Source organism: Callospermophilus lateralis, chromosome 12 (assembly GCF_048772815.1).
Source record: "Callospermophilus lateralis isolate mCalLat2 chromosome 12, mCalLat2.hap1, whole genome shotgun sequence".
Taxonomy (NCBI): domain Eukaryota; kingdom Metazoa; phylum Chordata; class Mammalia; order Rodentia; family Sciuridae; genus Callospermophilus; species Callospermophilus lateralis.
The window spans coordinates 44,827,324-45,074,235 of NC_135316.1; the positions used below are offsets into that span (position 1 = coordinate 44,827,324).

At 36.7% G+C, this 246,912-nt stretch overlaps 1 protein-coding gene across 8 annotated transcripts; it reads right to left on the bottom strand.

The window, feature by feature from the left end:
• Positions 1 to 12,071: 12,071 nt before the first annotated feature.
• Positions 12,072 to 223,189, bottom strand: Lmo7 (LIM domain 7). 8 transcript variants are annotated; one of them, XM_076872343.2, is made up of 32 exons: positions 222,857 to 223,189; positions 151,898 to 151,968; positions 139,772 to 139,841; positions 115,814 to 115,920; positions 75,430 to 75,460; positions 74,405 to 74,518; positions 66,814 to 67,012; positions 63,705 to 63,957; positions 62,533 to 62,814; positions 62,063 to 62,251; positions 60,490 to 61,206; positions 59,504 to 59,533; positions 51,414 to 51,531; positions 49,509 to 49,651; positions 47,829 to 48,252; positions 45,801 to 46,106; positions 34,545 to 34,659; positions 33,100 to 33,261; positions 32,190 to 32,299; positions 31,147 to 31,207; positions 29,234 to 29,290; positions 27,440 to 27,465; positions 27,114 to 27,218; positions 26,416 to 26,508; positions 25,500 to 25,858; positions 24,555 to 24,620; positions 22,392 to 22,444; positions 19,887 to 20,100; positions 16,674 to 16,979; positions 14,721 to 14,829; positions 13,492 to 13,594; positions 12,072 to 12,186 (listed from the first exon to the last, which is right to left on the bottom strand). In XM_076872343.2, the coding sequence occupies exons 1-32, from the start codon at positions 222,923 to 222,925 to the stop codon at positions 12,164 to 12,166; spliced, it is 5,085 nt and encodes a 1,694-aa protein (XP_076728458.2). In that variant the 5' UTR covers positions 222,926 to 223,189; the 3' UTR covers positions 12,072 to 12,163. The 8 variants fall into 8 exon arrangements, with proteins under 8 accessions (XP_076728458.2, XP_076728456.2, XP_076728455.2 ...); XM_076872341.2 differs by lacking the exons at positions 139,772 to 139,841; positions 151,898 to 151,968; positions 222,857 to 223,189 and adding an exon at positions 116,420 to 116,503 and having other exon boundaries at positions 32,190 to 32,380; positions 45,801 to 45,868; positions 45,962 to 46,106; XM_076872340.2 differs by lacking the exons at positions 139,772 to 139,841; positions 151,898 to 151,968; positions 222,857 to 223,189 and adding an exon at positions 116,420 to 116,503.
• Positions 223,190 to 246,912: the final 23,723 nt, after the last annotated feature.

A 246,912-nucleotide genomic window follows, 5' to 3' on the forward strand; every position in this document is an offset into this window, starting at 1 on the left:
AGTGTTAGTTTACTCTAGTAAAGATCTTGTTTTTATAAAATTAACCACATTCAGGAATGAAATTGAGGCCAAAACTTGCAATAAATGGAATAAAAATAGTAATAAAAATAATAATATGAGGCTCTGTGAAACTTTAATCTGGAATCTTTTTATTCCAAAAAGCTATTCTGTCATTGGGAAGCTTTCCATTTTATCATATTTTTTTAATAAAGAAGTAATTTACTAATGAGTATCTGGTCTTCCAGGATGGTTTTTCTTCTGATGGCTCATAAAGAAGTTTTTTGTATTCATTATTGAAACAGAATTTTCCAAATACCATAAATTCAGATATGATGAAGACACCTGGACTATGGAACAAACCTCCCACACTGAATTATTTGTTCTTATACTTGTTTCTTCTTTATTTCTGTAATATTTTCTGTGCCTCTCCCAGTAATGTTTGCTGACAAAGGAATCTCCATGTTATTTTCAGTAAATAGTTTCAGTCATTTAAACCTCAACAGGAAGAGCAAAGTTATTTGCCTAATCATCTTCTATTATATAAGAAAATCTCAGAAGAGGCTTCTAAACATTTATCATATTTAGTGTATTATGACCTATTATGATAGGATTCAATCTCACTTGACTAAGCATAAGCACCACTGAAAAAATAGTGGGAATTTTTTTTTTCATATACATCATGCTTAGTTTAAAATGATGCATAAGTTAAATGCAAGACATCACAAAGTGCCAAAAGCAAATAACCCAGAGAGGGCACTGCCACCAACCCTCCACAGCTGGAATTAATTCCTCTTCATGCCTCAAAATACCTCATCTTCTCTATGCTACATGTGACAAACAGTCAGAAAGTCAGGCATTATGTAGGTCAACCCTGCTATGAGATGTTAGGAAAGCTTAAATTTTTATTTCCAAACATAAAAGTGCATATAAGGGTTGGGGATGTGGCTCAAGTGGTAGCACTCTCGCCTGGCATGCGTGCGGCCCGGGTTCGATTCTCAGCACCACGTATAAACAAAGATGTTGTGTCCGCCGATAACTAAAAAATAAATATTAAAAAATTCTCTCTCTCTCTCTCTCTCTCTCTCTCTCTCTCTCTCTCTCTCTCTCTCCTCTCTCACGCTCTCTTTAAAAAAAAAAAAGTGCATACAAATCAGTGCTTTACTATGTTCTTCCTACAAACACAACAGATTATATTGTACTTCAATTTGGATACCACTAACACAACAAATTAGTTCCATACTGGCAAAACAGGCATTTCGGGGGTCAGCTGCCCCCGTGAGAGTTGAGTCTGCTGAGAATATGAGTACTATTTTATTACATTTTTTACAGAAGAACACACATTTACAAAGATGACTTGAGAAATATTAGTGTTTATAGTTGGAATCATACTAACATATTCCCTTTAAAGAAATAAAGCCATGAGGGGAGGTTATTAATTCATGGTTGTAGCTGATAAATATCAAAGTGAATGTGCTATGCTGAAAAATATCCTCCAAAGATGCTTTCCTCCTAATCTCTGGAACTTGTAAATATACTACTTTATATGGCTAAGGACTTTGCAGATATGATAAGGATCCAGGGGTAGAGATGGTCTTTTGCTGGCAGAGCAGGGCTCTTGACTCAAAGGAGTCTCAGTCTGGTGACACAGGGTTGGATGCCGAAGCTGAATACTAGCTAAGTTGTGCTCACAGACCTTCAGGCCATGGACCAGAGGCATTATAAATCACTAAATGGGAAGGCCAGATAGGATGCCAGGTGTTGCAGTAAACATCAGCACAGAAACCAGCAAGAGCTAAGCCTCCATAGGCCCAGCACAGGGCCCTGTCACTGTCACTGTGTAAACATAGCCAGGGCATAGAAGCCACTCATGGGCAAGAAGAGGGAAAAATCCCTCCTTTTGACTGGATTTAATCTGAATAATTTGTAGAGAATAGACAAAACAAGATCAAGTGTCCTGTTTTCAGAAGGAATGGAGTTCCCAATTAAGTTCAATCATAGAAAAAAATGTTAATTTTCATAAAATACCATACATGGTGTCACATACCTAACAACCCTCACTCATAGAAAGTACTCACTCAACACACACACTGGTGAGATGAGCTCCATGGGACAGAGGCACTCTCTTGTCTTCCCTCTCCTGCCCTTTTTCATCTGGTATCTTCAACTGTGAGCTATATTCCTGAAACAAGAACTTAAAACAGATGTAGAATAAAGGAATCCTGAACCCTCTAAACCTCATCCCACACATGAACTGAACAGTGGCAGATGCAGCATTTAACATTTAACAGCTCAGAGATCCTAGTCAGCTGGTCTGACTAGGAGGTAGAAGCGGCTTCAAGAGCATGCACCACTGAAGGCCTTGAACTGGGAATTCCTCAGGCCATCTTTGAAAGATGTTTCCCTGATGCTATGCAACAGGTTGAAAGAGAATGAGCTCCTGGCAAATGTAAGAGGAACATTCTGTTTGGCCGAAAACAGCAAGGGGGAAATTCACCTCACATGCAGGTGGGAAACACTGAATTCATTATAGATCTAATAAAATACTTTACCTTAGAAAAATAGCAAGTAGCACACAAAAATATGCAAGTTAAAAACCAAGTTAATAGAAAATAATGCTGCATCATTTTATTGATCCCTATAGATCTCTCTTGTATTGAACTTTCTGTAAGTCTTATTTCTTCTCCTATTTTTTAAATATATTTTTTAGTTGTTGATAGATCTTTATTATATTTATTTATATGTGGTGCTAAAAATTGAATCCAGTGCATCACACATGCCAGGCAATTGTGCTACTGCTGAGCCCCAGCCTCCTGTCTAATTTTAATAGCAAGTAGTTCTCATAATCTTTGGCAGAATCAGTGTTATGAAAAACGCTTAACTATGTACAAAGTACTTTAAGGATCTTTATAGTGTAAGTATCAAAGAGCTTCACAGAGTTGTCAAACAGAATAAGAGACTTACCAGGTCACCTAATATGTTACACAATACTAAAGTTATGTATTTCAAATTAACTGTGAAAGCATAAATATTCAATCTATGATTTGCTTCCATGAGATTTTTCATAAGTCTGAAAAAGTATGTGATATTTCTCACACTTTTTACTAAGTATTCACAAACTCTCAGGTTTCCCAGTTTCCACTTCACCATTACCATAAGCTGATCTTTTATATTTTCTGGAACACATAAAGTTTTCAATCACATAACCACGGCCACACATGATCCTTGGGTACAATGAACCAAAATATCTTTATCCCCTCCTATTCTTTCTACATTGGTTCTGAAGGAACATACTGAAAACAAGATAGGTTTTACATCATACAAATATGTGATAATTATTTGAGAATTAACTTGACTCCCCAGTACTCATTCCATCAGAACCTTGTTCATTAGAAATAATATGATTGCAATTTGATCTTTACGGGAGGAGGCCCTGGTTGCTATGGAAACACAATTACCCTGGGTTCAAAATGGGCAAATAACAAGTTTGACCTATGAGAAGAGACATATTTTGCTAATGTCTTCTGGGAAGTCCTCCTACACACTGGGGAGCAATAAGAAGTCAGTCTCTTGTCCAGGATGCAAGAATAAAGCAGCACAAAGCCTATCACATTTTTTTTTTTATTATGTAATTCTTTTTTTTCTTTTTTTTATTGGTTGTTCAAAACATTACAAAGCTCTTGACATATCATATTCATACATTAGATTCAAGTGGGTTATGAACTCCCATTTTTACCCCAAATACAGATTGCAGAATCACATCGGTTACACATCCACATTTTTACATAATGCCCTATTAGTAACTGTTGTATTCTGCTACCTTTCCTATCCTCTACTATCCTCCCTCCTTTCCCATCTTCTCTCTCTACCCCATCTACTGTAATTCATTTCTCTCCTTGTTTTTTTTTTCCCATTCCCCTCACAAACTCTTATATGTAATTTTGTATAACAATGAGGGTCTCTTTCCATTTCCGTGCAATTTCCCTTATCTCTCCCTTTCCCTCCCACCTCATGTCTCTGTTTAATGTTAATCTTTTCCTCCTGCTCTTCCTTCCTGCTCTGATCTTAGTTGCTCTCATTATATCAAAGAAGACATTTGGCATTTGTTTTTTAGGGATTGGCTAGCTTCAACTTAGCATAATCTGCTCTAGTGCCATCCATTTCCCTGCAAATTCCATGATTTTGTCATTTTTTTAGTGTTGCATAATACTCCATTGTGTATAAATGCCACATTTTTTTTATCCATTCATCTATTGAAGGGCATCTGAGTTGGTTCCACAGTCTAGCTATTGTGAATTGTGCTGCTATGAACATCGATGTGGCAGTATCCCTGTAGTACGGCTCCAAATTCCTTAATAGGATACCCATAGCACAAGAGTTAATAACAAGAATAAACAAATGGGACTTATTTAAACTAAAAAGTTTTTTCTCAGCAAGAGAAAAAATAAGAGAGGTAAATAGGGAGCCTACATCATAGGAACAAATTTTTACTCCTCACACTTCAGATAGAGCCCTAATATCCAGAGTATACAAAGAACTCAAAAAATTAGACAGTAAGATAACAAATAACCCAATCAACAAATGGGCCAAGGACCTGAACAGACACTTCTCAGAGGAGGACATACAATCAATCAACAAGTACATGAAAAAATGCTCACCATCTGTAGCAGTCAGAGAAATGCAAATCAAAACCACCCTAAGATACCATCTCACTCCAGTAAGATTGGCAGCCATTATGAAGTCAAACAACAAGAAGTGCTGGCGAGGATGTGGGGAAAAGGGTACTCTTGTACATTGCTGGTGGGACTGCAAATTGGTGCGGCCAATTTGGAAAACAGTATGGAGATTCCTGGGAAAGCTGGGAATGGAACCACCATTTGACCCAGCTATTGCCCTTCTCGGACTATTCCCTGAAGCCCTTAAAAGAGCCTATCACATTTTACTACCGTGGAAGCAATTAGTCCTAGGATCAGGCCAGCATTGTAGATGGCCAAACAGCCTGAGATGAAAAAGTTTTTTGATAACCTTATTGAACCACTGGAAGAATCAACTTTGACTTCTTCCTAGGTGAGGAAATAAATTTCTTTATCTGCATGTCAATTTAATTCTGCAAATACAACACACATTGATGAATTATCACTTCTTCCTGCTGTCTAAACTCAAACCCTTATTTCTAGCTATCTGTAGACACTTCTATTAAATGTCAACCTTAAGGTATGTTCTATCCAAAACAGAACTCATCTCTTCTCTCAATAAAAATTAGTATCCATGCTACCTAGTCTTCAGGTCTCAAAGAGTTATTCTTTCATTTTTCTTTGGGTCTCATCACATGGGTGAGTCTCAATCTCTCATTTATCTACTCCTTGTTGCAGTCGAGTCTCTCTGAGTCAGACATATTTTCCCATTTGTTCATTATTTATCGTTCAAGCACCCACTGTGGCATTGTTCTGGGTACTAGTGATACAGCCTTAGAAGACAGAGAACCCCCTGCTCCCATGTAGTTTTCACTGACCCAAATAATTATTAAATGAACATAAAAATATATAACAACTACAGAGTGAAAAATGATCTGAAAGGAATAAAGCAGTCTCAGCGACTACAGCTCATCATCTGCAAAGAGAACTGCCAGACATACCCTTCAGTGGAAAGTGATTCTGGAAATGTTATCCCATTTTAATGCAGTGTTTGTAGAACTTTAGGGCAATGTTTCTCAGAGTGTTTTTTTAAATTAACACATGATAATTTTTTTTTTTTTTAAGGAGAAAGCTTTTATTGGCACAGTCATTCCTTGTTAAATTGAGAGGGTGAAGATGTAATTTTTCAAAAACGGTAAAAGCTGGTTTCTCCCAAACTAGTTTCAATGTGGTAGTCAAGGTCAGTCGGTCAGCCAGCAAAATCATGGCCACTTGATTTGTTTTAAGCCAGACCATTGGGAGACAACCATCAGGAGACAATCTGTAAAAACGAGTATAGCTCTTCCTGCTATTAGATTTGTTCATTCACATGGTCAGCTTAGGTGCACAAAAAAAAAAAAAAACTTCTATTAAAAAAGATTCAGCCAAGGACAGAATGAGAAAGGGCTTACAGCACTACGAAGGGCCACGGATGCAGGCACCTTGGGAGGACGAGGCTTTCTCCAGAGGACTGCATGCCATGCCTGCTATGGACCTGTGGCATCTAGAAGGCTACTTGCTCAGAGGTACTGCTGCCACATGGGTGTTTGTGCTGTTGTTGGGAACTCCACAAGCCCTTCCTCTGGAAAGCCTGCAGCCAAAGCCAGTGGGTCTGTCGCTGATGAAGATGGATGCTTGGTCACGGGGTGGGAGGGTGTTGCAGCCAGAGCCGGAGCAGCAGGCACTACGAACAGCACTAGTCTACAGGGGAAGACGCGGGTGGCATTGTGGCCATTGTCCACTGAACAGGCTGAGAGGGAGCAGGAATGAACACGTTTCTTTGGAAGACAGTTCTACGAGTAGGTGTGAGTTTGGCCTGATCCAGTTCTTCAGACCCTTTCTACAACTTCCTGTACCTTATGTGAACTCAAAAAATGAAAGACATTTTTGCCTCCATCTCACCCCCAGACCAGTTGGCTACATTTAGGGAAACCCCCAGGACTGGCCAGCCAGACCTGAAGCAGACTAGAAATGATAATTATACATATTTACTGGGTACGTGTTATAACTTGGTACATGTATCTGATGTATAATGATCAAGTCAAGGTTATTAGGATTCCCATGGCCTTAAAACATTTATCATTTCCTTGTGTTTGAAACTATCAAATTCTTCTCCTAGTTCTTTTTAAAAAATATTTTTTAGTTGTAGTTGGACACAATACCTTTATTTTAATTATTTTTTTTATGTGATGCCGAGGATCGAACCCAGGACCTTGCACATGCTAGGCAAGCTGAGTCACAACCCCAGCCCCTATACAACAGGTAATAAATTGTTGTGCCTGCTGCTGTGTTGTAGAACCTTGAACTGGGGTACTAATTCTCTTTGGTAACTGCCACTTCCCAGACACATTATCTAACAGAGTGTATCTAGTCCCCTGCTCATATTTCCATAAAACAGGCCAAACTATGGAAGGTTTTGATGGGAACATGGAGTAGGGAGAACCCCTGGGATGTGGAAATCATCCCATATGCTCTGTTAAGCTGTTATCTGCCTTTAAAGATGTGTTCAAATGTCATCAACTGTGAAGTCACTTCTACTCCCTTAGTGTAAATGACTCCTGGATTCCTAAACAAAGTATTTCTCTCATAGTTCAGGTCTCTAGAATCTTTTGGATATGTGCCTCTCCTTCACGAGTGTAAGGTTTGCCTTGTATTCATCATACAACATACATGTTTTCTAAGGAAGAATCCAGAAGTTGTTTTCTTGCCCCAAAGATGGTTGTTAACCAAAGATTAATACTTTATCTTTTTAATTTAGCTTTTTTAATACTATTCTTACTTGCATGAATTGTGAACCATGATTTAAGGGCCAAAGCTTATTTGTAGCGTGAAATGTAGCAGCATGACAACAGCCTATATCTTTGCTGAGACCAGAAATTTGAGTATCAGAACACATCAGAGCAGAAATGCCACACAGTTGGCTGGCTCTGAATCCTGAAGCAGTCAGGGTAGCTCCAACCTCAATATCTTCCCTTCCACAAAGCCACAGAGGAGGGTAGGACTCCATGTATGTTGAGATGAAATAGAACACACCAGGAAGTGCAATTCCAGTTGCTAGTATGAAGGTGGGTACAGATAGAAAGTGGGTGAGAAATGACTTTCCATGTTCTCTTTCAGGTTCAAATCACTGGGGAAATAGGCAAAAATAGCAGGGTCCTTGAGTTAAAGGCTGCCAGATGCTAGAAAATGGGCTAGGAATTGTATATGGGAAGGGGCTCACATGGACTTTCTGAGAAGGGCAGTCCACCAACACCAATACATGCAGGACAAGGGAAAAAGTCCATCAAAGATTCCTGGTTGTCAATTTTCTTCCTTATTTTACTGAGTCTCTGAGAAACATTTGTTATAACAGGATTATCTGTTCTTGAACTACGCTCTTGACTTGGCTTCCATGGCACTAGAGCCTTGGCTCTTTTCCTGGCTGAGTGGACACATTTTTACAAGTCTGATTCATAATGCTGAGGAATCTCAGGACTCAGTCCTTGAACATCTTCTCCACTCTAGTTACAGTCAGAATCCTGGTGATGTCCTCCTGACTCTCAGCTTGAAAATTCAATTTACTCACCACCGATTCTACATTTCTATTTCAAGTCTAGTCTTCTCCCTTGAACTTCACACTTGCATAGCCAGCTGACTACTCAACAAAGCCATATAGATATTTAGTAGGCCTCCTGCCTCACTACTCAAAATGTACTCCACCCACAATCTCCTCCACTTCAGAAAATGACCACTTCATTTTTCTGGCTCCTTAAAGCCAACATTTGAGTAATTTTTGCTTTTCTTTTTCTCTGATGCTGTATCTAATCCATCATTAAATTCTGTCAGCTTAATGTCAATATACAGATACTCTACATACATACACACACCCCACATAATCTTCTACCCCATCTCCCCTGTTTTTACCCTGTTGATGAAAACATCGACTTTTGCCTGGACGATTCCAGTATTCTTTGAACTGGTCTCCCTGCTTTTACCTTTATCCTTTTGCAAGCTCTGGTTCACACAGTAGTCTGTAGTCCTTTTAATGCATAAGTCAGTTCATTTCTCTCTTCCACTCAAACCCTTCCAACGTCTTCTGATACTATTCACAATAAAAGTCAAGGTCCTGCAATGGCTTGCTGTCTGGGCTTCCCTCCCCACATCTATAAACCTCCTTACTAATTCCACTCCAACCACAAGGCTGTTTCATGAACACACCAACTAACCTCCAGCCTTAAGACTTTGGTACTTGCTGTGCCCCAGGTCTGGGATGCTTTTCCTTCAAGGATGTGCATGGTTTGCCCACTCATTCCTTTGTCTCTACTGTCTAAAAGGCTGTCCTCTGCCCATCCACATGATCCATACCTGGATCCTTCTTACTTTGGCTATTTGTTCTCCATTATTCATTTCACCACTTGTATATCTATTTTCACATACTGGTTTATCATCTCCCTCAAAGAGAAATAGAAACCCAGTCAGAATTTAGTCACTGCTGTATTTAGTCACAGTATCCAAAGCAATGCCTGACACAAATTTTGAATAAAAATTTATTAGATGATTGAATCTTCCCTTATTCTTCAATGATATGACAAATAAATACCAATGGGTTTATGCCTTAATAATACAAAGATACTGAAGAACCAGTATCCTAAAAGAAAATCTCAGAAACCATACTTAACAATTGTACTAACAAAACTTGTATCATAAACCAAGATAGTGTGAGAAATGAGGAGAAAAGCCACAACAACAGAGAAGAAAAATCAAATCTACATTTCTATTTCCAGGATAAAAAGAAAACACAAAAGGCTTAGATGAAAAGGCTGAGGTTATGGCTTAGTTGTAAAGCACTTGCCTAGCATGCGTGAGGCACTGGGTTCAATTCTCAGCACCACATATAAATAATTAAAGGCCATTGACAACTAAAAAATATTTTTTTAAAAAAGGCTTAGATGAAAAGTAGTAATGGTCAGAAAAGACATTGAATAACACTAAAATCATGATGCAAGAATTAAAGCATGCACTGGGGGCAGTGAAGAGCAAAAAGGCAGAAACTGAAACAGGAAACAGTGGTTTATTTAACTAGTGCATATTGAGGGCTAATATGATAGGCAGAGCACAAGGCAGTAGAAATTCATCTTCATAAATATGTCATGAGATGGACAAGCCCAAACACTGCTTATGAGGGTCGGAGCTGGTAACACTTTACTGGAAACCATTTTGGCAATATGAGTCAGGGGAGCCTTAAATCACATAATCTCAAGTCTATGAAAATAATAAATAGATATGATCATGGTCATATAGGAATTATATTAGAAATAGATTTACATTATGTACTATAATTATATATACAACGTTTTTTTAAATATTGGGAACTAAAATGTACATAATAGTGAAATTATTAACTACATATTAGTAGAGCCAAACAATGGAGCTCTTTGCAACTATTCAAAATAGAGAGAGCTGGGGGTGTAGCTTGGTTGTAGAGTGCTTGTCTAACATGCTCACGGCCCTGAGTTCAATCCTCAGCATCAAAAAGAACAACTAAAACAGAAATGATTTTAAGAACATGAAAATTGTTCACAATCCAGTTTAACTAAGAAGGCATTATAAGTATCTATATGCAGACTGACTTTAAATACTGCTCTTTTCTTTGGAGTTTGGGACTGAGAGTATAAATTCTTTATACTGTAGACCATTTGGCAAATTTTCTTCAATAAATATAACTACTTCAGTAATCAGAAATAACAAATAAGTGCTTAACAAAATAAAATCTGAAACTAATTTTTTAATTTTCTCCCCCATTACCACTTCTTAATTGAATATTTTAAGCATATTCCAACACAGTTATCATTTCCTGGAATTACCCACTCTGCTTATATTACTCTAAAGAATTCAAGCAAGTTGTTTATATTTTTGCTTAAGTTTTATATTCTTGCATTCCAACTCAAAATTACTAAAACAGAGTATATTTTTTGCTCTTCAGATTTTCTAAATTTACTGGGGCAACAAAAGTGAAGATTTTATTAAAATGAACCAATAATTCATCACCTACAGTACCTCTTACCAGAAAAATTTACTGTATTAAAAAATATAACTTTTATCAAAAAATCAAGTTCCTTGATATGGTTTAGATATGAGGTGTGCCCCAAAAGTTTATGTTTAAAACAATGCAAGAATGTTCAGAGGTGAAATGATTATGAGAGTTGCAATGTAATCAGTGTATTAATCCACTGATGTGGACTAGTTGAGTGGCAACTGTAGGCAGGTAGAGTGTTAGAGGAGATAAGCCACTGGAGGTGTGCCTTTGGGGTTTATACTTTGTCCCTGGTGAGCAGAGCTCTCTGCTTCCTGGTTGTTGTGTCCTGAGCTGCTTTATTCCACCACACCCTTCTGCCATGAAGCTCTGTATCACCTCAGACCCAGAGCTATGGAGTTGGCTGACCACGGTCTAAATTTCAGAAACTGAACCAAAATAAAAATTCCTGCTCTAGTTGTCCTTGTCAGGTCTTTTGGTCACAGTGATGAAAAAGCTGACTAAAACATTCCTCATTAAAATGTTTCAGTAAAACCATTGAGACTATGGGTGATAGTTTCACAGGCTTACGCACTGTCAAAATTTGTCAAATTGTTCACTTAAAATATGTGTAGATTATTATATGTGCATTATATCTTGGTAAAGCTGCTAAATAAAAGTGTCAAGAAAGACCATATACCAAAATATGATCTAAAGAACTGAAAGGGAGACACATACACACAAGAAAGAGGACCACTCCTTAAATGCATCAGCAAGTTTATTTACAAATGCAGCTGAACAGAAAGGCTCATTAGGTTCTGAAGAAAACTTCTGGGATATAAACCATGGTTATTTTTCATTAGTTAAAATAAGCAGCTTTCTACTGAATTGCTTAGCAACAGTTCTGGTGAAGAAAACTGAGCTCTCCTCATCAAGCAAAATAAAATGTTACATAAGCTAAAAATTTCTTTCAATCATATTACATAGGTGGAAAAAAAGGATACAGAAAGCAAATTTAGGGATGGATTTAAATGAAAATTTTCATGTGTTTCCACATTAACTTAGTATACAATAAACAGAGCAAGTACAATTATATATTTATATTAACTATTTCAAATAATGTTTTAAGAACTTTTTTAAAAAAAACAATAAAATACTCTCTTCAAAACACCACTAAATAGTCAAAACTTGATCATAATCAGCCTCAAAAATATTTTTAAGTTCTTATTTTTTCCCTTGTGCTTTTATGATGCTGTCTTCAAAAAAGTAAATACTGCACTTTTTCCCACACAAAATTACCTTCTTATAAATAAACAAACAAAAATATAGGGTCTACCAAGACTACAATGGTCCTACATAATCTAATAAGGCAAAAAAAAAAGAAGAGCTATTCTTTTTTAAAAAAGAGCAAAAAAGACAGCAGACACATATTTATAGATCTACATCAGCAGCAAGCACCTCTTCTTCTATCTGCAACAGTGCTTTCATATGGAGACTTACATCACATGGCAGTTGGCCGTCCAGCTGATCAGGTAAGGAGAGAAGAGAGAAAAGTGCTTAGATTCAGAAACGAGTGAATATCGCTTCATGGGCTACATAGCAGTCATCACTCAGAGAGTGGCCCAGTGAGGTAGAGAGAGTAACCTGTCACTCGGTTTTAGGATAAAGCTAGGTAAATCGCAGCCTCTGGGCTCCAGAATTCCTTAGTTGTAAAAATGGAATAAAAATGAACTGCTGACATAGAAAGAAATTACACTCAACTCTCTATTATTTGCATTGAAGGAGAAAAAAAAAGGCATGGGCAATTTTATAATAATGATTCTAAAAATCAATTATATTTGGCTTTGGAGCAAAGAGAGAAAAGGGCACACACATACACACACTCCCCAGCCATGCCCAGCCTTGCTCAACCTCTCCAACCTCACTCTCCAACCTCAGCGTCAGTGTCCAGGGAGGACTGACTGAACAGCTGGAGAAAGAAGGCTCAGAAGCCACCAACAGATAAGAGAGAGTTGATGGGGCTTAAACTATTTCCAAAGCACTCTTCACATAAGGGGTCATATAAATACCTCAGAGTTCAAAAGCAAATGGTTTTGCTGATACCACTTGTGACACCACTTCACAGTAAGGAAGAAACATGTTACCAGCATCAAGGTTCAAAATATACACAGCACTAATGTTTGTCTTGCTGTAGCTATAAACAAAACACAACCCAAATATGCTACCCTATATTTTATAACACACAAATGCTTAGACACAACTAGCATCTGAAGTTTTGGAAAATGCATTTTGCAAAAAATGACACCTAAACACTATATAGTCAGATAAGAATTAAGGCTCTTTTAAAATGCTGTGTGTAATGATATCTGATTAGACAGTAACATGGAGAATAAGCTGATATTCTCCAGTACTCTAAATGATCACTTGCAAATTTGGTCATATTCTAAACCACATAACAAAGCTCATAGTTAAACAATAAAAACAAGCCATTGGGGAGAGATCAACCCTCAGTCACTTTGTCTGTTTTGGTTTAACTGTCCCCTTGAGTTATTCAGACCCTATGCAGATAACAAGAGATGCAGGGTTTGGACTTTTGGGTACAAGTTCCTCTCCAGTTCCACTACCCTATAACCCACCCTTGTGGCTGGACCCCAAGCAATGAACCATATACTACATACCCTCTTCGAAGGAGATAGACTAAGATCCCTAAAATCTAGATTCCTATGGCAGTGAAGCTGAAGGGGACATGGCTGCAGTTTCAGGGAAATGCATGGGAACCCGCGGTCTCCTTAAAAGACAAGAAATTTTCTCTCTGATTTGCTTTCTTACATTTGAATCTGAGATAGCAGTCATTGCAGTACAGTTGGTGGTTTCTGATTCTGACTTCAGCTCCTGAGGAAGAACCTCCGAGGTCACACTCACAGGACACACACTGGGAGACCAAAAAAAAAAAAAGAGAGAGAGAGAAAGGAAAAAGAAAAAACAATCCATGTACAATTAGCTCAAGGAAGCTTGGGGATTCAAAAAAGTAAAGAAAAAAAAAGAAGCAAAATGCAGCTTCTAAGCTCTTGGATACATTTCAAACAAAGAAAAAGAAAAGTGGGGGGTGGGGAGGCCAAGAAATGATTAGTAGATTAAAATCAATTCTTCCAGATAGGACATTAAAAAATTCATAAAGTCAATTTTAAGAGCCAAGATGACCATTTTAAATAGAGCCCTAAATAAAGTAGAAATAATTTGCTAATTGGCTTAAGAAGATTTAGTCTTCATAGCCCCCAGGAGAATGGAGGGTATCACCACATAAAAGAACTGGCTGAAGTGAATGGAGTTCGGATTTTGGCACTCCATTCTGGGGGAAGCCACCTCCAGTATTCCTGCCACACTAGCTTGGCAAATGTTCCCACAGGCTCCTCCCTTCAAGGCTCAAATACTAATTATTTTGAGTCATTCTGTTCTGCCTAGGAACAGTGCAAGCCAGCTATGGACACATTTCAACCAGCAATGGTCTGTAGGAATCCAGGATCAACAGGGGGCCTTTCTTCTGGCCCAAAGTAAGTCTAAGAATCAAATACATAGAGACAGACAATGCTAAACAGTCACAGCCTTGGCACTTTCTTGTGTACAAAAACCTGTCAAGTATAAGCAGGCTGTGCAATTTTTTAAATATTTGCAATGGTTTTCCTTTGTGTTCTCCCTATTCCAAGGTAAGCTTTAGACCCTGTCATAATTTCAGGTCCCTATGCCTTCAATAACATGGGTAAATTATATTTTAAGTATGCCTATGATAGCATGTTAAACATTTATGCACTGTAAATTTTATTTATAGAATTCTCAGAGATTAGAGATAGGAAATGCATAGTGTTTCCAGATTCACTTATGACTAGATTCAAAATTTGAGAACTAAGTAATAGCAAGCAATCTTTGATTCCAACAAAGCACAGACGGACAAATATAGCACCTAGCTTGTTAGTGGCACATCCACACCCAGCGGCTCAAAGAAGCCATGCGCTCTCCAAGCAAAGCTTTGCAGGCCTGCAGGCTATTTATCTCAGTCTCACCTTAAAACAATGTAAATGATAACAAAGACCCAGGGACTCGATGATCATGGCAGCTCCTTTGCCCAGAATGTTATTACAGTAGGAGCACACTCGCTTCCCACTGACTGACCTAGACACAGAACAAGAACGGAATGGAAGCGTTCACCTGCACACACGAGATTCATATTTAAAATCACACTCTGGTATTCGCATCCATAATAGCAACTTAAGGAAGGCTGTATGTATCTGTGGGAGAAAAATTTTACCAGACAAGCACAGCATGCCTCAATTATACTGTAACTGTGAATGATCTGCATGGCAGCTCTGGGACCCCGGACAAATACTCACCTACATGAACAGTTCCAGTGTAATTAGTCCACTCGGCACTTTATGACACCATTCTCCTTAGATCATAGACCTACTTAGCAATACCTCCCCTCCTCTAATCCATTACATTTTCATGACAGTTAAACCTGCCAAAGCATGCAACTCTAATCATGTCACTCCATACCTCAGACTGAAGAGCAGCCCCAACTTCCCTCAACAGGCATTGAGAGTTCTACTTTTGATTCTTTCTTATTTGCCCAATTTTCTAATTAAATAAAGTGTCAGTGCTTTCCTGCCTGTGTCTCTGGCCTAAACAACTGGCTCAGCAGAGAATAAAATAAATACCGCCAGGCAGCTACCATTTACATATAGAAGGGGTTTCTACTTTACTTCTGGATGTAGGTCTCATCTCTTGCAGTGCTAAAGTGACAGCCACTTCCTCCTTACCTCTGCATCCCTAGGGATTAGCACAGAACTTTAGTGGTGCTGAGCAGTGCATAGCTGCTGAGTGTCCAATGTTGAAGGCCATAGAGATCTTCTCAGGGAAGAGAAGCTCAATGATCATCCCTCTGACCTCTGTTCTTCTAGCATGTGGTAAGTGGGGATCCCAGTAAATAAATGGAACCTCTCCTCTGCACAAACTTCGCCTCTGCTGACAAACTGATCATAAATCCTTACCCCTTTTCTTTTACTTTAAACTCTTTAAGATACATTTTGTAGATTTTGGCATAGGCAACATTATATTGGATTATAAAAAGATTCCTTATAAAAGTCTCTTCTTTGATAGTTAAAAAAAATCTTAATATCAGTATTTCTACCTTTAAAAATTGTTCCATTTGTAAAAAAAAAAAAAAAAAAAAAAATGTAGCATGTGCCAGAATTCTCTTGGGATGACAACAGAAGCATGTACTTACATGAAACACAAAAGATCTGGGAGAAACTATGCAGATTTAACAACAAAACCCACTCTGACATTTGAGCTTCACTCCACAGCACAAGGCATGTGGCTAGTGATGCTATTAAACTCTCACACACTTCCTACCCCATGTGAACTATGGAACTCAGTTGATGTAGCCTGAACAAAATGATGGCAAACCAGATAACAGCTAAGCAAGAATTCCGGCAATCAAAAACCCAAAAACCAAAGACCTAACCTACTTAATATTTTTTTAAACCCAGGTTGTTAAAGCTCACCAGACAATGAACACTTGATTATAATGTCTTCTCTTATACTCAGTTCCTATAAAATGAGTTTGTATTTCAGTGTCATTAAAACAGCCAAACATTTTACAATACTGCTTTTACCCATAAATAAGAAGAGCATCTGTGATCTAGTATATGTTTTTATGATTCCACATGGAGGACTATTCAGATATGTCTTACAACCAAGTAACTGACCACACGCTTAGGCCAAGAAAACCCTGGCAACTGGTAGACATCTTCAAGGTTTCCACTGACTTCTGAGACATCTATAAATACTATTAGGGTAGCATAAAGAGATGTTAAGAAAGTCTTCTCAATCTGACTGTGACATACTCAAAAGTGCTGTTCTTTTTTCACTGAAAGCTTGAACAAGATTTAGGGGAAATTTTGATTTAAAAAACCCTGAGACTAAGAGAAGGAGAGGAGAAAAACAAAGGGCCTCACCTGCTGCGGGGCTGAGTGCCTGGCTGTGGCTGTGGCTGTGGAGTGGAAGGGGAATGGCTGCGAGGGGCAGGGGTCTGGTTGGTGATTCCGCCCGTGGTGGCCTTCCCAGGGCCAGCGGAAGGAGGCAGCACACTGGAGGATGGGTTCCGCATGTAGGCACGGTTGGATGTGGACAACAGCTGAGGTGGTGGGCGACTGAAGTCTTGAACAGAGGAAGAAGCATAGACGCCTGCAGGCTGACCAAGCCAAGGAGACTGTCGCCAAGAAGCAGATCGTGAGGAATCCAGGTTATCTAGAGACTCACCTCTGAAACACGTAAAGGACTCATCAAAACAGCACTAGGCATCCAACTAGAAACCTATTCAACACATCATTACAACCATTAAAAGGTCCATTCTGTGTATTTCTAAAGCAGGTATTAATTTACATCCACTTACATAGAAAATTACCTTGAACAGGTAAATTGCTCATCATCAGAGCTAGCATGAGGTTTCACATTTCAATCAACCTTCACTTGTACTTCATTCACTTGGTGCTTAGATAAAGTAAGTACAACCAAAGTGGAAAGAAAAGTATTTTTTAAGATAAAAGCTAACAGTAAGACAGACAACCATTATCTTTGATAGTTTAGACATATAAATGTTACAGTCTTTCAAATTCAATCCAAAACTATATTTTAAGCACTTAAATATGATAAGTATTAGGCTAGATGTTTTCACAACAGTATTAAACTTAATCTCCACTATTCTATAAAAGATTTTTTAAATCTCATCAAAGTTAAGCAGACCACAGTTAGAGCTAGTCAAGGGTGGTACTCTGCTTTCAACCCAGTCACCCTGATTTCAAAATAACACACACCAGCCTTCGATGAAGGGCTCAATCATTCACCATCCAAAACCCTAAATTCCAACTGCTTGATGTCCACATTACCAGAAGCATTTGCCAACCAATCCCTTAAACTGAAAACACATTTAGCTCACAAACTGACTTAAAGACACCTTCTGAAAAATCTCTTTTAAAGTTGTACTTACATTAATACTGATCAACCAATATTAATTGCAAATTATAAGTTTTTTCCTCACTTATCAATTGTGTTGCTATTACTCTTAAATATTCTCATATGTCAAGCTTAAAATATGCATTTAACTTTAACATTATAAGAGTAATATATCATATGGAAAAACTCACGCAACACAGAACAGTATATGAGGGATTTCAAGGGTCCCTTCCCTCACTTACCACACTTGCCCTAACCTAACCTGTGCTAACTATAGGTCCTTCACACGTTTCTCACATGTGCAAATATTTACATATACAATCAAATTTTCAGAAGTAGAAATGTGTTTATATACACATGCAAGGTATTTGCCTGTTAACATTCTTAAGTGGGATAATGCTATAACACAGTCTTCAATAACTCATTTACCACTTAACATATAACTTCATGCCTATTCATGTGGCAGATGGTACCTTGCTGGTTCCCAAGGAACCATACCTTCTGGAATCCACTCTATTGTGTAGTCCCTGCCAATGACTTTAGGCTTGATCTGTGGCCAACAGGCATCAGCAGTCATGATGCACATGGAATGGAAGAAGACTTACATATTAGGGTATGTCCTTCTGCCAGTCTACCTGTTTGAATCCAGGCGTCATGCCATGAGGAAGCCCAGGCAGCTATGTGGAGCAACACAGGTAAGAACAGACGTTTCTAACCACTAGCTATGGCTTAAGCTCTTCAGAGGGCCCTCTGCATGAGAGGCAACAAATTACAGCCCATTGCCAAGATATATATAGCTCATTTTTCACAGAGTCATTAAGAAAACAAAGAATAGGTGACAGAGACCTCTGCAGCCAACAAAACTTATTTACTATCTAGTCCTTTATTTTTTCTTTTTAAAATGTTATTCTACTTTTTTTTTTTTTTAATTACTAGCTCCTACTCTAAATGACTACAGTTGCTCAAGTGCCCCAGTCAACTGCATGCAAAGAATTTCCCAGGCAACCCTCAGATCTGAGAGAAAGAACGAGTTGCTATTTTAACCCATTAGGTTTTGAAGTGCTATATTATGCAGCAATGTCTTTCTCTTCCTTTAGTGGTTATATAGTATTTTATCTTTTTGGTATACCACTACCTATTGAACAACTATTAAGTACTCTTTTCACAGAGGACATGGTGATTTTTTTCAGTCATTATTAATAATGTGTAAGTGTTCATCATTTTGGATATATCTGTGCAGACTTATCCAAATACATCCAGAAGATAAGAATGTTAGAAACATAATTGTTCACTGAATTCAGATGTATAAAACTTTGCTTAATACACACTGAAAAGCTATCCACCCAACTGGGAAGAATTCCTATTTGCTTATACAATTACTAAGTTTAAGCAATCATATAATTCTTTCCAAATCTCCTAAGTAAAAGAGACATATCATTGTTATTTTGGGAATAGTGTTGATCTTCATACATTGATTGGCTTTTTGTTTCTTTTTCTTATAAACCGCCTGCTCAAATCACCTATTTTCTTATAGTCATTAACGTTCATTTACTGATTTTTAAGATATTTGTATGCTGAGAAAATGAGCTTTTTGTCTCTAGGGTGTTAAAAATAACTTTGCCCAGTTTGTCAAATAAGGAAATACTGACTCAAAGTAGCTGCAGGATTTATTTACCAAGATTTATCTTTTAAAATATTCATCTTTTCATCTCTAATTTATTCTGTATACTTAACTTTTTAAAGTTAGAAAACTTAGATTTTTCACACTTTGCAAATTCCATTTTGATAATTCCAATCTAATCATCATCTCATTATAAACAGAAGTTTCAATACCTTTTTTAAAGTTTGGCAGCCCAGAAAGCACTAAGTGCTTATTTAATTATCCCAATCCCACTTCAGAGTTCTAGAACCAGATTTGTAACCTATTAACCATGTTGTCTTGTCCAACTATATTACCTGCTTGAGTCACAGAATTACTACCCTACTTCAAACCAGTTTCTCCAGATTAAATGAGATGTTGTAGGCAAAGCATCTGGCTCATGGTCGACAGAGGATAGAGCCCAATGTTTTTTTTCCTATTTGTCTTCCTCTTGCCAGATCTCAGGTAAGTAGAAGAAATTATGATATCTCTTCTGTCCAAACAAATCACCAGCACATCTAGAAATTAAGCATTTGCCTCACAACAAAGAAGCAGCAATTCCCAAACTTTCTCCCACCTTCTCATGACCCCAGGCAGACAGATGGGCTCTTTATTTATGCTGGAACTACGCTGTCGGATCCAGCTATTGTCATGGTGAAGGGATGTTCTCTTTCTCATTTCCTGGAGAATCTGTTGTCTCTCCAGCTCTGCTTCTGAGGGGGCTGAATCTTTCTTGGAGCTTCTCTGTGAAAAGCCTGTACCCCCAATTCGGTCCAAGTATTTGTTGCTTCCTAAAGTAAAAATACACAAAAAGCTTCAGGGTTAGTACATAAGAAAGGACAGTGGATAAATCTCCAAAGACAGTCCAGCTTAACATCTGACATATGCTTACATATTATCAACTTCCAATGAGGTGGCTGCTGTTTCTGAAGATGCCAGTTCCCTACCCACAGGCACAACACAGAACATACTAGGGACACCCAGGGGCTGCCTGTAGAAGGGAAGAGCCAGAATGGGATCACTGGATCACTGGCTATGACAACTCTGTGTAAAAACATGAAGTTTTTAAAAAAAAAAAAAATTGCACTCCCTTGGGAAAAGAAAGCCCAAAGAGGCACGAATTTCTAGTTGACCCGACCTGAGTATTCATGTCACCAAACTGCAGGGCTAAGAACATATTCAGTCTCTGAAATGGAAAAACAGCCCAGGCATCCAAATGATAGTTACCATCCAAATAAATGTTATGCTTCTTTCTGTTCTAAGGAACTTATAGAAGTATAATTTGGATTATCACATTTATTAATGATCATTAAGTCAGGTTTTATCCTAAGGGCTTTATCTCTTGGGTTTGCTGACTGATTTACGATTTGGGTAAAACATTAAGATTGAAGTATCATCCACTGAAGTATCATCTGTGCCTTAATATCAATTAGAAAATTTTATCCAAGGATTTATTTTTTTTCTATATTTACTGCTATTGTCATTCTTTCAAAATTCATAGTTTATCTATGTCTTAGTTTCATCTTCCAGTAAGCAATGAGCAGAACCACCAAAGGTTTCTTATATACTCCTAAGTTTAACATAGCTTATCACTTTGGTTGAATTTTAAAGAAAACATTTTCCACTTTAAAAGAACCTTACTGGTATAATCAAGTTATTCCACTAAACAGTTAATAATTTCCACTGCCTGCCACTCAGGAACTTGAACTTCATAAAGGGAAGAAAACACACACACACACACACACACACACAGGATGCGACATGAACCAGAATCACAAACAATATTATTTCTGAGTCAGATCTGCTGTTACTAACAGATCATGAGTTTCACTCAGGAAAGCATATGGCTACTACTTAGGTTGAAGGGAGTGAAGGGAGGGATGGGTATGGAGGTAGAAAGGTTAGTAGAATGAATCTAACATTATCCTATTACATATATTACTATATGACCAGTGTAATTCTACATCATGTACAACCAGAAGAATGAGAAATTATACTCCATTTACGTATGATGTGTCAAAGTGCATTCTACTGTCATGTATAAGTAGTTAAAACTTTTTTTAAAAAAAGTATTTCAGAGAAGATTAAACTATAACTTTAATGGTGGCTAGGGGCAAGTTCAGGGAGAAGAAATGGGAAATCCAAATAGGAAAAGATCCAAGACCAGAGGAACCATATCAAAAAGTATCTGACAAATTCAGAATTAGGAGAAGACAATCTGGTTATGTTTAAGGGTTCCTAAAGGGGAAAAGAGTGGAAAAGTATGCTAGGACCAGATATTAGAAGGTCCTACAAATTCAAGGGAAAATATGATGACAGAGCCCCTAATGGAAATTATGAATTCCACAAGCTTTTACCAGGGGCTACAAATTAGATGCCACCAGAACATTCTGACTTGTTAGATATTGTTGTTTTGCTCATGGAGAATCTAAAAGTTTTTAAAATTCCTTATCAATGGTTAAAAGAAAACAAGTAAAAAAAACAGATTTTTTTTTCCCTCTCTTTTTGATAAAAGAAAAAGCTGGCAATGAGAGGCTTGCATGCTCCCACATGTCAGCAATATGCCGGAACTAGGATAGGGCCCCACACCTCAACAACAACAACAAAAAAAACTTTATACTAATAAGATCAGATTCCAAATTATTTTTGTGGAGTCAATGAAATCATTATCATTTTGGAATTTTTTTCATATTTTAGCATTTCAATACACAACTTCAAATTTGAATACAACTTTTTCATCTATTCTGCAAATCTTTTCTGTGCCATTTCTTCAGCTGCAATTAAATTTACTAAATAAAATTGCATCAGCATCATTTTACCAAAATCTCACATATTTAAAAACCATTTTAAAAAATTTAAAAAAAACCATTTTAATCTCCAAGTAGTTTTCTACTATAAATAAAGCCAAGATAAACACAGGGTTGTTGATTTATTATTATATGCAGACACTGAAAATAGTATTTAAATCATGTAATCTTAATGAATTCTGAAATATCTTGCCCTTAAAAATACTGATCATTGCATGTGATAGCACAAACAAACAATCAAGCTGAAGAAGTCTGAAAACAAAAATCTCATTTACCATTTTTATTTGTGTAGTAATCATTCAATTCAGTAGTAGATCTGGATTTATTCCTAAAAAAAAGAACATATTAAATGTGTTTCAATAAGAACATCTTTTTCATATTTATAAAGAACACCAAAAAGACTGTTTTTTAAAAAAGCTGATTTATTTCCTATTGAGAGCTATATTTATTTTAAACTAAGGAATTTTTTTATATTGTGTGTACTAGCAGAAAACAGAAAAATGAAATGATAAGAAGAGGTGAATAAGTGATAATACTTCTCTAATACAAAAATGAAGAATATAATTACTGATCAGATTTTGTCAACATTCACTCTTCCAGACCTTAATTTTACTGGGCTTACCAAGCATCTGCCATCAGGTCACCCAAAGTCAGACTATCTTGCTCACTCCACATTGCCCCAACATCATGATTTCAACTTCTGAGGCATTAGACCACTGATTACTCTAGAACAGAAATTCACCCAACACTACCCTAGCACTCCAAACAGGTATTGAAACTTACTGCATAGCAACTACTACTTCTTCTTCTTCTTTTTTTTTTTGGGGGGGGGGTACCAGGGATTGAATCCAGGGGCACTTAACCACTGAGCCACATCCCCATTCCCTTTTAATATTTTATTTTGAGACAGGGTCTTGATAAATTGCTTAGGACCTCTCTAATTTGCTGAGGCTGGCTATGAACTTGTGATCCTCCTGAACTGCTTGGATTACAGGAATGTGCCATCATGCCCAACCTGCATAGCAGCTTCTGAAAATGTTTAACTTTAGTTCTATAAATCAACAAATGCTAATTTTATTCTCACTCTACTAAGCACACTGAGCTTCAAAAATAATAGTAATCATAACACAAAATAATAGAGTATTTTACAATAACATGTAGTGTTATTCATATGAATACAACATACTTATGTACACACTTCTTGATACCTCTAGGGCTTTATGAGCAATGTCTAGAAGATTTCATATTTTCTGGAATTAAGTTTTCTTTCACTTCATTGTAACTATTTTCCCCAAGGTAACAAGCTATATAAATAAAGTTTTTTAAATATACATAGTTCTAAAAGATAGATCAACATTTTAATGACTTACACTCAGATTCATTATAAATAAGGTCTTTTATCACTAGATAAATTTTATAGTTATTGTTGGCCCATTCCTACCTAGTCATTCCTTTCCTTTTTCCTTTATACTCTGAGTCCTTTTCAGTCATTCAGATTGCCTATAAGTTTCCCTTATGTCTAAAAATAAAAACAAATTTCCCCAAGGAGGAATTTCATCTCTTCAATAATAAGCTATTAGTCCTACATTAGATATTTATTTGACCAATTCTATTCAGAAGTCCTTAATGATTTCATAACTGCAAAGCACCTTAAAATTACATTAAAAAAATAAAAAAAATAAAAATTACATTAAACATTAAAACTTAATGCTTTAGGAAGTTTTAAAACACATTTTCAGAAACTTATCTGAAAAATTATCTGAAATTTTATCTTCATTCCTCAAACTGAGCAACTGTTTCCAAATAGACTAAAAGAAAGATCACAATTTTCACTGTATATGCCCTTATATAACCTATTTTTAGGTAATCTGAAGCCATTACTTATAATTTTTTTAAAGCTATGGTATATTACCAAAAAAGGAAAGTAAAAGGACACAATTCTACAATTCTTCCCATGTCCATTTCTCTTTGCAAATGTGACTCCTCCCCTCTATGAAATGGAGCTGGCCTTGCAACTTTATAGACAATAGCATAGACCTAAGCCTTGTAGGCTTCCTCTCTCTTTAAGCCTCTCTTTCCTGGCCAATGCCATGTACTTAAGACCCCACTGACTTACTGGATGCTGAAAGACCCATGCCCCAATTGCTCTTATTGCCCCAGCTGCTAGCCAACTGGTAGCAGATACATGAGGGTGCCCAGTCAACTAAAAGAACTGCCTGATTAGCTCAATCCAGAAAGATGACCCACAAAATCGTAAGTCGCTAAGTTTAGGGGAAGTTGTTACACATCAAAAGCTAACTGATAACAGAGATTAACCAGCAAGTTCTATTTGTATTCCACAAAAGACAAAGGGCAAAGTAGTTTTACAAAATAGTTTCTATGCAGAACTGGGGCCATTTAGGTGAAACCAATTACTACAAATAAAATGTTTTACCTACCTGTCACTAGGAAGAAAACCTGAAGATTCTTCCTCTTTGTTTGGTATATCATAAGAATCGACTGGCCTAAAAGATTGACCAAAAAAATAAAAACTTACAATCAAAATATAAAACTTTAAGACAAGGATTCCAAAATAATGTTATTCTAGCCTCTTTATGTAAATGGTCTATGGGTTAATAACCAAAGATAAAGCATTTCAACCAATCACTTTGAGCTTTACTTTCCTTCTGCTGCCAACAGACATTGGTTACTCATACATCACTCATTCCACAAGTAAGTACTGGGTGCCCACCATGCCCCAGTACTGCTCTAGGGCTAGGCTACAGAAGTAAATAAAACAAATTTGTTGGCCTCTTTGCACTTACACTTTACTGGGGCAGGCAGGCCAACAGAGAGACAACATCATAATAGAAAGCAGGATAAGGGCACATAGACAAGAAGGAGAGAGTCATATATTTTAAATGAGGTATTCTGGAAAATCTAAGAAGGTGACATTTGAGCAGAGATTTGAATAAAATGAGTAAGCCACACAAATAGGTGAGGAAAGACATTTTCAGGCAGAGAAACAGAAAATATAAAAGTCCAGATGCAGAGTACGTTGGACATGGAGGCCAGTATGGCTGCAGCAGACAAATATGGGCAAGAGTGGTGGGCATTAAGTGGTAGACAAAGGGACCAAGACATGGCTTGGATAAGACTTCTGTACCATGCTGAGGACTGGACAGTGTTCTGAGGGGACAGGAAACCATCTGGAGAGTTGAGCAGGGAATTATGGTGACATGATTAGATTTGTGATCTAAAGGCTCTCTTGGGATTCTTGCATTCACTTGTGCAGAGAAAGGATGGTAGCAGCAGAAGACCAACAAGGTGCTTTGAAGTGTAATGCACACAGTGAAGCCAATTCTATTTAAACTCCTGTGCAACATTCAGTGGTGGGGACAGACCTCCTGTACTGGTATATTTTGACCGAAGTTTCCCTCTCTATCTCTGCCTGGCGCTTCTGCTCTTCTGCACGGTGCTTCTGTGCCTCAGCCTCAGCCTCCCGCCATTTCTTCTCCTGTTCTTCCTGAGCTTGTTGCTCCTTCAGTTTCCCCTCTCTCTCAAGAATGAGTTGTTCCTGCAGCTTCTGTCTTTGGTCCTCATGAACAACATCCTCTTCCTGCTGTCTCCTCTCCTCCTCTCCTGCTCGAGTTCCTTCCCTGTCAGAAGACTTGGAACCTTCACTCCAGGTGGCCTCCCAAGTGGCAATGGCGGGTTCCCGTGTGGTCAGAGAAATGCTGTTTGAGTTTAGGACCATCAGTTCCTATGTGACCAGTGGAAAAGAGAAATCCATCTCAATCTGTATATCAATAATTTCACATACATAGATACTAATTTTTAGGTATTAACTGTAGTTGCCCAAAATTTCATTGATTTTTTTTCCTCTTGGTGGTGATAAGGATTGAACCCAAGACTTCACACATGCTAGGCACACACTATACCACTGCACAGTCATTTTATTTTATTTTATTTTAAGACAGGGAGGTCTTGCTAAGTTGCCCAATTGCTTCAAACTTGTGATTCTTCTGCCTCAGCCTCCCGAGTAGCTAGGATAATAGCTAAAGAAGGCCTCCCAAGTGACTGAGATATAAGTTAGAGGAAGAAGCACTGAAGTTCTATTAATATAATTATTTAATGATATAATAGAAAAACTAAGAGAAAGATTGAAACATCAAGGCCAAACTCTAAACCAGTTTTTTTCAAAAAACTAGAGAGGTGAACATGTGGTCAAACTCAGAGGAAATGAGGAGTCCCTTGCTTCTCAGCTAGTTTCACCAACCAGGTAAAGAGAAGGAAGTAAGCAGCCTGTTTCAATGATACCTCATCCAAGTACTTGGAATTCTCTCTCTCAGCCTCCTGCTTAGCCCTTTGCCACTCTTCCCTCAGTTTCTCTTGCTCACGTTGGTATTTTTCCTGTGAAAAAACACAGTGTATTAATCAATATTAATAACTTTACATTTTTTAAATAACTTTACATTTTAAGCAGAATCTTTCATTAACACTTTGGTTCTCCCTAACCTCAACCTTTAAATACATGATTTTATTTTCATTTAACCAACCAGATTTTAGTCCCTAAAGTAGCAAAGAATTTTAAGGAACTAAATGCAGATGTCAGAAAAGTGTGCATATACCAAATTAGATGCATATCTATCCTTTATCATGGACATAATTCCTCAAAGCTTCCAGCTGTGAGAAAGACTGAATTATTCCTTATCGAACCTAGTCAATCACTAAAGAGAACTAAGTCCTCAGAAAGACTATTTATCTTTCCTGAGTGCACCCCTCATGTACTCTGAAAGTACATATAAAAGTTAATAAAAATGATTTTTAAAGGTTAACTCTGGAAATCTTCAAAATGGAAATCTAATTAACGCAAAATGTGCTACCTACAAAACAATAGAGATGAAACTGTTGGTTTTATTTTTTTAAATTTGCTTTTCTATACTAGTTGACATGGACCAGAAAGAAACCATGAAAGCTAAGCCTAATTCCTATTCACTCATGCCATCCCACACTACCTGAAGTAGACGGTCCTGCTCCTTCTGCCACCTCTCCTGCCGCTTTCGCTCCTCCTCTTGATCCCATGCCCAGCGACTGGGGGCATTGAGGGTTGGAACTGGAAGCTAACCAGTTATCAAAGAACAACAATTGAGTTTCAATAAGTCATCTACTGAACCACTTTCACAAATATCAATTATTCATCTTACACTCTGCTTTGTAACTCTTCTCAACTTGGAGGATATACCCTATGCAACTGAAAATAATGGAAGCAAAGCTACTGCATATGAGTTTGTTCCCACCAGCTCACCTTACTTATTCCCAACTACAAATGAATACTACTTACATCAGGAACCACAGAGTCAGAGCTTCCTGCTTTGCAGCATGTGGGCAAGGAGGGAAAAAATACAATATTAGTCTTTTTGTTTCTATAAAATAATTCCTTTCAGAAAGTTACATCCTAAATATCCCTATGTCAGTATACTAAGTGACATAAACTTTTTAAAACAAGTCAATATATCCTTTTTTCCCTTTAGTTTCATTTGTTATTCTTCCAATTCAAAGCCAATAACAAGAAGATTATCCAGGGGTGCCAAAGACACACACTAGCTCCAGATACCAGAGCTGAATCAATGGACATCCTGAAAGCATTTTAGGGTTCTTTTATTACTAAAAGAATAAAAGATCTCACAGTTTGGTCTAACAGAAAAAAAAAGAATCTCAAATGTTATAACATATAACAAATTCAGTTATTTACTTGCAACTGTGTAATTGTAGTATGACAGCTACAAGTCATTTAAAAAAAAAAAACATGCCACTACAACATATTCAAGAACATGTAACTTTACTATCATTTGCAAAACAAGTAGTCAAGTTTCATTCACTTCTTATTATTTTTATCCTTAGGAGCCTACATAAGTATGTGTCTATACATAATACAATGATCATAAAAATGTAAACTTTCAGAAAATATATTAGTATACGCTATTTGTAAATTTTCCTGAAACCTCAGTTGTCAAAGTATTTCCTTCTGTAATTTTTTTAAGAAAACTGCTTTGAGACAGAAAAATGGTCTTGCCAGAATAGTTTATTGAAGAAAATAAAATCAAAATTAGAATCAAGATAGAAAAGAAATTATTTTATTTTGGCCAATTTGAGAGTATAATATTATTTCACTTAAATAACCATAGAAAACAATAGTTTAATTTAAAGATGAACCAAAACACTAAGGATACTGACACAAACAGACATGCAAGCTATTTTTGGTCAAAAAGTGACCTTCACCCACCAAAGGAAGAAAAGTAGGTGATTAACACAATATACACAAGTCAAGTATCATGTTATAAGACAGGTTTGTGTTTCAGTAATCTTAAAAGGAAGAATAACATTTTAGACAGCAACAGCACAATCTGCTCCAGCTGTTGCATCTCGAATGTTGAACATTACTTTTAAGTTCTTCATAGCAAAAAACAGAGCTTAAATTGCATTCATGAGACAGAGCAACCGACAAACGTGAAAGGGAGGAAATGTCACATGCATCACATATTTGTGAAACAGCCCTGCCCAACTACACCAACATCAAGAAGCCCAAAATGCACCTGTCCTCAGATGCAACTCAAATTCATTTATTACTTTGAAGTCACACTGACATTCCAAAGCCACCATCCCATAGCAACAAATAATGCTACTCTTTATTCAGAGCATTTTCACAACCAAAAACAGGTCAGTTTTTAAAGATTGGTCAATTGTATGTTGGTGTAGTGTAATATTATGCAATTTGTAGAAAGTAGTAAGATTTAAATGAAACTCCTCATTTCTTACTGTTACCACCCAGTGGAAAGACATGTGTGTTTAACAGCATCTCAGTTTTTTGTTTTTATTCGTTTTTTAATTAGTTAAAAGAGAAAAAACCTTTATAGCTATACAAAGGACACACAAAGACCCATTACCACAGAGGTAGACCCATGAACTGTAAGAAAAGCCTGATGAGCCTAGGGAAAGAATGGAAATGGGTTATGTTGCTGGGTCATAATGACAGCCAAACTGAAGAGGCTCAGTGCCCAAAACCACAGACCATCAGAAGAATGGAGAATGAGAACAAGTCCATGAAAGGGAACATACTATTAGCTTTGTGGTTTACCTTGTTCAAAAAATTGTGATCGTCTTTTTAAGTTTTTCAAAGAAATGGGTTCAGATGCTAGTTGGAAAATAAAAAAAAAAATAATAATAATAAATACCATATCATTCATTTTAATTTCTCACCACTGGTAAATTAAATGATACCTGACACACCTTTCAAATCTGTAGCAAATTTTTTTTTTTTTAATGACAAAACTAACAGCCACAGAAGACATGAATTATTTCAAGGGATACAGACACACATATTTTAGTAGTCTATATTACATTTAAATTAGTAAAAGGAACAAAAAATATCTTCATTAATAAATTTTAGTAGACAACATTCATACTTTCACTGCTATGAAAGTCATACAGTCCGTGCTAGGTCACAAAGCTTTAGGGAAATAAAAATTAACACATTTTGCTTAAGTTAATCAATCCAACATTTTTTTCTGCCAAATAATTTTCATAACACTGATGAATAAGAACTGAAAATTATTGGGGAGGAGGAGGACAACAAAATAAATAACAGCTACAGAAAGATCAAATGAAAACAAATGCTGAAATTATGATTTTTTTTCAATCTAAAATATTTTGCTCTAGTTTTCAAGATCTTGTAGCTGCTAACTTAGACAAAATGAAGTTCAATCAAAAAAAATTAGAAAACAGGGCTGGGGATGTGGCTCAAGCGGTAGCGCGCTCGCCTGGCATGTGTGCGGCCCGGGTTCGATCCTCAGCACCACATACAAACAAAGATGTTGTGTCCGCCAAAAAAAATAAAAAATAAAAAATAAATATTAAAATTCTCTCTCTCTCTCTCTCTCTCTGCCTCTCTCCCTCTTTCTTAAAAAAAAAAAAATTAGAAAACAGTGACTTCTCCCACATATCTGTGACAAGAGTATGGCATAAAATGTAAATGTGATTATTACTTCATACTGGTTGCTGTTTATTTTTCTAAACAGAATCTTCAAATGGCAGGGCTTGCGTATAGTCCTACTGTCACTAAAGCATTAGATGTCTTTATCAGTTGGCTCTGCCTGGGCCACTGGCAGAAGAGGACCAAGATGCTTTAGAGATTGGTATCAGGAAGGAAAATAAGAAATGCTTGTTTTAAAACTTCCTTTGATTAAAAAATAAATTTAAAAAATTAAGATATAGTCATTTCTATCGGAAATGAAATATAAAGAGAAATAATCAATGAGGGAAAGGAAATTTATAAATTTAGGCTGGATTTGACTTAGTGTACAATAAACTGGCAAAGTTAACAAGCACTATACAAATCCATCCCATTCTTGGCAGACTGATTTTATTGTAAATGAAGCTTCATCTTCTTTGGGTATCCTTCCCTGTCATGTTGATCAGAGAGATCTTTGTTGTGTATTTTGTATGCCTGAAGAATAACACATGGTGTACAATAGTCAAATTATGTGTGTCTGAGCAGAAAAAGAAAGAGAATGATAACTCCAAATTTCCCTAGATATTGTGCCTTTTTTCTTAAATAACGAGTGTGACCACTAACAACTGTTACTACAATTGGCAGTTCTCTATTAAGATTAGCTGTGTCCAAGTTTGTCTCTTTCACAACAATAAAGGGAAAAAGGAAACTTCATTCATTGTTTTTTATTTAATGAAGATTTCCTTTGCCAGCATGCCACAGCCAGAAAGCTGCTGGTCTCAGGAAAACCTGTTCTTATTTGGCTTAGGCACACAGGCACCCAGAACATGCTGCCAAAGTTTTGTTTGCAGTTCCTGAACTATTTAACGCTGGAATCAAACGCCCTTCCACCTGTTTGCAATTGGATCTGTGTGCTAACCTTTTAGTTTCAACTTGCAGTGGATCAGTTTTTCTCTCAATGAAATTAATTTTAGAATAGCAGAACTTGGGAGCTATGACTTTTTCTACATTACAGATGTAAATGAAAATGTGATGTTTACCTTTTGATTCAATAGTGTTGCTTTCATCATGAATTCCATTGATTTCTTTGGATTCAGTGTACTAGAAAGGACAAACATGCTAATTAATATTCTCTTCTATTGGACTTTGAGCTTAAATAATGCATTTCTCATCAGAGAGAGTAACTTTTAACAAGATTGGTTTTAAGGCTATTGATCCTCAAAGCTTTTTACATGTAGTAGAGACTTACATTCTTTTCATTATTCTCCATTATTTGTGGAAAGATTAATGACTAGCTTCAGGCAAGGATGACCTTAAGTTTAATCAGACATTAACATTCTAAGAAACATGGTGGACAAAATAGTCTTTAATCTATTTGGCTAATGACTAAGTAAAATGGTCATATAGGAATCTCTAACATTTAAATTGTTGCTTCAGAATGTAGCAAGATCTCTATTAAGTAAAAGTTTTAGTTACAAATTTAAATTATTAATTTAAATGAAAAATTCATACCCTAAATAGACACATTGTTTTCAAAGCCTATATAAAAAAGTATTATTTGACACCTAAAAAAAATTCTGCATAATTTTAGAATCAATTAATGGAACTGATTATATCTTAATCACACACATAATTCTACCTATCAAATACACCCACACAAGAACTAAAAATGCTTGATGAGGTTTTATATTGCACACAATGACTACATTCCCTTTGCCAGTAAAGACTAAAGAACATATAGAAAAGTTTTAGTGTATAATTTTACATAATTGCTACTTCACATTCATGAGATCTAAGAGATTAGTTGTAATGATGAAAGATTGGTAAGAAATACCTGCAAAACAACATTATGGGATCTTTTGATTTTACCATTACATAAGTCACTAATAATACCCCATTAATGGGTAAGGCCATATGACTTTCAAAAATACATTTTATTCTCTTTACTATACATTACCTTATTCAATTACTTATGTTTTAAATGTGGAATTTAAATTGCTTAAAAAATAAATTTTCTTCTGTAGATATAATCTACATCATGGCTTTGTCTCTGTAGTATACTCCTAGTTCTCAAAATACTTACAGTAGGGCTCTGAAGGCTTTCGGAGAAATCAGTTGTTACTGATAGATCTGAAGACTTGTCTGAATTGTAAATTCCAGAAGTTGTATCAATCCACTTTGTTTCGGGTGAACCTATAATTTTGGTAGCCATACTGGTGAGATTGAGGGTTTTATGCCGTATAAATGGCAGGGAAGGCTGGTCTTTGCCCCAATCTGATTGGCACATGAAGATCAAGAAATGAGTACACATAAATGATGAAGTGGAAAGAATAAAGTTACTGAAATGCACATATACAAAACACACATATATAAGACAGACAGACAAATCAAGTAGTGTGCAGAAGAATCACCTTCCCAAACACAAAGGTTAAATCATGTTAGTCATGAAAAGACTAGCAAATTTACTGAATCTTTCCATAAACCAGGACTAAATATTATATTTTTATGTAATAAGATGGTAGGTATGCCCTTTCACATCCAACCTCAACTGGGAACTCAGAAATACAATGATAGAAAATGTATACTGAAAGTTCTTTGAGAACAATAATAGGAATATGACCAATCATGCTTTTATACCAGTGCAGTTATGCTACTGCAGAGAAAGTTAAAGCACAGTATTTCTTAATATTCAACATCCTTAACAAATGACTCCAAATGCAGTTACATTTGCATTGAATTGATGTTTGCATTCAGTCCGATCAGGATATAAACTAGTCATATAATGTAGAATTCACTAAGTTTGCTAGTGAAGAGTTTTCAGACAGCATACTGAAAGAGGTATTATACAAGATTTGTTCCAACATAAAAACAAGACACTTTTAAGCAACAAAGTAAAATGAAAAAATACAAAGTTATTAAAGCAAATTGTTACAACCACTTGCCAAAGACCAGTTTCCCAACTTAGAAAGCCAGACACAGTAAAACTCACTCACCAGACTTCCCATGGCGCCTGACATCCATCACTAGGTTTCCAGTTTCTCTAGCACGAGCCATGGTTTCCTCCCACTCTTTTGTATCCTTATATGTAAACTTGATGTTGTTAACAGCAATAATCTCATCATCTACCTGTAGCTGAGAAAATTCTGCTGGGCTACCTAAAATTAACATAAAGTAAATTAAACAATCAATTGTCTTAAAATCCTTTATGGTCTATTAGTCACTGCTTCTTTAAATTAAGGAAAAATAACATCTTAATCTCAACTAACAACTTCTCATTGTTTTCAGATGCAGAAGAGTTACTAGATTTTTTTTAAGCTATCAAATATTTGGGGTGAGTATTTACAACAAACAAGGCACCAAAGGCATTTTTTTAATTCTAGTAGTATGCATCTTCATTGATATTGAAAGGAGAAATGATAAGTTCACTATCCAATAAAATTTATTAACCTCCTAAGGGCAAAGAAAGTCTCAATTATTTTCAGGTTAAAAATGTGATATGTGGGCTGGGGATGTGGCTCAGTGGTAGAGTGCTTGCCTAACAAGTTCGAGGCCCTGGGTTGGATCCTCAGCACCACATAAAAAAATAAAATAAAAGTATTGTGTGTACACAATATTTTAAAAAATTTTTAAATGTGATATGTACATCTGCTGATACTCTCTGGAAGGGAGCAGAAAGAAATAAGAACACTTAATATTATATAACATTAATACCATAACTAAAATACCACTACCTAATTGAAGCAACCAAAAGAAAAATCAATGTTGACATGCAATTTTATGTACTAAAGTATATAAACAAGGGTTTCCTCTTAAATATAATAGCTCTCATTTTAACTTTAGGCCTTGTAATAATAATCGGCAAAGTTTCTGGGTTTAACTTGTAATGAGTTAAAGGTGGAGGAGGTAATCCCTTTACAAATATCTCAAGACCTTTTGCCTCCAGGAGACTCTATAAACAATAGATATATTAGTGTGCACAAAAAAACACCACATTCAGCTGGGAAAGTAGGTCTGTAGTGGAGTGCCCACCAAGCAGGTGCCAATTCCTGGGTTCAATCCCCAAAACCACTAAATAACAAACACAATGGCTACTGATAAAAATTTCAATCAAAATCTGCAATTAAATTCTATTTGTTAGCATTTCAAAAAATAAGCTTAAAATTGAAAAATTCTGTAAAAAGTCTTCTTCAAAACTGAAATTAATTAGGCAATGGAAATAAACAATGTATGAATCTGCAAACCCAACTAACAGTCTCAGGGAAGAGGGTACATCTTCTTTATTTATTAATGAATTTTCACATTAGTAAAAGGAATTAGTAAATATATTTTTTTCTCTTATAACAAACAAACCAATTTCTGCAATTTCCACCCACCCCCACCCCCCATGATAGGATAACAAAGGAGAAGACAGTTCAGTAGAGTAAAATCTATGATTTACCTTCCTCAACTGATGCCACAAAGATCCTGGAAAAATCCCATTTTATTGTAAACCCAAAGTCAAGGCTGTTCCCAGGCATCTGGTTTATGCTGATTCTCATATCACTGAACTGATCCTGAAAACAAAACATGAAACGCTGGTATCAGGTGTCACTGGCACCCACACAGAGGAAAGTCTATCCAGGCAAGACGGGAAGCTGCACACAAAGCACACTTGAATTATTTCATCATAAACTGAAAGCTTCATCCTTTCTTCCTTGGCCTTCATAAAAGTATAAGTATAATAAAATACTTATTTATACAAGTATCACCAAGTTTATTACTTTTTCTGCTAAAATAATGGAAAAATCTATCAAGAATAAATATTTTTCTTTGTATACTACTATAATTCACTTAGTCATTGATAAATCATAGGTTTTTGCCTAAAATCTAATTTACAAACCACTTATTTGCTGTCCAGGAATAAAGCATAGTGATTTGCATTATTTATTTAGTTATTTAGGCACTAGGGATTGAACCCAGGATCACTTTACCACACATCCCTATTTTATTTTGAGACAGGCTCTCTCTAAGTTGCTGAGGCTGGCCTTGAACTTTTGATCCTACTGCCTGAGCCTCCAGAGTTAACTGGCATTTCAGACATGAACCATCACACCTAGCTAAATTTATGTTTAAAATAATAACATTTATAAATAAAAACAAAACCTACCTCCAATATTGACCATATTTAGCTGAATAATTTCAAGTGGTTTATAGACATAATTCATCTACCAGTTGTGTCCCATCAAGGACTACTACCATCCCCCTTGCTGGGATCTCAAATTTGACAAGGCATTTTTGTTTGTTCAACTGCCACACAAGGACATGATGATAAAGCATAGCTGCTACACATGCTGCAAAATGCACAATGCTATCACCCATGAGAACCTACTCTCTAAGATGCCAAGAGGATCACTATGAGACATCCTGAGCGACAGATCATGACTTCACAGAAATAACATCAGCCTATAAATGACCAAGAATAATAGCCTGTTCAGCAAAAGGCAGAATTCTATTTCCACTTCTGTAATTTCATGTTCACCACACAAAAACACATCCTAAATTCTTACATTTCCCAGGACTTTCTTAAATCATTTTCTAAACCAGATTTCAGTTTTATAGTAAACTCAGTAAATTGCGAAAACTTCACCTTTTATGATTTACATATTTTACTCTGTAAAAAAGACATAGATTTTTCATATAATGAGCTTACCAGAGTAGTCCTTTAGTTCTGTATTTTATAAGAAACTTATTTTAAAAAGTTCTTCCTAAAGCTATTTGACTCAAGAAGATAACCTACTCATTCTTCATTTTAATTTGGCAGTTAAATCCAAACCTAGGGCCCAGTGGGCAAGTAATAAAAATTTTTGCCTAAGTTTCTCCACCCATAAAACAAGTTTAAAATTCAAGTGACCACATTCTTGGAGAAACCTGGAAGAGAATCTAAGAATTAAAAGAAAGGCAAGGGCCAAGCATATGGTGCACGCCTGTAATCCCAGCAACCCAGGAGGCTGAGGCAAGAGGATCAAAAGTTCAAGGCCTGCCTCAGCAACTTAGCAAGACCTTGTCTCAAAATAAAAAAGTGCTGGGGATATAGCTCAGCAGTAAAGCATCCTTGGGTTGAATACCCCTTACCAGGACAAAAAAAAAAAAAAAAAAAAAAAAAACAAGGAGAAGTAAAAAAGAAAAACAAGGAAGGCACTGAATAAAGAATCAATGACTTGCTATGCCAGATGGACACATAAATGTGTTATAAAATTATAATTATTTATTTTTTCTACACTTGTGCCTTTATTCTGCACAAGACAAAGTACTTAGAACTTTGGAAAATAAAGATGAGTTAGGCACAATTGTTGTTCTCAAGAAATAATTACTAACAATTCAAGAATGAGTACAGGATTTTTTTTTAGCAAGAAAAAACATGTTGCTAATAATATAGAAAAGTTTTCAACAGAAAGCCCTTTGCAAAAGGCAGTTTAAATAGGGTTGTCCAGATGTAGTCATAACATTTATTAATAATAAGTCTCATGAATACCAATCTGAATATTAAAAAAAACCTTTACTAAGAATAGAAAAAATTACTGGTTAGTTCTAAACAAAAAGCATCGTACACTTAAATTTTAGAGTGACTAAATGAAAAAAGTGGTCATCTTCACATGTGGTGATGAAAATAAGTGATCATGCTTACACACACAAAAAAAATGTGACTTAGAGCCAATTTAAATGTAGAATTTATTGCTATATAAGAACACAGAGATAAATGATGGGCTAGATATTCAAAACACAATAATTGAGGTTTTTCAGCATGAAGAATAAAAAACAGGGTAGAGTTTTACTAAATAGTCTCCAACTACATACTCTGGGAGACAGCAAGTGAACATTAGCCTTTTCTACCAAATATAGGCTAAAGGAGAATGAGCCTGAGCCACGGAGGGAAGAGATTCACAATTACATTAGATCAGAAGAACCACCCCACTAAAGGCTGTTCTTATGGAAATGAATAAGTCTCTGAACATGTTAAAACCACCTCTCTCAAACTGTTAACAGGGGAGATCACCTACCTATAGTTACAGTCTGGCAGATTGCTATACGGACCCTTGCCATGTGGGCAATAACAGGTGCATTCCTGTCAATAACCAGGTGATCTCAGGTATGTCACTGAGCTTGGTAGAGCCTCTCTCTGTCACTATGACACTAGTTTTCAAGTTTTTTTACTTTCAAAACCCTACTTTCAAATGAAAATCTTATTCAGGCTGCTTCCTCCCCAAAACAATATACAGAAAGTATTATAACTACAGCTCAGAACAAGGCTTGTGGAGTCCTGCTTGTATAGTCTCTCCCTTGTGTCACTCCCTGAAGCACCTCTGCACAGAGTAGATTATCTCTGAAATGCCTTGCATATGAACATAGCTATGGTTATATTAAACATAAAATTATCCAACAATGATTTTTTAAAAATATTTTTTAGTTGTAGATGGACACAATACCTTCAATCTATTTATTTATTTATTTATTTATTATATGTGGTGCTGAGGATCGAACCCAGAGCCCCACATGCACTAGGTGAGTGCTCTACTGCTGAGCCACAACCCCAGCCACTAAACAATGATTTCAGGTAGGATTTCTACTTCCTTATTTTTCTCTACAAAATATATGGCAGGTAAGCATCTTACAAAGAAGCTGAGTGTCACAAGTTGATAATGGGGGAATTATCTTTTCAATGGATGGAACAAGATTATAAATTACTGGGGAAACCTAGATTCTTGATGACTGATGAAGAATTATCAAGTGGTTTTAGCTCTCCATGCCAGAAAAGAGATGCTGAGATGTTCTCTTCCAACATCGCAACATCTAAAATAAAATCAAATTCCCTCAAATTAAGTACAGTTTAAACACACATATATACTGAAAGTTAAGATTAGGCCACCATTAGCCTGATGAAGCAGAAGATTGTAAATTTTTAAAGAAAAACAAAATGATATGCAGCATAAGAGTAAGATTTATTTTTCCTAGATCTGCTGAATTAAGATTCTCATGTCACCACAGAAGAGAATTAATAAAGAACAGAGTCAATCTTATGTTTTATCAAGTACAAAACTATTCTGACTTTTTCAGTTAGACAAATTTGTTGACTTAAAGGAAGCCTATTTATTTGAGAAAATGAACACTAAAAATAGATTTGGATTGTAAAGTCAGGAATGACAGAGGAAACACAATCTTTGGATTGGTGTCCACGTGGTTCTTTAGTGTCTTTCAGGGATTTAGTGGGATACAACACGGCTACAGTTTGGAACTGGAATGTTCCCCCAAAGGCTCATGAGTTAAATATTTGGACATTAGCCTGTGGTGTTATTGGGAGGTAGCAGAGCTTTTAGGAGGTGGGGCTAGCTACAGGAAGCTAGGTTACTGGGAGCATCCCCTTGAGGGACTATAGGGACTCAGCCCCTCCTCTCTCTTTCTTGGCTTTCACACTGCTACAAAGTAAGCAACTTGGGTCCACCATACACCCCTACCGAACATGATAGTCTGTCTTACCACAGACCCAAAGTGACATGGCCAATGACCATAGACTAAAACCACTGAAAACATGAGCCAAAATAAACCTTTCCTCCTTTTCAGTTATCTCAGGTATTTGTCACGATGACAGAAAGCTGAGGTAAACAACCATCAAATTATGGCCAGGGCTAATTTCTCTCACCAAAGAGACATCTAAATATTTTCCTCCATTCTCCACACCATTCTCCTTCCAAAGAGGCAGGTGGTGTTTCCACCCCTACCAATTTACACAATGCCTTCCAAGCTTATCCTGCAGTCAAAGCCCTCTTCAGTCTTCATTCCATGCCACCTCAGGCTTCACACCAGGCACTGCCAAGGATCTCTACTTTTGGGAAAGAGTCTTCTAAGTTGCTCACTACCCAGTTTCTCTTGCTCCCCCACCACATCTCTGTGGCCACTTCTCTGTTCCCCCATAGGATGCTCCTCTTCTTTCTCTCCTACTTTCATTTTGCTGTTGTTCCCCAGTTGCCCTCTAACCATTTTCACTACATGTTTGAGAAATTGCATTAACTGCCATGAATCCAACTATGATTTAAATCCAACAGTTCTAAAATTAAAATTCATTATCTTCCTCCCCAAACCGGCTCTTCCACTTCTTGTTTTTCAAATCTTGGGTAACTGCATCACTAACTACCAGTTGCCTGAGTTAAAAACACTGGATTCTTCCTAGGCCCTGTTCTTCTGGCTTCCCCAAACTTCACACAACAAACCACACACTTTCCAACACACACACACACACACACACACACACACACACACACGATTTTTTTTTAACTTTTTTTTTCTTAGTTGTTGATGGCCCTTTATTTATTTATATGTGGTACTGGGAATTAAACCCAGGGGCCACTCGAATACTGGGCAAGTGCACTACCACTAAGCCACAACCCCAGGCCCACACACATGATTTTTAATAAAGTAATATCAAGTTCACAACCCATAAAGCCACATGAATTGCTCCATCCTTCCCACCCTCCCTCCAGCTATCATCTTAGTTCAGACTTGGTTCTCCATCTCCTGTGGTCACCTCCTAACTATCTCTCCAGTTCCCTGCATGTCTCCTCTACCTTCCCCACAGCGGCCAGAACATCAGTCACAGAACATCTTGATTATTATATCAAACCCAATTTTAAAACTGCTGGTAGCTCCTATTGTCTATTTGATAGATTTTAAATCCTGCATTTCAGATATAGACTCAGTTATGGTTTAATTTTCGACAAATATATACCACCTTTCCTCAAAATGATTTTATCTTTATGGACCAGAAGATATCTCAATTCCTATTAGTTCTAAAATTCTAAAAAATACCCAAAGTTAAAATAAGTCAACATTCGGTGTTTTAACAATATATAAGGCAGTCTTCATTTTATGTTTTTCATAAGTATTTCATATATATATATATTTTAAATTTAGGATGAGAGGGCTGGTATTGTGACTCAGTGGTAGAGTACTTGCACATGTGAGGTACTGGGTTCGATCCTCAGCACCACATTAAAAGGAAGGAAGAAAGGTAGAAAGACAGGCATTGTGTCCATCTACAACTAAAAAAAATATTTAATTAAAAAATTTAGGACCAGCAAAGTAGTAGGATATAAATTTAACACCCATAAATCAAAGGCATTTCTGTATATCAGTGACAAATCCTCTGAAAGGTAAATGAGGAAAACTACTCCATTTACATTAGCCTCAAAATAAATAAATAAAATACTTGGGAATCATCTCAACAAAAGAGGTGAAAGATCTATATAATAAAAATTACAGAACCCTAAAAAAAAGAAATCAAAGAAGACCACAGAAGATGGAAAAATCTACCTTGCTATTGAATAGGCAGAATTAATATCATCAAAATGACCATACTACCAAGAGCACTATACAGATTTAATGCAATTCCAATCAAAATCCCAATGACATTCCTCATAGAAATAGAAAAAGCAGTCATAAAATTCATCTGGAAAAATAAGAGACTCATAATAGCCAAAGCAATCCTTAGCAAAAAGAGTGAAGCAGGTGGCATCTATTCCAGACCTTAAACTATACTACAGAGCAACAGTAACAAAAGCAGCATGGTATTGGCACCAAAGCAGACTGGTAGACCAATGGTACAGAATAGAAGACACAAAGACTATCCCACAAAAGTAAAATTATCTTGTACTAGACAAAGGCACCAAAAACATCCACTGGAGAAAAGATAGCCTCCTCAACAAATGGTGCTGGGAAAACTGGAAATCCATACGCAACAAAATGAGATTAAACCCCTATCTCTCACCATACACAAAACTTAACTCAAATGGATCAAAGACCTAGGAATAAAACCAGAGACCCTGCATCTAAGAGAAGAAAAAGTAGGCCCTGATCTCCATCATGTGGGACTAGGACCCAACTTCCTTAATAGAACTTCTTTGAAGTAAGAATTAAAATCAAGAATCAATAAATGGGATGAACTCAAAACTAAAAAGTTTCTTCTCAGCAAAAGAAACAATCTGTGAGATGAACAGAGAGCCTATATCTTGGGAGCAAATCTTTACCCCTCACACATCAGATAGAGCAATAATTTCTAGGGTGTATAAAGAACTCAAAAAGCTAAGCACCAAAAAAACAAATAACCCCATCAATAAATGGGCCAAGGACATGAACAGACTTCTCAGAAGATGATATACAATCAATCAACAAATATATGAAAAAATTTTCATCATCACTAGCAATTAGAGAAATGCAAATCAAAACTACTCTAAGATTTCACCTCACTCCAGTCAGAATGGCAGCTATTATGAAGACAAACAACAATAAGTGTTGGCAAGGATATGGGGGAAAGAGGTATACTCATATACTGCTGGTGGGACTGCAAATTAGTGCAGCCAGTATGGAAAGCAGTATGGAGATTCCTTGGAAAACTGGGCATGGAACCACCATTTGACCCAGCTATCCCTCTCCTCAGTCTATACCCAAAGGACTTAAAAACAGCATACTACAGGGACACAGTCGCATCAATGTTTATAGCAGCACAATTCACAATAACTAAACTGTGAAACCAATCTAGATGCCCTTCAATAGATGAGTGGATAAAAAAAATGTGGCATACATATATACAATGGAATATTACTCAGCAATAAAAAAGAATAAAATCATGGCATTGCAAGTAAATGGATGGAGTTGGAGAAGATAATTCTAAGTGAAGTTAGCCAATCCCAAAAAAACAAATGCTGAATGTTTTCTCTGATATAAGGAGGCTGAATTCATAGTGGATAGGGAGGGGGAGCATGGGAGGAATAGACGAACTTTAGGACAGAGGGGTGGGAGGGGAAGGGAGAGGACATGGGGTTAGCAATGATGGAATGTGATGAATATCATTATCCAAAGTACATATATGAAGACACGAATTGATGTGAATATACTTTGTATACAATCAGAGAGATGAAAAATTGTGTTCTATACGTTAATAAGAATTATAATGCATTCTGCTGTCATATATAAATAAACAAAAATTTTTTAATAAAAAATCTAGGATCAGAGAAATTATATATGTGGCCTAAGCATTTTACCAGCCTCAGGCAAGTCATATAACTCAAATCTCAAGTACTTCACTAGCAAAACTAGGATAACATCACCTACTTTGAAGGTTATTAAAGGGATTAAATAAAATATTTAAAAGGTACCAAGGCACATAGTTGATTGCACCTGTATCAAGTAGCCCATTAAATTCATGTCCTTGAATATTTAGTTTTAGCATTGGGCGAGAATCTAAATTTAAAGACAGCATAGCCCAATCTACACCTGTGGAGCCTAATCCCCTGGAACCTCTTTCTACAGTTCAACTGGAAAATTTATCATGCAGGCTGGGTATTATTAATAATTGTGCTATTCTATCTCCTGGTGAAATTACTGATATACCTGTTGGAGAACTAGCTATAATTTTTATTTCACCTTCATAATCGGTATCAATTACCCCAGGACTTATCATAAGTCCTTTTAGAGTAGAAGAACTGCGTCCCAATAATAAGCATACTGTTCCTTGGGGAAGAGGTCCTTTTACTCCTGTGGGAATGATCTGAACTCCCATCTCTGGAGTTAGTACTGCTCTGGCGGAGGCGCAGATGTCCAACCCTGCACTCCCTCTAGTTTGTCTGATGAGGGATTTAATGGATAATGTGTCCTGGGCACTACCCTGATGGTATTGCTGGGTTCCTCCATTGCCCCGTATATCTGTGGTTGTGGGCCCTGGAGCATTGGGTCCCCCAGTCCGTTTTTTGGAAATGGAGCCTGATGCCTTTCTCCACGATATCGTGGGTAAACACTTGGTCCTTGTCCATTTTTTGATAACGGAATTCCCTCTATGGTGGTTTGAGAACGGCATTCATTAGCGCAATGTCTCCCTCTACAGCATCGTGGGCAGGGATAGGTGAGGCCAACATTTTCACATGGGGTAATAATAAAAACAAATAAAATGTGTCAAGAAAGTATATGATGTGCCCAAGAAAAATGTCAGCTCTACTTATGTAACTCAATCACCCCCACTTCCCTATGACATAGCATGATGTTACCAATCTTGGATCAGACTGCCTGGGTTCAAATCCTAACTCTACCATTTGGTATCATGTATGGCCTTGGACAAGTAACACGACCATTGCATGCATCAAATTTCACAACTATAAAATTGGGGTAACAATGATGGTGCTGACATCATTCAGTTTCTCTGGAGCACAGAAATAACTAAGTCTAGCCTGACATCAGGACAAATGAATCTGATCAACAATCTTATATGAAATGTACAACCATCTGACTACTTCCAAAGCATATGCATTTGCAGAAAACGAACCTGAATTAGGGTAGTGGCAGTTGAGATAGACAGGAGAAACACTGATCGAGACTGTAGAGAAAGACATGCAAGCACACTACGAGCAAAGTGCAAGATGGGAAAGAGAAAGAAGATCAGAAGAACACCCTTTCACCCATCTACCAAAATATCTATACATTCAGTCACATACTATTTTTGATTCTGCTGTTCTATGAACACCTAGAGGTTCTGGAGTTTGAAGGAAAGTTTGGAAGAATGTTGTACAAGGCCCTTTACATATTCCTCATCAGGCTTTCATATCCTCTAAGTCAGTAAACTCCATAGGCTACTTTTCCATTAGGACAAAAATGAATACCCAAAGCATCATACATGGGTACATCACCAGATGAAATATACCAATGGTCAAGAATTCCAAGAGTTCCAAAGTTAAAAATAGCCTAATTTTCCTGGTGGAATACTATTTCGAGTTTGGTGGCAAAAGAGCACAAATCCATTATTAATAAAATCTGAAACAATGTCACATGGATTTGGCCTCCTCTGAGCTGCAATAGCTTGGAACATACCCACACACCACATGTAGCTTCTTTTCTTTCATCCCTGGATGAGGCTTGTCCGCTGCCACCCTGAGGGAGGTCCCATCACCTTGCATGCAACACATCAATCAGGCTGTTCTATTCAATTTGTTGTTTGATAGGTGGTGGCAAACATACAAGTCCATAAAACAAAAGATACCTTGCCTCTGTTTTTATTATTCATCCACTGGTACCTTATGTCCCTCAAGTATAATACAGGCCATTGTTCTTTTCCACTTAAAACCTATAATGCTAATTACATATTTCCAACTACTTAAAAATATAACAAAATAATTTACAACTAATAATTCTGCAAGCTGAAGAAATTGCTTTTAGGCATATGTTTGTAAATATGCATGGGAAAAATTGAAAGAAAAAAACCCTAAATGTTAACAGTGATTATTTCTTAATGACGGAATTATGAGATTTTTTTTAAAGAGAGAGAGAGAGAGAGAGAGAGAGAGAGAGAGAGAGAGAATATGAATCTTTTTTTGTAGATGGGCACAACACAATGCATTTATTTTTATGTGGTGCTGAGAATTGAACCCGGGTCCCGCCCATCCTAGGCGAGCGCTCTACAGCTGAGCCACAATTCCAGCCCCAAGAGAGATTTTTTTTAAACATTTATTTTTTAGTTGTAGTTGGACACAATAACCTTTATTTCACTTATTTATTTTTGTATGTGGTACTGAGGATCGAACCCAGGGTCTTGCATGAGCGAGGCAAGTGCTCTACCCAGCCCCTGAGAGATTTTTATTCTTTATTCTTCATACACTTCCAATTTTTCTTAGGCATATAGTACCTTATAATCAGAAAATTTAAAAAGAAAATTTTATTTTAAGTTTTTAAAGCTTTTCTATACAAATAAAAATCTAACAATACTTACTTACCCCAAATCATATACTTGGTCTTTCATTCAGCTAGATAAGAGAGTTCCAGACCAAGCCAAAGAACCACAAAGTTCCTCCATGCTAAAGAGTTCTTACAACTAACAAGTTGCTTAATGAGATTTTTTTCTAAAAGAGAAAAGCTTTCTGTTTGATTGCAAATACTTTTAGTATGTTTCACTAAAAGAGCATTTATTACATAATTCTCTTAAAAGTTAACCATAAGAGTTTTTTAACATTTTTTTAGTTATCAACGGACCTTTATTTTACTTATTTATATGCAATGTTGAGAATCAAACCCAGTGACTCACACAAGCTAGACAAGTGCTCTGCCACTGAGCCACACCCTCAGCCCCTCCATCAGGATTTTAAATAGGAAAAACAACAAATCTTCATCTGATGGCATATTTTGTTCGGACTCTGAATGTTAAGGATCACAATCATTATACTGTAACTAAGCCTCAATATTCCATTAAGAGACAATGCACAACCCAAACTTCTGCACATTCTAAAGTAGAAATTAATATTAAAAGTCAGTAGAAGGTTAAGATAAAAGAGGAAAAAATTGCTATGTTCCTAGAGGCTAGCATATATCATGCGCACAGATTTCTCCTTCTGGCCAGTTAGTTTCCCTGGGAAGAGGCTAAGCTTACCCACATGTACATCATATCTGTATCTAAGACCTTCCAAGTGACTCTTGCTGAAATGTGAACTTGAGAGAAAATACCAGACAAACCCCAAGGAGATTGGTCCATTAGGTTTTCACACAAAGAGATCACAAGGGTTAGTTGAAAGTGTCACAAATAAACATAATATCATTTTGTACAGCTAGACTCAACAGTCAGTAATATGGCTTCCAGAAATAAATCCTTAGGTGCCTGAGCTGCAATGATAAACAGCCTTCCCAAACTCACCTGGGACCTGGAGACCTCTCTTTGTGATGAATTTCTTCCTTCTTCCGACTCAGACACTGAATTTGGGCCTGACATTGAAGACAATGTGGCTTTAGAAGTGGCAGTATGGTCTTGGGAGAAAGATGAGAAGGTCGGTGTAGGAGAGGGCAACCTCACCACACCTTCTCCTGCAGCTGCCTCGCTCTTGCTGGATGAGCTTGAGACCAACTGGCTATTGTCAGGCTTCTGGGCAGGTGTGTTGAATGAATTATTTTGGATTCTCTTACTACCTTCCACATCTCCATTATACTTCCAGCCATCATCCATCTAAATAGGAAACACTGTTTTAAACTTGATATTCTGTTAGCTTTATTTTCTGCTTAAAAACATTTAACATGTTAAACCTATAAAAGTAAAATATACCTCACACAGCAAAGCATTGCTAAAAGCTTGGCATTCTTTCACACAAACAGATTACATACTTTTATAAAGAAGAATTATTGTTATAAGATTTCATACAAATTTCTGAAACTTGCTCTGCTTGTTTACACTACTCAAGGCCAACAGACAAAACTCTGAACTGGTACCCCTAGTACCCTAAATTAATTCTTTAAATTGTTAAAAATCTCATAGTGTAGATGGCAATAATTCAAAACTTTAAAATTGTTCAAGGTTTTTTGTCACTTCTAAAAAATATCACAACAAAATCCCATAGGTCTTTATAGTGGAAACTCCCCCCACACATTTTTGTTAGATTAATTATAATGATCAAAATTTGCATCTACATATATATCATATATTTTATATGAACATATATATAATTTCTAAAATTTAGGAATGTACTCACAACATGTAAGAATGCCTATTTCTCTAAATCTTAACCAGCACTAGACATTTTTAGCCTTCTAAATCTTTGTCAGTCTGATAGGTAGAAGTTTAAACATCTCACTCTTGCTCCAATGAGACCAAATATGCTTCTATGTGCTTTATGTTATCAGCCATTTAAATTTCCTTGCCCTTAAATTTGCCATGTTTTCTATATCAATTTTTCTATTATTTATCTTCCCCTTACCAAAGTATGAAAAAATTTTATACTTTAGAGATACTGACCCTTCATCTATAATAGTTTTCTTGACTCAATCAATCATCTTAACCATGATAATGACGTCCATCATATCATTTTATTTTTTTAGTTGTTAATGGATTTATTTTATTTATATGCAGTGCTGAGAATCAAACCCAGTGCGCTTCAACATGCTAGGCAAGCACCCTACCAATGAGCTATAATCCCAGCCCTCAATTTAATTTTCATGTTGTCAATATGCCTATACTTTCCTTAATATAATGATCACAGGTTTCCTGGCAGATTCACCTCACCTCAAATACTCCAATTATTTTAAGTTATATTTTTTTTTCTCTTCTCTATTTTAAGACTGTACATTGGCAGAACTAATAGGACTTTGCATATTAATGTTAAGACTGTATTGCTTCCTTTCACATAATTCAGATAAACATGCTAGATGTGTGATAATTCATTATGAGAAAAAATGCCGCAATATTGTTTATCCTTCAAAATCCCAACAGAAAAATATATCTTGGAATAAACTATTTTAATAATTTTATTCAAACATAACAAGTTCTAATGTGAGAAATCAGGATAAAATAGCAATCTGTATATAAACTCCTAAAATACTTAGGTTAAACTCCAGAAAATTGCTGTTTTATAGGTTGAAAAGAGGTAGCTACTGCCAATTTCATATTGTTCAATCTCATACTTTACAAAAGCAGTATCTGACTTTTTTTTGCAGTGTGATGGGTTGAACCCAGAGTACCATGCACACTAGGCAAGTACTCTACTATTGTGCTACAACCTCAGCACAAAAAAACTGTATTTGAAAAAAAAACAGTAGTTGAAAAGAATAAATGCACTGCTTTAGCATTTCTCTTATTTCATTATTTAAAATGTGTCCTCTCTACTTTCACTGAATTTAAAGTTCCCCAACTTTTTGCTCTTCAGAATAGACTAAATACACTAAGAGACATTTTTACCGTGAAGGATCTAGGGAGTGATGAGATTCCCCTTGACTGTGTGCCAAAAGGTCTCGGTGTGACCACAGATGTTAACCTGGCTGTATCAGTTTTCTGGTAACTTCTAGGGAGAGAAGATGAAACTCGAGTTGACTCTATTTGCATACTCAGGGAACGCTGAGAAGACAAAGAGGCTGGGTATTCTGCAGAGCTTGTAGAAGGAAACTGAACTTCAGATGCTACACTGTCCTGTCTTTCCATAAAAGTTATAGGCTCTTCTTTAGGAGTCTCAGGAGGATGTGTTGTTCCCTCCTCTTCCACTCTCTCGCTCTGGTAACTGGCTTCGGACTGAGTCAGCGTAGCAGGTAGCTCTTCATCACTCAAAACATCGTCGGAGGAATTCATCCTCCTAGATGTAATTGTAGACTTTTGATTTCGAGATTCCCTTCACAGAGAGAAACACACCATCACAACAAAGTTAGGCATTTGACACCAGAAGTGGAGGGGCTGTAATTAAAATTTAAATCATCTAGGACTAAAAACACCACTGACACTTAACAAAATAATCAACATAACACTATCAGAGTGTGATGATGTATAATTTTTTAATGCCCCAACTAACAAAGGTTGTAAGAAGTTAATTTTTTTATTATTAAACAGGCTCTCTATTACTTTTTCATAAAGATATTACTTTTGAGGGAGATCATAGTTTAACAAGGAAATTTTAACAAGGGGCTATTCATAAAATTTTATCCAAAAGCTATAGGTTTCCAAATTTGAAACACTATATATAAATGACTGACAATCAATTTGAACCCTCCAAATCTGTGAATTCCTTGACAGCATTGGGAACTATTTGCTGTATAAAATTTATAACACATTAGTAAAAGAGGACAAAGCACAAGCTTTAATGAAGATCCAGTCATTGTTTCATGCAGCTTGACAGAAATTCCATGGATAACAATAACAGACTAAAAGTAACTATTCATTTTTAAAGCATTGATGAAACACGCTCATTTAACATTTAGTAAGGCTAATTGTGTTGCATTTAAGGAAAGGAAACTGTTAATCCTTGGCTGTTCAGACACAAAGGAGCTTTGTTTAATTTCACCTGGCAGCATATTTCCTCTTTGACATTATTCTTAAAGCATATTTGCCTTCTCCAGAGCCTATAACTATCCTAAGATTTCACACAGTAACTGCTTTACAGGAGAGCTTAAATTTGACCTTTACCCTGCTATGTTGCAATGCAAAGAATAAATAAACACATACATTAATGCTTATATAAGACTTCCTTTAAAATAAAATTTATATTCTATCACTAAAACAGAAAAAAAGAACTTTGTTGTATTTTATACAATTCAGTTAAAAGTGAGAGCTCATTTTATTTGCCCATTCCATTCCTAAGTTCACTTTAAAAGGGCAAAAAGTAGTATATTTTCTGCACCAAATACAGCCAATAGCTTCACTTTGTGTGTGAAAAACAGAAATACTGTCCACCTACATTGAGTACTCATTCCTTTTGCTAATTCAAATCATTATTTTAGCATTTTTTTAAACTACAGAGCAAAATCCTAGATGTTTCATTCCATACATGATTAAGTTTAAAATGGGTAAACACATACCACATCACAGTTACACAAAACCTCCATTTCTAACACCAGCATCTCCAACCATGACCTGTCTATTCGGCCCTGTTACCTGTCCTGCAGCATTTCCTTAAACGTCTTGGAGCTTCTCTCAGACTTCTCAAGTGCTTGCTTTTCAATTTCTTCCCTCTCTTCTTTTTTCTTCTGTAGATCTAAAGTGTAACTTTTCCGACGATCTTTCCATCTTGCAAGGTCCTGACAGAAAATCACATCAGCCGGGTCATACCTGAGTTCCTACACACCCTTTTCAGCAGTGAGAGTGCGCCAGAGGATCCTGTTACATCACTGAAGCCATTCACTCCCATTTGTGCCAAGGTGCCCCAATTTTGCTTTTTATAGCCGGTGTTTCTGTACCAAGCCTTTATCTCATGCATCTCTCTGAAAAAACTGACCTAATAAGATAGTTCCCATTTTTGTTTTCCCAGAAAGTGTCACCTCATTGCCCAGTTCAGAGAGAATGCTAAATGCATGTAATTAGGTGTCAAATTAGGCAGATCAGGAACTGTTACAAATTCGTTTTTGTCTTACTCCAAAAAACCTAGCTGTTGTGTGAAAGGATATGTTTTCTAGTACAATGGAAACAGATGTGTTAACTGCACCAGGTAAGTGCAGGTGCAGAATAGTCTCCTTTAACTAACAGGAGCTCCATCCCTATAAACACATATGAATAAGATATAGTTCCCCTCAAGAAACTCGGCCTGGAAGGGAGAGAAACACAAGTGAATAAAACTCAGTAATGAGTGTGACAGGATTGCATGGGAGAGTGGGGGTCTTATATAAAGAGGGTTTAATTTACTTCCATATGGGGAGAATTTGCAAAGTCTTCAAATTTGCTTCACTGGCCAGGGGAGACTCATATATAGGATGTCAAAGAGCGTACACTTCAAATGGGTCAAGGGAATATGGAAGATCAGGTAGCCACAAGCCAATAGCTGTTTCCCATATCCCTAGAAATGTTAAGCTTAACCGAGCTAGCAATTTCAGGACAGACAACCTAATCCTGGTTCCCCCTAGCATTTCCCTAACAGCCTAGGCTAGTTCTGACACTTAGGGGTTTAAACATTTTGAAAAGTACAAACTTTTCTATGTCTCCAAACAGAGAAATCCCATGCTAAGGATTGCAAGAGGCATTCCAGTCCAAACAGAAGTGCATCCAAGTTCTCAGACAAAGCCAAACCTCACCCCTAAGGCATGCAAAGTTTGGGGGTAGACAGGACTATCCTGCTTCTAAAACAGCCTGAAATCAATAGGAATTATTCCCATAAAGAGCAAAAGGAGTGTGCATTTAGTCCTAGACAATAAGAGGCATGAATTTTCAACTGACTTAATGGATAAAAACCCCTCAATACTTTTTATTTTCATACCAAAATATTCACCATGCATTTTGGCAAAGTGAAATTGAGTTACTGTTTCTTGACAATTACTCCATTCAAAAAATTTAAAAATTATACTTTATTCTTTAGGATCAAAACTAAAACATCTCATTTTGATTCATACTAGATAATGCATTCTTCAGCCAAAATATTACTCTTGGTTAATTTTTCCCCAATCTCCTTAATAAATTTTAATAACCCTTTCATCTCTCCCTACTAATGCCAAGAGCTATGTTAGACCAATCCCAACCTTGAGCAAGGTCTTTTCCTATCAAAAGCATAATTAACAGTTTTACCGCAACTCAACCACAAAAGCCAGAAAATAAGCCCACTCTGCTGCAAGGAAGCAGCTTTGTATTTTGAAAACTCATAGAGAATACTAAGAACTAAATATTCTCTTACTTTTACCAGTGGTCTTTAGGATATGCAATAGTCACAGGTAAAACAGGCTCAAAACTCATTGGTGCGACTTTCTCCAGAACTGAATGCTATAAATAGCAAGAAAAACTCTCTCTCAAATATATTGACTCTCTTTCAAGAAAAGCAAATGCATGTTCTCCGTTTCCCAATTTAATAATACTCACATCCTGCCATTTCTGATCTTGTTCTTTTAATTGTGATTTTATTTTCTGCATCTCCTCATAACGCAATTGACGCAAGTTCTGAACATCCTCTGCGCTGACGTCACTCATGGACTTACTCCTAGAACAAAAACACCCACAGTCACGAAGGTTTGCATGTCTGGTCTTAAGGTCAAAATGAAGGCTGGGCTTATATTTGGAAATTCCACCTAAATTTCTTCTGTACCACCTAGACACTTTCGGCCATAGTATCACCAAAATAGCTCTGGAGAGATAAATGGTATTTTTCCAAAATGCAGAAACAAGAGCCTAGTACTCAACTTGGGTGTGAATTTTTTTGTTCTTCCCACACACACACACACACACACAAAATGGCCAAATTAATCCTGTATAAGTCTGACAACAACAACAAAAAATAATAATAACAGTATTATTATTATTATTATTATTATTATTATTCCAACATTCAGACTTGGAGGCATCAATGCACAAATGGATAACTTTAGAAACAAAAGTACCAGTCACCAGAATCACCTATTTTCTACCTTCCCTAAAGATAAGCTATGAAGGTTTGGCTGCATTTTCTGGGCACTCACTAAATAATTTAGTGATTACTTGATATTTTCTCCTCAAGTTCAATACCATGACTAGATGTGCTTCTACTTCTCAATGACTCTAATAAGATCTTCCCACCACAGAACTAGACTTGCTCTCAAAGGACCACGGGTAGCTTCTGGTAGCCAGTTAGAACCACCTCAGCTGCCATCTCCTTGATTAAAGCAGTGTTTCTGTGTTTAACTTGCAACCCCTGCACAAGATTTTGCTGAGGTTTAGCTCTGAAGAGTTCAGTCAGGCAAGAAAGCAATGGGCAGAACGGGGGAGGTCACAGGCACATGTCTGCTGTCAGTATATACCTGTTAACTGCACTAGAGAAAAAAGGGTGTAAGAAAGGTCTCCCAGGAAAGAAGAGGTCAGGTCTGAATACTGAAAAGCAGTCAGGAATATGAGAGCAGGGAGAGGGGAAGGGAGGGGAGGAGGGAGGGAGGGGAAGGGTTTTTGTTTTTTTAAAGGTGCAGTACCCCGAATGTCCTTTCCTATTGCACTTCTGGGTTCATTTCACTGTAATTGAATACATTTTTAGTTACTGAAGTAACTCTACCTCATCTTGGTCACCTAAACTTTGCCTTCCCCATAGTTCTGTCACCACACTTTCCTCATAATAGCTTGCTCTTAGCTAACTCAGGAATTCAACTATATCTTCCATGCAAATGACTCTTTGGTCTACAATTTTGGATCTGTCCCCTCCTTTGACTCATTTCTAACTGCTCATTTAATAATCACTTCTGCATGGATCTCACCTAAGCACCTTAACTGTAAAAGGGCCAGTTGAAATAATATCTTCAATGGATACTGTAAACTGTAACCCACTGAACACATGGTTATTGTTAATGTAGCCAAATTTAAACTTGCTTTTCCTCTTGCCATGGTGAAAGGTGGTACCTCCCACCAAATCATTCATATTTGAAACCCAAGAACCATTTTTCACTTTTGATTCTCCCTTTTCCCCTCTTTCAATTAGTTATCAAGTCTTCTCATTCAGTATCTCTTTCTTTCCATCTCTACTGCCAACGCCCTAGATCAGAGAACAGTCAACCTTTACCTAGACTTCCAAAGGAGATGCTTCTATTATCACCCAAATAAAGCCTTTCCTCAAATGCTCTCTCCAACTCAAAAGCTCTTCTCTGATATATATACCTTAAAAAAAAAAAAAAACTCAAAATATCTGCTGGATTAAACTCAGCTCCCCACTTGAAGTCTAACAGGCATCTCAAATGTAACTTGTCACAGAGTAATAACATTGCTCACTCTACAACCTGTTCATCTTCCACTTTCCTCATCTCCATCCTTCCGTGCTTTACCCTCTAAATATCTCTAGAATACCAACACTTCTTCCTCCTCCACCATCACTACCTGGACCATGCCAACACATCTCCCATCTGGAGATTCAAAATAACCTCCCTGCACAACAGTTTATTCTCAACACAACAGCCAGAGAGATCTTTTCAGGTTGCACCCAGGTAATAGCATACCCTATTCAGCACTCACCATCTTCTTCCCATCTAACTCAAGTTAAAAGCAGGTTCTTCCAAGACCCACAAGGTCTGATGCTATGGGCTCCTGTCCATCTCTCCAGGATCATATCTACCACACTTCACTCACTCTCCTCCTGCCAAATGGCCTCATTGCTCATGCTCAAGCCTCTTCCTTCTTCCCATGCCCTTCAACCAGCCTAGAATACTCTTCACTTAAACATCTCCGTGGCTTCTCTCTAGCTTCCAGTCAACTGCAGAAATGTTACTTAGCCTCTCTTCCAGACTTACCTATTCCTACCCTCTTTTCTACATAGCATTTACTATCACCTGAGATGTACAGTTATTTACATTTCTCCTGCGTTTCCCTGTAAGATTATAAACTAGGAATTATATCTGATTTGTTTGTGATCCTAAAACTGAGGGCCAATCCATGCTAATTACTTCATAAATGTGTTAATGATATTACAGCTCAAGCACTAGAGCAACTGCAAAAAGGATAGGACAGTGCTGATATGGAACAGATAGGAAGACTTTCTCCAAGTGGGAGACTATTACCTAGAGAATAATGTTCTAATGCTTTATTTCTATTTCTTTCATGGTAGTTAACACTCAACTTCATGTTATACAGTATGTGTTCATACATCCTTAGCTTATCTCCCTCACAAGCTGTATGCTGCCTTTAAGGAAAACACACTGACAAAGCACAAGGCATGTAGGATACATTCATTTAATATCTGTGGTAAGAATGAGGTAAGTTTTATCATGTTTAATTAATCAAAATACACTAAATTTGAAATGCTTCTAATTTTTTCTTTGAGAAAGCATTAGTGCTCTCCAAAGTTTTATTAAGGATTAAAGAATAAGTTACATACATATGAGTGCACTTGTGAAAATACATTAATCTATCTATGCAATATGTATTTCAGTAGGTATGTGTTATGGTGTAGATCTTGAATGTTGCCCTAAATAGCTCATGTTGGGCAATGCAGCAATGTTCAGAGGTGAAAAGATCAGATCATTAAGAGCTGTAACCCCATCAGTGGGTTAATCCATTTGATTGACTAATAATTCAAATTGACTACTGGCATGGCTAGAGGAACGAGCCATCTTCCCTGGGGTTGTGGCTTTGGGGACTGTACCTGTTCCTGGCCCCTTCCTCTCTTTCTGTTTCCAAGGCTGTCATGAGTTGAACAGCTTTCCTCCACTTTGCCTTCTACCATGATGTTCTGCCTCACCTCAGGCAAGATTTCTGAAACCATAAGCCCCAAACAAACTTTTGTTCCTCCAAGTCATTCTTGTCAGGTATTTTGGTCACAGTAATGAAAAGCTAATACAGTAGGACCACACATAAAACTGATTTGTGTGAATTTGAGAATATAAATTCACTTTAGTCACAAATAGAAAGGACACTATTTGACCGAGCACAACTACAAACTCACTAAGACAGAAAAAAATGTTCAGAACCAAAGCATGAAGGAAATCTGGAAACCCAATACATGAAGTTAAATGCACTGTAGGACAAAAATGGAAATGTTAATTCACACTTTATCATTTAGGGGAGGAAGGCTGGATAGTGCAATCTGACACACAGTAAACCCTTAGGACCTCCCATGGCTGCTGTCTCTTTAGTCTCATTCTCCTGCGCTGCAAACATTAACATGCATCTTCCTGTATAGTGTGCTCATCCAGGCTAAGGCTGCATCCTTCCTGCCCTGTACACCCAGTACCAAGCAGAGTATGGCACCCAGGACATCTTCAATAGGAACACAGTGACAAAACATGGTCTGGAGTAGACAAGTTTCTGGAAAGGCAGAAATGTGAGCACAATTTGTTCCCTAAGGTTATCAAGTTACCCACATAAAGTTAAGCATACTCTATAGGAGGCACGTGAATCAGACAAGGGGGGAGGACTCCAGCCCAGCTTTCACCCACCAATCATGCAGCAGTTCACTTTTCTAAACCTCAGTTCCTTATCTGGTAAGTCGATTGTTATGATAACCGGATAAGTCTGTGCTGGTTGCATTTTTAAAAACTACCTGGGTGCTACATACCAATTCTTATTAAAGCAAATACGATTGCATGGGATCTCCTAAAAGCTAACTCATCAAGCCACTTCAAATGACAGAAGTCAGCCCAAACCACACTGATAAAATCTATTACTTTTAGAGGACAGGAATCTCTCAGTCAGATCATGAAACTCTTTCCGTCCTTATTAGCATTCACTGAATAATTACTAAACTTCTGAGGGTTTACCATGTGCCAGCAACATTGCCAAGCAGTCTCTGTGGATTATCTCACGGGGCAAAGCCCTAGTCCGGTTCTACCACTCATAAGTCTACATGCCTGGGAAAGTTGCAATCACTGTTTCTCCTTCTCCCATGTCTTTATAATACAGATAACAACTACCTGTCTACCTCAAAGAACTGAAATAAGCACCAGAGGTAGCATCAGGAAAACTGGGAAAACAATAAAGGACTACACATATCTAGTCTGTTTTATTGAACAAAGGACTATTCACTGGTAAGAAATCATAATTCTCTCATAATTCATCTACCTGCTACAGTTGTATTTCCTTATTTGGAAAGGCTCCAATTTACAACTGCACTTGGATTTTTTCCAAAACAAATACAGGTGTAACATCTTGCCTTTTCAGTTACATAGAAAAACTATATATGTGTACATGTTATATATGTGCATGAGCATTAATATATAATAGCATTTAAGGGGAAGACAGAAAGAAAAGAAAAAGTTTAAGTAAGAAAGTATCAATCATGAAACAAAATCACTCAAAGTATGATTCTCTTCTCTTACTACTCAAATTGCCTAAGATGCCCCTGGCATTTTATGGCTAGTGTTAAGGCATGTTATTTTAAAACCAATTTCAGGAAACTTATAGATGAATATATAAGAAGTAAGAGATCAAAAAGAATGAATATGAATCAAATTTTCCTGAATACAAAATCACTAATAGCTTTATAGAGCAAATAGAAATTCCAAAATACCAAGTTAGGGATTCCCAACTGTCAGAGGGAGCTATGAACTTATTATGTACCTCTAAATGTATTTGTGTTAGGTGCTATAGAAATCCTGTGGGGGGAACAAAAAGCTAAAACCTATGTAAGTCTTTGAAATGACCATAAACTAGAATACCGCAACATAATGGACATTTTTAATTTATACATTTATCATGTAAATCATAGTATCACTACAGATATTTGAGTCAGAAAATTATTTGTTACAGAGTGCTATCCTGCATATGGCAGACCATTTAGTAGCATCCCTGGCTACAAAGGCATCAAATTCTAAAAGCATGCACCCACCTACAGTGTGTGTGACAATGAAAAGTGTCTCGTGACATTAACAAGATATCCTCTGGGGTGAAAACAAATCTCCAGAAAGTAACCCACATGAGCATTATTTTCCCTTCCTTTCTGCTGTCTTATGTCTACAGAATCTTCTGGTCAGATCTTAAATCAGTGTTTATTTCCTAGGAGACTCAATGGTTTAATCACATTACAAGATTATTTCCATATATCCTTATAACAAATTTTTATCTGTCATTAACAACTTATGCCAAAAGGCATAATTTTCACCATATTTTCAAATTTCATAGAATGAGACCAATATAAACGCATGCAACAAAAAAGCACACACAAGACATGACAGCCACATATAAAGCATCTCACGAAAAATACACTGACAGGTGTTAGTATTAAATGCCAACTAAAAGGCAAGCTACAGGACTGGAGGTGTGGCTCAGTGACAAAGCGTTTATTTAACATGCACAAGGCCCTGGGTTCAATCCCCAGCAAAAACAAACCAAAAAAAAAAAAAAAAAGCAAGCCAGAATTGAATTGCCTAAGAACTCAAAATACATTGCCTACTTCTCTTTAAATAGGTCCTAACCAAATAGAAAAGAAAAGCATTTACATTATAGGCAATTAGTTTTCAATTACAGGATGTTGAATAATAATAATGCTTTTCTAGGTAAATACAACTGGTTTAACATTGTACATATGTTCAGAGAAAGATCATTGAGCATAAACATGAAACGTGTTGTAGATTAAAAGCCTACATGTAATCTATTTGAATTTCCATTTTATTTTCATTGCAGAGAACAACTCAAGGAAAGCATTGCTGATAAAAAAAAATAATAATAAAAATCCTATATGTCAGATTTTACTTCAACTGGTCTAAAACACCCTTGAGTTTTCTAAAGACACATTATTTCCCATTATTAGACAAGTCATGCACCATTCATCAGTCTCAATTTACAGATTATCTTGCTTTTTTATGTGTAGCCTTCTTGGTGCTAAACTGCATAGGGACCAGCCTTTAAAACAAACACTGTCCTAGCCAAACAATAATCTTGGAATTGTCTATAGGAAGCATTTGCAGCTGCTAGCTATAGTTCACAAAAATCCTGTTTGTTGTTTATTTTTGGTGTTGGGGATCAAATCCAGGGCCATATCCATGCTAGGAATGCATTCTGCCACTGAGTTCTACCCTCAGTCAAAGGTTTCCATTTAGCCACATAACATTCCCTACACTAAGGAGGAACATGTAGTCAGTGAGGTGATTAGGTATGTTTACTTGCCCACCAACTATTTGCATTCTGGGTATTTGTAACCCCCTCTTCCAGAAAAATAACTCTTCCTGAGACTTCCTCATGTTATAATATCATATGTAATTTACAAATGAAAATTCTTTCTGAAAGTTATTGAAAATTCTTGAAGCTGCAAAGAGATTTTTAATCAAGTGAAAACAGCTTTCCCACGATGAACTGGGAAGAGCAGATGCTTAAGTGTCATGCTGAAGACTGTAGTTCACTCTCACAGATAAAAACGTTTTTGATCACATAAGGATCTGGATAGGGGATAACCTGTTTTACATGGCACATGAAAACATACTGAGATCCTGATTTTTAAAATCAATGGCTAAGAAGTACTTATAATAAACTGAAGCTTGAAGAAATGGTAATCATGGTAGGATAACAAGATTTATGGACTATCAAAATTCTCAAAAGTTATCAAAAGTAGCAATTCTTAGACATGAAATAAATCCTGGTAAGAGAAGACATTTTGTATATTAAACTATCTGACATCCTTAAACTTTATTCCTCTTGCTCCAAAACTAGTAACAATAAGTTACAGAAAGTTTGGTGGAAAATATAAGATATAACCATCTGGTGATTTTGTACTAAGAATGAATGACTTACTTTTAAGTTTCAGTTATTCTAGAAATAGAAAAAAATCTGGAAAGTTAGTTTTATAATATGTTATCATGTCTACCAAATAAGTAGAATTAAACACCAGTGGACAAAAACTGAGAATTAGTTTTAAAAACAGTCTTTGGAAAAATAATTGAAAACTATCAAAGTTTTAGTTTTTGCAATTTTGGAAGTCCAGTTTTACACTATACATAGCCATGTTATAACTCTCTACCCTGATCAGGAATCTTGAACATATTTCTATATACTCTAATGGATGATCAATGCCACTCAACTTCCCCACTAACAAAGCTTCCCATGAGCTGAGTATATGAATTATGGCAATTGCAGGCATTCTAATCTTGAGTACATACTATATTTTTCCATCACAGACTTTCTCAAATGTAGTTGTTTGAGTTTCAACAACCAGAAATCAGAAACTTAGTTTATCTGGCAATCAAATATCAAAATGATCTTAGACAAATGTTCTTATTACTTTTGAGCAACTCACTAAATTTGAAAAACAGAAAAGGAGATGGAGCTAATTTTAAATTTTTCAATACAACAGATATTATACTGTTGAGTACAGCACTTCATGCAATAGGCACTCAGACACAGAAACATTACCATTAGGTTGCAAAGTTAATTTTTAAAAACTTCCCATTTTAAAATCTCATGCACTGCATACAACACCCCCATTTAGTGACATGCCAGGACAGAAATGCAATGGTAAATTACAAACAACAAGCAATATGCACAGATTTATTTTTAATGTGAACCACAAAACTTACCCATTCTCACCATAAATCTTTTGAAAGAGTCTAAGAAACCAGAAAACCAAAAATTAAAAAAAAGTAACTTTTGCCAATTCTGTTAGTTTCTAATTGTTTAACAACTTTAACAAGTCTAACTGAAGATGGGCAAATCTCAAAAGGTTGCTTCCTCAGCAATATTCTTGATCATGTACCAAGTTCTCATCAATCTCATATCTCAAGAAGCTAAGATTAAGCAAAATAAAGGCTTAACTTACTAAGCAAACAAATCCATAAGAAAAGGCCTCCATTGTCAGGAGCTGACAAGTTAGATTTAGTCTACTAATTTAACTAAGCCTAATCAGATTTGTCCATCCCTAAATTCAACAAACAATTCAAAAAACAGACAAGTCTCCTAACAGATAGATTATTACCAAAATGGCCACAACTGCATACATGTAAAATTCAGCAGACAGTAGATAACATTCATGCATTTTAACAAAGTTTGAACTGAAGTTTAAGTTATAAATAAAAATATCACAAACTGATAGTCCAAGAAACCTAGGTCAAAAGCAAAAGTCAAGTTAAATGAAATTTGCAATGCCATATTTTAAGGGAAATCTTTACTTCAAAAAGGCAGACATTCCAAAATATGAGAAACATATAGAACCAAATGACACTAGACTACTACAGAAATGCCTGGATGTGGAAATAAAAGTCTGTAAATATAACTGGAAAACATTTTTAGGAAACTTCATATTGCAGAGTACCACAGACTTATAGCTGAAGGTAAGATGTACGTATACACCTTCTTAAATATGCCTAAGAGATGTGCAAATATGGAATTGCACTTTTTCTACAAAATGACAAGTTTCTTAGAGCAAAAAATATATATATATATTTAACACAATGCTTCAAAATAGCACACATCATGCAAGGTTGAACAATCTGATGCTGTTTTGTACAAGAAAAGTTACACAAGACCATCCATTACAAGCCAAATCCTTGCAGAAACACACTCTGACCTCTCAACCATCAGTCGTTTCTTGTGCCTAAGTCGGCTAGCCTCCCGGATGGCCTCCCACTTCTGTAAGTCAGCCTCACTGCAGGGGCCAGGGGTAAAACTTATGGGAGGCACTGTAGTTCCCAGTTTCCAAGACTGGATCTTCCGAATCAACATGTCGTCTTTCTTCTGCCGATATGAAGGAACTAATATTCTACAGCTACTACTTTTTTCTTTTGGGCACGTCCTTTCAAGTACACAGAGAAATTTTGCTTGAATTTCTGGAGGCAGAGTCCAGGGTTCAGGAAAAGGGACTGGCTGGTATCTATCTGGGGCCCCAGACAGAGGCACTTCTTTCTTCTGTGCTGGAATTCGGCGAACAATCATGTCATCTTTTTCTAAATCTGGAAGTACAAGTTCACCTTCTCTACACTGCAAAATTATATCTCGCTCCACAGAATTATCTTGCTCAGAGAACCTTCCAAAGTCTTCAAAAGCTCGGAGAACATACGGATTCGCATGGAATGCTCCAGTCTTTCTCACAAAGAAATCATCATTTTCTAAGTCGGGATCCAGAGTTGGCATCTCAAAGTCATCTCCCCTATAGCCTGGTGCATGAGAGAGATTCTTTCTGCGGGTTATGAGCCTTGGGCCAGAAGTGGGATCAATTTTGATATTTGTTTCAGAAGACAAGATGTCATCAGAGTATGTTTGGAGGGCCTGAAGTAATAAAAACTGACTGAAGCACAGAAAAGAAAAAGGAAGGGAGAAGCTTATTAAGTTTGAAGAGAAAAGGTAATTAGGTAGTAGAGAGTTTCCATGGGTGAATTATTTTAGGGACTGGGGAGGGACTCTTGCAAGGAAGACAGACTAGCATTTAATGCCATCACTCATGACATTCCTGGGTACCATTTAAAGAAACAAGAGCAGGGTATACTTCCCTGCTGGGCACTATCAAGGCCAGGTGATGGGCCTAGGCCTAGAACTCAGATTGGGTACACCTTACACACACACACACACACACACACACACACACACACACACAACTCCTTTGTGCCCAATTTTTCATTCTATTAGAATGGCCTAATATTCTCACTAGAGAAGAGAGAATAACTTTGGAAAGTTTCAAGAGTTGGTCACCATGTACTTTATGCAATAAATACAGGTAAGAATGAAAAGAAAAAATTAATTGTTCTTTAAGTTTTATAAAAGAACATGATGAATTTTTTTTTCATTCTCCCATAAGACTTACCCTTCCCAGTCTCTAAAGTTATTTCCTTTCTCCACATCTCCATACACAGCACAACTGTAAAATTAGGTAATCTTTTGGAAAGCCTTTTTGGAATGGCTTTCCAAAAGAACTATGTCACATGTAAATAATATACTCTCTGAAACATTATTGTGCTAATAAAGAACATTAAATCCTACAGATTTCCAAGCTTACATGCTCACACAGAAAGCAATATGTTATAGGTTATGCTTTTGTACTAAATATATTAAGTTTCCAAGTCAGGTCCCGGGTTAATGTAGCAGAAGCAGGCAGCAGCAGGTATCTGATGCCAGATCCCCAAGCAGACTCAGGCGGACAGCTGCACCTGGGCTCCTCTGAGACTCCACTGCTTTTCCTCGCTGTGTGCGTGTCCCGTGATTTTATGGCCTGTTGAGTAGCTAGTTCCAGCAAGAGTGAAGATCTCTGGCAGTTGCCATCTAGCCTACACTGTTCTCTCTGTATTCTACTAAAAATGGTTGAACCCGAGTCCTCATCCTCAGAGTCTGAATTCCTTCTATTGTAAAGTGACATGGAGAAAAGAAGGAGGGAGAGAAGAAAAGAATTGACTACTGAAATTAATGTCAAGCTATTACTACAATGTAACAGGAGAGCTTTTTAAGATCCAGATTCTAAAGTTTAAATTTGAACACATGTTTTCAATTTTAGAAGTTCTACAGATGTTAGAGGGAAAATTAGACTTTCTCCATCTCACAAAAAAAAAAAAATGCACAAAGAATGTACAGGTCAGGGTAAGGAATGAACACTGGAAGGACAGAAACACGCATAAAGACAAACCTGAATCCCTGAAATTCTTTATACCACGGTTTAGAGGTTTCCCTTTTTATTCTTTTCCAGTTCACATCTTCTGGAATCCAACACTTGGGAAGAAACTGATCAAAAGAATTCCCTGGATTTGGCATGACTGGACTTAGCTTTCGCACATACAGATCATCCTTGACAATGTTGGGTAACCTTGATGGTTTTTCTTCTTCCTCTTCCAAGTAATGAGAGGAGTTTGAAGGTTCTCGGACTGCTGCCCAATTCTCTGCATTGGTGCTCCCAGTTCTCCTCTGGTTACTGTTCAAAACATCCAACTAGGTTAAGATACTGCATGAGCAATCTGAACCAGAGCACATAAGGCACGCATTCCACCTCACAGTTTACAGCAGTGTGAAGAAAGCAAAGTAACTCCCACTGTTGTCACCACAGTTCCTAGAACAAAGTTAAGGTGCCATCTCATCCTAGTTAGAGAACAGCCAGATACACACGGCTAAGGACACTTAATTAGAAGTTGTGTTAAAAGAAAGACAAATTGCAGTTTGGAATGACTTTCTAAATTAAATCAACGGCATGACAGATATCCAGATCCAGGACAAATACATTTCTGACCTTGTCAGTGTGTGCAGCTCACAGGCTAATGTATCAGGAGAAAATATTTGTGGACCAGAGTGGAGAGAGGTGGTTTTTGAAATGAAACTCAGGGGCCTCTTTTTCACTTGGAATCTACGGTTGGCTAAGTCATCCAAAATCACGTCAGGCAACCTTCGTTCATCCTCAGTATCTGAACCACTTTCAGAACCACACACCTCCTTACAGGAAGCTGGATATGAAAAATCACACTCTGCTCTGCTAATTTGATGGGGAAATAAAGGATACTTTTCACGTCCACTAAGATCAACAAAAAAATGGAAGAAAACACGGCAGCTCACAATGAACAATATTAGTCATCCAGTGCATTGAAAATACCAATAAACTGAAGGCACAAACCTAAACAAGACCTAGCAGATCATATGCTGACACATGTTAACAGAACAAATATCTTCAAGATATATATGACTAAAAACAGGTATAAAAAATTCTCATTAGTGAAATTCATTATCTCTGAAATACGTTTTAAGAACCATTCTTAAATACCACTCAAATTCACAAAGCTTAAAGAACTCCACCATCACATCACATTCCAGTACCTTGAAAATGTCCCATCTGCCTCTGTGTAGACGGGGCTTGCCCAGCTTCTTCTGTTATCCTCATTTTTGTCTGACTTTTTCTTCCTCAACGGTGCTGGCACATAGGATGGCTGTCTACTTTTGTTGGGTAAAAAACGATTGAATGGTAAAGCAGATTTTGGTTCAATAGCTGAAATCCTTCGATAGGACATATCATCTTTGTTAAAATCCTGCATTTTGAATGTAAATTCCAAATCTGTGTCACTTTCGCAACCTATAAAACAAAGCACAAGAATTTGTTTTATTCTTTAGATTATTCACTTTATTAAAACCCCTCAGCCTGTCTGCTCTATCTTTCCCTTGGAAACCCAGTGCTGCTACTGCGAACTGTGGGGAATATTTTTAGAAACTGTCATGAAGTTGTGATAAGATCCATTAGGAGGAACTTGCTTTGCATTCTGAAGGCACATGCAGTACACTCTTCTGCTGTCGCACATTCTAAGCAGAAAAAGTCCCTATACACTGCTGAGCCCCTCCTTCCCAATCATCTTTGCCTCCAGGATCTTTCATCAAATTTGTCGAAGTAATACATGTAATAAAACCTAGCAGGAAAGTTGCAGGTGCTTAAAATGAGATACAAAAAAAATTCTAGGGAAACTAATTTAAAATTAAAGCAGACATCTTTCCAATGTATGTGAGGAGAGAAAAGGGGAGCAGGAATAGAAGTAAAAATACACAAGATAGTGAAGGAGCATGACGAATCCCTATGAGACCCCTATGAATACAAGAGAGGATGGACTGGGTGACATCTAAAGTCCCCAAAGAATCGCAGGTCATATGCAAATGAGAGCACAGAACTTATGCTACTTCTTGTGACCATGGAAATTACATTGGGAGTCTCCTATTTTCTTCAAAATTATATAAAAAGAAACTCAGAAGAATACCCTTTAATACACCTCAAGTTCAGATAAATACAAATAGTAATATACCTTCTTTAAAAAAGAACATAAACCTACTCTTTTAAAAGCCCAGGAAAAAAAAAAAAAAGAGAGAGAGAGAGAGAGAGAGAGGATAGAACAGTAGATTCAGAAGTCTCTTTCCTGCCTTCTTTTCATTCTGCCTGTAGAACATTTGTAAAGATGGTTTTCAAGTGTTGCTTCCCACCAGGGTCCCTCCCAAGACTGGCTAAGCTCAGCACCCATATCTCCAAGGCTGGGCCATGCACAGCAGCAGAGGTTAGCCAAAGCTAAAGGCAGTCTACTCTCCTCTCCCTGCCCAGCAGAAATCTACAGTGAATAACTCTGAAAATAGTCCACAGGAAATGGTTACAGCTGTGACAAAGGCACAGGGTACTGGAAATGAAAAGGAAAAATGCAAGGCAGCTATGCCCAAGAGGGTCAGCCAATAATCTGATGCTACTTCCTTTAAGAAAAAAAAAAAAGACATTTCTCTCATTTTAAAAATGTGTGCCAATGAATCCTACTAAAATATACATGTGAAAATTTAAAATCACAGGCTATTCTACTTTTGAATTTTTTAAGTTAAAATCTTTTTTTAGCTTAGTTCAGTGTTCTGCAGAGTTTTCATTTGCCTAAATATCATCTTGATGTAAGTTTTCATACAAAACTAGGAAATTTTACTTTGCAATTCTTATCCTAAAAATATCCCAAATTTTGGTGACCATCAACTACAATCTGGTGGGTAGCAGAATTTTAATAAACCAATCTCAGAAATGGTTTCTTATCTTGGTATTCCCCTCTACCTACTAAAGTGTGAAGGCCAAGACCTCCAAGCTCTATAAGCAAGGTTTGTCTGCAACACATTTCAGCAATAGGGAAGGTAACTGCAAACCTCTGCTTTTGGTTACTCATGACAAAGTAATCTAGTGGGTTGAGAATTTTAGCCTCAGCATTTATAATTTTAATCATTCAGATGCATTATAAACTTCAATTTATTTCCTTAAAGGTATTATAATCATCATCTGGGTTATAAAAAAGTCACACCCAGACAGCAAACGGCCAACAATGCACTAATAATTATAAATGTTAACGGCTTAAATAGCCACTCACACTTTTTAAATACTACTTATTACTATTACCATTACCACAACTCCTTTAAGTGCTAAAGAATTTAGTTTTGTTCCCATGCTTAATTTTTGAAAAACAAATTCATTTGATGTAGAGTTGGAAAGTTTTCATAATAAAATCTTAGAAAAACATTTACAATATAAAATAATATTCATAACAAGCAGAGTGAAATCCCTAACAACTGAGCATAAATTCCCAGACAGAATTCAACCCTTCATCATCATGATGGTGGAAGCACAAAAATATCTTAAAAGAAAAAAAAAAAATGTTGGTGCAGTATTGGAGATTGAATCTAGAGCCTCAGCACTGAGATTCATTTTCCCACCATTTCAAGAAATTTTACTTGTAGTTTCCAGTAGTCAATTCAGAGTAGCTAAGTAGTTAGTCAGAAATTGCTGACACTAACTAGTAGCCACAGGAATAAGATATGCATTTAAATAACTGATTTGACCATAAGCTTAGAATTTTGCAAGAAGGTCCTTCCACAACAGAAAGACTGCATTACCACTGCTCCTTTTATGCCTTCTCTGTCTTGGGTTAGCTCTGACCCTGACATGACCAAGAGATAGATATTCTCTCCCACCACATTAGGTACTCTAAACAGGAGCCTAAAAATCTATCGAAATATAATTATTAAAATATTTCTGTTTTTTTCTTGAGTTTTTAATCCTTTCTAGTAAAGTAAAAGAAAGAAAGAAAATTACTCAGCAATGAAACCAGACTTTTTTGCAGAATCTTATTTATATTCTTCTTTTATGTTTAACTATATTATATCAGCTGATAGGCCTCATATTATTAGGCCTGGAGCAAATTATTGCTGACAAAACGAATCACAGGAAGCTGTCTCCTTACTGTCCAAAAACAGCAGAAAAAATTGGAAACTATTAACACTATGAGGAAAAGAAAAATTATGAAACCCCAAATATATTTAAGACTTTCTTAACATTTACTTCTGGTGAAATTTTTGCCTAGTTTTTATTCTGTTTTCCCACTCCTGTTCCAGTTTTTTAAGTAATAATTTGACAACCAAAAACATATCTCACCTTCACGTCCTCCTCTCAATGTGATATCTGAGGAGCAGCTGGTCAATGATCTGGACCCCAAAGAGTCTAAGCTTTCAAAGGAATCTTCCCTCTTCTGGCTGCCTGGAGGAGCAGGAAATTCTCCTCGGTCAGAACACCAGATATCACCGTAGCCACTGTCCCGGCCACTTCTTTTCAGGCAGCTGGAGTCTTCAAGTGCCTAAAAAAACATTTTATAAAAAATAGTAAGCTTGGGCTGGGGTTGTAGCTCAGTGGTAGAACGCTCAACTCACATGTGGAAGGTACTGGAGTCAATCCTCAGCATCACATAAAAATAAAATAAAGTTATTTAAAAAAATAGTAAGCTAGTATGAACTTCCAAAAACATAAATGTTTTGCTTCTTTGCTAGATAAGGCAATGTGATTTCCCTATTGAACATAAGAAAGGGGCTGATAAAAATCAGAATATACATGTGTAATTTTATGACCTCTGAAGTATTCCCAGGCCCTGTCTTAAACCTAAGAGTTGCCTTATTGGTGGGAACAGCTAGACATTCACGATGTCTTTGTGATTCCTTTTTTAAATCACCTTTTATGTATGTGATAATGTAGAGCAGAGGCTAAAACATTGCTCTTATGGTTGAATGAGGAAAGAGAAAGAAGGACCCAACATTGGGGTCAGGGATTCTTTTCCGCTGTGTGGAAGGCCCTTATTGAAACGTGGATCGATACTGTTACCCAAAGTTTTGTCTTACTTATTCCACCTGACTTTTGCCAAGTTGTGCCTTTTCTTCTGGAATTGTAAGTAAATACAGTCATAGCACCTGTTATACTGTGGCACAGATATTGTTACAGTGAACATACCAGTGGCTCTCACTGCTGAGCTCACAGCCCCTAGTGAATGTGTGATGGATGGAGAAACCCCTGTATGACCTGCTGATGCTGTCTGCCTCTTAGAAAATAAATTTTGAATCCCCCCCACAAAAAAAAAAATAGACATCTGTACCATTTCCCCCCACAACTAATATGATAAGGAAGTATTAGATGTTTAATGTGATGATTAGGAGGCATTTGACATTATTTAATAAAGTAGTATGATCCATTTAAAAATAAGGAAGAGGGTATAGTTTAATGAACAAAAGTTCATTAAAACAACACTGAAACACTGAAGTCAATGATTATTTACAGGTCTGATAATAAACATGAAAGGAGTCAAAGAGAAAAACCAATTTTAATTTAAAAATCCAAATGGAGATAGACTGAATAATTTTACTGACTTATCTCCAGGAAATATTTTGGGTGATTATGGTAAACATAAAAGAATTAATAAAGTTCTTTAAGTGCATTCACCACCCTCAACCCAAAATAGCTAAAGGGGGGAAAAAACAAGAACTATGGCTCTACAGTATCACATGCACAAAAAGAGATTTAAAAAAGGAATCACAAGGCTGAATGTTTTCTCTGATAAGTGGATGCTAATCCATAATGGGATGAGTGGAGGAACTTTGGTTTGGCCAAAGGGAAGGGAGGGGAGGGGAAAATGGGATAGGAAAGATGATAGAATGAGACTGATATCATTACCCTAGGTACATGTATGATTGCACGAATGATGTGACCCTATTTTGTGTACAACCAGAGAAGTGAAAAATTGTGCTCCATCTGTGTACAATGAGCATTCTGATGTTATATATTAATTGACTTAAATAAATAAATAAATGGTTTAGAACAAATAAATAAATAGGAATCACAAAGACATTGTTAATGTCTAGCTGTGCCACATCAGAGAATTCATTTATTTTCACCAATAATAAAACCTAAATTTGAGGTTACTGGCAGCTAGGTTGTCTCGATTGCTGGGTCAAAGGAAGCATACTTATTCACAAACATGTAAGACTTATCTCCCAGCCAGGTGTGGTGGTACATGCCATCCCAGAAGCTCAGGAGGCTAAGACAGGAGGATCACAAGTTCAAAGCCTGCCTCAGCAACAGTGAGGTGCTAAGCATCTTAGACCCTGTCTCTAAATAAAATACAAAAAAGGGCTGGGGATGTGGCTCCATGTTCGAGTGCTCCTGAGTTCAATCCCTGGTACGAAACCTACCCCACAATCCCCAAAAGACTAATCTTCCTTGGAACTAAATTAAACACTGGTTTGGCTCATCTAAGAGATAGAAATATGACAAATATTGTAACCTATAGGTTTGTAAATTATACAGAACCTAATCAAAATAACCATTTTTAATTAACACTTATAAAATTTAATGGTAAAATACAACTGGGTATTTTAAATATGGATTTAACTTAAGTAAAATTTATAAAGGTCTTAGCATAGTCCTGACACTGCAATCAATGAATACCTAGTAATTACAATTTTTAAATATGGTAAAGGTAATTTTGTCATTATAGTAAAAAAAATCAGTGATATTACTTATAGACATTACTTACTAATAGTTTACAGAACTTAGGAATAACGAACAAACAAATGTAACATATGAATCTTGATTAAATCACAATTCAGATTAAAGAAAAGAGACTATGAAAAACAGGAGACAATTGGGAAATTTAATATGTCCTTGATAATAAATAATGGGGAATATTTATGAGATTTCTTAAATATATACATTGTGGCTATATAGAAAAATATTCTTAGGAGATGCATACTGAATATTTTGGGATGAGATATTTCTGAAATTAAGATGGTTACTTTAAAAACATAGATGGGTGGGTAGATAAGCCAATATAAAAATCTTTAATAAATGAGTCAGATGATGATTACCTGGGCATTTGTCTTATTATTTTTTTCAACATGAAAAAGGTGAAAATGTATAAAAGAATAATTAGCAGCTGGCTCAGGCATGTTTTTGACTAATAATCGAACGATGAATTTCTGGATCAAATGTTTGACAAGTGTTTAAAACGCCAATACAGGTCTAGTCGATTTAAGAGAGATTTCATAAGCTTTAGATACCAGGCATCCTGGCATGAGTTCCCATCCTGTCATGAAAATGCCAGCACCTACTTATACCCTGCCCCCAAGAAGATAGGGAAATGAGCCCTAGTGCCGGTACCAGAATGTTTCACAAAATATGAGAGTAACCACTGTAAAATAAATCTTCAGATTCATCAAGGTCTTTGTTTGGCTATACTGAGCATTCTACCCACTGAGTTCTACCCGCAGCGTATTTTTTTTTCCCCTTGAGATAAGGTCTCATTAAGTTGCCCAGGCTGGCTCTGAACTTGCAATCCCTCTGCTTCAGCCTCCTGAGTATCTGGGATTACATGCACACACCAGCAAGCATGGCTTCATCAGTATTTTTTTTTTTTTTAAACACATACTTTGAAACCTAAGAGCTAACATATGGCAAGATGAAATTTAACATCATAAAGTTAAAGCTATTGATGATGGACTACCATAGTTATAAGACAACCTGAGTATGACCCTGGAGTTTGGTTGTTTTTTTTAAAACCATTTTGTTTGTTTCTTTGTTTTTGTGGTACTGGCGATTGAACTCATGGCTTGGTTCTAAGCAGACAATATGTCATTGAGCTACATTCCCAGCCCTTGAAGCTTGGTTTTTGAGGATTTCACCCTGATAAGTCCCCAAAATGAGTCACCTTCAGTTATGACACTAGCACAGGTATTACACCAAGTATTTTTTAATTGATACAATGGACTGGCCTTAAGCACTATCTAGATGGAACAGAATGAATGTAAAACAGGTGACATGTTCACATGCCTCTCATGCCTATTCCCACTTAGTAAGAGTGGAATAAGAGAACCACAGCTATCTACCAAAACTTTTTTGCCCACTCTGACAGACACTGGTAACAGGAAACAGCATTTAATGAAGCATTCCTAGCATAAACACTATATTAAGATTATTCAACCTGAGTCAGATTGTCATAAAAAGTTAAAGAGCAATACTTCATGGGCCGAAGTTCCACGTCATTTTTAATTGAAAGTTTCCTTAGCTGAAATAATTATAAAGCAAGGCTCTCCCTGTGCCCAAAGCCCCTTACAATTTCTCCACTATCCCAGACAGCTAGATTATTTGCTATGGGAGTTTTCTCAACCCTCTTACAACAGGTATACATGATAATATCTCACCCTGAATTAACTGATACAAGGAATTTGAGTGAAGTGCTATCAACTCTTTATAATAAGAAGAAAAAACATAAAACCCCCAAATTTTTTGACTCTGTAAATTCCATTTCTCTCTAATATATGTGGCTGAACTCAGGAAAAATCATTTTTAAAGATAAGGAGAAATGTAGGGAAAGGTGAGTATTTTTATCCTGACCCCAAATTTTAATCTTCCAATCATAACTAATATTTATTATGTTTTTTTACAAAGTGTCAGAGACTGATTTTAAAAATGCCTTACTAATAGAGCATCATTTAATCATCATAAAAACCCCTAAAGCATCTACTCTTAATGTTTTATTTATTTTGATTACATATTTTCTTCTGACCCCTATCAGTTCCCCTAAATAAATAAAATATCCCACAAAGAAATTAGTTTTCCACTTGGACCTTTTATAAATGAAGACTTGGCAGAACAACTGTCAGTCTTGGCACTTGATTCTTCTCACAGAAACCTTAACATTCAAAAGGCTGTCACACAGGTTCCCGGATATGAAAGAATAGAAATGTGTGTAAAATCAAGGATTCTAATGTTAAACCTTATCAAGTTTCACTTGGCATTCACTACTGTTTTGAAAATAAAGGCAGTATGGTGATACTGGAATATGGACATTAGTGATAATTAATTGCCCAAGAATACATTAATAGAAAGAAATTTACTTCCGTTAATTTTAATAGTCCTGGCAATGCCTTTCTGCTGCAGGCTGAATTCATAGTGAGCATAGAAATAAGTTATAAAATATGTGAGAAAGAAAGTAAATGTGCATGTCATCAAACTACCTAAAATTAAGAGAAAAATTTATGCCTCAAAAAGTGCTCTGGATCCATTTTGAGTTGACTTTTGTGCATGACGAGAGAAAGGGATTTAGTTTCATTTTGTTGCATATGGATTTCAGGTTTTCCCAGCACCATTTGTTGAAGATGCTATCCTTCCTCCATTGCATGTTTTTAGCCCCTATATCAAATATAAGATAGTTGTAATTTTGTGGATTGGTTTCTGTGTCCCCTATTCTGTACCATTGGTCCTCCCCACCTGTTTTGGTACCAGTACCATGCTGTTTTTGTTACTATTGCTCTGTAGTATAGTTTGAGATCTGGTATCACTATACCGCCTGATTCACACTTCCTGCTTAGAGTTGTTTTTGCTGTTCTGGGTCTTTTATTTTTCCATATGAATTTCATGATTGCTTTATCTATTTCTACAAGTAATGCCTTTGGGATTTTGATTGGCATTGCATTAAACCTAAAGAGAACTTTTGGTAATATCGCCATTTTGATGATGTTAGTTCTGCCTATCCATGAACAGGGTATATTTTTCCATCTTCTAAGATCTTCTTCTATTTCTCTCTTTAGGGTTCTGTAGTTTTCATTGTATAAGTCTTTCACCTCTTTTGTTAGGTTGATTCCCAAGTATTTTTTTTTTTTTTTGAGGATATTGTGAATGGAGTGGTTGTCCTCAATTCCATTTCAGAAGATTTGTTGCTGATATACAGGAATGCCTTTGATTTATGTGTGTTGATTTTATATCCTGCCACTTTGCTGAATTCATTTATTAGCTCTAATAGTTTCTTTGTAGACCTTTTTGGGTCTGCTAGGTATAGAATCATGTCATCTGCAAATAGTGATAATTTAAGTTCTTCTTTTCCTATTTTTATGCCTTTAATTTCTTTCGTCTGTCTAATTGCTCTGGCCAGTGTTTTGAGAACTATGTTGAACAGAAGTGGTGGGAGAGGGCATCCCTGTCTTGTTCCAGATTTTAGAGGGAATGCCTTCAATTTTTCTCCATTCAGAATGATGCTAGCCTGAGGCTTAGCATAGATACCTTTTACAATATTGAGGTATGTTCCTGTTAGATCAGAGATATGGCATCTGATAGAAGAAAAAGTTGGCTACGATCTACATACTGTGGGGTCGGGCTCCAAATTCCTCAATAGGACACCCATAGCACAAGAGTTAATAACTAGAATCAACAAATGGGACTTACTCAAACTAAAAAGTTTTTTTCTCAGCAAAAGAAACAATAAGAGAGGTAAATAGGGAGCCTACATCCTGGGAACAAATCTTTACTCCTCACACTTCAGATAGAGCCCTAATATCCAGAGTATACAAAGAACTCAAAAAATTAAACAATAAGAAAACAAATAACTCAATCAACAAATGGGCCAAGGACCTGAACAGACACTTCTCAGAGGAGGACATACAATCAATCAACAAGTACATGAAAAAATGCTCACCATCTCTAACAGTCAGAGAAATGCAAATCAAAACCACCCTAAGATACCATCTTACTCCAGTAAGATTGGCAGCCATTAGGAAGTCAAACAACAAGTGCTGGCGAGGATGTGGGGGAAAGTGTACACTTGTACATTGCTGGTGGGACTGCAAATTGGTGCAGCCAATTTGGAAAGCAGTATGGAGATTCCTGGAAAAGCTGGGAATGGAACCACCATTTGACCCAGCTATTCCCCTTCTCAGTCTATTCCCTAAAGACCTAAAAAGAGCATGCTACAGGGACACTGCTACATGGATGTTCATAGCAGCACAATTCACAATAGCAAGACTATGGAACCAACCTAGATGCCCTTCAATAGACGAATGGATAAAAAAAATGTGGCATTTATACACAATGGAGTATTACTCTGCATTAAAAAATGACAAAATCATGGAATTTGCAGGGAAATGGAAGGCATTAGAGCAGATTATGCTAAGTGAAGCTAGCTAATCCCTAAAAAACAAATGCCAGAGATATATACTCTCCTTATATCTTCTTTGATATAAGGAGAGTAACTAAGAACAGAGTAGGGAGAAAGAGCTTGAGAAGAAGATAAACATTAAACAGGGATGAGAGGTGGGAGGGAAAGGGAGAGAGAAGGGAAATTGCATGGAAATGGAAGGAGACCCTCATAGTTATACAAAATTACATACAAGAGGAAGTGAGGGGAAAGGGAAAAAAAGGGAGGGGGAGAAATGAATTACAGCAGTTGAGGTAGAGAGCAAAGAGGGGAGGGGAGGGGAGGGGAGGGGAGGGGAGGGGAGGGGAGGGGAGGGGAGGGGGGATAGTAGAGAATAGGAAAGGCAGCAGAATACAACAGACACTAGTATGGCAATATGTAAATCAGTGGATGTGTAACCGATGTGTTTCTGCAATCTGTATACGGGGTAAAAATGGGAGTTCATAACCCACTTGAACCAAAATGTGAAATATGATATGTCAAGAACTATGTAATGTTTTGAACAACCAACAATAAAAATTTTTTTAAAAAAGTGCTCTGGAATAGACTCACTGACTCTTGGTGGTAGTACATAAAGCCAGCAAAGTCTAACAATCCTTTCTATTCAGCCCAGTCTAGAGCAAACACATCCCACCATTATTTGTCAGAGGGGAGGAAGAGAAGCAAAAGAAAGGAGGAGGAGGAGAAAGTGATAGTGTTAGCTATAGCAGTCATTTTATACAGATGTAGTTTCCTTACCTTAGTCAGAGCTTGTCCTAAAAGTTTCTCGAATGCTTTCAAATTAAGATAGGGACCACTGTAGTAGGGGTTATTTTGTGTTTTTCTTCCCAGCCAGTACAATGTTATCAAAACCTTTGAAAAAAAAATTCATGAACAAATCAAGTCTATTTAGTAAGCTCAATTCAGGTGAATACTCAAGATAAAGGATAGCTCATATTACTCTATGGTTGAAAGTCCAACTCCCTTAAATTTATGGGAAGGGAAAGGTTCATTGAAAATCTTAATTATAATGTAGCACAGTGATGCATGCCTGTAATCCCGGTGGCTCAGAAGGCTGAGGCAGGAGGATCATGATTTCAAAACCAGCCTTAGCAAACACTGAGGTGCTAAACAACTCAGTGAGACCCTCGCTCTAAATATAATATAAAATAGAGCTGGGGATGTGGCTCCATGGTCAAGTGCCCAAGAGTTCAATCCCCATAACAACAACAAAAAAAAATCTTAATTATTATTGCTAGATTATAAAAGGAAACCATAAGAAACTTTTAAATCCATCAATTTTTTTTCAGCAGCTACAGAATGAACACCTAAAATCAATAATTTTCAGCTTCCGTGGTGAGACTATGAAGCTTTTTAAAAACAAAGCTGCCATTTTAGACATTCTTCTATGCAGAATATTAAGGACATTATAAGTCTACACTGAACACAGCATCCTTAAACATTATGTATTCCCCTAAAGTTCTGTTATGACGGTTTCCTACTTGCTCCCCCAAAAAAATTAAAAATGGGTCTGCCCTTACCACATTAGTAACTTTTAATAACTAGCTTCCAAAATCTAGCCTACTCTCTTATACTATGAAGTCAGAGAATATAAGTTCTAACCATGTACTGCAATACATATATTTAGTTATATTTACAGTTTATGACTAGTGGTTTCCATGTAAAATTTAATTGGAAAAAGGATGCAGAGTATTTTTTAGTTCTATTACTTCCCTAAGGATGATCAAAGTAAAAACTATAATGCTTTATTAAATATATCTTACATTTTTCAATCTTCTATCAGTCTCCTCTTGTCTGTAAAGAAAAATAAAATATCTATTAAGCAATATCCATGAACCTTAAATTAATTATAACTAGAAATTCATTTTTATTCTTAAGTTCTATGAATATTAATATCACCTGGTAATTCAGAAATCTTAACAGCACATATTACACATGAGAAAAATTTTCCATATTTATTGATTTTACTAAATATAACAGTTTTCTATAGAAAGTAATTTTTTTTCATTTTACCCAATATGGTCTTATTTTTAAAATGTTATTTAGATTTTTGCATTCTAATTTTAAACAATATTTAAGTCCAATGGCGGATCCATGGGGATCCAATGGGGATCGATGTGTGCTTAGGACAGGAAAACTGGGAAATAAAGAAAAAAAAAAATCTTAGGAAGATGGAGCGAGGGCAGAAAGCAGGCACATGCTGACATTTCTCCTTCACTGTCCACAAGGTTTTGCACTCAAGTTCCCCAGAGTAAATGGCTCAGAGACCATGACCCTAAACATGCTGAAAGTCCAGTTTAGAAAATGGCTATGAACCTCCTCCTGAAAAAAGTCACCAAGAATCATGGGAGTTTGGCTCACCTGTAGGGTATGATATTTAAGGCAGAAGTTAAAAGGAAGTAGAATATCACCTCAATGTGGAAGCAGCAGTGATAAACTATGAACAAAGAATAGGGTCACTCTAAAAGAATGGGCTTTGTGTCAGACACACACAGGATCAATGTGAATTCAGAGACCACAGAAGCCTGAACTAGATGGCCTCTAAAATGACTTTTCAGCCAAACTACAAGTGATACAACTATAAAATAAAAATACAATTATAAAATAAAATACATTGATAATTGTATACAATTATCAATATGTTTGTAGAAGACATATAATGTGCATTCACAAATATATACACAGAGGAAAAAAAACAAAGGGGTAAGTTTAGAGTGCACAGAGACAATTATTTAACTTTATCTTTGAAAGAATAAGTGAGGCAACTGTGATTATTTCCTTTCACAGAACAAACATAACTTAAGAATAATAAACATCTCCCACCCAACCCCAAAAAGCATCTCAACAAAAAATTCATGTTCTCATATAAATACAAACTGGTACACTATTCACACTCTTAACCCACTTGGTGATATCTATTTCAGCTAAACACACTGACATTTCACAACCTCATAATTCCATTTCTAGGTAATTCCATTTCTACAACAAAGCCTCTACTAATTTATCAAAAATCATATACAAGAATATTTAGAGCAGCATTATATACAACAGCAAAAACTGGAGAATTCGCTCTTTAAGAGAGCAAGGATTAAGGAATACCCACACAATGAGAACAAACAATCTCCAAACTATTTTCAAGCAACTGGTACAATCTCACAAACAACAGGAAGTTAAAAAAAAAAAAAAAAAGTCAAGCACAAAAACCATACAGATTATATGAATGAAACAATATAAAATAAAAACCAGGCAAAACAAAGATATGCTATTAGAAGACCAGATAGTGATTATCCTTGTGGGATAGAGTGGCAGAAGTCATTGGCAGAGTGTGGGGCTATCAGAATGCTAAAAATTTGTAGTTTGCTCTAAAAGCTGGCTACCTATGTGTGTTGTTTCTAAATAAATATGTGAATTGTACATTTCCCATATGTATACTTTTCTGTATATATATCTACTTCAAAAAAAGTAAATAAACAGAGCAAATTTCTTGGCTTGAATGCTCACACTGTCTCTTGAGTAAAAAAAAAAATCATCTTGTAAAAATTAATAGGAGTTCATTTTGGAAGTAGTTAGTGGAGAAAGTCACAAGAAACTGACAATAAAATAACAGTTATAAACTCATACCCCTTACTAGATTAATGACTAACACATCCAACTCAAATATTAAATTATCCAAAACATGAAAGAACCATCAAAACACAGTACAAAGATGTACTAATCCAAAAGTTGCCCCACTTTTATCATAAGTATATCAGAGTAGAAGGAGCAAAAAAGCCCTCTTAAACTCCTGACCTCCTTTGCACAGCCCTCAATAAAAGTTTCCAATCCAACAATTTCATCTGCTTAGAGCTATTGGTCATGACACATCGAGCACTGCAAGTACAGGGTACTGTTTATTGTGTTGTAGACACTCACTATAGCAGTGACTTTGGCATTATTGCCCTCATTCACTTTACCTTCCTTCTAAATATAGGAATTTACAACATACTCTTGAACACAGTGATACACAGGCCAACCAAATTAGTGCCCTATCACTGAAATGTAATGCCAGGAATTCAAGCAGTCAATGATTTGCTGGAATAAAGAGAGTTCACACTGACACACAACAAATACCCCACTGCATGATATCAGGAATCAGGAGACTCCTTTGCCTGGGATAACCCCAAGGCACAGCCCCAAGGCCTTTTAAATAGAACAAGTGTGAGGGTGGAGAAGCTTAGGGTTAACAAGACAATGTGAGTCAGTCATATTTACTGCACAACCAATCCATCAGAACCGAAAATGAGGTAGTCCTATCATCAGAGTAATTCTCCCATAGCAAATGCATCCATAGTTTACACTGATTAGTACTAGGTTTAAAGAGCAAGGGGTTTAGAGTCAGATCTGGGTCTCTCTGGCTATATCTGAGTTATTTACTTGACTCTCAAAGACTAAGTTTCCTTCTGGATAAACTGGAGCTAATGCCCCTTATTTCAATAGCTAAGGAGGAATATACACAAGTACTTAGTAGAATCCCTAGTCTCCCAAGGAAGAGTTCATCAAGAAACAGTTCTCAGAATTGACAGTATGTTACTTGACACCAAGGCTCTCTTATTCCCACTCTGCATATACAGCCTCCTAGTGAAGTCAAGTAGGACCCTGGTATTTAAATTCCAACTTGCCTTCCTAATTCCCATTTTCACCCTGACTTTCCCTGCCCCAACCTTGGTATTTACAACCATCTACTATTCGCATTTATTTTTTATCTTTCTCTCTTCCACCAGAATCCAAAAAGTTTCTGTGGTTTTGTTCACTGCTATCTCCCATGTACCCATAACAAGGTATGCCCACTTGAGAAGGAATGAAAATATTTGTTTAAAAGTGCCTAGCACAGTTCATGGCACAAAAGTTCAGGTTAAAAGTGATAGAATAGTTGAGTAATATTTAAAATAATATTCAAAAATGACTACCTTGAATATATTGAAAGCCTTTAGTCTATGCTTGGATCATACATTAACTTTTTTTTTTTTTTTTTTTTAGTTTTTTTATTTTGTTTTTTTAGTTGTAGTTGGACACAATATATCAAACCCAGGGCCTTACAACCCCAGCCCAACTTTTTAATACTATACTTAGTATTTACAAAATAGCAAATATAGTGTGTGTGTGTATATATATATATATATATATATATATATATATATATATATTTTTTTTTTTTTCTGTTAATGGAATAGTTCTGGCAATCCTTTTGCTATCTGACAAAGGTCCAGAAAACATGTCTATCACAGACCTCTGACCTTTGTGCTTATCAATTTAACCAGCTGCCACGTATCTTAACAGCTAATTGGTAAACTTAAGATCAGGAAACTCTGGGTGGAATCCTCCTTCTTAACTCTAAGATTTTTAAATCAATCAACAAAGGACTAAGAAAATAGCCTGAGTAGATGCTCTGACTCTCCCCAGAGATGCTATGCTGGGTCCTGCCATCAGGAGGCAGCTCAGCTAAGAGGGCTCTGAGTTCAGCTCTCGTGCAGGTGAAATCTAGATCCAGTCTTGCTAGCTTAGTTTTCCAAAAGCTCAACATCGAAGAACCTGGTCACATCACTTAACTCTGTCCTCAAAGCCACACCTGTAAAACAGGAGCAGTGCTGGCCTCATTGAGTTTCAACAAAAGATTTTAAAAGTATTTGACCTAGACAGAAAAAATAATTCATTTCACAACTACCCCCTAATTATACATTTAAATCAAACCACTGGGGGTAAAGGGCAGTGTCAGGAGGTCAATTTCTCCCCTACATGTGATATTTTTCCCTTAGAAGAGACATTTCTGTGGAACAATTTGTGACACTCTTCCATGTTATATTTTCCTTGTCCTCTTGCCATGGAAGGCTTTAATCAAGAATAAGAAAATATTTCTAGAATAAGGTCAAGCAAAGGGCAAAGCAAACTGACATGGTATGGCTATCATTTTCTCAACATTGATGTTAGCACCAAACCAGCCTCCCCACCCATCCTTGGTCTACAGTCTGCCTTGACCAAGTACCCTTTAAGTTTTCCAAAAGCCCAACATCTGAGGAAAAAATATATATATCTGCACATCCAAAAATCTACCCCTCATATCTGACAGCACAGTTTGAGAACAAAGTGTTAATAGGTAAGATTAACATTTACCAGTATGTGCCAGCCAGCTGTGTTCTAGGGTTTCACTAAAAATATTTCCAAAAATCTTCAAAGAGCTAACTCTGGACCCACACTCATGCAACTGCCACAGCCTTTCCAGCAGTTTCCTTGGGGGCTGTAGAGACACATGGCTCTTTTCTCAGAGCCAATCACGGCCTGGGAAAGGCCAAGCATTTAAGTGTTCAGATATGTTACTTCAAGCCACTCACAGCCAACCTAGCACATCAAGAGCCAGAAGTGACAGGAAAAATGTTTCTCCAAAAAGAGTAAAGCTTCAGAGGATCTGACATGAAATCCCAGTCTCTGTTTCTCTCCCGTGTCTCAGTATGTCTTTTCCAGGGTAGTACCACCTTTGTCATATGCAACATTGGAACACCCAATCTTCCCAGGCTCTGCCACAATATCACAAATCCCTAGGAGTTCAATTCCCCATGCTCTAAAATCATCTTTTCTCCCCATATTCCAACCCCTTCACTGTGCAAGCCAAATTGATCAAGATCGAATATAGTAAATAAGCCAATCCCCCCTCCCCCAAAAAAAGGCCAAATGTTCTCTCTGATATGTGGATGCTGAAACAATAAGGGGAAGGGAGAATAGAAGTTCATTGGATTAGACAAAGGAGAATGAAAGGAAGGGATAGGGGATTGGAATAGGAAAGACAGTAGAACGAACTGGACATAACTTTCCTATGTTCATATATGAATGTTCAGTGAAACTCCACTTCAGGTATAACTGCAAAAATGGGATCCTAATTAGAATAAATTATACTCCATGTACGTATGTCAAAATACACTTTATGGTCATGAATATTTAAAAAGAAAGAAAAAGATTTTTAAAAAGATAAAATAGAGTTCTCTCACTGAATCAGTACATGGAAAACATGTGACTTAAAACTCATCCTGGAATTTCTAATACAGAAGGAATGCTTTTGCCCCAAGTACAACAGAAGAACAGAAAAGGTGAAAAGTCTGGCTCCATCTGCCATGACTCCAAGCCTCCAGTCCTGCCTCCTGGCTAACAAAGAATATGGAATTCTACAAGGGACTCAGCAAAGTTAACTATGCAGTTCAGTCTTCTCCTTGCTTCTAGAATAACATTAAACCTTGCTTCCTTTGCTCCTCAGAATAACTGAAGCTTATTGAGTATTAGGTCTCCAGCCCTCAACTTCCTGAGGCCACTTCCCAGAGCAAAGCATGGAATCTTCCTAGAGACCGGGCCCTGCCCTGGGTGGCAACAGCTGACCTGGGTGTTGACTCTTGGAAAAGTGGGTTGATATTACAGAAGCTGGGCTCCTCAGATACTTGGTCCCTTTCCAAGTTACTAAGTAATCTCTGCTCTCCAGTTGTTGCTTACACAACTGACCACCTGTTCACAACTTAAAAAAAAAAAAAAATCAAAGAAAAGGGGCCATGAATCATGATTTCCTAAATAGCCACAAAACAAAAATTATAGGGCCAGTAACTGGTTTAAATCTGTCAGATATGTATGGGGTAAGGGCAGAGCTATGCACTTAGCAGTGGGAACTGCAGATAACTCAAATCAGATGTCCTTCTGATGAGAGGATAACTCATCTTAGTCTGTTTTGTGTTGTTAGAACAGAATACTACAGACTGAGTAACTTGGAAAGAAATTTATTTCTTGTAGTTCTGAAGGCTGGGAAGTCCAGGGCAAGGGACCTATACCTAGTGAGACAAAGGTAGAGCAGAATAGAAGGAGAAAGGGAATGGGACAAAACTCATCCTTTCACTAGGAACCCACTCCTGTGATAGCAGTATTAATCCCTTCATCAGGGCAGAGCCCTAATCAATTCTTAAAAGTCCCACCTCTCAATACTGCTGCACTGAGGATTAACTTTCCAACTCATGAATTTTGGGGAACACGTTCAGACTATAGCAAGTGGCCTTATTTTTATATATGCAACAACACAGCCTATCTCCAAATGGAAGGAAAGTCTAAGAGTTATGAGCAACCCCAGAATATTAAGTGACTTTTTTTTTAAACATAGCAAGAAAATTTCTAACTCTACTGTCAAAAAAGGAAGGGGAACTGGGCATGATGGCATTTGTCTGTAATCTCAGCAGCTTGGGAGGCTGGGGCAGGAGGATTGCAAGTTCAAAGCCAGTCTCAGCAACTCAGTGAGGCCCTAAGCAACTTAGTGAGACCCTGTCCAAAAAAAAAAAAAAAATGTCTGAGGATGTAGCTCAGTGGTTAAGTGCCCCTAGGTTCAATCCTCAATACCAAAAAGCAAGTCAGGCGGGGAGCTTTTTACTCAAAATGTTGGAATCAATTAGAAATTTAGAAATCTCTTGGGTTAATGACTTCGTTTTCTATTAATGGAAATTCTATTAATGGAAGCTCATTCTTTGTATTATTTAAAACAGAATAAATACTACCAACTTTGTCTCAAAGAGCTGTGAATAAAAGAAGCCAGAGATGAATTCTTAGAATACTTCACTCTTTCTTTCATTCTCTCAAAAAAACAAGCTGCATTAAAAGAAAAAAATAAATTGAAATTCTTCTTCTTTCCCTCCCACCTTCATCCTAAAAATGAAACTGCATTCCATTTGACAACCTTCCAGTTATGCTGGAGATGTATGACTCACAGGTTTAAATCTGCCACTTCTACAAAAATGCAATTTTATCTGATTAGTGTAGAAACCATAAAAAGGAGACTAGAGAAAATAACACCACCCCTAGAGATAATTAGTGAACACAAATATATAAACTTAATTCCTATACTTACCTATGTGAGAAAAAACTCTTGGAAATATAATTTTTTGCCTTGGCAACATAATGCTTATTCCAATCCTGACATGAATAAGCACCCTCTTGTTAAAAATAATTTGCTATTAAATTTCATACCCCTCCCACACACTACAAAAATAGCAGTTTCACTTAAAGGAAAAAAAATCCATGTTCATTTTGAAGACACAGCACACAATTCCACTTAAATAATAAAATTAAAGAGCACTGTTCCAGCAGCTGAGTGATGGGTTTTATCTCAAGCTCTCTCAATCAGAGACTTATAATTCTCCTTTTTACTTTATGCAATATGTTCACTTTCATTTAAAACCGACTTCACAGTTGAGACTTTTATGCATATCCTGATACATGTTAAACCAGAAACAGAATATATTTAATACAACAACAATGCAGAATTTAGATTCATTTTCTATGAACTGTTTATTAAATGAAGTTAGGACATTCAATCAAATAAAATGTTTAGTGGGAGGGGATATCAACCGAAGAAACTTACTCATACTTTTCTCCTTTTGGTAACATGCTAGGTTGCTGCAGCAATGCAAATGGTGGGCTTGGAATATTTTCTCTGACATAAGATGACTCAAACTGTGTAACATGGAGCAGAAAACACTTGCCAAGTGTTAACAGGATTTCAAGGCAGTAGTTGTTTTTTAGATGTTACATACTATGTTGTCCTCTTGAATATATTTAATAGCAAATTAAAATATGATCAGTCCTATAACAAGAGGACTATTTTACTTATACTTGAAAAATTCTTTTTCTTTTAATTTTTAGCAGAACAATTATATACTAATAAAGTGTTTTCCAGTTGTATTCTGTTTCAATACTACTTGAGTGCTGGGGTTGTGGCTCAGTGGTACAGTGCTTGCCTTGCATATGTGATGCACTGGATTCAATTCTCAGCACCAAATATAAATAAATGAATAAAATAAAGATCCATCAACAACCAAAAAAAATATTTTAAAACTATACTACTTGTAAGTATATAATTAATATATCATAACATTGCCTTTATTAAGCATGTTATATCATTTATGTTGACTATTCTACATTATTATCACCTTTAATCCACAGTACAATCTAATGCTTTAGAGATTAGGAAGTTAAGACTCAGAAATTAAGGATCTGATGTGATTCACAGATTTCCCTAAGATCCTATCTTAGTATTAATGCAATCACAAATAATTTTTACAATAATTTTCAAAATTATTTACTTTTTCTTCATCCTGAAAAATAAATTCTCTTTATAATGCCCTAAAATATGGCTGCAATATTTTCTCAGAGTGTTGGTTCAAAATCTACCTATTTCAACAATAATTTCCTTTTTAAACTTGGCAATGGCAGAAATTTCCCACATGACAATAGAAAATTTAGATATGCATTATACTATTTTTGCATATGCAATCCATTCTAGGATTCCAGATGGAAAATTGCCAAAACACTTTTTAAACTTTTTAAAAGCCTTCTAAGTAAATGAAATACCATCATCATAACAAATCCCAGACAGAAAGACAATCTGCCAGCTATTTATTTCCTATACAAGTGTGGTTTCAGAAAGAAGAGTACCCATTAACTGTGAATAAGGTTACAGAGGCTAGAGGTATAGCTCAGTGGCACAGTGTTTGCATAGCATGTGCAAGGTTCTGGGTTGAGACACAGCACCACAAAGAAAGGGGGAAAAACAGGATTATAAATCAAGCATGGTCAAAATTAAAGGGAAGATCTTTTAGTTAGTTTCCTGAAGGTACATTCTTTTAAGAAATGAAGATAATATCTACCTTTAGGTTTGTAAAACCTACCCTTTGAACACAAATTTAAAGTATCTAGTGTATGTATATATATATATATATATACACACACACACATATATATATACATATACATATTTCCTTTTTGATGTATATGGAAGTTCTCTGTAAAGAATAAGATGATATAAATTGTTACTTGTAAGGTATTATATAATTACACCAATTCCTTAGCTATAATTTAAATAAATTTAAAATGCTATGTGTTTAATTAATTAAAAACACAAACTCCATAGCCAAAACAACACATATCAAACTATTCATGCAACACATTTAGAAATCTCTATATTAACTTAATAAATTATTCTCCCTTGCCTATAAGTGAGATTTGTTTCAAATTTTTAATTTCAACCATGGGAAAAATTAGCATCCCTCTTTCCCCCAAAGAGATTCCTAGCCCTCAAGTTTAATATCATAAGTCTCTATGGTCTAAATTTTGCCTATTCTACATATGCCTCTCTTTAATGTTTCATGGAACAATTCTAAGGTTTAAAAAAAAAACTAAGCTTTTCACAATTTTATTTATGCCAAAGGCTAATAAAGATAATATAGTTTTCGAACAAGGTATCTTAATCTCAGCAATATTAACATTTTGAATATCATATTTCTTTGTCGTAAGGGGACCTGCCCAGTGCACTGCAAGATGTGAAACAGCATTCCTGGTTTCCACGCCCTTTAGATGCCAGAAGCCTCACCTCTTCCTGGTCATGAAAATCAGAAATGTTTCTAAACATTGTTAAGTGTCCCTCGTGGGACAAAATTGCCTATGGTTGAGAACCACTGATGTAGAGAACTAATTCCTCTAATCAGAATATACTGGAGGTTCCCAGGGGCCTAAAATTAACAGAAAGGTCATTTAATGACTGCAATCCGGAAACAGATATTAAATGCATGAGCAAAGCAAACAGCCAAGCAAAGACTATAGACCTGAGAGGTCAAAGGAAAACACACTATTGGATCAACAGACAAAACCCAAATTCCCACCTGAATCATAACAGAGATCCAGGAACTCTATACTCAACACTGAAGGAATTAATCCTGGCAAGTTCAAAATTCTTGCTACCTGGAAAAGCACTCATTTAAGCTCACTTGTCTTGGATTTAAAGAGATAAGAAATGAGGTATCAGATCTTCCTTTTCTCCATTAGTAACACTGTAATTTATTCCTAGGAAGTCTAATCAACTTACATGCTTCCCCTGCCCCACCCCACCCCCATGCTGTCTTGTTTAAGCCATTTCGTGATCTTTACACATTTTAGATCCTATTTTTCACACATTCCAGAACAGCTGTCCAGAATGCATCTGTACATAAATTAGTGCTTCTGAATAGTCCACATCACATTATCATACATGGTTCTCCTAGTTTGAAAAAATATTCAATATTAATTCTTTGTTCCTTGTTCTATTTAAAATCTTGATAATTTATCCAAGAATGCCCACTTCTGAGACAGCCGCCCAGCCAGACCGGAGCAGGAAGGCGCCAGCCGCTCAGCCAGACCGGAGGAGGAAGTCCGGTCCCAATCCGAGCGCTAGTCTCCAGGAAGCCCATCAACCCTTAAAACCCATCAAAGTGGGTGTGGCTACCAGCACAGTTGCGGCTGATCCAGGTACCCGGTTTCCAACTCCCCCACCCTTAGCTGCGATAACTCAAAATATTTCCCACAAGCTTTTGGGGATTGTAGCTATCAACACAAAACAACAACTGTAGAGGCACCTGGTTTCTACCTCAGAGACTAGAGTAGGGAAGATACAGGTGGAAGCTCATTTCCCTTCACACTGGCTATACCCACCACCCTGAATACAGAGGCTCAAACTAGGAATAGACAACGCCACCTACTGGAAGCAAGGAAAACAGTGTTCTGAGAGACTTTTTTTTTTCCTCTCTTTCTCTTTTCTTCTCTCTCTTCCACAACTTCAGCATATGTGAAACCATGAACTGAGCATGAACAACTGAATTACCAAAGTAATATAATATAGAGGAATTGCATATACCCCACCTCCCCCCCATTTTTTTTCTGTATTTCTATCTTACTTCCCTTTCCCTTCTCTTATTTCTCTTTTCTTCCTTGTTATTTCTTTTCTTTTCTTTTTTTTTTAATTCATATTCTCTCTATACCACTTTCAATCTCCTAACTTTTGCTATCTATACATAGGGTAACTATCTAAATAGGAGGTTGAGTCTATACATTCTTCCATAAATTACCAGTTGAGTGGTTAGAGTTCTCCAAAGGTGCTAAGTTAATTTAACCTCATTCCCTCACTCCTTTCTCTTTAAGTATAACATCCTTCGTCTGAAATTAAGTTTTCTATATGCCACCAGATATGGTACGCCTTTTATGAAACTAAGGAATATATTCTTAAGTAATAATTAAATCCAATATCTATAGTCTTAGAATCTAACTATAAATGTATTAATAATGAAAACTTGTCCTTAGATAATGTACTGTTGATATTGGGATCTGTGAACATTGTCTTTCTCCGCAAAAGAGGGATATTGGAGCTATTCAAGAACAATACAAATATATAAGGGGAAAAACATTAGCTCAACAGTTTCACAAAGCTAGAAAGAATCATGAGCAGTATGAAAAGACAAGGAAAGAAAGGACCACAAACAATACAGGTCAATTCAACATTAGATGAGGTAATATCTGCAGCTGATGGAATGTCAGACAAAGAGTTCAGGATATACATGCTTCAGATGATCTGGAGTCTCAAGGAAGACATTATTCATCAAATTCAGACAATGAAAAATCACTTTGACAATGAATTACATAAACAAATCCAAGAAGCAAAAGATCAACTCTATAGGGAGATAGAGGATATAAAAAACAAACAAACAGAAATCCTGGAAATGCAGGAAACAATAAACCAAATTAAAAACTCAAATGAGAGTATTACCAGCAGAGTAGAACACTTGGAAGATAGAACTTCAGACAACGAAGACAAAGTTTTTCAACTTGAAAAGAACATAGACAGCTCAGCGAGAATGTTAAGAAATCATGAGCAGAACATCCAAGAATTATGGGATAACATCAAGAAACCAAACCTAAGAGTTATTGGGATACAAGAGGGTACAGAGGTCCAAACCAAGGGAATGAGTAATCTATTCAATGAAATAATACTAGAAAACTTCCCAGACTTAAAGAATGAAAAAGAAATCCAAATACTAGAAGCCTACAGGACACCGAATATACAAAATCATAAGAGATCCACACCAAGACATATAATAATGAAGATGCCCAACATACAGAATAAGGAGAGAATCTTAAAAGCCACAAGAGAGAGGAAGCAGATTACATTTAAGGGTAAACCAATCAGGATAACTGCTGATCTTTCAACACAGACTCTGAAAGCTAGAAGATCCTGGAACAACATATTTCAAACGCTGAAAGAAAAAGGGTTCCAACCAAGAATCATGTATCCAGCGAAATTAAGCTTCAGGATTGAAGATGAAATAAAAATCTTCCACGATAAGCAAAAGTTAAAAGAATTTGCAGCTAGAAAACCAGCTCTTCAAAACATCCTTGGCAAAACATTACAGGAAGAGGAAATGAAAAATAACAATGAAAACCAACAACGGGAGGTAGTACAATAAAGGAAAAACTAAGCATAGAGGAAAAACTAATCATGTTAAGTATCATACATAACCAAATATGGCTGGAAATACAAACCATATCTCAATAGTAACCCTAAATGTTAATGGCTTAAATGCACCAATCAAAAGACATAGGCTAGTAGAATGGATTAAAAAAAATATATCCAACAATATGCTGCCTACAGGAGACTCATCTGATAGGAAAAGACATACACAGACTGAAGGTGAAAGGTTGGGAAAAATCATATCACTCATACGGACCCCGGAAGCAAGCAGGGGTGTCCATACTTGTATCAAATAAAATAGACTTCAAGCCAAAGTTAATCAAAAGGGATAAACAAGGACAATACATACTGCTCAAGGGAACCATACACCAACAAGACTTGACGATCATTAATATATATGCCCCAAACAATGGTGCAGCTACGTTCATCAAACAAACTCTTCTCAAGTTCAAGAGTCTAATAGACCACAACACAATAATCATGGGAGATTTTAATACACCTCTCTCACCAATGGACAGATCTTCCAAACAAAAATTGAATAAAGAAACCATAGAGCTCAATAATACAATAAATAACTTAGACTTAATTGATATATACAGAATATACCACCCAACATCAAGCGGATACACTTTCTTCTCAGCAGCACATGGATCCTTCTCAAAAATAGACCATATATTATGTCACAGGGCAAAGCTTAGCAATTACAAAGGAGTTGAGATACTACCATGCATTTTATCTGATCATAATGGAATGAAATTGGAAATCAATAATAAAATGAGAAAGGAAAAACCCTACATCACATGGAGATTAAACAATATGCTACTGAATGAACAAAGGGTTACAGAAGACATCAAAGAGGAAATTAAAAAATTCTTAGAGGTAAACGAAAACTCAGAAACAACATATCGAAATCTTTGGGACACAATGAAAGCAGTACTAAGAGGAAAATTTATTTCATGGAGTTCATTCCTTAAAAGAAGGAAAAGCCAACAAATAAATGACCTCATACTACACCTCAAAGCCTTAGAAAAAGAAGAACAAATCAGCAGCAAATACAGTAGAAGGCAAGAAATAATTAAAATTAGAGCAGAAATCAATGAAATTGAAACAAAAGAAACAATCGAAAAAATTGACAAAACTAAAAGTTGGTTCTTTGAAAAAATAAATAAGATTGATAGACCACTAGCCACGCTAACAAAGAGAAGAAGAGAGAGAACCCAAATTACTAGCTTACGGGATGAAAAAGGCAACATCACAACAGACAATTCAGAAATACAGATGATAATTAGAAATTATTTTGAAACCCTATACTCTAATAAAATAGAAGATAGTGAAGGCATAGATAAATTCCTTGAGACATATGAACTACCCAGATTGAATCAGGAAGATATAAACAACCTAAACAGATCAATATCAAGGGAGGAAATAGAAGAAGCCATCAAAAGACTACCAACCAAGAAAAGCCCAGGACCGGATGGATATACAGCAGAGTTTTACAAAACATTTAAAGAGGAACTAATACCAAAACTCCATAATCTATTTCAGGAGATAGAAAAAGAGGGAGAACTCCCAAATTCATTCTATGAGGCCAATATCACCATGATTCCCAAACCAGAGAAGGACACCTCAAAGAAAGAAAACTACAGACCAATATCCCTAATGAATTTAGATGCAAAAATCCTCAATAAAATTCTGGCAAATCGTATACAAAAACATATCAAAAAGATTGTGCACCATGATCAAGTAGGATTCATCCCTGGGATGCAAGGCTGGTTCAATATACGGAAATCAATAAACGTTATTCACCACATCAATAGACTTAAAGATAAGAACCATATGATCATCTCGGTGGACGCATAAAAAGCATTCGACAAAGTACAGCATCCCTTTATGTTCAAAACATTAGAAAAACTAGGGATAACAGGAACTTACCTCAAAATTACAAAAGCTATATATGCTAAGCCTCAGGCTAGCATCATTCTAAATGGAAAAAAACTGAAGGCATTCCCTCTAAAATCTGGAACAAGACAGGGATGCCCTCTCTCACCACTTCTATTCAATATAGTTCTCGAAACACTGGCCAGAGCAATTAGACAGACGAAAGAAATTAAAGGCATAAGAATAGGAAAAGAAGAACTTAAATTATCACTATTTGCGGATGATATGATCCTATACCTAGAAGACACAAAAGGGTCTACAAAGAAACTACTAGAGCTAATAAATGAATTCAGCAAAGTGGCTGGATATAAAATCAACACGCATAAATCAAAGGCATTCCTGTATATCAGCTACAAATCTTCTGAACTGGAAATGAGGACATCTACCCCATTCACAATATCCTCAAAAAAAATAAAATACTTGGGAATCAACCTAACAAAAGAGGTGAAAGATTTATACAATGAAAACTACAGAACCCTAAAGAGAGAAATAGAAGAAGATCTCAGAAGATGGAAAAATATACCCTGTTCATGGATAGGCAGAACTAACATCATCAAAATGGCAATATTACCAAAAGTTCTCTATAGGTTCAATGCAATGCCAATCAAAATCCCAACGGCATTTCTTGTAGAAATAGATAAAGCAATCATGAAATTCATATGGAAAAATAAAAGACCCAGAATAGCAAAAGCAATTCTAAGCAGGAAGTGTGAATCAGGAGGTGTAGCGATACCAGATTTCAAACTGTACTACAAAGCAATAGTAACAAAAACAGCATGGTACTGGTACCAAAACAGGCGGGTGGACCAATGGTATAGAATAGAGGACACAGAAACCAATCCACAAAATTACAACTATCTTATATTCGATAAAGGGGCTAAAAGCATGCAATGGAGGAAGGATAGCATCTTCAACAAATGGTGCTGGGAAAACTGGAAATCCATATGCAATAAAATGAAACTGAATCCCCTCCTCTCGCCATGCACAAAAGTTAACTCAAAATGGATCAAGGACCTTGATATCAAATCAGAGACTATGCGTCTGATAGATGAAAAGGTTGGCTCCAATCTACATATTGTGGGGTCGGGCTCCAAATTCCTTAATAGGACACCCATAGCACAAGAGTTAAAAACAAGAATCAACAAATGGGACTTACTTAAACTAAAAAGTTTTTTCTCAGCAAGAGAAACAATAAGAGAGGTAAATAGGGAGCCTACATCATGGGAACAAATTTTTACTCCTCACACTTCAGATAGAGCCCTAATATCCAGAGTATACAAAGAACTCAAAAAATTAAACAATAAGAAAACAAATAACCCAATCAACAAATGGGCCAAAGACCTGAACAGACACTTCTCAGAGGAGGACATACAATCAACCAACAAGTACATGAAAAAATGCTCACCATCTCTAGCAGTCAGAGAAATGCAAATCAAAACCACCCTAAGATACCATCTCACTCCAGTAAGATTGGCAGCCATTATGAAGTCGAACAATAACAAGTGCTGGCGAGGATGTGGGGAAAAGGGTACTCTTATACATTGCTGGTGGGACTGCAAAATGGTGAGGCCAATATGGAAAGCAGTATGGAGATTCCTGGGAAAGCTGGGAATGGAACCACCATTTGACCCAGCTATTGCCCTTCTCGGACTATTCCCTGAAGACCTCAAAAGAGCGTACTACAGGGATACTGCCACATCGATGTTCATAGCAGCACAATTCACAATAGCTAGACTGTGGAACCAACCCTGATGCCCCTCAATAGATGAATGGATAAAAAAAATGTGGCATTTATACACAATGGAGTACTACACAGCACTAAGAAATGACAAAATCATGGAATTTTCAGGGAAATGGATGGCACTAGAGCAGATTATGCTAAGTGAAGGTAGCCAATCCCTAAAAAACAAATGCCAAATGTCTTCTTTGATATAATGAGAGCAATCAAGAACAGAGCAGGGAGGAAGAGCAGGAGGAAAAGATTAACATTAAGCAGAGTCATGAAGTGGGAGGGAAAGGGAGAGAAAAGGGAAATTGCTTGAAAATGGAAGGAGACCCTCATTGTTATACAAAATTACATATAAGAGTTTGTGAGGGGAATGGGAAAAAAATAAGGAGAGAAATGAATTACAGTAGATGGGGTAGAGAGAGAAGATGGGAGGGGAGGGGAGGGGGGATAGTAGAGGATAGGAAAGGTAGCAGAATACAACAGTTACTATTATGGTATTATGTAAAAATGTGGATGTGTAACCGGTGTGATTCTGAAATCTTTGTTATGTTTTGAATAACCAATAAAAAAATAGAAAAAAAAGAATGCCCACTTCTTTTTTTTCAAAAGTATCCATATTTTATTTACATATAACCAATATATCATATTTGCATACAGGATTGAATTTTTATTTTATTCAATTTCTTCATATAAGGTCTATATTTTTCTTTTTCTTTTTCTTTTTTTGGTTATACAGCCACATTTATTCATACAGCAATACTAGTGTCTGTTGTATTCTGCTTCTAAAGTCCTAGAACTTGTTCATATTACTTTATATGGTAAGAGTGACTTTGCAGATTTGATTAAATGAGGATCTTAGAGCAACAGCCTATATTATCCCAGTTGATATGAAAAGTAATCACAAATATTATTAAAGAGGGAAACTTGACTAGTGTAGAGAAGAGGATATAACCATAAATGCAGAGAATGGAGTGAGGCAGTTAAGGGCCATGGAAGGCCAGCCTCTAAAAGTCAATGGAGTCCATGGGTAATATATTCTCCCCCGAATCCAGTCCCAAAAGAAGGAAGTAGCTCTGTGGACACTTTGATTTTAGCCCCTTTAGATTCATTTTGGACATAACATCCATAACTACAACAGAATAAATGTGTATTGTTTTAAATCATTAATTTGGAGTAATTTGCTACAGTGGCAACCAGAAACTAAAACAAGTATTATATCAATATTACTCTATATTTTACATGAAGCTTAATTTTACCAATAGTACTATAGTGCATGATCCTTGTTTTATAGATGTGAGACTGAAGTTTAATAAGATCAAGCAATTTTCCATAAGTAACCTTTCTTACATCGTTATAATTCAAACCCAAATTTATTTGACCTAAATTTCATATCACATGGGTATCAAGTGGCAGAGAAATGATACACTTACTCCTTATTTCCCATTTCCACCCTCATCCATAGCCCCCCACTGCTAGCAGCATTGTTTGTATTTATGTCAGTGAAACTCAAATTCAAAACTAAATTGTTGCCAGCACAGTGGCACAAGCCTGTAATTCCAGCAGCTTGGGAAGCTGAAGCAGGAGGAATACAAGTTCAAAGCCAGCCTCAGCAACTTAGCAAGACACCCTGTCTCTAAATAAAATATTAAACTATGGATGTGGTTCATTGGTTAAGCACCTGGATTCAATCCCCAGAGTCAAAAAAAAAAATGAACAACAACAGAAAAAAAAAAACCAAAACACTAAATTTCTGTTAAATTACATGAAACTATTTAATTCCAATTAATTTAAAATAGACTTTTTTTAAAAAAATCAAAGACTACATCTTTCCCATATAAATGACAAATATGTAAAAATATGCTATTAGAAAAGGGAATTTGTGAACACATTTCCTCAACTTCCCAAATCCAATATATCTCAGGAATAGAAATAATAAAATTGGAAAATTATCCATCTGTTCAAGGGGAAAAGACTTATTTGTCTTCAACTCAATATTTTGTTTCCAATTAGTGTGCATAAAACTAACTTTCTTTAGAAAGTAACCAAAATGAATTATTTAAAATCTTCCATTTACACATAACACCCTTAATTTTATGTGCATATTCATGTGCAAAACATACAGACTCCATTTACTACCTAGTTTTCCATACAACATTTGGAAATTCAGAATATTATCAGTATCACCAAGTACCCTATATAAACCACTGAAAAAGAATGGAGATGTTTCAAACAAATATCCTAACTGGCTTTCAAGTTCAGGTTGCCCTGCCTGTGTTAGTCAACTTCAAGTTCAAATTGAATCAGATGGCCTTTAAGCTAGTTTACGTTTGTTTCAATTGATTTTCTCATTTTATTCATGAATACCTTTCAAAAGCTGCTGAGACAGACTCTAATACTGTTCCTATCCACACTTTCCCACACCCCATATCTAGTCCTGTCCCAATTCTATTAGTACTTCCCAAAAGAGTTTCCTGAGCTATGTCTTTTATAGTCCCACTGTCATTATCCCTATTTATAATTTAAAACTTAAATTCTTTTTAAGTGCATGCATCCCCTAATTCCTAAGCATCCTTCCAAATGCTCAGCCCTGGTGAAGGGCCCAAGTTTCAGAGACAGAAAGCTAAGAGAGCTAAACAGCTGTCTTTCAAACTCACTTCTCCATCACTGAATCCCATCAATTCTAGCCTCTAATACATTTTGAACGCATTTCTTCTTCTCAAATGTAAATCACTGCCTGCTCTCATTCATGCCCTTATACCTCCTCCTCCACAGAGATGCTTCCCTCAAGAACCTTCCTAAAGTGTACCCTCCTTGGGGTGAAGGGTCTAGTAATATGAATTAATGAACCATCTCATAGATTCTGATGCATGCTAATAATTCAAAGAATAATTATTGAATTATTATCTGCCCTAGAAACATATCAACTTAAACTTAAGACCTGAAACAAAACTCAGCTTTGACAGGTTTAGCAAGCTTTCTGAAAAGGAAAGTTAAACATAATTCCTCTGGCTCTACCCAAGTAGAATTTAAAAAACAAACAATAAAAAGCACAAAGAAACTCCAAGTGAAAAGCCTGGAATGACTCCCAAGGATTTTCGAGTGTTGACTAAAAAAGCCTCAATATGTTTCACTGTACTTAGGTATGCTTAAGAAAGCGCCATAAAAATACACTCGATTTGCTACTATCACTACACACCAAGCTGGCACTCAGGATGCCTTGGACCAGGGGATCTAAAGGACAGAGAAGGTCATTGAGTTGGTTATTTAATGCCCCACAAGCACCAACACTCTATGGACCTAGAAAAGAACACTTAAGAAGAAGGGCGGGGAGGGCAACACCATATCTTGAGTCTACAGAACAAAATGTTCCAAGCAGCACTGAAGAAATTTCTTCCCTAAGATTTCTGAAATTAACCTATGCCAGCTTTAAGGGAATGCTATTCAGCAGGTTAGGTTATTTTGTTGCATTTTATAATTTTCTCAAAACATCATGCAGCCTGTTTTGAGTCCCTGAAGAAGGGTGATTGGTAAGAAACCAGTCTAGAGATGTTTTTTCCTTAATTGCCTAATCTGTTTTTCCCTATTATGAAAACATGAATTAAATGTTAGACTAATTCATCTAAATGTAATGCAAGATTAAATATACTTTTTTATTATAGTTACACATAGTTGTTTGGTTCATCCCAACAAACTCACACATGCATGGAATTAGATTTCAGTTCATGATCTCTCCCCAACCTGGCCTTTTCCCTCCTCCTTTTTCTTCCTGTCTTCTCTCTCCTCCCTCATTTTCCTTCCTCTGCTCTACTAGACTTCCTTTCCCTCATCTATTAAATATGTCTTATTGGAAAATACTATACAGAACATTTAACATCAAAGTAGTCTATATACAAATAGTTGTATAAATATATGTAAATGCAAGGTCCAGACTTAACAGGAAAATATTCAAACTTTTTGAAAATAGGTATAAAACATGAATAGTGTCCACACAGAAAAGCCAAATTGCCTTGTTTGAAGTTTTTAATAATGTTAATTTATTAAATTAATTAATAAATTTCCATCCTTTTTATATTGAAATTATGTAATTGTAATAATGTGAATATATTTTGGTCTGCTGATTAAAGCAGGTAAGCTGTCACTGAAACTTAAATCCAGTCATATTTTATTCAGATCCCTAAATCTGAACAGTTATAAAGTAATATGTAAAGTACTATTTCTAGAAATATACAGAGTTGAAATAAGAAATGAGGTTAATATTAGATAATATTGAAAATGAATATTTCTCTTATTCAAGTCTTTTGCTGCTCTGGCTAAGCTGGCAGCTAGGTACAGTGGAAATAAATATACCCAGAATTGGGATGTGGGACGGAGGTCCAAACACCCATCACAGCTCAGTACTGACAGTGCAAAAGGCACCACTTTCTTCTGGGCCACATTTTCATATCTGTGAAGTGTGCATTAGATAAGATTCTTTGGTACCTTCTTGCTCTGATATTTTGATTCTCTTATAAAGGGAAATTCTCAGAAGTACATGTCTTTTCAAATTACCAATTCCCACTACAATTTTAAAGTTGATATGAAAGTTAACATAGAGCTTTACGTCTCCCTAGGGAACCCTTCTCCCTTCAGAGCTTTCCGTTAAGTTCTAATACAACAATGCACACTGTGTCAACTATGTCATGACTAAGCACTCTAAATGGATATAAATAGATGTCCCCATGTATTACCCTGATTATGATTGTAGGATAACATGTTCCAGAGGTACTGAAGACTGACAACTTTTAATATGCCATTTATCTTCCCTTATATGTACACCAGGGGGTGTAGCTCAGTGACAAAGTGCCTAATATACCTATTTTAAAGTCTTCAGAAATTAAAAATTGCTGCAGTCTGGCTGGGCACAATTCAGGAGCCACTTGTCAAAAGAAAGGAACTTTATTTTTAGAACACATGCCAAACAAAACAGCTCCTCAGGAAAAACCTTCAGAGCCCATCTGCCACCACCCACTTCCCACAAGCCTCTCAACCTCCCCCCCTCCTCCTGCTCTTGAGGCTGATTGGCTGGGTCCCGTGGGCGGAGCCAAAAAAGTCCCCTGATGAGCAGCTCCAGGGTCTGAAAGGGCGGGGAAACAGCCCAATGAGCATCACCGCAGAGGAGCCAATCAGTTGGCAGCTAGAAGTTTGCTGGGGCCACTGTGAGCCAATCATCAACTGGCAGCTGGAAGTTTGCTGGAGCCCCTTCGGCTGTGGCTCTCAACAAAAAATTCTTTTGAAATTGCCACTGCAGTCATTGGTAATAGAAAACTAGTAAATTATCAAAGTCATTTCTTAAAAGCAATTCTGAGACACAATTAAAAAAACAAAATAAGCATTCAAATAATCCCAAATTTCTTCTTACAGTTTCAGTAGAACATAAGAAAGAGAACAATCACCAGATAGATAGTCATGTTATTTATTTAGGAGAAGGGGATGAAGAAGAGAATCATGAATAATGAATGTATTTTATGCGGGGGGGGGGGGGGGGGGTGGATGAATATTTAAAAGTGAGCAATTCATCAGGACTGGGGGCAGAGCTCCATGGTGCAGGTTTTGCTAGCATAGCCACAGCCCTGAGATCAATCCTTAGCACTAGGGGAATTAAGTTAAAACTTTAAGAAAAATCCTTCCCAAACTGGGTTTGTAGCTTAGTAGTAGATCACTGGCCTAGAACGTATGAGGCACTGGGTTAAATCCTCACCACCACATAAAAATAAATAAAATAAAGGTATTGTGTCAACCTACAACTAAAGATATTTACAAAGAAAGAAAAAAAAAAATCCTTCCTGTTTAACTCTTACCTCCTCATGAAGGAATATCAAGTTTTAACCCTTAGGCATAATGACTCACTGCTAACTTCCTAATTATTTTCTTTAATAGCTATTACTAAAATTAAGGGACTAAAACATGCACTAATAAGCAAGTCCTTAAGGAAATAATAAAAACAATCAATCCTAAATAATGGATTAAATAAAGAACTGTTACTGGACTATTCTATAATTTTATGTATTTTATTCTTTTTGAAGTGCTGAGCATAGAACCCAGGGCCTCATGCATGTTGGGCAAGTGCTATACCACTGAGCTACACCTCCAACCCTACCTTTATGTCCTTTAGCATGCAGAATCACTTTTACTTTCACCTTTTTAATCTAAGAATACTGTTGAACATTATGTTTATGTAAAATAAGCCCAAATGATTATAACTCTTATTGTATCAAAATACCCAAGGATTGGGGCTGGGGCTGGGGCTCAGCGGTAGCACAGTTGCCTGGCATTGTGGGAGGCACTGGATTTGTTCTCAGTAACACATATAAATAATAAAATAAAGATCTATCAACAACATAAATTTAAAAAAAAAATAACCAAATATTATGGAAAAAATTCACTTGTTTCCCTAATATATAGTTTTTCGTTCCTTAAGATTTAGATTTAACAGGAATACTGTTCTTGAAAATCTCTTCTATGTGAAACTGAGAGTACCCCGAGGCCCTTCCTCCCCATTAAGGTATGTTGAAGGACTGAGTCCACAGGATGCTCACTTGGGTCACCCCATTCTCTCCTCCCTCCATATATGCAGATATTTCCCTCCTGGGAGGGTTTCTCTCCAGATTACAGATCCTCCACTTTCCCTCCTGCCTTATTCCCCCAAGGATAAAATCATATTGCTTGTTTTACCAAGAAATACTCTTACAATTTTCTTAAGATTCAGCCATATACCTATCCACAAAGTCATTTTTACCTGCATTTTATTAAGAAATTACTTAGAATCAGAGACGAAGGATTTAAACTGAGATACACAGAATGAAATTAAGATTATGATGAGGGAAAATCCACAAATCCGTCCATATTCTGATAATAAAGTCCAAAACAGAAAAATGCCAGCAACTCAGCAATACTTTCTCCTCTGATACAAGTCATACAAGTGGATAACACCTTTGGGCAAGAATCAGCCCAACACTTTCCCTACATCCTCCAAGGCATTCATGCTCTTACCCGATTATCTTTGACCAAATGCTTTTAATTCAATCTAGCTCTGGATATACTGAGAGCTAGTAGTTTTTTAAAAAAAATCTACCTACAGGGCTGGGGATATAGCTCAGTGGTAGAACACGTGCCTATCACGTGTGAAACTGTGGGTCTGATCTTCAGCAATGACAAAAAAAGAAAAAAGGGAAACCAATTATCATAAAGTTTAGAAAATATAAATTACATTGTTATATTTTCTGCATGTATTAATATGTAACAACAAACCCCATCATTATGTACAACTATATGAACCAATAAAAAACGTGGAAAGAAGAAAACATTTTTAATAAAATAAAGATTAGAAAATGAAAAAAATAGGAAAAAACTGTCATGGAGATTGTGTATACCGTGGGAGTTCAGAGAACAGAGAAACGTCTAAACTTTCATTGAAAAGAATGTCAGTAGTGAAATTGCTAACATTTATTAAGTTTGCTATTTGTTAGACAACCAAGCTCTTCACCTGAATAACTCATTTCTCACTATAGTCTATTTGCAGTAAGTACTCCCATTTATGTTCAAGAAATGGAAGAAAAAGAAGTTGAGGGACTTACTAGAGTCTGCAGTCAGTAGTGGCTGAACTGAGACTAGTAGCCAGAATCTGGCTTCCTCTCCAAGGAAGACATGGCTTCATGGATGAGGCCAGATGGAGGGAAACTTCCATAAATGGCTGTCCAGGGGAGGACAAAAAGAGGCAGCTGGGCTAGATGGTTGACAAGGCTTGTGTGAAAGGGAAATAATAGATGAACAAGTACTTGATCAGCAGGCAGAATTGCAATTAGTGTGTCAGAGGAGTATGTTTGGACCTGACAAGGTGGGTGATTGGGAGCCATGGTAAGTTCAAGAGTAAGAATGTATAAGTCAAGTACACTACAAGATTCGAGGAGAGGAACAGGCAAGATACCCAATCTCTTTAAGAAAAAAACAAGAATAAAAACACCAAAAGCATTTAACCATCTGATCAAATTCAAATCATACAAAAGGCTTAAAACAAAAGATGAAGTTCACTCATTTGTGAGAGTAAAGTTGAAATGTAAAGATAAGCCCTGCCAGTAGCCTGCCAGACTAGGGTCAAGATGGCAACAGAGGCAGCTCCCAGATATACACACAAACATGCTCCAACCTTCAGCAGTGACTGAGCCTATCTGAAGAAAATGTTTCACTAACAAATAAAAATTCTACATACTTATCACATACAACATGTTTTAAAATATGTATACACTGCAGAATGGCTAAATGGAACTAACTGAGAGTCTGAACTAGATGCACATTCACAGAGGCAATTGGTTTTCAAACCAAGGTGCTAAGATAATGAAACCAAGAAAAGATCGTCTTGTAAAACTTAGCACTGGAACAACTGGATACCCACATGAGTGTTGACAGGAATGAATTTCAACCTTAATTTCACTCCATACAAAAAAACTAACTCTGAATGGATCATGGACCTAAATATAAGAGTTCAGCCAGGCGCAGTGGCACATGCCTATAATCCCAGCGGCTTGGGAGGCTGAGACAGGAGGATCACAAGTTCAAAGCCAACCTCAGCAACTTCGAAGTACTAAGCAACTCAGTGAGACTCTGTCCCTAAATAAAATACAAAATAAAGCTAGGGATGTGGCTCAGTTGAGGCCAGATGGAGGGAACTCAGGTCGAGTGCCCCAAGTTCAATCTCCAGTACCCGCCTGCCCCCCGGAAAAAAAACTATTAAGTTCATGTAGAGAAGGGAAAAGACAATTATCTTTGCAACATTAGGCTAGGCAAAGATATCTTAAGTGTGACACAAAAAAAGTATAAATCATAAAAGAAATTGAAAAATGCTAATTTCATCAAAATTCAAATAGCTCTTTAAAAGATACAGTTAAGAAACTATAAAAAAAAAAAGTGTGGGGGGGAGCAACAGACTGGGAGAAGATATTTGATAAACATGACAAAGGGCACTCAATGTCACTAGCCTGAAGAAAATGTCAATTAAGTTGTAATGAATGAAATACCACTACTCAGTAAGTGGGCAGCCTAAAGTCTAATACACTGATGATGATAAATGTTGGGAGATTGGCGGCAATTGGTATCTCCCACCTTACAGCTGGAAACCCAACAGCCACTCTGAAAAGTAGTATGGCAGCATCTTATGAAGCTGATCACACACTTCCAAGTGATCCAGCTGTCACATCCCTAAGTACTTATGCAAGAGAAACAAAAACCTACTCCTAGGGAGATTTGCATGTAAATGTTTGTAACAGCATTATTCTTAAGAGCCAAAACCTGAAAACACTAACATCTATCAAACAGTAAATGGATAAACAAACTGCAGCATATCCACATGTGGAATCCATATATGCAGATATACAAGAATAATTACACAACATGCAATTAATAATTATACAACATACAAGAATCTCAACATGTATGAACCTCAAAAACAGTATCCAAACTGAAAATGGTCAAACACAAAGCATATATATATTGTGTGTTCCATGTGTATGATATTCTGCAGAAGGCAACACTAAAGTGATCTACAGTGACCAAAAGCATGGTAGTAAGAGACCAATTGAGGGATTTGATTTCTAAGAGACACAAGGAAAACTGCTAGGGTTCTACATCTTGATTACAGTGATCATAACACAACTGTATTTAATTACCAAAATTCAAACTGTATTTAATTACCAAAACATAAAATGGATTAATTTTATTGTGTGTAAATCACACCACACTAAACCTGGGGGAAAATTAAAGCAAATTACACAATGGGTGAGAAGGGTCTCCTTGGAAAGAAAACAGCACAAAGGTATGGCTTAATTCTGAAGGCAAGGTCATCAAGCTGCACCAACAAGAAAGCACAGTCATAAAAAAAAATGTAATACAAGAAAGTGTTCTTTTTATTTTTGTTACTTTATTTATTTATTTTGGTGCTAGGGATTAAACTCAGAGATGCTTTACTACTGACCTATATCCCCAGTTCTTTTATTTTTTGTTTTAAGACAGGGTTTCACTAAGTTGCATAGGTCCTTGCTAAATTGCTGAGGCTGGCCTCAAACTTGTGATCCTCCTGCCCCAGCTTCCTAAATTGCTGGGATTATAGGCATGTGCCACTGTGCCCAGTGAAAGTGTTCTTTATTTAAAAAAAAAAAAAAAGGAATACTTATCTTTCCACCCTCACTTTGTCAGAGCTGGCCTTTGTTTTCCCACCAATGGTCGTTACTTTTTTATAGGTGACTCCCAATTTGCAAAGCTAGGCTTAATTTCTGCTTAAATATATTGACATCTCCTATCTTTCCATCTGAATATTCTGCCATAATATCCAACACACAATGTGTTTAAAATTTACATTCCATCTTGTCTCCAAATCGACTGTCTTTCCTGTTTGTGCTAATGGTTGCACAGCTCAAAAGCTGACTCTTGTTGCTCCTCTATGCTAAACAATCCCCACCAACTTTTAGTTCAAACATGTTCGGCATCTGTCTCTTTACTGACACTCACTGCTTCCAACAGCTGGCATCCTAACCACAACACCCACCAAGGGCAACAATTTCCTTCTCTGTCTGCTAGCTTCCATACTGGATCTCACGTAATCCACGAGACTGTTTCATTATCCCATCTTTCCAAATCCCTGATTTTAACATTTTAACCTTCCATCAAAAAGCTTTTGTTCCTAACTCTACAAACGCTTGAGATAAAGTTTAAACTCCCTCACGAGGAAACTTGAGATGCCACTACAGTTCATCCCAACCTACCTGTTGTCCTGCCTCCAGAGTCTGCCAAACTATAGGACAGACTCATATCTCAAGCTTCCTCCAAAATATAAGTCTCAAGACTTTATTAAAGTCTCGACTTTACTCATCACTTCACATCAAGAAGGCGTTGCAAAATGTATGATCTGAACCCTCTCATCTCTGTGCCTCTGGATGTGCCAATCTTTTTTTTTCCCCTCAGTTTATGTCCAATTTATTTCATGATAAAAACAAAAATATTAAATCATCTCAAATTAACAAAAATAACAAAAAGAGAAACATCTATAATAGTTATGAGTTGAGGAATAAAACTATTTCCTCATAAGCCTTCCACACTCATTTTCATGAGGAAAGTTTATCTATACTCTATTAAAGATGACTGTATTATTTTTTTATTGTTTTTTTGAATGACAGCAGAATGCACTACAATTCATATTATATACAATCAATCAACAAGTACATGAAAAAATGTTCATCATCTCTAGCAATTAAAGAAATGCAAATCAGAACTATTCTTAAGATTTCATCTCACTCCTGTCAGAATGGCAGCTATTATGAAGACAAACAACAATAAGTGTAGGCGAGGATGTGGGAGAAAAGGCATGCTCATACACTACTGGTGGGACTGCAAACTGGTGTAGACAATATGGAAAGCAGTATTGAGATTCCTTGGAAAACTGGGAATGGAACCACCATTTGACCCAGCTACCCCTCTTCTCGGTCTATACTCAAAGGACTTAAAAAAACAGCACACTACAGGAACACAGCCACATCAATGTTTATAGCAGCATAATTCACAATATCTAAACTGTGGAACCAATCTAGATGCCCTTCAGTAGATGAATGCATTAAAAAAATGATACACACACACACACACACATATACAATGGAATATTACTCAGCAATAAAAGAGAATAAAATCATGGCATTTGCAGGTAAATGGATGAAGTTGGAGAAGATAATGTTAAGTGAAGTTAGTCAATCCTAAAAAAACAAATGCCAAATGTTTTCTCTGACATAAGGTGACTTACTCATAGTCGGGTAGGGAAGGGGAACATGGGAGAAATAGACAAACTCTAGATAAGGCAGAGGGGTGGGAGGGGAAAGAAGGGGACAGGAGATTAGTAATGATGGTGGTATGTGATGGACATCATTATCCAAAGTACATGTATAAAGACACGAATTGGTGTGAACATGCTTTATATACAACCAGAAATATAAAAAATTGTGCAAATCTTCTTGTAGTAGTCTCTGACTTCTCATGCAAATCCTATCTATCCTTGAGATCCACACTTACATCCTCAACATCTTCATTAAATTTCACTCCAGTGAGTGTGTGATCACTTTTGTCAAAAGCCTTCCTACTCAGAGTGTGGTCCTCACTGGCAAACCCTGGCATTTGCTAACAATATGGAATCCCAGTGCTGCCCCAGATCTGATGAATGGAGCCACATGTAACCAAATTGCTTCTTGTTTTATAAGCAAAGGGAAGTTTGAGAAGCACTTGTTTAAAACACTCCCCCTCCCAATAAAGTCTGAGTTATTTTTCACACATGTCTACTAAAAATTACAAACTCCTCCATTATATGCAGATCTTCCTTCCCACTCACCCAGCTTTACAGAGCTCATGTCTGACAGATATTATTAACATGTTAAATTTCTTCATATTAAAGAAATTCATCTTCATATCTTTCATTTGAACACATTTAGAGTCAGAATTTGATAACAGAAAGAGCACTGGGTTAGGAGTTGTAATAAGGATTTCCACTTGCTAAGCATGTGACCTTGAGCAAGTCACTAAGGTGTCAGTCTTAAGTTCCATACCTGTAAACTTGGACAACCACGCTGTCTTCTAAAGCAGAACTAAGATTACACAAGGCAGCAAAACATTCATACATTTTCTTTCCATTCTCCACATACTTCCAAAAGGAGTATTTCTCCTTCCTTTACATATTTAGTAAACTTGAAGCTGCAATTTAGTATCACATCTAACCCATCCACTAGTTATCTGAAGGAGAATTGTTTTTGTCAAAATTTTCTGCTATATTCTTATCTTAGGTTACTATTAATCTCAAGTATTTGTAATAAATTAAAACCACATTCACAAAATGAAAGTTCAGTAACTATTTCTTCCTATTAATGAAATGTCAATCATTTAGAACTTTAAAAATAGTTTCTAAAAGCTTGGTAAGAGAAGCAATCTCTCTATGTATTGTAAATCCTGGCAAAGGAATTCTTCAAGTATTTCTGCACTTGAGTCATTTCTTGGACTTTGCTTTTCTGAGTCACTTGTCTGATCCCCTCCACTTCTTTTCCTGCAACCAGAGAGTAGTTTCATCTTACTGGAATTAGAGGAGGCTATTTATTGTTACACTGATGTGCTGTGCTTACCACCTGTTTCCAACCTTTTAATGGCTACAGAGATATCAAGACCATGGGCCATTGCCCATGTAAGAATTTTTCTTCTTTAATACAATAGAAGAGGTAAGTTATCTTTCTGCTTATAATTTGGGTTTTATAATAGGACTTCAAATCAGTAATCATTAAAGCTTTATATAAAATTTAATATACAATGACCTAAACAGTAACCGCCCCCACCAAAAAAAAAAAAAAAAAAAAAAAAATCCCTTGTCAAATTTTCTCTCTCAAAGACTACTTATTCCCAGACAAGATTATCCAGAGGGGGGAATCATAGCTTAGTTTAGTTTTTAACAAAATTAAGAAAACCACAGCATCAAAAACTAGTGAAAAAAGAATTAGTCTAAGTAAAAGATGTTTACCAGTTTTGTTCCAAAAGACAGGTCCCATGCTGGTGCTAAAAAGGTCAAAGTATGAGAGTATAATCCTGAGCAATTTAGATTAGGAAGGGTTTACAATCTCCAGCTTTTGACAAGTAGTGCATTTCATAACAAGTACAACTAAACATTCATAAATATCATAAAACCTCTAAAGATATTTATATCCCCCATCAATGAAATTAAAATACTCTTATTATTTCTTAACTAACCAATGTTACAGGATCACACTTTTACCATATCTCAATTGTTCTAAAGCACACATCTTTATTTAATATTCTTAAAAATAGATCATAAAAATCAATGATCTTAAATTTGATGGCATATTGTGATAGCCCCTTGAAGTTACATAGCACAAAGACTAGGAAAAAAAATCTTAAAATCATAATGCAAAGGTATTTTCCACTTATCAAATGAGGTAGTATCAGTCACATACACAAATTCACTTTGAATAAAGCTGGCCTAGTTAAAAAGTAACTCATGACAATGTTAGCAACACAGCACTAACAAAAATATCAGCAAATTTTTTCAAGGGGTTTAAATCTGTTTACACAACACAGGGGAAGGAGAACAGGCTTTGACAACAAAGATAGCCCTTGAATTAAAATCCTAGGTTTATTACTTGCTCATGGCCATACAATTAAGGAAGTCTGTCTTTTCTCTGCCTCATTTCACTTCAGGCATCTGAAGCCAAAGGGAAACACCTGGTTGAGCAGTTACTAGTTTGGAAATAACTTAGGTAAGACACCTGACAGTGCCAGATAGCTCTTATCCAGTTTGTTTAAACCTATTGAAGTAACAGTAATTTAATATTTGAGATGCTCTGGACCCTCCAATACAGTGATTTCGCAATCTCCTTGCTACTCTTCACTCCAAATCCAGCATTTTTCTTAGAGTTGTCAACAGAAACCAGTTCAAAGTCCCTTAAGATCCAAAAGCAACAATTAAAAATGAGTTTCCAATTCTACACTTATGATTTTAAGATCAAACAGGAGTAGGTGTTTTTTCCCTTACCCACCCACAGGGTTCAGGACCTGATGCTGAATATTACATATGCAACGGATGGTGGACAACACATAAGAAAAAGGTCCACAGTTGAGGGCATTTAATGTCCCAACCACACTTCACACAGTCGCTCAGCCAAGTCCTGCCACTGCCCCTGTCAGCCCAACACAATTATGTTGCTTCTATGTTCCCTGAAAACAATGGCTTCTGGCAACAAGAACTCAAAGCTTAGGCTTCCATCAGGAGATGTTCACATCTGTAATAAAGAAATTTTCTCTTTCTTGTCAACAATACAAAAAGGAGAACAGAAAATATGGGGAGAAAGACCATCAAGTTATTATTTCCCAATAATGTGGAAGTTGGCATGCCCTGTACCAATATTTAATGGTAACATTACACCAAGCCCCTTTGTTGAAAAAAGTTCACCAAAATTTTCAAGGATCTGGAGCCTCACCCTTTGCAGCCTCAGAAATTTGTGTGTGTATGCTTTATTCTTGGGCATTCGATAAGTGAATACACACAATTATATACAAAACTGAGATGATTTTTTCCTCCTTAGTATTAAGCCAAAAAAGTGTCTAACAACATGTCAGCCAAACTGTTTATGCAGATACACTGATAACTTTGAAGATTATTTCCACATCTCAGTAAATTAAAAAAACACTGAAAAGCATTTCAAAAAAAAAAAAAAAAAAATCTGGCAGCCATCAATAAGATTCTAATGCAATAAAACAGTGAAATGTAATAAGAATAGATATACTTGATATTTATTTAGGGATTCCTCCCCTAAATTGCTCTAAGCACACAGAGCAACCCCTTGTTAAACTGACAGTACTTAAAGCAAACAGAGCTTAATTCAAAACAGGTGCTTCTCTCAGTGCACTAAATCGCCACTTTTTCCTTGTTTTTAAGCTTCAGAAAAATTGGCTTATCTCTACTATGTTGACTTAAACTATGTTTTCAAACCTACTACTTTTTGAAGGAGAGAATACACTGTAAAAATTACACCTACCATTTACATTTTTAAAGTGAGATATTTCGATTTACATGGTAAGCAGACTACCTTTCCTTAAAATTAAAGGTTTTTTGGTGACTCCTGGGCCAAGCCATCTTCAATTTACTGAGCCTATGTATCAGTGGTTTCTGAAACAGCAGTACTAAGCTCTTCAGAAGATAAGGTGATAACATACAACTCTGTTTCCCAGTTTAGAAGAGATGTTCAGAAAGGTATATGTCTCTGAGAACTGAAGGATTAAGCAACCATTCTCACCCAGGACTGGGGATCACCATGATAGAAATGATACCAGGGCAAATACCCCTAAAATGTAACTGTTTCATTAACCTAAACTCTTAAAAAACAAACAATAGCCAATAAAAATCTTTCATGCCATTCTATTTAACATTTGAAAGATTTTACTTTTTAAAAGAAAAAAAATCAAATTGTGTCAACACACATCAACATAAAAGTATACTCCTAGTTCCTTGACATTTTCTCGTTGTTTACAAATAAAACCAGAACTAAATACTGGGCAAGTCTTTTCATCTCAAAGACAATGCCTATTGCTATGTATAATTTTTAACATCTAGGGCAAAAACCACATGCTTTGGTTAATTTATCAAGCCTTTTTATGCTGTTAGTATAGTTGCCTTTTGATGGACAAATATGAGAGGTCCAAAAAAGATCAGCTAAGTTTTTTTTCTGGGTTAAAAAAAAAAAAAAAAAAAAAAAAAACAACTGTGGTGTGTCTTTGAGCTCAGCAAAGACAAGATTAGGAATACCTATTCCAAAATGAATAATCATAAAAGTCCTACAAAAACTTCTCAGATAAGTTCTGATCTCATCTATCTAAAAGATCACCTATTTGTGAACAAAAAACTTTTCACATAAGTGAAAGAGAAAACAGGCAACAATAAAAATAAGCCAATCAATGTGAAAGCTCTGAATCTAAATTAGTATTCTAGATTGCCTATTTTTAATTCATTAAAGTATTTTGGGTTATTTTGGGTTATGCTCTTTTTTAAAATACAGCAATAAAGTTTTTTAAAGACATGTTAAAATACATAATATGTGTCAGGAAAAAAATTGAGTCTCGAAAAAGTTAATAAAACTGAACTGGCCCTACATTCACAGGGGCAAGAGCAAATAAACTTAGCTGTCTGTACTTTGGTCTCCAGTTTTACTATTCTAACAACAACAACAAATGTAATGAGATAACTAAACATAAATGTCCAAAAAAACCCATATCTGTTTTAATATCTGCCCCGAATAGAGAGAAGGCATAAGACTGAAACAGCCATTCTCAAAAATAAAGTCCTGTAGCTTATAATCACAATTTAAGTAACCAGGGATGATTTTTTTTTTACTCCATATTTCCCTACAGGTACACATACCTTCACAGGATTTAAAAAAAAAAAAAAGGATGGCCAAGTTATGAAAATGTTCACAATAATTACTCAATACCATTTACTGAGCACTAACTATAATTCCAGGGGCATACACTTTACATACATGATTTTGTTTTAATCATCACAACATTCTTATGAGGTAGGGGTATCACCCAAGGGTACTGCTGGATGAGTTCCAAGCAAAGAGTCCTTAATCTGTCTTATTTACTGGAGTACTCCCAGGGTTTAGCACAGAACTTGACATAGAGCAGGCAGTCAACTATTATTTGTCATATTGAACTTACAGAGAAGTTAATCCAGCATGAAGAGGAAAAACAACCTGTGTAAGGTCATTCAGCCACCAAAAAGTACGGGATATGATTAAACTCAAATCAGGAGATACCAAATCCTCTGCACTCATCCAAGATGCTTCTGTCCACCACAGATTGCTACACATCTATGGAATGTTCTTGTTCTATTCCAGGGAGAAGTGACTGAAACTCAGCCTGGGGTTTAATAGAGACAGTTCATTTGAACTTCTCTCTTTAAGCTTCTTTGTGTTCATATTCTTCAAATTGTTTTTAATTATGCCAGAGTCAAAGCTAGTATGACTGGGGTGAGAGGTGCACTTCAGTGTTTAATGCTAGACAAAGGTAAGAGGGACCACAGCAGCCAGCTTGACTGTGGAAGCAGTAAGCCTTACAGTAAAATCATTGGTAAAATATCTTATTAAAATAAAACTAATGACTCTTCATAAGAAATGACCTCTATTACAGGTTCTTGTTCTTCAAAAATTCTATTCCTTGCCATGCAGCTTCTACAAAATATTCCAACTACTTATATAATCACATTTTTCCACCCAAAATTCTGAAGATTTTAGATTTACTTCAAAAGATGATAAATAATTGGTAATCATGATAGAAAGGCATAGAATATTTCTAGTACTTCATGTATACATATTTATGTAAATATACATCCTTCCAATGTCAGTTAAACCAATTAGTATTTGTCATTTATACATCAACATAAGAATTCATTGAAACTTCCACCGACTATTTTGAAAGGCACATGGTGCAAAGTTCATATTTTAGATTATTACTCACCACAAAGAGGAAACCAACCCTCTTTTAAACTGTACAAGTTTCGGATTGCATTGTAATATGCCATATCATTACTCTGGCATGATAAGTGAAAGGCAATTGAAACCAAAAGTTCATTGACTGCTTTGCCAGACCTACTTGCATTTGAAGGATAAGAACAAATAGATGAAGACTTAGCAATATCAATTTCTCCCCATGTTCAAAGCTTGGTTTTTAAAAGGTTCAGGAAGTCTTCCAAATTAAAATTCAATTTTTAAATAAGCATTTACACCTATGGTGTCAGGTAACAAGGAGAAAAAAGAAATAATATGTGCTCCCTGCCCTCAAATAGTCTCAGAAAAGTTACACATAGATGAGAAAAATGCTTGTTACCCAGCTGAAGCCACTGTGTCACCAATCAGAAAGTTTCCTGATTAAAAGCTTATACAATTTCTATCTTCCTAGAGAACCCTGTACACATGTATTCCAATGGTGGATTCATGGGGCTATCTCCCCAACTATCATGTGAATCCCACTGAGGACAGCTCTCTATTAAGTACCTGTCACATAGAAGATGACAAATGCATGAATTCTCTAAAACCAAAATTTCCTTTCCCCAGACTGTCATTTTGTACTCTGTAGCTCCAGAAAGAAATTCAAGCATGTACACCCTGCTACCTCTATCCTTACACAAATGATCAGTTAAACCAGGCCAGAATAGAAAATGAAACTCGAGAGACTAAAAATAAATGCTTACTACTTCTATAGTTGCTAGCGAAGCTCATATGTTCAAAAACAGGTGAGAGAACTATAGATATGATAGAGCGTGGAATTTTAAAAGTTAGATTCATTCAGCACAAGCAGCCCTATAGACAAAATTTTGAGAAAGTCTCTGAAGGGCCTTGATATAAAATAAATGCTATCTGATCAGGGGAAGTGACAAACTGCTGTTGTCACCCTGTCATCTTCTCATGAATTGACTCATATCAACTGCTAATTAGATCAGGCACCAAGTGAGACTCTTTGAAACAATGAATATACATGAGGTAATTTTTAAAGATAAAGACCTGGCCAGATTCATCATGAAGTCACACCCAGCAGGCGGAAGAATCAGACCCCAAGGCTTTTTGGGGTTTGAGGGAGCAGAGAGCTCAGTAAGGAGAAATGGCATCTAGAAACTTGTGTATCTGAGAAATAGATTAAAAACTTGAAATGAAGGAAACAGACACAATTAAAATTTCAGTTCTGCTATAGCTTATCCCAGACCTGCCTCATATTCCACAACTTTTCTTTGCACCTAAGACTCTTGGACAGTCAAACTATGCAATTAAAAGAGCATTTACAAACTGGGCCACACATTTTTGCTACTAGCCTTAAACAGAAGCTCAGACATCTGGAAGAATTAATGTCCCCTCCCAGTAAATCCCTATCCCGAAAGAATGGCTGAATGGGACAGAAATGTATACAGTACAATGAGCTTCCTTTCTGTTTTTCCCTTCTCACAAGATGATAGTAAGGGAACATTTGAAAATAATAACATGAATTGGCAGGTGGAATTCACCATGTTCAAGGTACAGATCCAAGCTTGGATCATTAACCTTGCTTTAAAAAAAAAAAATTAAAATGTTGAAAAATTCATTTGAAAGACACAGATTTGGGAAATAAAAAATATATATAAATCTAGATTAAATCAGAAAAGGGCAGAAATTAAAGAACTCAAAATAAGTATATTTTTACTTGCATGAGTAAACCTTAATACACTCACACCCATCAAGCTCAATTTGAGAAACTGTTAGAAAAGGTTGTCATCTGGAAACCTGACTCCTAAGAAATGACTTACAGCATTGCCACAAAAATCAAGCACCCTTTTGAAGCTTTAGAAACACTTCCATCTTTAAAATAACATTTTTAGCCTCCTTTATTTTCATGATGGAAAATGTCAACACTAATTTTGCTTCCAACCACTGTTCCTTTGGCAACTAGCACATGTAAAGACGGATTATAAATTTCTGTACCCTCACTTTAGTATATTTTAATAATTTAGTCAATATCAATGTTTATTAAAGTTACATTTTATACTTAAAATATTAATATCCTAAATAATGGTGGAGTAAGTCTCTACCAGAAAATAATTTATTTGAATGACTGAAATATATTGTGCTCCAAAAAACTGCCATCCTGTAATTATATTATGAACAGAATGTATCTGAAGAAGTGCTAAAAAAGCTGGATTGAAAGAGTAAGGGGGTGGAAAGTAAAAACATGTTTACAATCTGTTCAAATTCTCAACCTAAAATTTTTGATATAAATCTGTTAGAGCAACGGTTTCAATACAGGACTTAGTTTCTAAGATAAGTTGCTAAACATGTAAAAATAAAATTGTTAATGTTAAGTTCTAGCTTTCTTCCAACTCTGAGTACACCAATACAGGACCTCTGACCTACCCTGTTGAGTTACTTTCACCTATAAGCAATTGCTCCGAACTTCTATCAATGACCAGATGACACCACAGAGACCATGACATTTGCTATCACAGGTCCCCAGTATGCAGTGGTCACTGTACTTACTCTTCTACAGACGTTTTACACAAGGTGTGCATAGACAGCTCTGTGAAGATCACACCACCTACTCTCTGTGGATTGTGTATGATAAATTCAGTATGGATGTCTATGTTAAATTCGGTAAATGGCTATTACAATGTAAGCTGAATTTCACACCCTTAGAATGGAACAGACCTCCATCTACCCGCTATGGAGAATAAATCACAAATTTGCTATTGGGAAGAAAGAATGTAAAGATGGCTCCTATCCATTAAATCAAAGATCTCAAAATTAAAAGTGGCAACTGACTCTTGGAATAGATGAAATACCAAAATGAATGGAATCATTCGAACATAGGAAGAATTCAAACTACTACTTCCTGTAATGTAAAATAAATCAGTTAGAAAATTAAAGGATATGTAAGTATATGTAATTACACACATATAAAGTGTACTCTGGTTTTGTTTCACTTGCGAAAAGTTAAACTGTAAGTCTCAAATTGCTGGAAAATAGTTTTATTTAAGGGCCTGAATTATTGAAGTTATCTACTAGCAACTTCTGCTATCATTCTCAACACACACCTCTCCCAGGTTGCACACACCCACTCCATATTTATTCTCTCCACACACTAACAAAAAGCACCTCAAGTTCACCAGCACAGAGGATAATATCAAGTATCCATTCCTGTTTGCTCTCAGTATGGCACAGTTACATTGCATTTGCAATGAGGCCAATGACGGCTCTATACACTGTTAGGTGCAACCTAAGTAGCTGAATAATGACAGACCATTTAAAATAATCAGAGCTTGACACATGTTGGTTCAACTGAATGTATAGATGAGCAAAATAATCTCAAAGTGTTTATACACATTACCACATGCTCAGATAAATCACAATAAGCCTTCACATTAAAATAGATAATAAGCCAGGCGCGGTAGCGCACACCTATAATCCCAGCAGCTCAGGAGGGGGAGGCAGGAGGATCATGGATTCAAAGCCAGCCTCAGCAATTTATCGAGGTGCTAAGAAACTCAGTGAGATACTTTCTCTAATTTAAAAAAAAAAAAAAAATAGGTCTAGAGATTTGGCTCAGTGGTTGAGTGCCTGAGTTCAATCCCTGATACACGCCCCCCCCAAAAAAAAAGAAAATAGATAATAAACGTAACACAAAAATGGAGCAATTACTATATATCTACAAGTAGTTGCATTCTAATAGTGTGTCAAAAGTCTGTCACTGTCAGTATCCTTCATTTCCACATGGCTATCTTGCTGGCAAAGAGGATTCAAGTATGGAATTCTAAGCCAGTTTCTCAACTCCAGCATTATCAGAAAAATTCTTCATTATTGAGACTGTCCTTTGCACTCAAGGGTATTTAGCATCATCCCTGACCCAGTGGATGCCCATGGCACCCCTCCCCAGCTATGACAACTAAAAGTGTCTCCAAACATTGCCAAGTGTTCCCAAGGAGGCAAAACAGCCTCCCATTGAGAACTACTGACCTAATCAAGTCCTTTAATCTACAATAATAATAGGACAATATTTAACCTATAGGAGCCTCCACATAAGAACAAAAACTAAAAACTACAATGCATTACTATTCAGTAAGCAATTATTTGCTTTCCTTTAAACCTGCTTCCTTTAATAAAAATGCTGTCTCAGGGCATAAGAGTTTAGCCAACATTTTTAAAGAAGTCATTTGCCAGCTTTCTTGTGTCTCAGCTCGAAGGATCCAGGGCTCTGGAAATGGCAGACCCAGAGCCAACCAGTCGTCCCAATGATCAGGGGAAAAGTTCTTACTCAAAGTTCTCACTCAGGCATCCTTGCTGGAAAGACTGAGGCACACCTTGCTTTGATAGACTTGTGGTTTCCACTGAAACAAGTTATTCTGCATACTTCTTACTACAGCTGTAAATACGTGACCTCTCGGTTTCACTTTGCCAGTAATTTAATTTCATTAAAGGCTGAACCCAGATACTGATTTTTCTTAAACATTTCAGACCCAATAGCTCCTGAAATAAGCTCCAAGAAAGCTTGGTACATAGCACACTTGAAATTAGGAACCAACAAACATGTTTTGCCTATTCCTTAGCCTACTCAAATATAAGATGCAGAGTTTCAAAACAATAGGATTTCAGGGGAAAGCAATCTTATTCTTAATTGACACCAACAACTCAAGCAAAAGATGACTTTTAAGATCTAAAGTTTCTCTGCCTATCAGCTGGGAAAGAATATGCTGATTAGGAAAAATAGAACAAATGCATTAAGAAAATTTTTTTCATGGACATTAAACACAACCTCACATATTACAGAAGGAAACATTTCAGTAATGAAACTTAGGATCTCAACTACCTTTCAATTAAATCAAAACTGCAAACTCTTCTCTGACATGCACATAGGGCTGCCATAGAATCAGAAAAACATTCAACAGATAAAGAAGCAGGTATGTTTGAAACTGTTCATTTAAAAATATGTATTGTTAGACTTTAAAAACTAATGCTACCTGAGATTCTAGATTGTACTATTAGAAGACACTGTATACAATCAAAAATATTTATGTAGTTATTTTTCTTCACTTAAAAAAATGGCCATATTTAAGATTTTTATACTCAGTTTTTAATGAACACTGAAGCCACTATCCAGAGACTATTAACTACATAAACTAAATCTTTGTCTAAATCGGTATAAACTGATTTTTTTTTACTTTTATTATCTCTACAGATAGAACAAAGTGTTTATTTCCTCACTTGGAAAAATGTTAGTTAGGCTTAAGAGCCCTGGTATGGAGGTAGTTATCATTAAAAAATTAAATAATTTCCCTGTCACATTTATCTGGCAATATGAGTTTATTACTGATTTCTTGAAAGCAAATTAAATTTATAGAAAAACAATCTCAGAAGAGCTTAAAATCAGAGTTCCTGAAACCATACACTCACTCATGAACACCATTTTCCACCTAAATTTCAAGAGTATACCTACAGACATGCTTTCAAGCCCACTCTGGCTTTCTTGTCCAAACTACTGAAAAAGTGAGAAACAGTTCATTTTTTTTAAAAAAGCAACAACTGACAAGGTCACAGGCATTACATGTTGGTCTCAGGCACTTTTGCCTTCCAAATACTAATAAGGTTTTTTCATCACTGTCCTACTCTAATTTTTTATGTTAACATAAAATTTTTATGTATCTTAATTCCTAATACATGAAAAACTATCTTAAAATAATTATTTTTACTGTGTGAACTATAACATGATCTCTAAATACACTTGATAAATATAATGAATATGCTCCACATAAGCAACCAAACACTACCACATTGGACAAGCATTAAAATATGAACTACCACTTTGGTCAGTACAGAGATTTACAATAAGACTATGAAATGCTACCAATTACAGACAACTTCACATTCACAGTCTCTGAGCCATTTTTTAAATAGTCTAATCTGGAATGAGAACACAGGAAGACAGAGAAGAACAAATTTTCAGTAATCACAAGCTCTCAGCAATTATTTCACTTAAGCTGCAAGCCCTAGTTTAAAAAAATATATAACAAACCAATGAAACTTACTTGACAGTGACTCGATTAGATAAATCCTGTAGATCCCCAGGATGGAAAAGCTGGGCTTCTTTCAATCCAATCTGTTCACAAGCTTTCAAAAATACGTTTATATTATCCTGTGAAAAGAATTGGAAAGTGAATGCTTAGCCGAGCTCGTTCTCAAAGGTTACAAATTTTTATGATACAACTTCCCAGCTTCAAAGTCCAATTACAGTCAGCAAAAGAGACGGCAGCAAGACCCATCCAAACATATATCAGGAAAAAAAAATACAAGGGCACAAATAGCCTTTCAGTCTTCCAGAGCATAAAAGGCAGTGCTATCTTATGTGCAAGCATACACTGCTTCTGTGATCTTTGTGACTGGCACGTTAAACATTACCTGTTATAGGACAAGTGCCTAGCCACTGAGCAGTAATCTACACTTTGATGTCAGCTCTGCTCTGCAAACAAACGCCCTCTTCCCAGCTTCGCACGACAAGCCTCACCTCTCCTCTTTAAAAATAACTCCAGCTACTGACATTCACCCACCCAGAAACTGTTGGCAAGGAAGAAATAAGAGGAGGAACGTTCTGTTTCTATGATTACAAATTACAGAATGACTGTGAAATACCACACCTGGAATCTGGGTTTGGTTGCCGAGCCAGCTCTTGACGGACAGGGAAACCATGCTATAAGACCAAGGAGAAGCCTGGTGCTCATTGGCTAAATCACACAGTTTAGGAGTGGCACATTATTCACTCCCTGCACCTGTTTAAAGAGCTGCCTCCAAAAAAAGAAAGAGAGAAAGAAAATCTATCCAAGGCTCTCCTCATATCTAATTTCAAAACCCAAACCCTTCACTCACAAATCAATGCTTCTCATTAATGTAAACTGCTGTACAAACACGGACTACTATGTATCCTATTTTATAATCAGCTGCATTTCAACCACACACATTTGGTTACCAAAATTAGCTTGGGCTTCATCTCTACTATTCTTAACAAAGATATAATGTTTTGAACAACCAATAATAAAAATAATCAATCAATTAATTAATTAATTAATTAACTTAAAAAAAGAAAGCACTTTGTGGGGCCGATGTGGGATGATCCTATGTAAGCTCTTGGTCTTTGCTTTGTCAGGGATTTGGGGTACAGGAGTGTTCCCCTCACCAGACAACACTTATTGCTGGTCTACTTCAGCATGCGGGCAACATCTCCTCTAAGCTGCCTCCCTGAAACCTCACCTCCCTCCCAAGAGTTCAGGGACCAGAAGATACTCATTCCCACAGTAAGGAAAGCAGGAATGGTATGGCAAAGGGAGAGGGAATGATTAGAAAAAGAAAGGAGAGATAAGAAGCAAACTGAACAGCTTGGGTTCCTGGAGAGTGAGGGGAGTTAGGGAAAGTGCAAGAGGAAGAATGACAAGAGAAAAGCAATGCTGATGACTAGAGAAGTAAGGGGCATCATAAATCAATCTCTATTCATAGAGGTGGTAGATCATTCTAGTATGTTCTTAGTAAAAGGCACTGCAAACTACCTAGCTAGAATTTGAAATCCATGAATCATTTTAAATAAGATGATTCCAAAGATTTAAAAAAAATTTAAGTCAAAAGCTGAGTAACTCAATGAGAGGCACTGAATGTGACTTTAATTTGGCTTTATGTAGAAAAAAAGAAGAAATAATTTATTGGCAAAATTCCAGGAGAAACAAAAGGTAATTGTAGTGTTGAATACACAATTTCTAGAAACTATACTATCTGTAATTACCAGATGATACATGATTATGGTCTAAAACTGGCCACTGAGGAGCAGAGGAAAACAAATAGTTTGGTTCACCAATACTCCAAATTCTACAGGAAACAATTTCATATAATAAATGGAAAAATAAACTGATAGAAGACTTCCCACCAACTTAATTTGGCTCTGAATGTTTAAGGTATTATAAACTATTGGGCTGGGGATGTACTTCAGTGGTAGAACACCTGTCTAGCATGTGCAAGGCTTTAGCACAGCAAAAAAAAAAAAAAAAAAAACAACTTTGTTTTAACTAACATATTATAATACTTTAAACTCAAAGTAAACTTATGGAACTTCAAGTCAAAACAATTCTTCACATATTTTATAGAAGTATTATCAACATTCATCTAGTTGACAATATGTACAGGTTGACAAGGACAAATAAAGCCACACATTCCTCAAAACCCATCTAAGTCTTTAAGGAGAAACCACTTAAAATCTAAAGTGAGTACACCTCGAGACAATATTCAAGAAAAAATACAATTAACTATTACATGTTAGTCTTATGTAAATCCTCTATCTGAACCAAAAAGCAGAATATCTTTTAAATGGTCGACTTCAAGAAGAAAAACCTGGTAAATAAAGTCACACAGGGCCTATACAACAGGAACAGCCTGTACTTAGATCAGAACTAACCTACATCGTGCTTACTGGACTTGAGCCCACTGTTAATTTATTTTTGCTATTTCAAAAGACCCAGGCAGAGAGCTGCCTCAGGGAATATACAAAAGTATAAAATTTTCATGTCTGTTGAAACACCAGGAAGCCATATTTAGTCATACCCAGGAAAGTATTTAGTCCTCATTTGATGGAACCATTTTCACTTGAAGTTACCAAAAATGAGAGTAAAAATAGATGACAAGTGGAAACAAATCTTATCTAATTGGACTGGTAGCCAAAACTCCAAATTAGCTCACCACTAACCAACTGCATGGCTTTGGAAATCTTAGTTAATCTTTCTGGCCCCATCTTCCCTATGTGTTGTAACAAGTAGAGTGTGGATCTGTAACCCATTACAAGGACAAACACTTCTCTCTGTAAGGGGAGGGAAGCCCAATCTTCCCTCACCCAATTTGTCACATAAATACTTCATAACCCAACTTACATAAAATACTCAAAAGCCAACATGTCTAATCCCTACACTTTCAGTACCAAGAGCAGCTTCTTAGAAAATTTTTTTAAAAAATAAATCCTAAAGATATCTATTTAAATCCTTTTATTAAAATTTTTCTGTGAGTATGAATAAAGGCAGAAACATAAACAAGATTTTCTCTCCAAAATCTACTCCACCTGATTCATTATCAATTATCTCTCCTGATTAATTATCAAGAACTGAATGCTAACTAACTATAAGGAAGACAAAAAACTCTACAATGACTCTTGGATTTGTATTAGTTCTGCATAGTACCTCTATTAGTTATCTATTGCTGCATAACAAATTGTTCCAAACCTTAACCTCCTAAATAATGGACATTTATAATTTCACATCATTTCAGAGTTATTAGAAATTTGGGACTGGCCATAACTGGATCATTCTAACTTGGGGCATCTCTCATCAAGTTGTACTTGAGATGTCATCTAGGACTGAAGTCATCCAAAGATTTTGTTGGGGCTTGGAGTTGTCTGCAAGGTGACTGGCTCATATGGCTGAAAAATCAGCACTGCTTGTTGACAGGAAACCTCAGTTCTTTACCAAATGGACATCTCCATAGAACCTCTGGATAGAAGCAATGATGCAAGAGAGAGCAAGGTGAACGTGCAATGTCTTATGCCCTACCATTCAAAGTCACATTCCATCACGTGCTCAATATTCTATTGGTTACAAAGGACAGCCCCATGATGCAGAAATTATACAAGAACATGAATACCAGGTGAGAATCACTAGGGGCATACTCAAGGACTGGCTTCCACATTTCATTCTCTGGAACCCAGTAATCCATGTCTTGCCAAGATATAAAATTCAATACTGCCTCCTAAGGTGCCCAAAATTCTCATCTCTTTACAAGATGAGTTCAAAGTCCAGAACCCTATTATCTAAGTCAGATTCAGGTGTGCAGCAGAGTCTCCTGAGGTATTATTCCTTAAGTACAGCTTTTGAGTTTCTCTCAACCGGACTGTCAATAAACAAAAAGGAAATTGCTTATCCTCCCCTATTCTCAGTATACAATGATGGGACAGGTATACTACCCTCAGGATAGGGGGTCCATTTTAAAGTATGGAGAATGAAAGACACACCTGAGCCACTGATCCAACAGGAATTCTCAAATTCCACAAGGCACAGGCTGGAAGTTCCTTTATTAGAACACAGACCAGGGTCTTGCAGAGTCCATGGGTTTTGGCTCCACACTTAAGAGTCATCATTCCACCCTACAAATCATCTTCCCTTTTCCTTGGAAAGTAGCTTGAATTTGCAGCTGTGTAGCTTTCTCAGTCTACTTCTTATCTTTCCCACAGAGATTTGGGGGAATCCAGGAGTTTTAATTTTATAATCCTGTCTCTTTCAGTCTAAGTTGGCAGTGTTTCTGCAAATACAATTCACAATTCTCTCAAAGATCCTATAGATCTTCTGTGAATCTTACTAGACTTCACTTCATTAGACAGACGCCTCACTCACTCATGAATCTCTGGAGAAGAAGCCCTTCTCTACCTGGTCTTCTGAAAAGATGAAGGGACAATACCCTGAAGCTTCTTAGAAGCCTTCTGCTGGGTTGGACAGATCTTCCAGGCACCACCTTGGATCCTTCTAGGAAGCTACTTGGATCTTTCTAGGATTTTACAACCACACCCTCAATTTCATCTTTAGAACTTGTTTTCCTGCCAATGCTCTGAATTTGATCTATGTCTGAAAACTATTTCTCAATTCCAGCAACATTTACTGACTTAAAGAGTCTGATGTCAATACCATCAATTCCTGTGTCCTTCATGTTTATCAGTCTATTCTATGTCCACTTAGAAGACTGAACCAGTTAGACCCATTTCTGTAAAAGTTTCCTGAGTACACAAGATCAAGGACTGTTTTGAGTATTATCTAGAAATTCTCCCCATCAATCAACCAAATATACTTCTCATGATTATTTAGGCCTGCAATTCCCAGAAAAGGCCTGTGTCTACTTTACGCAAAAAATTTTCAATAAAGAGACTGTTAACCCCTTTGAACCCGAGGACATGATGATATAGATCAATTTAACCTGAGGCCAAGAGACCTGGTGATTCCAATTTCTTTCCTCTTTGTGATGCATCACCCAAGCCACTGCCTCTTGCCCTGGAATTGACAGTGCTAAAATTCTTAGCAGTTAATTGTCAGCAATCAAGAGGTTGTAGATAACCTTTGATGCAGAGAAATTCAACTGAGTCCATACAGCAGTTATGCATCAGCAATCAAGAGGTTGTAGATACCCTCTGAAGCAGAGAAATTCAACTGAGTCCATATCTTAAAATAATGGTTTGCAGACACTGGACCCAACTAGCCACATCAAAACATGAGAGTGGGCTATGCAGTCATCCCCCAGGTAAGGCTGATGATATACAACTGCAGTACTAGCACCTGCAACTGAATGCCAAGTCCACAGAACAGAAGCACTGGCCTCACCTGGGAGTTATTAGAAATGTACAATCTTGAGCTCCATCTCAGACCTACTACATCACGGAAGGAACAGGAAGGAGATCCCCCAATGACACGAGGCTTTGGAAACAACAATGTTTTTGGCAAACAACGTGAGTAAGTATTATGAAATAGGACTTACAGCTATGTTAGTTAGTTTTTTGTCACTATGACCAAGATATCTGACAAAAAGAACTTAGAGGAGGAAAAGTATATTTTGGCTCATGGTTACAGAGGTTCAGTCCATCGTGGGTCAATTAGATTTCTCTGGGCCTGAAGTGAGATAGAACATCATGGTGGAAGGGTATGGTAAAGGAAAGCTGCTCAGCTCATGGCAGCTGGGGGGTTGTGGAGTGAAGCACAGGGCAGATGCAGCCTTCTAAGGCACATTCCCAGTGACCCACCTCCTCTAGCCACACCCCATCTACCCAGTTATCACCAGTTAGTCCATTCAAATTGGCTGGACTGAGTAGGTTACAGCTTTCATAATCCAATAATTTCACCTCTGAATATCTCTTCATTAACACAGGGCTTTAGGGGGACATCTGATATCCAAACCATAACAAGGAGAGTTTCTCTTTACTGTACATGTGAACACCTAGGGATTATGGACTTCACTAGTAGACAAACTGTCAAAAGTACTTGAATTCCACTCACATGATATTAACAGTGATCAATCAAAGTTATTTTAAAGCAACTTATAAGTAGAGAAGTAATTAAAATATATTCCAACTTGCATTTTAATTATACAGTTCCCACTAAGAAAGCAGTTGAGTCACAATCTTATCAGTTGGCACTTGTTTTTTAATTTATTGTTTTGGCAAAATCATCCTGTCTTATGGTTTAGCTAATAATAAATGCAATCTGTCAAGTTACACCTACATTTGATGACTATAACATATAGGTAAACATTCATCAGAAATCCAAGTTAACTGTGAGAGAAATAAGCAACTACTCTGATCCTTTTTCAAAAAGGCTTTCCTTGGTTATCTATTTCTCCACAAAGAAAAAGGTCTGGTCATTGCTGATAGCAAGGGAGTCAAAGACAGGAGAATGGTGAAGATCTGTAACCTATGAAAATAGGAATAGGGGCCAACTAGGAAAGCATAAAGCAACTGCCAAGAGACACTGAGGGCCCAGGAGATTATGCATGGTATCGATGCCAGCAGGGTGGCGACTGATTTTTTTGCCAGTGTGCTTTGCAGAGCAGGAGAAAAAAACCACCACACCAAGCATGGCAGAGCTGAGATTTGGCAAGTCAGGGCAGCTGAAAGCCTAAAGAAGGGCTGAGTGACTGGTAGAGGCTGGTTACTGAAATGTTTAATTAACTCGGATTACACTTAACTAGCTACACAAGGGGAATAACAGGCTTTGTCAAACTGCAACATGAACCAAGTGACAGTCCTTTAGTTTATTCAAATTAAACCTTACATTGAAAGTGAAGTAATTAAAAAATGTACTTCCTCTTTAAAAAAGCATTGAAACAGATCCTTAAAACTCTGTCCTCAAATTATCCACATTCTGTGCTCCAAAGTAAAGCCAGCAATTTGCCATTAAAAAAAAAAGGCCATGTTATAATGATGTTAAAACAGACTTTATGAACAATAAAGCATATTTAAGGAATGAAAACTACATGGCAAGACTTGAGAGCTTGCAGGGAACTGGCACTTCTTCCCTGCAGCTTCCACCCACCCTTTAGGAATCACTTTTGCAGATGATGTTCCTGGATCCTCAGCCCTGTTAAAACTTTTCCAGTCCTGGGGACTTGCTGCTTCATGGGGCTGACTCATTTTTCAATCATTCCTAAGTCATGAAAGTCCAAAGACTCTCTCACTGTAAATGTAAAACACTGATCGATTCTAAACCCACCTACCCACCTGGGATTCAAATATAGCAGTACAACTCAATCACTTCACATGATCCCCTCAGCTACTGCCCCAGTTCTTCCACTTGCTCCTCACATCATCTCTTTAAATGTCCCTTATTTTCTCCACACATCTTGTCCCTCAAATGATCCCTTCCAGTTCTTCTATTATCCCAACTGGCCCTTCAACTGAATAGCTAGTTTCCCCCAGGTTACTATCTATTGAGTTCTTTATGTCAGGGAGTAAACAAATTATCTTTTCCAAATTCTCATGCAAAAAACATTGTGAAGTCTCACTGTCCCCATTTTATACATAGGAAAACTGAGGCTTATATGGCCTGTCCAAGATCATACATTAACTTATGAAGCTGGGATTCAAATATAGCAGTACGACTCTTGAATATATGCTCTGTATTATTTATAACCCCTGTATTGTTTCCTATTTCTGCTGTGACAAATTAGTGGTTTATAACAACCCATTATATTATTTTACCATTCTAAATGTTGTAAGTCCAAAATCAGTCTCACTGGGCTAAAATTAAGATATCTACAGGGCTATTGTCCTTCTGTTGCATTCTAGTATAAAATGCATTTCCTTGCTTTTTCAGTTTTTGAAAAACACCTACATTCCTTGGCTCAAGGTTCCATTCCTCCACCTTCAAAACAAGTTGCCTCAGGCCAAGTCTTTCTCACACTGCTGTCTATCTGGATCTCTTTCTTCTGAAGCTCACCTCCTCTTATAAGGATATCTCAGATGACAGTGAGCCCACTTGGATCATGCTGGACACTCTCCTCATCTGAAGGTCCGTGGATTAGCAACCTTACTCCCTCCCATCTGTGACCTAATTCTCCCTCACCTTGTAAGATAATCATGATATTTGTGGTTTATAATGCAGATATCTTTGAAGGCCATTGTTCTACCGCCACAAATAAATGCCTCCTTAGAGACAGGTCCTGTGTGTTATGTTCTCCCTTCTTAGTATGAAGCATCTGTACCTCCATGCTGGACTCCAGATGTGACCAATTATCACTCAAAGGTTCACCAACGTTGAGCTCATAAAATGAGGATAAAAGTGTTATCGTGAGGGTTTCCTGATAAAAAGACAGGGTGATTGTTAAGAGTTTCTAGCATAGACTAAGTGGACCACAAATTAAGAGAAGTCACCTAACTTCTCTTGTTACAGGTGTGGGTACTTTTCCTTGTGGCATCTATCTTATACTGTGATTAATTGATCCTATGGAACAATACCCAGGGGCACTGATTTCAGACTTTACATGAGTTTAAATGAACCACAGTCTAGTCAAGCAAGATAAGTTGAATATAGAAGAATCTGAATTGAAAATCATGTGATCATATCAGTGAGGTTCTCAGATAAAGGCTTAAAATGCAAGATTATGGACTCATATAATCTTTCTTTCAACTAAAATACACTTAATATCTATTCCTGATTAATATTCTTTTGGAGACTTGGGCCCATCCAGATCATTTTTAATCCAGATTTTGATACCTTTTTTTTTTCTTAAATTAACCAAACTATAATGTTCTGCAAGTGCCTCACTCTCCACATGTTTTCTCTTGATTCACCCCTTGGCACCACCAACACTCCTTCACCCCCAATTCATTGTCTCAGTAAAGTACTGATGCAAAACCCCCAACACCCTCAGTCTATTAGCAGCTTCTGCACATTTTCTTCCATCAAAGCATCTGGCGACTCCAACCACTTCTCAACTGTCCCTGAGCCACCTCCCTTTTGCCTGCGTAACTGTGTTAGTAAGGCTCTCTGAGAAACAGAACCAATGGGATGTCTATGGAAAGAGTCTTATAACAAGGAATTATGGAGACTGAGAAGTCCCACGATTTGAGTTAGCAAGCAGGAGACTGAGGAGAGCTGACACTGCAGTGCTAGTCCAAGTCTGAAAGCCTGAGAATCAGGAGAGGGGACGGAATTATGTGTATTCCAATCTGAAAGCCAATAAGCTCAAGACTTAAGAAAAGCCAATCATTCCATTCAAGTCCAAAAGTAGAAAAAAAGAAAGGGGGCAGGGGGACAGTATCTCAGCTCAGGTAGGAGGAGTTCCCTCTTACTAGCAGAGTCAGCTTGAGCCTTCAACTGATTGGATAAGGCCCACCACAGGGGAAGCAATATACTTTACTCAGCCTACTGATTGAAATGTTAACTGCATCTAAAAACACCCTCACTAACAAACCTAGAATTATGTTTGACCAAGTATCTAAGAGCCCCATGTCACTGTCAAGTTAATTCTGACACAAAATTAACCATCATACCTACTGAAAATATTCTTCAACTGGCTTTCTTCTCTTCTTGACTGCCTTCAATCTAATCTTCACACAGCAACTATGATCATTTTAATTTTTAATTTTTAATTAACTCACACACCATACAGCCACCCATTTAAAGCATGCAGTTCAATGGTGTTTAAGTATATTAATAGATATGTGCTTCCACTAAAAAAGGCAACCAATTACCTTCCAACAAATTAAATTTTTCTCAGAATACCCCAATCACCCCTCATCACACATCAAATAAAATCACACTCTACTCACCAAAGTCCACAAAGCTTCACACAACTTCACTTGCCTACCTAACTCAGCAATACCCATAGTCCTTGAAGATCTCTGCTCTTTGATCTGGAAAACTCCCCCCAGCCCCTATATCTTCCCAGGGTATACTTCTCCCACTATATTCAGGCTTCTAATCAAATGTCAACTCAGATGGGATGTCCTTAGCACCTTCTCTAAACCACTTCTCTACACACTCAATCATTCTTTATCCATTTTATATTATTCTTTCAGTGTAACTACTGGCAACTGGCATATATTTCCTTCACTGTAATTACTGGTGACACGGCTCCCTGGCTGCCGAGGATCAGCAGGCCTACTGGCCCTGCCAAGAAGCAGCAGTGGAGAGGTGGAGCAGTGGAGCAGCGACCAACTGAAGCAGTGGGGATGCCTACTGCAAAAGCACACTCTGCACTTTTGGCCTGCCACCAGAAAATGGAAGTGGGACAGAACTGGAGACTATCGTGCTAAGTGAAATAAGCAATCCCCAAAAAACCAAAGGCTGAATGCTCTCTCTGATATATGGATGCCGGCTCACAACAAGGGGGGGGGGTGGGGGAGGGCAAAATAGAGGTACTTTGGAATAGACAAAAGGGAAAGGGAGAGGGCATGGGAATAAGAAAGAGTAAAATAAATCAGATGTTACTTCCCTATGTTCACATATAAATACACGACCAATGTAATTCCACATCATGTATAATCAGAAGAATGGGAAGTTATACTCCATATATGTATAATGTCAAAATACATTCTTAAAAAAAAAAAAGAATTGACCAATAGTGTTAGTAAATTTCTAAGCCCTAATAAGCATAAATTCAGGCCAATAGCACTGGCATTTTTTTCAAACCCTAATTAGCATAAGTTTGGGCCCACAGCAGTGAACCAAGTACTACTCTATAAGCCCCTAGACTAGCACACTTGGACAGAGAAAACCTACTATCACTCACTCTTGAACTGTAAAGTTCTGTTCCCATTCTTCAATAAACCCTACTGTTACACTCACTCATCCTGGTCTATGGATTTCAGTCTTCAAATTCACAAGAAAAGAACTAGGAAAGAAGAAGAAATTGATAGTGAGCTGCTAGGATCTGCTGCAACACTAGTGAGCATGACCTGCCATTACGAGCTGCAACACTTCTAGGCTGCAGACGCCTGTGCAGACTCCTCCCGCCAGCAGAATGGGAGAAACTCTGGTCTCACCTAAAAATGGGGAATGGAGTTTCATCTCAAAACTCCAGTTTCACTGGCACTGTCAGGATATTAGTGATGTGTTGCCTGCTGTACAGCTGTGTCCTTTGTGCCTAGGAAAGTGCCTGACACACAACAGATGTTCAATAAATATTTCTAGAAAGGGATGGATAGCAATAGGCCCCAGATTCATCAAGTGACCTGTGCCCTCCCAACAGCTTTACACCTTCAATTCTATTTCTATCAACATGATTTGCTGCTCCTTTTGCACTTTCTTTTTTTAATTATACGTGGACACAATACCTTTATTTTTATGTGGTGCTGAGGATCAAACCCAGTGCCTCACACATGCTAGACAAGCGCTCTACCTCTGAGCCACAACCCCAAACCTAACCTAACCAACTAAAGAGAGGTGGTCAGAGTTTATTTGAATGAAACTGTCCTATCTGATATATGTTATGTAATACTCAAATGCTGAATCGATTTTTCACTCAATTATCTTTTAACTCTACAATTATAGTGTTGCTTTAGCAATTCTAATGCATTAATTAAAAAAAAAGTTGCCCTCAAGGCTGAAACTTGGCATATAAATGTTGAAATTAAATTTAAAAACAAGCAAGGTTTGGGAACTCTGGGGAAATGCTCCTAAACATGTGCCAGCACCAGCATTAAGAGATTATGGCTAGAAATAAAAGAGGAGTTTCCTGTTTATAGCACTACATCACCATGAGTGTATTGGAAGCAACTTCAGTGTTGATACTGTTTTTAATTTTCCACTTGTAGTGACACTTACCTTTAATAAGCAGCAGAAGAGAAGCAGAGAGTCAAGAAGTCACCATAAAATGTACTGAGAATACTTTATAAATAATTCAATTGTCATAGACTTACTTATGTGTCTTTTATGAGAGCATTAAGGCATTCAGATATTTACTATCTAATATCTGTTACCTTATAATAGCCAATGCACAATCCCCAGTCTATTTGCCAGACTTGATATTGGATAATCACAAACTGTTAAAATGCAGACGGTAAATCACAAAAATTCCAGTAAAATGTTTATCACCAAAAACTCATTTATATTAACATATAACCATGGAAAACAACCTTTTTTTAGTATGTTTGTTTTTGTGCTATAATCTCTGATACAAATATAACAACACACAAATTGTTAAATCTATAGTACAGTATATAGTATAGTTTAGAAGAAAAAGTACTCCATGTTTTGTTATTGGTAGGTTTTTTGTTTTGTTTTAAAGAAAACAAGATTGACAAACTAGTAAGGTTAAGAATAATTGAAATTTTGGGGGCTAGGGTTATAGCTCAGCAGTAGAGCACTCGCCTCCCACATGTGAGACCCTGGGTTCGATCCTCACCACCACATAAAAAAATAAATAAGTGAAATAAAGGTGTTGTGTCTAACTACAACTAAAAAAATAAATATAAAAAAAGAATAATTTGGGGCTGGCGATGTGGCTCAAGCAGTAACGCGCTCGCCTGGCATGCATGCGACCCGGGTTCGATCCTCGGCACCACATACAAAGATGATGTGTCCGCCAATAACTAAAAAACATTAAAATTCTCTCTCTCTCTCTCTCTCTCTCTCTCTCTCTCTCTCTCTCTCTCTCTCCCCCTCTCCCTCTCCCTCTCCCTCTCCCCCTCTCTCCCTCTCTCTCTCTCAAAAAAAGAATAATTTAAATTTCAGTGTTTGAGGCAAAATTACACAATTTGTGAAAGTGGCTCACATTTGGGGTAAAAAACATTTCTTCAGTATAGTTTAATAATGAAGCCAAATTTAGTGATTTTAGTCAAGTTTACTAATATCCTCTAATATTCACTGTCTCTATTAGAAAATATAAAAATTCTCTTTTAATTCAATGAAGCATCAAAATCTAAGGTAAAAATGCATTCCAAGACAGTGATCTGTAGAAAACAAAATCTAAAGAGCATGGTAATTCTATGTCTATAGAAACATACAATCTTCATTAATTATCAAATGTGAAGAAATTGGAAACAAGAAATGAAAGACTTGAGTGTGAACAGAAAGCATGTTTTTGAGGAGTCCTCAATGTTGCCCCCTTCTCTATCCCATAAGGGCTGATATACATCCAACTGAAAATGGGGAACATGGCAACCAGAATCAGCTCAGTAAGAATAGTGTTCTTCTTAGCTAAGCCAAGAAGAACAAATAGGCCAGGGTAAGTGAATCAGAGAATTTAATTGGTGGAAGTTTTTCCCAAATCTTCTAGGTAGACAATCTCTTCACACTGAGCTACAAAATCAGCAATAAGATGCAAGAAGAGAAAACAAATACTCTTAATCTTACCCCTAGGTGGTTTTTTTTTGTTGTTGTTGTTGGTTGTTCAAAACATTACATAGTTCTTGATATATCATATTTCACACTTTGATTCAAGTGGGTTATGAACTCCCATTTTTACCCCATATACAGATTGCAGAATCACATCAGTTACACTTCCATTGATTTATATATTGCCATACTAGTGTCTGTTGTATTCTGCTGCCTTTCCTATCCTTTACTATCCCCCTCCCCTCCCCTCCCCTCCCCTTCCCTCCCCTCTTCTCTCTCTACCCCCTCTACTGTAGTTCATATCTCCCCCTTGTATTATTTTTCCCTCTCCCCTCGCTTCCTCTTGTATGTAATTTTGTATGACCCTGAGGGTCTCCTTCCATTTCCATGCAATTTCCCTTCTCTCTCCCTTTCCCTCCCACCTCTCATCCTTGTTTAATGTTAATCTTCTTCTCATGCTCTTCGTCCCTACTCTGTTCTTAGTTACTCTCCTTATATCAAAGAAGACATTTGGCATTTGTTTTTTAGGTATTGGCTGGCTTCACTTAGCATAATCTGCTCTAATGCCATCCATTTCCCTCCAAATTCTATGATTTTGTCATTTTTTAATGCAGAGTAATACTCCATTGTGTATAAATGCCACATTTTTTTTTATCCATTCGTCTATTGAAGGGCATCTAGGTTGGTTCCACAGTCTTGCTATTGTGAATTGTGCTGCTATGAACATCCATGTAGCAGTGTCCCTGTAGCATGCTCTTTTTAGGTCTTTAGGGAATAGACCGAGAAGGGGAATAGCTGGGTCAAATGGTGGTTCCATTCCCAGCTTTCCAAGAAATCTCCATACTGCTTTCCAGATTGGCTGCACCAATTTGCAGTCCCACCAACAATGAACAAGTGTACCCTTTTCCCCACATCCTCGCCAGCACTTGTTGCTGTTTGACTTCATAATGGCTGCCAATCTTACTGGAGTGAGATGGTATCTTAGGGTGGTTTTGATTTGCATTTCTCTGACTGCTAGAGATGGTGAGCATTTTTTCATGTACTTGTTGATTGATTGTATGTCCTCCTCTGAGAAGTGTCTGTTCAGGTCCTTGGCCCATTTGTTGATTGGGTTATTTGTTATCTTGTTGTCTAATTTTTTGAGTTCTTTGTATACTCTGGATATTAGGGCTCTATCTGAAGTGTGAGGAGTAAAGATTTGTTCCCAGGATGTAGGCTCCCTATTTACCTCTCTTATTGTTTCTTTTGCTGAGAAAAAACTTTTCAGTTTGAGTAAGTCCCATTTGTTGATTCTAGTTATTAACTCTTGTGCTATGAGTGTCCTATTGAGGAATTTGGAGCCCGACCCCACAGTACGTAGATCGTAGCCAACTTTTTCTTCTATCAGACACCGTGTCTCTGATTTGATATCAAGCTCCTTGATCCATTTTTGAGTTAACTTTTGTGCATGGCGAGAGAAAGGGATTCAGTTTCATTTTGTTGCATATGGATTTCCAGTTTTCCCAGCACCATTTGTTGAAGATGCTATCCTTCCTCCATTGCATGCTTTTAGCCCCTTTATCAAATATAAGATAGTTGTAGTTTCCCCTAGGTGTTTTTTAAAAACTGGTTCCACATCATCTTTCCATTTCTCCCCTTGTTATCAGTGTTCCGTAGTCTTAAAATCCCCAATGTGTTCACAAAGTGTCTTGCTTATTACCACTAGAAAGCAACTCCTCCAAGACATAGTTGGGTGTAACCAAGCACAGAGCAAATCTAACCTATATCACTATTCTGTCTCTTGCAAACATACATGGTCTCCTCCTTCCCGTAACCATCCAAATCACATTCCAATATTTCATAAGTAATTTCTCTTCAACCATACAAACATAATTTCTGCCTACCCTACCCAGAAAAGTGCTAACCTTGAATGAAAATAGCAATTATATTCATAATTCTTATATTATTTCAACCTAGAAGAGAAAGAAAAGGAAACTAAATTTGGTTTCTACCACCCAAAAAATACAAAAACAAAAACTCTCTCCTGAGGTTTCATGCTTTGGTTTTATTTGGGGAAAATGCCCACAAACTTCCCTTTTCCCCTTGAGAGAGAGGAGGAAATGAAATAAACAAAGTCATTATATCAAAATGGTTTTATTTTTTTGTTTTTGGATTGGGGATTGAACCCAGTGGTACTCTACCACTGTGCTTCATCCTCAACCCCTTTTTATTATTTTGAGATAGTATCTAGCTAGTTGCTGAGGTTGGCCTTGAATTTGTGATCTTCCTGTCTCTACCTCCCTAGTCACTGGGATTACACGTATGTACCACTGCACCCAGCAAGAATGGTTTTTAGAAAAGCACATGGCAAGTCCTCAGCTGCATCATTTCTTTTTTTTTTTCAATTTAATTGATTTTATTTTTTAAATACATGACAGCAGAATGCATTATAATTCTTATTACACACATAGAGCATAATTTTTCATATCTCTGTATATAAAGTATGTTCACACCAATGCATGTCTTCATACATGTATTTGGATAATGATCCACCATATTCCACCATCACTGCTAACCCCAAGCCCCCTCCCTTCCCCTCCCACCCCTCTGCCCTATCAACAGTTCATCTATTCCTCCCATGCTTCCTCCTCCCTACCCCACTGTGAATCAGACTCCTTATATCAAAGAAAACATTAGGCATTTGTTTTGGGGGGGATTGGCTAACTTCACTTAGTATTATCTTCTTCAACGCCATCCATTTACCTGCAAATGCCATGATTTTATTCTCTGTTATTGCTGAGTAATATTCCATTGTATATATATGCCACATTTTTTAATCCATTCATCTACTTAATGGAATCTAGATTGGTTCCAAAGCTTAGCTATTGTGAATTGTGCTACTATAAACACTGATGTGGGAGCTGGGGATGTGGCTTAAGCGGTAGCGCGCTCGCCTGGCATGCGTGCGGCCCGGGTTCGATCCTCAGCACCACATACAAACAAAGATGTTGTGTCCGCCATTAAATAAATATTAAAAAAAAAAATAAACACTGATGTGGCTGTGTCCCTGTAGTATGCTGTTTTTAAGTCCTTTGGGTATAGACCAAGGAGAGGAATAGCTGGGTCAAATGGTGGTTTCATTCCCAGTTTTCCAAGGAATCTCCATACTGCTTTCCATATTGGCTACACCAATTTGCAGTCCCACCAGCAATGTGTGAATGTGCCTTTTCCCCTACATCCTCGCCAATACTTATTGTCTTCATAATAGCTGCCATTCTGACTGGAGTGAGATGGTATCTTAGAGTAGTTTTGATTTGCTTTCTCTAATTGCTAGAGATAATGAACATTTTTTCATATATTTGTTGACTGATTGAATATCCTCTTCTGAGAAGTGTGTTCATATGTCTGTTCATGTCCTTGACCCATATATTGATTGGGTTTTTTTTTTTTTTGGTGCTTAGCTTTTTGAGTTTACTTTATATACCCTAGAGATTAATGTTCTATCTGATGTGTGAAGAGTAAAAATTTGTTCCCAAGATGTAGGCTCTCAGGGAGGGGGCGGGGGGGGGGCTGGGGTTGTGGCTTGGCAGTAGAGTGCTCACCTAGCACATGCAAGGCCCTGGGTTAGATCCTTAGCACCACATAAAAATAAATAAATAAAGATATTCCGTCCAACTAAAAAATAAATATTTTTTTAAAAAAGATGTAGGCTCTCTATTCACCTCACAGATTGTTCTTTTGCAGAAAAGAAACTTTTTAGTTTGAGTCCATACCATTTATTGATTCTTGATTTTAATTCTTGTACTATAGGAGTCTCATTAAGGAAGTTGGGGCCTAATCCCACATAATGAAGATTATGGCCTACTTTTTCTTCTAACAGACACAGAGTCTCTGGTTTAATTCCTAGGTCCTTGTTCCACTTTGAGTTAAGTTTTGTGCATGGTGAGAGATAAGGGCTTAATTTCATTTTGTTGCATATGAATTTCCAGTGTTCCCAGCACCATTTGTTGAAGAGGCTATCTTTTCTCCAATGCAAATTTTTGGCACCTTTGTCTCAACAGACTCAAAGATAAGAATCACATGATCATCCCAATAGATGCAGAAAAAGCATTTGACAAAATACAGCACTCCTTCATGTTCAAAACACTAGAAAAACTAGGGATAGCACAAATATATCTCAACATCATAAAGGCTATCTACGCTAAGCCCCAGGCCAACATCATTCTAATTAGAGAAAAACTGAAGACATTCCCTCTAAAAATGGGAATAAGACAGGGATGCCCTCTTTCACCACTTCTATTTAACATAGTTCTTGAAACACTGGCCAGAGCAATTAGACAGACAAAAGAAATTAAAGGGATACACACAGGAAAAGAAGAACTTAAATTAGCATTATTTCTGATGATATGATTCTACACCTAGAAGACCCAAAACGCTCCACCAGAAAACTTCTAGAACAAGTAAACGAATTCAGCAAAGTAGCAGGATATAAAATCAACACCCATAAATCAAAGGCATTTCGATATATCAGTGACAAATCCTCTGAGAGGGAAATGAGGAAAACTACCCCATTTACAATAGCCTCAAAAAAAAAAAAAACCTTGGGAATCAATGAAAGAGGTGAAAGATCTATACAATGAAAACTACAGAACCCTAAAGAAATCAAAGAAGACCTTAGAAAATGGAAAGATCTACCTTGCTCTTGAATAGACAATTAATATTATCAAAATGACCATACTACCAAAAGCACCATTCAGACTTAATGCAATTCTGATCAAAATCCCAATGGCATTCCTCATAGAAATAGAAAAAGCAATCATGAAATTCATCTGAAAAAATAAGAGATCAAGAATAGGTAAAGCAATCCTTAGCAGGAAGAGTAAGCAGGTGGCATCACTATACCAGTCCTTAAACTATACTACAGAGCAATAGTAACAAAAACAGCATGGTATTGGCAGCAAAACAGACTGGTAGACCAATGTACAGAATAGAGGACACAGAGACCAACCCTCAGCCATATCATTTCAACTTCATAGATTCCTCAGGTAGATTTCCCATAGCTGCTGGAAAGAAACAACCAAATATTTCAGCAGTGACTTCTCAGCATGGAATAGGTCACACTACTTTGCTGACACTCAAGCACATGAAGGTGAAAGAGTCAGAAATAACTTCACATAAGTACAAGAACGTTAATTAGCTATTATCTTCTGGAAAATGGCAGTAAGAATGGACACACAGATTTGCCTTATATCTGCAAGTAGCCATCAGGAAAGCAAGAAAAACTGACACAACTAACAGCTTAAGCTAACCAAGATCCTTGCCCATTTCCTGCATTCCACAGCATTCCTGACTGAGGAGACAACCTTACCAGCCTCTATAGTCATACCTTACACATTCCACTCCTGAAAGTAATCTAAAAGATTAACTCTTTATTAGCAAAGATGTTCAAAACAAAATTTTCTGAAGTAATGTTTCTCTTTCAAAAGGAAATTACAATTAAAATGGAAAATATGAGTAGATAAACCAATCTATGGTCAATGAACATACTGACCCATAGAGAAATATAGTAATACTTTCTTAATTATTAAGCTAAATGATTATCCTTCAGCAATGATTTTATTCCTGGGTTGGTGGGGGTGGGGGGTGTCCATGGCAATGTCCGGAGACATTTTTAACTGTTAAAAATGGTGGGGAAGGAGAATGACACTGTCATCTAGTGAGCAGAAGTCAGGGATGCTGCTAAGGATTCTACAATGCAGAGGACAGACTCCACAAAAAAAGAATACTCTGTCCCCAAATCACAATAGCACTGAGGCTGAGAAACCCTGCTTTACCTAAATACAAATAAATCATCAGGTGTCCAAAATGACTATAAGTCTTAGGGTTGTTAACTTCCTTGATATTTCCACACATATTGTATATCATGCACACTAACATATCAGATGGCAAACATTTTCTGCTTCAACAGCTCTTTTGACCATCAGGGTATCTTCCTTTTTTCTCGGGACTTAGTTTTGACACTGGACTTCTTTTTTACTTGCAAATAAAGTTTTAATTTTAGGTTTCGATATGATGAACATACCCACATGTAGCACCAGCTAATTTTTTGGAAGACACAAACTCTTTGGTTAGACTTAAAAAATAAAATTGATTAATTAATTTTAAAACATGGTTTTGTGAAGAACAGAAAAGACAGAAAAATTAAGGAGAATGTATTTCTTTATGAACTAAAACTAAGAAAAACTATATCACTAGAAGAAAGGATCTAAGAGAATATAGTTACTACCCTCCCAAAGAAAATTATCACATGAATATTTCAAGCAAAGCATTCAAGATATTTTTAAAACATATAAACACGTTTCTCCATATTGTCATTGCTCAAGGCACATTCCATGCTTTTCCCATAGGTCCATATGTAAAGTTAAATCCATTGCTCTAACATAAAAGTTAAATACATATGGCAGGTAGTTGAGAACAACTGAAAAGATGTAGCTAAAAAGAGAGTAAGATAGGAGTGACTGAAGGGGGAATATGGACCATCATAACCTCCTAGCTTACAACTTTACACAGAAATTCTTACTGTATTTAACTTAATCTTGGTGTATGTACCCGACACAAACTTCCTTCACAGAACCTACTTCAACCCACACACTGAGCTGAATGCTCCAATGCTCCTGACCACAGCCCATTTGGTCAAGACAATTATCTTAAGTGACCTGTGATAAGTGTAGCCTGGAAAGAACCTGGTCCATTCAGATCCAACTAAGAAACATCAAAAAAAAAAAAAAAAATGTCTCCTGTTGAAGTGGGGAAGAAAAAAGTAATTGGGTAGAATACAGCTGCCATGCTTACAGCAGAACACTAAATTCATAGAAGAGACATGAGATAAATCTTCAAAATAAACCCTCTTCACCTGACTTTGCTTGAAATCATCTCTGTGCTTTGCTACTCAAAGAGCAGACACTCTATGTAAAACCTGATGAAATGTGATTAAAACCTTTGGATTCCATCAATGTAATTTTTCTAGTTTTGATATATTATACTTTAGTTATGCAAGATGATACATTGGGGGCTCGGACTGTGGCTCAGAGGTAGAGCAATCATGTCACATGCGTGAGGCACTGGGTTCAATCCTCAGCACCACATAAAAATAAAGATATTGTGTCCACCTACAGCTTAAAAAAACAAAACAAAAAAAGATGGTACATTGGGAAAGTGGTACAGAAAGCCTTTTGGGGCTTTTTGCAACTTCCTGTGAGTCTATGTTTATTTCAACGTAAGAAGTGTTAACTATAACAGTATCTGTATTAGTTTTCTAGGGATGCCATTCCAAGAACCAAAATTGGCTTAAAACAAAGAGAGATTATTGTCTCACAGTTCTAGAGCTAGAAATTCAAATTTAAGGTGTTGGCAGAGCCATGCTCCCTATGAAACCTGAAAGAGCAGAATCTTTCTTTCCTCTTTCTATCTTCTGGTGGTTTTCAGGCAATCTTTGGTGTTCTTTGCATTAGAGATATTTTAATCGATACCTCGTCTTCACGTGGCATTCTTCCTGTATGTAAGTCTTCACATGGCCATCATTTTATAAAGATATCAGTAATATAAGATTATAACACAATCTACTCCAATATGACCTCATCTTAACTAATTACCTCATCTGCAACCATCCTATTCACAAAGCCCCACATTCAGAGGTACTGGGGTTTAAAACTGTCTTATCATTGCGGGGGAGGGGTTACCCAATTCTAGAACCCATTAATATTCACAAAGGAAATATTGTTCACTAATTCACCAGAAAAATCTTTGCTGGGGGTGGGGGCGGTTTGCTGGAGTTGTGGCTCAGCGGCACTGTGCTCACCGAGCACGTGCGAGGCCCTGGTTCGAACCTCAGCACCACATAAAAATAAATAAATAAAACTAAGGTATTGTGTCCAACAACAACTAAAAAAATAAATATTTTAAAAAGAAAAGAAAAATCTTTGCTCTCCTATAGGAATCAGCCACCAATGTTGTGAGTTGTGAACACAAAAATTAGTAGTATTGGCCAGATCATTCATCTTAAATAAGGGTCAAAAATTGAGGCTTCTGAGCTGGGGCTGTAGCTCAGTGGTAGAGCACTTGCCTTGCAGGTGTGAGGCCCTGAGTTCAATTCTCAGCACCACATAAAAATAAATCAACAAATATTGTGTCCATCTACAACTAAAAAAACATTTTTAAAAAATTTAAGGCTTCTGACATACTCCTTCTTCAGGAATCTTAGAGATCAATATTCACAGTCCCATTACAAGTGCTCACAAGTTTCCAAAACATGTCAGTCTAGTTCTCTGTGGCACATTTATTTTGTGATTTTTTTTTGCTTGTTTGCTAATTTACTTGAGTCAAACTTCATATCTATCTTTGTTCCTCCAACACATCCCTATAAACTAAAAAAAAATCCTCAACCTAGTAGGCCCTCACTTGTTTGTTTAAATAAAGAAAGTTTGTTGAATATCTGTATGTTGGGATATATATTATTCTTTTTAATTCTTGTAACAACCCCCTTCGAAATAGATGTTGACGCTTTTATTCACACTTGACGCAAAGACTTCCAAAAGTTTTTATAATCATCCTGACAAGTACCAGAATGAGTCAAATGAGGCTAACTTCAAACCAACTGAGTTTAGCCCATTCTACAGCTGAAGTCACTCCATGCTCTAACATCCAATTGAAAATGTTCAGTGTCTTGTATTTAGAAAATCATCCTATTTAATATACTGGAAATTCATTCCACTTTAGTTACTAAAGATAAGATCCAAACTGGATAGAATTTCTGATGCTTGAGATAGAAATACTTGTAGAGATCTCCGGGTTTAAAAATAAAATACATTTGTGCTTGCATCTAATCATACAATCAGAAAACTGAATAAAACCTACAGTGGCCAAGAACAACAAAACCATCACAATTCAAGCATTACAAATATGTAAAGGCTAATTTCATTTAAAATGCATGTAATTGATACAAGAAATGACAGTTTATAATCAAAGTATTAAACTATCTAACAATAACTCAAACCATGTGAAAAATATAATTCAAATGTTTAATTTGCACAGCAGTGCTTTAGAAAAGTTATTTTCATATAAAGATTTTTTATTTTATTACACTAAATGTTTCCTGCCAGAAAGAATCCAAATACCAAATTTCTTTAATTTTATCCCTTTAAAAACAAATATCTCTGACTCACTACATATTAGAAGACTATAAATAAATAAATACACACACACACACACACACACACACACACACACTCACACACCTATGACAGGTTTTTGACCTAACTACATTTAAGACCAAAAAAAAAAGTCAGGCCACCTGCCATTCGTAATAGATAAGCAACAGAGACAACTCGTAAGAAGGAAGGAATTAATATTGGTACCAACTGTGCTGGGAACTTTATATGTACTCTATAATTTCAAAAGAAAACTATTTTAAAAAACCTTTTCATTCCTTCTCTCTTAAGCAGACATTTTCCAATAATAAACATTTTACAAAACTCATCCTTGTCAAAATTTTGGCAAGTTTTTCATGTCTCCTGCAAACTCAGAAATTTTGGTGCTTCCACCTATAATTACTCATGCCATTAACACCTACAAATACATGAATGGCCAAAGAGAAGTTTCTTGAATGTAATATAAACATAGTGAATATCTCAAAGATAATCAGTTTGCTTCTACACTGCAATTATTAGCTGTTTTAAAATTAATGGTTTTGTGAAAAAAAAATTTAACCAACTCCTATCATGAGCATTGTTTTTTAAAAAAAGAATTTTTAACATTATGAAAATTATCCATCAACTGGTATTTATTATAATAAAATTATTTTCAAACACAGAGCTCATGTTATTACTGGTCTCCCATCAGAATAACTAAATAGCAATAGGGGTATTTTTCATACACAAAATCCGGAATTTAAAGCTAGAAGAAATCTAGGGAAACATCACTGCCATTTTATGGATGATATGACTCTGACAAAGACTTGTCCAACATGTCTAGCACCACAGAGGACATTAGTAGGAATATTTTACAAATACACTTAAGATCAATGTGCTGAGTAGGATGAATGCATAAGTAAGAAGCAGTAGAAACACAGCCACCTGGTAAACACCAGCTAGTCTAGGGAACTATGTGGTCAACTAGAAAGCAGAGCCAGCAGAGTTGGGCTTCAGAGAACTTGAACTACACAAGGGCAATCAGTGGAGGAGAGAAGCCAAGAAAGGGAATGGATGATGCTCTAAGAACAAAAATCAAAACAAACAAATGAATAAACAAATAAATAAAAACCACTTGGTGGGAGAGAAACAGAAAAGAGAACTACAGATGTAAAAAGGATATCACTAAAAACACTTTTCTCCAGGAAAATATCCCTAACTTAATGTTTACTCGTAACTACAGATAAAAGAACTATCTTTTATACATTTCAAAGACAAAGAAATCTAGTTTTAAGGTGAGAACGTTCAAAATTCTCTCTTCTAGCTATTTTGAAATATGCATTATTATCAACTATAGTCATCCTACTGTGCAACAGAACACCAGAACTGCAGCAGTATATCCCATAAATATGTACAATAATTATTTGTTGATTATAAATAACATTTTTTAAAAAGGAATTCATTCTGAAGATAATTTATTACTTACCAAACCTGCTATTGGTGTGGACAGTCTATTGATCTTCTTAATGATTCCAGGCTTAAGCTTATTAATCAAACTGAAAGTAAATGAATAACATAACGATTATAAGAATGCCAATATGAGTTCAGTGTTCTTTGAAACATTTTTAAGAATCATATACATCACTATTCCATCCTGCAATCTGTTACTCCTAGCCCCAACTGAGGGTAAACAACCAAAACAACAGGTCCAGGAACAAAGAACTTGACTGCACACAGTGCTGAGGTGGTCCTCCTTGGACCATGTAGTCACATTTCTATATCAACGCCACTTCCGTAACAATAGTTTCACGTTTGTTAAAGAAAGGTACTATTTGGTTATGTTTTAATAGCCAGTTTAAGAAATCTACTCATTAGGAGCTGGGGGTGTGGCTCAAGTGGTAGCGTGCTCGCCTGGCATGCGTGCGGCCCAGGTTCGATCCTCAGCACCACATACAAAGCAAAGATGTGTCCGCCGATAACTAAAAAATAAATATTAAAATTCTCTCTCTCTCTCTCTCCCTCTCTCTTTAAAAAAAAAAAAAAAAAAAGAAATCTACTCATTAGGATTTAGTTCACTTGGCTCAAAGAACACTCTCCTATTGATAATTTTCATTTTTTTTCCATCAGATTGATCTTTATGCTAAAAGCTAGCTTCAAAACCATATTGTTTTTGCCACATTTAAAGGGTGCAGGGTAACTAATCCAAATAGTTGACCTGTTCTTACGGTAACTCATTCAAACCCAACTGATTGTTATTAACTTAGCAGGATGGGTAAAAATTACATGTACCAAATTTCCCTAAATTACCTCAGAATCTAATGTTGAATAAATTTAAGTTAATGTAACAGATACTTAAAAGATATTTGTGTCTCTGTACTCCAAGATACTAAATAAGAAATGTGTCTGACAACCATGCTCAGAATACAATTTTTGTTTTAAGTCTAAATTATTATGCATTCTTTTTTTTATTTGCTGATCATTGACACAGGGCCAAGCCATGTAGTAACTTAATACTATAATAATGTTTTTCTACCAGTGCAAACTGGGATAATTAATCATTAATCACCATCAAAAAACAATATCTTAAAAAAGTGATTTTCCTATTTAATAATTCATCTATTAAAAAAACCAATTCTTTATTCTATAACAGAGCTCCAAAGGAAAAGCAAACAAAGGAGAAATGATCAAACATTACTAATTTACTAGTCTCCTCTTCATGATGGCAACAGGAAAAAAAAAAAAAAAAAGCTGAAGCTTGTGGCTTTGACATTCCAGAGATTTATACATACAACTTGAGTGTGTTAAGAATAAAAAAGACAAAAGTCTCCACTTAATAGCCTTCAGAATGCTGTTCAACAGGATTCAAAATTTTAAAACAGTGGCTCATGAAGATTTGGTCTGGCAAACAAAAGATGTTTTTACATTTTTATACTTTGTTCACATAAAGATCTTTAAACACCCTAGTATAGACAATAAAACTATCGCTTTGATCTTGTGTGTGTGTGTGTGTGTGTGTGTGTGTGTGTGTGTGTTTTCATGCACATGGACATGCCTGCATGCTAGGGATTGAACCCAGGGTCTTGTACATCCTAGGCAGTGTTCTACTACTTAGCTACAATACCAGTCTCAGGCCTTCACCTTTAAGTATTTCCTTCAATTACTTCTCCCTGATTCGTAACTTTTGATATGTGGATTAACTGAAAGTTATATAGGAAGAAAGGCTTTCTCCCTTCATGATCACATTATTTTTCTTTCATCACTGAGCCAGAAAAGAAATGAGCCAATTTATTTTTTTTAGATTTTTTTTTATTAGTTGTTCAAAACATTACAGAGCTCTTGACATATCATATTTCATACATTAGATTCAAGTGGGTTATGAACTCCCATTTTTACCCCAAATACAGATTGCAGAATCACATTGGTTACACATTCACATTTTTACATAATGCCATATTAGTGGAAATGAGCCAATTTACAAGAAATGACTATTCCAAATTAATTTCTTCTAGTTGTTCCCTATTAACAGGTATTTCCGTAATTCCATTATTGATGACATTCTTGCAATGCACAGAAAAACTAATAACTGAAGCATTACTTAACAGGAATATAACAATAAAGAAATTATTTGGCCATGTATGATATATAGTAAATCCCACCATTATGTACAAATATAATGCACAAATAAAAATGAAAAAATAAGGGCTGGGACTATAACTCAGTGGTAGAGCGCTTGCCTCGCATGTGTAAGGCACTGGGTTCAATCCTCAGCACCACATAAAAATAAATAAATAAAATAAAGATATTGTGTACATCTACAACTAAATATTTTAAAAAATGGAAAAATTGGGGCTGTGGTTGTAGCTCAGTGGTAGAGCACTTGCCTAGCATGTGCAAGGCACTAGGGTCGATTCTCGGCACCACATAAAAATAAATAAAAGTAGTGTGTCATCTACAACTAAAAATATTTTTAAATAAAAAATAAAATAGATTTCCACCAAAAAATTAAAATGAAGCATATAACTAATTTTTAAGAAAGAAAGATTATTTATATTTATTGACCACTAGCTCAGCAATGACTTTCTTAGATAACTTTTATTTTAAAATATAATCTTTCAATGATATAAATTAGAGGCCAATATGAGGCAGGGCAAGATATAAAATGTCAGGGAAGTCTGGCAACAGTTGTTGGTTTAGAGGAAGAATGTGATGAATTCCTGCTCCACCTATTTGAGTCACAGGTAACCTTGGCCAGGTCATTCAGTTTACCTGTTTATATCACTTACCATTTTTGTACTACAGGATTAGTAATTTCAAGAGCACTTTTTAAAATACAGTTTCTGGAATGAATGATAAAACAGTTTACTCTCAATTAGGGTCAGCCAAGGGAAGTGAGGGATGGAGCTAAAGGAAACGGTATAGATAAATAGTATCTCTCAATAATAAGTTACTGACTCCTCCCTCATCAGCAGGTTTTTGCTAGAGCTTATTACTTAAAAGCAGCATATACACAATAGATTAGCCCTTACTTCTTTATTCCTGAACCTTCCTGTATGTGTGCAAACCCGGAAATAACCATAAGGAAAAAACACTCATCTAGATAACACACAAACCACCCTCTAAAAAGCTGAGTCACTAGAAAAAAATGCTTTTTTATTTTAATCATTACAATGATGATTGGTTCTAAGCACTAGACTATAGAGGAAATACATATATAATTTTGGCAAACACTGAGCATCCCGTCAAATTATGAATTATGAATCATTATTTTTACATACAATTACAGAAAAAACTTTTAGGCTATTTCTTCTATGTTTCATAAAATCTAAAAAATGTAGATGAAATCTAAGTATATATAAAGTATACTGAAGTTTACAAAGGACCAAAGGCTCATATCAAATCAAAAATACAGGTGTTATCTATGGAAATATTTTGTTTAAAAATACAACTTCTTTGCATAATAAGAGTTCTTCAATTACTCATGTGATATTCCTAAAGGTGACAGTGAATTCAGGTCACTGGCTCTAGCAAGAATCAGATAACATGATAACATTCCAGAGGTTATGATTTTAGTGCCTCCATGCATTAGAATCTATCATCAGTTCTGGGGCAATTTTATCTACCTATATCCCCATATCTCATCCCCCTATCCCTGAGCAGAATTTCATCTCTATACCCACAAGTCTTCCTTTAGGCAGTGGCACAAACCTAGTCATGTGTTTGCTTAGCACATTAGAGGATGACTCTTTTGTAACCAGAACAGAAAGTTCCTAGTAGTTTTATACTTCCAGTGGAACATACTCACAATAAGCCCCGATGCCCTCTTCTTAAGTACATCCCTTGCTCTGGTCTAAAAGTTCGTGTTCACCACCCCTAAAATTCCTATGTTGAAATCCTAACCTCCAAAGAGACAGTATTCAGAGGTGGAACCCTTTGGGAGATGATTAGGTCAGGAAGGCTACACTTCACAGATGTGGGAATAGTGCCCTTAGTAAAGAGGTCTTGCCCTTTCCACCATGTTTAGTTACAGTGAGCCTGCCTATGAAGGAAGTGAGCCCTCGCCAGATATCAAATTTGCTAGCATCTTGACCTTGGACTTCTCAGCTTCAGAACCATGAGAAATAAATGTCTGTGGTGTATAAGCGACCCAGTTTAAAGTATTTTGTAATTTTAGCCTGAATGGTCTAACCTCACCTTCAGGGTATCTACTTTTTTTCTTTCCCCTACCACAGGCCCATAACATCTACTCCCTCCAAAGGGGCTGAATTACATAACAACAGATGCTGTAAAGCTGGCTCTGTTCACAGGCCTTGTTATCAGTGATTGTGTCCTGACTTTAAATAGAACTCAGATGTGACATTCTGAAAAAGAGGCCATATAGCTCAATATGACATGTGGCTCAGCTATATAAATTTTAATGGAAACTAGAACTCTCTGATAATCTCCAGAAACTAGTTCCAAATGCCAAACTTCATTTTTCCCTTTATCAGAAAGCTCCTCAGCTAAGATGCAAAATTTTGAACACCTTTTCACTTCCTATTTCCAAAGATTTTCAAAATGAACTTGAGCAACCGACATGGAAGAGTCAGTTCATTGCATCAATACAAAGTATAAATTTTTAATCTATAAATTATTTCATTATTCATTTATGCATTATATATATAAAAACTTTCTTTCTGTCACATTTTATAAATAAATATCCATCACACTATCAAATTCTTATGATTAGTAAGTTTTTAAATAGATATTAAGACATCACATTCTCCTTGCAAATTAGTGATCTTTGTTTTATTCCCTATATGTTATTAATTCATTTGCCTATTTTTTCTCGTAAGCACAGATTCTGCTCATTAAACACATTGCTGCAAGCTTTATAATCACTGGTTTTAAGGGATAAAAACATTTTTTTCACCAAATTACTTATCATGTTTCAAGTCTTTAAGTTGTTCCTAGTATTTTTCATTATGCTTAGGCTTTCCTTTTTAACTTTTTTTTCCTTAGATGTAGATGGACACAATATTTTTTTTAATATTTACTTTTTATTATAGGTGGGCACAATATCTTTATTTTATTATTTTATTTTATGTGGTACTGAGGATTGAACCCAGTGCCTCATGCGTGCCAGGCAAGCACTCTATCACTGAGTTGTGGCCTGAGCCCTCTTTGTTTTATTTATTTTTTATGTGGTGCTGAGGATCAAACCCAGTGAATCATGCATACAAGAAAAGCATTCAATCACTGAACTACAACTACAACTCATTCATAGGCTTTCTAACTATCTTTTCATTCACTTTAATCTATTTCTTAGGACAGATCCCTAAAAGAAGAATTACCAAGGAATGTCTTATAATTTTTATGATAAAAGTATTTATTTATTATGGTAATGAATAAAGTATCACATTTTTACTTTAAAGATATTGTCAAATTATTTTTCAGAGAGTTATACCAGTTTATATCTGACTGGTAATTTTGAGACTATATATCATGCTGTCAAAATATGACTATCTCTTCTCTTCCTCTCTTAAATGCTGGTGACCTAATGTAGGGCCTTGTCCATGCAAACCTAAGCACATGCTCTACTGCTGAACTATGCCCTTAGATCCATGATTTTTGTTTAATAGATGTTATATTATTTACTACTTTCAACAAAAACATTGTATCTAGTTATAATATGACTGTTTACTAATGAAGATAAACATTTTATAATTATTATTACATATTATAATAGCATATACTTTTTATTTATTCAATAATATTTCCTCCTTTTCAAGTATTTGGTGATATTCTTTGCTTATTTGTCTACTGAGGCTTAAAAAATGTACATCTTAACACTTTAATGGAGCCCTACATAATTTGTGTCACTTTCACTTATAATATTTCATTTGCAAGAACATTATTTTTCCTTTTTCTTTTTTCTATCCTTTCAATGCTTAGAACTTTACCTCCAAAGATTTTTTTTTTAATTCTTAGGTTGCTTTTCCAGCTTTAGTTACCTTAATCTAGACCATATTTCAATATGCGATACATTTTTAAATTAATTCTTAGCCAACTACTTACCCAATACCATAATTAACTTATGCATTTCTTCTCCACTTTCTCTTCTCTCCCATATCATAAATTCTTATATGTAAGAATTTATAATTCTCTTCCTGACTTTGTTATATTAACAAGCACATATTTAAATCACTGAATATTTTATTAGTGCACTGTAGTTACACATAATAGTTAGGTTTATTTTGATATATTCATAAATACATATAACATAGTTTGTTCCATGTTTCAATCCCCAGTACTTTCTCTTTCCCTCCTCTCCCTCTTCCCCCTGATCTCCTCTGTCTACTTTATTGGTCTTCCTTCCATTTATTTATTTTTCAATTCATACTTCTTAAGTACTATACTTTGTCATGTGTTCTATTATTAGGATGGGCAAATTCCACAGAAATTTTTATCTTTAGAATTTTTCCTGTTCTCACATATAAACCCATTCTTCCATGTAAACCTTGAAACGACTCCTAGAGTCAAAAAAAGTTGGATAGATTTTATAATGAAGATTAGATTAAAATTATAAACTAATTTTAATTTATATGTTGACTTATACATTTTTTAAGTTTACCATTCTTATCCATGAGCTGTTGTTATCTAATTTTCCGATTGATAATGGCTGGTGTTATGGTTTGGATGTGTGGCATCCCCCCAAACCTCATGTGTGAGTCAATGCAAGAAGGTTTAGAGGAGAAATGATTAGGTTATGAGAGTCTTAACCCCGTTAGTGAATTAATCCCCTGATGGGATTAACTGAGAGGTAATTGAAGGTGAATAGGGGTGGCTGGAAGAGGTGGGTCCTTAGGGGTGTGGCTTTGGGGTATATATTTTTGTATCTGATGAGTGGAGTCACCTACTTTCTGATCATCATAAGAGATGCTTCCCTCAGCTATTCTCTTCTGCCATGATGTTCTGCCTTACCTTGAGCCCCAAGGAATGAAGCTGGCCTTCTATGGACTGAGACCTCTGAAACTATGAGCCTCCAAATAAACCTTTCCTTCTCTAAAATTGTTCTTATCAGATCTTTTAGTCACAGCAGCAAAAAAGCTGACTAAAATAGCTAGTATATAAAAATTCTTAAGTTTAAGTCTCTCATATAAGGCAATAATTCTAGTTCTAACCTATGTGATAGCATTATATATTTATCTTTCTTACAGTATTTATTCCCTTTATTTAATTCACTTCTAATTCTCATACCAGAATTTCCACATTTCTACAATTTCATAACTAATGCAAAGTTTTCCACATATTCACTTGAAAACCTCCATTATATCAAAAACATATTTTAGGGCTGAGGACATCCCTAGCACTTTCCTGGGATGTGCAAGGCTAGGTTCAGTTCCTAATACTATAAAACACGTGTGTATACACACACACATATTTTAATAATAAATTCTTGCTAAGAAACTTTAATATAAATTTTTTGGATCACAGACAGCAAATACATTACTCCTTTCATTTTTAATAGCTGTCGTTCTCATTTGCTTCCCAGGGGCACTAAGACTAAAACATGGTATGCTCTACTCTTAGTAACTTTTATTTAGGGTAAGAAAACACTATCAACAATACCCCCAAGCTCAGGAAACACAGGATTGAGCTTTCTACCTTCTAGTTTGAACAGTTATCCTCCTCTAGAAATCTAAAACCAGAAACAGCTCTAAAAATACACACCCTGCCATTATACAAAGTCTCTGGGCCTCCCTTGGAGCTAAGTACAGAAGCCCCAACAGCCCACACGTGTCCCTGGCATCCCTGGCACCCCATGCATAGAAGTCTCCAGCTCTAAGAAAAAGGATAGAGTTCTCTCTGCATGAATGACAAGTGACAGACTTGTCTTTGTTGCCAGATGCCTTTAAAAAGTCACCTGAGTGTCCCACAGTAAATAGCAGTAATGGTAAATAATTTTCTTTCTCTATTAAATTTATCTTTGATCAAATATTATGGTACTTTTAAAGCAGTGTGATAGTCACAAGGCAGATATAAATAGAATAGGACTTCTCGCACCAATAGGTGAACACCTTGCTCTACTCTTTCCAAGTGGCAAGCAAAGTTTCAAAAGACCTGGTGACAGCGTGAGAAGCTGCTGAATAATGTGAGCCACATGTTCCAAAAGGTTCAAGCTTCTAATGCATGGTCAAAGGAAACAGGGCAAAAACTTGGGACCATTCCAGGGAGGGGAAGTACAGATTGACTAACCAGTAACACACCCAATCAGACTATCTTCAAACAAATGTCACTTCACTGAGGAATAAGAATGTTTTCATCCAGTATTTCCAAGATTGCCATCATGAGTAATTGGGAAATCACTAGCTGATATTGAAAGCTGGATAGGCTTCACCCAATTATGTTTAGAGAAGACAAATACTTCTGCCAGAAACTAGAGCAAAACGGGGTTGTAAAAATTTATGCAGTGGCAAATCTTTTATACTTTTTAAAATATATAATAAAGGCAGTCCTCATTAACATTAAGAAATACTGGAGAGAAGAGACAGATTAATGAATATAATAATTAAACTCATAGAAAATTATAACAAAGAGCTGAAATCATCTAATAAGTTCTTGTTGATCCTTTTATTAATTAGGGGGAAAAAATCTGGTTCGTACCCACCTCATTGTAGAGCAGGTATCCGAGGTAAAGTGTAAAATATTAGACTATCTTGGATTTTTTCCTTAGCCATCAACTCACTAGATCCCACAGCCAAACAAAATAAATGAAACTAAAGTGATTAATATGAACGTACTAACTTCAACACCGATCACAATGCACACAACTATTCAGATGTACATCTCATCTGAAACCTCAGCACAGAGTTTATACCCAATTTAGACTCTGAAATGTCAGTCCACTGCCAGTTGGATGAAAGCTATAATAAGCTTCTCCAACTCTTTTGACTTTGATATTTCAGAACACCAGTTTAAATACGAAAAAAGCACTACTGAAGGATAAAAAGCTATTGAAATTACTAAATGAAACATTAAGAAACCTCATTAATAGAGATAATGAACAAGGAAGTCTAAACAGGCAACAAACAGATCCTACATTTCACAAGAAATATAGTTTGGCAGTAAGCCAAACAGAAGTCAGGCTTCTGTCTGCAATCTGTATTTGGGGTAAAAATGGGAGTTCATAACCCACTTGAATCTAATGTATGAAATATGATATGTCAAGAGCTTTGTAATGTTTTGAACAACCAATAAAAAAAAGGAAAAAAATAAAATAAAATAAACCAAGATTTTAAAAACATTCTAATTATATTTCAGCTAAAAAATGAGATACCTAACAGGGGGAGAAAAAATCTTCAAGTCAGCTTACTATATTCACAATGAATTTAAAAGTCAGGCCTACAATACCAGGCCTCTCTGAGCAGCTGGCTGTTTTCTGTCACTATTATATGAAGGTAATGTGGCCACACAGCAGTGCCTGATCACCATTTCAGAGACCCATCTAAACTTTCTTCATTTATAGATTCATAAAGAATACAGTTACCCAAGGCTGGAATTGTGGCTCAGCAGTAGAGTGTTCACCTAGCACATGCGAGGCTGTGGGTTTGATCCTCAGCATCACATAAAAATAAATAAGTAAAAGATATTGTGTCCAACTACAACTAAAAATTAAATATTAAAAAAAATACAGTTACCTGGACCTTGCTTTTTTCAATACTACACTTATACTGACCTAGGCTATGAAAAATATGATTAACAATTTAAAGGAAGAATTTATTATATACCACTTTGATGTTCCACAGTAAAGTACACAATTACTGATTGCCATGATTTAGTATTTACTTAACTAACTATGGGAAAATATTTAAACAATTATCAGTACTAAACAGATTGATACATTTATATGGTAATACCTCAAACCCCAAACTGTTATTATTCCAATTTGGAAACAATCTAAGAATGATCTTTTAGAATATTCTTAATTAAGGTGACTCTTTAAAAACAACAATATAGGGCTGGGATTTGTGGCTCAGCAGTAGAACGCTCATCTCGCAAGGGCGGGACCGGGTTAGATCCTCAGGACCACATAAAAATAAAGGCATTGTGTTGTGTCCATCTACACCTAAAAAATAAATATTTAAAAAAAAACAATATATCTCTAACCATGCATCCAAATGTTTGCTGTCACCATTAGCTAAGATAGAAATTATATGTTTATTCTAACTTGTACTGCCTTGGTCAAAGCAGTTTTTTATCAACTTTAAACATACTCATTCTTTCAGATGGGGTAGAATTTCTGGAAATCTTTTCAAATCACTTAGAACCCAGGCTGGTGCATAAATTTTAAGTAAAAAATGCTTAAAGATCTTATGGAGGCAGTGCCCCAAAAGTAGAATCCCTGAAATATTCTGAGCAATAGTTTGGGCTATATGCTCTTGTCAATCTCAGAAGAATCCTGCACCTTACAGGCTTACCTCCTCCATATACCCACTAGCTATCCAAAGTTATAGCACTTAAAATTGGTGAAGTATTTTTACTTCAAACCTCTAAATAATCCATACATAGAGTTAAGGTAGTTTGCAGGTCACATGACTCTTTCTAGGAGATTTTCCCATCTCCATCTGCTGAACACATGAGAACCCATTTAAATCATGCAGTTTTCAAATCAAGATAATTTCCCTTTGGTGACCAACCGGGGTGACATGTGGCCTACATAAGTGAGTTTGAACGCTATTCAACAAGAATTCTGAATGTGACATTGGAAAAGAACTAGAAATATTCTTTAAACTTTATTCATGGCCCTTCTTCATATGCCTGTCCCTCATTAGATTAAATCACATATCATCTATATATGCACATTATATATTTCTGTAGGTCACAAATGGTTAAATATCAGCAACTTCATATGGAACAATTAATGATACTCTAAAACAATGGAGTTTGAACACCTGTCAACAGAGCAGATTTTACATGGCCAGCTTTCTAACAATAACTTGCATTTATACAAAACTTGATAATGTACAAAAACCTCAATATATGTGTTATTGAACTCAGACATCCCTGTGATTTAGACAAGTCTGATACCCTGATCTTTAGAGAGTAAAAAATAAGACTCAAATGTTAAGTCACTTGTTCAAATGTACACAGAAGTCACTAGTTCAAATGTACATAAGTAATGGAGCAAGGAATCTGACCCTTTGAATCTTTACTGTAAGCAACATCCTTCAAAAGGAGATTCAAAATGATCTAAGTGTCAGTACATACACTCCCAGTGCTTACTTGTGGACTGATTCCATAACTATGTGATAAGCGTCGAAGTTGGAATTATCAAGTGCTTTTAAAAATGTGGGTGGGTACTCAAGTACATTCTTATAATTTATTTGCTCACTTCTGCAGCCTGTACCTTCCTCCAACATTTCATCCTTTCACCTCACAGGCCTGCCTTTCCCTTACCCCCAAAGGTCAAATACTTGGCTAAAAGAACTATGCATCCACTGGGGAACCAAACACTGAATATCAATCATGGCACCAACCTATTTTACTTATGGTAACCACAGCCTGGGATGTGGTTCTCAATAACATTTATTAATTGAGAATGTCCATGACTCAAATTGATTGGGGAAATACAATAGCTCCACTTAAAACTTGAAAGAAAAATTTACTGCTCTAATCATCATAACTTATTGAAGAAGAAAAGAAGTTTTATGTTAACTTCAAAACCAGGCAGTTCTGCATGTTAAACTACTCATGGTAAGTGATAGGCAGTGAAATGTAATAAGTCTTCCTCCCCAACCACCCATGCCTACAAGCAATAATAGAATCTTTCTTGTTTACTAATTGAAAATAATATACATTTCAGCAACACTATCTGTAGATACAGAGACTGATATGATAACCCCTTCCTACTGTCTCCTATTATGGGGGTGTCAATTTGCAGGGATCAAATCTCACCTGTGACCAAGAACAATATCTGTGATGATAGGGACTATGAGAAGAAGACATCTCATAACACCAATGCACACCCACACACCCCCTATACACACGTACCTGCATGTGCACACACCCACATACATGACCAGCACACACATATTTGCTTTTGAATTATTTTTTAAATGCTTTAAATACTTACTCACACAACAGAACACCATTTTCTAGAGACGCCCGAAAATCCCGTGTTTCAAAATTCTTCTCTGTTACTGCCTGAAAGACAGAATTGGGTGTTAATTGTCTGTTAAACAAGGATAACACACTAGTCAAAAATCAGTATTAGATTAATTAACATGCATCTAATGTTTTATTTAAAGGACATGCTTATATCACCAAAATCTGTTTACTGTGGGAAATTACATCCATTTAAGTATGAACAAGTATATATACAAGAAAAAACACAATAAGTACTCTGCAATTATTTTATTGAACTTATCATCTAAGTCTGGCTGACTACAAAAGTTAAAAGCTAAACTAAATTTTAAACATTTTCTATTTAAAGTTAAAAACCCTATGGATGATCTAAAAGTACATAAAAATTAAGATCTAAACTTGAAATATCATCTATATATGCACATTAATTTCAACCCCATCTTTAAATTCAAGTTTCATTACAAAGCTGAGGAGCAGAGGGATGATTCTCCTTAACTCTATTCATGAAGAGGCCCTAATTTGTATAAAAAGCTACTTATTGAAACATCTTAAAAAGACTTTTAAATCCTAGCACAAAGAAAAAAGAGAGGTAAGATAAAAAATATTTTAAGTAGACCATACTAAACTGTTATATATAACAAGCCCCCTGCAATTACCACCACCAATGTGTCTAGTGAAACTCTAGAAATAATAACTAAATTTGGTCTCTAGAGGTGGAATCTTTGGGACAGGAAAGGGGATTTGCTATGGAAAGTAGCAGTGAAACTCCTGAAGGTTGTAGTGGGGGAAAGCTACTCCAACAAAAACAGCTCCTGGGCCTCACTGCCTAGTCACGGGAAGAGCAGAGAGCCAAGCTAGCCTAGACACCTATCCACCACTTAAGAGCAGATGTCAAAGTCTTCTTTCCGTCACAGTAAAGCCCCTCAGAGTCACTGAAATAATTCGGCAAATTACATCCTCAAATCAACATAGATTTACCACAAAGGCAGTGTCTTTCAGACACACAGGCGAACAGTGAAGAGCAACAGACAATGGTAATGGATGGGCCAGTTCAGAGGGAAGTCTAAATTTATTTAGCTGAGCTGCATTCCTTAAGGTCACAACCTGACATCTCCCACTGCCTGGGTAAGGCCAGGTCAGACTCTGGAAACCTGTGTACCAGTGTTTGAATCCGGGCTCTGACACTTCCTCCCAGTAACTCTGGACAAGTTGCTTAACCATTTAGTTTTCTCTCCTGCAAAATGGAGACTAACTATATCTATCTAGTAGGGTTAGGCCAAGAATTAAATGAGATAATATATATGAAATAGTAGTTGCCTGACTCAGGGGAAGCATTCACAAAGTTCACTATTATTATCAGCCATGACTACTCATCTGCAGAAAAAAAGATAAATGCTACATTTTCGCAAACCAATTTTTTTCCAGGGGGAAAAAAATCCTTTACTTAAAAGAAGAAACTGAGTTACCAAAATATAAAAAATCTACTAAATTAGCTTCTATATCCTGAAAATATTTTGAAAATTATAAACATCTATAAAGAACCCTTAAAATATAGTGAAGGCAATTTGTTTGTTTTTAAATCATATTTTTTTAAAAAGTCCCAGCTAATAAGGAGACTAAGGCAGGATAATCACTTGAGCCCAGGAGTTGAAGGACAGCCAAGGCAACAAAGTGAGACTCTACTCCCCCAGGCCCTTCCTCTCATCAAAAAGAAAGACAGACAAAAGAAAAATAAAAAATATAAACCCATTCTCATATTAAGAACAATTTAGTATTCTGAAAGAATATTCCAGAATTTTGAAAGAATATTTGTTTGCCTAGTAGTTCTAATCTAACAACTGCTCACTTGGTCTTTTCAATAAATTTTAAGCTTACTCATTAGCAAGTTATTTAAGGTGTGATACATTTTACGTAATGAGGTTGTGATTCATAGGAATTAAATAGAGACCACATGTTTTCCACTTAAGTTATCAAAAGTCAACACAAACAGAAGTGATCACCATGTAGTCAAACAACCACACCTTTACTTTTGTACAATTTTTTTCTCTTGCTTGCCCCTTTCCAGATTTTCCTAGTGCAATTAAATAAAATCACTGCCACCTGAAATGACCTGAGTTGATATACATTAGACAAGAACTGGAGTTTAGTCCTGGATCCATCTCACACTTACTAACTTGCCACTCATTTCCCCAATTTATAAAAGGAAAAAAGTACTTGCTCTCTCTAATTCAGAATACACAAATGACATGTGAAATATTTTGATTCCTCTAGAATAAAGGGCCACACATTCTGGTCTAAGCTGTGCTTCTTCCACCCATGCATCCCCATGTGCTGCTGAGAAGAAGCTATAAGTGATAGAGCTGAGAGTGAGGCTCCCAGGTGAGGTGCATGCTGGGAAGATGCAATTAGTCAAATGGAGCATAGTAAGGGTGGAGCAGGCGCCAAGGGCACATTCTGCACAAACAGTACTGCCAAACCTGTCTTACCACCTGCAGCCTCCAGAGAAGACCCTGACATGTTTTTAGGAACAGGTTTTATGGGAAAAAAAATATCAGCTAAATATATAAGCACTAAGTGCCAAGTTCACAAATATCTGAAAAGTTATTTCTTTTGCTATAAACTGTATTAATTTAATAAAGAAATAGGAATTGCCTGCACAACCGTTACTATTTTATTTTCCATCCTCTCACTGCAAAAAAAATTGCCATCAATGTAAGCAATAAGTTTCCCCAAAGCTCCATCATTCAGTTACAGTTGTGACCATATAATCCACATGGCTTAAATCCCACACATTCTGAGAACTTCTCATAGACCACTTCATATCAGACTAGTTATCAGCAAAATACCCACTAATGCAAATCAGCAGGCACTGGGCTTTTTAAAACCTTTCCTTTTAAACAAACGTCCATTTAAACACTGTCTAGAATCTTGAAAGTGCTAACATATTTTGGGGCAAATCACAGAACAACAACAGTTCCTGCTTGAGCTTTTTTTAAAAGGTAATGAAGGGGATGTTTGCTGACGAAAACTACATTATGATCCAGGCAAGGTGACATACACCTGTAATCCCAGCTACTCAGGAGGCTGAAGCAAGAGGATGGCAAATTCAAGGCCACTCTCAGCAACTTAGTGAGACCTTGTCTCAAAATAAAAAATAAAAAGGTCTGGGGATGTAGCTCAGTGGTAAAGCACCCCCCCTCCCGGTTAAATCCCAAGATCAAAAATAACTACACTATGACCTTCAACTATGAGCATAGTAGATTCCAAATTAAGTCACTTAATGGATTAATCAGCTGCAAGATCATGATATTTTTAAGATACATCATGACAATCTTTTCAACATAAGCAATAAGTTTTAAAAATCCAGAGGAATGTTTAACATTAGAAACCACAGTGATAAAAAGGAATCATGCTATGAAACAATCCTCAAAAGATAGGTCTGCCTTAATTTTGCATTCAAGGAGATAACTATCTTCCTCCCAGTAACTCTGGACAAGTTGCTTAACCATTTAGTTTTCTCTCCTGCAAAATGGAGACTAACTATATCTATCTAGTAAGGTTAGGCCAAGAACTAAATGGTTCATAAGATAGTCCATAAGATAGTCCACAGAGGGTGTTGCTTCCACAGGAAGAATCCTGGGGCTGGTATACATCAAGGAGCTGCTTGCTTTTCAGTCTGTCTCTATAGCTGTTAATGAATTAAAAGCACACCTCTCTCCTTTCTTTCATGAAACTTCATTTTGGAAGTAACCATTACTTGATTCCCATGACTCCAGAAATATATTAATAATATTAATAATATTAATATATTAATTCCATTAATATATCATTTCAAATATATGTCATTATTTATGATGCAATAACTGACAGGTCTCTTTGGTTACACATGCCAAAAATTCATAAGTGCAAGGATTATGGCACACAGTAAACACATTAGGTAAAAACAGAGCATGACATCAATATAACAAGTGTCTTATCTTCAGCCTCTCTCCCCTTTCACAAAATAAAAGTTTTGCTAAAGTTATTCATGATATTAGAGAAGCCAATTCGCAAAAGCCTGGACTCTGACCTCATAGTGACCCCAACATCACCAAATAAAAAAGACTTGGGGGCCAGAGAGGTTGGGGTGGACCTTATAAACTTTTTGGCAATGAAGATAAATCCCTGAACTTCTCCAGGCCTATTTCCTCAGCTATAAAACAGGACACTAGTTTATGATAGTCTACATACACCCCTGTAGTTGGCGCTGTGTAGTTGGCGCTCCCTCACAGTTTATACAGGAGGAAACCAAATTATAGTAAGTTTACTTGAGTTGAGGCCTAGGTCAGTAAGCAGGTCCCTATATAAGAGGGCTTGAGCATCAAATGACTGTGTCTATGAAAGCACTCAGTAAACTCTTAGATGCAGCTAGCACCTACCTCATAAGCCCGTGGGATCTTAGTTCACATAGCTCTAAAGGGCCATCAGGCTATCTTAACCAGATTCTTACTGGATGAAATCCGGCTTACATCACTTAGGTTAAATCAAATTTCTCTTCCTATGAATATCTGAATTTACAAGGAATAACAAATCAAAAAGATGGCTGATCAGATGTATGGTGCCTCAATTGCTGAAATCACTTGTTAAAGTAGCCTTTTACGGGGCTGGGGTTATGGCTCAGCTGTACAGCGCTTGCCTGGCACATGCAAGGTCCTGGGTTCGATCCGCAGCACCACATAAAACTAAATAAATAAACAAATAAAATAAAGTTTTTAAAAAAGTAGCCTTTTACTGCGCAAGAGTGAACACATCCAAATTTTGTCAGCAACTCAAGAATAAAAAACAGCAAGAGTCAATTACTGAGACACATCTGCAAAAGGGAATAATCTTGGTTGAAAACTTTCAAGTAGTGTCCCTGTCACAACTGTGACAAAAAAAAAAAGCCATACAAAAGTTTTCTTGGGCTAAAAAACATGCTAGAATTTAACTTTCCACTAAAATAATCAGTTCTCATTTTAACTAAGATATTTTTTAAAAAGAATTTATTTACTTATTCATTCAAAAATCATTTAATGACACCCTACTATATACATATCTGGCATCGTTGGAGGCACTCAGAACACATAAGCAAGATGAAGCAATTCTTGGAAATTTCTCTTTAAAAGTCTAGTCCTGTTTTGAAATGTGTGGTCAAAAAGGCATTTTAAGCCTGGGTATCTCTCTGAAATGTGGTTAACTCTTTGAATTACAGCATGTTCTTGGTTAAATGATAATGTATATTCAGCAAATAACATTGCTTTAAGGAGCATAATTCTCCAGTCTCCAGCCTCTATTAAGATTTGGCATTGTACTACATAATATTCTGGAATATCCTAGGCCTATTTTTGCCAATACTAATATCATTCAATAGCAAAACCAAAGCCAACTCACAGTCTTCTAAGAGAGTGGTTATAGAATTGCCCAGATCACTCAATCTAAGAGGATCCAAAAAGTCTCCCAGTGGTCAAAAGTCTAATCATTTTTCCTCAACCACTGCCTGCCTTAAGACCTTCATCTGGGTAGGTTAGGGTAAATTACACACCTCCTATCTCACTGTCTTGGGAAAGGCCCACAAGTCTTCACACTGCCAGGAAAGAAGAGAAAAAACAATAAAATGCAAAGCAACAGATTGTGTCTTCAGAAAATTAAAAGCCAATTATCTTTATATACACTCAAAATTTCACTCACTCATCCTCAGACCAAATGCCAACTCTGCTCACATTTTGAGTACAAAAAAAAAAAAAGAAAAGAAAGAAAGAAAAAGCCCACTTCCATGTACCATCAATTTTTAGCTTACAGTCTAAAATTATTATTCTAAACCACAATTATTCACAAGTCAAAAGTGAAATACACCGGAAAGAACTAAATAAAACTAGGAAAGAAAAGAAGATTTGCTTCAGGGCTGACAATTTTCATGCAAGATTTATCAAGATTCAAAATCCAAGACAAGCTGAGCCCTATTAGCAGCCAGTTAAGTTCATTGAAAATATCTCACACAAAAATGTGATCATTTTATAGCTAAACTTTGTTAACAATCAGAAAAAAAAATACTTCTGAAGAGTAAATTACATTTTATCTATAAATATAGGTTCATAATCCAATTTATGTTGTTGCACAAAATAAGGGAAGTCTCCCAAGAGAAAAATTCTAGCAAAAGCCTTGTCTAGTGCATAAGGTTTTTTTGTCCTCCTAGATCAAGGAGTCTTTAAGTAACAAAAACACAAGGCACAAGTGGATAACCTCCATTATCAGGATATTTTAAGTATAGCTCAAATGCCTAACATAATCATGGGTTCTCAAGAGTCAAAAGATGTTTTTTTTGCAGAAATGTCTCACATACACATTAGCAAGTCTCAACAATTACCTTCTTACCTCCCTGGGAATTACTATCAGAGTCATCACTGTGGGAAACATTCACTTTGGGAATCAGTGTGTCTGTATTACAGGTGAGAGTCACTACTTATTTTATATGAGCTTTAAATTGATAGGTACACCCTTGGTACCTATGGGTATACTTTACTATCCAGTTTAGTATTAAGAGACGAAGTTGAAATGCCCTTTTACACGGGAATTCTTACAATGATTCTTGGATGCCTATTATACATCAACAACAAAGTAGTCCCTTTGGTACCCATTTGTCAACCTTTTTCAATTTGACAATGAATTCCTAGGAAGCAAAGAGATAACTACAATTCTATTCCCAGTAAATACTTAAGTGAAATGAAAACATATCTCCATGTAAAACCTCGTATATGAATGTTCGTAATACCATTGTGCATGTTAGCCAAAAAGATAGGAGCAACCTAATGTCCCTCAACTGGTGAATGAATAGAAAACAGTGTGGTCATACAATGGAAATAGTATTCAGCAATAAAAAGGAATGAAGTACTGATACATGCTACAACATGAATGAGCCTTCACACATTAGACTAAGAGAAAGAAGCTAGGCACAATAGCACATATCACATATGACTCTGTATATGCAAAATGTCTAGAATAGGCAAATCCATAGAAACAAAAAATAAATTAGTGTTTTTCAGGAGAAGGAGAGAAGAAGAGTTACTGATAATAGAGTTTCTTTTGGGGTGATGAAAATGTTCTGAAATCAGATTGTGATAGTTGGACAAACTTTAAAAGTGTGAATTGTATAATATATGTTATTTATATCAATAAATCTCTATAAAGCACAATGAACCATATACATTCTATTCAAAATAAATAAAGATGTCTTTCTAAAAGATAGTTCCAAAAGATCCTTCCCACTATTTCATACCCAATATGCAAAGGAAATTTAGTGTAAGTGAAGATATTTAAGTCATTCCTGTATTTTAAATGCCTACCCCCACAAACAGAAATATATATATACACACACACACACACACACACATATATATAACCCCCCATAGGAATACATCTTACAGAGTAGAATTCCCAGCCCTTCTACATCACACCTAGAAATATTTTAATGTTAAATTATTATATTTTGTCCTTCCAAGAATGCCATCTTTGCATTAAATTTAAATAATTCTAGATTTTCCCAAGTACATTTACTGTCCTTTTCATAATTCATTTAATATAATTTCGAAGCAGAATACATACTGAAGGTAAAACAAAGAAGGCAGAGCAAATGGGCTAATGGAACTTTCCTTTAACACCTTATTGTGAGTCCATTACATTCCCAGTAACAGAATTGTTAAGAAATCAGTGTTCCTCGGATAATTTACATGATCAATGTTTCCCCTTGCTCTTTTTTTTTTCTTTTACATATATTTAGCTGTAGGTGGACACAATACCCTTTATTTTATTTTTTATTGTTTTTTTAAGATGTTGATGGACCTTTATTTTGTTCATTTATTTATATGTGATACTGAGAATCGAACCCAGGTCCTCACACATGCTAGGCAAGGGGTCTTCCCCTGAGCCAGAACCCCAGACCCCTTTATTTTATTTCTATGTGGTGCTGAGGATGGAATCCAGAGCCTCACTTGTGCCAGGCGAGCACTCTACCAATCAGCTACAGCCCAAGCCCCTCCCTTTGACTCTTTCTAGAGCCTTTAAGAAAACTTACCAAGGTTTCCAGTGTAACTCAGAAGTAGATAGGCTGATGTCCCCATAATGCATCTAATTAGTAGTTTAAAATACTGTTGACCAAGACCTGGGGTTGTAGCTCAATGACAGAATGCTTGCCTGGCACGTGTGAGGCACTGGGTTCAATCCTCAGGACCACATAAAAATAAATAAAGGTACTGTGTCCACCTACAACTATTAAAAAAAAAAAAATACTGTGGGCCAAGTAATAATTTTACTGTTAACTACTGGAATCATTTGCTTACAGGTTATTAACATTGAAATACTGTGAATAGTTTTTAAACATTATTTTGGTATATGGAGACATATAAAAGACCAATATATAGCCCTCTTTAGGACAACAAACGAAAGACTCCATCCAGAGAAATGAATGAGTTGCTTTTTCCTAAAAAAATCTGGTACCCTTGAAAACTCTCCTTCAAGTAGTCTGCATGACCTCTCTCAAGAGTTTGACGGCCCCTACTACCCCAGTGCACCACTTCCTGCCTATCCCTAAGGTTCATATCACCTTATTACCTAGACAGGAACCTTTAGAGACCAACACTTACATTTACACCCCTTCAAATTGTCACTTCATCTTGTTTCAGCTAAAACTTTTGAAACTTAGGAAGAACCAAGGTAACCTAAACACTCTTTTAACTCTTTCCTTTAGGATCTTCAGATAAACTTGTCCCGTTATAATACTGAACTGTACATGCCCAGATGTCCGTGTCTGCCATCTTTGGGGGCCTAAAGTGAGCATGTCCGGAAGTACCCATGTCCGCCATCTTGTGAAGCTAAACTGAGCATGCCCGGAAGTAGCGATATCTGCCCATGTCTTTGTGAATCTGAACTTGAGCCTGGGTGTTCAAGTCAGCCATCTTTGCAAACCTGAACTAAGTGTGCCAGGAAGTGTTCAAGTCCACCCTTTTAACTTTAACACATATTGTGACCTTGAGCTGTGTTCCTAAAAATGTACATCCTGAACAGCATGCCCCTAAAATGCCTTCATGTGTGAATATATATATATATTCTCCCCCCAAAAAATTCTCAGCTTCTCTTCCTCCAGAGTACTGCTTTGAAAAGAACCCAAATGCTCTCCTTACTTGCTGCAGGCAATAAATTTCCAATCTTATCTGCTGGTTATGCTTTTTGTTCCCAAGATGCAAACATACTGCTTTTGTTTATGACATGGCCAAGTGTATACTCCCCAGCTGACCCTAGTTCCTAAAGACAATATCGCAGGCCACAAGCTGATTACAACCTGTAGACATGTTTTGTTTGGCCCAAGCAATAGGTCAGAATTGGGAAATATCAGAGATGCAGATTATAAGCTTTTCTTTTAAAAAAAGAAACAGCCTGGCAGTGCTGGGCAGCACGGCATCATGGCCACGACTGGCCGCCCAGAGGGAATGACTGGTTGAGAACACACTGCCAGAAGAGTGCCATCCCCACACTTCCCCTCAATGACACTCTCCTCACCTTACTCTTGCACACTGTCTGGCCCCACCAGGCACTTCAGTTCGAGAATCCTCCGGCTTTTTGTCTATATCCTCCAGGCCTAGCATAATGTCTCTGCAGTAGAAAGGACTTGCTCAAAAGGTCAACTCAGATAACTGTGTATAACATCAGTCACCTGTGGAGCTGATTAAACACACACACACACACACACATACAAACACACATGCACACACACTCACCATGTCTTTCTCTAAAAGATCCTGATTTTCTGATTTAAAAAACCTGGATTGACAGATGGAAGTATACCTTTTCCAGAGTGCCCTGAGTCTAAGAATGGTCTCTGATAAACATTGTTTTGGTGAAGGAAAGAAATTGCAAGACTTGACACTAAGTCCTGACTCTTCGAGTGTTTGCTTTTGAACAGGTACCTCAGGTTCTTAGAAGATTTGATTTCCTTATAAGAAATTGAATTTGGGCTGGAGTTGTAGCTCAGCAGGGCACTTGTCCTCATACATGTGAGGCACTGGGTTCGATTCCTAGCACCACATATAAATAAGCAAATAAAATAAAGGTCCATAAACAACTAAAAAATATTTTTTTAAAAAAAGTGAATTTGTACTAAATCATCACCTCATCTCAAAATTCTAAATGTTCTGGTTCTTCCTTGAAGTCTAAGAAAACCAAAAATCTTAACAGTTTCTGTTCTCTGCTACCACCTGCTGGCATATTCTTGATATTGCAAAGGTCCAGTGGCTACATCCAAATGAAAAAATATGACAAAAACAACTCCTTTCAAGGTAAAAAAAAAAAAAAAAACACGCCAAATTATACTTAATGAAAAGGAAAATTATTTTTATATAATAACATGAGTCTGTCACCTTTATTAAACTATTATAATAGCTCCAATCTGATTTTTGAATGCTCAATTTGAGGCTTTTTGCAGGGAAAAAGATTAATTGCCTGAATTCAAGCCCTCTTGCATACTAGGCAAGAACTCTACCATTGTGCTATACCCCAGCCTATATATAGTTAGTTGGTTAGTTAGATAATACATAGTGCATATTAAGATATACAACCTTTAATTATAGATTTTGGACCCTCTATGGTACAACTTTCTATGATTAAAATTTTTCTAAAATGGGGTCTGGGGATATAGCTCAGTTGGTATAGTGCTTACCTCGAATGCACAAGACCCTGAGTTCAATACCCAGCACCATAAAAATAAAATTTTTTTAAAAAAATTGCAAAATGGGACTGGGGACATAGCTCAATGGTTGAGTGTTTGCCCAGGATATGCAAAGCCCTGATTCAAACCCCATCATTCATCCCTCAAAAAAAAAAAAAAAAAAATCCAAAATGTAATGATGTACATTTCTGGAGAAAAATCCCTAACACACAAAATATTTAGAGGCTAAACATAGAATTTACCTAGATTGAATGAGACTTCTAAGATTTTTCTAAATACTGTTCCTGAATTTCTCTCATCCAATAGGACATCATGGAGCTTGTGAACCCAGCTGCCCCCAAGGCTATTTATAGCTTATGTTACATATTTTCCTCTCTAGACCTAGTACTACAGCCAAAAAGTGAGTCGATATGGGCAGAAAATCATCTACAATCAATGGAAAATCCTTGCCTGAATGTTTAGGCAAAACCAAGTAGGTCCCACAGGCAGGAAGCTGCTGGGTGTGACAGAACACGTGGGAGGAAGGAGGGCATGGGTTAATCTGGAAGGCTTCTCCAAGGATTACTTCACTCTCCTAGAAACTGTGAAACTTGACCTGCCAACCACTCCCTCCTTCACATTCTTCCTGAACTCACCTCCTAGTTGCTCCTCCTTCTGCCTTATAGACTTTCTTCATTCGTACAAACTTCAAGAAGACAGTTGTAAATTTATAGCTCTGGTCCTTCCTTGGAGGCTGCCCTCCTGCCTCACACTTCCTGTCTGTGTTGAGGATTTCTTCTTGAGCACCCTGACCTCAAACCAAGCACATAAAACAGACCTGGCCCTCTCACCTATGACTGAACTACACCTCACTTCACTGTCTGCTAAAATTCTCAGACCAACGATCTCCCAACCACCCAAACTCAAAACATTAGAAGGAACCTTTCTTGTCTCTTCAAATCCATGTAATTTTCCCCCAGTCTGGTTCCAGTCTTTACCTTGGGCAGATACAACACTTCAGTATTTTCTTCCGGATTGCTTGGCTTTAAACCCCTTCTCTGCTCTGCATTTCAATATCTGTCTTTCTTTCCTTAAAAACAAAACAGTCTTGCTCTCAAAAACACTTGCTCAAAACCTTCCAACAGTTCTTGGGCCTATTAAGTAAGCCTTCCCACCTGCCTTGAGCACCCTTTCAGAGTCTCACATGGGAATCCTTCATTCTATCTAAACACAAGAACACAATAACCGTGATACCTTCATTCCTCCAGCTTAACAATTCAAGTTACATCTCTCTTTTATATTCCCCAAACACTCCTATCCCAAAGGAAGTCCTTCCCCCACACTCCCATCTTTTGTGACACTATTTTTCTAAGCCACTAAGTTAACAATTCCACCATTTATGTCACCATTATTTGGTCATCTCTACTGTCCTAGGTTGAAACTTTACTGAGGTCAGAAAATTTCACAAAGGTTTTACACATTTTTTTTCCTACTGTATAACTTGCACAAGTATTTTGGGTTCATTTTTTAATTCTTATTAAATTCTTCTAAAGGCAAAATAATTAAGAAAACAAAGTGCTGTTCAAGGGATACAGGGGATTTAATTTAGTTTCAGAGACTAAATAGCATAATTCAGGAAAAAGATATTGACCTTAAGGAAGAAAGGCAGGTACAATAAGGTAGAGCAAGATGAGGAAGTTGTCTGGTGTCCACAGAAGACAGACATGAAAGTAGGAGGAGATAGGGACACAAACCAGCCTCACTGCCTGGCCAGCCTTACTTCTCAGCCACAATTCAGAAATAAAGAGTCCCAGATCAGACAGATGGTGCCTACACTGTGGAAAAACACTCTGAGAGCTTCCGACAGAAAAGCAATGACCTAACAGATACCTTGAGGGGAAAAGGGAAGGCCAAAACCAACATTAACTAATATTTCCCTCCTCAACAGAGAATAACCACCATCCTACATCCTGGAACAGAGAATGTAGGCAGAAGACAGAGAGCTGGAGGAAAAGAACAGATTCAGTGAAGGTAGGGAGGGAAACTGAAAGAGCCACATGAAATAATTATCACCGCAGCCTAAAGCTGAGCCAGATGGCAGCCACAGACAATGGAGACCACACGGGCGATATGAAATTTTGATGAATTCCTTAATGGCTCTAAGATGAAAGCCCTTATTCCAGAAATAGTATAATAATATAACAAATGTCAGTGCTACACACACACACACCAAAAAAAAAAAAAACCTTAAAATTGATTTCATTATTTTCTCATCTGGATGATGTACATTTCTCAATGTCATTGTTTAATAAGAGTTTTCACTGATGAGAATAATGACAGTTTTTATATCATGAATACTCATGTTACATTTTTGAACTCTAAGATGATATTCCAAGCCATTATATTAATTAAATTACCCAAAAAAGTCCAGATAATATAGTTACCCACACACTTGACCCAAAATCATAGCTACCATCATTAACTGAGACCCATACATGCCGTTTCCTCGTATCCTAACCTAAGGAAATAAGTCACAGCTTCTATGACAACAAACTTAATCCTCAAAATGAGCAGATTAATTTACAAAAGAGTATTTAAAGGGGCTTATAAACTCTAGCTGTATTAGCTAAACAAGATTGTTGGCTTTCCATCATTATAACAAAATAATTGAGATAATTAACTTAATGACAAAAGGTTTACTTTGGCACAGTTTTGGAGGTTCTAAATTTCAATATCTGTCTTTCTTTCTCTGCCTGATTGACCCCATTTCTTTGAGTCTGTGGCAAGGCAGTATATCATGGCAGGAGCATGTAGAGGAGCAAAACCACTCACCTCCATGGCCAGGAAGCAAAAGAGAAAAAGAAAGAGACCAAGTTCCACAATCCCCTTCAAGGACACACCTCCAATGACCTAAAGAACTTCCAATAGGCCCCACCTTCCAAATGTTCCACCACCTTCCAATAGCACCACCTGGAGACTAAACCTTTCACACATGGGCCTCTGGGATCATTCAAGATCCAAACTATAGTAAAGATGCTTCTGAATTCCTTCACATTTACCTAAAAGCCTTTTACCATCCAAAGTCAAAATAAGACTGAAGGTCACCAGTCAATCTCCCTTCCATAAAAGTCTTAAATCTCCTAGAGAGAGGTTCTTTTCCAGGAAGACGATGGTTGAGAAAACACAGCCATTTGGTAACTGCTATGAAGTGAACCTCAGGTTGAAAGAGCTAAAACTTTTGACTCAATAACCCCAAAGAAGCTTGAGTTCTTGGTAAGCAAGCAAGATCCTCAAGTAACCGAAAAGGAACATAGGTAATTATGATAGTCCTATAGATCATGTGTAAATCAACTCTTAAGTAAGACACTGAACACACTGACAACCCTGAAACTAACTGGCATCTGTTGGCTTGTGGATACAGTCTACAAAACTAGGGCCTGGGCAGTCTGGAGCTGGTATAGATCAAGAATACACAAGCAAACTATCAGCAATTGGGTAGATAAGAGAGGATAGGAGAAAAAGTTTGAAGATATTTTCACAAAAGTGGCTTCGAATTAGACCATGCAGATCAAGAAGCAGAAGGAAGGAAAGACAGAAAGCTGGTAATAAGGGAAAAACTAAAGAGGTTTTAGAAGCACACATGGTTAAAGTCAGGGTAAGATGTTAGGCAAGCTCTAGAGTAAGATCTTGTGACTTAACAGTATAAAAGTGAAGCCTCTCAGGACATAACTAAAGCCAGTAAGAGATTAGGAATAAGGAGGTTCAAGAACAAGACAGGCCTTCTGGTTCTATGCTATTTCCACTAGGATGATGGAAGGGTCAAGTGCTCCAGTCTTCCCTAAGTGAAGAGTAAGGAGAGGCCAGTGTAGTAAAGAGGAAGGATGTTGGGTAATTTAACCAGAGTAAGGCACATGTATTTCTATGTGAACATCTCAGGTAACTGACTGGAAATAGATACTTCTTTCAGCACCGAGGGATGTAGAGGGTGAGAAAACAGAACTGCAGGTATGTCCTGCAGGAACAACAGAGGGATCCTCCTAAGTCAAAGAGGTAAAGGAAAGAGACAGGAAAAAGGTAAATGCTGAAGTGTTCATCTTGAAACAACTGTCCCAGAAGAGAGGAAAACTCATAGAGGAAATAGGGAACTGGGCCAGGAAGCCCATGTGTTGGGCAGTATAACCCCAACTGCTCCATCTTAGGTAGTAACTAAGGCTAATGTGAGTTACTGGCTGCAAAGGACGGCTGTCATGATAGAAAACATTTCTGTGTTACATTTAACAGTAAATAACCTGTGATACTAAGTTAGACCAAGACCATACAAATCCTGCATATTTTCTTTTAATAAAGGAGTCTACATTTTGAAACGATACTGAACAAATATCTTCTATTCAAACACACCCCAAGGATTGACGTGATGAATAATACTTCAAACATTAGGTCACTGGTCTATAAACGTGAGATCTTTTGGCTAGAACCAAATTACCTAAAGCAAAACTACTTTTTTTTTTTTTTTTTTTTTTTTTTTTTTTGGTGGTGCTGAGGATTGAAGCCAGGGCCTTGTGCATTTGAGGCAAGCACTCTACCAACTAAGCTATATTCGCAGCCAAAAACTACTTTTATTTTAAGGCTTTGTAAAAAGCACATTTTTGAGGCACAGTTTGACACTAAGAAATCTTCTAGTTTTGCTTAAAGTCCATTCCAAATGGACTTAAAATTTTTCATTCACTAAAATGAAATCTGCAGTTTTAATTGCAATTTAAAATAACTCTTTATAAATACAGATGATTCTTTGTGTATTATCTGAAAACTTCTTGAAGAATTATTGGAAAAAGTAGGAGTGATTATTACTCAGCCAATGGAAACAATTGTTCATCTACTCATTCAACAACTATCAGTAAACTTTATGCATTTGCTCAAGACTATGCTAAAAGTAATATGGGAAAAGAATTTTAAGACTAATCTTATGAAAAACCAAATCTTGGGGCTTGGGCTGTAGCTCAGTGGCAGAGCACTTGCCTAGCATGTGTGAGGCACTGGGTTCAATCCTCAGCAACATATAAAAATAAACAAAATAAAGGTATGCGTGTCCACCTACAACTACAAAAAAAATTAAATAACAACAACCAAAAAAAAAAACCCACATCTTAAACTAGGAGAGAGCAAACTTCAGCCTTGTAGATTAAACCTGCCCTGCTACCTGTTTTTATAAACAGTTTTATTGAAATAGCACCTATAATGATTTACAATGAGATTTCTCACTACAATGGTCAGAGAGTTGAGTAATCCTACCAGAGATCCATGGCCCATAAACCTTAACCTACTTAGTGTCTTGTCCTCTACAAAAAAAAGCTTGCCAACTGCTGTTGCTAACAAACTACCAAGTTCTTTCACTCATTCAAATACATTGGTGTCAAATCAAGTGTAACTTAAGGATGCCTAATCCTAAAACCTGAAATTCAAAATGCTCCAAAATCCAAAATTTTTTGAGCACTGCCATGATGCAGTGGAAAATTCCACACCTAATCTCATGTGACAGGTCACATTCAAAATGGGGGGAAATTTTTTTTTTTAAATATTGTATAAGATTACCTTCAGGCTGTATAAGGTATTTGTGAGTGAAACATAAATGAATTTAGTACTTAGACTTGGGTCCCATCCCCATCATATCTCATTATGCAAACGCAAATATTCCCAAATCCAAAAACTCCAAACTTCAAGACACTTGTAGTTCCAAGCATTTCAGACAAGGGATATTCAACCTGTACCTGGAAAGATACAAATATACCCAAAATACAATATGCCTTGCAGGATCTTTAAAATGCAAGCCAAAACGCAATATAAAACATGGGTTTGGGCTCAGAGTGACTACTTAGATGGTCCTAAAGGAAGCCCCATGTGAGCATATCAAACTAGATAATGCTCCCACACCCCAGCCCATACTTTCCTTATAAAGAGTGACTTGGTGCCTTTATGGCCCTTTAGTGGGAGGATTTCCCTGTTCCACCACAGGCAGAATGCTTACCCCTGGGAAAATGGGCGATATTCCCAACTGCTATATGCTGGAAAGCACCTACAGTCTGTGGAAATGTCAGCAGGCCAGAATGCTACCCTAGACCTGAGCATTTAGTCTTGTGCACGAAGGAGTTCTCACACTGGAAATAGTACGAAGCTCTATCCCAGAGTCTGTGGACTTCTGGCTATATGGCCAGGCAGGAAAAGGAATACTTTCTAGAACTATCCTCATGCAGACTTAACCCTAAGAAAATATGTGAATGGGCTACTTCTTCCTGGTCTAAATGAAATAATGCTGCATTAAATTATAAAGATGAAGACTTGAGCAGGGAGTACAGCCTAGTGGTAGAGAGCTCCCCTAGCATGAATTAGGCCCTGGGTTCAATTTCCATCACTGCAAAATTAAATAAATAAATAATGATAAAAAGATGAAGCTTTGACTTACAAGGAAGATAAAGAAAGACTGGATAACAAGAAAAACACATTTTGGATTTCTCTGTATATGGACAAAAAGCTGAAGTAGAGGCAATGTCAATGCATATGAAGATGCCCTTGTAGAATTTCCTTAAATATGTGGAATGAATTTCAAGAATTGCATAAACACATTTCCTAACAAAACCTCAACCTCAAGATTGGGGTGGGGAGGGAAAGAACACTACAAAAGATGTATTAAAGAATGAAGAGACACCAAATAAGGAATGCTCTTAAAGCCCAGTAAAAGGAACTTATTCAATATTTTGGAGCTAGTAATAGACTTAAGAAAAAGGAAAAATGTCTTTTTGGGTTAAGTCAAGGTTCAATGGCAGAGTGCTTGCCTAGCGTGGGCAAGACCCTGGGTTCAATCTAAGCACTGCAGAAAAAAAGAAAATTGACAAATCCAGGCTTCAGGTTAAGAACACAGAGAAGACTGTGGATGGGCTTGCTTAAGAGAGAAGACTAAGGAAGATCAGTGAGCTGCTAGACAGTTCAGAACATAACAAACTGCCAACACTATTACCTAATATTAACTTGGTGAAAGTCAGAATGGATGCTGAAAATCCACAAGTTGTTCAAAACTAAACAAACAAGGCCTGGGGATATAGGTCAGTTGGTAGAGTGCTTGCCTTGAATGTGTGAGGCACTGGGTTCAATCCTTAGCCTCACATAAAAATAAAGAAAATAAAGGTATTGTGACCATCTACAACTAAAAAAAAGCAAACAAATAAGAAATAGAGTGATTCAAGGAATAGATGGGAAATCAAAAACAATATGGGACACATTCCTCTTGGCCAGCATTCTTCAATACTGAGGCTCCTAGTGCTCAAGTTACTGAAAAGATGTCCTGCTTGTATTAAATGAGTTGGGAAATTATTGGAAGTAGAAAACATAAGCATAGAATTGGGAAGTTAATTGGCTAATCTTTTCAGTCTTTTTTCTAAGGCATTTATCCTAGTACAGACAATGAAATGGATCTTTCCATTATTTACACAAGATTTCTAAGTATATGTATGAACAGAAATGACAGGATTCCGTTATACAGATCCACAGTATAAAATCCATTTTTCTCCTCATTAGCCACAGGATAGCCAACAGACTTCTTACAATTTAACTCGGTTTAGCAGTACTTATTACGGCATTTTTTTAATATTGCTATTGGTTTATAATGGATTGTCATATGTGCCAAAATTGTTATGACATTATCTTTACAAACAATTACAACTACTTTAATATTATGAAAGTACTTATTAAATCTTTTCTGGGAGTCAGTGAAGTTAATATTTTACAGTCACATTATAAAAACTATCAATTAGTGTATATATCTTCAAATAATTGTTTCAATAAAAACAGAAATAAACTATTACAAGTACTATATAGAAGTATGTATTCAATCCTGTAGAATAACTGCTTGAAGAGAAAGAAAAAAATTGAGAGAAAAAAAAATCACATTTTGCAAGAGTTAACAAAGCAGGGGAAAAAAAGGGAGGGGGAGCAGCATAAATTCAGAAGAGGTTGCCCTTCTTTCCCACAGATCTCAGTGTGCTCTACCAGAGTTTAGTAAATAGAGGTTGGCGAATACTGCCCTCTGGTGGCCCAGAGGCACAAGCCCCTACTAGGGCTTCCAAATTATCCACAGGTACTATTATGGTTTAAATATGAGGTGTCTCCCAAAAGCTCGTGTGTGAAATAATGCAAGGATTTTCAGAGGTGAAATGATTAGATTATGAGGATTGTAACCTAATCAGTGGGTTAATCCACTGATATATATTTACTGGGTAGTAACTGTAGGCAGGAAGGGTGTAGCTAGAGGAAATAAGTTACTGGGGCTATGACTTTGTGGTTTATATTTTGTCCCTGGTGAGCAGAGGTCTATTTCTGCTTCCTGGTTGCCATGTTCTGACCTGCTTTCCCCTGCCACATCCTTCTGGCATAACATTCTACTTTATCTTGTGCCTAGAGCTATGGAGTCTGCTAACCATAGTTTGAACCTCTGAAACCAAAAGAGGACTGAACCACTAAGCCAAGATAAAACGTTTCCTCCTCTAATTGTTCCTGATATGTTTTTCAGTCACAGCAATGCAAAAACGACTAAAATGTGTACTTTGTGTTCCGGAATCTTCCAAAGTTCTTTTCCTTCAAAACTTACTCCTTTTTCAGTCCAGTTACCTCAAACTCTGCTCTTACAGAACAACCTAATATTTCTGACAAAATAGCTGCTAATGAACTGAAGGTTTACCCCTCAGACATAATCTGTATTCACTTTACATAAACATATAGTGGGAAGAATATCTGATAATAAATCCAAGACAGGAATAATACCCTTCGTGAAGGCAGATTCTGTAATGTAGCCCCTCTTTCTCCCATAGCTTGACTGCAATGGACTGAATGTTGGGAGAAAGAAAAAGATTGAGAGAGGAAAAAAAAAAAAAAAAAATCACATTTTGTTAGAGTTAACCAAGCAGGGGAAAAAAAAAAAAAAAAGGAGGAAGAGGATTGAATGTCCCAACATTCATTTGCTGAAATTCTAACCCTCAAGAGAGATTATTTTAGGAGTAGGGCCTTTGGAGGTAATGCAGATTATGAGGGTGGAGACTTCATAAACGGGCCTTGTAAGAGACCACAGAGAGCTCTCTGGCTTTCTTTTGGCCATGTGAGGACACAGTGAGAAGACACCATGTATGAGCCATGAAATTGGTCCCCACCAGACACCAAATCTTCCAGTACCTTAACCTTGGACTTCCCATCCTTCAGAATTTTGAGAAAAAAAAAAAAAAAAGTGTGTTGTTTAAGCCTCCCAATCAGCACTATTCTATGATAACTATTCTATGAAATGACTCAGGCAAGAACTAACTGCACATTTACATGCCTTCTCTTCAATGTTCCTCCAGTTATTTCATTACAAGGTTTAGTTTTCTAATATTGTCTCCACAAACATTGCCTAGACCCTTCTGTATACATTCTGTAATTCTAAAACACACACACACACACACACACACACACACACACACACACAGAGCCAACACCAATGTATTTTCCCTTATGGACAAAAAGAAAAGATAAAATGGGAAATGTATGCATTGAATGAGCTCCATTTCCAAGTGAATTAATAAAAAAGTAAGTGGCCATTTTCTCTATATCTATCAACTCTTATTTCATAGACATAATTACAGCACATGAACACATCCCATTGTTGGAGCTCAGAAAAGGATATGTCAATGTATGCTGCTCTGGTGTGCCAAATCACACTCTAGACTAGAGAAGACTAGTCAGAAGTCAGAAGCAGTCTCAGAACAGGTTTCCCTTTCCTACTAAAGAGTGGGCAGCTTTTTCAGATGTTCCCTTAGCTGGATAAAAACATCAAAAAGAAATTCAAGGGGGGTGGGTTTGTGGCTCAGTGGTAGAGTACTTGCTTCATATGTGTGAGGCAATGGGTTTGATTCTCAGCACCACATATAAATAAATAAATTAAATAAAGTTCCATCAACAACCAAAAAATTTTTTTTAATTAAGAAAAGAAGGGGCTGGGGATGTGGCTCAAGCGTTAGCGTGCTCACCTGGCATGCGTGCGGCCTGGGTTCGATCCTCAGCACCACATACAAACAAAGATGTTGTGTCCGCCAAGAACTAAAATAAATAAATATTTTAAAAAAAAAAAAAAAAGAAAGAAAAGAAATTCAGCTGTCTCTCGAGTTTTGCTGTAGTTTGGACATGAAATGTCTCCCAAAGATGCATGTGTTAAAGAATTGGTTCTCAACTTGGGGCTATTGGGGGTGGTAGAATTTTTAACAGGTGAGGCCTAGTAGGCAGTCTTAGGTCACTGGGAACATGTCCTAAAAGGGCACTGTGACAAGCCAGTCTCTTTCTCCTTCTTGCTTTCAGCAATGAAGTAAGTAATTCCTCTGCCATGGGCTCCCACCATGATGTGCTATATTTTTCCACAGGCCTAAATGCAATGGAACAACTCACCATGATCTAAAACCTCCAAAACTGTAAGCCAAAATAAGCCTTTCTTCCTTTTAACATCTGAAAAATAACAAAGTTGACTAACAGAAGTAAGTCCCCTTCCCAGGATACTCCTCAACCAGAGAAAATGGCCTGTACCATAGGAGAAGAAACAATACCTAGACAGACTTTTGGAATCTTCTAAATCTCACTGGATAATTGGGTACTCACTTTTCTTTCCTGTGAAGCCACACGCATGTGTGTTTCAATTTGTGTGTTCCCTTCTTACCACTATCAGTTTCTTGTATGGATTCAATTATCCAACCTTCAGAGTCTGGTAGAAAGCCTTTTTGCCCCATACCATTTTTGCAGGCTCTTAAAAGCTTTTTCCACCTTCTCTTACTGTTCCATATTTGGATCTGTCAGCCACATGGCAGGCCTCGGGGAGCTACGCATTCAAAGGTAGGCCTGAAAGCACTAGTGTCATGCCAATATGCTGTCCAGGAGGCATTTTGGTACAAACAAGGAACAGATGAGTACTGAGTTACTTTCCATAGGACAAATCCAAGTAAATATTCCACAGGCTCAACTGCTTCCCCTTGTTCACAAGGCCTGGAGGCCACCCAGGACAGGCAGATGAGAAGATTGAAATGCACTGCCAGGCTTTCATCTTTTAATTGGTCTCTTTCTCTGGCATTCTTTTAGAAAACAATAGTGGGGGATGAAGCTTCAGTTACTCTCCACTTCACAGGAACATGAGTCAACTGTAGTCAAAAGGCAGAAAGAAAACTCAAAGATGGTTCAGAGTAGCCTCATTCCCAGAGGCTAGCAGGGGTCACAGAAACTGCAACCCAGTTACTCCAAGTTCATGTCTGCCTTTCACAAGATGTTTACTGAATCACTGCTATGCAAAATAAAATACAGTCAATTTCCATGGTAAATCTAAACCAAATGATACTCAGAGGCAATACTTTTTCTTCTTATCTAATAAATTACCTGCATGATAGATGACTACAAAGTTATAGAAAACACGTTAAAGTTTTCAGTATAACTCTTCTACATGATAATTTATAAACACCTAAAGAAGATAGGAGAAATTTACCATTATTAACCCAATAAATCATAACATTCAGCCTAACACTGTGAGATCCAAAGCTCCTCAGAAAGTGTAAGTTACTACATATAAAGTAAAACAATTAAGGCTCTTCACTTAAAGACACACAAAAAAGTTAAATGGGTATTCACGAGCAGGAAGTAACAGGCATGAGGTTTGGGTCAGACACCTTTGCTTTCCCATTCCAGTTCTCCAGTCTCTGTTACAGAGTTTCTAACTCTCCCTCTATTTTTCCTTCTATTTATTCCAATTTATACAAGAAGGTCAGCCAAACCCTCTGCTCTTCCCACCACAAGACTTTCTGTCTTACACAGTTAAAATTGGGGGGCAGGGGAATGAAAGCAAGAAAAAGACTAAGAAATTTCAAAATAAAAAAATTAGGATACATGAAAAATATTTTTTCCTCTACTTCATATTCCTGAATACACTTAAGATACTGCCCTTGGGTTTATAGGTACAAAAGAACTGAATAAGACAGGATAGTTAATGGATCCCAATTAAGGCTTTTTGTTTTGTTTTGTTTTTAATGTAAAGGCCTCTCTAGGAGGATAACCTTAAAAACATTCCAAACATTCCAGCCAGCTTCTTTGTTCCAGAGTGATAGGAATGGAAAGGCAGAGGGACTCAAGTAAATGCTACAAACTGAAGGGCTAATCAATAGCCTTAATGCATTTCCAATAATACCTGTTTAACATGGATTTTGACAAACAGCCTTGGCATTTTTCCAATACTACCCAGCTGCTATATAAGCCCCTAGACTGGTATGCTTAAGTGGTAACCTGCTATCAGGTCCCCTCTCACCTACAGAGAGCTCTACTTATTTTTTCACTTAAATAAATCCTACTCCTTTCACTCTTGCCTTCACTGTTGCCCATGCATTTCATTCTTTGAATATGAAAGACAAGAACCCAGAAAGATTGGCAGTGAGCTGCTAGGGTCTGCCATTAAGAGTTGCAACACACCCATTGGTGGTAGCAGAGAAGAATCTGGCTTTGCAGATGCAATCTGTTGGGTGTGTGGGAGACTCCTGGCTGGGCTGAAGTTAAGTTTCCTTCTTGCAAGAACATTATGGAATCCCTTATCCCTCCCCCTCCTCTCCAAAGGGTGCCAAATTCAAAAGTTTTCTTGACCAATCCCCGCAGGACACAGTGTCAGCTCCCTGTTCCTGAGTCACCCTGCCATTCAGCACCCACCACATTACCTATACAACCCTTCTTAAGCAGAAGCTTGCAAGCCCATGCTCTCTGCCCTCTTTCTCTTCCCTCTTCCTCTCTGCTCTCTTCTCTCTGCCCTCCTCCTGTCCTCTGCTCTCTGCCTCTCCTTTTCTTCCCCTTCAAGCAGTCTCTCAATGAAGTCTCTTGGTTGAATCTGTCACTGGTGAGTCACTGCCTTTGACAATCCTTGGAGCTGACACCAGCAGGCATCCCCTTCTGTGATGAGCTGCTAAACTAAAGGGGGCTTTCAGACCTGCAGAGGCCTGCAACTTAGACCCACCTGCCAGCAGAATCAAAGAATTTAGTTTCATCTCAAACTCCAGTTTCAGAAGAGCCAAGGAAAAAAAAGGAACCTTGGAAAAATAAGCAAACAAACATTCTACACTTGGCACCATATACAAACATGGATCCAAAGAATTTTGACCTAAAATATAAATCTATAAAACTTTCAGAAGAAAACTCTGGAGATTTTTTTACTTCACTGAGGCAAAAATGTCTCAAATATGAACCAAAGGCACAACTGTTAAAAAGAAAAAAAAAAGATAAACTGTATTTCATCCAAATTAAAACTTCTGCTTTTTGAAAGTTACTATTATAAAAAAAAAATCATCAAAACATTGGGAGAAATATTTGCAAAACATAGTTGACAAAGAGATCTAGAATGTAGAAGTCTCAAAAACAGCCCAATTTAAAAGATGGATAAATAAACTGAACCAACATTTCAACAAAGACTGATGATATGGACAGCAAATAAATACACAAAAATGCACTCAACATTGTTAGTATAAGAAAAAGAAAGACCCAGTTTGATGTTGACTTCTGACAGCTGTTAAGGTCCTCATCCTCCCCTTTCCTCTTCGACCCACATCTGGGCAATCAGATAAGAAAGTCCATGGATCCTCTGATACCCACAGAAATTTCAAACTACCCAGCCTGACAGGCAAAAAAAAGCAGGTAGGGAGCATCCCATCCAGCTTCTCTTCCTTAGTAACAATTTTAAAGATCCCAATCACCAACCCCCTGCCATCATCTTCTTATTCCAGAAAAAAACTGAGCCCTTCTTCTTGATGGACCTTGCTATTTACTGTGTGAGTTATAAACTTTATTTCATATCCATTGGTACCAGTGTGTCACACATTCTCACATCCAGAAATTCTTGAAGGAAAGGACTATTGTTCAATATCAGGCAGAGATGGCTAGGTGCTAAAATAAAATAATTAGCCATTAAAAAATGCAAGTTAAAACCACTAAGAGGTACTACTGCATAAATACTAACATATTACTACTATGAACTAATGCTATATTTAAAAATGGCTGCTCTGGGGTTGGGGTTGTGGCTCTGTGGTACAGCACTTGCCTTGCCTGCATGAGGCACTGGGGCACTGGGTTCGTTCCCCAGCACCACATAAAAAAAAACTAAATAAACACAATACAGGTATTGTATCCATCTACAATTAAAAATATATTTTTGTAAAAAACGGCTGCTCTAGAAATACAGCTCAGAAGTGAAGCATTGGCTTAGCGTGTACAAGGGCCCGAATTCTAATTCAAGCACTGCAAAAAAAAAAAAAAAAAAAAAGAGCGAGAAAATGGCTAAATTTTTAAGAATTCACAATAGAGAGCATTCACAAGAGTAAAGAAATGCACTCATACAGAAATGCAACACATTTCTTATCACATTTTCCAGATGTGGGCCAAAGAGGAAAGGGGAGAACAGAGTCCCTAAAAGTTGTCAGAAGTGCAGCCAATGTGAAAAACAGTTAAGTCAATTTCTTTCAAAGTTAAACAGAGCCAGCTGTGGTGGCACATGCCTGTAATCCCAGCGACTTGAGAGGAGTCTTGCCGAGGCAGGAGAATTCCAAATTCAAGACCAGCTTCAGCAACTTAGCAAGACCCTGCCTCAAAATAAAAATAAAAAGGGCTAGGAATGTAGCTCAGTGATAACAGAACCCCTTGGTTTGATCCCTAGTACCACACATGTCAAAATAGTTAAAATATATGACCCACCAACCTCACTTCTCAGTATTATTCAACCAAAATAAAAAGTCTATGTCTGAATGTTTATAGTAGTTTTATTTATTTTTTTTTTAACTTGGAAGATTTTATTTTTCCTATAAAGAAATATAGTAGTTTTAAAACTACTCCAAATTGGAAACAACCCCAATCTCCTTCAAATGAAACAGAAGAATTGGTGGTACATCCATACTAGGAATACTCTTCAGCTTTAAAAAGGTATGAAATACTGGTATGAAGAACATGGGTGAAGTTCAAATGCATTATGCTAAGTGAAAGAAGTCACACCCAAAAGGCAACAAACAGCATGATTCCGTTTACATGACACTCTCAAAAAGACAAAACTATAAATACCTAGAAGGACCAAAAACAGATCAGTTGCCATGGACTGCTGGTGGAGAGGAAAGGATCTACTATAAGAATGCACAAGGAAATGTGTTACTATAAATTACTCCAATTAAATAGAGATGAGTCAGGAGTTCGAAACATCTGTTAGATATGTTACCATTATTTGAACCCATATTAACAAAAGTTTAGGACAGTAATTCTTAAAATTTACTGTGCATTAATAATCACTAGGACCATTTGTTTTCTGGGTGTTTTGGTTTGGTTTGGGTTTGGGTTTTTTGGTCCTGGAAACTAAACTCATAGCTGCTAAGCTACAATTTGTCTAGACAATTTGTTAACACTTTAGAAGCCCACATATGTCTCTATTTTTACTCCGGGCAGGAGCTAGAATCTGTAGTTAAGTATTTATATGGGTCTGGTGCAGGAGGTCCAAAGACTACACTTTGGGTTGCTATGCAGCGCTGTCATGGCAAAAGCAGATGAACACCATTTGTTCATCTGTCTCAATTCTTTCCAAGGCTCAGCAGCCCTAGTTTATTTACAGGGTACAGTATATGCATCTTCTGGAATTGCTCTTCCCACCCTACTGCCTCTAGCTGGGCAACGTGCATTAAGTATGTGCAATGCTCACCATTACAGCAAAAAGCACCTGATATAATAGACAGTAAATATTTGTAAAATTGAGCAACACATGGAGCTAATCTATTTCGTCAATATAGCACAATCAGTTTCATATAAAAGCTGCTCAATACATGTTTTCTGAATGAAACTGTTTGTGTGACAAAAAGAATGGAGAAAAAAATGAATAATGGCCTGTATAAAAGATAGAACCTAGTATATTACCAACACAGAAACAACTATGCACAGAAGATTAGAGAGCTCCATCACTGGAGGTATTGGGCATAACTAACAATCAAATTCCAAATGCTATCTAAGGTCTTTTCCATATATCCAATATTTTGGATATTTTCCATATATCCATATTCTCAAAAAGCTACAAATTTCAAATAATCGTGTTTTGTGTCATGAACCACTTTACCAAGCTGGAAAGACAAGAAAGAAATTAAATTCATAGATGAACAAAGACCAATCTGACAACAAGCCTTAATCACAGAACAATCTTAATCATGTGTTTCAGACACATTTCAAATAAAGAATAATAATTTTCCATTTTCTAACGTTTATCATTCTATTTGTAACTAGACTACTACATTTATTTTTAAAGAAACACTACAGTAGCTGGGTGCAGTGGTGTACACACCCGTAATCCCAGTGGCTCAGGAGGTTGAGGCAAATGGATCACAGGTTTCAAGCCACCCTCAGCATTTTGGCGAGGCTGTAAGCAATTTAGCAAGACCGTGTCTCAGTATAAAAAACAAAAAAAGGGCTGGGAATGTGGCTCAATGGTTAAGCAACCCTGGGGAAGGAAGGAAAGAAGGATGAACAGATAGACTATAGTAAATTCCCATGTGCAAGATTGTTAGGGTCTGTAAACAAGTCAAAATGGAGCCTGGCATTTTGCCAAAGGGAGTGGTTTGTGAAGAAACGCCAGCGAGCGTTGAAGTGTGAAGATTCCTCATGGGTTGACTGCTGTATCTAGTTTATGTTAATTAAGATAAGCTGTGTGTAATGTGTATATACCCCTCCTGTCCTACAATAAATGGCTCCCACTCCTGCTGTATCAATCTACACAAGTTGCTCCCCACCCACCCCACCCCCACCCACTTATTTTGCTGCAGCCGGACTGTGGCACAAGATGAGAGGAGTAGAGCAGAGTGGGGAGGTTTCCAGAGGCAGGCAAGAGACACTGAGCATCACTAAGGGTCATGTGCTTTGTAGCCCATCCCACTTCTATCTCCCAAGGGATATCTCTGCTCTGTGGAACTCCAATTGAAACTTTCCTCCAAAGTAAGATTCCCAGGACAAATGCACAAACTTCAACTAGGGCATACAAGAAATCTAGCTCATTTCCACTATAAGATTTTCAATAAGTTCAATAAATTTGGCTAAATTATTAAATAAACCTACCACTTATTAGTTATCCTGTATGTATGTCTGATTTTTTTTTCACTAGTGTATCTCAAATACCTAGAAAAGTCATTGACTCCTAATGGGTATTCAAATGTTTCTTGAATGAATGAGTATCTAAACAAAATGTATCAATAGTTTATAAGTATCAATATACAACATATCCTGTTTATTAACTTCTGATTTGATGCTAGTAAAAATTGAATGTCAATTAAGTAAATGAAATGGTAGCTAATCCAAAGTATTAGGTTTTTTAAAATATTTTTTAGTTGTCAATGGACTTTTACTTTATTTATTTATATGTGGTGCTGAGAATTGAACCCAGGCGCCTCACACATGCTAAAGTACTATGCCACTGAGCCACCACCCCAGCCCCAGTAATAGATTTTTGTAGAGGACTTTCTATGGTCTGTCTCTGGCTATTGTCTCTGGCTAGGATCCACATCATCACTCTAAATGCTTCATGTATATATAATTTGCTATCTTTTCTGAATTAAAATTGTGAAGAATGAATGGGGGGAGGAAACTTTGGCTTTTTCCATACCACAAATAAAGTCTGAAAAGCCTTTTCTAAAAAAAGAAAAGTAAGTTTTTCTGATCTTTGTCACAAAACAAAATTTGTACCAGCAGTATTTGACCCAAAAGTAAAATTTCATAGCTCTCATGGTAAAAGGTTCAATTATAGACTTAAGGTTGTAATTCTGAGTTTCAATTTTAAATACTAGATAGTTTAAAGCCCTGTAAAAAAGCTTTCTGTGCAATCATCAAAGATTACAGAAAGATACTACCCCTGAATAATTTTTTTGGCTTAAAAAACAATGGTAAGGGGGGTTGTCCTCCACTTATTTACCAAGCACCCCTCTAAGTGGCTAAAAGCTTTGTTAATAATGCAGTGCATTCTCTCCTTTGTTAGCTAGTGAAAGGAGGCTTGAATTTCACATTCACATTCAATTGGTAGTTGCAGGAGAATGCATTAAATAAGGAATGTTTTATCCAAAGCAGAACAACCCTAATCTTCAGGTGTGGACTGATACAAAGAGCAGACATTCACAGAATTCAAAAGAGAGTCAACACCTAACAAATTCTTGCTCCCCTCCTGGGTGTCACTTTACCTACTATTGCTTAGAAAGGTTCATTTCCCTGGCAGCTAAAGACACTTAGAAGGTATTTGGATCAACACAAAGAATCCAGCTTAGAGTGCTTGGCGTCCTTGTATATAATTTAGAAGCTGAAGGACAAGCTCTGAAAAATCTTTTCTATTAGCTATGTTTAGATTAATAATCAGAGATTAATGAGCAGAAACATCCAATATTAATTCAGCAAGTCAGCCAAATTACAACTTAGAGTTGTAATTCTGAGTTTCAATTTTAAATACGGGATAGGTTAAAAGCCCTGTAAGAAAGCTGGAGAATTCAGTTTGGAGAAAGAAAAGTACTTAAACATTAATAGGCTATACTTTATTTCATTCACTCAACCAACATTTATTTAGTGTCCACTATCTATCCCAGGCAGGATGCTGAGTATATTTTCAGCAGGAATGTGACCACATCTAACATCATACACATATATATTTACTCATTAGTAATTTGATTTTGTGTAATGGAGCCTTCTACAAATGTATACAGTTTTAAAGAACATTTACAAAGTTTTTCCATACATCTTAAGTATTACTTTACTTCTATGTTAAAAAATACTGAGAGACTGTTGTGTGTGGGTGTGTACATTTTAAAACAGGAATGCAAATTTTTAAAATATTCCTTAATGATATGTTTATAAGCATGGTGTTGATCAACCTCTTCAGCTAACTTAATAAATAACTGTCATTCTTTGCTCAAAAAATAGCATTCTAGCAGTGATTAGTTGGTAACATTTAGATATAGAGCTCTCAGAGAGTTCACCCACCACCTCAGAGCTGGCCTAAACCACCGAAATGTCTTAGGATATCAAATGTTTTAGGATATCATTGATCCAAAATCCAAACAAAATCAGGGAACTGAAACTATCTTCCAAAAGAATGTTCAACTTCTTCTTGGAACCAAAAAAAAAAAAAACCTAAGATGAGAATAACTGAAAGGAATATAGGGTACAAATAAGTTTAAACATCTTCTATTATTCTTCTATTATAATTTAACCTTAAGATAAAATTATAAATAAACAGAGCTAGGGAGTTGAAATTGACTCTGAAACAAGATATGTACCACAAACTACTACTTGCTATTGCTGAGAGATTTAATCTGGTTATTTCAATATATTATCACTTGTATTTTCTTTACAGAGTCCCTGTGCTTAAAGATTGGATCCCACTATTCCATTATTCTAACCAGAGTTCAAATGAATATTATTCATTTCCTTTGAGCAGGTTTTCTTAACCTTTCAAACACCTCGCTAATCCCCAAGTGAGAAACCAGCACATATGGTTTGAGATACCATCATATTTCAAATATAATTTTGAGTTGTATGCCCATCCACTAAGTCCAGTTTGAGGAAGTCCAACATACTAAGAATAAAAAACTAAGAATTTAGTCCATTTGGTTGCATTCTTCCACTGCATTTCGCCTTCTGCTTTGAGTTTGCCAACATAGATATACACAGAAGTACTCTGACCTCTGCTGCCAGAAATTGGAACTTTTTCTGTGTTTTTACTTTAATTCTTCTTTATTATAAAATTCACAGTATCTATAGCACTGTTTCTGAAAGTGTGATCCACAGCTATTTCCTTGAAGACTCACATGCTAGGAAGTTACTTTGGTACCATATTTTTTCCTTGATGATAATCTTTCTAATCCTTGTATAAGTTATCAAGGCAAAAGCAATTCTTTAGCAATGTTAATTCAAATTGGAAGATATTTTACAGAAGAATGAGCATTTCTTAAATTGAGGTCAGATGGTATACTTTTAGAAGTCAGAATACTGATCCACAACATAGTTAATTTCAGACTCAAGTGTTGATTTCTTTAAGAATAAAAATGTCAGTTTTGTTAAAATCATTTCCCTATATTGTTCTTTATTAAAATTAATAAGAATTTCAGAACAAAAAGGAAATTAAGTCATGAATTTAAATGTATAAAACTATATTTTGATACTGAAGAGACCAGTTTGCAGGAGGACAGTTTCTATTTCTGAAAAAAAAAAAATGCAAACTGAAAGTTTAAAATTGACTTAAAGCAAAAAAACAAACTAGGAATACCATTTATATTCCTTAGTTAGTTTACCACAGGTTAGTTAGGGTTTAGCTATGAGATATCCCCAGTGCTCATGGGGGACGATGTAAGAAAGTTTCAAGGCGGCATGATTGGGTTATGAAAGATTTAACATAATCAGTTATTGATTCACTTGGATTAACTGGGTGGTAACTTTGTCAGGTAGGATGTGGCTAGAGGAGGTAGGAAGTGGCTAGAGGAGGTAGGACACTGGGGGTGTGCCTCTGGGGTTTATATTTTGTCCCTGGTAAGCAAAGCTCTAGCTCTAACTTGCTCACTCTTTCTCTTTCTCTCTCTCCTTCTTGGCTGTCATGTCCTGAGCTGTCTTCTTCCTCCACAGTTTTCCACATGTTGTTCTTCCTCACCTTGGGCCCAGAACAATGGAACTGGCCATTGATGGACTCAGACCTCTGAAACTGTGAGCCAAATAGACTTTTCCTCCTTTAAAATTGTTCTCGTCTGGTTTTTTGGTTACAATAGCAAAAAAGCTGATTTAAACAAGTTCTTTAGTATATATAAGAAATAGGTAATTGTAATGCTCCATAAACAATTTGAAATCACAGAAAAAGCTGTTAAAGCATTAAAACATACAAACGAAGTAGATTACAATATTCACAAGACTGTAAGTAGCTAGGATTTTCTATTTCCTTTTCATTTCTATTTCTATTTTCTGGATTGTGTTCAATGGCATGTACTTCATTTATAACCATAAAAAAAAATACTTTTCAAATTAAAGTTTATATGGGAACCTGGTATACAAAAAAATAGTGCATCATTTATGGACACATGCGGGCACAAGCAACAGATAACCTAGTTATACGTGGCTTAAAGATAATGATTGATTTTCTTTCAGGTAGCAAGAAATTCACAACAGTAAATCTGACCAAAACTATCCCCAAGTTCTTTCTCTCCTTTTCATACTGTTTGTTGGCCTTCATCAACAGGTGTCATTGCTTGGGGATCATAAGGCTGCTTCGGACATCTACCACCTTACATGGCTCATTCAAGGAAAAAAAAAAAAAGAGAGAAGTAGAGTAAGACCAAAGAGTCTATCTCTGTCACAAAGCAACACTCTCCTGGAAGTTAGATTCATTAGTTATCTGCGACATATAGCCACCCTAGCAGCAGGGGTACCTAGATAAATAAATATTTTCACCTGGATTTACTAATATTCTCATAAATCTCAGGATTCAGATGGTGAAAAGAGAATGGGTATCAAGTGAACAGACTGCAATATCTGCTACAGGTAGATCATGTAAAATAAAAAATTTTTTAAAAAGTAAATTTGCATAGTTAGTCATGTGAGGAAAAAAATCAGATAGAGCTATAGCACATGACTCCTACTTAATTCCAGGTGGAAAAATGATTTTAAAACATAAAAGGTGAATCCATAAAATAACCTAAAGTAACCAAGAGAATTTTTATACTATAGCAATATGAAATGTTTGTCATACAAAACACAGAAATCATAAAAGATTTATAAAACTAACTAGATAAAAATTTTAAAGTTTCTTTATTGAAAAAACACAAACCATCACATACACGTACCTATACATATTAGAGAAAGAGCCAATTTCTTTTTTTTTTTTTTCCAAAAAGCCTCTACAAAGGAGGAGAAAGGATATACAAAGTGAATCAAAAAAGCACAGATTGTTCCTAAACACACTAGGAGATGCCCAATGTCACTTATCTGACAAATACAAAATCAAAACTCTAAGACACTAACCTCATCTTTCTGATTGGCAATGAACAAGAGTAACAGATCCTCTCCTGAGGCTAATGGGAGTGCAAACTGGCTGAGCCTGTAAAGAGGAAAACCAACATTGGACCTGCTGGGACTTACCCTAGAGTTATCACTGCAAACATGCAAAACAACCTATGCCCAATGGTATTCCCTGAAGTAATGCTTATAATTACAAATACTAAGAGGAAACCTTAAATATATAACAAAAGAGGAAAGGTTAAATAAATTCTAGCTTGTCCACACTATATGTAATGCTATCAAAAACGAAAAAAATTGGGGCTAGGGTTGTGGCTCAGTGGTAGAGCGCTGGCTCGCCTAACACGTGCGAGGCGCTGGGTTTGATCCTCAGTACCACATATAAATAAATGTATAAAATAAAGGTATTGTGTCAACTACAACTATATATATATATATATATATATATATATATATATATATATATATATTTTTTTTTTTTTTTTTTTTTTTTTTTAAATTGGGAACTGGGGTTGTGGCTCAGCGCTAAAGTACTCGCCTAACACGTGCGAGGCCCTGGATTCAATCCTCAGCACCACATATAATAAAATAATGGTATTGTGTCCAACTACAACTAAAAAAAATAAATGAAAAAATTTAAGGAAGTCCTTTATGTGTGCCAATATATAAGCATTCAAGCTCCCTTGGAAAGTAAGAAAACCAAGAAACATAATAGTTTGCACAGAGATGCTTCACCCTGCAACCAGGTTACATCCCAGTAATATTTTAAGTGGAAAGTGCACTTATTATACCTAACTGAACATAATAGCTTAACCTAGTCTATCTTAAATGTGCTTAGAACCCTTGATTCAGCCTACAGTTGTTCAGAATCGTCTAACACAAGGCCTATATTATTTAAAAAAAATAAGGGCTGGGGATGTGGCTCAAGCGGTAGCGCGCGCCTGGCATGTGTGCAGCCCTGGGTTCGATCCTCAGCACCACAAACAAAGATGTTGTGTCCCCCCGAAAACTAAAAAAATAAATAAATATTAAAAATCTCTCTCTCTCTCTCTCTCTCACTCTTTCTTTAAAAAAAAAAAATAAAAAAAAAAATAAAAAAGTTGAACATCTCGTGTGACTTACTGAATACTGTACTCCAGGCGGGGAGTAGATGGGTACTCACCACTACCGCACACAGATGAAAGCACAGTGGGCCTAATGAATGTGTGAAGCACTGAACTAAAATTAATTGCCAGACGAGGGTACACCACAGCACACAGCCGGAATCGGTTGTGTCTCCCCCTAATCACGTGGCTGACTGGGAGCGGCAACCTGCGCCACAGTCCAGCCTCGCGAGAGCCCCTGAGACCACGAGAGTGTCACTCCACGTTCTCGCTAGCCCGCCAAGAGTTCCACGTTGAAAATTCAAAGTCCAGTTTCTACAGAACCGGGCGTCCCTGTTGCACCACCGTAAAGTTGAAAGTTTGTTAAATCGAACTATTAAGTCAGGAGCAGCCTCTACTGCTTCCATTGATATTTTTTAAAATTGAGCAATGTCTGAAACATACAGACTACCCAAAGCATTTAGGCTTCTCAAAAGCCACCTGAATATTTTATTGACTTACTAGGCCCAGCTGACCTGCACTTCCTGACGAATCACTGCCACCTGGAGGTAACTCAGAGCTTCTACAGAAGAGGAGGAAGGCAGCAAGCTGGCTAGGGAACTTGAGCTCTAAAACTGATATGATATATCCTACTCCTCAGCAAAGAGCCTGAGCAGAATAGAATCCAAAATGTCTATTCCACCAATTCAACCAGCCATAGATTTATTTTTTTAACAACTGGCTCCTTGTTATCTTTAATCAACTATTTTCACCATTACCAGCTATTAGAAACAAAATGACAATTGGCAGTTTCATGAGAACCGAAAGGAACAAGAATTTTTGTTATTCACTTGCTCAGGTGAGAAGAGAACACCAAGAGGCAGGAAACTACTCTACTTTTCAATGGCAGAAAATAATGCAATAGGAATGAGCCACAATGCATGTTGTGCAACTTTGATGATAACTGCAATGTGTTCAGTAAGCTTCAAGATCTCAACTTCTCCTACTTAAGTCTACTTTTCTGATTCCCATACTAGTTCAGTCTGATGTGTCACCATCTGTTATGGTCTGGTTATTTGCCCCCTCCAAAACTTATGTAGAAATTTAATCCTTAAGTTGTATGTTAATGGTATTTGGAGGTGGGTCCAAATTTGCTGGGGAGTCAGACTCTATATCAGCAAGCAGGCTTCTCTAGTTAAAGCCCCTCAACCCTGGATTTCCAGCCTCCAGAACCATGAGCTGAATAAATCTTTATCCCTTATAAATTACCCAATCTAAGGTGTTCAGCTATAACAATAGAAAAAGGACCAAGAAGCAACCTAATCAAATTTCTCTCCTATTAAGAAAAGAGGTGAGCCAGGTGTGGTGGCGCATGCCTGTAATTCCAGCAACTCAGAAGGCTGAGGGAGGAGGATCACAAGTTGAAAGCCAGCCTCAGCAACTTAACAAGGCTCTAAACCACTTAGCAAGACCCTATAAGAAAATAAAAAGGGTTGGGAATGTAGCTCAATGGTTAAGCATCCTTGGGTTTCATCTATGGTACCAAAAACAAAAAAACAACAACAACAAAAAAAAACTAATAGTCAAAAAGAGGGAGAGGGGAACGTATGATGGTAGTAGTTGCAATTTCATACTTCCCTTCTACTCCTGGACAAAGGTTTCAAATGCCTTTCCCTGCTATAGACAAGCCCAGGCAAAGCAAACTTTAGAAAGCCAACTCTGTCCTGTACAGCAACCTGCAGTCCCCCCAGGGACTTGAAAGTATGCAGGCGAGCTGTAAGGGAAACCTTGGACCAGAGGTGTTCTCTACACCCTTGGCTCTGGCAGCACTGTTTCCACCAGCTCGTGTCCTATCCTATATCCTGAAACCTCTGCCAGTTAAGCCTTTACTATGTGTAAAGTACCATAACAGGTTCTATGAAGAAAGAACACCAAAAGAGAAAAATGAGTCCCTGTTCCCATGGAGCTCATAACCTCACTGCAATCAAAAGCTATAAATGCACACATGCTAGTCCACACAGACTGCCTCTAGAGTTTTCTGACAGAGCAGCTTTCACAAACTAAAAATTCAGTGTAAGTACATAAGCACAAAGGGGATAGTATGGCAAATGGCCTGCCGGGGATGAGGCCAGGCAGGGCATCGCTAGGCTCGTCTTAATCTCATTCCCTTCTATCAGGCAATCTCTCCTCCCCTTATCGTCCAGACTTCCAGAAAGAGAATTCTATACGCCCTGCCCGTCCCTTGGCATCTCCAATTCATTTCTCAGGGGACTCCAATTTATCTTCCCCCTTCACCCAGATAAATGCTCTAAGCCACTGGTAAACTCCCAATCTGCAAATTAAATAAAGATTTTTCAGTCATTTTCCTGAACTCCTAGCTTGATACTATTTCTATGTTTATTTGTAGATCATAGACCTTTTTAGAAAGCTGATAAATGGTATGAAACTTTTCCTCAAAAAGAAAAAAAATTAAAACCATACACACACACACACACACACACACACACACACACACACAGGATTCAGAAGCCCCTGAAACTTAATCCTGGACCAACTGGGTCAATAGATCCCAGGTTAAAAAGTGCTGACTACTCCTTGATTATAGCAACAACTTTCTCTTACAGACTACTCCAGTTACCTTTTGAATCTCCTTCCTGGGTTCCTCTCAGTTAGTATACCAATAAAATATCACAAACCCACTTCTGCAATGGTCTAGGAGCTCCCATCAGACTAAACCCTCTACAGATAACAACTATAAACTCAAGACTAATGTATAACAAATCTTTTTCTGAAGGCACTGGAGAGCAACAAAAAAAGCAGGCAATTACTTACTGGAAGCAACTTGAGATGTGGAGAAAGGAGAAACTGCACTAGATGAGTCCAGTTTTTTCAGGTGCATAGCCTGAGGTGGGCCATACAAGTGGCTAAAATTCTGATAGGAAACCCACACCCTCACCTGCATTCAGAAATAGGAAACAGAGTCCAAAACAAGTACTTACTGGAGTGAAAAGAAAATGCCAGGCAGGAGAAAGGAAACACAAAACTCCTCCCAAATCTCTAGATGGCCCTGAACAGCGGATGTATAGACTGACACCAGGCAGCTTAGCTAAGGCAAAAGGACCTGCACTGAGATTTAAGCTGCCACTATTTGTAGGGAAAACAGAAACTGCAATTTAAGTTTACCCAAATTAAGTGCCTATTTCAACAAAACAAAGGAAAGGACAACAAAAATAGTTTGGCATAATCAAAGAGAATTGAGAATTTCTCTAATTTATCATTTCTAATAGTCAGGATATAATCCAAATTACTTAACATAAAATAATCAGAAAAAAGTGCCTCATTCCCAAGAGAAAAGACAATCATGGTAGACTCCAAAATATTCTAATTATTAAGCAGTTTTCCAAAGTAGCTATCACTTTTATATCCAGGTACAGAATGGAGAATATGCTCACAGTGAAAGAAAAACCTCTATAGAGAAATACAAGTTTAAAAAATGAACAACAAAGGATGGGGATCTGGCTCAGTGGTGGAGCACTTGCACATATCAGGCCCTAGATGTTCAATCCCCAATGCCACATACATACATACATACATACATACATAAATATCCTAGAAATGAAAAATAAAGTATTTTAAAATTTTTAAAAACTACTGGATGATAGGCTGGAGATGTGGCTCAAGCGGTAGCGCGCTCGCCTGGCATGCGTGTGGCCCGGGTTCGATCCTCAGCACCACATACAGACAAAGATGTTGTGTCCGCCAAATACTAAAAAATAAATATTAAAATTCTCTCTCTCTCTCCCTCTTTCTCACTCTCTCTCACTCTTAAAAAAAAAAAAAAACTACTGGATGGGATTAACAACAAAATGGAAATGGGAATCAAAAGAGTGAATGATACACTTGAAGACAGATGACTAGAAATTATTTAATCCTAAAAGGAAAAGATTAAAGGGAGACAAGTGTAAACCTTAGAGACCTATGGGAAAGCACTGAAATGTCTAGCATAATGGGGTAACTGATGTAACTGACGTCTCAGGAAAAGAGGAGAGAGAATGGGCAAAAAACAATAATGCATGAAATAATGTCTGGAATTTCCTTCAAAATTGGATGTTCATCAAACACAAAGCAGGATAAATGCAAAGAAAATTATATCTGGGCATATCACAAACAAACTTCTAAAAACTAATTTTAACTTGAAAATAACCAGAGAAAAAATGACATTAGCTCAACAGAGTACAGCATACCATGATTCAAATATAAGTTAGCTTTCATCAGAGACAATGGAAGCAGGAAAACTGTATTACTGTTAAAGTGCTGAAAGAAAAAGAAAAAAACTGTCTCCTCAGTTGGCCACATCAAAAACCTTGTCATGAGCTCATACTTCATCCCTCCCAGGACTACTGATTCTACCTCCTTTAGAACTCTATTTAGCCACTATCTCTATCCCAACAAAAAGCATCCTGAGTCTCCATATGTCTCCTGAATTATAGCAGTAGCTGCTGAAGGCCTCTCTGTCCCAGGCCGACAATTTGTGTACCATAGGACAACTTGTGCTGTCTATTTTTTATTTTGTTTTTTGTTTTCCGTTGTTGCTGTTATTTGTTTTTGGTTTTTTCGTACTGGGGGTAGAATCCAGAGGTGCTTTACCACTGAGCCATATCTCAGCCCTTTTTAGTTTTCTTTTGAGAAAGGATCTCACTAAGTTCCTTAGGACTTTGCTAAATTGCTGGGGCTAGCCTTGAACTTGAGATTGTCCTGCCTTAGGCTCCTAAATTGCTGGGATTGTACGCATGGGTCACTGAGACAAGAATATTTATTAGCTTATGTTCTCATTTAATGAGACTTAGCTTATGTAAGTCATTTAATGACTCCCTGCTGCATTCCAAATAAAACCCAAACTCTTCAGAACGAATTCTCAGACTTGGGGGTCTTAGAAGCCCTTTCTACCCATAAAGCATATTGAAGGTCTTTTTACTCCTGTGGGTTAATATATTAGTATTTACTGATAACACAGCCTGGGAATTTTGCCTAAACAAATATGGAAAGGGGAGAATGGAAGGACATGGGCACTGCCTTTCCTTCATTTGTGGGAGAAGGCTAGCATGGCCTTGAGAACACAGTAAGGCCCCAGCTCAGCATCAACAACTCTGACTACATCATTCCATGTAATCAAGGATATTGAATATCTCATTCTAGATGTAAAAGAGCAGAAATAAAAACATTTTAGGAAGAAATTTCCACTTCTTTCAAAATTTCTATATCTAGACACATGAAAAATTAAGACATTGGGAAAATCTCATTAAAAAAAAAGATTAAAGTTACAAAACAGTTATAATAACATCCAACTTCCATGCTGGGGATCAAACCCAGGGGTTCTCTACCCACTGAACTACATCTCCAGTCCTTTTTGTAGTTGTTTAATTTTGAGACAAGGTCTTTCTAAGTTGCCAAGGGTAGCCTCTAATTTGTGATCCTCCTGCTTCAGCATACAGAGTAGCTTGCTATTAACTTTAAAAATTCATTTCAGTTTAATTGAAAACATGGGTTATATCAAAACAAATCATGAGCCAGGTGTGGTGGCACATGCCTATGAATAATCCCAGCAGCTTGGGAGGCCGAGGCAACAGGATCATGAGTTCAAAGTTAGCCTGAATAAAGGCAAGACACTAAGCAACTCAGTGAGACCCTATCTCTAAATAAATACAAAATAGAGCTGGGGATGTGGCTCGGTGATTAAATGGCCCTGAGTTCAATCCCCAGTACCCACCCCCCCAAAAAAATAAATAAGTAAATAACAAAACAACAAAATGCCAGGTTAAAAAGTTTAAAAGTTTTCTTTGTTTCCAACTAAAGAAAATATTAGAATATTCTTATACCAAACGTTATTAAAGAAAAAATCCTAATCTTCTGAACATCCTTTATCACTTTTTTGTAAGTTGTAAAATATGACCTCAGAAAATAGACATTGAGTAACTACTAACACATATATTTATTTCTATATTTCTGTATTTATTCTCTAGTATATTTATTCTTATGTTTACATATATTTATTCTCTATTCTGGTTTCTACCCTCCAACATATACAGCTATAGGACATACAGAATGTAGTCCAAGGAGATAGAAATTTCCTCCAAATTAGAACATAATCAAGTTAAATTAATCCTTTCAGATTAAAACTTTAATAATTTACAAAATAAGAATTCCAAGATGAACCTGATCTTTCCTCATATAAAGTTTTTTTTAATCTAAATTACTACTTTTAAGTAGTCATTAATACACGAAAAATAATAATCATACTATGAAAAGAAAGCAGTAGCTTTATGAAAATGGAAAAGAATAAACTATCAGAACAAATTTGTTCTTAAACTTTAACTGGTTATAAAATTTGTCTCAATCAAAACATTTGAAAATTTTCTGAAAGATTTAAATTTCTAAAGAAATTATGAAAAGGACATAACATTCCCCCAAGAATAAGAGTATTAAAACACATTTAAAACTATGATGTTGTATTATGAATGCAGATATATAAAAGATAGAGATTATAAAGTCAGTAAATATATAATGCACATATTTCTTAAATGTTCACATACATTCAGGTAGAATTGAAGAACTAGAAAATTTTTCTTTGTAGTGCTATAGTGAGCTTGAAAACCAAATGCTAAAGATAGCAGAATACAACAGTCACTAGTATGGCAATATGTAAAAACGTGGATGTGTAACCAATGTGATTCTGCAATCTGTATACAGGGTAAAAATGGGAGTTCATAACCCACTTGAATCAAATGTATGAAATATGATATGTCAAGAGCTTTGTAATGTTCTGAACAACCAATAAAAAAAAGAAAACCAAATGCTATGATTTGGCTATGGTTTAAACATGTCCCCAAGGATTCATGTGTTGGAAGTTTAATCCCCATGTGGTAATGCTGGAAGGTGTATGGATCTTGAAGAGGTGGGACCTGGTGTGGAACAACTGGATCATCAGGGGTGCTGCTCTGGAATGGAATTAGTGTGGTTCTTAGGGGACCCTGGTTAGTCTCCAGAGAGGGTTATTATAAAAAAGCAAGACTGGCCCCTCCCCTCTCTTTGGTTTTCTGCCTCACCTCATCTTTCTCTCTCTCTCTCATACATGTTCCTAAATGATGCCATCCCCCATGATGTTATGTTCCTACGGGAGCCCTTGCCAGAGTCAATAACAGGATTTCTTCGAATTTTGGCCTCCAAAATTATGAGCCAAGTAAACCCCTTTTCTCCAAAATTGTGAGCTAAAGTACTCAGTCTCAGGTCCTTTGTCACAACAATGAAGATGGACTAATACACTGGGATTACACATGCTTGTAATCCCAGCAATTTGAGAGGCTGAGACAGGAGGACTACAGGATTATTATTACAAAATAATAAATAAAATGGGCTGGGATGTTCTCAGTGGTTAAGTGCCCCTGGGTTCAATCCCTATTACCAAAAAGAAAAGGAAAAAAAAGAAGAAATATTATTATTCATTACTATTGAATAATAATATTAAAATCATGGCACCCCTTTAGAGTAAAAAACAATACTTAAGAATTTTCTGACATACTTCTTACATTCACTTTTCTCTATCCGAAAATCCATTTACAGATTATAAAAATAAAGAATAAAACTGAGGCACCATTGAAAAGGAGAGAGAAAATATTTCAGAAAGGAGCATTAAAAAAGAATCTTAGCAGAAGAATCAAAAGTATTTCTAGAAAGAGGGCTATCCAGAGGAAAATGTCTAGAAAAATACTCAACCCTGTAGAATAGATACATATCTCCAAAGTACAGAAAGTAGATAAATTTACATCAATGTGTCTAATTTAAGAATAAAGTCATAAATTACTTTCAGATTTCCAAAGTAACTAAACACAAATAGACGCAAAAATTCCTTTTCTAATTGAAAAGAATACATTTGTGGCTATCCATCTCAACCACAAAACACAAATTTTTCCCAATAAATTTTCAGCAGAAACATGAGATTATAAATTTTGTTGCCTTATAAGGATATTTAGAAATATCTTTCCAAGAACCAGAATTTTTCTAAAATTAACCTTGTCATCCAATTCCAGATGTATCATGAAGAGTTAGTAAAAAGAAAATGAAATTTTTCACGTGATTAATGCTAAATTCTAAATTTGAATACGTAGAGGGAAAGGTGCTAACTTTTCCCTAGTTATTAATAAGTTAAATAAAATTCATAGGAAGCCATTTTTCAGCTCAGCTCCCGCACTAAGCCAAAGAGAGGCAACCAAAATGGAATCCCCGATGCTAAAGCACCAATCTGAAACCATGTTGTTTACCTGACCTAAGAAACCTTCTGAGAGATAATAGCCACATTCCAAAGCAAGACAGTTTTTTTGTTATTGTTTTTGTTTGTTTTGTTTTGGGTACTGGGGATTGAACCCAGGAGCACTTTACTCCTGAGCCACATCCCAGACCCTTTATTTTTTTTTGAATTTAGAGTCTCACTACATTGCCATTAGGGCCTCCCTTAGTTGCTGAGGTGATCCTCCTTCCTGTCTCATCACTCTGAGTCCCTGGGATTATGGGTGTGTGCCTCCGCACCCAATCCAAGCAAGTCAGAATGAGGAAGTCCCCAACTTTAAGCTTCACAAGGAAAATAACTGAAATGACCAATCCACTTTTTGTTGTTCTGCTCTCTCAGCATTTTTCTGTCTATAAGGGCAAACTCCTCTCACAGCTCTTCAGAACACTTACTCTATATGGAATGAGGCCTGACTCATTCTGACTCTAAAATCTCAAGTAAAAGCCAATTAAGGCCTTTAAACTAAATTTGTAGTATTTTTTTCTTTTGATTTTATGCTACTGGATTATTTTATTTTTTAATTCTACTCCTGTAATTGTTCCAATTTTATGAAAAGTGATACATAAATGTTTTTTTATCTTAAACATTTGACAAAGACCAGAAACGGCCCCAACATTACATATAATAGTATTCACTATTAGTATTGATGCTTTATAAGATTTTGAAACTAAAAATGCATTCACTTCAACTTTTGGAAGTCTTACTTGGATTATTAAAGAGCAAACAAGTAATAATTAAATTTGTAGTACAATAAATTTGTCATACGTTTTCACTGCCTCTCAGGAAAAAGAATTTGTTGTTGTCGACTTTCAACAGCATGCAATGTCATTATGTCCAACACCAAAACAATTTGCAAAGGATTAGATTATGGTAAAGGTAAAGTTAAACCCATTTTATCTTATAATTAGCATTTGACCCTAGCCATGCTGAGATCTGAACGACTAGCCCCACCAAAACATTAACAATGGCAAGTAAATAAAAGCACAACACTATTTCAAATATAAAATAACATACAGCTCAGAGGAAATTCTCAAATGTCTTAAGTCTTTGATTTATATATTTGAAAACATATAATACATTTGCCTTAACTGAGTAAACAAACACAAGCAACTATGAAGGACATTCCAAAAGCCATGAATCTTCAATCTTCTTATCCCCTACCTGTAGCCATCTCACTTATCATCAACATCAAAAGCAAATGAAAAGCTCAGCATGTTGACTACTTTAAAGACATTATTTAGATAAAGGAGGCTGTGGGTTCTCCTTTAAACTCTCAGCATTAATCAAAGTCAGAAAATGTCCAGAAGGAAAACAAATGATGGTGGGGTAATTAAAGGGAACTAGGAAGAGGCACCCTTTCTTTGTAAACAGGGACAGAATTTGGTTTTATTCCCCAAGGCCAGGTGGTGTCTTCACAGGGATATATTTTTCTCCTTTCTTCAAAACACAAAGGGGAGGGGAAGGGGAGTCAGGACACCAAGTTACACTGAGTATTAAAAACATTACTCTTACTTTTAATTAGCAACTAAAATAAACTATGGGAAAATATGTTTAATTCATAAAGTACATTAGGATTAAAATTAGAGATGCACAGCTCTACCATTTGGAAATGGTATATAATAAGTCCCTTAAGTGGGCTTTAATTTCCTCATTTGCAAAAACAAGAACTTCAGCTACCTTTCCTAACACAAAGTAAGGTACTTTAGAAGCCCCAAACCACCAGTAGGAGATAGATGAATCTTGGGTAGTTAAATCAGCATCTTTGGTCATATGGTCCTCTTTCAAAAGTTAATCCTATCTATTCACTGGCTTTCACTGGGTAACTAAAAGTGGTCTAATACTTCAAGAATGAAAAGGTAAATGAAAAAGCAAAAAGGTAGCAGACAACTATCACCTTGGCTAAAAGTTCCTTTAAAACCACACAGAAACACTTTTATCACATTAAGACCCCTAATTTCAAAATGAAAAAGACATAACATCTGCTCCAAAGAGTTTTTTACTCCACTAAATGTGATTCATGTGATTTGTGAAACCACTGAAATTATGTCTAAAATGTGTTCTTATGTTCATTTAGGGGAGAAAATAATTCTATCTCTCAGAAGAATTTGGAGTATTGCATAATCAATTAAATTGGAAGCTCAATTATCAGAAAAAAGCTAAAAGTTAAAATATATTTAAAAATAAATTGTTTAATATGCGTAAGAATGGCCAAGGTGAAGAGTGATCAGCCCTGCTGAGAGCACACACACCTGCACTCATCAGCTCTAGAGGTTGAGACAGGAGTATGGCAAGTTCAAGGGCAGCCTCCACATCTTATCCAGACCTTGTCTCAAAATAAAAATAAAAAGGAATGGGGAATGTGGCTTAGTGGTAAAGCATCCCTGGATTCAATCCCCAGTACCAAAAAAAAAAAAAAAAAAAACACCTTTCAGTTAAATTGTATCACTTTTTACTTAACATTCAAATGGCAAGAAAAATAATTATTTTTAATTTTTATTCTAATTTGTTACATATGACAGCAGAATGCATTAAAATTCATATTACACATATAAAGCACAACTTTTCATATCTCTGGTTGTATGCAAACTATATTCACACTATTCATGTCTTCCTACATGTTCTTAGGGTAATGATGTCCATCTCATTCCACACTCATTTCTAACCCCCCCCCCACCCTCTCCCTTCCCCTCCCAAGGAAAGGAATTTTTTAATATAAAAATAAAATTTTTAAATGGCCAGAATAAGAAATAAAGAATCTGATTTTACAAATTCCATAAGACATTAATAATCTATCATTTCTAGTAACATAAGATAATAATAATCTATCATTTAACAATAAGAAAAAAAAATCTGCAACTCTAAAAGAAGCAACCCCTAAATAATCAAGACCATGTGAGGCAATGCTTTTTTAAAAAAACAAAAAGTTATTACAGGATCTAATGGCATATGAATTATAACTCAATAGAGTTATCAAAATATAAATAAATAATCAAGCACCAAGACAAGAACACTTCAAGTGCAAAGACACTCAGAGCATCCCAGTATTGGTGCAGGGGACATTTCTCAGGCTCCTCTAATCAGCCAGTAAGATGAAGAGGACACTAGAAACAGGTGGCATAATGGAAAGTAAGGTGTGTTGACTTACTTGTCACTGCTTATTCCATCCTGTACCTCCGCAGTGATCTACTTTTTCTGGAATTTGACCCTTTTCCTTACTTCTGTTGTCCATGTTTACTACATTCCTTCCTTGCTCCCACTGAAACTGCTTTTTTTACCTGCCTCATCTCATCCTACAAACCCCACAAAGCAGGTTTTACTTTGCAAAAGAAAGCTAAAGCACAAAGAAGTTCACTAACTTACACTGACACATTTAACAGTTTACAAAATACTTTAATAGATGTGTCTTATTGTTGGCTTTCCAGTGTCAAGCAGCTACCTTCAGTTTGTTCAAAGTAGTGTTTGACAATATTTGGTTTAAAACATCGCAACCTGCCTTTCTCATCTATCAAATATATACAGTGCTCAAAGATGAAAAAAAAACTAGTCTCAACCTGCAACCATTCTCCCATTAGGATGTAAGGCAAATCATGCAAAAGTCACTGTTTGAAAGAAGAATACATACAATAGAGGTAAAAATTATCAAGGTAATATATAGAAGGAAGAGTTATTGCTGGAGAGAATTATCAAACATTCTTAGGATAAGATAACTAAAGCAAACAGAAAACTAAATGCCAAAATCAATTTTACAAAACTGGCTGTGGGCTTGCATCATTTAAATCCATTTGTGGTGACTGCATACTGTTTTCCTGACATTCTAATTTCCACTGCCAAAGCTCCTGTTACCAGTCAACTCTATTTCCCACCTGAAACTCTTGACAAGGGGATAGGTCATCTAAGTTCTCTAACTACTCAGGAGGAAAACTCAGAAACAAAATCTCAAAAGATGGAGAGACTAGACTCCTAAGGGGAAAAACCATGACAAACTAAAGAAGTGACATTTGAGAACAAGGGTGGCTTCTCCTCATGGCACAGCAGAAGGCCTACTCTACCAGGGTGTTCCTACCAATTGGGCTGTGGAAGAAGCTGAATAAAGCAAAAGTACTAAGAAAAAGACACTGAGAGGACAGAAGGGGCAAGACAGTGAGTCTCCCACACAGTAACCAGAAGTGCTGTGCCAGCAGTCAATCAAAAAACTGGAAAGAGAAAGAATAAAGACCAAAAAGAAGGAAGATTTGACATTAACTAATATTAACAAGAAGCACAGAAACAATGAAATGAGATTCCATTTGTTGCATGCATACAAAAAAACAAGTAAATTAAACCAAAATTGGCTTTTTGAAATGACTATAAGTACATTTCTGGAAAAGAATCTGGTGAGATTAAAAATTAAACATAAAAGATAAACTACAATAAACAAAATACAGAATAAAATGGGGCAACAAACAAGTACCACATATAATGTCACTTAGGTGTTTATTTTTTAATCTCCCCCAAATAATACAAGATCCCAGCACTAGGGACTTTCCTCTCTACTTGTTCTCTGCTATATCCCTAGCATCTACATTGTCTCAAATAAGCATTTTTTTAAAAAATACATTGTCTCAATAAGCATTTTTTAAAAATGCACAAAAAGTTTTATTTTTATAAGAACACAATAAACAAGTAACTAAAATTTAAGAATCTAAATGGAAAGGACATATTTCCAGTCTCATGAAATACCAAAATAAAGGCCATTAGAAACATTTTTAATCAGCACTACCCTAAAATATGTTCCAGACTTAAGTTTTCACACATGACAGAGAGAAAGCAACACAACTCATTTTATAAGTCTAAAAAAAAAAAAAAAAAAGAAATCTTGATTCCAGACCTAAATAATACCCAAAAAGAAAATACAGTGATAATTTATTTCAGAATATGTCAAAAAATTTTCAGAAAAATATCAAATAACAAAGACACAGGGGCTGGGGATGTGCTCAAGCAGTAGCGCGCTCGCCTGGCATGCGTGCGGCCCAGGTTTGATCCTCAGCACCACATACAAACAAAGATGTTGTGTCCGCTGATAACTAAAAAAAATAAATAAATATTAAAGTTCTCTCTCTCCTCTCTCACTCTCTCTAAAAAAAAAAAAAAAAAAAAACAAAGACACAGAATATTTTTTAAATGCATAATGAAAAAGGGTATATTTCAAGAAAGGAAGGATACCTTGATATTAAAACATCTATCTAAGCACACCTGTAATCTAAGCACCTCAGGAGGCTGAGGCAGGAAGATCTTGAGTTCAAAGACAGCCTCAGAAATTTAATGAGGCTCTAAGCAATTCAGTGAGACCCTGTCTCTAAATAAAATGCAAAATAAAAAAAATTAAAAAGGCTGGGGGCTGGGGATATAGCTCAGTAGTTAAGTGCCCCAGTACCAAAAAAGATTACTGGTTTTCCCATAAACTGTGAGGATTTTCAGAGGCCAATAAATAAATAAATAAAAATAAAACATCTGTCTATATATGTCAATACATTAATGGATTAGAGAACTCAAATGATTCTAATGAAGACCAAAAATTAATGTGATGTATTTCAACATCTAATTGTGATATTCTCAAAACCAAGAATAGGGAAAAAATACCATAAATTGGCTTTTAAATGGCATATATCTAAAACCACAGCACTCAGTAGCATAATAGAAAATAGAAACCTGTTCCTATTGAAATGGGAGTAAGTCTTAGAAGTCACATAATACTGGACATGTAATAAGAAAAAAAAAAATAAAAAAAAAATAATAAAAAAAAAAAAAAAAAATATATATATATATATATATATATATATATATATATATATATGAGAATGGAAGGAAAGAGATAAAACTGTGATTGCAGAGAAAAAGAGTAGAGTTCCTAAACAGAAGATAAAACTCTCAATAAAATTCTTCTAACCTATTAGAAGATGTTATTTAATAAGATAACATTCACAGCAACAGCAAAAACCATGAAGCTCCTAAATAAAAACTTGCCAGAATTTTTTAAAGATATTAAATATTTTAAAAGACTAAAAAAATAAAGAATTGTTCTTGTTCGCAGATGGGATAAAACATTGTAAATATGTTAGTATTCTCCCAAAATTCATATAGAAAACCAAGCAATTTGAATCAAATGCTAGCAGGATTATATGAAGAGCTTAACAAACTAATTTTAATGTTTACATGGGAAATTACAAATTTACTAAAGAAGAGATTTATGCTACCTGATATATGACATACCTCAGAGACAACAAAAAGTGACACTGCTGCAGCAATGGAGTACTCAAAAGCACACTTGCATTATATTTGGACTTTGACATATGTCTAAGGAGGCAGCAAAGAGGAGAGGAATAGCTCATTCACTATATGGTGCCAGAAAAACAGAAGGGGAAAAAAACAACTATTGGTAAAAGTTGACCACTACCCCATATCCTAGACAAACACAAAAGCCAAATTGACTCCCCAAATGTAAATGTAAAATTATAAAAGTATCATATAGACATACAGAAGAATATCTTCATGGTTTAAAGAACCACAAAATTTGTAACTATAAAAAAAAAAGAATGAGTGTGACATCAAAGTAAAAACTTTTTGATCAAGAAAGGACACTGCAGAATAAAACTTATAGGGACTGGGGTTGTGGCTCAGCGGTAGAGCACTCGTCTCGCGAGTGTAAAACCCTGGGTTCAATCCTCAGCACCACATAAAAATAAATAAGCAAAATAAAAATATTGTGTCCATGTATAACTAAAAATATTTTTAAAAAAGAATAAAAATTATAGGCAGGTGAAGGCCTTAAAGCAAATTTAACAAGAAACTATACCTAAGATACACAAAGCATGTCTCCATATCAATAAGAAACCCAGTAACCAACAGAAAAATGATACAAGAAAAGTATTCATTGAAGGGGAAACACAAAAGGTAAAAAAAGAGATGTTCAAACTTTACCTTTAATTAGAGAAAATGCCTATTAAAACAACATGAGATAGTGCCTGGGGGATGCTGTGCCACTAAAAAGGGAAATATGACACATTGTATAGGTTAGTATTCTTTCTCTCTTCTACCCAGCAGAAATCTGGATCATAAAATCTAAGAGTTCTTGTTTAATTCAAAGACTAAAGGATGGAAACATCAGAACTATGTATCAGGTGGGTCTTTGCTGAGCCATTAAATAGACTGCTGATGTCACCAAAATACATGTGTATCCTCATACTACACACACACACACACATAGACACACACACACACACACAATACTTTATACCCACAGGATTTGTAAAAATTATCAAATCGATATTAGTGAAGGTAATGCATACACTTGCTAGGGCTGTTCAAACAAAACACTACAACTGATTGACTTAGAAATTTACTGTTTTATAGTTTAAAGTCTAGAAGTCTAAAATCATGATGTCAGCAGGGCCATGTTCCCTCTGAAACCTACAGGTGAAGGATCTTTCCTTGCCTCCCCCAACTTTCTGATGGTTTGCTGGCAATCTTTGATATTCCTTTGCTTGTAGATGAACCACCTCAGTTCCTCATCTTCACATGACCATTTCACTGGTGTGTGCCTATCTTTGCACACAAATTCATCCTTTTTATAAGAAGACCAATCATACTGGATTAATGTCCACTCTACTAACTTTATTATAACCAGATTACCATTAAAAAGATTCTATTTCCAAATAGGTCACATTCTGAAGTACTGAAGGTTAAAACTTGAACACATCTCTTTGGGAGAGCACTGAGCAGTGCAGTATTAAACAGTGATATGTGGCTCATTCTTGGACTGTTGATACCACAAGGGAAAGGGAAAAGGAAAGGAGGATCCTGAAGTCTAATCCTCTTCACAGGGTGGAGTCCTCATAGAGGCTGCCAATGTGCCAGTCCTCAACTAAGCTTTTTCAAAGCCAACAGGATTGAAGTGACCTTTCCAAAAGCCACATATTTTACATCCAAATGGAATTTGTTGGCTAGATTTATCTCTTCACTGGTTCTAACTATAAACCTTCTATAGTCCACTAACCACAGAAACCATAACTATGACAACCCTTTAGTAATGAAAAAATATACACTCATTTATTCCAAAGTCATAATTTAATGTTATAAGCCAGGTTTTAAAATATAAAAATATCTCTATATACTAAGAAAATGCTGATGTTAAAAAAATTTTAAATCTATTTCAAAGGTAAATGTGAGCAATCTAAATTGCTAAGTAGATGGTCAAAAATGTGATAATATGAAACTATATACCAATAAAAGGCCTAAAACATCTTTAAGTATAAAGGTAGTAGTAGCATATTAAATGAAGCCATTCTTCCTCTCCCAACTCCAAATTCAAGAGAAGCACCTCCCCTGAGCTGATGGTTCCAGGCACAGTGTTGGAACTTGCTTACAGGCAGGACTGTCACCCATCAGCAAGAGGGAACTGGTGTGGGTGGAGAAAGACAGAGGAAGGGCCCAGGATAAGACTCAGACCACAGTGGTTTCTAGGGAGATGGGACCCACACTAGAACTTAATACCTAGGGGAATGGCATCAGTTTCCATGATCTCCAAGGTGAGAGCAGAGGGGGATATTTCTCCTCTTCATAAAGTGGAAGAGCATAGATACACTCAGGAGCACCGGAGTTTCCTTCTGTTGTCCCATGATGGGACAAAGAAACCACCGAGCTTCCACCACACACAAGGTAGCCCATAACCTGAGTTGCTAGTGATGAAACAAGGAAAATAACCACATACTTGAGAGGATCCAGCAGTAGAAGAAAGAACAAGAAATGTCTTCCAAACTCTTATTGAATCAGATACTGGAGGACAACGATAACAACTTGAGCAAAATACAAGCACTGCAAGACATACAAGCTGGTATCAAAAGAAAAAAGTCTTTCAAAATCATATCTATCTTCATATAGATAGATACCAAGATTGGAAATATCAAAGAAGTATCAGCCACACAGCAAAACAACAAAGAGACAGAAACCATGAAAACACTTTGGGAAGAACTGACATAAATATAAACAAAAGGAGATGCAAGAAAACATGAGATGACGGGGCTGGGGTTGTGTTGTGGCTCAGCAGTAGAGCACTCGCCTAGCACGCGCGAACCCCCAGGTTCTATCCGCAGCACCACATAAAAATAAATAAATAAAATAAAGGTATTGTGTCAACTTCAACTAAAAAAATACTTAAAAAAAAAAGAAAGAAAGAAAACATGAGACGATAATTAAATAGAATAAAAGGTCTATTTTATTAGACAGGAATAAAAATCAGGAAAGCCAGGAAAACCGGACTATTTTCTGATGATGAGAAATATTACAAGAAAACATGTGACAATAGATAGGCAAAATCAATATTGTTAAAATGGCCATACTACCAAGAGCAATATACAGATTTGATGCAATCAAGATACCAATGACATTCTTCACAAAACTAGAAAAAACTGTCCTAAAATTCATTTGGAAGAATAAAATACCCAGAATAGCCAAAGTGATTCTAAGTCAAAAAAGCAATGCTGGAAGTATCATAATAGCCGACTTCAGATTACACTGCAGAACTTTAGTAACAAAACTGCATGGTACTGGCAAAACTGACATAGACCAATGGTACAGAATAGAAGATATAAAGATAAACTCACATATTTACAGTCATCTGAATCTTGACAAAGGTGACAAAAACAAATGTTGGAGAAAAGACAGTCTTTTTAACAAATAGTGCTAGGAAAACTGGTTATCCACATGTAGAAGAATTAAACTAGACTGTTATCTCTCACCCTACACAAAAATCAACACAAAACGGATCAAAGATCTAGAAAGTAGAAACTATGCAACCCCTAGAAAAAAATGTGGAGTCAACACTTCAGTTTTTAACACAGGCAACTAACTCAATAGAACCCCTAAAGCTCAGGAAATGATGCCAGGAGTTAATAAACAGGATAGTATCAAATTAGAAGGCTTCTGCATAGCAAAGGAAACAATTAGGAATGTGAAGAGAGAACCTACAGAGTAGGAGAAAGTTTGCCAGCTCCTCTTCTGACATAAGATTAATATTTAGACTATATAAAGAACTCAAAAAACTTACCATTAGAAAACCAAATATCCTAATCAATAAATGGGCAAATGAAGTAAATTGATACTTCTCAAAAAAAGAAATTAAAATAGCCAACAAATACATGAAAAAATGTTCAACATCATTAGCAATTAGAGAAGTGCAAATCACAACAACCCAGAATGACTCATACCACTCAGAATGACCACCATAAAGAATACAAACAACAGCAGAGAGGATGTGGAGAAAAAGTAACCCTTTTACACTACTGGTAGGAATGTTGATTAGTACAACCACTATGGAAATCAGTATGGAGGTTCCCAAAAGACTAGGAATGGAACCACCATATATGACCCAGCCATACCACCCTTCAGTATTTATTCTAAAGTGTTAAAATCATCATACTATTGTAATATATGCATACCCATGTTTATGGCAGCACAATTCACAATAGCCAAATTAGGGAACCAGCTAGGGTGTCCATCAACAGATGAACAGATAAAGAAAATGTGGTGTGTATATACACAATGGAGTTTTATTCAGACATAAAGAAAAATGAAATTATGTCATTTGCAGAAAAATTGATGGAACTTGAGACCATTATTTAAGTGAAATAAGCCAAACTCAGAAGTTATATTTTCTCTCATATGCAGAAGCCGGGGGGCAGGGGGGAATGAGGCAGGGGATGTGGAGATCTCATTAAAATCAAAGGGAGTTCAGTAGAGGAAAAGAATTAGGGGATGTATGAAGGGGACAAAAGGGAGAATGTTGATATCAGTCAAATTACATATTTTTATATTTATTTTTTAGTTGTGGTTGGACATAATACCTTTACTTTATTTACTTATTTTTATGTGGTGCTGAGGATTGAACCCAGGGCCTTGCATGTGCGAGGTGTGTGCTCCGCTGCTGAGCCACAACCCCAGCTCCAGTCAAATTATATTGTTCTAGTGTGTGCATGTACGGAAATGTAACAACAAATCCCATCATAATGTACAACAGTAATGTACCAATAAAAATGTGGAAAGAAAAAAAAAAAGACATTAACTTGTATACATTTTTTAAAAATAGCCAGTTTTGGTACAATGCGGAAAGAAGGGAGGAAGGAAGGAAGGAAGGAAGCAAGCAAGGGATGGATGAAAAATGTAACAAGAATCTAGAAAAGAATGGGTCACAACAGACTTCCTATCTACAAGGCTGGAAGTAAGAAGACAATGGGAAAAACTATAAACATGTCCTTGTTTTATGTCCCAGTTTCATTACCCAGGATCTTGGTCTATCATTGAACCTTCTCTTCTTCATCTTCTCTCTCAAAACTGATAGATGCTTAAACTTATTTCTCAAATATTTCCTTAGGTCTCTTTCTAGCTAACAAAATTTCAGAGTTCTTGTCCATCAGCATATATCTAAAAATCACCTGAGAGGTGAAAGATTTCTTACCTGGTTACAGAAGTCTGAGATCGCAGACTACCCTGATTTCTTGTGGCCCAGATTTGGACTTCTGGTTTTTAGCACACTGCTTCTTTCTCAAACCTTCCCACCAGTCAGGGAGATGCCATCCCATCACTGCCACCTTCTATTCCTTGAATCCCTCATGGGCTCTCTAATCTCTTCCTACACATTAGAAAGAGTGCCCTTCTTTAAAGTCACTTCACATGAATCATTCAAGTTGTGATCCATTTCTTGCTAGAATCCTAATATATATCCCAATTTTTAAATTAAAAAAAATTTTTTTTAATGAGGTAATATTTTTAAAAAATTTTAATCCACAATGACTTTTTTGTTTGGGGACTTGGAAATGAATCCACAGGTGTTCTATAAATGAGCTACAGAGCCAACCCTTTTTATTTTTTCCTTTGAGACAGGGTCTCACCAAATTGCTCCAGCTGGCCTCAAACTTAGGATATTCCTGCCTCAGCCACCCAAGTCACTGGACTACAGGCTGGATTATAGGCAAGCACCACCACTCCTGACAGTGACATGTATTTAACCTAAATGAAATGCCAACTCAGCAATGACTGCCACCCTCATTCAGTCCACATATTTTCCATTCTAAATACATCTAAAATATACACCCACAACCCACAAAGCATATGACTTCTGCTAAAACGCAATGAACTGCCTACACATTTCTCTTGAGCACCAAAATGACAGCATGGGTATTTAAGGCATTAACCCACAAGGACAAAGAGACAGAAAAGAGAACAGTAGAAGAAACTTTTCTAAGATGCAAATTAGCTGAACAAGTGGCCCTGACTGAACAGAAAGAAGGAAGATTAAACTTCAGGCCCCACAAAGGTATACTGCAGAAGCAAAGTACAAGTTCTCCCAGGAAAGACTCGGAGTCCAGCAGCATCGGGTTCTTCAGGTAGGGGAGGAGGAATGAGGAATGTGGCTCAGTATACAGAACTTGGTAGATAATCCAGAAAGATTGCTAGAAGTTTAAAAGAAAATTTCAACTTAAAATTTTGAGTCCAAAGCCAAAAGCAGTGGGGGGAAGCTCAGGAAGGGCGGGGGGCGGAACAAACAAACTTATAAATATATTTTCAGAGATCCAAGACAGTAATTGTAATCATAGTACAGCAAAGCACCACAAAAAAGAGAAAACACGAAAAATGAGCATGGTAGACACTATTCATTAACCCAACATTGTCAATCCCTTCTTCCTTCATAATGAAGCTCTGTACTGTTAGAAGCAATGATGTACCCAGCAAAAAAACATTTTCCAGACTCCCTTGGAGACAGAACTAATCAAGGAGAAGTAAGTAGAAATACCTGGGTGGGCTTCTAAGAAAGTTCTTTATGTCACTCGCCTTTAAAGCCTGGACTAGTCCCAAGCCAAGGATGCTTGACACTTCTACATCCCAGAGCATGCCAAATGCTGAGGCACTGGCCACATCATAGGCTTGTGTCTCAAAGTGACCCAACCAAAAAGCAATTTTTCCCCCAAAGTGCTCCGTCTTACCAAGTAGTTTAACGTAGTGCTAGCCATCACAAGTGCAGAGAGGGATGCCATAACTAAACTGAATAATAAAACCTGAATTTTAAATAACTTGGCAATAATCAAGGAGCCAGAAACTCATCTGGAATTTATTAAGCCAAGTAGATTCATTTCCTTACACAAAAAGGATTACTGTAAATTGTAGTGTGGCTGTCAACCACATTTTTTTTTTTTAAACCAGAACTAAGGCCAAATTTCAAAAGTATCAGCTACTTGGCAAGTTATACCTTTCAGGTCTTACAAGCATTTTCCAATTCTAAAAATGTTTGCAAATTGGCTTAAAAACAGGCAGTTGTATAAACTTAATCCTTTGAATAAAATATCTAAAAATGCTTCCTTTCTTCATGGACTATAAACACTTCTATTTTCTAAAACAGCTCATTAATAAGACATCATAAAATGTCCCTTCATGGAAAGATCTTACAGATACCTCTGAATACAACTGAATACAACAGAAAAGTTACTAATAAGATGACTCAAAGACATAGACCAAAAAATATGAAAAGTAATTTAAATTAAAAAAATACACATAAAGAACAAAGACTAGCTGAGACAAAGACATATAAATGTCTTTACAGAAATGTATAAAGCCTTAAACAATTTATTTGAAAAGGGGAAACTTAATACATGGAATCTATATACCCAACTCTCCCATGTGAAACTTCAAATAGACAGCAGTTAAAATAAAGGGAACATGAGTACAAGAATACATGATAATGTTTTCAGCAGTGTAGTAAACATGGAATTCTTTTCTTGCAGTGTAAAGAATATAAGGCAAGTCAACCAGCCTAAGGTCTCTTCTTGTAAGTCCAATGGCAATAAAAGAATCTTTAGCAAAGAAGGATCTCTATGGAGAGGAAGATGGCAGAAGTACCATCAAGAAGGAAAATCCACTACTCTCACGGCATATGTCCATTCTGACCTCAAATTCTCATAGATGAAAGGAATTTTTATCACAACTTTAGAAAATATAAGATAAGAGCTAGGTACAGTGGTGCACACCTGTAATCCAAGCACCTCAGGAGGCTGAGACAGAAGGATTGCAAGCTCAAGGCCAGCCTTGACAATTTAGCAAGACCCTATCTCAAAATAAAATATAAAGGGGCTGGGATGGTGCTCTCCTAGCACATGTGAGGCCCTGGGTTCGATCCTCAGCACCACATAAAAATAAATAAAATAAAGATTAAAAGGGGGGCTGGGAATGTGGCTCAGTGGTAGAATGCCCTTCTGTTCAATCCCCAGGACCACAAAATAATAATAATAACAAAAAAATACAGTACTTAATGAAAACCTATACTTACAAATCTAAGGTTAGAATAAACAAAGTTACTTAAATGCCTTATGAGACACACAAATACACTTGAAAAGTAACCATTCCAGGAAAGGGGAAAAAATCATTTAATGACCTATTTTTTATTTTATCCAGATTCAAGTAGAATAATAATAATAATGGCACTTACCATCTATTTAGTGCCTACCTGTATTTCACATGCTTTTTTCCCCCACCTTTACCTTATTACCATCTTGCAATTCCCATTTTATGGCTGTGAGAACTTGGGCTTAGGGATGCTACCTGTCTTATCCATGGTCACACATTTGCTCTGGGGTCCATGCCTCTCTTGCCCCTGTAGTATGCTAGAACTCAGAAAAGAAACAAGGACACAATATACCAAAAGGGTATATTTTCAGTTACAAGGCAACTATGTGGATCTATATTTAAAAGTTAGAAAGGTTTCATTTCCTTTCTTTGTTACATTTGATTAATATGATTTTAGGCTTTTAAAAGTCACTAAACCACAACCATTCACATACACCGATTCTAAATTTTGAAAACAAAATATGTTCACCAAATTGTTCTAAATTGCAAATCCTCAGGAAGAGAACGATATGTTCCCCTGTTTAGGAAAAGAGAAATAATGTCAGAAAAAGATTATAAAGAGACTTCCACATACTCTTCAATGTAACAAGGTCACTTCAATAGAACAGTGTGCTTCAACTTTAATACCTTATGCAGTAGACCATGAAAATTCTTTTAGATCTGCTGCCTTACAATATAATTCCCTTAAATATGAACGGTTTGTACCTCTAACATATCCAATAAGGTAGACTGAGGGTAGAGATTGATTTTGTTAACACAAACTAAGATTGTTGGAGAGAATACTGATGTCTCAGCTCTTCCTATCTCTTCTTTCATAAAATACCTGCCCCTAGATCATGACGTTCCACAAGGATCTTCTGAACTTGGTTTGGTTCCTAGCCATACTCCAAAGGTACACTTTCAATAAGTGAGAGATTACGTTCTTGCAAAATTTAATAGTCTTGTTCCCTTTTGCTTTTTCCTTGATCACTTTTTCTAACCCTGAACATTGCTGATAATCCTCTGCCTTTCTTCTTATCTCTCATGAGGCCAATGCTTCCCTTAGGATCCCTAACAGATTCCTGGTTTTCTGCCCAGTTTTTGGCCAACAAGTCCCCTTCCTTTTCCTGTTCTTTTAACAGAAGGCATTTCCCAAGGCTTAGTCCTTGATTCCTCAATGCAATACGGTCTTGCCCATCCACTGACATTCTGTTCCATGGATTCTGATACCACCTGATGCAGCATTTACACACACACACACACACAGAATTCAAAGTCTTTATCCTCAATTTTGTCTTGTAATCCTGTCTTCAGAACGGCATCTTCCTCACTGAGAAGATTCCTAGCACCACTGTCCTGCCAAAAGAACAATCTAATGGCTCCCACTCAGGCTAGTCCCATCTCTACCCAGCTCCAATGTCTTCAGGCATCTGGTCAAGAATTACTTTCCCTAGCACCCCACAAATGTTTTTCCCACCCTCAAACTTCCTGCATATTTACATCCAATACATTCACATTCTCCCTATGCTGTCCGGTGACTGTCTTCTGTCAGGATGAGTTCCAGAAAGAACCACCATGATGGCAAGTGTCCTCCATGCCCTTCCTCACTGCACACACTGTCTCAAAGTCCCTGTCCTATCCCAACATCAAGAAGTTACTTAATAGCACCTACTTCAACTTCTGTGTCAATTTATAATACACCCCATATTAAGTCAAAGCATTTCTATGTTTTGTTGTTGTTGTTTTGTTTTGTTTTGTTTTGTTGTCTTTTGGTACTGGAGAATGAACCCACAGCACGGCACCATTGATCCATATCCTCAGTCCTTTTTATTTTTTAGAGACAAGGTCTCACTAAGTTGCTTAGGGCCTTCCTAAATTGCTGAGGCTGGCTTTGAACTTGCAATCCCTCTGCCTCAGCCTCCCAAGTTGCTGGAATTACAAGTGTGCACCACCACATCCAGCTTTTTCTATGCTTTTTAATTTAGCTCCAATTATGAAATAAGAAAAATATGCAAGACAATGACAGATATATGAGGCAGCTAATAGCACAATAAGTTATATATGGGCCCACCCAGCAGGTAGAGTCAAAAGAGGAAGAGAAATACAAGTGGTTGACAGCTCGAGCTTTTCTATTGACAAATCTATGTTCAAATACTGGTTCTACCAGTACCAGCTGTGTGGCATTAGGAAGAAACTTAACTTCTCTAAACCTCTCTCTTCTGTTAATAAATAATAATAATAATAATAATAATAATAATAATAATAACATCAATTTATGTGTAAGCATGGGGAAATAATGAAAAGGTAAGTGAAGAGAAGTCAACTAAATACAAATACAGCCAAGGAGCATCATCCAGTCCAATTTCCTGTTCCCCACACTTCTGAGCAAGCTACTGAAAGCCTCCACCCTCAGTTTTACATGCTATTACAGAAAGATTACAAAAAGATAGGTATAAAGTGCAGCACTCTGAAAGATAAGATGGGCCTCTCATGTCTGAGTTGGAAAATAACTTTCTGTTCTCTAATTTTTTATTATTTCCTTTTATTTGTAAAGCTATTTTCTGCTTCTGTCTCAGATGAGTGATGGACAGGACCCATGCTCAAACTGCAGGACACAAAGCATCAGTGAGCTGTGACTTCCTGAAGTCTCCTGATGGTGCATTGCCCCCGGCACAGGGTACTTGGTTAAGAAGGCTCACCCTCACCTCCAACATTCTTGAATGTTTACCTTAAGATACTTGTTTTCCTGCAGGTAGAACTGACTGAACAAAGTCAATATCTCATGGTTTAAACTTGCTTTATGAAACAACATGCTTGGAACTTGCTCAATCTTGAACTGAATCTGAAGAAAGTGAAGGGGGGGGGGGAGCCTAATACAACAAAACCAACTTCTCTTGTTGAGTGAAGCATATCCAGGAAGCAAGTCATGTCACGGGGCTAAAAAGATTTCAAGTATATAAAATAAAGATATTTGTTCATTCATCCGTTTACTTACCCAGTAAATACTTACTGAGTACCTACTAAATGCCTGGCATTCTCCAAGGCCTAAAAACAAACTGTCTTTGCAAATAAGGTACCTGTGTTCAAGTGGGACAAACAACCAAACACATACATACACAAAACACACACACACACACACACACACACAAACACACACATACATTATGTATGCATATCCTGGATCTATATATCCTGTGAAGGCCAGTAATGCTGAATGTCATCAATATAAGAGTATAGCTTGACAGGGGCTATTTGACAGGGGAAGGGTCAGGGTGAGGACACATCCCTTAATCCAGTGCCTTAACATGTGAGAAAAATGTCTTCATGAGAAGAACAGTAGCACAAAGTCCCTAAAGAAAAAGCCATCTTGGTACACTTGAGGGACAGCAGGAAGCCAGCATGACAGGACATGGCAGGCAAGATGAAGAGCAGGGGCAGAAAAGAGACAGGTGGCAAGGAAGAGGACATGACGGCCTACACACTGCCGTTTAAATTTTCCAGGTAATGTAATGGAAAAACCACTGCCTGGGGAGATGGCAGAATTGGACATACAATCTCAAACGTACCTTCTTAAAGAGGAATCTGGATGTTGTTTTAAAACCAGGAATCCCTCTATTGCAAAAGCGGGAATCGTGATGGTGGATATGGCAAGAAGGGGTCAGACTCTGGAGGTACCTGGAGATATCACCAGTTGGTTTCTTCACACACTAGAAGACTGAATGAGTGGTGTGATTTCTTAAATAAGAACAAAAGTAATAATGACTTTAACACTGGGGGCTGAGCAACGGGTGGGCAAAAGGCAGAGTCTTTTGCTAGGACATGGGAACAGACAGGTAATGGGAGGGAAGGAACTAAGAGTCTTGTTTTGAACACAGTAAGTGTGATGAGCCTGTCTGGCTTATGTGAAAAATCTTGAGTAGCCAATCAGATATACAAGTCCTGAGGTTAGGGACAAGGTCAAGGTCAGGAATATAAATAAGTAAGTCTTCAGCACAGAGAGGAACTATGAAACTATGGACTTGGTAACACCTGCCAGGGGGAGACTATGGCCAGAGGACTGGACACAGGGGAGGATGAACCCTTGGATGTTCTTGCCTTTACTGATGACAATAATGAAGAGGATCCCACAAAGGACAAGAAATGTTAAGGGGAAAAGGAAAAGAGTGCAAAGGACAATGGAAGAGAATGTTTTAAGAGGGAAGTTATGACCAGCCGATGTGTCTGGTGCTTTTGATAGACTGTCAAGATTTTCTTCAGTCAATAAGGTCAATTCCAAATTGATTCCTGCCAAAGAAGCAAAGACAACATGTTTGCTTATTTCCCTTTCACTGGTTGGAAAACAATACTTCAAACTCATGAGAAAAACCATTTCCAGAATCAAAGTTTATAATGAGGTTGGCAATAACACTTCCACTAAGTGTTATGAAACAATGATACAAAGAATAGTTCAGGTAGTTCTTTCCCACTTCCCACATCTGGATCACATCCCATTCTGATCAGGAAGGCATAATCTTCTATCACTGTCTCAGGTTCAATGTTTACAAGTCTAGAACACAAACTAGAATATATCATCAAAAACATGACCTATATCACAAAGCATTATACAATGATTCTGTACAACTTTGGGTATGCATGAACTACTGGACTGGAGTCCACTTAAGAACCTGATATTTTCATTAATTGTTTTATAGAAAAAAATAGTTAGGGACTAGGGTTATATTTCAATGGTAGAGAGCCTGCCTAGCATGCTTGAGGTACTAGGTTCAATCATCAGCACCACATAATATTATATATTATATTATATATATATACACACATATACATATATATGTATATATATATATATTTTTTTTTTTTTAACTAGTTAGACACAATCCATCTCCCATTCTAACTCAAAGTATAACTCAAGGCCACCATATAAAATTGTTCCTCTTGTGTAATACTTTAAATGGCTTACTGGGCACTAACCAATTCACTTAGATGAATCTGTAATTGCTCAAGAGTGTCCATCAGCAATTCTGGAACACGTAACATTTGATTATCATGTACTTTCTCCACACTAGTATCACAAGATAGAACCTGTGCTGTTGAATGGGGTTTGTAATACATAAAACCTTATAGCTTTTATGAGCATGCCTGTAATCCCAGCAACTCAAAACTGAGGCAGGAGGATGACAAGTTTGAGGCCAGTCCGAGAAACCTAGCAAGACCCTATCTCAAAATGAATATTAAAAAGGGCTGGGGATGTGGCTCAGTGGTTAATCACCCTTGGGTTCAATCACTAGTACCCCCCTCAAAAAAAAAAAAAAAAAAAACCACAGCTTTAGATGCAATGAAGGGTGGGAACACACTCTTTTCCAGACTAAGAGACCCTTTACCATCACATACTGGCCAGTGTCACTCTCCAGCAGCTCAGGGATTAGGAGGACAGGCTGTGGAGTCAAATTGCCTGAATTTGAATTTCCAACCACCACTTGCTAGTTCTAGAATTTCCCGAGTAAATTATTTCCCCTGACCCCCCATTATCCACATCTGAGAAAAACATCCTCAGGCAATACTAGTCCTTCATTATAACACTATGTGGGTATAATGCATTGGCCAAAGGTCTTACCCATGGTAAAAACTCAAAAATACTAGTTCCTTTAATTGTCAGTTATTCACCTTTTCTGGTAAGATTGTCACTTATGGGTAACTTAGGATTCAAGTTAGCTCACTCTGGTATAGGACAGAGTTCTTGATTTATAGAAGGATCTTCAATGCATTGAGTCAAAATTAGTTATCACCAATTCTTTACCATGAACACAGACAAGATTTTTCCAACCTGTCTTCATGAGACCATCCTCCTCAGGCTTGAAGACAGACATAATGTCTAGCACTGTGAATCATTATCAAATATACTTAAGTACCCGGGAACTAGAACCAGTCTTTGAGCATGCCATTGGGGATATTTTATAATCTTTGGAAAGGCTATTTACACAGCTGTTGTGATTCACTTCTAGGATTTACTAATGACCATCTTTTAAGAGCAAAGCAGTAGATTGAGTAAGTTAAACCTCTGTTTCAAAGTTGTATAGATATGACAGTCATTATCCTTATTAAGAGCTTTGAGTACATCAAACGTGTTTTTAAAGAAACACACCCAATAATTACCTTTGTAAACTAAAGAGTGAGCACAGGTATGCATAATTTATTATTTCCTCAGGCTCCAACACATTTTTGATAGTTACGTGGCTCATGGAGATCTGCAGATGACCATTAAATAAGCCAACCTTTTGACTGGACACAAACATGCATTCATTCAACAAGCATTTGAGATCTGTCTGTCAGAAACTAGAGGGTAATGGAATAATATCAACAACTCAGTTGTACTTGGTAACTAGAAGAACAGTTCACCACAAATGCCTCTTCTCCAAACTTAAAAGGGTTGGACAAATTTATAGATATTGTTGCTTTTTTTTTTTTTCATAGGTAGCATTCACAAAGCTAGTGATTTTCTATAACTCAAAAGCTGTCATGTTCAAGAGCAGGTTTTGTTTGTTTGTTTGTTTGGTTTTGGTATGGGGATTGATCAGGGGCCCTTGACCACTGAGTCATATCGCTAGCCCTCTTTTGTATTTTATTTGGAGACAGGGTCTCACTGAGTTCCTTGGCACCCTGCTTTTGCTGAAGACGGCTTTGACCTTGCAGTCCTCCTGCCTCAGCCTCCCAAGCTGCTGGGATTATAGGTGTGCACCAGCATGCCTGGCAAGAAGCAGTTTTTAAATGGAGGAGATGAAAGGAGCCAGTTAACAAAACAGCAGGCCCTTACTACCCACAGCACTCCTGGCATCCAGAGGAAGAGCTGGAGTCCTGCACAGAAGGATGAGAACCAAAGCAGACTGGATAACCCAGCACACTCCCTGCCACACACACAGGGATTGCTCTCTCAGCTAGGAGAAGCTTCCGGGCTTCCTGGGCTTTACAAATGGCTGAAGAAACACCAAGCTCTGCTTCCTCACAGTGGCCACTTGTGACTTAGTTAGCCTCCTGTGACTTCACTGAAGGAACAGAACCCTCCTTGTCTCCGCTTCACCTTCCTTCCTCACTGGAGGAAATTCAATGAGTCATCTGTTACATAAATGTTTAATATCATTAATATTCTGAGAAAAAATGAAACAACATGCTTCTCTCATGTACTTATTTAGGAGAAAACACAAACGAGAATTTTTAATTCTGGCCAGAATGAGAAAAAAATATTGGTGCTCTCAACTCCTGCTCATGGTTGCAAATTGGCTCCAAGTTGCCAGAGGGTAACATGTTGATGTGTATGAACAATCATAATTCATTCATTCCCTTGGACACAGGGCGTCCACATCTCCAACTAGTTCAATGATACTTTTTTATTAAAGGGATAAATTCTCTGTTCCCTTACTGTACGAAAGAAGTCCATTTCTAGCTTTCAAGGCATCAGTACATTGAAAGGATCCATAATGACTGGCATTGTGCTGGATCCCTCCCAGTTCCTCAGGAAATACCTTGACAAATCTGCTTATACTTCCTGGAGTCAGGCTGTTCTAGCAACATTGCTGCCCTGGTTCCTATTTGTGTGAATCAGTTCCTTCCCAAGGGGACTTTAGGAACTCCCTTGCCTCCCCTCCCTTTCCTAGGTCCTTTCTTATTTGCCAAATAGAGGAGATAAATATATATTCTATTAGAAATCAGAAGAGAGGTTGTTAAATGGAATGGATGGAGATGGATGTGCCTTTCTGGAAGAAAACATTCCTGAATCAATCTATCTATCTATCTATCTATCTATCTCTCTCTCTCTCTCTCTCTCTCTCTCTCTCCATTCCTGAATATCTCTCTCTCTCTCTCTCTCTCTCTCTCTCTCTCTCTCTCTCTCTCTCTCACACACACACACACACACACACACACACACACAAATCTACATCTTGATTGGTGTGCTGGTTCCATGGATAGATATATTTGACATAACTCTTGCAACTATACACTTAAAGTCTGTGTACTTCACTGCATGTAAACATTTCCTAAGTAAGAATAAAACATTCTGAGCTACTCCTGGAAGTTATGTTGTATACAACCTCAAGATCTCACAGCAAGTTAAAAAGCTGCCATGCCCCTGCTCATTAGACAAATATGTTCAACTCCCTGCAGCCACGTCTCAAATGCTGCCTTCTCAGACTCATCAGGCCGACTCAGACCACCTCCTCAAGACCACCCCTACACACTGAGCAACTCTCATTAGAGCAATTACCTGGAGGTATTGTTGGGTTTATTTCTATGTCTGCTCCCCATGGGATGCGCCTCTCTCTGAAGGTCCAGGTAAGGGGCTAAGCATTTGGCAATTGAAAGTGCCTGGCACACACTGTCAGCAAATAATGGATTTTTTTTTTTTTTTAAATGCAAGTCCCCATAAGGGAACCCATCAAGTATAAATCAGAAGTACAGTGATGTGGCTGAGGAACTGCACTGGGACAGAAAAAGAAATACTGACTAAACGTCAAATTCCACACCGGCACTCTGATGAAGACATATCTTATACAAGGACCCAACCAAATAACTGGAACATACTCTCCATTAGACCCTGATGCAAGTTTCCACTGGGAGAAGAAATGAGTTCCGGCCCTCAAAACCCTAGTTTTAAACTGTGTTAAGGTTATGGCCTTTGACTCAACAAGCATTTGCCAGGCACATGCCAAATATTCAAGCAAAGGATACTATTTGTGCCCTAAGCTACTAGTCTCATGGTGGGTGGAGGGAGGGGGAATGGGAAGAATTATACCACCAAGTACAAAAAGAGAGATCTCTGTGAGCAACAGAGGACAGGAAGGAATGGATGAGGGTGGAGGTTTGACTGTCCAGAAAAGACTTCACATTGGGTTGATTTTAGCCTAAGTGTGGAAGAATGAGAGGAGTTCCCATGATAAATAGGGAATTAATGAGATATACCATACTCAACAACCTGTTGCAGCACTGGGGCGGGGGGGTGGGGTGGGGGGAGGCTGCTGCATTCTATGTATGGGCAACAGAAGCAACAATTAGGGGGCACTAACTGCTTTGTAGTCAGCATTTTATTTAACTGCATAACCACTATGAGAGGTTGGGAGAAGAAAACTGAGGACTACAGAATTTAAGTAGTAGACACATAATATGAACAGTGATTTCAAAACTGTGTTCTTCATCACTACAGTATCTGGCACCTGTACAAGTATGGAGAAAATAATCAAAACTACAGATAGATATATAGGACCAGATTGTAAAGGACCATGATGCTATACTAAGGATTGAGAACTTCAAAATCTTTTCACCATACATTCTCCCAGAAGCATCTTTTCACATTAAGATAATTTTGACCCAAAATAAAGTTAAGTATCAAAAAATGTCTTAAAGTCTTTTCATCAAAAATTTAATAAAAATAAAATGCTTTCATGGCTGCTCAGGAAACAAGGAACTATCAAATTCAGGTTTATATTTTGAATAATTATTTTGAAGAAGTGTTCCATGGTGTAATGGTTAACACTCTGGACTCAAAAAAAAAAAAAAAAAAAAAAACCATGGTTTTAGCTTCGAGAACTGGTAAAAAGAATTATTTTCTAACACTATGATTCCCCCACACCTTCAAGCTGGGGATAGAACCCATGCTTACATATGCTAGGCAACATTCTACCATTAAGCTACACTTTCAGGTCCCAATACAATTTTAGAACAAATTTTTACCATTATAGCATCTTCAAGTTTAATATCTGTTGATTGTGTTAAAAGACAAAATTAAAACAAATCTAGTTTTGCAGACATTAACAAGCTTTATTTGTGCAATAGTCTGGACCAAAAATGGATTCAGAATGTTCTACCCACCACAGAGACAGATTACATTTAGCCAAAGAAAACGAAGTAACATACAGAAACAGAAGTAAGATGCTGAGAAGCCTGATTGGTTACAGCTGTCTTATTTGAACGTGGTTGGAACAGTAGGAAGCTTGTGATTGGCTGAGACGCAGCTATTTGTTACAAGTTTAGGTTACAATATGTTTATACATCAAGTTAGGTTACAAAGCACTATGTATTGAGAAACTTTTAGGGCAAACTTAATTCAACTTAACAATTAAAGTCACATATAATTACCAAAAATACTTCTAGGAATTTAGTAACATTTCAAATAAATGTTTTTGCCACTCCATCTACATTTGGAAAGCTATACTACATATTTGTGACAACTTCATTTAGCCTACAGACAATGAATGCTAATCTGCACTGAGCATTCCTGTACTCCTCGAAAACTCTTTCACACCAGAGTCTGGCAACCACCAGTAGAAAGGATGCACTTCATGGAGAAAGAGGGAAACCATTTAGAAGGATTCTAGGGGACCCAGAAAGTACAATGCTTTAAAACCTAAGAATTCATTCACTACATTCCTTAAATTCTTTAGGACCAAAGGCAAACAAATAAGTCAAAAGAGAGTGATCTGCACATCCCTGAAGGTTATAAATTGGGACAGATGGGGAACCAGACCAATTGGAAGTAAACAGAATTAGGGCTCATATTGTGGTGCCAGACTTGACAATGAACTCAGCTTGGCATCTCTTAGGTCCTTTACAGGATGACAGTGATACTGAAACAGTCAAACCCAGAGATAACAAGAAGGACAGGTGAGCAGGAAGGAGGTGAATTAAGCTAGCCTGTTCTGCTCCAGTCGTAAAAATGACTATTGTGTTTAAACTCCAACCTAGATAGCAACATTAACTTACAGACTAGAAACTGGTGATCAACCATACCCAGTTTGGTGTTTTGTTTTACACAATGCCTTTATTTTATTTGTTTATTTACCCTATGTGGTGCTGAGAATTGAACCCAGTGCCTCACACATGCTAGGCAAGTGCTCTACCACTGAGCCACAACCCCAGCCCCCTATCCAGTTTTTAATCTCATCAGTATTTTGTCTGTTTACTATAAGACTTTTCAATGTCTCAAAACAAAGAGACAAAGGCAACTATTAGGTAGAGAAGATTAAAAGGTGCTGCAGACAAGAACTAAAATTAGAAGAGTCCAGGCTGTATTTTCTACCACTTCATCACCCACTCTTGACCTTGCTAGAATCAAGCTTCCCCTTGGCCTTTCCCCTCAAACCATTACATAACTTGGTTTTAAACCAATGTTTAATCATAAACCAGCCCTGCTACATTATTAATATTCCAAACATCATTTCCAACCAGATAATAATCCAGTATCATTATGCTGGGTTATCATAAAAGGCAGCATTCCTGAATTTGTTCTGGTTGCAAAATTAGCCCCTGAGCAGCCATACAATTTTGTGTATGTGTGTGTATGCTTATGTATGAATATATATATATATATATATATATATATATATATATATATATATATATAAACTTAAGAATCTAAGTACAATTTGAAGTCAATAAAAAAGAAATCAACAAAATCATAACAATCGACAGAATAACAACCACTAGCCCTGATATCTCATTCTTTTCTCTATCTCCAAGAAAGTAATTTTAAGAACTTTAACTCATTACAAAAACAACATACTAGCTCTTTAAGATGACAGGTGGAAGGCAGAGTGTAGAGGCCCATGCCTGTAAACCCAGCTACTCAGGAGGCTGAAGCAAGAGGATCTCAATTTCAAGGCCAGACTGGACAACTTATATTATATAAAATAATATACATTTTATTATTATATAATTTAAAAAGGTCTGGGGATGTATGTAGCTCAGGGGTAGAATACTTGCCCAGGATGTGTGAGGTCCTGGGTTCAATCTCCAGCAATAAAAAATAATAATAATAATAGTAAAATAAAATCAGAGTAGAAAAATGGAAGTGGCAAGGACATAATGACATGAAATCTGGTCATCATGCAAAGTTTTACAAAGTTATTGGAATCTCTTGACCTTGGGATATTTAAAACTGTAGTTGAAAATAAAGGCAGTAGATATTATATGTAGCACACATAGTATATATATATATATATATATATTGTGTGTGTGTGTGTGTGTACATACACGCATGCATGTGAATGACCCTTTTATGCTGCAGTATATGCAGAGGAAAGTGACAGGGTAAAATGGAGCAAGAGCCTTTGCAATCAGGAGAAAGATTCACTCTATAATCTTCCTCACTTGCCAAAATACTTTAAAAAATACTTTGGAATCAACATTTCATCTTCAAATTAGGGGTTCTGAAAATTAATAGGTTGTAGCAATGAGAAAGTTATTCATTCTGCCTTTTTTGGCAAGAACAATATTTTAAAATATGTGCTTTGGTTGTAAAGACATAGCTAACAAGAGAAAGAAATGTGGACACAAACTGGAGAAATAAAATAACCCTCACAGTTGGCCCACTGCTGTCACTTCAAGTGCCCAAGAAGATTCTCAAGAAATATGTGAATATGTAAATTATTCATGTACCTTCAACAATCCTTCTGCAGTTGTTTAAGCAGCATGAGAAAATAATCACTTAATTTCATTAATTATACCACAAAGATGTGGCAATACCTTTAGAAAGACTCAGCCTTCTTCTAATATAGAGCCAAACACAATACAGAGTTACAAAATCATTGCTGATAAATACCTTTGTGTAGGATACAAAAGATGGGAGTGGAAAGATGAGCACATTTCCAAGCTCAATAATTATCTTGAATCACACTATGCTTTCCAGGGGTTTAATGTATACAAATTTCTCACAGAAACCCTACACATTAGGAGCAAGCAAGGACAAACAAGGAATTCTCAGTTTTCTAAAACCTAAATACTAAAAAGAAAAGGGTATGAAATGATCCACATTCACAGATTTCCTAAAGCAGACACAAACTCCACACAGAATGTCCCCATATTTCTTCCCTTCGTCCTCCTTCTATCCTCAACATTCAAATAGAAAATGCTGAGTTTAATTTGTTTCCTAAAATTATGTGGAACAAACACCACTGATGGAAAATTACAGTTGGATGACTTGACTTTTCAAAGTTTATGAATGAGGGAAGTTACTTCTCTTAACTACATTGCTGGAATTTTTCCACTCTCATTTCAATTCAAAGTTGCAGTGTTTATTCTTCTGTCAACATCCAGTGCCCTCCCCTCACACCTAAGTCACCTTCAGACCAGCTCAAGGTTTCAGTCCAAAAAGTTACCAAAAGCTGATTTCTTAGACCTAGCCATTGTCTTAGTGGGCAATGCTACTCACGTTTCACATTCCTTTAGTTAGTGTCAGAAATGTGACATTTAAAGTTTATTCTTTCCGTTTTTCCTACATACGTGTGTTTCTTTAAGGGAAGATTTTATTTAAAAATACTATTTACTCTGGTATCCTTGAATATATTGTTTTTCTCATGAAATAATCTTTAAATTGAAATGTAATTTTAAATACCTTGAATAAACGGGCACGTGGTATCAATAACTCCAAAATGACCGCAAAATACAGCAATTTTCTAACAAGTGCTTGTACCTGATGGACTTGACTTGAAAGACTTCTTTTCTTTTGTCCCATTTTAAGAGCCAAATTGGGGTTGGGGGTGTAGTTCTGTGGTGAAGCGCAGATGAGTACGGCCCTGGGTTCCATCCCCAGGACCCCCCCAAATCAAACACTTTCATCCAGGAGAATAAGAGCTAAGAGTCGCGGTCACTTCTACAGATACATGTGGTCTGGCGATGATCTCCTTTTCAGCAAGAAAGAATGGAACAGAAAATCCTGTCTACTTGTCTGAGAGGCGCAGATGGAAAAGCAACTTCCCTTCAGTGAATGACCTCACTATATCTTGGGACCTCAGAATATCATCCCCGCGGAAAATACTACGTGCCCCAACTGCACTCCTGGGCTGGATTCTGCCCAGAGAAAGTATCCCCCCAGGTGAGCTTTTTCTCCATCACTTGCCCTTCCTCTACACACACACACACACACACACACACACACACACGACACTGGCTGTCCAGGTATGTGTCGCGCATCCCTATTCAAGCACCCCCAAAGAAATGTACCAGAGGACCTGGCCCAGCTCAGCGCCCCGCGCTCTGGGCTGTGCCTGCAGAGACATCCCCCGCCAGCCGCAGCAGATGTAGGCTGGTCCTCTGGGACGGGCAGTCCCCAAACCGGGTGAGCGCGCGCCGAGGAGTTCTGGGGACGTCAGCGAGAGTGCCAGGGTAGGGCAGCGCCAATCTAAATTAGGCATTAAGAGGCAAGACAGGCAAAACTTAACAAGTCCCCCAAACTGCCACTTCTTCGCTCCAGCTAAGTCACTGGAGGAGGCCAATGCTCATAAGAGCGGCGGTCACCGCGCGACGCTGAACAGGAGGTGGCAAACTCATTTGCAAAGAAGAGCATTCAAAGTCACTCACCTCCACCCATCTCTGAGCCTCCGCGAACGCTACAGAGCAGTCGGCCTCTGCATCCTCCATCCCTTCCATGGCTAGGGCAAAAGAGGGAGAGACTCAGCGGGTGCTTGGAGTGGCTGGGGTGCCCTCACGTGTCTCGGCCCAGCGTCTGGGAGGGGACGCGAACTGGCGTCCCAGCCTCGGCTCCGGCTGCGAAACTCCCGGTTCTTTGCCCCTTTGTTCGGCTTTGTAGTTTTAAGTTTTCGAAACCTACAAGACGTTGTAGACGTGGCAGTCGCAAAACTCCTGAAAGAGACCCAAGTCCAAGGGGACCCGAGCAGGCGCAGGAGCGTAAGGAGCGGACCACCAGCTGCACCAGCCCAGTCCACAGTTTAGACTTCAAAAGTCGCAGCGAAGCCGCCGCCCTCCTCGCAGTGGCCCCGCCCCGCCCCACCCCCACGCCCACCCCCGGCCAGCCGGGTCGCCGCTTCCGTCCCCCCCCCACCCCCGCGGCTCCTGGGAGTTCCCGGCCGCGGCCGCCTCTGTGGTCAGACAGTCTGGGCTGGGAGATGCCACCTCCCGCCAAGGGGCCGTGGAGGGGTGGGGGGGACCCTCCGCTCCGGAGCTGGGGGTTCGGACAGCGACTCCGCCCAGAAGGGATGAGCCCACGCGCCCGCATCCTTCCTGCCTCTGCCCGCCTCGCCTCTCCTGGGGCCCCTGAAAGCGGCGCCCTAGGCTCGCGGCCGCAGAGCCCGCTGACATACCAGGAATAGCTGCACACAATTGCACCTTTCCCGGCCAAAAAACTCCCCCGAGGCCTCTGGGACTTGTAGCAGCTGAGCCTGGCCTGGCCATCCTCCCTCACCTGCGGCTGGGGCGGGTGGCGCGCAGCTCCCGCCGAGCCCGCGGCCCCGCCCCCAAGCTCTCCGCCCCTCCAGGCCACCGGGGCCCTCCTGGCGGCAGGTGAGGGTAATGGCCTTGGCACGCGCAGAGTACTCCCCCAATACCCCACACTCCGGCTCAGGGCCTACTCTTCTCCGCCCTGCTTCCAGGTGGGTAGAGGTAGAAGGGATCTGCTGCTGGCCATCCAGGGTTCGAGCTAGCAGAAAGCTTTGCATTTCCCCCCTGTCACCCGAATTCAGGCCGTTTGACCACGCTCACAGGTGGAGCGTCAATACTACCACATTTCTTGATGTGGGTACACTCAGGAGGATAGGCAGCCGAGTGACAGATTGTTTAGAATCCGCAGCGACCCTCGTAGGTGCTCAGGTCCAGAGAGTGAAAGGTGCACGGGTTGATTAGCCAGGGTCCTTTCCTTGCCTGTGGCTAAATCAGATCCAAAAGCCACCAGCTCATCTGTGTAGACTCCCTGGGACCTGGTTCTGGGCTCCGGAAGCCCTATCCAGGCCATCCAGTTGATGTCTTGACCTTTGGAGGAATATAAAGATTGGTTCCTCTCTCCTAAAAAGGAAGCAACCCTTTATTCTTATTGGTTTTCTTCGTTGGGTGTTTACTTTTTGTGATGAAAAACGTCAAAGATAGAGCAGAGGAACTGGTATAATGAATGAATACCTAAAACCTTGCATCTGTATTTAACAAAGGTTTCCGCTCTGCCTTTTTAACTTCATCACCTTTTCTGCAGAAAAGTGTTAAGATTAGATATAATATTTCACCCCTAAAAGTTTCAAAATGCATCTTGTCTTTAAAAAGACACTTCATTACCATAATACCAAATTAACACCTAGCTAAAGCTAACAATAATTGCCAAATCATACCCAATCCAGACTTGAATTTTCCCAACTCATTCCAAAATAAGTTTTACAGCTGACTTACTCAGACCAAGATCCAATCAATGAACATATATTGCATTTGATTTGTTTTGAATGACTGCCTTGTTGAAGAAATTTGTACTATGGCTCCTTTGTGGTGTCTTCAACATTTTTCTCCTTCCTTTATATTTCCTGTCCTCTGGAAGTTAGATCTAAAGCTGGAATTGAACCCATTTACTCTTCTGAATGAAGACCAGCTGGATCAGGCTAATGGTTTCTGTTTACTTGGTAGATTTATTTCTGTTCAACTTTTTTTTTTTTTTTTTTTGGTACCATATGTAATCAGTGTGTCTGTTTATAAGACTTTATGAGCTTCAGGAATACATTCATTCCTGCTGAAGAGGAGAATATTGATTGAACCATCTCTGCATCCTACCTAAACTCTGATCAGGCCAAACCCAAGAAGAAGATGGAATAATAAAAGAACCCAGGAATATATTTCTTCTTTTTTGGCTATCAGTATTTGCTAAATATTTAGTGTATACCTTATGTGAAGTGCTAGAAGTTACAAGTGATACAAAAATTTTAAAATTATGGACGCAAGTCCTACACATTTCCAACCCAGTAGAAAGACATTCTACAAACTTCATGAAGCTTAATGTTACTATAGTTAATAAATACATATATTGGGACTATGGTTGTAGCTCAGTTGTAGAACGTTTGCCTAGCATGTGTGAGGCACTGGGTTCAATCCTTAGCACCAAAAACCAAATAAATAAAAGTATAACACAATTTTTAAAAAGTAAATAAATACATATATTATACTAATTGAAGCATTGTTATGTGGCTTGATGTGTAGTCTCAGGGCAGCATCCTAACATGTTAAGTACATAGGCTTGAGAATTGTTATGTCTGAACATGTTATGTCACCAAGACACCAGAATCTGTGAACTTTAATTTCCTCATCTGAAAAGTGGGGTGATAATAACTATTTCAAATAATTGCTGTGAGATTCAAATGTGATGGCGGATGTAAAGGTCCAGGGTATTGCTTATTGTGGAGGAGGCATTCAATAAAAGCTCATGATTTCCCTTTGGTTTCTTTCTCTAACAGTAGTATATCAAATTTTTCCTAACAAATAAATTTCATTTATTTGTTCAACTACTTAAGTGGAAAGGGCTATAGAGGGTTGTAAATTCTGTTTCAAAATCAATTCAGTCACTTCAATGTTGCAAGTTTGTAACTCAGAAGATTCAAATATAATACGTTGCCTCCTAAAATCAGTCATTAGAGTGTTTTATCCTTCTGGGAAGATTTATATAGATCTATAATGAAAGGCATGTGCCTATGGAGTTTGAAATAAAATTCACTATGATAAAACATCAAAAAACAATATTTTCCAAAATAATTTGAGGTACCTTTTCATTTTTAAAGACATAAAACAATATAGTTGTCATCCAAATTTATTAATCAGAAGACTTGCTGCACAGCATTGGGGAATGTGGTCAGTAGACACCCACAATGGTCAGCCCCTTCAAAGTTGACCTTAACATCAGAAGCAGCCTCCCTTAAGGATATGACCCTCCCAGAGCAACTATCCTCTGACAATGAGTGACCTGTAGTATAAAAGCCCAGCCATTCCACCCAGTGACTTGGGCCTTCTCAGTGGTCCTACAATCTGTTGAAGCTTCTGTTCAGTCTCATCCTTGCCTGTCTCTGCTTCTTCACTCTGCCCTTCACATGGGAGCATCTCTAATTAACATGCATTTCAAACACTATTTGCTTTAGTTTCTGGAATATTCAAACTGTGATGAAATCAAGCATGATTTGTTAAAAATGAGAATCCTAAGCAATTAAAACCTCCAACAATAGATAGTTGTGTAAATTATGGTTCTTCCATTGAGTAAGATACTCTCAATCATTTTTTTTAAATGTAAAAGGATAATCAATGACAGAGATTTAAAATACATTGGAGGACTGGGGATGCAGCTCAGTGGTACAGAACTTGCCTAACATGCACAAGACCCTAGGTTTGATCCCCCAGCACTGCAATGAGTAAATTAATTTAATATATTGCAAAGAGTCATGCACAATGGCACACAGCTGTAGTCCCACATGTTTGGGAGGCTAGGGCAGGAAGGTCACCTGAGCCCACAAGTTCAAAGCCAGCCTGGTTAACATAGTGAGATCCCTTCTCAAATTAATTAATTAAAATATATTACAAACTATTTAAGACGTATATAAGGCACCTTCATTTTGGGATAGTATTTTTTAAATTTATAATTTTTGCCACAAAAAACAAATTGTAAATTTTATTGGTGGCTATTTCTGAATGGAGATTTTTTTTTACAAATGTATACATATTTTCCAAGATTTTTTGCAAATGTGTATATTAGTTTTATAAATAATAAAATTTATATAACACATAAAGATATCTCCATATTTGACTTTGTATTTCATCTTACAAGTTTAAACTTCCTCCCCCTTCCCTGACATGATAAATGGCATCATATCTAAAATTTGAGATTCATGCTGGACTTCATCTCTCACCCACATGTCCACCTCATTCCAAGTCCCATCAATTCTGTCTTAATTATTTCTCCAATTGATGTTATTTTCCATCACCTTTTCTACTTCCTTAGTTCAGGCCATCATTAGTTCTCAGGTAGATTTGAGAAATCATATGACCTTCCTGATATGTAAATTTTATCATTCCACCAACACTCCCTGCCCCACCAATTAACCCTTCCATATAAGACTCACAGCTTATTCTTAAGACCTGGGATGGATGTCTGCACAGTATGATCTGCTTCTGCCACATCTCTAACCACATCTTGACTAATACTTCTCTTTTTTCAGAAATGTGTTTCTCTCCCTCTCTTTGCCTGGCTTTCGCCTGCCTATTCTTCCAGGCTCAATTCAGAATTATTCAAGAAAACCTTGATAGGGCTGGGTTTGCATCTCAGTGGTAGTGTGCTTGCCTAGCGTGTGTGAGGCACTGGGGCTGATCCTCAGCACTGTAGGCAGGTGCCTTTCATTATAGATCTATATAAATCTTCCCAGAAGGATAAAACACTCTGATGACTGATTTTAGGAGGCAAAGTATTATATTTGGGTCTTCTGAGTTACAAACTTGCAACATTGAAGTAACTGAATTGATTTTGAAACAGAATTTACAAGTTCAGCATCACATAAAAATAAATAAGTAAAATAAAGGTACTGTGTCCATTTACAACTAAAAAATGTTTAAAAACAACAACAACAAAATTGGCAGATATCCTGGGCTAGGTTAAGTATATCTTCTTTATGCAATTCTAGCCCGTTTCCCAAAGTATTTATATTATCTGTTTTCCTCATTGAATCAAGCTCATGGCTTGGTTCCTGTCACTTATATGGTGTTCAGTAAACTGTGTATTGATTGGAGTGGGAGGGAGAGAGAAAGACAGAGGGAATGAATTAAACTCACTGTACAGAGTAAAGCATTGATGGTAGCAAAGTAATAAACACCATTGACTATTGCAGCTAATACAACAATTTCTTTATAACTCAACTTTTCAACAGAAATACAATTGATTAATTTGGTGGGATAATTCTTTGTCATATTGGGACTGTCCTGGCCTTTCCCAACTAGATGCTAATAGTGCCCCCATAGATGTGCAACCAAAACTTTCTCCAGATGTTGCCAAATGTTCCTTAGGGGGCAAAATCACCCCCTATTAAGGGCCATAATTCTACAAGGAGAGATTGGCTTTGTTAGAAAATGCCTTGGTTCAAAGGAAGTGTACTTTAGGCCCAAGTTTCTTGCAACAAATGAACTGGGTAGGGTGGAAAGAAAATAGGATAAATTGGGCCAAAAGGGTTACTCTGTGTTGTAAAGGAGGAAAGGAGGGTGCTGATTGATGCTTGGGACAAAGATAATAAAGCAGGATGGACCTGGAAGCTAGAGAGAAGTGAAAAAAAAGAGACAGGTACAGTGTGAATTATTCTAACCAAAGAATTGAATTTTGCACTATGCTTGGTCATTGTTCAAAATAGTGTCTGTCCTTATGGATTCACAGATAAGGAACATCTGAATTACATGTATTTTTCTTGTGTTCTTATAACTCCCTAATTAGCAGGAAGAATCACTACTAGAAGGTAGATAAAAAAATGTTAAACATAATTATAATTATATTTATATTTAGTGCATCTCTATTCCATGTCTACCCCCCAAAATACACCTTCAGAGTTAGTAATGATAGAATTGTCATGTCGTCAGTGCTTACATACTGGTATTCAGACAGGTAAATCCAATTTTGTGTTTGGAAATAGAAACCAAAGAGAAAAAAAGAAGCCAAAATCTTGCAGATAATGATGAAGAAATGAACATAAGAGGGGAAGTGTGGATGTGCCAGAAAGTAAAAGGAGAAACAAACACACAAGGTGAATTCCACATTGCATCCCTTGAGAAAAGACAGACAAACCTTGAGAAAATTTTCAGAACAGCTTTCGGAAGTGCTTTGCCCAGTGCACCAGTGGACAAGGGAAGGGGTCCTAAATTTGTCTTTGGAAGCTGCTGGATGGTTAACCAAGTAAGGAGAGATGAGATGAATAGGGAGGAAATGAGAAGCCCTCAGTTCTTATCGGCCTTCCCCCTGGATGCACAGACATCTCATTAAGAGATCCACTGACATGGGAACTTTCAAAACACAGGCCAACCCCGTAATTTAAAGAGCAGTTGGTTATTTTCTTCTGACAGTAAAGATCTTAAGAGGGTTTTTTTTTTCTTTTTTCTTTTTTTCTTTTGCAACATGTAAGGAGTTTCCCATCATTAAACTCAAATTATTAACATAAATCTAAGACCTTCTATTTTGAAGGTCACTCATTCCTCATTCGAGCCAGAATTGTAAAACTACATTATAATTCTCTAAGTGATAGCAGTGAGATCAAAAGGACTTACCCAAGAATTAGCTTTAAAAGAAACTACCAGGGCTTCTGGGAAAAAGAAGGAAAGAATGTGTGTTTACTAAACTTCTCTTCCTGAAGTCCAGTGAAATGAATAAAGTCTGGATGGTTATTTTTGGTAAGAATAATCAAAGATTAAAAATAGTCAAGTTCAGTTGTCCCTAAAACACATTTATTATTTTCTTTGTATTTTCCGGTTTGGGTAGAGAATTTCTATGTGATCTCTCCTTGGCTTCATTTAATAAGAGAAATAACTGTATTATTGAATCAATTTTTTTCTAGTAAAATGACAGAGGAAACACTGAAACTTCATACATATTGTATTATTAATACTTTAGAATTGTAATAGCGGTTTTGGTTTACATTCTAAAATTGAACCCAGATAGGAAACAGCCCATCCATTATAGGAAATTTGTAAAAGCTCTATATTTTTCCAATTATTCTCCCTACCCTGTAACTACTAGGTGCATATCATTAATATTTTAGCTTCAAAAACAATAGTAACTTCAGTCAACAATAATGTATTGTACATTTAAAAAACTGTTGAGGGGGTAGATCTCATGCTTAACACAATAAATTTTTTTTTAATTTTTTTAGTTGTTGATAGACCTTTATTTATTTATATGCAATGCTGACAATTGAACCCAGTGCCTCACACATGCCAGGCAAGTGTGCTACCGCTGAGCCACAGCCCCAGCCCGCACAATAAAATTTTTTAATGAAATTTTGTTTGTATTTTTATTGGTGCATTATAATATAAGTAATGGTGGGATCTGTTGTTACACATTCACACATACACAATATAACAATATAATTTGGTCAATATCAATCTCCAGTATTTCCCCTTTCCCTCTCCTTTTCCATCCCCCGATCCCCTTCCTCTATTCTACTGATAGTCTTGTATTTTCATGAGATCCCAACCACCACCTCTTTTCCCCCTTTTTTCTCTCTCTCGCTTCCACATTTAAGAGAAAATATATGACCTTTCTAGTTTGCTTATTTTGCTTAGCATGATGTTCTCAAGTTTGGTCCATTTTCCTGCAAATGACATAATTTCATTCTTCTTTATGACTTTATGGCTGATTGAAACTCCACTGTGTATATAACCATTTACTGGTTCCCAGACACCTAGACTGGTTTCATAGTCTGGTTATTGTGAATTTCCAAAATAGGTGCTATAAACATGGGTATAAATGTATCACTATTGTTGACTTTAATTCTTTGGGATAAATACCAAGAAGTGGAATATTTGGGTCATATGGTGGTTCCATTCCTAGTCTTTTGAAGAATCTCCATACTGCTTTCCAGAGGGACTATAATAATTTGCAGTCCCACAACAATGTATGAGTGTAACTTTCTCCCCGACATCCTCACCAGCATTTATTATTATTTGTGTTGTTGATAATTACCATCCTGACAAGAGTAAAATGAAACCTCAGTTTTTATTTGCATTTCTCTTATTGCTAAAGATGTTGAATATTTTTTCATACATTTTTGACCATTTTCATTTCTTCTTTTAGTATCTGAGCATTTGCTTACTTATTGATTGGGATATTTGATTTTCTGTTGGTAACTTTTTTTGAGTTCTTTATCTATTCTGGTTATTAATCCTCTGCCAGAAGAGTAGCTAGTCAAGATTTTCTCCCATTCTGTAGGTTCTCTCTTCGTAGTCTTAATTGATTGCTTTGCTATGGAGATTTTTTAATTAGATGCCACCCCATTTATTAATTCTTGGTATTATTTCTGAACTTTAGAAGTCCTTTTGAAATAGTTGCTACCTATACCTATGTGTTGAAATGCTGATCCAATATTTTTTCTCTAGGAGTTTCATAGTTTCTGGTCTAAGTCCTAAGTCTTTGATGCATTTTCAATTGACTTTTTTTTTTTTTTTTTTTTGGTGGAATTGGGAATTGAACCCAGGCCTTGTGCATGCAAGGCAAGCACTCTACCAAGAGTTGACTTTTGTGTAGGTTAAGAGATAAGGAGCTAGTTTAATTCTACATATAGGTAACCAGTTTTCCAAGCATCATTTGTTTAAAAGGTTTTCATTTCTCTAACGTGTGATTTTGGCACCTTTTGTCACAGATTGCATGCTTCTATCTGTAGCTATATCTGGCCTAGAGCTATGGAGTCCACTGTCTATCTGTATGGGTTCGTCTCTGTGTTTTCTGTTCTGTTCTGTTGGTCTATGTGTGTGTTTTTAATACCAGTACCAAGCAGATTTTGTTACTATAGCTCCAGAGTTATAATTTGAAGCCAGGTATTTTGATGCCTCCAGCATTGTTTTTTGGTTTAGAATTGTTTTGGCTATTCCATGTCTTTTCACTCTTTCAAATGAATTTTCAGACTGTTTCTTCCTAGTTATGTGAAGAACGTCATTGGCATTTTGATGGGGGTTGCATTGTAGATTTCTTTTGATAATGTGGCCATTTTGACACTATTAATTTTGCCTATCCATGAACATGGGAAGTCTTTCCATCTTCTAATATCTTCTTCAATTTTTTTTTCTTCAGCATTCTATAATTTTCATTGTAGAAGTTTCTCGTTGCCTTGATTACATTCATTCTTGGTTTGCTTTTGTTTTATGAAACTATTGTGGATACAACTGATTTTGTGATTTCTTTCTCAATAGATTATTATTGGTGTACAGGAAAGCTACTGATTTTTGCATATTGATTTTGTATCCTGTTACTTTGCTGAATTTGCTTATTAGCTCTAGCAGTCTTTTGGAGGAACTTTTTGAATCTTCTACATATAGGATCATATCATCTGTGAACAGTGATAATTTGACTTCTTCCATTTCTTTTTTTATCCCTTTTATTTCCTTCTCTTGCCTTATTGTTCTGGCTAGAATTTCTAGTACTGTATTGAATAGGAGTGATCAGTGTGAACATCCTTGTCTTGTTCTGGATTTTCAAGGAAATGCTTTCAGTGGTTATCTATTCATGAGTTGTTGTTCTCTGAAGTAAACCATCAAAGTCCCCATAAGCTCTTGGACTAGGAATGTTCTAGTCCATGACTACTGTAAATGATTTTGGCCCCTAGGCACAAAAACAGACCAGTCAGGCCAAACTTGTCTAATTTAATGTTACTAAATTAAAAAAGAAATCCATGGCACTGAGGCTTTCCTTAACAAAGACCTGTATCTATCTATTGCTCTGTTTCTGCTTATATAGACAATTAATTGGGAAGTATTATGGTTTAGACAGGTAAGGTATGGTTGGAGGAGGTAAACTACTGGGGATGTACCTTTGACATGTATATTTTGTCAGTGGTGAGCAGAGTTCTCTCCCTCCCCTCTGCCCTGCCTCTGGTGGCCATGTCCTGAGCTACTTTTCAATGCCATGTCTTTCTGCCATGATATTCTGCCTCATTGTGGGCCCAGAGCTATGGAGTCCACTGTCTATAGAATGAGATCTCTGAAACTATGAGGCAAAATAATCTTTGTTCTTATAAGGTCTTTCGGTCACAAAACAAAAAAACAAACAAACAGAAACAACAACAAAAACAAAAACACCTCAGTAAAACAGGCAACAGGAAGGAAGCTCTGCCTAAAACTTTAATATAGATCAAGACTACACACACACACAGCAGATGCTCCATCTTCTGCTGGATCTGTGCATAGATAAAGGTAACAGTCAAGGCTATATAACTCTATTATTTAAAGAAGTACTATAATGGCCTCCATTTCATTTCTGCAGAAGTAGGTCTCTGGGCATATATACTCCCAAGAACATGAAGAGAAAGACTTGAAATTGTGTTGCATTTATTGTGCACAGGACAATTTCTTTTATTAAAATATATATATAATTTTTTTTTTTGGTGTAGATGGACACAACACAATGCCTTTATTTTTTATATGGTGCTGAGGATCAAACCCGGATCCCGCCCATGCTGGGTGAGAACTCTACCGCTGAGCCACAATCCCAGTCCCCAATTTCTTTAATAGGCATGTTGACTTAAGAGAAATATTTCCTTCTCTTAACATGGACTTAGACTGTCCAATCCTTGAAAATTATTGTTTGATCATGGGAAACCTTATGTGAGTGAGAGAGTGTTTTATCTATATCATATTCAGAAAAGATCAAAAGGACTCAGGAAGAAAAAGAAAGGTCAAGTTTACTTCCCACTGGTCCTGAAACATCAACATAGACAGCACTTGTCATGTCAACAATGATCCCATATTCTTTTGCTATAGCTATTCACTGTCATCCCTACAGTCACAACTCACACTCCAGAATATAAGCTCCTGAGTAGATTTGTGTAAGTCTAACAAGTTTTAGAGAGAAATCAACTCCTGTAGGTAGTGAGTGGAATGTTCTTTTCTCTCTCTCTTTTTTTTTTGGGGGGGAGGGGTAGTACCAGAATGGAACTCAGGGGCACTCAACCATGGAATCACATCCCCAGACCTATTTTGTATTTTATTTAGAGACAGGGTATCACTGAGTTGCTTAGTACCCCACCATTGCTGAGGCTGGCTTTGAACTCACAACCCTCCTGCCTCAGCCTCCTGAGCTGCTGGGATTACAGCGTGCGCCACTGTGCCCAGTGGAATATTCTTAAACTAAGGTGGACATTGGTCTTATAAAACATTTATGAAAGGTACTCTCTCCAAAAATGAGATCAGGTGGATCTTGATGTATCACATAAAGAATAGGAAGCCATATACCTGTAAATGCCCAACCTTTTTGACTTAGATATACAACTAAAAAAAAATATTTTAAAACATAATTCCTCCACCCTTTTAAATTTAGCATCCAATAAATTTTTCTCTAGCCACTAGGGCTTAATGAATAACATACCTCTTTGGCAAAGAATTTTGCTATAATGGACCAGTCTGTAAAAATTATTTTGTTGTAAGCTGGGTATGTGATCCCAGCTACTTGAGAGGCTGAGGTAGGGGAACCACTTGAGCCCAAGAGTTCCAGGCCACCAAGGACAATCTAGAGACACCCTATCTCAAAAAAAAATGTAGAAATGATAATAAAAAATTTTACATTGCATTTTTTAAATTATTCAATCCATTAAAAAGCAAAAATAGTTCAAGTTCGAATTTCTCTAAAATATAGTTCAAGTTTGAATTTCTCTAAAATGTAAGTTAAACTTAAAACATACTTAGCATTCTTTTGGGTACATAATTCTTTTTTAGGGGCTGACATTTATCTTCACATTTCACTAATTAGTATGGTGCTTTAGAACTCAGTGAAATACTTTTTGTTGCTCAGATGAGTTGATTCATTTTCAACAAATTTTCACATATTGATTTGTTTTGTTTTCTTTATGCTGGGATTGAGCCCAAGAGGGGCTTTACGCCTGAAGTACATCCCAGCCTTTTAAATTTTTTACTTTGAAACAGGTTCTTGCTAAATTGCTTAGGGACTCCATAAATTGCTGAGGCTGTCCTCAATCTTGCAATCCTCCAGCCTCAGCCTCCCGAGTCATTAGGATTATAGGTGTGCACCACCAGCTTGTCTTTTAAAAAAGGCTTTCCCAGTGATGAATTTTTGCAGGGATATTTTCTATATTTATTGCCTTATCTGTTAAATAGGTCTCATTTCAGGTTAGGGCATTGGGTGTAAATCAATGTGGTCCCTGCCTTAAGCGTCCATTTGTGGTTTGATATCTTGAAAGAAGCTCTAATAATTCTTAAAGCTCTTAAAAACATAATTACAGTAGAAACATTTTAATTATGAAGGTAGTGTTTTCAGACAATTACAAGATTTAGAGAAAGAATGAGAAAATTTTTTTCAGAGCAAAATCCAGTAGGATCTTAATAATCCCAGGCACACAAACCACACTGACTGTGAGTAGCCTGGTTGACATTTCTGTATTTCATCCTTCCTAAATTGTTAGGAAACCACTTTACAAACTACAGCATGCCTTCTATTATCTAATAATATCTTCTACCACCTAGGCAATTCGACCTCAATTGCAAAGAATGAACAATGATTACCAAATTAATAACAGGGGTTTAAAAATTTGCAATCCCGTGTTTACCAACAATAAAAATGCAGATTGAAGAAGTCTACAAAGTTGACTTAATTTTATTTCAGTTGCAGAATTTACTTCTTACTCTCCTACTGACCTCTTCCTTTACACTTACATGTGCTCCTCAAGAAAAGCCAAATGGAGACACTTCGCCTTAGTTCTTTCAAAGCAATGATATAGAAGTATGCCAAGGACGGTTATTACCTTCTCTGGTGCCAACACCTTCCTTGAGACACACAGCCAACCCACACAGATGAAGACATGGGCACTGAGGAACAGTTTCCAAATTTCTAAAGCTCAGAGCTCTGTTCTCAGAATAAGAAATCCAACTGAAAGAATGGAAATATTGTATATTCTAATTTTCTTCAAAACAGTTATAATAAAAATTAAAATAGCTTTCCACCATATCTATATTGAATTTATCTGACCTTGTTCTGTCACTCTAGCATAATACTGAAACTCATCAAAATTCAAATACCTATAAATAAAGCATGAATAATAACAATAACTTGAAATGTTGAAATAATTGCTCAAGGTGATTTAAATTCTGTAAACATAGCTATCAAAAAGAAAAATAGCATTCTTGGCCTGAAAGAGTAAAAGATTCAGATAAAAATGTTTTCCTAATAAGCAGTGTGCTTAGGTATAGTATTATTACAGGAAAGAGCAAAATTCCAATCATCCTTGCTAAATTGCATGTCTGCTAACTTCAGCTATTTTGGGATTTTTAAAAGTTAAACCATTTCCAAGTAAGAGAAGAAATATGCACAGTTTCTTTGTGCATGGAAATGAAATGTTATCTATTCATTCCATCTCCTTCTTTAAATTATCTTAAAAATTAGATAAATCTGGTGTTTCAGGATATAAACTTTGAAACTATTTTCAAAATAGCTTATTGCAGTATTGGGGTAATAGTCATAATAATAGCTGCCATTTGTGAGTACTTGTCATTATGTACTTTATTTATAATATAAAACCTACATGAGAGTACTTTTGTTTAAGGGGTTAAACTTTAACCAAGATTACTCAATCAGAGCCAAGAATAAAACCATGTCATACACCAAAGTCAGCTCTGTTCAATGTGCAATGACTTTTAGCTAATTGTTACAGATCCTGATAATGTTTCTTCTACTATTAACTTACCTGGTCTCCCCCCACTATAGTTTATGCCATATTTTCAGAATCATGCTATCAATCAAGTACTGTGTGAGAACACGGAAAATCCTCTATTATCAAGGCCAGATTTTTTTTTTTTTTTTTTTTTTGTACAAGGGATTGAAACCAGGAACACTTTATCACCGAGTTACATTCCCAGTCCTTTGTATTTTTTGTCTTGAGATGGTCCTGCTAAATTGCTGAAGCTAGCCTTAAATTTGTCATCCTCCTGCCTCCACCTCTCAGATAAATTGCTGAGATTACAAACTTGCACCACTGTACCAGGCTAATGCCAGAAGATTTGTAATGATGAAATTTGCAGCCACTTAGTGAATGCTATAGTTTAAATGTGTCCCGTAAGGTTTCATGTGTTGAAATTTAATCTCCATTGTGAGATGTTATGTTTCAGGAAAACTTAATCTGACCGTAGTGTTTAGAGATGGGGCCTTTGTGAAATGATCAGGATTAAAATCCCCCATGACTGGATCCTGCTGGCTTTATAAGAGGGAGAGAGATAGGACAAGATCCATTCTCGCATATACCCTGTTTTTGACATGCCATGCCCTGCATTACCTTGGAATGATGCCAGCTGGAAGGCTGAGAACTCCAGAACTATAAAGCCAAAACAACCCTGTTTTCATTAAAACTTAACCAGTCTGTGGTTTTATTGGTTAAAAAAAAAAAAAAAAAAAGACCAATATATTGGGAAAGACTTCTAACTGGATATAGAAAAAAATAATTTTCTCTCTTAAAAAGTTCCATCATCTCCAGAAGTGGTTGTGCATGCCTGTAATCCCAGATTTTGGGAAGCTGAGATAGGAGGATTGTAAATTCAAGGCCAGCCTCAGCAATTTAGCAAGGCCCTCAGCAATTTAGTGAGACCCTGTCTCGAATTAAAAAAATAGAAAGGACTGAGGATGTAGATCAGGAGTAACATGCCCCTGGGTTAAATCTTCAGTACCAAAAATATATATATCTGCTAGGATCTCCAGCAGTCTTAGAATCATCTGAGAACTTGATATAAATGACAATCACAGGTTCCACTTAACTGCTGCATCAGAATTTGCATTTTAATAACTGAGATCTTTCATCTGTTCAATAAAGTTTAAAATGCTCAGCTAGATAATACCTCTACCCTAAGTCTCTCAATTATTCCATTTCTCTTAATTTCTTCTTTCTTTTTTGCAGTACCAGAGATTGAACCCAGGGGGTGCTCCACTCAGTTACCTACAATCCTTTTTATTTTTTATTTTGAGACAGTCTTGTTAAGTTTCCCAGGCTGGCCTTGAACTTTTGACCCTTCTGTCTCAGCCTCCCAAGTCTCTGGGACTACACACGGGTACCACCACTGGGCCTGGCTTAGAAAGGCCCTTTCAAAACACCCTCTTTGCTCAAGCAATTAAAGGAGGTTTTTTGTACTCCTAAATCCATAGCTTCTCCTGTTTGCTTCTCAACCTAGAATACAGTAAAATCACCTACCACACATTATCTGGCTGCTATTATATACCAAATACTGTACTATGAAGATAAAATAGTGTGGTCCTAGTCCTTGAATGACTATCACTGAATATGCTCGCGGAGATAGCACTCTGAGTTCCTAAATTGCCATTTCCAATAAACACTTTCATTTATTTTCAGATAGGAGACTCTAGCTGTCTACCCTAAGCCAGAGGTTTTGTAAAAATATAAAACAATGTATTCCTCTTTTAAAAGAAAATAGTTGTTTTTTAAGTAAAAAATAATATTTATATTAATGTGTGTGAATTCATTTTTATTTAAAAAAATTTTTCAAATTTGTTTTAATCTCTAATACTGACAGGTCAAAAGATCTATGGTCTCCCCAATCATTTTTAATAGTGTAAGGGGCTCCTGAAACCAAAAAAGGTAAGAATTGGATTCCATTTCAAAACCAGGTTAAGCCCACCTGTAGTCCTAGATGCTCTCGAAGAGACTGAGTCAGGAGGATCCCTGAAGCACACAAGTTTGAGAAGAGTATGAGAAACACAAGACATCCAGTCAAAACAAAAAAATAAAAATAAAATAAAATTACAACAACAAAAACCAGGTTAATTGCTCAACTAACCCCCAATATCCATATTTACATAGGTATCAATTATATAATATTGGAAATAAATGGATAAATTGGCCTAAGCATTTTCTCTTCCATGTTAATTTAGTTTGAGTCACTTTCCCTAGGAATTCCATGTAAAATAAGAAAATAGGAAGATGGCTCTCTATCATGACAAACCAAAAGGCTTCCATAGAGTACTTGTAGCAATTGAAGCACATGCTTTAGTCTTGTGAAATGGAAAAAGCAATGCAAAAATTTAAAAAGTAAGTTGAATAGTTGGCTTTGAGATTTTTTCTATGAGTTTATTTTGCCCACAAGTCATGTATTTTAAAGTTCTTAATACTAGTACTGTTGTACTTTACCTTGAATATTTTATACATATCTGATTATTAAGCTATACCATAAATGGCTATAAGAGCAAATATCTTCATCATATTAAAGAAATAGTTAAGGGTTTTGCATTTTGTTTATTTAAAAAAAAATGGATTCCTTGGCTGGGGTTGTGGCTCAGAGATAGAACACTCTTGCCTAGCATGCATGAAGCACTGGGTTCAATCCTCAGCACCACGTAAAAATAAAATAAAGGTATTGTGTCCACCTACAACTAAAAAATAAATACTTTTAAAAAAACTGATTCCTCATAAGAAAGCCTCTTTTTAAAAATATTTTTTTTAGTTGTAGATGGACACAGAATATCTTTATTTTTATTTATTTATTTTTATGTGGTGCTGAGGATCAAACCCGGGGGCCTCACGCATGCAAGGCAAGCGCTCTACCACTGAGCTACAACCCCAGCCCAAGAAAGCCTTTTTTTTTTAAATTTTTTTTAGTTGTTAATGAACCTTCATTTTATTTATTTATTTGTATGTGGTGCTGAGAATTGAACCCTGTGCCTCACACATGCTAGGCAAGTGCTCTATCACTGACCCCACCCCCCCCACTCCAGCCCAGGAAAGCATCTTTTAAATTATATCCAGAGAATGATTACTATCTTTTGTCCCAGACCATGAAATACTATGTTTTGTCTTAATGGTTATTATATATATATATATATATATATATATATATATATATATATATATATATATATGTATAATGCGTAACATTCACATTAGTTGTGCACATTATGGTCAAATGCATATGCTTCTAAGTGGTGGTGGAGCAGGGAGAGCCTCTGGCTTCAGATACTTGGTTTAGGGAGGAAAAAAAAAGTGCCACTCTTAAAAAAATAATTTCTACTGCCTAGCCTTAAAGGAAAATTGAGATGCAATCTTTCTTGTCATCTTTTATCACAGGTAGTTAAATGCTCAGTGAGTGATACAACTTTTCATCTGGCAGGTTTTTACTACACCCTTAAAGAATAGTCTATTTACAACATTTGTATATGCTTCCAATCTTTCATGGCAAGGGTACAAATAAGGCTCAAGGAATTTGCTTTCATCTTGTAGTCACAAAACATGTGTAAGACTCAGAGATTTCATCCTTTAGCTCCTAGTGAAAATACTGTTAAGAATGTCAATTATAGGGCTGTGGTTCTGGCTCAGCAGTAGCACACTTGCCTGGCATATGTGAGGCACTGGGCTTGATTCTCAGCACCACGTATAAATAAATAAAGGTCTAACAACACTAAAAAAAAAAAAAAAAAAAAAAAAAAGTTACAAAAAAAAGTTAAAAAAAGAATGTCAATTATAAAGAAAACAAGCAACAATAAATGTTGGTGAGGATGTGGGGGGAAGGTACATTATTACCCTGTGTGTATATATGATTACATGATCAGTGTGATTCTATATCATGTACAACAAGAAGAATGAGAAGTTATACTCTATCTATGTATGAAGTGTCAAAATGCATTTGACTGTCATGTATCACTAAATTAGAACAAATAAAAATGCTTAGATTGAAAAAAAGAATAGCAATTATCAATAATATAGTAACAATAAATGCTGGCAAGTATGTTAGGGGAAAGGTACACTCATACAATGCTGGTAAGACTGCAAATTGGTGCAACCACTCTGGGAAACAGTATGGAGAGTCCTCAGAAAATTTGGAATACAACCACCATTTGACCCAGCTATCCCACTGCTAGGTTTATACCCAAAGGACTTATTAAAATCAGCATACTACACTGACACAGCCACATCAATGTTCATAGCAGCTCAAATTCACAATAGTGAAGCTATGGATCCAGCCTAGCTGAACTTCAATAGATGAATGGATAAAGAAAATGTATACACAATGGAATATTACTCAGCCATAAATAGAAATGAAACTATGGCATGTACTGGTAAATGGAAGGTACTGAAGACTATCAGGCTAAGTGAACTAAGCCAATCCCAAAAAACCAAAGGTCAAATGTTCTCTCTGATATGTGGATGCTAACTTACAATAAGGGGGAGGGGAAATAGAAGTACTTTGGATTAGACAGAGGGAAATGAAGGAAAGGGAGGGTGAATGGGAATAGGAAAGAATAAATAGGACATTACTTTCCTATGTTCATATATGAATACATGGCCAATGTAATTCCATATCATGTACAACCAGATGAATGGGAAGTTGTACTTCATGTATGTATAATATGTCAAAATACATTCTACTGTCATATATAACTAAAAAGAACAAATAAAAACTTTTAAAAGAAAATACTGTTAAACATAACTTATTGTAATACCAACTGTTCACATGTTGATAAAAGGCAGTTTTGAATCAACCAGTTAAAAAGTGTCACTCAGAGGGATTTCTATTTGATGACTTGAATTATTACTTTAAATAAATCAATTTATGCTCAATACTTTGTAGATTATGAGATTAACAATATATTTATTTTTTTAAAATATTTATTTTTTAGGTGTAGATGGACACAACACAATGCCTTTATTTTTATGTGGTGCTGAGGATCAAACCTGGGTCCCGCCCATGATAGGCGAGCGCTCTACTGCTGAGCCACAATCCCAGCCCCCTCATGATATATTTCTAAGCAACTTTAATTAATTCACCTTGCAAAACAAATTTTGGAATAGGCTGTGTACATTCAGTGCACCTAAAGTAGGGCTTCCAAACCACCCTGTCAATTACACTGTAAGAATTGCTTAAAACACACAGCTTTTACTGTTTTTATATTTTCTCATAATGGCTGGCTATAGACTCTGTAAATGTTATACTGAGCACTTTCACCTATCAAGTGGGTAGAAGTAATGGTTTAGAAATTCTATACGAAACAAAGAAGTGAAGAAAAAGACTTATGAGTAATTTTTATTCAAAAGCAGAAACAAGTGAAAATATGCATAAAACAGAGGCAAAGAAGACTGGTCTAACCCAGTGGTACCGTACCACTGGCACCAAGAAAATAAATGCTCTTCCTAATGTTTCATCTTCCATAGTACAATATTTTATGTACTTAAGAAAGTCAAAATTCAAAATCCAAAGAAACAAAAGAAATGATGAAACATTTCCTATCCCAAAACAGTCTATTTCACAATTGGCTTTTAGTAATAATTTTATTGAAAGAACAGGAACTTCATTTTACAATCTTAGAGAATCTTACAAAAAATTAACTATTATTTATATATAAAGTCCTCTAAATTAGTGTTAAAAACCTTTTACAATGTGGTTTTACTTTAGTCAAGGATTTAATTAATAGAGAATTTAGACGAGTTATTTTCGTTTTCAAGGTACATTTGAATGTGTTAGTGAGACTATGTACAGCCATCCCACCATATCTGTGGGGGATTGGTTCCAGCTTCCCACCATCTGAAACACCAAAATCTACTCAAGTCCTTATACAACATGGCATGGTATTTGCATATGACCTGCACACATCCTCCTGTATACCTCAAGTCATCTCCAGATTACTTCTAATATCTAATATAATATAAATGCTAAGTAAATAGTTGTTACACTATTGTTTAGGAGGAAATGACAAGAAAAAAGTCTTTGTATGGATGCAACTTTTTTTTTTTTTTTTGGTGCTGGGGATTGAACTCAGGGCCTTGTGCATGTGAAGGCAAACACTCTACCAACTGAGCCCCTAGAAACCTTTTTTTTTTTTTTAAATGTTTTTATTAGTCAATAGTTTTTGTTGTTGTTGTTGTTGTTTTGGTACTGGGAATTGAACCCTGAAATGCTTAACCACTGAGACACATCCCCAGCCCATTTTATTTTTTAATTTAAGATAGGGTCTTACTCAGTTGCTTAGGGCCTTGCTAAGTTACTGAGGCTGGCCTCTGGTCTCAAACTTTTGATCTTTTTGCCTTAGCCTCCTAAGTCACTAGAATTACAGGTGTGTGACCACACATAGCCCAACAAAGGAATCTTAAGCCTGTAGATGCTTCCTATGAAACCTATAGAAATTAGACAAAACCAATGTCTGAAAATATATCGTAAATTATATTATTTTCATTAAGCAATCAGGTGTATGTTATATATATCCTGGTGATAAATCTTATCTAATAAGCATGTGCACCAGTCCAAGATGGAATGAAAATAAATTAACATTTATAAGGAATTGTAATTTTCTTTCAGGTATTCTAAAGTTTGATTCACCACAAAATACAGAGAACTTCCATTTTATTTATTATTTTTTAGTTGTATATAAACACAATACCTTTATTTTATTTATTTTTATGTGGTGCTGAGATAGAACCCAGTGCCCCATCTGTGCTAGGCAAGCACTCTACAACTGTGATGCAATCCCAGCCCAGAACTTCCGTTTTAGTTTCAAGTGAATATGGAAGATATTAGAGGTTATTATGGAGATCATAAAAGCACCTTTCTGTGTTTCAGTAATTAAAAGCAAATCTTTGTTTAGTTAGTTTTCAAAAGTCTACCAAGCAAAAACATTTAGTTTCAGTTCCTGTTATAATTCCTTTCCCCCAATCTACAATAGTCATTAACAGCATTATACAGAAATGATCCACAACTTCATCAGCCTTAGTGTCTCCACAAGTTTCCATACAAAGTCAACTACAATCTCTTCCATAAGTGCCAAGTTTTAAGAAAGTGACTAAATCAACTATTGCAGGGAGTTGAGCTAAGAAATAAAAAACTTCCTGGACATGAACCTAAGGGACAGGCAAGAGGAATTTTCAAGTTGTGTGTTTCACAAGGGACTGTTAAACAAAATTATGGGAAGCCAATTGTTTGGCTTGAACTCCTGCATGAGGCCTCAACAGACCAAACCAAAACGGAATACATCCAAACTGAAATGTTAAGGAAGCAGAGAGATCCCAAAACAGATCAGTTTTTCCTAAAAACAAGATTTCAGTTTACCTGAGTGACTGATAAGGAAGGTCTCTGTTTAGCCTTTTTAAAAAAATAAATAGCTTGCCCAGACATGGTGGTGCATGCCTGTAATCCCAGGAATTCAAGAGGCTGAGGCAGGGGTGGGGGATCGCAGCTTCAGCAACTTAGCAAGACCCTGTCTCCAAACAACAACACAACAAAATGTCTGGGATGTAGTAACCCAGTGCCCCTGGGTTCAATCACTGGTACAAAAGCAAAACAAAACAACAACCCTGAACTAACATGATGTTGGCCAGTTGTTTTCCATTGTTGTTTCTTTGTTCCCATCTTAACAACCCACTCTTCTGCTATTTATTGCGCAGTTTTGGAGCTCTCATTCTATCTTATAGCATGGAGGTTGCCCCAATTCATGATTCTCAAGTAAAAAAGTTAAAAATCAATTATAATTAAATTAGTCCTTATTATTATTTTTTTTAAATGGTGGTACTGAGGTCTTGAATTAATTTTGAGACAGGGTGTTGCTAAGTTGCCTAGGCTAGCCTGGAACTTGCAATCTTTCTGCATCAGCTTCCTGGGTTTACAGGGGTTTGACACTGCCAGAATTCTGTCTTCTCACAAGACAAAATTCACCCTATAGGGTATACCAAAGAATGCTAATCCTAAGTGTTGTTCCACAAAATGTGTAGGAAATATTATTCATGATATGTAGAATATTTTTTAAAAGCTGAGGAATTCTACAATCGTCCCCCCCATACCCAATATATTTGTAACTTTAATAAAATTGTTTAATATTTGACTTCACAATCCTGGCCCACTAATAGTCTGCAAAGTTAATGTTTCTCATAGTTAACTGAGAAACCATATAAATTCTGGGTAATGTGCCATTGCTTTAGAATCTATTAAAAAATTATGTAGTAGGAGAAATCCATCAAGGCAACAGGCAGAAAACCGCTCAGATGATATTTAATATATAACATATATATGTACAGAAAATGCAAACAATGTTAACACAAGAGGACACTTAGTTATTTTTACTGGCCTGACAAAAGCATAATGCACATATACAGTTTATCAAGTTTGTTTGAGGGCTGGGGATGTGGCTCTAGCGCGCTCCCCTGGCATGTGCGGGGTACTGGGTTCGATCCTCAGCACCATATAAAAATAAAGATGTTGTGTCCACCAAAAACTAAAAAATAAATATTAAAAAATTCTCTTTAAAAAAAATTTTTGTTTGAGAATTGTGTGCTTGTTTGTGTGTGGGGGGAGGGGGTCAAACCCAGTGTCTCATGAATGCTAGGTAAGCACTTTACCACTGAGCTACATCCTCAGCTCATTAGATAATTTCTTCATTCCTCTGCCACCACTTCACCCAGACCTTTTTCACTAGAATGGTGCTAAGTGTAAATCTCTCCCAAAGCAACCTTCCTTATTATGTCTATTTTTTTTCTCATCTAGTGTTTCCTAAACTTAGTATTCATATGAATCACATAGGGATCTTGTTAAAAATTCAGTCTTTGGAGTTAGGGTCTGAAATTCTTCATTTCTAACAAGTTCCCAGGTAATAGTGATGGAACCACAAAGATCTCATTCTACAAGCCATTGCCACTTTATTGTTCCTAAAAATCACTGCTCACATATTACTGCCTCAAGAATCTACTTTCACTCTGTGAATTATGTATAAACCTCTATACTCAATAGTAGCCAGAATTTCATCTAGACAAACCTGACTTTCCTACTTCTATATTTGTTGTAACCCAGCTCTATTTTTTAGTTGCTATTTTGTTTTTGAGATAAAATATACATATGGCACTGTACATGTTTTTTAAATTTTTTTTTTAGTTGTCAATGGCCTTTATTTATTTATATGTTGTTCTGATAATCGAACTCAGTGCCTCACACATACTAGGCAAGTGCTCTACCACTGAGCCACAATCCCAGCCCAGCACAGTACAGATTTTAAATGTAGAATTCAATCCGTTTTGATAAATGAACATCCAAGTAACCACTACCCCTCAAAGAATACAAAACCAGTCCCATGTTTTGGCCCAATGCTATAAATACCTTTCCATGAAGACTTCTTTCCTTTCTTCAAAGCACACCCCCAAATTCACTCTCATACCCTCATCTAAATGATTATCACTTTTAAGGCCCAAACATCTACATCTGTGTCTCTATTCTTGTGCCCCTCTCTCCCCATATTTTTTTTAATATATATTTTTTAGTTGCGGATGGACACAATACTTTTTTTTGTTTGTTTTTTATGTGGTGTTGAGGATCAAACCTAATGCCTCACACATGCAAGGCCAGCGCTCTACCACTAAGCCACAACCCCAGCCCTCTTTCCCGGTATTTTATCCACAGAGTTGTCAGAGTGATCTTTTAAAATTTTAAGTCAAATTGGGTCACTCTCCTGTTTAAAACCTCCAATGGCTTACTGTCACACTTGCAATAAATTCAAACACCTTTTCCTCCTCTAACTTCATATCCTGTTGCTTTCCTGATTTCTTTCTATGCCCTGGTCATATGGAACTTCCTCCTGGCCCTACAATACAGCAAGATTTTCCTACCTTAGAGACTGTGCATGAATTATTATCCTCCCTATTGTACCCATCACTTTTATGACTGGTTACTTTTTGTCATTCAGTTTTCAACTTCAAAGTCATATCTTCACAGAAGGCTTCCCTGATAAAAAAATCTCGAGTATATACTCAGTTACTTTAAAAAAAAAAAAAAAATCCTACTTTAATTCTCCACACAGCATCTATCATTGGTATGTATGTTCTTTATGTGTTTGTTATTATCTTTTCTCAAACTCTGAGCTATATCCCTAGTATAAACTCTAGCTGGGGATATGGCTCAGTTGGTAGAGTGCTTGCCTTGCATGCACAAGGTCCTAGGTTTGATCCCCAACACCA

Excerpts from the sequence above, each read along its gene's own strand:
- Lmo7 (XM_076872343.2), bottom strand. The coding sequence starts at position 222,925 with ATGGAAGGGATGGAGGATGCAGAGGCCGACTGCTCTGTAGCGTTCGCG. Across the intron at positions 22,445-24,554 it reads GGTTTTCTTCCTAGTGACAG|GAATAAATCCAGATCTACTA; the intron begins GTAGGTAAAACA and ends TCTTTTTTTTAG. Across the intron at positions 20,101-22,391 it reads TTACTACACAAATAAAAATG|GAAGCAACAAATACTTGGAC; the intron begins GTAAATGAGATT and ends TTTTTACTTTAG.